Source organism: Martes martes, assembly GCF_963455335.1.
Source record: "Martes martes genome assembly, chromosome: 10".
Classification (NCBI taxonomy): domain Eukaryota; kingdom Metazoa; phylum Chordata; class Mammalia; order Carnivora; family Mustelidae; genus Martes; species Martes martes.
This window is the reverse complement of record NC_137898.1, coordinates 49,969,498-50,222,050: the sequence shown is the minus strand read 5'-3', so window position 1 is coordinate 50,222,050 and position 252,553 is coordinate 49,969,498. Positions and strand designations below refer to the sequence as shown.

Below are 252,553 nucleotides of genomic sequence, written 5' to 3'. Positions count from 1 at the left end.
CTTTTTGACAAGACAACTTTCTTTCATTCTGGTCCCTTCCTGGATTACCTCTATCTTCTAGACCTGGAATGAGCCATTCCTCCAAGGAGTTCTGGATCCTTTCTTTTTTTTTTTTTTTTTAAGATTTTATTTATTTATTTGACAGAGAGAGATCACAGTAGACAGAGAGGCAGGCAGAGAGAGAGAGAGAGAGAAGCAGGCTCCCCGCTGAGCAGAGAGCCCGATGCGGGACTCGATCCCAGGACCCTGAGATCATGACCCCAGCCGAAGGCAGTGGCCTAACCCACTGAGCCACCCAGGCGCCCCTGGATCCTTTCAATGAGGAATGATAATTAATTTTTTTTTTTTAAGATTTTATTTATTTGCCAGAGAGAGAGAGAGTACACACAAGCAGGCAGAGAGGCAGGCAGAGGCAGCGAGAGAAGCAGGCTCCCCGCGGAGCAAGGAGCCCGATGCGGGACTCGATCCCAGGACTCTGGGATCATGACCCGAGCCGAAGGCAGCGGCCCAACCAACTGAGCCACCCAGGCGTCCCAATGAGGAATGATATTTAGAGACTACACTCTGGTTTCTAGATATATTTCATAGTTATTAGATTGTCATTACTTCTAGTCCTTTTCAAAGGACAGAGCTAGGGAATATATATTTTTTATTTGTTTGTTTGTTTTTGGGGAATATATATGTTTGAAAAGAAAATAACAATTTAGAGTTCATACTGTTATTCCTAAATTAAATTTAATATTACAGGGTTTTAAATATAACACTGATTTTAATAGTTTTATCTCTTTAATCTCACATTGAAAATATTATTACCTAATAACATTAAGTAATTATTTATATTGTAAGGTGTAGAAAATAGATTCAAAATAAAAATAACAGTATTATTACTGACTATTTGGTTACTGAGTAAAGTTTACATGTACTTACTGCTCTATTTGTCCTTAAAATATGTATTGCTGAAATATAGAGTCAAAATAGCTGTGTTCTAGGCCCTTGGAATAATTCTTTTTTTAGTGGTTCCTCAGTTTGGTTTTTTATTTTTAGAAATTGCTTCTTAAGTTTAACTTCACTTTTGAAATGTTAAAGTTTTCACTGTTTCCAAAGTTAGAACTACATAATAAGGCGTATTTGGAGAAGTATCATGCCTATTTCCAGTCCTCTACCCTGTTACCTCATTTTCCTATATTTAAACATTTTGGTCTTTCTTTACAAGATTTTTGCAAATATAAACAAATGCATACACACACAAATAAAAATGGAAGTAAAAATATGTTTGTGTTTTCCATACCATTCCTACAGAAAGTATAGTGTTCGGTGACTTCTTTTTTTTTTTTTTTCCACTTAGTGATATATCCTGAAGATCACTTAGTAATTAGAGTAATTAAAGAATAGATATTTTAGAGATTTACCTCATTTTTTGACAACTACATAGAATTCCAACATATGGATTTATCATAGTTTCTTCAACGAAACCCCTTTTGATGGACATGATTGATTTTACCCATTGAGTTGAACAGTGAATGATCTTTTATGTAAGTAATTTCACTTTTTTTTGCCAGGTATTACCAAAGTTCTCTCTAGGGGAAGAATTCTCAGCAGCAATGTATGAGAGTGCTCTGTGCACCTGGGTCAGGAGAATATTCTGTCACATTTTTGAATTTGTGCCAATCTGTAAAAATGTTATAGCAGGAATTAGTTTTAATTTTAATTTTTCTTATTATGAGTGATAGTGAGCTGATTTCTTATATTTAAGAGCCATTTTCATTTTTGTTGTGAATTGTCTATTCTTTTGTCTATTTTCCACAGTGGGTTAATTTTTTGTGTGTGTTTAAGAGCTCTTCATGTATTAAATATATTAGCCCTTTTCTATGTTTTAAATTGCAGGTACCTTTTCCCACTTTATCACTTGTCTTTTGACTTTGGGATTTGGGGCCATGCAAACTTTTTTATTTTTATGTGGTCAGATTTTTCAAAATATATATATAGTCTAGGCTTCATAAAGATACCAATCATGTCCTTATTGTTTCTGGATTTTGCATGATAGTTAGGAAGATTTTCTTTTCTTCTAGATTATAAAGGAATGCACCCATATTTTCTTCTAGTAGTTATAAGGTTTCATTTATTACATTTTTAAAAAAGATTTTATTTATTTATTTATTTGTCAGAGAGAGACAGAGAGCACAAGCAGGCAGAGTGGCAGGGAGAGGCATAGAGAGAAGCAGACTCCCCACTGAACAAGGAGCCCAATGCGGGACTCAATCCCAGGACCCCAGGACCATGACCCAAGCTGAAGGCAGCGGCTTAACCGACTGAGCCACCCAGGCGTCCCTCATTTATTACATTTAAATCTTTGACCCATCTGGGATTTATCCCGGCATACTATGTGAAAGGTAGATCTGATTTTATCCTTTTTACTAAGCGATTCTCCATTTGTTCCAATACAATTTAGTCCATCTTTCCCTCTCCTATCTTATTTGTCCCCTTTTAAAAACCATATATTGGGTGGCCCAGTTGGTTAGGCTTCTTCCTTTGGATCGGGTCATGATCCCAGGGTCCTGGGATCAAGTCCCATGTCAGGATCCTTGCTCAGCGGGGAGCCTACTTTCCCCCCTGCCTACTGTTCCCCCTGCTTGTGCTCTCTCTCTCTTTCTCTGACAAATAAATAAAATCTTTAAAAAATAAAATTAAAACCATCTATTACATTCTTATACAAATTTAGGTCTATTTGTGAGATGTCTATTCTGTATACTGGTCTTTTCATGCACTAGTGCTAGTGCACTTGTTTTGATTATAGGTATTTTATAATACGTTTTAATATCTCATAGGGATAACTTCCCCCTCTATTGCTCTTTTTTTTTTTTCCCTCCTTGGAAGAGAGTTCATCTGAAGGGAAAAGGAAGTCAGGCCATTATGAGTGACCATGTAATACAGCCTTAGATGGGGAGTAAATCCTTAGATGAGTTAGATGGAACAAGGCAATTTTGACTAAATTTTGTCCATGAACCAATTCCCATGAAACTAAATCTAAGTCACAGATTTATAGAGGGATGCTCATAAAAATTGCAAAGCTGTCTGCACTAAAATGACAGTATATTAGCTTATGGTAAGCACTGCTATAGTCCAATGAGGGGCTGGATCCCAGGACCCTGATGTCATGACCTGAGCCAAAACCAAGAATTAGCCACTTAACCAACTGAGCCACCCAGGCACCCCTGCTGTGTCCATTTCTAATGGAGTTAAGTACAAATGGAACAAGAAGTACTAATTCTTATCTTGTCATACACTAGGATTGGTAGATAAAATATATGACATTCAGTTAAATTTGAATTTCAGATAATAAATAATTTTTTTAGTGTAAGTATGCCTCAAATATTACTTCACACATGTATATGGGACATACTTACAACAAAATATTATTTGTTATTGACTGAAATTCAGACTTAATTGGATTTTTCTGGTATTTATTTTGCTAAATCCCACAAACCTATCTAGACACATTTCTTAACTTTGGGAACTCAAGGATTCCAGTGCATCAGCACTAGTGTCAGGCAATGGTAACTGCAGTAATACCTGGCAGAGATGACAGTCCCTGAAGGTTTTTGTGGTAACTGAAGGGAAAGGCAGCAGTCTCCAGTAGACGAGTCATCATCTGGTGAAGCAGCATTGTTACTTGGTAGGTGCGACCTAGAATATAACCAGGAAAACAACAGAAGAATTTGGTGTAGTCAGTGGTTCCTTGTGAGTGTGGCAGTTCCCAGAGGGTATAGAAGCAGGGCTTAGCAGAGGCAGTGGTACCCGGTAGCTGTGGTGATACCTAGAGGAGATAGTCATGATGTTTGGTGGGAAAGAAAGTAACAAGCAGAAGTGGTGAATGCATCTAGTAGAAGATATGACAGTACTCACTGGAGTGTAATTAGGCCAAGAGCAGTGGGAAGAAACTTAATGCCATGCAAAAGGTAACCATAGTTGCTTGTGAGCACATCTGAGTGTCCTACTTCTGGAATAACCCAGAGAGTTACTCTTTTTCAAGAAGCAGGATTCTGCTTTAACAGACCTAGAGAAATGCAGGTTACATTGGTGCTTCCCAAGTCGTCATTCTAGTAAAAGAGAATAAAGGAAATATAGGCATTGTAATAAGGTTAATTATGTTTGACCCTACCCAGACTTGGTTAATATCAGCCAATAACCTCCAGTTCAGGGCTCTCTGCAGAACTTTTGAGCATAGGGCTTTAAACCTGGCGGCTTAAGTAGGATCCTGAAAGAGAAGGACACAACAAGAACCGCAAGTCCACTTCTCTAACCACAAAAATAAAGTGGAAGTGATAGACGAGGATGGATACCTGGCCTCTAGGGACCAGGCCCTGCCAGGGTCTGAGACAGAAAGCAGACCACTGAGTGCTAGGGATAGTACCTGGGCTTTAAAGCAAAATAACTCTACCTACCAGTGAAATGTGACCCAGAAGAGATCTTGGCTATTACCAATTGGGTTAGTACCTCCGTTTCCTATGGGAGAGTGGTATTAAGAAGGGGACATATAGAAGTGGGAGCAAGGATGGGAATATTCTCTTGCTTATATTAAAGATTGAGTTGTTCCCCAACTCTGGTTGCTACCACATGACTTTTTCCTCTCGAAGATACAGGGGACCCAACTTTAAGTGTTATTAAAGTGTAATTTGACTGAGTATTTTGATACTTTGATCTACCTGCACTGGGGTCAGAAACAGGGCAAGGCCCCCCACAGGCAAAGCCATGTTTCAGTCCAAATTGGGATCAGGTTTGCTTCTTCAGATACTAGTCAATACCCATGGTAAGTTCATATGGTCTCTGTTGTCTACTAACAGCATACACCTTGGGCCATCCTCTCTAGATTTACAACCCAAACATATTTTCTGACTTGATCCAATTAGATTGAGACATCTCCTGCCCATAGCTCTACTACATAGAAATTTCTGTTACATTTTTCCACTTGATAGCATATCTTTAATAGATTTTCTTTGTTTTTGTTTTTTAAATTAAATTTAGAATTTTAATTCTAGTATAGTTAACATACAGTGTTATATTAGTTTCAGGTGTAGAATATAGGATTCAGCAATTCTATACATTGTTCAGAGCTCATCATGATAAGTGTACTCTTTAATCTCCATCTCCTATTCCACCCATCCCCCTGCCCACCTCTCCTCTGGTCACCATCAGTTTGTTCTCTATAGTTAAGAGTCTGTTTCTTGGTCTCTCTCTTTCTCTCTCTCTCTCTTTTTCCTTTGGTCATTTGCTTTGTTTCTTAAATTCCACATATGAGTGAAATATTATGGTATTTATCTTTCTGACTGGCATTTTCACTTAGCGTTATACCATCCAGATCCAACCATGTTGTTGTAAATGGCAAGATTTCATTCTTTTTTATGGCTGAAAAATATTCTAATACACACACACACACACACACACACACACGCACGCAACCGTATCTTCTTTATCCATTCATCTATTGATGGACACTTGGGCTGCTTCCATAATTTGGCTATTGTAAATAATGCTATAAAAAATAGGGATGGTGCAAGGTGCTTGGGTGGCTCAGTCATTAAACGTCTCCTTTCAGCTCAGGTCATGATCCCAGGGTCCTGGGATTGATCCCCGCATTGGGCTTCCTGCTTGGCGAGAAACCTGTTTCTCCTTCTCCCACTCCCCCTGCTTGTGGTCCCTTTTTCACTGTATGTCTCTCTATCAAACAAATAAATAAAAATCTTAAAAAAAATAGGGATGGTGTAGGTATCCCCTGAGTTAGTGTTTTTTGTATTTTTGAGTAAATACCAGTCATGTGATTACTGGGTATTTTTAACTTTTTGAGGAATCTCCATACTGTTTTCCACAGTGACTGCACCAGTTTACATTCCCAGCAGTTCCCAAGGGCTCCTTTTTATCCACATCCTTGCAAATACTTGTATTTCTTGCATTTTTGATTTTAGCCATTCTGACAGGTGTGAGGCGATACCTCATTGTAGTTTTGATTTACATTTCCCTGACGATGAGTGCTGTTGAGCATCTTTTCATGTGTTTATTGGCCATCTGTATGTCTCTTTCAGAGAAATATTTGTGTGTGTCTTCTGCCCATTTTTATTTTATTTTATTTTTTTAAAGACTTTCTTTATTTGACAGACAGAGATCACAAGTAGACAGAGAGGCAGGCAGAGAGAGGAGAGGAAGTAGGCTCCCTGCTGTGATGAGAGCCCAATGCGGGGCTCGATCCCAGGACCCTGAGATCATGACCCGAGCCGAAGACAGAGCCTTTAACCCACTGAGCTACCCAGGCGCCCCCTGCCCATTTTTAAATTGGATTATTTGGGGGGGGGGTGGTGTTGAGTTGTATAAGTTCTTTATATATTTTGGATACTAACTGTTTACTGATACGTCATTTGTAAATATCTTCTCCCATTTAGTAGGTTGCATTTTAGTTTTATTGATTGTTTCCTTCTCTGTGCAGAGACTTTTTATTTTGATGTAGTCCCAATAATTTAATCTAGAAAATTGTTGCTTTGGCCAATGTTAGAGAAACTACTGCCTGTACTCTCTTATAGGATTTTATGGTTTCAGTTCTCACTTAGGTCTTTTTTTTTTTTTTTTTTAAGATTTTATTTGTTTGTCAGAGAGAAAAAAAGAGAGAGAGCGCACAAGCAGAAGGAGAAGCAGGCAGAGGGAGAAGCACGCTTCCGGTCAGGATTCCCATGTGGTGCTTGATCCCAGGACCCTGGGATCATGACCTGAGTCATGACTGAGCCACCTAGGCGTCCCTCACATTTAGGTCTTTAATCCATTTTGCACTTATTTTTGTGTATGGTGAGAAAGTTGTCCAGTTTCATTCTTTTGCATGTAGCTCTCCTGTTTTCCCAATACCATTTGTTGAAGAGACTGTCTTTTTCCCATGGTATATTTTTTCCTCCTTTGTCGAAGATTAATTGGCCATATAACTGTGGGTTTATTTCTGAATTTTCTGTTCTGCTCCATTGATCTATGTGTCTATTTTTATTCAAGTACTGTACTGTTTTGATTATTACAGCTTTGTAATATAATTTAAAGAAGAGTGGAATTATGATAACTTTGGTTTTGTTTTTCTAGGATTATTTTGGCTATTCAGGGTCTTTGTGGTTCCATACAAATTTTAGGATTGTTTGTTCTAATTCTGTGAAAAATGCTATTGGTATTTTGATAGGGATTATATTAAAGGTGTAGATTCCTTTGGGTAATATAGACATCTTAACAATATTTGTTCTTCTAACCCATGAGCATGGAATATCTTTCCCTTTCTTTGTGTCATCTTGAATTTCATCATTGTTTTATAGTTTTCAGAGTACAGGGCTTTTTCCTCCTTAGTTAAGTTTATCCCTAGATATTTTATTGGTTTCGGTGAAATTTTAACTGGGATTGTTATTTTAATTTCACTTTTTGCTGCTTCATTATTAGTGTATAGGAATGCAACAGATTTCTCTACAATGATTTTGTATCCTGTGACTTCACTGAATTCACTTATCAGTTTTAGTAGTCTTTTGGTGGAGTATATAGGGTTTTCTATATATAGTATATCATCTGTAAATAGTGAAAGTTTTACCTCTTTATTACCAATTTGGATGCCTTTTATTTAGGCAGAGGCTTTAACCCACTGAGCCACCCAGGTGCCCCCAGTCTTTGTTTTAAAGTCTGTTTTGGGGGGGAGCCTGGGTGGCTCAGTGGGTTAAGCCTCTGCCTTTGGCTCAGGTCATGATCTCAGGGTCCTGGGATCCAGCCCTGCATCTGGCTCTCTGCTCAGCAGGGATCCTGCTTCCTCCTCTCTCCCTGCCTGCCTCTCTGCCTACTTGTGATCTCTCTGTCTGTCAAATAAATAAATAAAATCTTAAAAAAAAAAAGTCTGTTTTGTCCAGTTTAAGTATTGTTACTCTGGCTTTCTTTTGACGTCCGTTTGCTTGATAAATGTTTCTCCATCCCCTCACTTTCAACCTGCAGGTGTCTTTAGGTCTAAAATGAATCTCTTGTAGGCAATATATAATGGGTCTTGTTTGTTTGTTTTTTTTTTTTTTGTCCACTCTGTCACCCTGTGTTGTTTTTTTTTTTTTTTTAAGATTTTATTTATTTATTTGACTGAGAGAGATCACAAGTAGGCAGTGAGGCAGGCTGAAAGAGGAAGGGAAGCAGGCTCCCCGCTCAGCAGAGAGCCCGATGCGGGGCTTGATCCCAGGACCCCGAGATCACGACCTAGGCTGAAGGCAGAGGCTTTAACCCACTGAGCCACCCAGGTGCCCCATGTCACCCTGTGTTTTTTGATTGGAGCATTTAGCCCATTTACATTCAAAGTAACCATTGATAGATATGTATTTATTGCCATTTTGTTACTTGTTTTGTGGTTGTTTTTCTAGTTTGTGTGTGTGTATGTGTGTGTGTGTGTGTGAGACTTTCTTGCTCTCCTTCATGGTTTGTTGGGTTTCTTTAGTGATATACTTGGTTTCTTTTCTTTTTATTTTTTTGCATGTCTATTACTGGTTTTTGATTTGTGGTTACCATTTGGTTTGTATAAAACTTCTGCATATAGCAGTATATATTAAGTTGATGGTTGCTTGTTTGAACCCTTTCTTTACTCCTCTCCTCCCATGTTTTAGGTATATGGTGTCATATTTTGCATCATTTTATTTTATGAATCCCTTGACTGATTTTTACATATATACTTGTTCTTACTGCTTTTGTGTTTTTTACATCTCATACTCTCACTTATGGTCTTTCTTTTCCACTCAAAGTCCCTGTTAATATTTCTTATAGGACTGGTTTAGTGGTTATAACCTCCTTTAGCTCTTCTTTGTCTGGGAAACTCTTTATTTTCCCTTGTATTCTGACTGATAACCTTGCTGGATAGAGTATTCTTGGCTGCAGCACTTTGACTATGTCTTGCTACTCCCTTCTGGCCTTCAAAGTTTCTGCTGAAAAATTTGCAGATAGCCTTATAGATATTTCCCCTTGTATGTAACTGTCTTCTTTTCTCTTGCTTCTTTTTAAAAGACTCTTTTAAAAAACCTACTAATGGAGATTAACAAATATGATTTTAAGATATTTTGTTATGATACAGGAGTTTTATGCAGTTTGTAATATCTAAGTCTTTGCTATTACTATTATGATTTATGATGTTGACTTTTGCTGAAATGATGATCTTTATAGATAAAAGAATATGTATATGGAGTGTTCTATTAGGTCTTTTCATATTCATAGAGATTTTTACTTTTAATTGATTTTTTCTTTTTTTATCATAAAAAAAGAAAAAAATTTGATCAGAATGTCTTCAACTTAGCTAAAGACCAAATCCCAAAAAATAAGAACACAATTGGAGTAGTAAAAAATAAAAGTGTGGAAATATTCCAAAGGGGATCTAACTTCTAGAAAATGATTGTATTAAGTATGTAGAATTCCAGATTGCCAGGAAAACATCCTAGATTTCAAAGACTAAAATAAAAATCTAGAGATCAGGAAACCAATTTTTTTGTCAATATTTATTGGCTTTGTGGTTGCTGAGGCACCTCAACTTTCTTTGACTTAACCACAGTTCAAAACACGTTGCAGTTTAATTGTTAAATACTAAATGAGATTGCTCATAACAGTGAATCAGTAGCCTATTCAGAGTAAAGTTCAAATACAATCGCCTTTATATATTCTTCCGGTTTGTTCACAACTGCATTCTATACTAAAGGTAAAACATCAAGATGAACAATATTTAGGTAGACAGAAATAGTTGGCCCTATAGTGAATGATCTTAACACTTAGTATAGATAGCTGGATAAAGGTAAGATTCAGAACTCATGAAATCCCAAAGAATATATGCATTCATTCATTTAACAACTTTCACTGAGAGCCAACTAAGTATGTGCTAGCTTAGCATGTACTACACAAGTGCTAGAGATAAGAGGAAAAAATAAAATATGTATACAACTTATAATAATACAATGTAGCATTATATAAACAAATTGCAAAGAAAAGGAATGAGAAAGATTCATTAATGTGGTGGGAGGCAGCCTTCTAAAGTGGCTCCCAGTGATCCCTGCCTTCTGGTATTTATGGTCTTGCATAATTTCCTCCCCTTAAGTGTGGTCTGGATGTAGTACGGCTTGTAATGAATAGAATAATCACTAAAGTAATGGGATGTCACATCCAAGATTGGGTCTAAAATATGATTTCCTTCTTGCTGTTACCCTCTATCTTTGGCTCTTTCTCTAGCTGGCTTTGATGAAGGAAATTGGCATTTCTGAGCTGCCCCAATGGAGAGTTCCACATGGGAAAGTACTGAGGGCAAACTCTGGCCAACAGTAAAAAAAAGAACTAAATCTTGCCAACAATAATATGAATGAACTTGGAATTGATTCCTTTCGAATAGATCCCTGAGATGAATACAGCCCTGGCCAATATTTTGATTGCAACTCTGTGAGGCTAGATTCTGGAACTTCGCTGCAGAAAAGCCCAGTATCTCCATGATCGTGCTTGCCTGTAGCAGTGGCTGAAGTAGCATAAAGTTGGTTCTTCTGTCTCCTTGCTCATGTGGTCGTGCATTATTTGGTAGAACATATTTGATTTCAGAAGTCCAACTATAGACAGTCTGGGAAGAGTAGTTTCAGTTTTTCATCCTCTCCAGTTTAGGAAGGCACACACTTAAAATGGATGCTGAATGTCAACTCACCGTATCTCCTTAGTATAGTAATGTATTTGGATTTGCTTCTGGAAAAAAATGGGGAGCCCTCAAAGGTCCAAGGAATGGCATAATAAGTTCTGCATCTGAGAAAATTCATTTATGGAGTGTAAGAGGGTGGACTGTAGGTGTGACAGAGAGCTTGCTGAGACTGGAAACAGAGCAAGAGTATAGAAGAAAAGTGATAAGAGCTTGAATTCAGGTTTGGGAAATAGCAAGGAGAGGTCAGAGAATGTGTAAGACAAAATAAATTGAATTCATTCTAATACAGTTAATATCTAATGCCACCATTTAAACTCTGTCCCTTAATTCATGTACCCTAAGTGATACTACTCTAGGGATTTTTTTTTTTAATGTAATGATAGTACTCCAGGAATAATACTTTCTTACTGTATTATCAAATCTAATAATTCTTTATCCTTTATTAAGTTTAGGTCTACATGATTCAGGCTTGGAGTGATGCTGAAGTGAAAAATGCAGCACAACAATCAAAATTAACTTCAAAATAATCCCATTTTTCCTGTTTCTCAAAAACTATGATCATACATATGCCACAGCAAAGTTTGTAATAATTTCCTTCCGACCCTATATACTTCCATCATGCCCCCAACGACTCTGAGGCATTACCTTCCATAAATCCCCCCCAATCTCTCTTGACATCTACCCCCCTGTGATTCTTCCTTTACCTCATTTCCCTTTTATCCCTGCCTCCTCCTCATTCCTAAGGTTAACTTAGATTCTCTCCAGCAAAGTAAGCCTTTCCTTTTTTGAGAGGGAGATGCAGGGAAAATTAGACTGGCAATTGGAGAAGTAAAGTTTGCATGTTAGTGTTTGTCTTGCCACAGTTTTCACTGTCAACTGTTAGATATTTTTTCTCACTTTTTTTTTTTACCTCCAAACTAATTTCTTTTTATTCCCTACCAAAACACTTGCATGTTAATGCCTTAAAAAACTTTATCTTTAGTCCTGCCTTTCCCCAAATCGAAAAATTTACCTGTCTTCTAGATACTTCCACCCAGATATTCTGTTTCTGTACCAGAAACAACACATTCTCAAGCCAAGATTATTATCTTCTAATCTCAAATATACTTTCTTTCTCCTTATACCCTAACTAAGCTAGTGAAATAACTATTCGTGTAGTTGCCCAAGTTGACAACTCCCCTGTCATTTTTTAGTTACTTTGGTATCTCATCAATGAGCCAGTATTTCTGGCTAGTCTCTGAAATATCTCTGGAATCCATTTTCTGTCCTATCTGTGTTGCCATAGTCCAAACCCTTATCATTTCACATTGGCATGCTTAGTCTTACTGTCTCTAATCCCTCTTTTCTGTAGTTCAGCAATTCCCATTCACTGATCCTGGGGCCAGCTAGATCAGAGTCTCTGGGATTTTTTCTGCTTTTGTTTATTTGTTTGCTTCAGTACAGCTCTCTAGATCCTCAACATGAGGAAAAAACAAAACAAAACATTGATTCTTTTGGGCTGGGCTGGGGGCCCAGGATTTTGAGCTTTTACAAATCTCCATTGTTTGATGATCAGCTAGGTCTAGGTGTGCCTTAACAATTTCTTTAGTCCATATTTTACACCACTACTACTAGAATCATTTCAGAATCCCCCAAATCTTGTTATGTCTCTGATGACTATAATGCCATGATATTTTCCTTTGCCCATCAGGAGCCTAGGAATGAAAACACTGCAGTACTGGTCACTTGCATACCTTCCCTGCTTCATTTTTGCCCCATCTCTTCCCTATTACCATGAAACCTTAGCCTGCAGCTATAATATACAACTAGTTATCTGGGCCTAAATTATGGTGTTTAGTATAGTTAGGTTCAAAGTACTGTGAGTTGCAAATTGTCTCTCTTTCCTTCCAGATTTGGAACTCTTTCTTTGCTTAGTAGTAATGGTATGTGTATGTAGTGGGCAAGGCTGGGGTAGGGGGATGGAATGTGGAAGGAGAGACAGTTGGGAGGGTAGAAGGATTTAGATCCCAATCATAGGACTTGTTTACTTGCTCTCAGCATGTCTACTTTAACCTAAAATGTTATCTTAAGTACAGCTCAGAGAATTATTTTCTCTAGTTGATTGGTAAAGGGCACTCCTTTGATTGGTATTTATCAATGAGTAAATCGTCACTGGCAAAATGAGGAAAATAAGGTCCATGTAGTCAGCTTTTTTAAAAACTAGACTTACTTAGTGACTTCTTTATTCTGATTTTTATATCCTTGCTCTTTGCTATCTTTTGTAAAATGATAGAAATGGAAGTATAATTTTTAATGTCTTTATCTGAAAACATTAAAAAGTTAAAAAGCCCATTTTGACCACTAACTTTAAAAAGGAATCATTGGTCTATGGAATTAGAAACTACTGGCACTGCTATTGCTGGGTGTCTGGGAGAGGGCCCAGTAACAATTTTTCTCTGTTCAATGGAGAATAAAGTGAATTTGATTAGGAAGAAGGAGACTTTTAGACCAGGCTGTACTTCTAGCTATCTATGACACTTGACTTCATTTTTTTAACTTTGTGAAGAATTTTGAGAAACTTATCTTTCACCCTTGTGAGACTTAGATTTTCTGACCATATGAGCTGGACCAGGTAAGTCTTTGCTGAAGTTGGTGACTACATCAATAAGGGAACAGTTCTTTTTTTTTTTTTTTTTTTTAAGATTTTTATTTATTTGACAGACAGAGATCACAAGTAGGCAGAACAGCAGGCAGAGAGAGAGGGGAAAGCAGGCTCCCCACAGAGCAGAGAGCCCGATGTGGGGCTTGATCCCAGGACCCTGGGATCATGACCTGAGCTGAAGGCAGAGGCTTTAACTCACTGAGCCACCCAGGTGCCCCGAGGGAACAGTTCTTAAAGGTTTTTAGTGGTTCTCCTTTTTTCCTTGTTATTGCAAATGGGTTTAAGAAAAATTCCCTGAAGTTGGGATGGGAGTCCTGAGTTATTTTTCTTATTTGTCTTTGGCATGTGACTGATTTTAAGCTTATGTACTGAAATAGCTGACATCTCTATATTTTCATTTACAGAAGAAGTGGTCATTCTGACTTGGGATTAAGTCCTACCTTTTGGCGCTTAAGTGGACCTGTGACCAAAGAAAAATGATTTAACTTCTCTAAATCCAATTTCTAACTAATAAAAAAAAATGACAGTAATAATTCTTCTCAGGGGAAACATAATGATTAAATAGGACAACATGTGAAAATGACTCCATGGGGTGCCTGGGTGGCTCAGATGGTTAAGCATCTGCCTTTGGCTCAGGTCATGATCCCAGGGCTCTGGGATCAAGCGCTGCGTCAGTCTCCCTGCTCAACCGGGGAGTCTGTTTCTCCCTTTCCCTCTACAGTTCCCCCTGCTTGTGCTCTCTTGCTCTGTCAAATAAGTAAATAAAATCTTAAAAAAAAAAAAAAAGAAGAAAATGACTACCACTTATAGGTACTCAGTAAACTTTTTTCCTTTCTTTCCTTCCTCCTTCTCTTCCTTACTCTCCTTTTTTTTTTTTTTGAAGATTTTATTTTTTTATTTGACAGACAGAGATCACAAGTAGGCAGAGAGAGAGGGGAAGCAGGCTCCCTGCTGAGCAGAGAGCCTGATGTGGGGCTAAGGCAGAGGCTTTAATCCACTGAGCCACCCAGGTGCCCCTCTTCCTCTCCTTCTTTTCTCCTTTCCTTTCTTCCATAATAATGACAATTACATTTCATCAGTATGTTTGCAATCGGCACCTGGGCTATCTAGTGGATAGGTGAGGTTTTTCTCCTTCCCTCTTCCTCCTCCTGAGTAGGGCATATACCTGTCTAAATTAATAGTAGATGATAATATCCTAACATATAGTAGATGTCCACAAGATGGGAGATCTAGTGTGGAAGATCTGATTATTTTTCAGCTAACATACGTAGAAGGAAGGCCATTACTTAGGTTCTTTCTGCTTTTTTTCCTTCACTCCCTAAGAACTAGATGAGACTGATAAAATTTAAGGAATGACAAACCAGAATTTCAGACTCACAGACCTCAGCGCCAGGAACACTGTGAATGAGTGAAATGGGCTAGATGTGAAGGAAAAGGGAATAGTATTCGAGATCCACAGGGCACCTTCAGTTTGGCATGAAGATGCAATAGAACATGGAAGACTGTGGTAAACTGAAGCAAGCGAAGCCCTCTTAAAGAGGACAGCCACTGCTTAGTCTGAGATAATTATCGCTGTGGGGGAATATGGGCTCTCTATCTCCAGATCTTCCCATTTTTTTCAAGGGAACCAGGAATATAAATATGTGAAAACTCTTGACTTTTTAAAAAGATTTTATTTTTAAGTAATCTCTACACCCAACGGGGGGCTTGAACTCACAAACCCAAGATCAAGAGTCACATGCTCTATTGATTGAGCCAGGCAGGCACCCCTTGATTTTTCATTCTTGGCAACTAAACCAAAATTTAAGTTAATACTCTGTGGGCCAACTGCAAAAGACTGTGCCAGCAGTTCATGGCCTGTGAGCTGAAAGGATCATGGGGCTAGCTAGCTGTGGTGTCACTGGTGAGGGGAAGATGATGTTAGTGGTCCAAAAGGGAAAACCAGAGAGAGGGAAAGAGAAAGCTAGAGAAATAGGACAAATAACAATCCTGCATTCTCAGCTCCCTGTGAACTCTGAAATGGATTGTGAAGTAGGACCCAAATCCCAAGTAAAGGACTGTTTGTGTGTGTCCTTGACTGACTTAAAATAAGACGACCTGAAGCAAGAATAGCCCCATACGGTGATATATGTACTATGTGGTTTGCAAATGTTTGTTTTTCAACAACCAAAATTGTCCCTCTTTTGTTTTGCAAAGAACAGATTACTTCAATTTTGTGTGAAACGTATAATGTATCTATGTAAATAAGAGAACAAAGAAATTTTCTGAATACTTTTATTTTTTTGACACAAATATCTCTGTATCTCTTGGGCTTTTTTTTGCTGAAAAAGGAGAACTGGTGATACATTTGTTAATGACATTTAAAAAATGTGCTTCAGTGTATAGAGGTAATAATGTACTTTTTAGGTATGTTAATAATAAATTAAGGTTATAATGGCTGCCATGTTAGAGAAAATAATGAATAGATTAGTCTTAGTAAAAAATTAGTTTTACAAGAAGATAAGCTAGGGGTATCAAACTGAAAAAATTAGCTTCATACATTTTACTGTATACAAGTTTTTGATAAATAACATTCAATTATAGAATGTAATACCTTACCCAGCACCTGACATATTCAATAAATGTTTGTCAAATTTTACTGCTTTTTAACACAGTAATTTTCCTCAGTACTTCTCAAATAAAACTCAGATAAAAGTAAAAAATTGTAATAGATCTGTTTTGGCTCCTTATAAAAGTGTATACTTCTAGAGGAAATAGCAGCAAGAAAAAGAAAAGAAAAGTGTGTGTGTATTCTAAAAAGTGATTCCAACTCAGATTATTTAGAGCTGACTACTTTGACCCTATCTGTAGTTATAGTCCCTGCTGACAATATGCTGGCAACATCCTTGGCCTCATTCTTTTTTCTCTACTTATTTTGGCTTTACAGAGATCAGGTCTCAAGTCATGGGAATCTCCCTGGCCTTCAGCTGCTGAACTTTTCTTTCCTTCTTTTGTTCTTGCCTGGCTCAGAAGGACATGCCAGATGATGTGTATTACGTTTCCAGAGTGAAGAAAGGATCTGGCCTGCGGAATCAATAGAGAAAGCCTTGGTCTCGGTGGTTTCTTGGTTTTCAACTCACCTATTCTTAGCCAACCAAGAAGCCTCTTTATAAATGTATTCTGATTAGCTCTTTTAGGTCCCTGTGCTTTGCGAAGCTCCTTTCTTCCACAGAGATATTATTAGGACATAGCCAGGCTAGAAAGGCTGTCGGAAGCTTTGGAGGTAGGAGGATAGGATCCAGAAAGGATTGCAGTAAGAAAAAGGGAATTTCGTTTGGTGAACTCCATAGTCCAAAGGTAGCCCTGAGCTGATTCCATTTAGGAATCAAGGGTGGACTTTCTTGTTTGGTTCTTCAGCCCTTTAAGTTTCCTCATCTGGGGCCAGGATATGTATCAGGAAAGAAATCAGCCTTGGTGTGTCCTCTCATTCCTTTCTCTTCTAAACTTCAGCTTCCAGGCATCGTACTGTAGTTTTGGGTGGACTCTTGGGCTCTTCTGGCTTTTTATCAGTTTTCTTTGATTCCTCATTAGAGTTGCTATCATCAGCCTTCTCCTCCTTTACTACTTTGGTTTCAATCATTTCCTTCTGCTGATTCTTGTTTGTAAAAGGAAAGTTCTTCACATACCTATAGGCATAATTATAACATTAAAGTGAGAGATTTATATGTAACACATATAGCAATAGATAACACTTTGTGATAGCCCGTATTAGCACAGTACACTGGATACCTTTATTTCAGGGAGATTCTAATACATGCACACTCAAATACAATGCATCCCCACTTTAGTGGATTCATTTAGATGAGACAGTAAGTTTGCAGGCCATACTTGAGGCTGACCTCATAACCCTCCCACCAAGAACAAATAATTGAGAATCAAAATAAAACCTATATTTTTCCTCTAGATGTCAGTCTGTTCTTTTTATCTCTTGATTTTCAAAGGGATTGCACTGAACTGTTTGTAAAGCCTGGATGACATGCATGAGCTGAAATAGTAGGAAAGATTGGGTGGTGGGAGGAAAGGTGAGATGAGGGAGAAAATTTACAGTATAAGAAGACTATCATTTCTGTTTTGACCAAGAAAATGCTAACAACAACCTTAGAAAAACACAAGATAGGGATGTGACATAGATTTTAAGACCAACAATGTGCCAATAAACGCACCTTTTGACGTAGCAAATTGCCAGACCAGCTGCAGCTGCAAAGAAGAGGAGTGCGAGCACTAGCAGAGCCGTGGGGACACCTGGAGGAAACAGACACATGGCCTATTGGTCCTTCGCTTATGCACTGTTTTGTGTTGCTCTTCTTCTTTTTTTAAAAAATTTTTAAATTTTTTATTTACATAAAATATATTATTTGTTTCAGGGGTACAGGTCTGTGATTCATCAGTCTTACACAATTCACATGCTCACCATAGCACATATCCTCCCAATGTCCATCACTCAGCCACCCCATCCCTCCCACTCCACTCCCCTCCAGCAACCCTCAGTTTGTTCCGTGAGATTAAGGATCTCTTATGGTTTGCCTCCCTCTCTGCTTTCATCTTGTTTCATTTTTTCCCTCTCTTTCCCTATGATCCTCTGCCTTGCTTCTCAAATTCCACATACAAATGAGATCACATAATTCTCTTTCTCTGATTGACCTATTTCACTTAGCATAATACCCTCTAGTTCCATCCATGTTGTTGCAAATGGCAAGATTTTAATTTTTGATGGCTGCATAGTATTTCATTATATATATATGCCACATCTTCTTTATCCATTCATCTGTTGATGGACATCTAGGCTTTTTCCAAAGCTTGGCTATTGTGGACATTGCTGCTATAAACATTCGGGTGCATGTGCCCCTTTGGATCACTACATTTGTATCACTACATTTGTATCCTGGGTAAATACCCAGTAGTGCAATTGCTGGGTCATAGAGTAGCTCTATTTTCAACTTTTTGAGGAACCTCCACACTGTTTTCCAGAGTGGCTGCACCAGCTTGCATTCCCACCAACAGTGTAGGAGGGTTCCCCTCTCTCTGCATCCTTGCCAACAACTGTCGTTTCCTGACCGGATAATTTTAACCATTTTGACTGGTGTTAGGTGATATCTCATTGTGGTTTTGATTGGCATTTCCCTGATATTGAGTGATATTGAGCACTTTTACATATGTCTGTTGGCCATTTCGATGTCTTCTTTGGAGAAATGTCTGTTCATGTCTTCTGACCATTTTTTTGATTGGATTATTTGTTCTTTGGATGTTGAGTTTGTTAAGTTCTTTGTAGATTTTGGATACTAGCCCTTTATCTGATATGTCATTTGCAAATATCTTCTCCCATTCTGTCGGTTGTCTTTTGGCTTTGTTCTGGCCTTTTTTGCTGTGCAAAAAACTTTTTATCTTGATGAAGTTCCAATAGTTCATTTTTGCCCTTGCTTCCCTTGCCTTTGGTGATGTTTCTAGGAATAAGTTGCTGCGGCTGAGGTTGAAGAGGTTGCTGCCTCTTCCTCAAGGATCTGAGGATTTTGATGGATTCCTATCACACATTTAGGTCTTTTATCCATTTTGAGTCTATTTTTGTTTGTGTTGTAAGGAAATGGTCCAGTTTCATTCTTCTGCATGTGGTTGTCCAATTTTCCCAACTCCATTTATTGAAGAGACTGTCTTTTTATCATTGGACATTCTTTCCTGCTTTGTCAAAGATTAGTTGACCATAGAGTTGAGGGTCCCTTTCTGGGCTTTCTGTTCTGTTTCATTGATCTATGTATCTGTTTTTGTGCCAGTACCATACTGTCTTGATGATTACCACTTTGTAATAGAGCTTGAAGTCTGGGGTTATGATGCCACCAGCTTTGGTTTTGTTTTTCAACATTCCTCTGGCTATTCAGGGTCTTTTCTGGTTCCATACAAATTTTAGGATTATTTGTTCCATTTCTGTGAATAAAGTTGATGGTATTTTGATAGGGATTGTTCTAAATGTGTAGATTGCTCTAGGTAGCATAGACATTTTCACAATATCTGTTCTTCCAGTCCAGGAGCATGGAAAGTTTTCCCATTTCTTTGTGGTGCTCTTCTAATGATTCTTTATACAGATCCAGACAACAGATAATGCAGGAGAAAATCCTTCTCTGTGACCACAAAGGGTTTAATCATTAATGTTTTTAAGGGCCCTCAAGTTCTATGACTTTATGAAAATTGAGTTTGCATTAAGGTTTTACTTGTATTTGGCAGGTCCTGAGTGCCTACGCTGGAGACAACATGGTTTTTATGTACTGTCTGTTATACATAAACACACAAACACACACATGCAATGCAAACATAGAAAGCTTTTACCTCCAAACCCAGTGGCCCCATTCTTGAATGCTGCTTTATTTTCGATATATGACTCAGTTTCTGTTGCTGTAGATATGGTGCTAGTTTCCACAAAACCTTCCGTTACACAAATCAATTTTCTTTTCCGTTTAGTAGAAGTGGAAGCCCGAGCAGAAGTAGAAGCAAGAGTAGGTGTAGCAGAGTAAGGTACATCAGTAGCTGAAGCTGAGTATGCACTGTCACTGACAGTTTCTGTTGTGTATGTTGCCTCTTCACTATTGAATATGGGATCGTTGGTGGTGATAATTTCTGGAAGGCATGAGTTAATCCAAATATCTGTTGGGGGAGGGAAAAATAACGTAACAAGTAAGTATTAAAACAGTCTCCTGATTTTTATTCCTGCCTCTAGTCTTATTCCTCTCTAATCCTCTTACAGTGCAGCCAGAATGATCTTACAGAAATACAGATCTAATCATATCACTTCCTTCCTTAAAATTCTTCAGTGACTGCCTCTATTGCATGGCCTATAACGCCCCCTGTGATCTGTCCCCTGCTGACATGGCTAGCCTTATCTGATCAGTGTGTCTTTCTTCCTACCTTCTCAGATTTCTTCTGTTCTTTGATACTCTTTCTATCCAAGGCTTTGACCATGATGCTTTCTTTACCTGTAAGTCTTTTTGCCCCTTCTTTACTTAGCTCTTACTTATCCTTCAAGTCTCAGATTGAATATCTCTTTATTAGGCAGATTTGATGACTGGATTGTGTCCCTAGGCATGTTGTTATACCTCCTTCTACTTCCCTTGTCAAGGTTCTCATTGCACTGCTCTGTACTGGACTGAGCTCCCTGGAAGCAGGAACTCTGCCTGTCTTAGTCATCATGGTATGCTTTCTGTGTCTAGCACAGAGTTCATGCTCAATAAATATTTAATGAATAAAGAAAGGGTGGAGAAACAACAGGATGGAAGGAATAAATGAGGACACCGAATATACACACATGACAATATACACTTCAGGATAAAGATTAAAAAAAAAAAAAGATTTCTCTGTGCTCTTCAAAATAAAAAAAAATTTTAAGGAGGGGAGCAGAGGAGGGATATAGATTTGCTTTCGAATCTGCTGAATGTGATAGAGAGGAAACAACATTTTTTGAGCGTTTTATCTGAGTCTATCATGACACTTCATTTAACAATTTTATTCAACTCTCATTTTATAGGAGGAGACTGAAGTTTAGTGAAACCAAATAACTTGCCTAAATTCACATAGCTGGTAAATGACAGAGCCATGTAATATATTATAGTATGAGTTTGCATCTATTTTAAATTCCTACTTATTTCTGGCAGTAGGTAGCATCAGCTGGACTGTTAGTTAAGAAGAAAAAGTTATTCCATTCATTTTTGAAAAATACAATAAATTACCAATCAAGGTCATGGATACTACTGATAAAACATTTTGACTGTACACATTCAGAATTTTATAATATTTATTTTACTTTGAAAACATCTCTATTCAAACACATATCATCCTTGACTTTTGCTTTGAACTTTTAGTTTCATTTCTTATTCTTGAGCACATGCTAAGTTTTTCCTTCAAAAAATGAAAATTTTTAATATCAGGGGAAAGAAATACTGAATACAGTAGACCACATTGGGAACTGAAAGTACAGAGACATATAGTAAAAGTTACTTTTGATAAAGTTACCTTTGATAAAGGTAAGAGGAAATCACTGGGGATTCACAGAGGAGATGGTATGGAGGGTTAATATGTTTGTTCAACAAGTATTTATTGAGCCCCAACTATGTGCCAAACACTTCTAAGTGCTAAGGTCATGGTACAAAGAAGACAGAGTCGTTACTTTTAAGGGGCCTATATGCTAATGGAAGGATATATTACCAAAAAAAAAAAAAAAAAAAAAAAAGGCCAGGATGCCTAGGTGACTCAGTTAGTTAAGCATCTAACTCTTGATTTCTGCTCAGGTCATGATCTCAGAGTTTTGAGATTGCTCCATGCCAGGCATGGAGCCTGCTTAGGATTCTCTCTATCCCTCTCCTTCTGCACCATCCCCTGACCCTCTTCATCTCTCCTAAAAAGAAAAAAAAAAAGTCAGAAATTTTAGAGGGTGATAAATATTAAGAAGAAATTAAAACAGGATAAAGATTAAACCGGTAGGGGTGGGGAATATGAGATGGATACTTCGACTAGGATGACGAGAGTAAGTGGAGAGGTGATACTTAAGCTGAGACCTAAATGATAAAAAGTAGCCAGTCATTGAAGATCAAGGGCAAAAGCATTCCAAATAAAGAGAACAGGAAGTTCAAGAGCCCAAAGTTGAATGAATTCAGTGTGTTTGATGAATAAAAGACCACTATGGCTGGAACACAGCAGTAGCTCATCTAGTATGGAAGAGGGAATAGAACATTCCAGTCAAAGGAATAGCATGATGCAAGAATCCAGAAGTTTGAAAATGTAGTCATACATTTGACATACATAATGACAAGGAGTACAGTGTGGTTGGAGAGTAGGGTGTGTGTATGATTGGGAGCGTGAAAGACTGCAAGCAGGAGATGACTGGTAAGATAGGCTGGAGCCAGAGTATTGAGATTCATAATTGCCATGTTAAAGCATTTGGAATGTATTTTGTAGGAGATGGAATTTTCAACTGGGTCCACAAATCTCCCAACTAATAGATAGGAGTTCTCATACATGCTCACTTTTATGTGTAAAAGGCTTCATAATTTACTTCATATTCTCAAATAAGAAGTCACCCAAGGGCTGTGGAGCAGAGGAGTAATGTAATTATCAGTGGAGGCATGTGGAGGATGAAATGCAGTGGGGAGAGAGTGCAGTTCAGGAACAAGAAAGGAGATTATTGCAACTGCAAAGAACTAGAGGAATCTTGAAGCACCTGGAATCCTAAAACTTAGATCTGAGAGATCTCCTAAGAAAGAGTGATTTTAAACTCTGGCTACATGTTGGAATCATCTGTGGAGCTTTTAAAAAACACTGATGCCCAGAACCCAACCTGGGCCTGGTATGTTATTGATGTATAGTCATCACCATGGAAGGTGCTATGTGGAAGTTTTATGACTCACGGTTTAAATCCTGGCTCTTTCCCTTATTGACTATGACCATAGCAAGATACGTACTAAGCACCAGTTATTTCTCCTGGAAAATATAAATGATACAGTTGTGTCATTTCACTGAGGATTAATGAGATAATAAATGTGTGGGGTCTAGCATAATGTATGGGCATGATAGATAGGCTCTATCTAAGAATTCGTTTCCTTTGCCTCTCTGTTCATTAAATGTAGCCCAGAGAGCCACAGTGTGAGGGAGCAACAGCAGTCTGATCCTGTGATTTTCACTGGGTTGAGGGCACACCTGGAAGTGTTAGGACTTAGCTCTCCTTCTCCTCCAAACTATGAATATAATTTCTTTAAAATGTGCCAAGTACTCTGACATTAAACACAGAGTGTGGTTGGACTCCAAGAGGAAAGATAGGAGTAAGGGGTATGGGAAGCCTTCTTGAAGAGGCTGGCATTTGAGAATTGAGTAAAGAGTAGCAGTTAGCTAAGTGGGGAGGAAGATGGGCATTGTGGCAGAGGAACAGCATGAACCAGATGGTGCATGCCGAGCTGTCAAGGCACTTTGGTCTGGTCTCCCAAAGCTTACAAAGATAGCAATTAAAAAAGACAATTAAGATAAGGTGTAGGGTCAGGGTTAGAGTTATTTTAATCCCCAGACCTCACAAGATAGCTATTAAAAAAAGGTTATAAAAACAAAGAAACATAGGGTAAGTTTAGGAGTAGAGTTAGGATAAGGGTTAGGTTAACTCTGATCCTCACAAAGATGGCAAACAGAAGCAGGTGAGCCCAGTTTATTTGAAAATGATAATATAACCACAGAGTTGTGAATTTTTCTAGTCACTTTTGCACATAGTTGTTTGTTTGTTTTTGTTTTTGCACATAGTTTTTTTGACAGTACACTGTTAGAGGGCTATCTTCTGGGGACTGAAAGAAATGCAAAGAAATATCAAATTTCACTCAATAGGTTCATTATTCCTAATAATGTTTCTTTTATAATTTTGAAACTATTATAGGATAAGAAAGGATATTACTGTTATTTATTGGGAACTAAGATCTTCTGTGTAAGAGAAAAAGGATGCAGGTATAAAACAAACTAAGAAAAATTTGAATTGTTAAATTTGAGTTGGAAATATCAATACAAATTCATAATTTTTAGATATATGTATGTATGTGTAAATATATGGATAGCTATTCACTAAAAATACTGAGAAGCAATGAAAACTCCTTTGGTAATGAGAATTACTTGAATTCAGATCTTGGTTTCTACTTAACATTTTCCATTACAAAGAACCTGGGCTTCTTGGAGAAATAAATGGCTGATTCCACACCAGGGGCAGAGAAAGTACAAAGTAAGTCTGGGACATGCTATTATTATGTTAGAAAGGAATTGCTCCAATAATAATGGAATAAAGCACACAAAGGTCAACTGGGGGGGGCTCCTACTCATCAAATTTGAGACAATTTGAGCATCAGAAAGAATAAAAGGATAATAATTGTAAAGTTGATAACATGTTGAACACACAGAATAAGTAAAATGTCATGTGTCCATAGTAGTATAAGGAGGAGGGAAGTGTGTGTGTGTGTGTGTGTGTGTGTGTGTGAGAGAGAGAGAGAGAGAGAGAGAGAAATTCTTCTTTATCAAAGAATGCCAGCTAACAAATGTGGAAGGAAGATTTAGAAAGTCACCATCTTGTGGCCCTACATATAATAACAGATTCCAGGAATAATTACCAATGGCTGCTTAAACTACTAGGTACAAGATAGTTGGGATCAGAATATTTGCATGGTGCCAAAATATCACAGTGTAGATTACCTACTCATTGCAAGGGAAAAAACATATCTTTATGAGTTCATTTAAAGAGGTCTAGCATCTTATTCAAATGATCAAAGTTACCATATTAGTAATGGGACATACTGATGTTAAGTGACTTTTGTTGAGAAGTGATCTAAAGTACACAGTATCAGTCTTTTTAAAAAATTATTATCCGTTAGCCACTATAAAGTACATCATTACTTTTTGATGTAGTCTTTTTGCCAAAAATATTGAACAAGAGTTGAATCAAGCCTCCAGATCTAACTTTAAATATACAGGAAATATAGGGAATGGAAGTACAAGTTAAATGAAACCATGAGGAAACACTCAAATCCAAGTCCTCTTCCTGTGACCCCATTTTGTGAAGTCCGGAGGACTGGTTATCATATCATCACACTGGCGGGTAGGAGGAAGGCAAGAAAGTTAAAACACCAGGTCATTTGTCAGGCATGAGCTGGCTATGAGTGATATAGGCATGTGAACTACCAATTCCCCAGCCAAAAGTGGTGGGCAGAAGAGGCAGAGGAGAGGAGGATAATGGTGAAGCAAATGTTGGAAGAAGCTTTATGTTCCAGTCTTGACCCTGCCACCAACTGAACAAGCCAGATCTCCAGTCTGACCTATCATTTCATACATGAAATGAGGAAAGAGGACAAAGTGTCTTTGGAGTCCCTTTCTAGATCAAAGCCTCCTGATTCAGAGAACTGCTTGGAACCATTGTTGCCTTTGTGCAACATAATGTTGCTAGTGCACATAAGATCTCTTGGATCTTAGAGTATGACTTTGGAATCTATCCTTGTATATGACCACTTAGCTGTCTGACCTTTAGAAGGTCAGATTTATGAGTAGGTGTGAAGGGTAATAAATCAGTAGAGGTTCTTATGATAAACTGAGAACAAGTATTTAGTGAAGGAAAAACTTTCTGAGATATTCCTTAGGTAGAGCACTTGAGTAAAATGGTTGTGGTCTCCAAGCAAGGTTAAAAGAACAACTGTGTGACCAAGAGCAAACCAATTCTATTTTCTAGCTTTAACTCCTTCCTTCATAAAATGATCTTAATCCTTGAAGATGTCAGGTGTACCATCTGAATTTCTTCTCTAAGAAAATGAAGGTTAAAAGAAAGAGCATGGTTTGAGAGTTAGACCTCTGTTAAAATCTTCGTAGTAGTGCGAACTTAGACAAATATACTCATGTCCTCTGAGCTTAATTTCCCTCTCTACAAAATGGGGGTGACAAAGTGTACTTTAGAGAAAGATTGTTAAGTTTTAGTGTGATAACTCAGTACATTGCTTTGTCTATAGTGGATATTTCCTTACCTTATAAGATGGAGGGGTGTGGGTAATGGAGCCTCCTGGGTTACCCTCTCCCTATATTGCCATTTAGTCATACTTTCCCTAGCTTTTTCCTCTGAGGGGCACATGGCCACCTCTAGCTTGGTCATCGAGGCATTCTTGGGAGTATTAAATGACCATCACCATGATTTCTTCAGTGCTGTTCAGGGTTACTCTTCTTAGACGGATCATAGAGCTAGAGAAAACATGCAGAGGCTGTAGATTTGACTTACCAGATGAGTTGTAACAGTAGGCCAAAAACTTTTTGTTGACTGAATTTCTCCAAATCAGGACACCTGTCCCATTCTTCCCACACTTGGGGTTCGGCAGAATCCGAGGGATGACCAAGAACTTATCTGCAACCCATCCATAGCTATAACAGAATACACATTATTTGAATAGATGCATTTATTTCTATTGCTCAACAAGAACAAAGTGCTGAAAGAGCTCCAGCAGTGTTTATGAATCTAGTTGTTTCTCACCTGCAAGTCTCAAAGCCAAACCTCCATGCTGCTTCAACCTGGTCTTTACTGGCCAAAGTTAGTCCCATCAGCCTACAGGCCTCCTGGGCTTCTGCAAAATTCAGCTGCTGGGCTGCCCTTTTGTTCACAAGGGTGACCCCCATAATTCTGCATGGCCCTGAAGTGGAAAGTTCTGCAAAAGAATCACAGAAACCCTTAATTTGCTGCTGTCCTTGTTCCCAGCCTTTAGGCTCTTCTTCCTAGTAGAGCATTATTGTCTTGATATAGCAATGAAGCCCTTGTGGCTGAGATTGAAGTTTAGAAATAATGGAACATAAGCTAGGCATTTCCCACAAGGTAAATACTGCTGGGTTAGCTGGGTCCTTGCTCTTGTCCAAGCTACACCTCTCATCAGATGGGAGTCTATCATGCCCCACTGCATAGTTGCCTTGTTCCTTATGTGGAGGCTTTTGGTTCCTGGGGTTTGGTCTAGGTGATGCAGTTGTGGCAAACCTTTTTGGAGTCTATAAAATGGAAGGTCTGAGACTTTGAGAAAGATAGAATTCGGGGCTCTGGTTAATAGAAAATTAACAGTACTCCAAATCAATGTGGCTTGGGAATACCCCTATTTCTGAGATGGGCTGAAAAATGTTGCACTTGGTATAACAGAATGTGAGCCTTCTCAGTCCCAGGTCTTCTCTGACCATTGGGGGGCAGGCTTACTCTGAAGTTCCTGGAGGAACTGGGCAGTAAACGTTGCATGGTGAGGAAACTAAATTAAGAAAGTTGAGTTTTAGAATTAGACCTGTATTTAAATCTGGCCTATGTCACTTGCTGGCTCTGTGATCTTAGGCTAGTTACTTCATCTCTTTGAGCCTCAGTTTTCTTATTTTTATTTTTTATTTTTTTAAGATTTTATTTTATTTGACAGAGAGAGAGAGATCACAAGTAGGCAGAGAGGCAGGCAGAGAGAGAGGAGGAAGCAGGCTTCCTGCCGAGCAGAGAACCCGATGCGGGGCTCAATCCCAGGACCCTTGGATCATGACCCGAGCCGAAGGCAGAGGCTTTAACCCACTGAGCCACCCAGGCGCCCCAGTTTTCTTATTTTTAAAATTGAGAAAGTAACTATCTATTTTATAGGGTAATGAGAGTTAAAAGAGTTAATTCAAATAAAACTGTTTAGCATAGTGCCTGCCGCATAGTAGATGCTCAGCAAATCATAAATAACATCATTATGCTATCTTCAAAGCTTTTTGGTTTTAGTCAGCTTATGATTGATCTCCCTGGAGAAGCTGAGGCAGTTGAACAGATACATTGTAAATATATTTTACTCAAAAGTTAATGAATCCAAGAATTCTTTTGATCCCCTTTCTTGATTCTGGGATTTATAGATCTGTATGAAATTGCAAAGTTGCATCACATTCAGGTACATTATTCCTATCGGGCTTTAACCACAAGAGTCCATAAGAGGACATTACAATCTTCTAAGAAGTTGCTTGTACACAGATCTGTGCATTGGATGCCCAGTTAAATGCTTTGACCACTTTCTAGGTTGGTATTTAAAGTTTCTTCTTGCAAACATTAAAGGAACATTTCTAAGTCTTCCACTGACCTTGCTATGCTCTGGAGCAGGGGGCTGGAAGAGGGGATATGTATAGGATGTACAATAATTACAGATGGCTTTATTTGCTTCCAGACCTTGCTCTTGCCAAAAGAGACACTAGAGTGTAATACCCCAATATTAGTGTTTGTGACAAAACAGCCTCTTATGACTATGCACTAACACTAATACCTATACCAATACTGGTATTAATACTAATGCTAGTATTAATTCTAACAACTATCATCTGTTTATGTTGCTCTGTGCCAAACCCTGTGTCCTTTAATAGAAAGTGGAGGCTCAGGAAGATTAAGTAACTTTCCCAAGCCCAAGGATATACACCAAAGACATAGGACAGATTGGGGGCACAAACCCAATTATGACTGACCCTAAAACTGCAGTTCTTAACTAGGACACTATGCTGTTTCCTGCTGTATTGTAGGGGAGATGAACACACACCCACACCCACACACACACACTATACAACTAGAACTAGACTCTCCAAACACACATTTTCCCTGGAACTTGGCTTATTTAGTCCATGAGCTTGCTATTGCTCAAATCCCATGGCTGCAAAGAAGGTTTATTAATTACACTATCAAGTGGTCTTGATATTTTTTCATCAAAATTTATTTTTACCTTAAAGTTATCATTTAGAGTAATGATAGACCTATTCTGGGCAGTAGACGTAGCCTTGATTATTTTGTCTGTTATTAATTGGCTCTGGGACCTTGGGCAAGATAGTGTTCTCATCTATAAAATGGAGATAGTTATATCTTCTTCAGAGAATTTTTGTCAGAATAGATAACTTATACCTAGCAGGGTCTCCATCATAGGTAGTCAACAAGTAGTGGTCATTTTTATGCTTTCCTATTTCATTTAAAGACAAAAAGAAGGAGCTGGAATCGAAGAGCCACTCCACTAATCTCTTCCTTAAGATTTAAAAAATATGTATTTTATTTATTTGACAGACAAAGAGAAAGCACAAGTAGGCAGAGTGGCAGGCAGAGGGAGAGGGAGAAGCAGGCTCTCTGCTGAGCAGGGAGCCTGATGTGGGGCTTGATCCCAGGACCGTGGAATCATGACCTGAGCCAAAGGCACTGCTTAACTGACTGAGCCACCCAGGCGCCCCTCCTTAAAATTTTATTTTTCCCTTAAAATTTTTTTAGGAAACAGCAGGCATAGTAGAAATACCCTATGCTTAGGATCAGACAGAGCTGAATTCAAACCCAAGCTTTATTATTTACCATCTATATGGCATTAGGCAAGTCACTTGGCCTTACTTGAGCCTATTTCTTCATCTATAAAAGTCTTCTTAGAAGATTAAATGAAATTTTATATATTACATATATAAAAATTATATATAATATATATAATATAAAATAGTTTAATTTCCTTAGGAAATTTTTGCCGTCATCAAAGATGGTCTAAAGAATGCGATGGATTGGGGAGGGTATTGCTATGGTGAGGGCTGTGAAATGTGTAAGCCTGATGATTCACAGACCTGTACCCCTGGGGCAAATAATACATTATATGTTAATAAAAATAATTTAAAAAAAGAAAAAAAAGAATGCAATGGAATCATTGTCGTAGAACAATTTTGAGTTCTACTTAAACTTAAAGTTTGATTAATGGCAGCATTGTGGGGAAAAGTAAGTAATATCTCCAGAGGAATTTCAAAGAGGTCAAAACTAACTTGAAAGTAACAGTTCTGGTATTTGAAAAAAAATCAATTATATAACTGTAACCTCTCATAAAATTAAATACAGCAATAAATGAAGCAACTCAGGATATCTGATTCCAAAATATTTTACATCACAGAGCATCTTCCAGCATAGGAACACACAATTTTCCTTTTAAAGGGCTCAAATTTTCATTTGCCTGGAACTGTAATTGAGTGATTTGTGGTCACAATTTTTTTGCCTACATTGCACAATGAGGTTACTGGTTGGGCATTTCAAAAGCCCAGAAATCACTTGAAGTCATTCCTTTGGTAGGGAGCTAATGACTAATTTTCAAACCTACATTTTCACAGGTTTTTTTTTTCCAGTTAATTGGCTATTTATTTCATATTAAAAACATATATGCAGTATGGTAAAATTGAAATTAAAATAATTATGCTGGGCAATTATTGCTGACACTTCCAAAAATAAAAAACAAGTCAATATTTAGCGAAAGTTGGCCATTTCCCCCAAGCTTAAAATTCATTACAATCATGGTTTGTTTCTGTAGTGAAACACTTAAAAAACAATGATCTTTCCTCAATGTTTTGATTCAAGATATTCCCATTAAAAAAAGAATCCATAACCAAAAATGAAAGTCAAGATAACATAAAGGTAAATGTGAATCATTTTGGTGAAGCCAACAATATGGTGAAAACATCTCTGGCAGAGCAATCCTACCAGTTAGATCTTCTGTTGACATTGAGGATAACCCCTACTCCCAGCACTCCACACTTAAGAATTTGGTAGGCTTAGGACAATTTGCAAGATCTTGCCTTGCCTCAGGTTGAAAATCTGGTAGAAAACGTACCTTCTACACGGAGAGATGTGACCAGGAGCCTTGTGGTCCAGATGGAGGCAAGAAGCAACACCAGGCTGAAGCATTTGGCCATTATGCCACCCCTTTCTGAGCCAGAGAAACACCCTGGATGGTCGGTGGCTATAATGGAGGCAGACAATCACCAGTCTGGATGGAAACTTCTGGAAATATATTGGAGCCCCACTGCTCCACTTCATAACTGAGACATCCGGATTTCCCTGCTTTCAAGCTACTGACTTGGTCACTGGGGGAAATGAGTGACGTCCCTTAAATGCTCAGGCTGTACTTTGTGGATTGCTTTCTGGAAAATTTAGCTAATGCTGACTCAGAAAACAGACAAATGAGGAAGGCAGATAGCACAGCATGAACTGCTGGAGGTTTCCCCAATTCCCATATTCCCTGCCACCTCCCACTTCCCTCACCAACTCATTCTCACACAATTCATTGTTATTACCTGTGAAGCCTATTCATTTATATACTCCTAGGAGTGTCCATCTCTAAAGGAGATTGAGCATGGGGTGTGCTTCCTTTCTTCCCACAGTCAGTGATTTTTTTTCCTCCAGCTGCTTATCTTTGTGATCTGGGGAGGAATGATGCCAAGGCTCATGAAAGCAAATGCCCATTTAAATACTGAGTGCAGGGTGTTTATGCCTCCCTTTTCTTTTATACACTTGAAATTTCTACACCACTCTAAGTGATTCTTTCTTCAAAAAACAAGACATACAGTTCATATTTAGAAAACACAGCTGGAGGACAATTCATGAAATTTTAGTCATTTTTCATTTTACAAAAGGATTTTTGACTTTATAATAGTAATCACCACAGGGGTTCTTTATATGATAACTTTCTCCTTAAAAGCTTCTCTTGTGTTCTGATAGACCAAAATTCAGTTTAGATTTCCCCTTTCTTCTTTGATGAATGTGAGGTTTATCTGTACTATAGATGAGCGGACTGCACTCTCTTTGCCAGCTGGATATCCAGTGGTTTGTCTGCTATGGTAATTTTGGAATTCTGGCTTGCAAATAATGCTTTGAGCAATGGCTTGTGAGTTTTCTCCAGAGTGAAAGTCATTTATAGGAATAGTGTATGGATAACAATTTCTTTTCTGTACAAGTGGTATCAGTCATAAAATTAGATATCTGTATAGAAAATACCCATAATGAAAGAAGAAATTTGCTCTGTACCTAGGTAACTTGCAAGAGACCAGGGGATAACTCTTAAATATCTCTACTATCTAAATATCTGTAGACCTCATTACTTGGGTGAGTACAAGCTGTAGGCTACAGGTACCTCAGAAACATATGTAATTTATCGCCATGGAACCAGGTATACAAGAAGGCAGGAATCATGTCTTTTTATCATTATCCTTAAAGCCTAATACCATGCCCGAAAGAAAGTTAGCCTTCAAGCATTTGCTACAGCATTTCAAAAAGAAAGAAGAAAGGAAGACAGGAAGGGAAAAATGAATCATGGAAGACAAGGACCTAAATTCTGGAAACAAATTTCTAGAAGGGGAATTATTAGATAAAGGGAGTCTGCATGATGGTACTGGTGCTTAATATTGAGTTTTTGGAAGAATAAAGAATCTTATTTCATCTGTTAAATTTTCTAATTCTTCTTGCTTGTTTTGGTAGGTTATTTTTTCGATATCCATATCAAAAGAAGTTAAGCCACCATTGGAATGTGATTGAGAATGCTTGACACGAATTGTTGCCTCTCTGTTAAATGTGAATATTCTCAATCTTCAGTTGTAGGACTCTCACTCCAGGCAAGTTTCTGAAGAGTTAGTCACTAGGAGCTAAAAGCTAAACTGGAGAGCTATACAGAAAATATTGCCAGCTAATTTCTCTTCACTGTTTTGAGAAACAGTGTTTAAGATATGGAAAACAAGACAAAACAAAACAAAACCCAGCAGCACTATCCACTTCTGAAATAACAGCTCATGCTTTATGTCCATTAAAAAGGGCACGTGGTGTAATGAGCACTGGGTATTATATAAGACTGATGAATCACTGACCTCTACCTCTGAAACTAATAGTATGCTATGTTAATTGATTGAATTTAAATTTAGAAAAAGAAAAAAGTAAAGTAGCAATCTGCCCTAAAAAAAATTAAAATAAAATGATAGATCATGGTATAATCAAGGAGAATCAACAATTAAAGAAAAAATTTGTAGGGGCGCCTGGGTGGCTCAGTGGGTTAAGCCTCTGCCTTCGGCTCAGGTCATGATCTCAGGGTCCTGGGATCGAGCCCCGCATTGGGCTCTCTGCTCGGCGGGGAGCCTGCTTTCTCCTCTCTCTCTGCCTGCCTCTCTGCCTGCTTGTGATCTCTGTCTGTCAAATAAATAAATAAAAAATCTTTAAAAAAAAAAGAAAGAAAAAATTTGTAGAATTAGAAGGGAAATTTGAAAAGTTACAGGAAATGAAGAGAACAGCAATCGAGTTGCAAAGGAGAGTAGGAAACAGAATATTCAGACCCATTTTCTTTTTTTAATCTGTTTTTAAAATTCCACTATAATATACAGTGTTATATTAGTTTTAGATACACAATATAGCGATTCAACACTTCTATGCATTACCTAATGCTCATAACGATAAATGTACCTCTTAATCTCCATTATATATTTCACCCATTCTCTACCCACCTCCCCTGTAGTAACCATCAGTTTGTTCTCTATATTTAAGAGTCTGTTTTTTTAAAATCTTTTTTTTTTGTTGTTGTTGTTCATTTGTTTTGCTTCTTAAATTAGACATGAGTGAAGTCATATGGTGTCTTTCTCTGGTTGACTTATTTCACTTAGCATTATACCCTTTAGATCCATCCATTTTGTTGCAAACAACAAGATTTTGTTCCTTTTTATGGCTGAATGATACACCATATCATCTTTATCCATTCATCTATTGATGGACACTTGGGCTGCTTCCATAACTTGGCTATTGTAAATAACGTGGCAAACATAGATGTGCTTTTATCCTTTTGAATTAGGGTTTTTGTATTCTTTGGGTAAATCCACTACTGTAATTACTGAATTATAGGGTAGTTCTGTTTTTAATTTTTTGAGGAATCTCCATACTGTTTTCCGGAGTGGCTGTACCAGTTTGCATTCCCACCAGCAGTGCAGGGGGGTTCCTTTCACCGCCCCCATCCTCACCAACACTTGTTGTTTCTTGTGTTTTTGATTTTAGGCATTCTGACTGATACGAGGTGATATCTTACTGGTCGTTTGATTTGCATTTCCCTGATGATGAGTGATGTTGAGCATCTTTTCATGTGTCTGTTGGCTATCTTTGTGATGTGGGAAACAGAGGCAGAAGAAAAATTATTAAATTTCCTTACCCACTGACAAGCCCTTAAAACAGGCAGAGTGACATTCCTCTAGAGACTCAACTGCCTCCACCTTACCACTTTGCTAAGGGCAAAGGGCAGTTGTAGCCTGACCGACCCCTACCCCCAACCAGGATCCTGTAAGTCTATTTTAACAATTCCTTTGGAAACACTCTCTAAACCCTCCAAGTTACGGTCAACAGTCATTCCCAAGCATATGGCCCACTGATATACATTTAAAGGGTCTCACCACAAAGGTTTTATTACCATTAATGAATAACCTTTTCCCCAACAATAGCTAGCCCCTCAAGGTCCTGGAAACCTTGCTTCCAAAATTCCTTAGAGACTTAGGTCATCCCTGACCCCCTCCCAACTTGCAAGCATATAATAGACCATTCTTCACAGTCCTAGGGCAGCAGCTCTTCCTGTGCACAGGTCCTGTCCCCGTGCTTTAATAAACCACCATTTTGCACAAAGATGTCTCAAGAATTCTTTCTTGGTCATCGGCTCAGGACCTCACCCCACCGAACCTCACTTTTAATATTCTAAGACTTCATCATTTGTATGTCTTCTTTGGAGAAATATCTGTTTATGTCTTCTGCCCATTATTTAATTGGATTATTTTGTTTTGTTTTCGAGTTGTATAACTTCTTTATATATTTTGGTTACTAACCATTTATTGGATATATCATTTGCAAGTATCTTCTCCCATTCCACAGAAGTAGATTGTCTTTTAGTTCTGTTGTTTATTTCCTTTGCTGTTCAGAAACTTTATATTTTGAAGAAGTTCCATAGTTTATTTTTGCTTTTATTTCCCTTGCCTCAGGAGGGATATCTAGAAAAATGTTGCTACCACCAATGTAAAAAAAAATTATTGCCTGTGTTCTCTTCAAGGATTTTTATGGTTTCAAATTTCACATTTAGGTCTTTAATCCATTTTGAGTTTATTTTTCTGTATGGTGTAAGAAAGTGGTTTAATTTCATTCTTTTGCATGTAGCAGTCCAGTTTCCTAACACCATTTACTGAAGACTGTCTTTTTCCTATTGCACATTCTTGTCTCCTTTGTTGTAGATTAATTCACCATATAATTGTGGGCTTATTTCTGGTCTCTCTATTCTGTTCTATTGTGTCTATTTTTGTGCCAGTACCATACTGCTTTGATTACTACAGCTTTGTAGTATACCTTGAAATCTGGGATTATGACACCTCCACTTTTTTTTTTTTTTTTCCCAAGATTACGCTGACTATTTGGGGTCTTTGGGGGGGGGGTCCATACAAATTTTAGGATTATTTGTTCTAGTTCTGTGAAAAATGCTGTTAGTGTTTTGATAGGGATTGCATTAAATCTGTAGATTGCTTTAGGTAGTATGGACATTTTGACAATATTTATTCTCCCAATCCATGAACATAGAATGTATTTGCATTTCTTGTATTATCTTCAATTACTTTCATCACTGTTTTATGGTTTTCAAACTACAGGTCTTTCACCTCCTTGATTATGCTTATTCCTAGTTGTTTTATTATTTTTGGTGCAATTGTAAATGGTATCGTTTTCTTAATTTCTCTTTCTGCTGCTACTTATTAGTATATAAAAATGCAACAGATTTCTGCATATTGATTTTGTACCCTTTTACTTTACTGAATTCACTTATCAGTTCTAGTAGTTTTTTGGTGGACTCTTAGGGTTTTCTATATATAGTATGTCACCTGAAAACAGTGAAAATTTTACTTTTTCTTTACTGATTTGAATGACTTTTATGTCTTTTTCTTGTCTGATTGCTATGACTAGGACTTCCAGTACTATGTTGAATAAAAGAGCTGAGAGAGGACATCCTCTTCTTTTTTTTTTTTTTTTAAGATTTTATTTATTTATTTGACAGACAGAGATCACAAGTATGCAGAGAGGCAGGCAGAGAGAGAGAGGAGGAAGCAGGCTCCCTGCCAAGCAGAGAGCCCGATGTGGGGCTCGATCCCAGGACCCTGAGATCATGACCCGAGCCGGAGGCAGAGGCTTAACCCACTGAGCCACTCAGGCGCCCCAGGACATCCTCTTCTTGTTCCTGATCCTAGAGGAAAAGCTTTCAGTTTTTCACAATTGAGTATGTTGTTAGCTGTGGGTTTTTCAAACATGGCCTTAATTATGTTGAAGTATATTATCTCTAAACCTACCTTGTTGAGGGTTTTTATCATGAAGGGATATTTACTTTGTCAAATGCTTTTTCTGCATCTATTGAAATGGTCACATGGTTTATATCTTTTCTTTTGTTAATGTGATATATCACATTGCTTCATTTGCAAATATTGAACCACCTGGGAATAAATCCTACTTGATTATGGTGAATGATTTTGTTAATATATTGTTGGATTTGGTTTACTAAAATTTTGTTATGGATTTTTGCATCTATATTTATCAGAGATTGGCCTGTAGTTAGTTCTCTTTTTTTGTGGTATCTTTATCTGGTTTTGGTATCAGGGTAATGTTGGCCTCATAGAATGAATTTGGAAGTTTTCCTTCCTCTTCTATTTTTTTGGAGTAATTTGAGAAGACAAGGCGTTAACTTATCTTTAATGTTTTGTAGAATTTTCCTCTGGAAATTTGGGAAATTTGGGAAAATCTGGTCCTGGACTTTTTTTGTTGGGAGTATTTTGATTACTGATTCAATTTCATTGCTGGTATTTGATCTGTTCAAATTTTCTATTTCTTCTTAATTTAGTTTTGTTAGGTTATAAGTTTTCTAGGAATTTATCCATCTTCTAGTTTGTCCAATTTATTGGCATATAATTTTTCATAATATTCTCTTATAATCCTTTGTATTTCTGAGGTGTTGGTTGTTATTTCTCTTATTTTAAAAAAATTTTTGATTTAAATTCTAGTTAGTTAGCATATAGGGTAATACTGGTTTCAGGAGTAGAATTTAGCAATTCATCACTTACATATAACACCCAGTGCTCATCATAACAAGTGCCCTTCCTTAATACCCATCACTCATTTAACCCATCCCTCAACCCCCTCCCTCCACCAACCCTTAGTTTGTTCTCTAACATTAAAAGTCTTTTATGTTTTTTTCCCTCTCTCTCTCTTTTTTTCCCCCTCCCCTGTGTTCATCTATTTTGTTTCTTAAATTCCACATGAGTGAAATCATATTATTTTTCCTCTTTCGTTTCTGATTTTGAGTCCTTTCTCTCTCTCTGAGTCTGGCTACCGATCTATTAATTTTGTTGATCTTCTCAATGAACAATACCTTTTTACTGTCTTGGAGTTCTTAGGTCAGAAGTCTGGTTGGGCTCAACTGGGTTCTCTGCTGTGGTTCTCACAAAATTAAAATCAATGTGTAGGCAGTGGTGTGCTCTAACCTGGAGGTCCTGGTAAGGCCCACACTCTTGCTCACTCAGGTTAGTGGCAGAATTCATTTTCTTGAGGCTCTAGGAAAGAGGTCCTTGTTTTCTTGCTGGCTGTCAACTGGGGTCTATTCTCTTCTCCAAAAGGCTGCCTGCTTTTCTTTTCACGTGGCTCACTCTATTTGCAAAGCAGCAGTGACACTTTGGGTCCTTGTCATACCTCTAATCTCTTTGACTTCTACTTCTATCATTAGCTAGAGAAATCTCTCTGCTTTTAAGGGCTGATGTGATTACATAGGGCCCACTGAGATGATTTCCCTATTTTAAGGTCAACTTTACTGTATAATATAACAGGAGTAATATTTCATATTCAAAGGCTTCAGGGATTGGGGTGGAATATCTTGGAGGCATGTATTTTAGAAATTCTTCCTACTACAATTACTTACCTTTGATTAGATCTTGAATCTGCTTCCTGGGAGAAACTCCCATGTCCCATGTGTCCACTGATCTCTGTAGGTCTTCATTGTATACAATCTTCTTGGCCACATTTGGAGTAAGAATTAAGGAATATGCCCTCCCGGGGAGTAGCACAGCTTTTGCAGTCTGCCTTCTGTTAGTATAAAGCTGAAGATCCCAAAAGCTGTTTTCTAATTTGAACAGTTGAACTTTTTCACCTTGGCTTATGTTTCTTTGTAAATATAATTCCCTCACAAACCTAGATTTCTGACCTATTTTCTTCTATTTGATTCCATGTGCCAATAATCATACCCCAAATCCTTTCCCAGTCACAATTATCATGATGTATTTCTTTATTTTCTCAGCTCCATTCTTCTCTCTCTTTCTCTAATTTAATAGTGCCTACACTGAGCTCATTTCAAACCACCTTAATCTGGTTTTCTCATAGGCTGAGTTGATCTGAGTTCAACTGAAAAATTTTATTGGTTCTTTCCCACTGAAAGATCTTTTTATTCTTTCTGTTTAGAGTTTAGAAATAGTCAGGCTTTCTAAGTCTTCAGTCTCAACCCTCTGTATTTTTTTTCTTTCTACTGCCAAAAAGCCAATTCTTTCCCAAGTGCTTCTTTTTCTTACAATATGTGCCAAAGGTAGCCAATAAAGGTTCACATGGATTTATTCCAACAACTTCTCCTAGGACTATAGGCTGCCCATGGGCTGCCTTTCAAGTTATCATGGGAAATACTTTGCCAAGTTTTTTTGTTTTATTCACCACATGAGTCACCATATTTCTAGCTCCTGAAATTAGTTTTCTTGTTTTCTGCGGCATGACTGCTAAGCCAGTGCCTCATATTTTGAAAACTTATTATTGAAACACCCCATTATGGTTCAAATCTATGCATTAATCAGAGTAGGCTAACTGCTATAACAAATATAACAATTTCAGTAGCTTAATACACTAAAATTTTATTTCTTGCTCATGGCACAGCTGTATTCTGTGAGTGCCCATTCAAAGATCCAGCTTCCTTCTAGTGGTTCTACCATCTTCTCAGGCCTCAGGTCCTCAACTAAATCCTCTGAATATGGTAAGAAGTGGGGAAATAAAGACAGTGTGAAATATTGGGCAGGAGAGTCTACTTTAGGGCATTACATCTGAAGGGTCTCCATTCTCCTACATCTAGCTGCAAGAAAGACTGAAAAATATAGTCTAGCTGTGGAAATCATGTTGGTGAAAATTCAGCAGTCTCTAGCACAGCAAAGTGTATTAATTTAAAAAATTCAAAGAGACAAAAAAAATACAGAAAACAAACTGGGGGTTACTAGAATGGTGGTTAGGGGGATGGGTGAAATAGATCAAGGGGATTAAGAGGGCACTATTTTGATGAGCACTGAGAAATCTATAGAATTATTGAATCAGGGGCATCTGGGAGGTGCAGTGGGTTGACTATCATACTCTTGGTTTTGGCTTAGCTTGTGATCTTAAGATTGTGAGCTCAAGCCCCGAATCAGGCTTTGTGCTCAGTGGGGAGTCTGCTTGAGGTTCTCTCTCCCTCTCCCTTTGCCCCTCCCACTCATGCTCGACCTCTCTCTAAAATTAAAAAAAATCTTAAAAAAAAGAAAATTGTTGAATCATTATATTGTATACCTGGAAAAAATTATAGGCTGAGGAGGTATAGGAAACTAAGATCAGGAATGAAGGAGAAAGAAAGGAAACAATCCAACCCCCAAGAGGTAGCCTATAGTACAGTGACCCAAGGGCTGAGGACTTTGGGCTTGGTTCTGGGAAGCACTAATATCTAAGGGAATCTAATTCAGGTTTAGGACAAGATTGTGGCTTAGCTCCATAAAATGAGGAGGCATTTGGCTACTGCCAGAGGTTTGGAAATGTGCTTTTATTTTCAAACTCAGGTATGTGACACTATATAGTTCAATGCTAACACACCTGTGTGAGATTTAACAACATTAAGAACTGACAGCCAGTGATACACAAATCCAGCATCTCCCTCTCCATTTACTCTGCCAGCCTATACACATGGGATGATATATATGGATTTTGTGGCAGCCAGAAGGTGAAGGCCCTTTTAGGAGGTGATATCAACAATGACACAAACTACACATCACTGAAACTCAAGATAGGCACCAGAGTCCTAGGGCTAAGCAGAAACGTCAGACCAGAGGCATTTTGAGGGGAACTTTTATTTTAGATCAACATCACTGTTGGAAAGACAGGGCCCATTTCTCTCCATTTCACTGCAGCCTTGGTAATGTTCCACCTGCTTCTGATCTAACTTTGCTTTTCAGAAAAGAAATGCCAAAGAGTACTTTTTTCATGAATGCCCTTGGAAATGTGATTTCTCTTACAGTTCTTTTTTTCTTCAACCTCTCTTACATAGTGTACTTCGGGTGAGGGCCTATGTCTGGAAGTACTCTTGCAGGCTTTTCTGTGGAGCAGCTGGAGGTTCAGAAGCTCACTGTAGCTGCTCTCCTGGCCTTTGTTTTAAATGGTAACAAAGGTGGGAACCCTGTGGCCAAGTGGACTGTGGGCCAGCTCAGCCTGATCCTTCTTTAAGGGAGGCTGAGACTGGACATTGCCAGCATAGAGTTCTGCCCCACAGCTATCGTCTCTGGGGCCCTATTTGCATCCTGCCTGTGACTCTGAAGGCCTAAAAGATTTTTTAGTGTGTCCAGTCCCCCTTGGTACAGCAGGGAAAACCATTCTTCCAGGACCCCAAAGTCCCTCTGCCTTGATCTGTACCTCTTTACCTTAATGGCACATTCTTGGTCAACCCTGACTTGGGCTTCTCTCACAGTGGTTTTCTAGCCACTGTAAAGGATGCCCCCCACCCTACTTTAAAACAACACGCTGTTTTACAGAAGGGCTGATCTAGGTGGGTCTTTTTGAAAGGACTGATTGCATCAAGCCCAGTCCTTGAGCTTGGAAATGGTGTTGCCAATTAGGTCTCATTTCTGCTCTTTCACAGTGTAGGCTGAAAAATAATAGAGTAAGTTGAGGCTAATAAAGATATTTTTCTTATTGAGATAGTAGCAGTGGTGGTGCTGGGACTGAGAAGTGTGCAAAATGTCAGCTGTCTCTAGGCTGCTCTCTACTACCTTGAATTCTCACTTGTTCTTTTGGCCAACATTCAGTGACACCTTCCCATGTATCAGCCGCCATGCTAGGTACTTACCCCAGAGAATGGGTAAGATATGGTTCTTGTCTTTGAGGAAAAATAGTAGGGGAGACAGACACACACACAGAGTTATTGTGATATACTGTCACAACTGTCAATAATGAAGATGTTTAAAAAGTGTCAGAAAGTAGGGTGTGGCCCATTATGTGGAGTACGGTGGGGAGTTGGAGAGAGGTAATCAAAGGGGATAATTTTTGTACTTGGTTCTGAAGTGTTACCAGTAAAAAAGAGGAGAATGGCAGTAGAAATACTGGTGAGTAGAGGAACAGAACTATGAGAAAATGATTTAGTCTGGGAACCAGAAATAATCTGGAGTGGCTGGAGGGCTACTTGGGGTAAGTGGGACTGAAATGTAAGGCATGCAGTTAGGAGACCACTGGAAAAGGCAATTTTGTGCAGGCACCATTCTGCTTGGATTTGAATTCCAGGTCCATAATTTACTAACTGAATGTACTTGGCAAGTTGTGTTTTTGTGCTTCAATTTGGGAGATTAGTACCCACCTTATATTTTTTCCTTTTTTTTTTTTGAGGATTAAATGAATTAATACCTATATAATACCTAGAACAGTGCTTGACTCACAGTAAGTTCTATGTGAGTGTTAGCAACAAAACAACATCAACAACAAAACAAAAACAAGAGCAGAACAAGCACAATAAAAACCCACAAGAAACCAACACCCCCCCACCCTACACACACAACAGATGAGGGATGAATGAAAACAATGGCTGTAAAGGTGGAGCAAGAAGTCAAATTGGAGATGGGATGTGCTCCTTCAGTTTTATGCTAAACAATTGGGAATGCTCTGAAATATACTTGGGTTGGAAATCCCGTTTGAACTAAAGCAGTTAGGTGTAACTGCACATTTGCATGTGGGAACACAGGAGCTGAAAGTATACCGTGTCTCCTCCTTCACTTGAGAGCGTGGGTTAACTGCTCTCAATAGGAGAGGACAAATAGGGAATAGACTGTGTAGTACAACAACTTAGAATTAGCATTTGAAATGGAGACCAGCAAGTTCGCTGTTGAAATCATGAGTTTTCAGTGTTTTTCAAACATCTTAAATGCATGTGGAGAGCTCATTGAACAGGTGCCTAGTGACTGCCCCACACCTAGTGGAAATTCTGTGGGTTGGCCTTATACAGAACACACACTGAGAGCACATGTTTGGAGGGCTGCTGGCTTCATGCACATGCATGCCGTGTGTATGTATGTATGTGTTGTGTGTGTATACAGATGCATATATATTAACTGATATCTTCCCATTTCATTTTAAGCACTGGTCTAAATTCAGCCTAAATATTTTTCTGAGAAACCTTTCCTACTTCTGTAAAGAGAAACTCTGGTTCCAAAGGGGAGAAGGGGAGGCTGGAGGAGAGTCAGTGAGGATGAGATAGGAAATGGGATGATATTCATGTTGTGACTCCAAATTCTAGGTCTGATCATCAGGGTGAGTGTTAGCCTGTGGACATAATTAATTCTTCTTGATTTCTGACTACAGAGAGGAAAAAAGGGGAGGGAGAGTGAGCTTCTTACTATCTCCTGCAGTGAAGGTGTTTTATTTTCCCCAGCCATCTGAGCTAGGGGCACATGACTTTCCCTTCTGTTCGAGTTCCTTGGTAAAGGTGACTTCATCCACAAGATGCTTTACGAGGGCAGTTTGGTTGATCTTCTGAGAACATCAGTTTTTGTGTATGCATAGCTCCTACACGGGTGCTGAGTGTGAAAGAACCCTACTCATTTCCTGATGGGTTAGTGGCAGCATACCCACACCCGGCCTGAAACACTATGCTTGGGGAAAGGGCAGTCAGCTGTGTGCTGGAGCAGGGCACCGACTGGGTGTCAGGTTTCCTACTGCTCTGCAGGTTGCTCATGCTGGAGTCCTGAGCTCCACCATGAGTCCCTCTGGGCTGCCGAGCAAGTGGATCTCCCAAGGGGCCCATCAGCCTGCTCCACGCAAGAGTTATAGGAACTGTAGAGTCCCAGTACAACAGTCAAGACCAGCATCACTGCGGCCATCATCCAGATGACTTGCCAGTGCTGACACAGTTTGGGATACATGACTTGTAAGAAATGAACCAATTCTTCAAGTTTGCTGTCAAATGAAAAAATAGGAGAAGGGTTTAGTATATTAAGCACATTAAAATTTTTCCCCAGGTGATTTTAATGCCACCAGTCCATAGCCTTGATATTGGGAGCTACTGGGCTAGAACACTCCTTTTTCTTGTTTGATCATTCATTCAGTCATTCATACATGCCCTCATGTATTCATGAGATGCTCACTGATATCTGAACTCTCTCTCAATCCCCACGACACAAGGTTGGCTGACCCACACTCCCATGCATGCAGATGGGACCAGCATCTTTTCTGTACTTAGTGGTATTTAGTGATCAGTTCCAACTTATAATCTGTCCCCTGCCTTCATGTTCTGACGCATATTTTATTGTCTTCATTTCCATATCTGACTGCGTTCAGAGTAGAAGAACTGCGCTAAACCCCCAGAAGACTCTCCATGTTCAATGGTAAAGGACAAGGAGCCAGATCAACCTCAGGAGCTCACCTCAAACCATCCCAGGGGCAACCAGAGGACTAGTAGCCTCCAGCAACCTCTCAGTGGCTTAGTCTGATGTTTTCTGAACCCCAGTAATCTTCACTCCCTATTTTCCCTTCTTCCTTTTTCTTCCCTCTTCACTCTCCCTTTTTTCTCTTTCTTCCTTTCCCCTCTTTCCCCCGTCACCATTTTTTGGCTGCTTCATTCCCTTTTCCCCTTTTCCTCTCTTCCCAACTGCCTTTCAACTTTCCCCTCTCTCTTTGTGGCCTAGTGAAAAGACATTGGGTCATATGGCCTTCTCTGCAGAGTCCATTCTTCTAGCTTTCTAGTGAAATCCTGGACACATTCACTAGGCTGGAATTTTTTCCTATTTCTAATCCCTGATCTTTTTTTAATAAAATAATATAAAAAGTAAGGATACTGAGGATCACCAGATGGAGGAGGTGAGAAAAATGACAGGAGGGCTTTATGAAGATCTGGAGGCACACATAAACACTGTCATATGCAGGCCATTTGCTGAGAAGTAGACAGCTCTAATTTAGTTAGTAGAAAAAAGATTCCTTATGACTGATAGAAAGACTCAACAATACCTTCCTTGGAAAGGGGCCAGAGGCTGAGAGTGCCTGCCTCAGATGCTAAGGTACCGATTGATTTCTCTTTCACATGGGAACCATTTGATGGTTGTTTCAGGAACAGTTAGGCAAAGTAAAAAAGTGAGCACATTTGCTGAGGTGCAAATCTAGTTATTTTCACAACTGTTGGGAAGGGACATCTTGTAAATGGAAGCGTATCTTCTTTCAGCCTTGTTTAGATTCTTTGGTTCTATTTAGATATAATTGGATGCTAAAATGCAGTCTTTCTTTGGGGCTGTATCTCCATGCTCCAAAATAAGCTTCTAGAGTGGGGAGAATCCCACTGTCATCCCACTCTGAAGTGGGACTTAAGAGAAGGAGATCAAGATCTGGCTCTGTGACTCTTAGTTTGCCCCCCATTTATAGCCTATGAAGGAGTTAGAAATAGAATTAGATTAGAAATAGAATCTCTGTAGAAATCGGCTTTTGATTTTTGACCTTCCATAGGGGAGAATGAGGTGGCCTCCCTCTCACCTGGGCCTAAGGAAGAGGGGCTTCAGAGATGCTGCTTGGAGAGCTTGATATGCTGAGGCTTGGGGGACATAGTAGACTGGTGTGTGCCTCACACATGAGCAGTTAGTAGAGCAAGAATCTTGCTGACATGCTTGATGGCATCAGAGTGGTGGGCCATGATATGGGAAGCTGTCCTTCTACCAGTAGTGACTCAAAGGTTCACATTTTACCTCAATTGGATGTAGTCAGGAGAAGGAGAGCTGACATAGGGTGTCACAGATCCTGCCCAGAAGTGCTACTTAGAAGCTGAACAGTGAAGGTATACCTCCAGCTGCCCAAGGACTGAGAGGGATTTTGAGCGACTAGTTAGAAGACATGCATTTGACCTCATAAAGGGACCAGCAGCTAAGAGGACCTGGGCAATGGTGTGTCTGGTGGGAGATGGGAGGAGTGGTTTTCTCTAGAGGTCCCATAAAGCAACACACTAACCAAAGTCAGCAAGTCAACTTCAAACCCCTGCCAAGCCCTGGAGATTGCTCATAATACTATTCAAGTAATACCTTCCTAACCCCTTCATCTCAATTCCCTTTCCTAGTGTTGATCCTAGAGAGGTCAGATGCTACACTGGCAAAACTGGAGGAGAAGGTAGAAGTGCAAGTGGGATAGAGGGAAAGAAGCCACGCTCCCCATGCCTACTATTGGCTTCTTTCCTGAAGCAGATGACCTGCAGGAAAAAAGAAGGATAAACTTTAAAAGTTCAGGTTTTTTACTATTTAGAGAACTGGCCATTTTAATTAATGAAATGAGATTATTCTTGGGACTTAAACAGGACCAGAGGACTTCTGCTTTCTGAGAGTTACTGGAAAAGTAAAGGAATCTGCCTAATATTATCTAAACCCCATAGAGCAGATTTGAACAGGCAGAAAGGGCTAAAGTTTTCTGTTGCACTTCGTGAGTCTCTCTGACTTAATGTATTACTTAAAACATGTTGGGTTGATTCAACCAAAGTTCATTTTAAAAAATAAGCTGATCCTCCAGAAAGTAATATTTACAAGAGATTACATTATTATACAATTGACCCTTGAACAGCATGAGTTTGAACTGTGCAGGTCCACTTAAATGCAATTTTTTCCATTAAATACAATATAGTAGTGTAAATATATTTTCTCTTCCTTATAATTTTCCTAATAACATTTTCTTTTCTCTAGCTTACTGTATTATAAAAATACAGTATGCAATATATATAACATACAAAATATGTGTAACTGTTTATGTTACTGGTAAGGTTTCAGGTTACCAGTATATTATTAGTAGGTAAGTTTTTGAGGAGTCAAACGTTATACTTAGATTTTTGACTGTGGGGGATGGGTGCCCCTAATTCCCACATTGTTCAAGGGTCAACTGTATATTATTATAACAGAGGAGAAATTCAGACAAAAAGACTCTGGTGTTTGTTGTGGAATCTCTTAAATAAGGAGTCAGCTGCATCAATGCCAAAATTTAATGGGGGAAAATAATGTTTGAGTGCAGGTGCCTGCAGGCAACTGTGTGTCTACAGAACTCAGGAATGAATGAGGGGATTGCCTGACATTAAAGACAACAGGCTCTTAGGAACAGCCTGGCTTTGGTGACAGAGGAGGGGACCCTATAACTGTGAGCGAGCAGTTCATATATTAGCAGTGTCATTTGTTATTGAGAAGATGATGCCTCACTACTGGGCCTGAAAAGGGAGAGCTACTCCCCTGTGATAAAGGACAAGCACCCTTCTAAGAGCTGTGCTGATGTCTGGTATTCACCACCTAAGGTACAGGTATGTTCTCAAAATCAAAAAGTAAATCTGAGAGGATGCAAAGTTTAGGAGAAAGAATGAGGCCTCTCAGGATCAGCAGGACCAGGAGGATACTTTTGGACAAAGGATGTGAAAGGCAGCCATTGCTATGTTCTGCCGACCAGGAGCTGCACAGGGAAGGACCCAGGCATAGCCTTACTTTCCCTGCAGTTTCACAAAATGGGAGGGAGCTGTGGTTAGCAGCTCAAATTTGAGATCGAATTAGCTAGATAAGGATTCCAGTCTTGTGCTTTGTAAACCAGACTGTTTATATTCCATGTACTCTGTTTAGTTCTCTTTTGTTCTTTCTCAGTACGTGGAAGTTTTAGAAGTTCTAGCCTGTCTTGGCTATCTGAAAAGAAGCCAGAGAGAAGGCTGTTGTCCAGGTCTGGGCTTGACTGCATTAAAGGGGAGGAAGACAGTATAGTGACCTCTCAAATATAAGAGCAGAGGACCCCCAAGAGGGAGGGAAGATGTAAGGAGAATAGGATTTAGCTACTTGGAGTAGGGACTGTACTTTCATTGTTAAAACTTGGGGATTCTTTCATTAGAGGAAGCGGTACATCCTAGCATAGGTTTGCTTTCAACAGTGAAGCATTTTCTCCAGCTCTCCTAGACCCCTCTTCCCTTGAACATTAGGATTGACCCATGTAGTTTGAGACCTCTCTGGCTGAATCTTCCTCCAGCTGGGCTCTACTGGCTGTTCCTATGTGCTTTGAAGCATATCCTTCTCACTTCTAATCTTCATTTTATTACCTTATTCATTGCATGCATGTGATTTTGAGTCTGCTAGCAATGAGGCACAGACACATACCCTGTTTCAAGTTTAACAGCTGATTAGAAAATTATTTTGGCTGGGGTCACACTGGACTCCAAGATAGCCTAGGGGTCTAAAAACAAAGACTTTGGTGGTGTTCCAAGTTTTTTATAACTACGTTTAAAAAAATCAAAATTAAAAATGAATAAGAGACAATAAGAGAGAATGTATGGAATTGAGAGTATGGTTAAAATCCAAGATACTCATGAGGGCACAGATATGACAAAACGCAGAATGTATACTACCTTTATCTTCATGTTATATATTTCCCCCTATTGAGGGAAAAATACACTTGAAATATAAAGTACATTAAAAAAGAAAAGCCCAAATGTTTCTAATCCAAGTGAAAATCCAAACTTATCTGGTCAGCATGGAACCTGTTGGAGACTCTCCTTTGCCAACAGGTTGAGTTCTCCCCTACTTTCATATGTTCTCTCTGCCCCTGTTCTTGTAATAAACCCCCTCTAGGGCTTTAGGCCAGCTCCCTTGACCTTGGCTCTTGGCTCATGGGGATAGCTGGGAAAGGAACTAACTGTGGCTGGGCTAGGGGGTACTCCAGTAAGGGTCCTTGTAGTTTCTCAGTTCCTACGAGCTCTTGATTGCTGTTGGCCTCACTCTTGACCACCTCTGACCTCCCACATCTTGCAAACATCCCCTTGTTAACTATTTTGGCTCCTCCCTCAACATGAGTGCCCTCCTTAGTTGCTGTTAGCTGTTCACTTGGGCCCCAGACCCACTGCTGTGCTGGAGTGGGCACCTCTAGGGATGTTGTGCAATTAAATGAATTGTGACCCATTTCAGCAATGGCAAGGGCTCCAACCTGCTTCTTTGGTCCTTTTCCTCTTCCTCAGTTTCTTCTGCCTCTTCAGCTTCTTCAGGGCTTTCACCCTTCTGTTCTTCTTCCTCCTCCTTCAGGTCTTGAAGCTCTTGGGTCTTCTTTAGACCTTCCTGGTACCTGCAGGGTAAAAAGGAACAATTGAGTCTAGTAAGGCCAGGGACAGAGCATCCTTTCCTGAGTTCTTAGAGCTGGGGACTTGAACACCTCCAATAATTATACACTTCCTGTGGTTCTACACAACAGGAAAAAGCTGGGAGGCTCTACTGAATCCCAAGGTGGCTCATGTCAGTACAATTTCCCCTCACTCCTCAGTCATCCTTCCTGTTTATATGTGAATGTGTGACAAAACTGACAGGGAAAAAATGTGGGTACAGAGTCCTGACTGGGTTCTTATCCTACAAAATGTTCAGCAGAGAGAAAAATCTGCTTTCTGTGTAACCTGGGTGCTTCAGCTTCTCACCTATAGAATGGAAAGGGTGGCATTTTGAAATACCCTATTTCACAGGGTATGTGAATGTTCTGAGGAAGTGCCAGGCATATAGCTTGACCTAGGAAGGGTGATACCCATCACATTGGCTTGTTGGGAAGTTTTATGGAAGTGGCAGTCACATACTAGGCTTAGAAAAGTACTCAGTAAATGTTTACAAAGCCAATGGAGGTGTTTACTTCTGTGCATGCTTAGTATCAAAGATAGTTGTGGATGAAAAGGTAGGTGTCCCAAGAGATACTCTTCTGATGTCCTTTGCTCAGGATCAATACTCTTTTTGCTTGTCCTATAGCTGAATGTTTAAGACAAGCACAGTTTGGCTAGGACAACCTCACCGTAGTATATATGGCTGCTACACAGAAGCCCCCAGGTCCTATAATGATGGGAAGCTGTGTCTCCCTTAGGAGCTATGGAGAAAGGAGAAGATCAGGATGCTATGCCTGGTCAGAAATACTTTTCTACCAGTCTAGGCTTGGGCCCTGCTCAGTACTCTGTCCCCTTAGTGACTGACAATGAGCCAAAGGTGTTATCGAATCTCAATCAGAAAAGGGGACAGTTGGAAGTTGAGGGGGCTCCAGTTTACAGAAGGAAGGGATGGCAGGGGCAGTTCTAAGAAGCAGGGTTATAGCTACTCCTGGGCATTGTTGATAGCAACATCACTCCTCTGAGCATGTGTCAGCAAGCCTCAGGCACGACCAAGAGGAACCCACCCAGGGGCTTTATTTCCAGACCATTCTGGGCAGTGGCATTCTGGTGGCTTTCTGCCTAAAAAGAGGGCAGTCTAATTATTGCCTAACCACACCCTCTCACCCTACTTCCTCTTGTCCTTCCTGTGGAACAGTACTGTTCTCTCTTATGTAGTTCTTTACTGAGGTGAAGCGGCCCTAGGGCCACTGGTTGCTTCCTTAACTCCTCTTAAGAAACAGGAAAGGCCTGTGGGAAGGTATCTTCTGAGACCTACCAGGTGACCTCAGGGTGGACGAAGTCTGACTCACCCCTTGTTGTATGCTTCCTCCTCCATCCTGGCCTTGGTCTCCTGGCTAATCTCCTCCAGGCAACTCAAAGTCGGCATGGGAGCAGAAGCTTCACAATCTGGGTCCCCATTTGTCTTTCCACTAGTGAGAAGAGGGAAGTACAGGGTGTCCTTTCAGCCAGATTGGGTGTCTGAAAACCGAACCATGTCTTTGGCCTGATTCCTTTTCGGAAGTGAGGAAACTCATTCTAGGCTGTGTTCATTTCAATCCTTCTACCCTGAGACAAGATTTTTCAAAGACCCTGGTCCAAGAATCCTCCTCAGATCTCTAAACATCAAATAATATGCTAGCTCTCTTTTTCTTCATGCACCTAAATCCATCTTTACTCTTATTCCAGGAGATTCTATGAGTGGACAGACAGCTGTTGGGAGCTCCATAGCACTAAGATGAGGAAGATGGAGGTGGGCCAAACGTTCAGTCGGACTCATTCCATTCCAGTAGCCCATCTTTTGCTTCATTCATTTAAGTATCCACTGAGTACTGACTAAGTCACAGGCACCTTGTAATGTATGGGAATACATTAGATGATGAAAGAAACAGTCTTTGCCAGCATGGAGCTTAGCAGGAGAGAATGCCCCAAAAGAGGAAAGAAAATAATATGTAGTTAATTACAAATTGTGATAACTTTATTGAAAGAGATAAACTCTGTGCAGTGCAGAAAGTAACAAGGGGAGAATCTACTTCAATTGAGTGGTTAGAAAAGACCTCTCTGAGGTGGTTTAACTGCAGCAAAGACCTGAAAGATGAAAAGTCAGCTGTATCTGTAGCAGAGGGAAGATCATCCTAGGGGGGGGATGCAGATGTGTGAAGACCCTGAGACACAAAAGATGCAGATATACTTGAGGAACTGAAAGAGGCAATGAAGAAGGAGTTAACTTTTGGACAAGATAAATTTTCAATGCCAGTGAAATATCCAGATGGAGATGTCAAGTAGGTAGTTGGATACACCAAAGTGAGTTGGAGAAGAGCTCTAGAGGCTAGAGATAACATTTGGCATCATCAGAATATATATGACATTTAAAGCCAGGGGATGGATAAGATTGTCTAGGGAGACAGTATGAGGAAATAGGAAAAGAAGACCCAGGACCAAGCCCTGGACATCTCTGCCCTTAGTTCAGGTGGAAAAGAAACCTACAGAGGAGTAGAAGCCAGAAAGTTAGGAGGAAAACCAGGAGAATATGGACTCCTGGAACCCAGGAGAGGAGAGCATGTCAAGGAGGAGTTAATTGTGTCACAGTTTCACTTCTGAGAGTCCAAGTCAGATGAGTACAGAGATCTATAGATTATTAGATTTGATAATACAGAGGTCAAGAGGAGCTTTGGTGAAATGGTGGGAGCCAAAGACAGATTAGAATGGACTTAGTAGAGAATGAGAGGCAAGAAAAAGAAGATCTAGACACAGTAAACTGACTGGAAAGGGAAGTAGAAAAGTGTGTTCTGGGATACATAGCTGAAGTGGAGGGATGAAAGCACATTTGAATGTGGATAGAAATGATCCAGTATAGGGGATGAGAGAAAGGGGTGACCGAAGAAATAAATCGTTTGAAAAGGGAAGTAGGGATAGACCTTAGAAAGGTGGAGAAACTTCTCAGAGAGAACAAAGGGGGGATGGAGATGAAGACGGTGGGTAGGGGATCTGGTGAAGGAAGAGGAGGGCTCCTATCTAATAGTGTAAATTTTCTCTTTAAAATGGAAGACAAGATCATACGCTGAGAGTGAGAGGTATATAAACCTAGGAAGGATTGAGAAGAGAGGAGAAGGTGTGCATGAGTCATGTGAGAAGGGGGGAAACAAAAATGCTAGAAAATCATAGTAGGATAGCTAGGCATTTCTGGGAGTCCATTTGAAGTATGCAAGCATGAGTTTAAAGGAAGGATCCTGATGGCCATGCCTTCCCTGTAAATCCTGTGGCCCACCTAAGGTGTCTGAAATCCCACTGGGAGTCATGCCATGGAGAAGCCCTTGAACAAGGCAGAACAGTGAGAGAAGCTTTTTACCCAGGACTCTGAAAGACTGCAGCTGCTACCCTCTACAACCTCTCAGATAGGCTCTTTCAGTGAGCCTTATACTTTCTCTTTCTTGGCATCAGCTTCTCATCCCTTAGTTTTCCTCAGACCTTGTAAAATTTACATTTCATCAGGCTGGAAACCAAAACCCATTGTGAACAAGAAAGATAACACTCTAAAAATATCAGCTATTCATAACATTTCTCCTTTTGCAAATTATATTATCCACTCCCTTCCATGTGACCTTTGCCTAATGTGCAGTTTCCTATTTGTCCAAATGATTGGAACAGAGCAGAAAAACATAGCTACAGCCAAGGATAGGGAAGCAATTCTTTTATGAAATATATTTATATGTTAGAAATGAAATATTGGTATCAGGCTTTTAGTTTCTTTTATCTATAGCTGATAACCTAAGAGGTTAGTGACAAATAGTATGGAGGACGACGGGGGAATATAGAGGAAAAGAACCTGCCTGAGGCAAACTAGGGTTCAAATTCCAGCTGCAGTACATGCAAATCCTTAACCCTTCCAGAACTTTAGATTCCTCAACTGTAAAATGAGGGTAATAGTATGTACCTGATGATGGTAGTGTAGGAATTAATGCAAAATATAAATAAATGTTTTGGAATATAGTACTCAACAAATGATGTTTATCACTATTAGTTATGTTGGGGAGCAATCTGAGGTTCTTCCAAACCTGATCCATAAAAAAGAAATCCAAGCTAATAAATTACCAGGTGATTATTTATATCTTTAAAGGAGAACTTGATTTATATTATTCTGACACTTCAGAATCAGAAGAACCCAAACTTTCACTATCTGCAGGTCACCGCTCTCTAGAGACTAAAACATTTCCCTTGTAGAGCTATTTCAGTGGCCCTTTAACATAAGGATCTTCTGTCCAGGGTCCAACTGTCCCAGGTTGTGTTGATCACCTTGTCCAACTCACTCACCTATGGGGCTTCAGTTCTTAAGGTGCTTTTACATACATTGCCTCACTTGATCCTCCCAATGATAAGAAGAGCTAATATTTATCTTATGTATCAGACTCTGTGGTAAGATTTCACTTAACACTCATGAATGACCCATGAGATAGGCAATACTATTGTGGTCAAGTTAACAGGTGAGGAAACCAAGACCCAGAGAGGTTAAATAACCAGCCCAAGATTACACAATCTATGTGTGATAGAGTTTGGATTTGACCCTGTGTGGTCTGACACTTGCCCATGCTCTTGACTTCACTAATTGCCACCCAGGCAGGGTGTTATCCCATCTGTGAGATGAGAAACCCAAGCTCAGATTGATTAGGTGACTTGCCTAAGTTCACATTATTGATACGTAGTGGGCCTGGCTGGGATTCTCACCTTGGTCTTCTAAATTCATGTCAAGAAGCATTTTTCACATTTCCTTGAGCCCTCCCTTTCAATAGAAGTCTTTTTCTGGGGCTCTGAGTGGTGTGGGGCTCCAGGGTATCTGCTGAGTGAAGCCATTCTTGCCGTTAGGCTGGGCCATGGCTTATGATGCTGCCTTCTTTTAAAGGGTACTTGTTTAGAATGTAAGGTGGGCTGGGACAGCCTTTGGTTTAATACTAGAAGTAGGGTGGGGAAGTAGGGGAAACACAATCTGTAAAATATTTGCTGTTATCTCCTGATCCCTAGACTGAGTTAATAGTTCCTTATATATCATCTCTAACTACCTGGAAACTTCCTGTGTATCTTTAAGACTCAGCTCAAATACCTTCTCCTCTGTGGAATATTTGCCGGTGTTCTCCCCATTCCCACATCTTCTGGTTAAAGTTGATCACTCCTTCCCATTATGTCCTCATTGCACTCCTCATTTCAGCATAACTCAGAGAGAGGGCATTTTTATATTTTATATACCTATCCGTCCTTCCATGACTGCAATCATAGAGAGAGGCTGCTTGAGTTATGATGATGCTTAGCATACAGTAAGTGCTTTAAGTGTTTGCTGAGTTACACTGACTTCACTATGGCTTATCCAGTCTGCCTATTAATTTTGTGAAGTGGGCAGGTCCTTTCTGTAAATGGCTATTTCCTGAGGACCCAGTGTTTGGGTTGAGCTGTAGGAATCTCTATTCATGTCTATAAACATGGAGCTGAGCACAGTCTGTGCCCACCCTAGAAACTTCTGGGCCAAACACAGATGGATCTTGGCATCTATTCCCAGCCTGAAATCTTGCATGCTTTCTTTCTGGGATGATTCATTAAAATGAAGTTCATTGTTTTCTCATGTCCACCAGGTCAAAATTGTTTGTCATTGTGCTTAGTTCTAACTAATGTGAGGGGTCCTTCAGTCAAAATGTATTGTTTAATTGGGAGTTATGTTAGAATCTATTTTTTTCCCATGTGGTAAACAATATTTGAAAGTGACTGCAATTCTTTCTAGTGGACAGATCTTACCTTTTTGGGTTCATTGATGTCTCTTAGCCACTCCCATTGCCTTGAACCCCTCAGAGAAGTCCAGTCCAAGGGAACTGGGCTAGAAGACCTTCCTTACTCATGTTACTCAGTCTCAGATGCCTGGGATACACTACTAGTTGATGGAGGGCTAATTCATTCTAGAATATCAGCAAAGGGGAGTTATTTGCTATAAATATTTGATGTCATACAAAGCCTTTAACATCAAAGCCTGGCTGCTTCAAAAATGTAGGAAAATGGTTATTTTAGAGATTATAGTGAAATTGCTCAGTAATATATCATTAAATTGCCCCCTATATGAAACCAATACTGTGCATCATTCACATCCATGGCTTTGCTAATTCCTCAGTGCACTGCTCTGTGTACACACTCTGCTCCCATCCCACACTCTGCTTCCATGGCCAGCCATGAAGGTCACCAGTCATTCAAAATAGTTCATAAGACTTCTTATAAAAATAGCGCTTAAATGCATCCTCTTGTCTCCAGTCATACTGCACTTCTTTCCTTTATTCTAGTTGGAGTGTCTATTAAGAGGTTAAGAGCATGAGTTCTCGGCATCAGGGAAATACAAATCAAAACCACAATGAGATACCACCTCACACCAGTCAGAATGGCTAAAATTAACAAGACAGGAAATGACAGATGCTGGCGAGGATGCGGAAAGAAGGGAACCCTCCTACACTGTTGGTGGGAATGCAAGCTGGTGTAACCATTCTGGAAAACAGCATGGAGGTTCCTCAAAAAGTTGAAAATAGAACTACCCTATGACCCAGCGATTGCACTACTGTGTATTTACCCTAAAGGTACAAATGTAGTGATCCGAAGGGGCACGTGCACCCAAATGTTTATAGCAGCAATGTCTACAATAGGCAAACTATGGAAAGAACCTAGATGTCCATCAACAGATGAATGGATAAAGAAGATGTGGTATATATACGCAATGGAATACTATGCAGCCATCAAAAGAAATGAGATCTTGCTATTTGCGAAGACGTGGATGGAACTAGAGGGTATCATGCTTAGTGAAATAAGTCAATCGGAGAAAGACAACTATCATATGATCTCCCTGATATGAGGAAGTGGAGGTGCAACGTGGGGGGTTTGGAGGGTAGGAAAAGAATAAATGAAACAAGATGGGATCGGGAGGGAGACAAACCATAAGTGACTCTTAATCTCACAAAACAAACTGAGGGTTGTGGGGGGGGGAGGGAGGGAAAGGGGGGTGGGATTATGGACATTGGGGAGGGTATGTGCTATGGTGAGTGCTGTGAAGTGTGTAAACCTGGCGATTCACAGACCTGTACCCCTGGGGATAAAAATACATTATATGTTTATAAAAAAATATAAAAATTAAAAAAAAAAACAAAAACAAGAGCATGAGTTCTGTTACCCACTACTGTGTAACCTCAGGCAAGTCATTTCTCTGAGTTGCAGTTTCCACATCTATAAAATAGGGATGTTAATAGTTAATATTAGTAGTTAATATTGATATTAATACCTACCTCATGGGTATGTTGTAAGGATTAAATGAGATCGTTAATGTAAAGCAATTAGAACAGGACTTGGTATGAAGCAAGCATGCTGTAAATAATAACAGTAAGTATCACTATCATCTTATTATTATTTCTTGACGACTCCATACTTTCTTGCTTCAGAGCCTGGAATGTTGTTAACCTCCAGTTCACCTGGTTAAACTATATAACTTTCAGGTTTCATTTTATTTTTATTTATTTATTTTTAAATATTTTATTTATTTATTTGTCAGAGAGAGAGAGAAAGAGAGCACAAGCAGGGGGAGCAACAGGCAGAGGGAGAAGCAGGCTCCTCGCTGAGCAAGGAGCCCAATGCAGGACTCCATCCCAGAACCCTGGGATCATGACCTAAGCCAAAATCAGATGCTTAACTGACTGAGCAACCCAGGTGTCGCTCAGGTTTCACTTTAAAAGCAAATTCCTAGAGGAAACATTTTCTGAGGCTCCCCTCCCCCACCTACACCCAGTCTGGGTTAAGGTACTCATTTTCTTCTCTCCTGTTGCTTTAGCAACCTTATACTTCCTTATGCTATCATCCATCACATTGTATCATAAGGGACTGTTTCCCATCTGCCTTTTCCATTACACTGTGAACTTCTGAGTGTATTCTAGATACCTAGACCTTGGTGATTAATTGTTGAAGGAATGAGAGAATAAGTCTACAAATAGCTTTTCCTACTTATGGAACTCATCATGAGCTTTATTCTGTTTTAATCTTAAAGATTAACTTCAAATATTACTCTGCATATTTTCCTATAATTCTAAATATCCCTAGACCTAGACCTAAATATTCCTTGAGTGAAGAACAATTTACGATGAAGTGACCTACAACAGCAACACTTAGAATTCTCTCAAATCACATTGGGCAATCGGTTCTCAGGTATTTTCTTGAGAACTAGCCACAGGTAATTTGATCTTCTGATCATCTTTCACATGCGTAGCCAGTTCCCTTCCTGCCTAGTCATCATATGCTTAGGGAAATGTGAAGTCACTTTAAATCAAGCTAAATATAACAATCTAGAAAGCAATGTATATTAACTTATAATGCATTTTTTTCTCCTTAACAGTATGGAGAAGGTAGCTAGAATTTATTGTGCTTGTATTAAAACAAGATATTAATTTAATTCACAGATTTAATTCACAGATTTAATTTAATTCACATTATTAGCCTCTTGGCAGTCTATGAATATTTCCAGTTTCATGAATTCAGATGAAAGTCACTTAGCGCCTTTCATAAATCCAGGAGGGGGAAGTTACTGTTAGTGTTAGAATCCTCCTCTTTTGAATATGTCCTCCCCGTTTTGCAGCCATTTTAATAGGCTGGGTGCATTCCCAATAGGCAAGTCAGCCACAGCATGGGTAATATATCATGGTGGTCCCTCTGGGTAGAAAAAGGTGAGCTACAGATACCTTCTTTGAGTTTATTCCTTGACTTGTCTCAATCCTCACTCTGTCCCTGTCTCTCCTGGTTCTAAACTCTTGGAATGGTGATGCCATTATTGATCCTCATTCGTTGTCACTTCTGATTTGGGGCCAATGATTGCTGAATTTTGTATCTCACTCTCTCCTACCAAGGATAACTCAGGTTCTTGATAATCTACACCACCTCAGAGGGAAGCTCTCAGCTGGCATGAGCAATAGTTTAGAGTCCAGGCCTGGCTCCATCATGATTAGTCTTTTTCAAAGAGTGAGGACATATATCTTTGTCTTTGATTGGTTCTGTAGGCCAAGAATAGAGGATGGGGCCTCATTGGGGGCCTTTTGAAGAAGGGGTTTGTGCATCCAAAGGCAGAATTAGAAGGGAGAATTTTAGCATGCTTTTCACTCAGGGCATCAAGTAACCATCACTGGAGAGATTCAGAGATCATGGAGTAGACATTATGGCTCTAAGGACTTGATATGTCTTTGCAATCTTGGTCACTTCCACATGGTTTTTAGTTTGTACCCTTTACAATTTCTTTGCAATGCTTGAAAAAAAATAAGGAAACAAAGATAGAAACAAAAATGCCCTATACAAGATGAAGGACCTTTAAGCTGACACAGAGTGAGATGTCAAAGTAAGGAGTTCTGGACAAACTTCAAGACTAAAGTGGGTGAGTCAGTGAGCGATAGGTGGGTGGTTGGATATACTGAGAGGTGAGTAAAACAGGCTGAGTCGGGGGGCGGGGTGGAGAGCTTGGGAGATTGTCTCTACTGAAAAGGGACCCACATAGAGTTTCCTGGTCAGGTCAAGTAAAACTATTCTAACAACAATGAAAAATGGAGGGCTAAAGCTGTCTTAAGGCAAAGAAGAAGGAAGAATAAAGGTGTATGTTCTACCAAGTGAGAAAAGACACAAGGTGAAAGTTCTGAGAGGTGACAGCTGTGATCCAGATGTTTTCCAGCAAGCAAATGAAAGAATTTGAAAAGCAAATTATAAACTCTTCTGAGTATAAAAACAGCCTGCCTTGCTCTGGCTGAGGATGAAAAGACCTACAAATTGCACAGATGCCTAGAAAAATTAGGCATGGCAGACGCTATTCATTGCCACTCAGTACTCAATCTCCTGCCCGTTTCCTTACAGGATTGTAATTTTGCTCAGGAATTTACTCTTCTTCAGTGTATCACTTTGCTTCATGGGAAGCTGACCGTCTGTCCCCAGCTCCAGCGCACAGTTTAAGCCCATGATGACAATCCCATTTCCAAAGTCTGTGTTTGATTTAGAAAAGAACTATGTTCCAAATTTACTAACAAGATAAGGAAGTCTAAAAAAAAAAAGTTTCTGGGTTTGTTTATAAAAAAGAAGCATGGGAAGAGATAGTCCTCTTCTAAATACTTCATGTCTGGATAGAATACTTGAAAATAGTAGTCATTTGCCACAAGCTGCTGATAAAGTCAACATACAAAGTGAGCAGAAGCAAGCAAGGAAATCGTAGAGCTGGGGCCTTGATATACTGTATCTGGGAAAGCCCTACCTCTGGACTTACTATTTAAGCCCCTTCGAGTTGGGGCTTTCTTGTATCTGTAGCCCAACGAATCCTAACCAACAGAGAAGGTGTCTGTCTCCTCTGGGCTCTTCTGAGATTGAGGTACACTTGGACTCAGCCACAGCATCTTCCTGGTCCAGACAGCAAACTGACTCTGAAATCTTTGTGGGTCTCAGAGTCCCACTTATTTCCTTCCCTTAGAACTTAATTTGCTTTCCATCACATTTTGGGAGTGAGGATGGGAGGAAAAGTGACTTAGGGAAAATTTTCTCAGAGATCCCCAAAGTTAAGAGGAAGATAAACCAACTTACTTTTCCAAAAGTGCAGGCAGTGCTGAGGTGACTGGTAGGTTGCCTTTCCCATTGGGGGATTCTGACTAGATGAAAAACAGGAGACAGACAATTGAAGATTAGCTAGGAAGGAAGAAGCCAGAGCTGCTACGTCTCTGATGATACGGGGACGGGGCTGCTGCTATCTCAGCTCTTCCCCCACAACCATGGTTTCTGATCTGCTTCTGAACCCAGGCGTGGGGCCTTCCCTGTCCTCCGTTCCTTAGTGCCCCCTGAGGCCCATACAACCTGCACCTTTTCCTTCCCCTCTTAAGTTTCCCTGAGTGAAGAATTTATATTTTGATGCCCTATTCTCGAGCAGAGCCTCAGTTTTTCCTCAGTCCCAGGTTTACTGACTTGAACTAAATACCAGCAGGCCTCCTAGCAAACAAAAGCCCATCACTGCCTTCGAGCTGTAGCTCCAAGCATAATCCTCAGGAAAAGCCTGTCATTACTAAAACCCCAAGCCATAAGAAATGTCTTTATAATAAATTATATAAATATAATATGTAATATTATATTTATAAACATATATATAAATATAAAAAATAAACAATGAGGTACATTTTTTTTTTTTTACAACAGATTTGATTTAAGAAATGGATCTCAATTCTGTTTGTACCTTAGAATCACTGTGAGGGGGACTTAAAGTACTGATCCAATTCAGAATCTTGGGGTGAAGACTGAGCAATGTTTTAGAAGTACCTTGTGTGATTTTAATGTATATCCCTGGTTGCCAACTTTTAGTCTAAATGAATATACAGTTGACCCTTGAGCAACACGGGTTTGAACTATGTAGGTCTACTTATATACGGATTTTAAATATAGTACAATATTATAAATGTATTTTCTCTTCCTTATGATTTTCTTAACATTTTCTTTTCTCTAGCTTGCTTTATCATAAGAATACAGTATATAATACATATAACATGCAAAATATGTATTAATTGACATGTTATTGGTACGTTTTCCGATCATCAGAAGTTTTGGGAGAGTCAAAAGTTATATGCAGATTTTCAACTGCCTGGGGGTTCAATTGCCCCCAACTCTTGCATTGTTCAAGGGCAACTGCATATTTGAAAATAATATTCTTATACGTAGCATAGTATTAGAAATAGGTCTATCAAACATACTAGCTAGCCCTTCCTAAGTTCCTTTAAAAAAATTTTTTTTTAAGTTGATTTGTTTTAGTGAGTGATTTGGGAATTTAGGATAGTTTCATAGATGATTGAAAAAGAGGTGAAAGAAGCTATTGCTACCTACTGGAACAATAGAGCTTGAATCTACTTTACCTATTGTTTACACAATCAGATTGGCTTATAGAGTAGTGCTGCTCATGGACACAGAATAGAGAAGTAACTGAAGAAAGAATTAGAAAAGTTTTAAATAATATTAACCAGATCTACAAAAGCCTGGGATGTAGAAAATATTCTGCTACATAGGAACTGTGTATGTTTAAAATAATTGAAATGACTTTTTTTCTGATTATTGGCAACAGATTCTTATTATAGTAATATAAAAAGGCATCAGGAAGAAAATAAAAATCACCTGTGGCTTTACCATTGCCCAGAGATAACTATTAATAGTTTTACATATATTCTTCCAGAATTTGCTATGTCTACACATAGAAAAAATACTCTTAAAAAAAAACCCTACAAAACAATTCTACTGCATACACTGTTTTAAATTCCTTTTCATTAATAATAAATTGTGGACATTTTTCATGTTATTTTTAACAACTGCACAGAAAGCCCTTTTTAGGGCTGTCTATAGTTAACCAAGATCTTATTAATGGGCAGTCTAGTAGTTTCATTTCTAAATGCTGCAATGAATTGATGCAGGTTAACAGTGGGTTTAAGAACTCAGGCCTTGGAATCAGAAACCCTAAGGTTAAAAGCTCAGTCCTACCACTTACTATACAATGCAACCTTCAGATATTTAAATCCATTGCAGAGTGGGAAAAAAACCCACTAAACCCATCTTGGAGGATTTTGGTTTAAGCATAGAAGGAGATAACATTTTCAAAGAACAGTCTTTGAGATGCCAGCACCTTTCTCAAGGATACTGAGTCTTCTCAGGGCAATGGAAGACATGGGGCCGGGTCTATATTGAGCTTTTTTGAGCCCATATTCCAAAATCTGTGCTGGGAATTTCATCTTCTTGTTGACCCTGCTCCCACCTGGGTCACCCCATAGTAGTGAGCCTGAGGGATAGGTTGAAAAGGGCTGGGAGGTAGGCATCATCATACTCACCATGGCTGGTAAGGAGGGGATGGGCGATGAGCTGGGAGTTTGGCTGGCAATGTTCAGGGCATTAAACTTGGGAACCACTGCAACACTGACCCTCCGGCGGGGCATGTTCTGTGGGAAGAGAAGTGACCAGGCCCACTGTCAGGGAGGGAGCATCAGCCACATTTCAGAAAGGCCTGGAAATGCCTACTAGTTTCTGATGCTATAATTACATTCACTGGATATTTTGGTTTTGGGTTAGTGATGGTGTTGAGGGTTCGTGTGGAAAAATTGGCCAGAGTTGACCCAAGGTTTCTGTTAGTGGTGAGTGATTTCTCAAAATGTTCTTATTTTAGCTTATATCTGAAAGAAATGGAACAGAAATGACCCCCAGTCTCTGGGTAACACCCTGGGAAGTATATGAAAAGGATAGGAATACACCAAGATTTATGCATCATTCCATGTTCATTTTGGGGATGGTATGATCAGGGAAACCATGAATAAGGGAAGGCTGAAGGACAAACTAGCAAGTGTAGTAAGCTAAATTTCAGAATCTGTCTAGAGGTTCTCTTGACACCTGTGGATTCAAGGATGAATGACTTTCTGGTGATTATGGAAACTTCTGTTGGAATCCCCGGGGAGCCCTGGTATTCCTTGAACATACATACCTTTCCCAGTGTGAGGGACATGGATCGCGCTGTTCGAGGGACCCCGTCTTCTGCAGCAAGAAGGAACAGAGAAGAGAACTCAGGTAAGTTTTCAGAGTAGTCTCCAACAGAAAACGGATATCCCAACACTAAGCTGAGATAGCGATTCGTCAGAACCGGCCCTCAAGTATTAGTCCAAGAGCCTAGGTGTTGGGAACACCAAGTTTCCCACTATCCCCTGAGACAATTATCTGCAAAGTGGGCTTTCTGTACAGAACTTTTATTTTAACTCCTCTGGGCACTATAAGAAGCCCATCTGGGACCTCATATCCACCTGACACCACTGCACAGTCTCTGGTAATACCCTGGAGAGTGTGCAAAAAACTACTTGTAGCAATACCAAGGCTTATTGGGTTATTTCTTGCTCATTTAAGAGATGTACAGTCAGGGAAATTATGAGCAGGGAAGGTGCAATATCAGTAGAGAATGGAAACTTGTTGACAGAGTGGTTTCAATAAGTCATCTATAAAACAATTTGGAACAAAGGAAACCAGCACCCTGGGATTTTAATCTCCTTTATGCATACATTAAGTGATATAATTTATATAAAATGTTTTGCAACAAAGAATACATTATATATTAATAAAGAAATTTTGCACCACACCTGGATAATATTGCCACCAGAAAACACCAGTATGTACAAAGAAAGGTTTTTAAAAGCTCAGTTTCAGTTTCAGTTTGACGAATATCATTTGGCTTATATATCTGTTTATCCTTCTTATCCATGTATGTTAGATGTGTCTCTTAAGAAACCCATAGCTAGGGGCACCTGGGTGGCTCAGTCGTTAAGCGTCTGCCTTCAGCTCAGGTCATGATACCAGATAGAGCCTCACATCGGGCTCTCTGCCCAACGGGAGGCCTGCTTCTCCCTCTCACACTCACCCTGCTTGTGTTCCCTCTCTTGCTGTGTCTTCTATCAAATAAATAAATAAAATCTTTAAAAAGAAAGAAAGAAACACATAGCTAATTTTTCCCTTTTTATTTATCTCACTTCATTGATTTTTTTCCTTTCCCACTCTGCACATTGCTTTAGAAGTTGCACATTTTAGTTCTAATCTTCAATTTTTTACACTAAACTACACATTTTTTATTTGCTTTGCTTAAAGCCGTAATCGCCAATCTTTTACTTTTAAAATTTTATTTAATTTTATTTATTTTTTTATTATGTTCAGCTAGCCACTGTATAGTGCATAATTAGTTTTTGATGCAGTGTTCAGTGATTCAAGTATAACACCCAGTGCTCATCACAGCATGTGCCCTCCTTAATACCCATCACCCTGTTACCCCTTTCCCCCATCCGCATCCCCTCTGAAACCCCCAGATTGTTTCTCAGTGTCCATAGTCTCTCATGGTTCATCTCCCTCTCTGATTTCTCCCCCTTTGGATTTCCCTCTCTTCCCCTATGGTTCTCCATGCTATTGCTTATGTTCCACATATGAGCGAAACCATATGATAATTGTCTTTCTCTGCTTAACTTATTTCACTTAACATAATCCCCTCCAGCTCCATCCATGTCAGTACAAATGGTGGGTATTTGTCCTTTCTGATAGCTGAGTAGTATTTCATTGTTATTATTTAGTTCTAATCTTTAATGTGCCCAACTTAAATTTGTACTATGTTACGTGACTTTAAATTTTAAATTAATCAAGATTTCTATTCTTTTCTTAATGAAACCTTAAAACAATAACTCCCTTGAATCTCAAATTATATTGCTTTTCAATATTTTTGTCTCACTTTGTTTTGGTAATCCCATGTTATTATGACTGTTGTTTTATATAGTAAATGCTTGTTTAGATTTACCCACACTTACAAATGTCTGATTATTCCTTCTTGCATCCTACTTTTTTTTTTAATCTTAATTTTTTTTCCCCTAAGTCCATCCTTACTTGTTCTTTTGGCAAGGATTTTTGAGAGGTAAATTTTCTCAGTTGTTCTCAAAATATTTTTACCTAGCCTTCAAGCTTGTGTCATAGTTTAGCTGGTTATATTTTCTCTAGGTTGACAGTTATTTTTTTCACAGCTGCTTGAAGACTTTAACTTCATTCTTTTTTTAATTCAGTTAATTAACATGTAGTGTATTGTTAGTTTCAGAAGTAGAGTTCAGTGGTTCATCAGTCTTATTATTATACCTGGTACTTATTACATCATGTGTCCACCTTAATGTCCATCATCCAGTTACCCCATTCCCCCACCCCACTTCATTGTCTTTTGGTACTACTATTGCTATTGAGAATTATCAGTCTTTTGTAAATCCTCCCTCCTCTCTCTCTGATTACTTTTAAAGTTTTCACTTTGCTTCGATGTGTTTTTATTTCTTCTTGGAATTCACTGTTCTTTCTGAATCCAAGGATTCATGTCTGTCTTTAGTTTTGGGAAATTCTCAGATTTTGGAAAATCTTTGAGTATTTTCTCTCTCCCTCCTCTTGTAGATCTGCTAATAGATGCATTTGGAACTTTCTCATTTTATACTCTGTATCCCATATCTTATAATACAATATTTTCTTTCATATTTTTAATCAGTTTATCCCTCTGAACTGCATTTTAGGCAACTTCTGAAAATCTATCTTCAGTTAACTAAATTTTCCCCTCAACTGTGCCCAATCTGATTTAAATGTTATACCAGTAAGCTAGGTTATGCTTATTAATAAACAACCCCATAAAAAACAACCCCAAAGTTTTAGTCACCTATAACAATATTTAGTTCTTCCTTATGTTACATGTCCATTCTGGAGCAGAGATGATTGTCATCTGAAGAGGAAGAAACATGGGGTAATTCGCACACTAGTTCATTCCTTCCTTCCTTCCGTCCTTCTTTCCTTTCTAAGATTTTATTCATTTGAGAGAGAGAGAAAGAGAGAGGGCACAGCAGGGGGGCAGCAGAGGGAGAGGGAGAAGCAGACTCACTGCTGAGCAGGGAGCCCAATGATGGGGTTGATCCCAGGACCCCGGGATCATGACCTGAGCTGAAGGCAGAGTCTTAACCAACTGAACCACCCAGGTGCCGCTGCACACTAGTTTTTTAAAGGCCTCAACTCAAAGGTGACCCATGTTGTCCTGCTCACATTTTATTTGCCAAATCACATGGCATCACCTAACTTCAAGGGAACAGAGAAGTGTGCCTGAAAGGAGAAATTTGGAAATCTCCACTAGAGTAATTACCACCATTATAGTACCTACCACACCTAAACTACTGAGTTTTTAATTTCCATGATTCTGTTCCTCATTTCTAGTTCTATTTTATTCTTTTTTGATAACTGTATTTTATTCTCATGTTTTCAGTCATTGTTTGATACCTTTAATAATTTTTAAACATACCTTTAAAAAATTACCAGATTGTTTTATTTTCTGCAGTCCTTAGGATATAACCCTATTGTTTAGTGTGTCTGATGATTCTTGTTCAAAGTGGATTGTTTTCTTGTGTATTTTATAATTCTATACTGTAAAATCACCTTTCGTGAGGCTTCAGTTAGGGAATCTTGTGTGCCCCGGGTGAAGGGTGTGCCTCTCCAGAGTGGCTTTATGTTTGTTTCTGACAGTGTTCCTACAGACATCATTGTGATGTTCTTTACAGAGTCTCTGCATATTGCACCACAACTTCTGTCATGGCATACATTTTTCCTACGAGAAAGCAGAAAGTATTTTTCCTACGACAGGATGAAACGGACTTCCTTGATTTGTGTTTCTGCTGTTTGGCAACTGTTTTTTTCTTGTTTAAGTTCTGTCTAAAGATGCAGTGCTTGGAAAATCTTAGCTTTCTGTGGGAGTCTCAAATCAACTCTCTGTCATAGGTGTCCGAGATATCTCAGATTGCATGCAAGTGCAGAAGCTTAGCACCCAGATAACTGAAGCTGACTCGTGTCCCCAAGGAAGCTGCAGGTTTCAGTTCTCTTTTCTTTTCTTGTATCTGAGTATTTCAATTTCTTTTCCTGTAGATTCAGCTATTCTTTTAGACTAAAGTTTGCTTTATTTTATCCAGCAGAAATGTCTAAGTACTTGTGGTCAAGGAGTTTCAAGTTTTCCAGTCAGCCAAAATAGCAGAACCAGAAAACATTTTCTATATATTGTAGCATTCATACAAATGAATAAAATGCCAATTTTACAAGTGGGCAAAAGATATAACTAGAGAATTTATAAAAGTGGAACTACAAATGTCCAGTAAACAATTGAAAAGGTAAAAAAAAATACAAACTAAAATGATGAGATAGAATCTTGGCGCATCAAAGTCAAAAATATTTTTAAAGGAAAGGACAAGAATCTCAATGGCACAATGAACTGAGCACTACTGTTACCCATTAAATGGAAATATCAATGAGTTATTCGAAAATAGTTTGCTTTAAGAGCCTTATAAAAATTTCTTTCCCCCAAACCAGTATCTACACATCTAGAAATCCATCTTAAGGAAATAATTCAAAGTGTAAACAATCAGTGTTTCATATTCAGGAAAAAAATGGATATTTTTAAATGTATATTTTTAAATGTAATGTATAACCTTTCTTTAAATCAGAGGTATTTTTATTTCACTGTAGTCTTCAGAGTCTCAGGCATAGACAAAGAAAGGTTGCTAGAAGTCATGTAAAGGCTTAAAAACTAAAATTATTTGGGAATGGTCACAGGATATCCAATGGACACACCTGTTAGGTGGATGCTGGCCCCTCTACACCAGACCAGGCTGAGAAAGAGTGGTATGGGAACAAATGTCTGAAAAACATTTAGTCACCATTTAAGACTCAGCTACCATCTCCCTACATATTATAAGCACTTTCTCATGTCCCCAGACTGAATGTGGGACTCTGTGGTATGCTCCCCATAAAAATCTGCTTACTTTTGTCACTGGGCTGGTTATACTTTTCTGCCCTCTGCAACAGCTGGGAGTTCCTTTGGATCTCAGTGACCATGTGCCCTTTACTTCTATATTTAGTATCATGTGGGGGACAGCAAAGGAGTTCAATAAATGTCTTTAGAATGAATGAATGAAACTCATTGGGTAACTGTTCCTTTCATAAATCTTGGATAGGGCAGTTTACAGCAGACCTTGCACCTTCCAGAACAATAATGCAAGAGCCCACATATTAGGGTTTCTTTAGTGGCAACTTCTCCAACTCCCAGCACTGACAGAAACTAGTTTGCTGCAGGCCCAGATGCATGTGGGTCAGGAGTCTTGCTGCCAAGATCAAAAGCAGACAGTTGGGAGCATATGTACACTGCCTTTGGACTCTGGAAATTGTCACTGATATTCCCCAGGAAACTCGTGAAACCTCCTGTTTATAAAGGTTCCTCCATCTGTTATACTTTCCCCCCTCCTGCTCTTGGTAACACGGATGTTTGCATTCCACAGGGATTCCTGTCACTAAAAGGTCTGTTTTCTCCTGCTAACACCATCCTCATCAGCCAGAGCCTAGACCCTGGCTCTCAAGGAGAGATCCTGGTCCAAGGCACCATCCTCCTCATGCTGGACTTCAGCAAGTGCCTCCTGACCTGCCTCTCCAGACCTCAGTGTCTACACTCTCCCAATGTATTGTCTACTCTGAAGTCAGACAAATCTTCTGAAAATAGAATCTGACCATGTTAGATGGTATAAACTCACCAGTGCTTCCACATAGCCTCGAGGACAAAGGCCCAAATTATTAGAATGACCTGGCATATGGCCCTGGCTTACCAAGGCTTACCTTCAAACTGTCATCATCACACTCCCAACACTGTAACCACATCAAATTCTTTGTTCCATACCCTTTCCATTCCAACCCTACATTCTTGTACACACTGTTTCCTCTACTTGGGATCTATTTCCCCCCTTGCCTGGAGAATGCCTATTTTTACTTTGAAAAACTGCCCAGATGCCATCCCTCTGTAAAACCTTCCTTGACTCCTTCAGGCATAATCATCTCTGTGCTCCTATAGCAATTGTATAGAACACTTTTTAAAGAGTATTTCTCTAAAACATTTGTCTTGCCCATGACAATTTATCTCAGGAATATCTCTTTTAGCCAGGATCTCATGCCATCCCCACTGTCGAGGCTCATCTCTCACCTGGACTATTGTAATAGCAGCTTTGTGGGTTTCCCTGTCTCTGGCTCTATCCCACTAATATAACTGCCACACTGTAATGAGGGAACATTCTAAACTCCATATGTGAACATAAATCTTTGGTTGGATCCCTAATATTTTCTAGGATAAAGCCTAAATTCCTTAGTATGTATTCCAAAGCACAAAGACTGTAAGGTCAGGGGTCTGTCCTTCTCATAAAGTAGAGAGAGCTCTTGTAGCCTATGGCTTTGTATCAGTGGTCAACTGCTGTTGTTCACTGTGTCAGGAGTTGCTTTGGGACTATTCATGTTTCCTGGTTCTAGGTCCCTAGTCTCACCTGAACAGCTGCTGTGAGGCCCCTATGGGCAGCACTGGGCAAGGACAATGAGCCTTGCTCAACTAGAACTCCTCAGGCTGCATTGATGGATGTGATCCTGGCCTAGAGCCATGAGGGACCCACACCGTGTGGCCAAGATGGGGGCAGGAGCCCAGTTCCTTACCAGAGGGGCCACAGCTGCGGCTTGAGTTCTGATTTGCAAGTTTTTTAAACTCCATGAGCTCTGCATGGTCTTTCTCATATGTTCTCTTCAGATTCTCCACATACTGCATCATTACCTCTGTTGCCTTTGACATGCGCTTTTCCTGCAGGAAAGGAGAGCGTGAGCGCACAGGGCAATTGGAGGAAAGGCTTATTGACACTTGTTTGCTCTGACCTAACCTGTGGGCTGGAAGAATTAAAAGGACACAATTAAAAGATGCAGCTCTGCCCTCCAAGGGTTTGCTGTCTGTGATGTGAGCTGAGGGGGGGATTCAGGCACTTGCACTCAGGGAGGACAAGAATAAGCACAGCCACAATGCCTCAGGAGATGAGAGGTAGAAAAGTCCTCCATGCTGAGAGAATGGGTCAGGGAAGCTTCCTGGAGGTAGCCACTTCCCTTGAGCTCTCCCTTTGTTGCTTCTCCCAGCCAGGGTGACTTCCTGGGTGTGCTGCTGAGTCAGGTGCCCTTTCCCCGGAAGAACACAGGGGTGGGTGGGACCGCCCAGTGGCTTGTCCTTCCTTCATTCGACAAGAACTGCTCTAGGCTCTGTCCCAGGAACACCCTGCTGATGTAACCAGTGCAGCATAACAGGTGAGCACCATCCTAGCAGCAGTGATAATAACATCTAGGCGCTTTGCAAATATTATTGTAAGCCTATATGACAGACGCTATCACCATCCGCATTGGCTGGAGAAGTTGGAACACAGAGAGCTCAATAAATGGCCTGAGGTCACACAGTGAATCCTGATGGAGCCAAGATTGGGCCTCAGGAGTCTGATCTCATGACACCATCCTGGATCAGGGTGGTGCCGTGTGTGTTTTAGGACTTCAAAGTGGCTAAGAGGGAGCCAAACCTGGGTCTGCATCCCAGCTGTGCGGCACACTAGTGCTATTACCTTTCTGAAGCTTCAGGTCTTTGTGGGGAAAAGATATTTACGGAGTTGCTGGGAGGAGTAAATGAAACAAAGCAGTTTTTCCTGAAAGCATATTTGCCAAATACGAGTTCCATGGGAGTTGAATAGGTATTTTGTGGTTCTTCAGTCAGATACATTTAGGAAACATACAGGTAGTTTTAAATAGGCTTCTTCACTATAGGTGTTCTCAAAGCCTTGATGGTGCCAACATGTGTCGGAAATCTCCAAGAAAAGAAGGTAGTACGCAGCAGTTCTCAAACTTACATGTTCACAGAAAGCTTTTTCCAAGGAACACCTCAAGGGTTTAGAGGTCCACCAGAAATACCTTAATAAAAACACAATAACGTACACAGGATGTCTGGCACCGAGGAAGCCATCAGTAAGTGGAATCTGTAGTTGTCATTGCTTACATTCATGCTCTAGTTACTGTGGGCAGAGCTGAGCTAGTCAGATGGCTGGGAGCTGAAGAGGCTCACCTGGCGGACGGCCCCCACCATCTCAGCTCGACTGGAGAGGCGTGCAGCCAAGCGGTGCAAGACAGCAATATCCTCCAGCAGCTTCTGGTAGGTCTCTCGGTGCTCACAGTGGTGCCATAGTGAAGCTGAGGACTGGGGAGTGAGAAGGAGCTTCAGCTGGGCTCCATACCAAGACTTGACTTGAGCTGTCACAAGACAAGCCCTGGTCCCCATCCTGGCTGAAAAGAGTGGCCTCTGCAAGGTCTGGGCTATACCTTCTGGGGATCGAAAAGCCCAGTGTGGATACTCTATACCTGACTGACATGAAAGAAGGGAATCACATCCAGGTCTCTAGTTCCTAAGGAGCTCCTTTTGCCATCCCAGGTCACCCAGCCTACTCTTGAGAAGTTTCCAGGGAATTGGAGGCCTTATTCACAGCCCCCAAGGTAACCAGGCCTTCAGGTCTCTGCCTTAGTTCCTCCAAGCTCTCGGAGGAAGACTCTCTCTGGCTTGGAGCCTTGGCCTGATTTCTCATGTCAGGATACTCTACTTGTTGACTGAGAAAATCAGGACACCTGGCATAGCCCTGGGAGACAGTCAAGGAGTCCCCCATCAGGATCCACAATTACCGTAATGGAAGCTTTGAAGTTTTCCAGTTCCTTCTCTGTGTTCTCCTCTGTTAGGTTGCGTTCCCTTTCAGCCTGGTTAATTCTAGATTCCAGAGTGTAGCTGTCATTTCTAAAGGCCAAGGACAGTTGTACAAACACATTCTGTTGGGAACAAGAGTGTAGGAGAGATGCTAGGAGGAGTTATTACAGGGAACAAGGTCACAGGTGTGTTTCTTGCATGAGTGTTTTACATCAGCTCCTGGAGCCAGTCACCAAAACAGCTGTGTACAAGTGAAATTCTCCTTTCATAGTGAACTGCACAAAAGATGGTGAAATAGTAACCTGAGGTCCATGCTAGGTCCTTTCCAGAACCAGAAGACCAAATGCATTTTACTGAAAAACAATAAAAGAATAACACTTTGCTTTTTCCTGAATTTCAAGAAAATAACATCCTGTATTTAGGTTTAGGTAAACTCAGCCCAACATAGCTGATTGTGAAGCAGTTTCGATTCATGCTAGGATTTATTACACATGCATTTTGGAGGTTTTGCATGGAACCACTCTATTTAAAGAAACTCCATTTAAAATATAAGCATTGTTGACTTAAAGCAAATTTCAACCAGCATCTTGCCTGAGTATTATAAATCCTGCACAGAACGTAGCTTTAAGAAGCTGCCAGGAGATTAAATACATCCAGGTATGATTCTGTTAGGAGAAGTTTTCTGGAACAAATATTCCATGCCAAAAATATGGGATGCATGAATGAAACTTTACAAGGTGGACTGAGCAAACATGAAACTCCTGGCATGACAGGAAACTACTGGGGAGGAGAAATAGACGGATGGACTCTGTACAGGAAGAAGCAATGGCTTTCATTTTTACACCATTCGTTTGCCCTGAGTCAAGTGGTGCAGATCTACACCCTTGGGGTGAGCTAACACTGTCTGACCTTCTGAGTTCATGTGATATGGCCCACAGTGGGTAGACCCACATGTGATATGGCCCACAGTGGGTAGACATCTTCAGACAGAACTAAAGGCCTTGAACTGACCCAATAACAACAATGATGGCAACCCTGGACGCTACTCCTCATTAAGCATGCACGATATGCTAGCACTGCTGTGAGTTCTGTGCACCTTGACTCATTTACCGCACAAAAAGCATCTGCAATAGGCACTGTTGTGGCCACATTGTGGGTAAAGAGACTGAGACCAGAGAGGTCATTAACTTGTTCAGAGCGACATGAAGTGGTAGAACCAGGATTCAACCTTACACTATTTGATTTCAAAGCCTGTGCTGTTGTCACCATGCTGAACACTAATTGTGTCAGTATACATCTGCAGATAGAAGCTGGCCATTAAACAAACTGCCCATAGCCCATCTTCACTGGTGTCAGTGAGTGGGGATTTTCTGTTCTACCAAGCCTCAGTCCAGTCAAGTTTATCAATAATGTTCAATGTTTATTTTTCTATACCTGAGTTGTCCCCTTCATGGCAGTGTGATATAGAGAGTCCTGTATTTAGTTAGAATATTTGGGTCTAAATGTTGGTTCTGCTAAGCACTGGGTCTGGGACCTTGGGTAAATTAGTTCATCACTTGGTTTCCTCCTTTGTTCTAATTCCTGCTCTACCAACTTCACTGAGCTGATTGGAGGATCTGTTGAAAGGATGGATGTGAGTGTGTGATGAACTAAGCGCAATATCTGTGTACAAGGTAATTGTTACTGTCTCCGGGAGACATTTCACATTGTGTGTCTTCCTCTGCTGTCCAGTCCACTGTCCAGTCCACTGGGTCTCAGGAAGGGAATATTCATCTTCTTATTGTCAGTGGCAAACCTTGCTACAAAGACTTTTAAAACCTTATAACCTCCCAACCTGGAGTAAAAGATTCTGGACTCATCCAGGTTCTTACCCTCTTCCTTCTATCAACTCCAACCTAGTTGTCTTAGAAACAAACTAGTGCTGGCACCAGAGGTCCTCACTACCTTACCACCTCACCTGGGACGCACTGTCTTTGTCCATCTACCCTACCCCTTTGCCAGAATGAAATGCAGACAAGTTCCTCTCAGCTCACTCACAACCTCACTGGGATAGCATCTCTACAGAGACAAGGAAGCCCCAAGGGGAGTAAAGGAGGAATCAGGGAAGGCTGATGAGCTGACAGCACAGCTTCCCACCTTGGGTGAGCTTCCTTCCTTAGGTCTGGAACCCTCAGAAGGGAAGTACCTTCTTCCTCTGGGCCAAAGTTTAAAACTTGAAATCTGACCATCTGTTATTAATTTTGAAATAAATTTGGTTCAATTCTGCAGCCTCCCAGTAACTTTGCATTTCTAAGTCACACTTTTAAAGAGCATAAACCATTCTTGAAGAACTGTGGAATTCCCAGCTACCTTCTCATCTCTGACCAAATTTGCCAAAATCTTCCATCACCTGGGGTGGGAGTCTCAGCATTTCAGTAGAGCTGATCGCAATATCCATATTATCCCACAATCACACGTTCTCATTTTTGTACAAAATTGTCAGGGGCAGAGGCTAGAAAATAGAATGTTTTCAATAAACCCAGTCGAGCCCAGGCACTAAATTTCATACAGCACTGGAATCACTTACCTCAACTTCCTTTTCAGTGAGTGGAGGGGCACTGTGAAAAAGAAAAGACATGCAAATGAACTATATCCAACCTATGAAGTAAACCAAAAAGTGACTTTGAACAACCAGCAGACCATGTCTTTCCAGGAATGCAGTAAGAAGAATTGGTGAGTTGGAAAAGATGCAGGGTACCCTTTGTGTGAGCTCTGTAATCATAAGACATTTGCCCAGATATTGACTCCTACAGAGGAAGGGTGGTAGAAAATATTAGATCTTGGCATCAGTCCTCCATCAGCACCCACTACTATCTGTGACTTCAGACAAGTTATTTAAATTTGCTCATCTGTAAAATGGGAATAATATCTACCTTGCAGGAGCATTATAAATATGTATACATATGTATATATAGATATATGTGTGAATATATTCACACATATATGACACACACATGTGTTTATGTATGCATACATGTGTAAATGTGTGTGCGTGTGTGTGTGTACACATGACATCCACACTGAGTAGGCATTCAGGAGATGCTAACTGCTGTTATGACTAATTCATGGGCTTATTGTGAGGACTTAGTAAGAGAATGCATGTGCTACATACTTTATAAACTGTACACATCTGAGTAGTCTTTATAATTTTTTCAGGGCTACCCTGGTCTGTAAAGCCTGACCCTTCTCCTGTCTCTGAGAGTTGTGACAAGAGTGCATGTGGGCCAGAGAATACAAGGTAGGAAAGGGTGCCCAGAGTTCTTCTCTACAGTGAGAACCTCCTCTGATGGTTGGAATTAGAGACCAGGCAAGAAAGTCCCAGCCCCCACACAGGTATCATTCTGAGAGGTTCCTCTTCATGTGTGATTCGCACATTTAGCAGTCCTTTTTTCTGCACTCTCACTCTGCCTCTGCTGCTCTTGCTGTTGACTAAAGCTAGTCCTGTTCTGAAACCCAGACAATGTAAATAATGCGCAGGCCCTTTCCTGTGCTGGGGTGGGAGGACTGGGAGGGGTCCTACCAGCGTCATAGGATTTGGCAACAGAGCACGCCATCGATAAGATTCTCAGGAAACACAGCTTCCTCCCTTTGACGGGTGTGAAGGGACCCCAAGAGCAAAGGTAGGGGTCAGTTATCTCTGCAAGGGGCTGTTTCTCACCCCTGACAAAGGACTGTGAGAGCCTTCCTGTGAGGATGAGGCAACAAGACCCCATGGTCATCAAGTCAGCAGAGTACAGAGCATGGAACAAACAACTGCAAAGATGTTTGATGCTGTATTACAATGCTTGTCACAACCCCACCCATCAGGCCCTTTCCTCTGTGGGCCAGCCAACATAATCTTGACTGTCATATAGAGCACATATTGCTTAAATGAATTTATCAGATGTTGCTCAGCTTGCCTTTGACTCCTGGCTTTATTTGGATAGTATGTGAAATACACATATTTTCATTATTAACCAGACTTACTATTTTGATAATTCAGTTTCTGCTTTTCTTCTATAGAACACATTTTTTTTTTTTTTCAAAATGTGCAAAGCCCTGAGGACTCAAGGAGGTGTGGTTTAAGTTAAAAAAAAAAAAAAAAAAGGCCACATAACATGGTCAGCTCCTGATGCAGAGAGCTCTATCTTACGAACTGGTATAGACAGCTAGGGGGCAGAGCCATGGGCCTTCAAAAAAGATGGAAGCCCAGCAGTTTATGTAAAATGAGATTATTGGGATGGCAATGCCTGCCTCAGAATTTAAACTCCCTTAAATAGACCTTAGAATAAAATCAGGATCTTCTGTGAACCAGCCTCTACCAGACTTTCCTTTTCCTAGTCTCCATTGACCATTCTGCTCCTCACACTCACTTCAATGTGGTCCCAGGGGCTTTGCATTTACTGTTCTTTCCTTTTTTTATCCCCACTTTCTTTCATAATAGCTTTATTTGAAATATAATCCACATGCCACAAAATTTCACCTTTTATAATTTATAATTCAATAATTTTTAATATGTTCACAGAGTTATACAACCATCAATCACTATGGTTAATTTTGGAACTTTTCATCATCCCCAAAAGAAACCCTGTACCCATTAGTGATCCCTCTTCCCCCGCCCCATTCCCAGCCCAAGGCAATCACTAATCTTTCTCACTCCATGGATGTCCCTATTCTGGAAATTTCATAAAAATGGAATCATATGACATGTGGCTTTTTGTGGCTGGCTTCTTTCACTTAGCATAATATTTTCAAGATTCATCCATGTAGTAGCATGTATCAATACTTCATTTTTATGGCTGAATAATTTTCCATTATATAGATATATCACATTTTATTTATCCAGTCATTGGACATTTGGGCTATTTCCACTTTCTGGTCAATATGAAAAACACTGTGACTGAACATTTGTGTATAAGTTTTTGTGTAGACGCATGTTTTCATTTCTCTTTGTTATACACCAAGGAGTAGAATTGCTGGGCCATATGGTAACTCCATATTCAACTTTTTGAAGAATTGCCAAACTGTTATTCCAAAGTGGCTGCACCATTTTACCAAGAACTCTGGTTTCTTCACATCCTCACTAATACTTATTAATTATCCACCTTTTTTATTATAGCCATTCTAGAAGATGTGAAATGGTATCTCATTAACATTTTGATTTGCATTTCCCTAAAGATTGACGTTGCACATCCTTTCAGTGCTTATTGACCCCTCATATATATCCTTTGAAGAAATGTCTACTTAAATCCTTTATCCTTAAAAAAAATTAGTTATCTTTTTATTGAATTAGAGAGTTCCAGATATATTCTGGAAATAAATCCCTTATTTTCTCACATTCTGTGGGTTGTCTTTTCACTTTCTTAGTGGTATTGTTTGCATCATAAAACTTTTGTTTTGATGAAATACTATTCATCTATTTTTTTTCTCTAATTGCTTGTGCTTTTAGTGTCATATCTAAGAAACTATGGACTAACCCAAAGTATTGAAGATTTGTTCTTATGTTGTCTTCTAACAGTTTGATAGCACTAGCTCTACATTTTGCTCTATGGTCCATTTTGAGTTAATTTTTATGTATAGTGTGAGGTTAAAGTTATTCCAACTTTACTCTTTTGCATCAAGTCATCCTAGCACCATTTGTTGAAATTACTATGCTTTTTGTCTGGAAATGTCTTCACCAAAATCTTTGCATGGATGACTTCATTTTGTCATTTGCATGTCTCATATTAATTACTACTTTATCATAGAGGCCTTCCTTGACCCTCTACCCAATGTTCCATTCCTGTGTTATTCCCTGTATGTGACTATCTCATGGTCTTCTTAGCAGTTTTGCTGTCTGGAATCGTACATTTAGTTACTTGAACATTATTTGTCTCTCTGCCTAGAATGTAAGTGCCCTAATAACAGGGACTGTGTCTGTTTGTTCTCCATTCTAATGTTTGGCACATAATAGGCACTCCAATGACTACTTATTGATTAAGTGCCTATTTATTGCTCCTATTGGTTTTTGATCCAGTGATATGTCCTTTTTGCACTCTTGTTAATCAACCACTGACCATATCCCTAATTTGGGCTCCAGACCTTGCCTTTCTCTCTCTCTTTCTTCTTTCCTCCCTTCCTTCCTTTCTTTCTAGATTTTGTTTATTGATTTGTCAGAGAGATAAAGAGCATGAGTGAGTGAGCACAAGCGGGGGAGGGGCAGAGGGAGAGGAAGAAGTAGGCTCCTCGCTGAGCAAGCAGCCCAATGTGGGACTTGATCCCAGGGCCCTGGGATCATGATCTGAGTTGAAGGCAGATGCCTAACTGATTGAGCCACCCAGGCATCAACAGACCTGACCTGATTTTTCTACTGAATTCATTCAATTTGCTGACACTCTGAGCTCCTTCTTGGTATGGTCCAGTCCCAATTCACATAGCCCACATAGATCATGAAACCAACTCCTTTGTATTAAAACTCAAGTATAATGTCCCCATATTTTTTCTAAGGGAAGGATTCTTGAAATTCTGGCTTCCTTCTGCTGGGCAACTCTTTGCCCATCTATCCCAAGCCCCAAAACAGGGGTAGAGAGTTCTGGGCCCAGCCACAAGCCTAAGCTGCAAATAGCCTTTACTGAGGCCAGAAGGAGGGAGCCTGGTTTAGTGGTTGGAGCAGGGAGTTTGGGGATGGGCAATGTAGCTATTGACACAATGCATGAGAGCCACTGACTACAATCTGAGAGCCTGGACCACAGGTTCAGAAGCTGATCTTAATTCATTGACCATGCAGGCCCATGCAGGCCCATGCAGGTCCAGTGTGGCCTCAAGGTTTGTAGCTAGTAGCTATTAACTTATAGAAGATAGAACTGCTCAGTTTCCCTCACCTGGGTAAGCTGGGGGAATTTAATTAACTGGAGGTGAGCTCTAATGATACTAATGATCTTCAGCTTTACTGAGGAAAAAGAAGTCAGTAACACTATTCACCAGCCTTGTTCCTTACAGACAAGAGTACCAGTGCTGGTTTGGATACTTGTAACAGGCCCCTAGTATAATGGAAAGGCAGTGAGTCTGCAACCAGCCCACCCTGAGTTCAATTCCTGACTCTGTCAATTGTTAGCATGTTGCTTTGCCTCTTTTCTCTGACTGAAGAGAAACAAAATCTTCCTTTTCTGCCTCACTGGGTTGTTACAAACACCAAAAGGCACAGCATGTAAACATGCTCTGTAACCTGCAGAGCGCTGCCATGCTTCTCCTTTGGTTTCCTGCTTCTGGGCAGCCTCTCTCTGCCTTCCCTGAGATGAACTGGCCCCACCCATGCCCTCCTTCAGCTGTGGATGCAACCTGTTTCTCTTTCTTAAATTTGCCTATAATGTATTATAGGGGTACAGGTCTGTGATTCATCGGTCTTACAGAATTCACAGCACTCAACATAGCACATACCCTCCCTAATGTCTATCACCCAGACACCCCATCCCTCCCATCCCCTCCCCTCCAGCAACCCTCAGTTTGTTTCCTGAGATTAAGAATCTCCTATGGTTTGTCTCCCACTCTGATTTTATCTTGTTTGATTTTTCCCTCCTTTCCCCTATGATCCTCTGTCTTGTTTCTCAAATTCCTCATATCCATGAGATCAAATTATAATTGTCTTTCTCTGATTGACTTATTTTGCTCAGCATAATACCCTCGAGTTCCATCCACATCATTGCAAAGGACAAGATTTCATTTTTTGATGGCTGCATAGTATTCCATTATGTATGTATGTGTGTGTGTGTGTATATATATATACATATATATATACATATATACATACCACATCTTCTTTATCCATTCATCTGTTGATGGACATCTAGGTTCTTTCCATAGTTTGGCTATTGTGGACATTGCTGCTATAAACATTGAGGTGCTCGTGCCCCTTTGGGTCACTACATTTGTATCTTTAGGGTGAATATCCAGTAGTGCAATTGCTGGGTCATAGGGTATCTCTATTTTCAACTTTTTGAGGAACCTCCATACTGTTTTCTAGAGTGGCTGCACCAGCTTGCATTCCCAGCAACAATGTAGGAGGGTTCCCCTTTCTCCAGAATGCAACCCGCTTCTGACCTGTTTCTGGCATTTTTCCTGATGCTGGCTTAGTTGCTAGGCCCCTCTGAGTATTGCTCTGATGACTGTGTTTTAGGTGATGATAGTGTGCAGTTTGAACATCACATCCCCTGGACAAAACTTGTTTTCCTTTCCCCCAAATCAGGGAGTTCTGTTACATCTGATTTCTCCTCTTAATGGCCTTTCTCAGGCCCCCAACAATTTAGTCTCCAGGTTAATTGAGCCTGGCAGGATGCCTCATTTGCAGGCACCCACTCAATTCCTATTACTTAGTGATATACTCTCTTATCTCCTTCATTCATTTTTCTGGGGTCAAAAATCAAGGCCCATGCTGCCCTGTGTCCCATCTAGAATCTAACACAGGGCCTACCCAATACAGTGTCTTATGCAACCCATGCCTTCGTTTTACCTTCCAGGGAGAGACTTGTGGACCCGCAGTTTGCGCAGCAGCATGTCAGAAATATTAGGCATGACATCCAAGCCAGTTTTTGGTTCTTCTTCCTCAATAGCTGAGGAGAGTTCAGAAGGGAGCCCTGAAAAAAACCAAAGTGCTTAACTTATAAAATGTCTGGAACCACAGTAGCACTGTTGGTATCTTGCTTCGGTTTATAAGAACTTAATTATATGCTAGGGGCTTTATAATCTTTATTTTATCTTCACAATGATCCAATGAGCTAGAACTTAATCATCCTATTTTACAGGTAGGTAAGTCAAGACTCTGCAAGGTTAATAACTTAAAGTCACAAAACTAGTAACTCATAGTCAAATTTCAAACCAATTTCATCTGCTTTAAATTCTAGTTCCCCCCATTGCTCCCCACAGTACCAAGCAGGCTCTTGTGTCTGGGGTTCAGGGTTGGTTTCTGGCAACTGAAAGCTGGTTGCTCTTTAGCTGTAATATTTGGAAAAGTCCCCTCTCTTTGGCAGGCTTCTCAGGAGCCCTGTTGCCCAATTATTCTTTCTCAAATTAATTCAGTGACTCAATCACTGATGTCCTACCTAGAAATCTGGTTCCATATCCCCATAGATAGAAATAGAAACAGTGTTTTTCCAGGGTAAAGTTAGGGTCACTAGATCTTTTACAGATCCTAGAAATAGATGCCTCCTAGCCAAAAGAACCAATGAACCGGCCTTTTGTTATCTCATAAAACTATCCTGGGTGTGTGCTCTGAGAGCAGAAAGAACCAACCAAGTATCCTCCTTCCCATAAATCTTTCTCCTGTTTGAAGACAGCTCTTGTAGCTCTCTAAAGCTTCCCTTCTCCAGGCTTTACCCTTGTTTTTCCATCTGTTCATTATCACCCACTATGGCCTATGCCCTCTAGATAATCATCCCCTTCCTGCACACGTTCTGATTGTTGCTGTCCCAGATATGCTCTAACAAGCGCTTAACTTAGGAAGACATGGGCAAATGTCCCTGGCATTGACATTTGTTATTCATGCAGCATAGACTCACTGTACCTTACTATGGGCTTACGGTACCTTTAGGATTAAAAGCCTCAAATCTCTTTTACTTGGGTCAAATCAGGTATCTTCATCCCAACAATGGTTACTTTACATTCACACGCAGGACTTCCAGCCATCCATGTTCTACCATCTCTCATGGGCAGGTTTCCAGCCAGCTCATTTTCCAGAATTATACGCCAGGCCAGAGATTGGGACTAGAGGTATACTTGTGGTAGCCATCTAAGTGCAGCTAAGATTGGGAGTCATGTGAATTAGAAGTTTCTCCAAAGGAGACCATGCAGAGAGGAGGACTTATATAGTTTGGTTCAAGATAAAGATTATTTAAATATTTTGAGCTTTCCAATAACAGAACAGTGTTCAGGAGTTTGCTGGTACTTAAGGTATCCCAGCAAAGTCTGGAGGGCCGTCTGTCAGAAATGGGGTAGCCAGTGATCCTGCTTTGAATATAAGATTGAACTAGATGTTCTGTTAGCTACCAGTCATCTCTTGGGTTCTGTCCTGGCACTTACTGCTCTCTGACTTTTCAATGTGATAGATGATAAACCTTGTGTTCCCTCTGGCCTTGCTATACCTTTATGTATCCACACTGCACCCAGCAGAGAGATAATTAAGCAGTGAACTCCTGAGAAATCTATATGATTAATTGAACCGTAGACGAACTAATAATCAAATGAAAGCCATACCAGAGGCTTTTGCCAAGAGAAGTTGCCTAGGTTGAACCTCCCTTGCCCCACCAAAAAAATAACTAGTGAGGCCTTCTAGCCCTGATAAGATGGCTGTCTGAAGGGTGATCCTAGAACTTATGGATCCTAGAACCAGTCATCCACCTCATGAAGTCAACAATTACAAAAATTTTTAAACCATAAATATACCAGCAACTCTCAAATATAAGAAAAAGCAATCATCTTTAAAAATAATGGCTAGACAAGGACGTGGATGGAACTAGAGGGTATTATGCTAAGCAAAATAAGTCAATCAGAGAAAGACAATTATCATATGATCTCTCTGATATGAGGAATTTGAGAGGCGGGGCAGGACGTCGTGGTGGGTAGGGAGGGAAAAAAATGAAACAAGATGGGACCAGGGAGGGAGACAAATCATAAGAGACTCTTAATCTCAAGAAACAAACTGAGGGTTGCTGGGGGGTAGGGGGGAGGGATAGGGTGGCTGGGTTATGGACATTGGGGAGGGTATGTGCTATGGTGAGAGCTGTGAATTGGGTAAGACTGATGATTCACAGATCTGTATCCCCAAAGCAAATAATACATTATATGATATGTTAATTTTTTTAGAAAGTTATATGCAGAAAAAAAATAATGGCTAGAGAAAGACAGAACTTGCTAGGAATAAATGTAGAGCTCCCACGCTTGATAGCCCTTTTTTCTTCCCTCAAAGAATCATTACTGAGAGGAAGATGTTAAGAGGAAGAATTCTGGCAAGAGTGTAATACACAGAATGAGAAGGGAAGTAGACTGAGGGGGTGAGCAGGCAGCCTCCACAGAAGATTCAGAAAGTTTCTTCAGAAAGGAAGGATCTCCATGCCACTACAATAATACTCCCAACAAGAGAAAAAACTTCCTGTGCTGCTATTTGCTTTTCTTACTGAGTAAGAGGGGAGAGGAAAAGCAGAATGATTGCACAGCATTCTACCAGAGCTGATTATCTCAAACAATATGGAGGGATTTACCAGAATGTAAGACAAAAGAAAAAAGAATAAAACAAGCCCATCCAATAAAGTGTGGGCAGGAGACACATGGAAAGCCCCAGTTGAAGCTGTTCCCTAACCCTGACCACCACTTTTGAAAAATAGCATAGTGGCCAAACTCCTTGGATTTTGTCTATTTTTCCTTTCCTCTATCTGACAGGGGAGTGAGAATGGCTGCTGGGAATAGTTGAGCCAAGTCTGGAAAATAAACACCTGGGCTGATTGTCTCTGCAATTCTACCCTAAATTGGGGAAATTATCTATAATCCACTACTACTCACCTAAAAGCATAAGATATGCCCATACTGCAGTGTAATAAATTCATATGTTGGACTATAAACAAAGTTACAGAAAAAGAGCAGAAACCAATCCTACAAACACCACTACACACAGCTCCATCTGAACTTCCCCTTTTCCCTACCACCAAAGCAGTAATAAAGCAAACATAAAATATCCAGTCTTCAGCTAAGCACTGCAGGGAGGACAGGGATCTCAGATAAGGTTGGAAGGAGTCAATGAAAATTGACCTTCACAATATATTTAGGTAAAGAGAAAATCCAGGTGAAAATGTCCATATCAAAAAGAAATAAGATGAGAACAATGGCATGGCAACTACATAGCAACTAAGAAAGAAAGACTGAAATATTTAGAGATTAAATAATGGACCTGTAGTTGAGATACTGTTGAGAAATTTACAGATTGTGGTGTCTTTGAACTAGTGAACAAAAGGAACAATTCATAGATACATTTATACATATATACACGTACACACACACACACACACACACGTATGTATAAAGAAGTGCTTCTCCAACTGCCCTTGTGGAAAGAGTAAGCCATCTACAGGGAGAGGTGGAGGTTGAGGGGAGCTGGAAATCAGCTGGTCTCAGACTTCTCTACAACATTAAATACACTGTAGCATCTACCAAGTTCTGAGGAAAAGAATGACCCAAAATTTAAAACTATGCAAGTTGTCCTTCAAGAATAAAGATAACATTTTTAAACGTACTAAAATTCAGGAAACAGCACCTTTGAGCCCTTCTAGAAAAACTATTGGATAATAAAATCTAGCTAAACAAAACATAAATCAAAATCACAAACTAAGTAATGGTGAGCCATCGTAAAGGGAATGATGGTCAGCGTTAAATCCTTTTACATATAAGTTTAGGGCTAACTAACTATGGAAATTATATTTACAGAACGGAATGTAGATGGTAAAGCCTTGACAGTATAAAAAGTATAAGTTATCATTTGTATTTGTGGAGATGGAAGGATAGGAAGAAATATGAAGGTGGGAAGAAATGCTGTCACTTTCATCTTTTTCAGTAGGAAGTCAATAATCCAAATTTAAAACATGGAATGTAAAAAAAGTACCTCAATGACTCCAAACTCTTAATGCATTTCATAATGTATATTTTAAACTTTAAAAAACTAATCTCTGTTTTCTGGAGGAAGAAATTGCCAAAATTCAGCAATTCCTACAGTTTCACTCTGCTTTAATTCAAGTTCAATTAAATTTTCATACTTTTTATCTAAAATAAGTACATCTAGCAATCTAGCATAATCTTATTCCTTCTTCCCTTCCTCCTCCTGTATTTGTGGGAAGAGGGCATTTGTTAGAAGCTATATTTACTTTCTTTGCATTTTTCACTATTACTTAAGTATTTTGATAATATGCAAGAGGCATTTTAACAGTAGAATTATTTTAAACATATCTGCCTGTATTAGCTCATTCCAATGAATGCATTTGTTTCTGGCAATCTCCAGGACTTAGAAAAATAACTTCTGGGGCTTCTGATTAAAGATGCTCTGAGACTCAGGATGACCCCCAAAAGGCCAAAGCTATTGGTTGGGGATAAACCTTCCTCAGATTGATCTTCTCAAGGAGGACTTTTCCCTGTCTGAAATCTGAGGGCTCTGAGCTCAGACTGGAGGTAGCTAGAGGGACTCCCCATATCTCTCTCAACCTCCATGTCCCGATATCCAACTACTTTCTAGACGTTGTCACTTGGATCAAGATGATGAAAACAATTTCAGCAGCCACTATTATCAAACATCAACTTGTGTTAGGTGTAGTTTCTCATTCATTCCTTACAATAGCCTTGCAAAATAAATATTGTTAAGCTAAGTTTCTGCATTCTAGGAAACTTAGGCTCAGCTAAGTTAAGTAGATTTCCCAGTGTTCCAGCTAATTAGTAATAGAACTAGGATGCAAAACTAGGTCTGTCAGACTGTGGCATCCAAGCTGTTCTCCATGGGCATTCAGCATATCCAAATCCAAACTTGATGTCTTTCTCCTCAGGTGAGCTCTTCCTCCTGTTCTCCCCATCCTCATTTATGATGCCATCACCCACCTTGGCCATCTGGACACACATTTGGTGGTCTTTCTGGTCTTCCCCTCTACCCTGTCTCCTCACCAAGTCCTAGCAAGCTGACCTCCAGAGAGCTCTCAAACCTGTCCTTCCCATGTCCCCTCCTGTCCATCTCAATCTACAGTCTTATCACCTCTCACCATACTGTTTCCATACCCTTTTTATCAGTCTCCCTGCCTCCAGCCTCTCCCATTTCAGGCCAGCTTTCATAATTTGTCAAGAAGAATTATTCTCAAATTCAGCTTTGATCCTGATGCTTCCTTATCTGAAGGTTTCTCTGGCTTTCCAAGGGGTCCTGAATGAAGTTCAAACTCATTTATTGTCCCTCAAAGCCTTTACTCTCCCTACTCCCTACTCGTACTCCACCCCTAGTATCCATCTCTCTAGAACACATGACCCACACTTGGTTCACATAGGTTTACTTCTGTTCCTGAAGCATGCCGAGAACTGGAAGATCCATGTGTGTCTTTGCTCCTGCTGCTTCCAGTGCCTTTCTTTTCCTCAGCTCAAAGCTGCTCCTCCTGGAATCCTGCCCTCACTCACCCCTACTGAGCTGGCTGCTTCTTTCCCTGTGGTCCTAGGTACTTTGTATTGTAAGGTCTTGACACAATATACTATAGTGACATTTTCTATCCTTGTGTTTCCTCTCCTAGAAGGTGAAGGTGAACTCATTCATTTATCCAGTATTTATTGAGTGCTTACTATGATTCAGACAATGGGCTTGGAACTAGGGATATAATGCTGAGCAAAATAGACAAGTCGCTGTCATCTGGGAGCTTGTTACCTCATGGGACAGAGATTAATTACATTACATTTAGATCAAACATTACATTTCATACTGTGATAGGTTTTATAAGACAGAAGGATCTGGAGGTACTGGAAAAGTGTTCCCTAGAAAAGTGACATTTGAGCAGAAAAGACTGAATGAAAATTCATTAGGCAAAGAGGATGAGAGGAAGAACATTCCAGGTTCTGTGCCTGTGCCAAGCCAAGAAGGAGGAGTGAGTTGCTGAAGGAAGGCCAAGATATTGAGAGTGAGGAGAGTGGCCCTTGAAAATGTGGGAAAGGGGAGCAGGGTTAATTACACATGGCCTTGTACATCCTACTAAGGATTCTAGTGCTCATCTTAAGAGCTGAATAAAGGGCCCTGAAGATGCTGAACCAGTTTTGCATTTCAGAGATTTCCTCTGGCTGAGTATAGGCAGTAAATTGAGCTGGGTGAGGAGGTTAGGAGAGCTGAGAGATGAGATGGACATTGTTGAGGTAACTGAAGGAACCAATAATGACAGCCAAGACAAGGCCCTCTTCTTGAAGGCAGAGCCTAGTCTTTTTCACCTATGCATCCCCAGCATGCAGCCTGGGAACTAGCCCACCATCAGCCTCACATCTTTGTCTCGAAATGACCTGCAAATGATTAGGAACCAAACATCCTACAAATGGTCTGTGAAGAGAACGTGTTGGATTGTTGGAAAGACCAGATGCAGCAGGAAAGAGCCTCCCAATCCTCAGAAACTGAAGGAGAGCCAAAGTTCTTAAGATTCCAGAATGTTCTGATAAGGATCTTTCCCATTTCCCAAAGGAACAGCCAACAATTATCATAAGAGACTCGAGTTTTTCCTATGAGCTCATATACATTGTTGTATTTAGAGCTCCCAAAAAGAGCTGGCCTCTTTAGCTTTCACTGAGACTCCCAGAGTCTTTCATGCTAGATATGAGAGGGGAAGAAGCTCTTTGATTCAGAATGTTCAGAATGTAGGAAAAGGAAGTCCCAAATCTGCAGATATCAACCAAACACATGTGGCTGCTCACCACATCTCCAGCACCATCCTACATATACTGTGGAGCACACAGGACAACATCCCACATGTGATAAAGTTCCACAACTTTGATTATAGGGATTAAAAATGTATGCCAGGTTTCTGCTGGAATAAAGACCAGTATCACATAAAAACATTATATCAGCCCAATGAAGTAGGTACTATAGTACTATTATTTTACCTATAATATAGATGAGCAAACTGAGCCATCTAGGACTAAGAAACTTGCCCAAGGCTATGCAGCTAATCAGTGTTGAAGCTTAAACTCTTAACCACCCAGATCCTAGAAATGACAGAAAAATGGGAGGGGGGCACGTAGTGGATATCTAAATTGGCATATTTTTTTAAAGATTGATTTTATTTAATTGACAGAGAGACAGATAGTGAGAGAGGAACACAAGTGAGGGGAGTGGGAGAGGGAGAAGCAGGCTTCCTGCTGAGCAGGGAGCCCGATGTGGGGCTCAATCCCTGGAATCATGACCTGAGCCGAAGGCAGATGCTTAATGACTGAGCCACCCAGGAGGCCCAAAATTGGTATACATTTTATAAGTTAATTTGGCAGTATGTATATGTATTTAAATATAAATGCCTTTTGATCAAGCAGTTCCACTTCCAAGATACTATCCCATGGCAAAACTTATGTATTTCTATAAAGATACATCTAGGGAAATGTATAGAAATGCAGAGAAGAAACTAAGGTCCCTAAATGATTATGTGAAGCAGAGCCACCTGCTAACCTGACAGCTTGCCTTAGAATCATTACTCGAGGCTGAGACATTCTTCTCTACCCTATAGGTTAGCATACTTCTGAGCCTCTATGTTAAAGCAACTTAGATTTTATCTTAACTAATGCCAGAATGTTACAGAATACTTAAAAAAAATACTTATGGAGAAAATTTGGTAGTACACATAAAAGAAAATACAACATGACCAAATGAATTTTATTTCAGGACCACAAGGGTTTATTTCTAAATTTGGAAAATTATTACTATATTAAATGACTGAATTTATGTAATTCTTCAATAGATACCCAAAGCAAATTGATAAAATTCAACATAAATCTTGAAGCTTTATAGACCAGAATATTTCCTTAAAATAATAAAAATAGAAAATAATATACTATATATACAAATATATATAAAAATATATATATTTGTATATATAATATATATAGTATATATAAAATAACATAAAATATATAAAATAGTATACTATATGATGAAATAATGTATTTTTATATTTTAAATATTTTATTACATATCTTTTTCTATTTAGGAATATAAAATATTTAATAAATAAAACAATCTAATAAAATAGTACATCTATTTAAGAATCAGACACAACATGATCCTTCAAAGAAAAACACAAAAACAATTCAATTAAAAACAGAAAAAAGGCAAGTATTCTCCTTACCATCATTATATTAGAGAATGTTGCCAAAGTAGAAAACATGGACAGATACACAAGTACACACACACATACACACAAATACACAACCAAGACAAACAGTGAATTCAATAAAATAAAAATAACAGATTGTGAATGTGAAAAAAGCATTGTGCAAAGTGGTCAAGAGCCTTTGGATTTGGTCACACCTGGATTCTGATCCTGGCTTCAGCAATTAATGACCATGTGAACTTAACCTCCCCAGGCTTCAATTTCTTCATCTGTAAAAGGGGTATAGGAAGGCCTGCCTCCTAGGTTTGCTATGAGCGTTAAGTGAAATATTATCAGATGCTTAATCCAGTACCTGGGATGCAGTAATCACTCTAATTATAGTAACTGTGCTAGTTAGTCACTGTAGTAATCCGTGTATCATTTCTTCATATAAAAGAAACACATATAATACCAAGCAGTATTCATCTATGCCACTGATTGTCAACTAGGAAAATCTAATGAAAAAAGAGTCTTCTTCATGTATATGTAAGAATGTACAGAATGTGCCCTAATAAGAGATAAGGAGACCTGTACAAAGAACTTCAAATCTTTTAGAGGAAAAAGAAAGGAAAACCCAGATTTATAGAGGGACAAACCATGTGAAATGAGAACTAAATTTTTTCAAAGTAAGTAATTTTAAAAAGTCTATAAACTATAAAACAAACAACACTAGGACAGTTCTTCTGAATCCAGTGTGTAGCTTTAGAGCAATCACAATTAAAATGTTGTATTGAATGGTATAAATTTCACTTAAAGAAATAGGTAGTTAAGAGGCAAAACCAAAAAAGACCTGTAACCCTTGAATCTTACTTTAGAGCTAAGAGCCTTCTGAGGTCAGCTAGTGTAAGAGGGAACAGAGGTTGAAGAACGTATTTAAAGACTCAGTCAGTTGGTTCCTGGGCTGAGACAGGAACTCAGATCTCCTGACTTTTTGTGCAGTTCTTTCCATTATTTTGCACTGAATCTTTATATCTAGAACATAATGAATATTCTGAAAAAGATGAATAGTGAGAGAGAAGTAGTCTTACATAATACAATATATTATAAGGCAGCAGTAATCAAAATGGGTTAGTATTGATCAGAATAAAAGAAAATCAGGCGCTCAGAACTAGTGTTTGGTATATATAAAAAAGAATGTAGTATATGATTGTCTAAGCCACAAAATAATAAGAATATACATAATTAAAAAATTATTGAGGTAACAGGATCTTAAATTTCCAAATACCTATATCTTAAAATAAATTCCACAGGTATTAGCAAAATAAATATAAATAGATCAAACTATAGATAAACTATTAGAAGATAGATTTGCTATCCCAATTAGGGAGAATTAATGTTTTTATAACAATTTAAATAATGGAAGACTTCTCAGAAGAAAAGATAGGCAAAGATTATTATAAAAACTACAATTTCTCAGGGTGCCTGGGTGGCTCAATGGGTAAAAGCCTCTGCCTTTGGCTCAGGTCATGATCCCAGGTCAAGCCCTGCATTGGGCTCTCTGCTCAGCAGGCAGCCTGCTTCCTTCTCTCTCTGCCTGCCTCTCTGCCTACTTGTGACCTTTGTCTGTCAAATAAATAAATAAAATCTTAAAAAAAAGAAACTTCACAATTTCTCTAAAGTAAAACCTGTTAAAAAGCAAAAAATGATGGGATGAAAAAGTACTAAGAAAAATACAAACCCAACAAGAGGATGTAACATTTGCAAATATTTACGCACCTGATATAGGAGTACCTAAATATAAAACAAATATTAACAGACCGAAAGGGAGAAATTTTCAGCAATGCAATAATTGTAAGGGACTTTAATAACCCCACTTTCATCAATGGAGAGATTATCCAGACAGAAAATCAATGAGGAAGCATTGGCCTTACATGACGTATCAGACCAGATGGACTTAATAAACATATACAGAACATTCCACCCTAAAGCGAAAGAATACTTTTTCAAGTGCACGTGGAACATTCTCTAGGATAGATAATATGTTAGGAACAAAACAAATCTCAATAAATTTAAGCAGACTGAAATTACATCAAGCATCTTTTCCAAGCATAATGGTATGAAACTAGAAATCAATTTCAAGAGAAGAATATAGTAAAAGGTTAATGTCTATAGAGTTTACATATATTACCAACAAAAAATAAACCAACAAAAACCCCTAAGACCCATATGGACACTTGGGTAGAGCAATGCAAAGCTAATCTGCCCACTAAGAAAAAAGAGAGTAAATAAACATTTAAAATATTTAAATTTGAACTTGCTTGCTAGCAAATTAGTTGAAGTAATAACAAAGTGGCATTTATTGATTATCTGATTCTTACTATATTCTGGCCCGTAAGGAGTGAAAGCAAAGCAAAGTCCAGTGTTGGTAGTTCTTAGGAGGAAGACTCCTCAGTCTTTGCCGGTAGCAGTCTACATTGGAGGCAATCTGGTAAATGCAAGTGTTTCTACACTTTGACCCAGTGAATCTCAAGCCTGAGAATTTGTTCAAGGGAATAACTTGAAGGAAGAAAGAAAAAAACTATGAGTACAGAGTTGTTTAGAGCAGGGTGGTTAATCATTGCGAAAAGAACTGTAAACATTTGGAATACCCAACAGTCAATGCATCAGTGCAAAGGTACACCCATTCAATGATAAACAACAGGACAGGTCAAAATATACGGAATCAGTTATGAAATAAGTTTAAAAAGTAGAAACAAGAAGTTATAGCTATACAAATCAATTGTGAAAAAAATTATAAATGCAGGTAAATACTGGAAAGAATAAAAATTGTGTTTTGGGTTTTTTTTTTTTTTTTCAGAATTTAGGGGATTGTGGGGCAAATTTTAAGATGAATCTTTTCCTAGTGTTTTGAAGCTGCTTTAATAAGCACATTAAAAATTAAAAGTGGAGGGGCACCTGGGTGGCTCAGTGGGTTTAAGCCTCTGCCTTTGGCTCAGGTCATGATCCGGGGTCCTGGGATCGAGCCCCGCATCGGGGTCTCTGCTCCGAGCCTGCTTCCTCCTGTTTCTCTGCCTGCCTCTCTGCCTACTTGTGATCTCTGTCTGTCCAATAAATAAGTAAAATTTAAAAAAAAATTAAAAGTGGAAAAGTATATCATATTTTTTCCCAAAGATTTCCTCTAAAGCTGGTTAATTTTCTTTAATTAGTACTTTAAAAAGTGGTTGGAAATTTTACTTCTGGGAATCTTGTTAATGTTGGATAGGTAGCTGTTAGTTAACTATATTTCAGATCAGGGCTTCCAACAAAGTTGGTGGCACCCCGGTCCTGCCCATACAACAATCTTTAAGCAGAAGGCTTCTGTGCTGCGACTGACCACAGGTAACATGACCCAGAGAAGAGGTGAGCCAGGAGATGGGGGGCAGGAGGGAGGCAGGAGATCCAAAGTCTTATTTTCCAGATGAAACTGGCAGGGTGGGTGGGTGGGGACTTGCAGGGCCAGGGAGGAAAGGGCTGGTGTCTGGACTTTGTGGTGACAGCAGATTAGAAAGCAGGAGATGACTCTGATGTCTTGAAAAGAGGAACTGTTCTATTTGAGTGACTTCCTGGGTGTGAGAGGAAAAGGAAGTGTCAAAAGTTGAGGCCTGGGTCACCCTTCCAGGCCTTCTAGGTGCTAACAAGGCTCAGGGAGGGCTGGCAGGGTCCGGAAGGGGGTGCTGGTTGGGAGGAGACAAGTTTAGAGGTTCTCTGGGCAGGAAACATGATCTGATTCATTCATTTATCTGCAAATATTTACTGAGGGCCTCCTCTGTGTTTGGCACACACTCGCCACTGAGACGAAAGCCCTGACAGAAGTCTCCAGTTTACACATTCACCTTCTTTTATCTGGTAAAAATGAATCCAGCTCTGGCCTGAGGAGAGCATCCGCCCGGACCCCACCTACCTTTTTCCTGCTCAGCTGCTTCACTAAGTTCTGGAAGCTTGAGCCCCACTAAGTTCTGATTTCTTATCAGGATGTGCTCCTTTTTAGGGGAAGAAGAAAACAACATTTGAGACAATACCATCAGGCAGAGCTCTTCTCTTGGTTCTGTTTATGCCTCTGTGACCACTCAGCCTTATGTGGGAGTTACGAGGGGCAGCCTCAAAGGTGGGTGGACAGTCATGACATGGTGACCTATGAAGGGCACCTGGAAGACTGCTCCTCTCCCAGCCCATAAAAGTGCCCCAAACCCCACCATTAGCACCACATTTCTTGGGTTAAGAATTGTCCTTGGCATGATCTGCCTTTTAAGTAAGCCTGGGGGCCTCAGGGCAAATGAGCTCCAGCCACACTGTGGCTGAGAGTTATATGACAAACAGAAGCAGAGCCCAGGGCTCTGGGGACAGGATGGTCACCTGGTTGTGTATGGAGCTTCTGCTGGAAATTTTGTTGACCCCATGACTGTGCTTCAAGCTGGCTAGAGCTTCCTGCCCTGTTGTTCAAGGCAGTGAATGCCCATTTCTAGGAGTTGTGACCTCTCCTACCCCAGTTTCCTCAGGGGCTGGTTATGGTACCCGTAGAGTTGTTAAGCTCTCCAGACAAATGAGGCCTGAGAATTGCTGCCCCACTATGCTGCTTGGGGCCTTGGCAGTGGAAGCCCAGGAGAGATGGGGATGCTGACCACAAGTTAGTCAGCACCAGACCAGCACTTCCAACATTTGAGAGATCTCCTCATGCCTTGTGACTTGTGCTTATGAGGGGATTTTCAGTATCCCATGTAGCAGGGGCCACTTGAGTGGTTTGTCCCCTGGGTAAAGAAGAAAAAGGGAGGGACCAGCAGAGGGTGCTCCTGGCCCAAATGGAAGCAATTGGCCATGGCCCTTTACCTGTTTCCTTAGCAGCTCCCTGGAGCCTCCAATTCAGAGCATCGTGGGAAGTTTCTGAATAGGAATGAAGGTTTCTGAATAGGACACATTGCAATGTGTCCCTGCTAGCACAGAAACCTCCTCACTTGTGCTTGACTGCTATCAGATGCCTCTTTTCCTTCCCCAGCTCACATGCCTTCTATAGGGGAGCCAGGGGAACCTTGTCCAGTTCTAGCCGTGAGGGTGCCAGGGCCCACCCCATGGAGTCCCAGTTGCCTTGGCCTGTGGCCTGGGTTGGTCCTCCGGGGAAACGGGACTGGATAACAATTCCTTGTCCTGTTCATCTCTTTTCACCCTCACACCCTATCTCGGTCCCCTACATTGCTGGATATTCCCAATCACCCCTTGCATAGGGTGGTCGCCCCATGAGAGACTACTGTGCCTCGTTTGATGGCCAGTGAAAGATGGGGCCATCATGGACAGTGGAAGAAATTCACCAAAGGGGGAGCAGCCCCTCATGACCATCATAATACTTGAAGATGGGCTTGAGGCCCTTGGTTAACAGGCATAAGGAAGGAAAGTTCAGGGGCCCGACAGAGGGAAAAGCTATTCCATTCTTGGCATGACAAGGCACTCTATCAAGGGCTTCCTGGTTATGAGCTGCCAGCTCTGGCTGGAGGGGAAAACAGTACTTGGGGCCCATGTGCCCATCCGTCCACCTGCCTTACCCTTAAAATGTGACTTTGTGTGGCAACTACATCCCACTGATCTCACCCTAGGAAGTGAGGTAAAAGCACCTGAAACATATATATGAAGAAGATGCTGCACAGTGGGCCTGATTTATCAGGGTGGGGAAGTTTGGGGACCCATAAGGCCCAAGTCCAGGCCACAGCTGCCCAGCCTAGCAGTTCAGCCCAGAGGTCTCCAGCCCAGGGGGTACCTGGAGTTCCCAACCTGCCCAGCTGGCCCCCAGGAACTTACCTCACGGAGCTTAGACAGTTTTTGCATCCGTACCGGCTGCACTTGTATCTGGAAGTCTTTGAGTCCGGGTGCCTTGGCCAACTTGCTGCCAGCTTTGCCTGAAAAACGCTTCTCTTCCTCTGCCAAAGGCAGCTTGGCAAGCACTTTCTGCAGCCGGGGGCCGGGTTCTTCAGGACCGCTGTCCCAGGAGACCCCCCGCTGTAGGGGTGGCCGGGAAGCAGGGGGCCGCAACTCAGCTTTTGAGCCAAATTTTGACCCTGTCGGCTCTCCGGCTGTACCTTTTCCCTGGGGGCTCAGGGGAGCCACCCCTCCAGAGCCCTGGGCTGGACCTCTAGGCAGAGGGTTGCCTTCCTTAGCTGTCTTCAGAAGTGCCTTTCCCAGCTCATTTTCAGCAGGGCCAGGCTGAGGGCTATTCAGGGCCATTTTCCCACCACTGCCTATGCCAGAAACTGGGCCTTTGGGTGTGGCCTCAGGGCATTGGAGGGGATCGCAGTTTTCCTTCTGGTCAATTGCAGTCTCTTTGGATTTCTCAACTGTGGGAGAACGAGGAGTCAGCCTGCCCTGAGACACTTTCCTCTGGTCATTCTGCTTCCGGTCAGCTAACCCTTTGGAGACATTCTGAAAGAGACAAGGTAGAGCTGGGACTCTGGAGGCAGGCTGGAGAGGAAAGAGGTGGGGCCACTTCCACTGTGGGGCCTCTGTCCCCACAGACCCCTGCTAAGGTGGCTGTGTGTATGTGTGTGCACTGAGTGGAAGGGGAGGGCTTCTCAGTCAAGAATAAACCAGTGAAGGGGGATGCACAGACAAGCCTGAGGTCTATAAAACAGATAGGACAAGGGGACCTGTCATTCACAATCTTCCAAGGACTTCCCAAGGGCTAGGGGCTGTGGAAGACAGTGGAATAGTAGACTGGTTGGGGGCAGTCACAAATTTCAGCCTTGACTCAGTTGCCCCAGTTTCTAGTCTTGGCTCTTCCTGGCAAGGCCCTTAACTCTTTAGGGACTCAGATTTCTCATCGGATTTGTGAACCCTCTAAAACTATTGCAAATGTATATGTGTGTTTATGTGTGTATGTTGTATGTATTTTTCTGGGAAGAGAATCCATGGCTTTCAGCAATATCACAGAATTCCACGATCCAAAAATGGTTATGGATTTCTGGATCAGGTGATTCTTGCAAAGGTGATTATCTTACAGCTCAGAAGTTCTAAGATTCTGCACTCTTATTTCATTTCCCAAGGGAAACTTGCTTTGTGAGGAGCATTTGTATGGCTATCTTGTGTGAGTGGCGAAACTCTGCCAGAGGACTCTATCCTAGCCCCAGTTCTAGATGAGATTGTATTTCATGCTGCCCTCGACATCACCTTGAGCACTTTGCTCTGAGCAGAGGTGGGGCTCTTCTAGTGTTCATCAGCAAAGATGAGGTTTTCCAGGCTGCCCCCAAGAGGAATCCCAATCAGGAACTGGAACTTTACTGTAATTTTTACTAGAGTGACAAAAGCAGCAATCTTGTCTGACTGTTCCTGGGCCAGGCAGTCCCCCTAGACTATGGACAGTGGCCTGAGTGAAGGTGCCAGGTTATAGGGTTATAGTGAAGGTGTGAATCCTGCCTCCTTACCCCCCACACTTTAGACTTCTAGTCACCATAGAACAGAGGAAACTTCTAGCCTCCCCAGCCATGACACTCCACTCACACTCACTTGCAGGCTGCCCAGGGCTAGCCTAGACTTTTGGAACAGTGTCTCCCACCCAAATCACCCAAATTGGACAGAGTTCACACTCACAGGCTCGCCAAAGTGAGGTGAAGAGACTTCGGCCTCATCCCCCTTCTGCTGGAGAAAGTGAACACAAGTCAGACAGCAATGTGAAAAGACCATATCTCCTCTTAAATACCCTCGAAGTGGTATAGATGCTTTCCCCTCCCAGCACCGTCATCTCAGTGGGCCATGGAGGGCCTCTTAGGGGTTAAGGGATAAGAGGAGAGACCAGTTGGCATAGAAACCCCAATCAGGACCCCTTTTACCTGTGGTGGTGTTCCAGGCAAAGGGGACTGTGGGTCGCTGCATGCATCCAAACCTGGAATAGTCCAGACACTGGTGAGTGATGTCCAGCCCCTCAGACCATCAGCTGTCCCTTTAGCAAAAACATATCTACCTCCCCAGAATGCCCTCCCTTGGTTCCCCAGGTCTGGTTGCCAGTAATGACTGACATGTTAAGTACATTTCACATGTCACATTCTATGGGGAGCCCTCATTTAATCAGCACAGAAACCACATGAGGAAACTGAGGCAGAGGGAAATCAAGGCCATACAGCCAGGGAGTCTCAGCACTGGGAATTGAACCCAGGATGCCTGGTCAGAGCCTGAGTTTGCCCAACATCTCTGACAAGGGCAGGGTCTTCTCCCTGGCGCCATGCCCCTTTCCGAGCTGGTTTGAGGGTGTGGCCCTGTACACAGTCTAATGAAAGGGAAGAAACCAAAAAGAAAATAGTGGTTCAAATAGAGACCTTTTAAAATAAGCTCTGGGGTAGCCCCTCTCTGAGTCCTCTCTTAGCAGAGAAAGCACCAGTTGTAGCCCCTTTTCCACAACCTTGCTTCTGTCTTCACCTACCTAGACTCATCCGGGGCAAGGCCTGTCTCCCCACACGAGCTCAAAACCCCAACAGAAAGTACATCTACCTCCTCAGAGGCAGCCCGACCAGGCCTAGCTGGGATTCCTCTGGGGAGGAGGCCAAACAGGGGTCCTGACTAGAAAGCCTGCAAGATGGGATGTATCCTGGTCGGACCAGGGGTTGGACTCAGCTGCCACCCAAAGGGAGAAGCCAGGACAGGAAACCTGGTACTGAACCTCACCAGGTGGCGTGGAGACAGTAAGCGAGTTGCTTTGAGAGGAGTTCGGAGAAGCTCCGGGGCTGAGGTTCGGGGAAACAGCTGTGGAGACAGACACAAACTGGCCAGCATTCATGAAGGTTTACGACTTCAGCCTAACAAAGATATCCTTTCAGGTATTTCTGACCACTGGGAACTGGGACTGATTTGTCAGGTTAGGGGCTGATTCTGGACTGCCGTGTGACTACCACAGGAGGACTCCATCCATGCAGGGAGGTCCAAGAGCCTGTGCACGTGGGCCTCACACAGAGATTTTCTCTCTATGTAGGATTAAGGGATGGGGAATCCATGTTAAATTCATGGATATCATAAGGGATGACATTTCTTGGTGAAACAGAAAGCCACAATAGGTCCCAAAAATTAAAAGCAGAGTTTTCTGGGCTAGAGTTGGATCAGTACTTTAGAGCTTCTGAAATAGGGTACGATGCCCTCTCTTAACAAGATCTTCACAAGGATCAGTCCTCCTGGCACCTAGCCTGGGGGCAGGCAAATCAAAGGCCACCCCCTGGAAGCAGGCCTCCCACTACAACTGGATCCTGGCCCTCCCTATCCCCTACCCCACCTCGGAGGGGCTCAGGGCAGCCAGCTGTATATCCTACCTGACAGGGAGTCTCCGGGGCCACTCCTGGACTTCCTCCCACGGCGGGTCAGGAATCGTTCACTCACCAACTTGGCTTCTTCCAGCAGCGCCAGGTTTTTCTTCTTGTCCTCTTCTGAGATGCTGATATCCGGCAGCTGGTCATTGACCAGGTCAATAACATGCCCTGCGGGGTCTGCAGCGGGAGGGTGGACTCAGGGCGAGAACCACAGAATCCTTGGCCCCTCACACCTTAGCCCAGGGAAGCTGCCCAGAGCGAACTCAGCCGGCTGAGGGCTGCCTCAGCAGGTCTGTAGCCTGTGGCTGTGGCAGGTCCTCTGTACAAATGGTCATGAAGCCACCTAGGTTCCCAGTACTGTCCTAAACTCTGCCATTAGGAAGGCCATCAGGAGCTCCTCCTCCATGCGATCTTTCCCTAGAGTGTTGTTCTTTCTGGTCTCTATTTCAACAAGCTAGTGAGCTTAAGGTGTGTGGATAAAGAGCACTCCAAAGATCACGACCACCTTCCCTCCCTTCTTTCCTCTACTCACACTATCTACCCCCACCTTTCTCCAGAACTGACTCTTCTCCAGCAGCGCTTCTCTGGGTGAATGACACCACTTTCCCCAGCTACTCAGAACCACAGGAATCACTCCGCACTCCTTCCTCGGTCTCTTCACATCCCATCAACTGATCAAGTCCTGATCATGATTTACCTCAGAAATATCTCTGGAACTTGTGCCTCCTCTCCATTCTTGTTCCTTAGATCTTACCTGCACAATTACAACAGCTGCTTCATAGGTCCTCTACCTTCACGCTATCCCCTTCCTCCCATCTCCCACTGCCACAGAGTGACCTTCCTAAGAGCCATATCTGACCTTGCACTTCTCTGCCTCACATCATCAGGATTCCTCATGGTCCCTAGTCATGTGCCAATGCCAGATGGGGCCCAGCATCTTTACCCACCCCACATACTTCTCCAAAGGCCCTTCCCCTCCCCCCGGTGGTGAACAATTTTCATTGTGCCTCTCTAGCCCCCCTTCCCCCTTCTTCTAGTCGTTTGCATTGGGTGAAACCTCAGTTTGTGTTGGGTGAAACCCGCTGAGTCTCAATTATGTTAGTTAAGAAGGAGCTAAACCCTATCCCCCTACCTCACCTGAGACTTGGCCAATTGATGAGGTCAATCCCCCTGTCCACAGTGATGGACTCAGGGATCACCATGGAAGGCCAAGGAGAGGCAAGTCTGGGAACTGTGTTGAGTACACAGAAGAAGAACTCTCTTTCCACTGATGGGATATCAGCCTGGAGTTGCTGGTAGCCATTTGCCAAAAAGAAAGCTAACGCATGGGTGGAAATTTGAGAGATGGGATGAGCCAATTGCTAATGACCCAACTAGAGCACCTGGATTCAGCACTCCTTGAAACCACAAACTCCGGCTTTTATTTGTATGTATGTATGTATGTATTTTTTCTTTCTTTTTTAAAATTAACATACAATTTATTCTTTGGTCTGTGATTCATCAGTCTTACACAATTAACAGCGCTTCCCATAGCACATACCCTCCCCAATGTCCATCACTCAGCCACCCCATCCCTCCCACCTCCCTCCACTCCAGCAACCCTCAGTTTGTTTCCCAAGATTAAAGGTCTCTTATGGTTTGTCTCCCTCTCTGCTTTCGTCCTGTTTCATTTTTCCTCTCTTCCCCCATGATCCTCTGCCTTGGTTCTCAAATTCTGTATGTATATACTTTTAGTGTAAGATAGTCTGAGTTAGGTTTCTATCATTTGAAAGACTCCTGACTAATTCACGCAGCGGAGCGTTCAGTTACTCTGTTATGGTTCCTGCTCCCCTACCATGTTGTTTCTTCCACCCAGAATGATTTTTCTTTCTTTTTCTATCTGTCCAACTCCCTAAGGCACAACTCAAATATGCTGTCTTCTGGACAGCCTTCCCCCTCCCCAGACAGAATTGAGCCCCTTCTTGCCTCAGTTTCCCTAACACTTCTTTAAAGGGCCTTGTAATATGGGGTCCTGATTATATCTGTTCACTTCTCAGTCTCTTCATAGACTATGAGCAACGTGAAGGCAGAGACCAAATCTATATTGTATCTGTGTTCCAATGGTCCGGAACAGACCCTGAGAAATCATTTGGGTAATGAGATGGTCACTGGGGCAGCGACCTGTGCATTCAAACACCTGACTACCTGGATTTGGTCCTTTCTAGCAGGAGGTAGAGGGCTCTGCACTCTATGGCCCAGAATTGAGCTTCACCCTGCTGTTCTGTCTCTTTGACTTCCTCATCCTTCTCTTTACCCTCTTGCCTTGTCTTTTTTACCAAAATAAATTAAAATTAGATATCATACTTCTTCTGGGCTCAAACACAGAGGGGAAGACTGACTTTGCTTTCTTGGGCTTGTAGGTATAGACCAACCTGAGAAGTGGGAGAGGGGAAGGGGCTGAGCTGCCAGATCTCAGTCTTCCTGCTCAAACATACATTCAGCTGGACCCCTATCTCCGGTTGCAGAAATAAGGTAATTAGACTAGCCCTTACCCACAGAAGTCAGTGAAGCAGTGGAAACCTTCAGGTGTCGGTGAGAAAGCCTCCTGTGGGGACTGTGAGCTCTGAAAGACAGAACAGAGTCATCTTGTTAAGAAAATTTGTCCATAGCTTGTAAATAGGTAAATAGATACCTGTATATTCTTTCAAAGTCATTCTAGAGCATCATCTTACAACCCTAAGCTTGAGAACTTGTTAGAAATGCAAATTCTCAGTTTCCACCCTAGACCAAATGGATCAGAAACTCTGGGACATGGGCCCAGCTATCTGTGATTGAACATGCCCCCCCTCCCCAGGTGATTCTGATGCTTGCTAAAGTTTTTGAAAAACTGCTCTAAGGAAATGTAACTTTGGCTATTTACTTTTCATTAGGGCCCCCACTTTGAATGAACATCTAACTGTAGAAAACTCATAAAATATGAATAATTGTCTGGTAGAGATGTAGATGATTTATTTCTGTTGGGGAAGAAAGATTAAAAAAAAACAAGGTTTCATTGTCTTGTGGAATATTAACCTATTTTATATCAAACTTAGTCATCTTATTCCAGCATTCTTTTCCTCCCCACTGATTATATATGTATTTCCATTTCTTGTATCCTCTTTTGAACTAACTTTGTCATCCTGATGGTTTCCTCATCAATGAGTTAAATAAATCTTTGACACATGCTCACTATATTTTTGTGTAAGAATGATCTTCGTAGCTTTTTGAAAATTCACTTAGTCTTACTCCAGCCAGACCAATGCATATGTTAGTGCTGGGTCAAACTGAGGCAGGGACATCCCTGTGTACATGAGCCAGTGTCCTTCCCAAGGGGTCACCTTCCTCCCAGGACCCACTTTGCCCAAGGGCAGGACTCTTTGGTCAAAGACTCTTATCTCTCAGGTCTGTTTGCAACTATCTGGGCAGTTATTATGGGAAACCACCCTGCTATGATTTGTGCTTAAAGGCTAGCAATGTACAAGAACCAAATCCAGGAAAAGAAAAATAATCTGGGGGTGGGAAGGGAAAGATAATGGACAAATCTCAAGCTCTTGCTCTCATTTGGAAAAACTGCTTGATTCTGTTTCATCAATAAAATGATCAAGAAAGAATATTTATAAAAAGTATATATAGCCATCTAATCCTCACATGCTAGGAAATATTATTCTTCACAGTGCAAAGATTAGGCACATGAGATTTACCTGTTGACCAAGTTTTTGTCAGTTTCTCCTTCCGGTGAACTGGCATCCCCAGTCAGGATGATGGTAGGTGGACTGCAGGATATTCCTGCAGTGTGAGGGCCCTGGTGGTTCAGAACAAAACACAGATGGAGTTAGGCTTAGCATGGTGGAAGCTTCCAGGAGCTGGAGTTGGAGCATTTACTCCAGTATTATGACACTCAAAACCATACTTCCAAGGGTTGAATACAGTTTATTTGGATTATTCAGGAAGAAAGAAAGAAAGAAAGAAAGAGAAAGAAAGAGGGCAGTTTTTCCTTCATTCCCCAGCAGACACTCACTGATCTTAATGTGGTCTATTTTTTATGAACTAAAATTCGGGAACCTCGAACCCATCCCTGGTTAGTCCTCACCAATTATCTAGAAAAAGAATGGTGCAGAGGCCACAGGCTGCAGCCAGCCAGGTTGGGGAAGGAGGAAGGCCAGGAGAACAGGTGGTAGCACCCACACATTGGTGGGTATACAGTGAGATCCCACACTTGGGTAATCGTGACATTTGGATAAAGGTGATGTGTTCAATGGGTTATGGAATATGCAGTTTGATTGTGTAACCTTGAAAAATATTTATCTGAAGAAATACACATTTCTGAAATTAGAACAAATGTTATTAGTCAGTCCTTAGATTTTTGAGGTATTTCAAAACCACTAAACAAAACAAAACTACTAATAGCAAACATGAGTCATTCCATTCTAGGTTAGTAAGGTTGTAGTGAAATCCGTGTACTATTACACTGTGATGGCTGTGTGAATGGTAAAACCATATCTGGACTGTAATAAATATTGATTGAATGAGTGAGTGAAAGAATAAAATGAAAGCAATATAGGATATACAGCAAGGTCCACAAAGATGTACATCAGACTGCATTTCCCCACAACTCTGTACGGAGGATAAAAATAGGACTAGGTAACAGTAATACACAGTCTCTCTGGTTCTTTTGCCACCTACTGTTATAGTACGTACATTTAAAAATCGTTCCCAGTGTTATGGACATTGGGGAGGGTATGTGATATGGTGAGTGTAGTGAAATGTGTAAGCCTGATGATTCAGAAACCCTTGGGGTAAATAATACATTATATGTTAATTTAAAAAATCATTCCCAGTTATACCTGGAGTCTCTCTAGGGGTTTACTTATATGTCCTCTCATCATTTTCCTTCTGTTCTTCCTTGCCCTCCTTACTGGTGTGTGTTATCAGGGCACTCTGTGAACACCCTAACATCCCTGCCAGGGCCTATCTCCCAGCACTCTCAAGCATGTCACACCAACTCCCACAGCTGGAGTGGCTTCCTGGAGCTTCAGGGAAGTAGGTCCCCATTGCCACTTTCTCTGGTGGTGGACTATGTCTTCCTGGAGCCTCTGAGCAAAGTGTTCTCAATTCTACTGGCCCTGCTAAAGCTGTCGCCTGGGTGCTGCCCTTGCCCAGGGTTGAGCTGTGTTCTTGAGCACTTACTGTGCAAGGTGGGGAAGAGGTCCTCTCTCCTTTTCACATTATTACTTGTTGTTAAGTGGGTTCCATACAGTGCTATCCAGGTTTCTTAAATCCCACAATTTTTAGTGAAACCAACTGTTCCTGTTTTCATTTGTATCTCCTCCCTTGCTTGGCCTCAAACATAAGGATGGGTAAGCTGGAGAAGTGTCTCTGAGTCCCACCAGGGAATGTCAGATCCCTGTGGTTTAGGACCTCTTCAGCTGGAAGGAGGTGCAGGGATTGGAGGAGGAGGAAGCATTCAGAATCCCTGGACACATGGGAAGAAAGTTGGAACAGTGACTTTGGCTGGATAGGAAGCAGCATTGCCTCTTGTAAGAATCATACAGAACTGTGCTCAGATTTCTGCTCATCAGCCACTAGCTGTGTGTTCTTGAGCAAGTTATTTACCCTCTCTGGGCCCCATGATCATAAAATTCAGTGCACAAGGTTGATGTGAGGATTAAAAATAGTATTGAGAAAGCACCTAGCCCATGACTTGCTGTTTTCAATAGTTATATTACTGTGAGATTACTTTTCTCTCTCATTCAACAGAGACACTTTAGTTATTCATCATGTGTCAGGCGCAGCTTGAAAAACGAAGACCCTCGAGACCTCACAGCCAAGCAAGGGATATAGAGAAGTAATGGAGTATAATATATTTAAGGTGATAAGATATGGACCACATTCTGTGAAAGCTCAAAGGAAAGGGAAAAAAATTCCTCAGGGGAGTTGGAAAAGACTCTCCAGGAAGACATTTCAGCTAGGTTTTGAGGGATGAATGGGAGCCTGTAAGACAAAGATATTAGGGGAGAGGTTTTGGGCAAAGGGAACAGCATTAGCAAAAGGCATAACAGGGCAGTGGGGATTTATCAGTGTGATTGGAGCATGGACTCTGGGGTATGTAAGATAGGAAAGTTCAAGGACAGGTGCTGCAGTATTGTGGTTTATAAGAAAATATATGTATTTGGTCATTCAGATGACCAAAATACGTTTTTCATAGACATTTGGTCTTCATCCACAGTTCCTGGCTCACGGCTTCCAAGATCCTTGGAATTTCCTGAATGATAAGAGCAATGGGAAGATTTTTTGTTATAATGCTTGGTCTCTTGTTCTTAGTTCTTAAACTCCCTTCAGAGCCATAAAGGTGAAATGGGTGACTTGTTATCTATAACAAACCCTTTCCACGACAACTGGGTTTACGCTAATGAAGGTGACTTTTGCAAAGCACCTAAGTGTGGAAGCTGGTTGCCAGGGGTAACAGCCATGAATAGAGGGTTGGAACTTTCAGTCCCACCCCCTGATTTCCCAGGAGGTGAGAGGGGCTAGAGGTTGAATCAATCACTGATGGCCAATGAGTTAATTAATCATACCTAAATAATGAAGCCTCTATAAAAACCCAAGAGGAGGAGGTTCAGAGTGCTTCCATGTTGGGGAACCAAGACACTTCCACATGCCACTGTGCCACATCCCAAGCTCCACAAGGACGGAAGCTCCTTTATTCAGGACCTCATCCTACATATCTCTTCATCTGACTGTTGATGCATATCCTTTAATATCCTTTGTAATAAATCATTAATCTAGTGAATAAATGGGTTTTCCTGAGTTCTATGAGTCACTCTAGCAAATTATCACACCTGACGAGGAGATTATGGGAACCTCTAATTTCTAGCCAATCCATCAGAAGCACAGGTGATAACCTGGGCTTGGGACTGGTGCCTGAAGTGGGGGCAGTAGGATGGAACCCTTTACCTATGGATCTATCTCCAGGTAGATAGTGTCAGAATTGAGTGAGTTCTTGGACACCCTGCTGGTATCAAATAATTGTTTGTTGATAGGGGGAATGTTGGACTTAGGTCCGGGAAGCTAATTTAGGGGCAAATAATGGAAGTACAATAAAAGGTTGAGCCAGCTTCTGTTAACATTGGGCATTACTCCAGTGAGTTTTATTTTTGTGGTTTTGGAGATGGAGAACACTGAAGGTCGGGTTTAGGATTAATTTGATCAACAAAAGAGAAAACATAGAAATGTTGACGGATGTTCCATTCATGGATCATCATGGCACACATTGGTTGAGATGAGGAAAATGTCCAGTTATTACAGCATCCATCATCCTTCTAGGAATTTTGAGGAACTTTCAATAAATTGGAGCTGTGTTACTCTCCATCTGGACACCCACAGTTGGCCAGGGTAGAGTGACAGAGAGTCAGCATGATGCTTATGGTTGGAACCAGAACTGGCCAGACTGTCCTTATAACTCCAGAGCTCCAGTCCCTCTGAGGACACAGATATCCATCCTTCTGTCAAGGACTCCTCTTGTAAAAGATCCTCGGGAAGTTTCCCAAAGAAGCAGCAGTTCCTTCGATGGATAGTATAAACTTGATGAACTAGTGATGATCATTCTTGACGGTCACTTGCTTTGTCCTTCTGTTACCTTATCTCTTAGTCCCCATAATTATAAAATGGTCAAAAGGCCTGCTCTGTCTCCGAAGAAGTTTGTGTGAATAAAATGAAATGATGAATGTGTATACGCTTTGATAAGTCTCATATAATATACAAATACCCATTAATCACAATTATCATTAAAATGAACAATGGCTCTACTCAGTTCTCCCCACCTTTTGTCCCCTGGTAGGAGGCCAGCAAGCAGCACAGAGGCTGGGGCCTTCCAAGGGGCCAGGAGGGAAGCAGGAGAATCTTGGGTCATGATGTGGGTCTTGATGACACGCAGTACAACAGTATCCAGAAGAGCTGCTGAGGTCAAAAAGGGGAATCAGGATGTCAAAGTGGCAGGTCATGGGCTGGATCTGGGGCAGGCAGGGCCAGGGGCAGGTGCCTCTTTACTGGGAAAACTGACAAAGAGGGAGGAATGGGGAGGTTTTCTACTGTGTGGATTCTCCAGTGAGCAGAAAGAAGGGCTGTAGTTTATCCAGAGGCTTCTCTTCATGTCACTACAAGGGCTTGTTATTGATGTGGTTTCTCGGATCTCAACTAGGGGAATAAGCGTTTTCTCTGAGCTACAAATTCTCTGTGGTACAAATCAGAGACCTGGAGGGCTGTTTGATGTTCGTAGTGTTTATAAGTTTTTATATTAGTTGCTAACATTCTATAATTGGAATTCCCTAAGTTCTGGATTTCCTGCTTTTCCTGAAAAAACCAAGAGACCCAGCAATCTTGGGTCTACATTTCTGCAGAGTAACTTTTGGTCTGCTTCTGCTGGCTTGCTTCAATCATTTGTGTTCCCTGCCTGGCCCTGAAGGCATCCAAGTTACTGTCCCTGTGTGCACAGTTCTTAACCTATCTTGGTTTTCTGGAGCACAGGAGATTTATGCTTAAAGCCTCCTCCACTCATGACACCTTTTCTTTTCTAAACCACTTTATTAAGGTATGATTGACATATTGAAAGCTATACATATTTCATGTATACAACTTGACGAGTTTAGTAGAGCTAAGTATACACTTGTGAAACCCTCATCATGATTTATGCCATAAACCTATCCATCACTTCCCAAAGTTCCTTCTTGCCTTCTTATTTATGTACTACTATTATTATTATTGCTGTTGTTGTGATAAGAACACTTAAAAGATCGACCCTCTTAGCAAACTTTTAGGTATACAATACAATATTGTTAACTCTAGGTACTAAGCTGTACAATAGATCTCTAGGACTTAATCATCTTGTATAATTACAACATCATCTTGATGAGGTTTCTTTCCATACAACCTCATGGGGGAATTCCACTTGAAACACTGACTGTGCTTACAGTATGTCTGAAGTTCCTTCCCTGGGTGGAGTTTATTTTGACCATGACTGTTTGATCTCTAGAAATTACCTTATTTGTGACTTTCATATTTAGAGAATTTCTATCTTGTATGAATCCACAAGTGAACAGGAAGAAATGCACTTTGGCTAACATATCATTTTCATTTTATTATATCATATGGTTTCTGCCATCCCTTGGGGTAGGCTTTTCTGAATTCCCAGCAGGCATTAATGCAGATGGGGTAGGTCTGCATAAAAGGGGCAGGAGAACCAAACATCAGTTTCTTCATGTTGCATTCTGAAAGGAAATTTGTGCTAGTGCTGATGGGATTATAATATATACCTCCAAAATTTTATATATTCAGGCTGCTAAGTAAGTAGAATATAATTCATTTATTGATTTAATTTTCTTGACACACTGCCTATTTCCCAAAGCAATTTGAAGTAACAAGCAATGAGATCTAAGATTTTAAAAAAGGAGGCTTTTGGGGGAGAAAATTTGATAATTATAAACATCCCTAGGAGATAAAGAGAAATACATGCTTCTAACTATCCATGGTTTGACTCTGAAGTTAAACTGTTTGACCTGAAACCTAATGAATCTGTGATCCATGTGGTCCAGGCTCTGAGAAAGATTGCTTTAAAGAATTATTCAGCAAATACAAAAATACAAAAAGGCAATACAAGAACTCCATTCTTCACTCTCACCCCTGCGCTTTGTCTTTTCACTTTCTTACCCTCCCTACCTGAAGCCTTTCTTCTTCTCCCTCCCTCCTCAACTCACCCTTCCAGCGCCATCCATTTACTTATTGTACAGATTGTCTAACCTTTCTCCTTATGATTGACTTAGTTTTCAAAAGTCTTAGGGTCTAAGAGAGGTCATTGTGTATACTTTCTCACATTATTATGCTTTATTCTCCCCATTCATCCAGCAAACTTCCGAATGCTTATTATGTGCTATGATCTATGCTGGGGCCTGGGAGGAGAAAAGTGAATTAGACAGGTCTCTGAAATGCTTCTCAGTTAGCACAGTGGGATGGAGAATGAGGAAAGTACCCCCCACATCCACCCCAGGTAGCACCCAGGGCCTGGTGCCATTAGTGTTGACTGTGACATAAATGGTCTGCAACACACTGGAGGAGCAGCTTTCTGGTGGAAGTTTTCTCTGCCTCCTGGCTAAAGGCCACTTTCCGCAAAGCTCTCCTGAGGTGGCTGTCATGTATGGGGCTGTAGGCACCCTCACTCAGAAAAGGGCAGAGGTGCTCACACAGAAAGGCAGAAACAAGCAACGGGTGGCAAGTGCCAAGCATGTAACCACAAACACACACAATTCAAAGCTGCTTAAAAACTAGGAGGCATAAAGCAATCAAGGAGAAATCCTCTAATCCCCTGATGGAATGTCCTGGAATGCTCCTTACTCTCTCCTTCCAATGTGTGCAGAATATACAATAATAAAATCAAAGTGTTCTTTCCCTAATCGGTACAAAGAATGGCTGAACAAGCTCTGGGCAAAACTGTTTTTGTGGGGAACATTCAGTCTTCTGTGAGCTGTTTCAGTTCAGCAAGCTCTAGGGAGACAGGAATCCAGGAGAGTGTGGGAGATTCCAGGGACCCTCTGGAGTGAATTCTGCCAGTTTAGTGTGTGTGATGTGTGTAAATACTCCTCCCTGCTCCCACCCTGAGCTGCCAAACAGAAGACAGGGCCTCAAGGAAGCTTGCAGTGCAGCATGTCCAAATACAGTCTGCCAGTGAAGTTACTCACTTTAGGACTTCAAGGGCCTTGGGCTTGAGAGCCACAGTAATTCATGCATGACACAGCTACTCACTTACTAGCTGTGTGACCTTGGGCAAGTTACCTCACCTCTCTGTGCCTTGGTTACCTCTTCTGTAAAAAATACTATCTCACAGGGTAGTTACAATAATTAAATGAATTAATACAGAAATAAGATTGCTAGTTAAAATATAAGACGTCCAGTTATATCTGGATTTCAAATAAACAATAAATAATTTTTTTTAGTGTTGTGTGTGTCTCAAATATTGCATGGATTTAACTGTATTTTCATTTCATTAAATCTATAGCTTGAAGTAGAAAGCTCATAGAAGCACTTGGCACTTAGTAAATTGATCATTAAGTGTCAGATGTTATATTCTGTTATTGTTACCTTTGTGGCTGAATTAGTTACTTTGGAGTTTGGTTCTGAGAAGATTGTTGTTTTTAGTTTTGAGTCTGATCAACCATTTGGCGTTAAGTTAGGAGGGCCTCACCCTCTGGTCATGAAGCCACAGAGCATCTCCCAGAGCATCTGACCATACAAGCTCTAGTGGTCTTGTAATCATTGACTCTCAGAGAAGCCCATCTCCAAGACCACTATATATTTGATCACTATAGGAACTAAAGACATGTAGTTTTAATATACATTCCTGACCTTCTGTAACACTTCCTCTCTTACCACCTGCCCCTCAGATCAAGTAGAGCTTCCCTGTGTGGGTTAAAGACACAAGAAGCAAAGGAACAAATGTGGGTAGAGGGCAGTGACACTTTCTTAGACCTACTGTGTGTGGGGCCCTGTTCCAGATGCTTCTGATATGTTTCCTTATTTCATCCTCTCCAGCAATTCTGCAAATGAATAAGATATCCATCCACAAATTGGGGGTGATAATGCCTCCTGATGTCATCAAATCATGAAGAGGAAAGCGAAGTCCCTAAGCATGGAATAGGCTATGGATACATTTCTTTTCTCTCCCCCTTTTCTCCCCTTCAATCCCCACTTTATCAATGAAAAAACAGAGTTGCCCAAGGCTGTACAACTGGTAAATAGTGGGAAAGAAGGACTACAGACCAGGCCTGCTGGCCTTCCCACTCCACCATGCTACTCTTACAGTTGTTTCCCCTGGTCTTTGGTCTTACCTCCCCTGCTTCCTGGTATGGGCAGCTGCTCCCTCCCCTACAAACCCCTTCCTCTAGGAAGCCCTTTAGCCAGCACAAGTTTGAACACACAGCTGGAAGAGAGATGGCAGGGTCATCCCCTTACCTTTCCATGGGCCCAGCCTCCCCAGGGATCCATTTCCCTTCCCTGGAGTCAGCCAAGCACTAGGCTCCTGGGCCATCTCCCACAAGTTCACCCTATAATAAGCCAGCAGGTCACATTTTGTTCTCCTTAAATAAGCCTTATAGAAACATTTAAATGTTTATTTCACTCATAAATTCCCAGGAATGTGCAACAGTTTCCTAACCGCCTGGGTGCAGGGATAAATATAGGCCAGTGTCATAGACGGGAATATTATCTTCCTTTCCCCAATGTCACATGACTAGGCCTGCATTAAGAAGCTCTAAGCAACAGCTCCAGCCCCAGCCCTGGCAGGACTGGGGAGTTTAGTTCCTATACTTGGGCCCTGGGAGACAGCCTGAGAAAGAAGGACCCTACTAGAAGCCAGTGTGGGTAATGAATTTGGAGAAACCTAGCCAGAATCCCACCTAGATGACCTTGGGCACTTCACTTAACTTTTCAGAGTTACATATTCTTAAACATTATTTGGAGCTAATAATTCCTATTTTCCAGACTTATTTTAAGGATTAGACAAGATAAAGCAATAATGGTGATGATGATGATGATGAAGAAGAAGAAGAAGAAGAAGAAGAAGAAGAAGAAGAAGAAGAAGAAGAAGAAGAAGAAGAAGAAGAAGAAGAAGAAGATAGTGAGGGTGGTGGTAGAGGTTGGGCCTTGTGGTGGTTTGTATCCCCAGGTCCCTCTCTCATAGCCTAGAGGGCAAACAGGGACTGCCTCTGTAGAAAGGGGCCCCCTGGCCACAGAGAGAAGTTGATGCTCTTGCGATAGGATAAAAGGACCCTGGGGACTCTCGAGAAAATGATTATTCCAGCAGCAAGTCCTAAGACCATGGGAGAGAGCAGAAATTCCTCTGCTGAAGTCTGCTGGACATGGGGCTCTTCCCTGCCAAGCACTGAGAACTAGTTCCTGGCTCCCCTAAGTTCCCCAGTGCCCACCTTGTGGATCCCCCTGTGCACCCAAGGCCTGCCTTGCCTCTGGTGAATGCTCTTTTCTGCCATTGTCCACTCTGTTCCTAGAAGCCTGGGATCAACAACCACTGGATTATCCTGCCTTCTTCATCACTGTTTTCACTCTCATGCTAACAGACACCAGGAGTGTGGAAATACATGAAATGTCTATTAGTCCTACTTAGTGGAGAATGTATCACCCAACAAGCCATTCATTCATCACCATCTTCTATCCTCTCCTCCTCCCTTCTTTTCCTTTTGTTCCTCCATTTTTTCCTCTTTCCAATCCAGGCATTTATTCATGCCAGTTACCCACTCAACCTACCCACCCAGCCTGTAACACATCCATCCACCCATCCACCCAATTATTATCCTCCCAACCTATCACACATCTATCCACCCATCCATCTGTCCATCCATCCATCCATCTACCTGCCCATCTGTCCATTCATCCATCCTTCCTTGAGCTCCCACCACATACTAGAGCCTATGCTGAAAACTGGAAATATACACATAAAAGACACAGCCTTACCTAAGTAGCTTATGTGTAACATAAAATAGGAGACAGGAGAATCAGAAAAACAAAAAATAGTAAGCTACTTCTTTGATCACTATAGGAACTAAAGACATGTAGTTTTAATATACATTCCTGACCTTCTGTAACAATCAAAATTCCCAAAACACTTTCTCTGCATTTTCTTTGGTGCTTCCACAGCTACAATCTCACAGTTGTTACCTGTGACCAGAACCACTAGAAGCCATCCTGGTGGAACTGTCCTCTTGGCCCTTTCCAAGCTTCTTTTCCATAAAGGATGGGACAAGCAACTGCCCCCCATGTGTGGGGCCTTTGGTATCCAGGACACTGGCTTTATTGTCGGGTGGGGACAAGAAAGGAGACAAAGCCAACAGAAACACTTTAGCAGGAGACTCAGGTTTTAATCTCTACACAACCACGACACAACTATGTGGCCTTACTTATCCTCATAGAGACACAGTTTCTTCTTCTATAAAATAAAAATAAAAATATCTACTTTAAGGAAATGAGACCACATGGCAGGTGCCCAATAGATGGTTTCAGTATCTCATACATTAACTCCTAATGTTTTACTGATAATTCATTTGAAGATATTTCACTGAAGATTGTAATTGAGGCTGTTCTTGCAAAAGGTAATGATAAATGAAGATAAGCTCAGAGAGGATGAATTAAAAACCCTCAATTGGACATTCAAGATACTGGCCAGTTTCTAGTGTTTGGAGTGAACTTACTTACCTGCCTCAGCTTTCTCATCTGTAAAATGGAATAATGATCATACCTACTTCCTAGAGTTGTTGTGAGGTTACTGCTCGTAAAGTGCTTAGAGCAGTGCCTATCACAAAGGAAGCCTGGCATGAGGGTTTTCGTCAAGTGAGGTGAGGACATGTCCCCACTCCACACAGCTGTCACCAGGTTCCCAGGGTTTTATGTGCACTGTCTGTTTTGTCTTAATCCCATTCTTTACAGACCATTGATTCTTTGGGTCCCAACCCTTTTTCTCACACATTTCCCAAGGGGCCTATGGGGAGGTGTAGACAGAACCCCAGTCTTCTGGCCAGTGAACATAGGGCCTGCACAGCCAAGGGGATAAAATGAAGGGAAAAGCTGGCAATCTACCTTATATGGTAAAGCATGTTGGTAAGCTCTAGATATTTCTGGGGATATCAAGACCAAGGATCCTCATATTCCTGATCAGAGAAGAGAACACAAAGCAAATTAGATCAGAAAGTAGTTGTCATTAGATTGTAAACGCACAGGGAGGTAAACTCTTTGAGAGTGGGGCCTTAGGTAGTGCTTAATAAACATTTGTTGAATGAATTCAATAAACGTTTACAATTAACTCTTAAATGTGGGTTAGAAATTATATGTGGGGTTTTTTAAGAATATGGTACTCTAAACATATTCTGTCTTAATAACATTTTCTTTTCTCTTAGCTAACTTATAAGAATGTAGTGTATAATATGTATAACATAACAAAATATGTGTTCATGATTGTTTATGTTATCAGAAAGTCTTCCAATCAACAGTTTTCTATTAGTAGTTAAGTTTTTCAAGAGTCAAAAGTTATACATGGTTTTTCAACTGTGCAGTAGAGTTAGCGTCCCTAACTCCCATGTTGTTCAAGGGTCAACTGTATTAAGTAAATTCAACTCAATTCCATATTTATTGGGTGCCTATCATGTATGAGTGAATAGTTGTCCCTTTCCTGTGTGCTCAAATTCTTTTATGGTATTGTGGGCTATTTTCTGGACTAGAAAGAAAAAAATAATAATCCTAGCCCTGTTTCCTCAGCTTACAGCCACGAGGCAATAGCATCCAGGTACTGTCACTTCCTTGTTATGTCCTTTGGACAACTGACTTAACCTCCCAAGCGTGTTTTCCTAATCCATTAACTAGGTATAGCCATAGCTAACTTACAGGACATCATGAAGGTTATCTGAGATAATGAATATAAAGAGTTTAGTTTAGAACATGGTAGGCACCCCGTGTTTAGCTTCTTTCCCTGCATCTGGATATGATACCTAACTACTCCGAACTTCCAGTTCCCTGGGGGTGATAATTGCTGTTCTCACAGTGGGGTTAGGGCATTGATTGCAGTAATATATATAAAATCTTTTTAAAAACTATTTTGTGCTGTATTAGGGACTGAGAGCCTATTATGAGATGAGGACCTTGCTTGGCACTTTATATATATTATTCTGTTAATTAAAGTCAAGCTGCCTGGGGTTTGACTCTAGGCTCAGTGACTTAGCTGTATTAGCTAGTACACATTACTTTGCTTTACTGTGCTTCAAATCTTCATCCCTAAATGGGGATAACAACAGTACATACCCCACAGAGATTTTCTGAAAATCAAAAGAGATAAAGTGTCCCACAAACCTAGCACAGTGTCTGGAACATAGGAAAGCTTCCTTAAAGGTTCACTGTTGTTAGCAGCTATTACTGTAAGTCTCAGGTTATGGATGAGGAAACAGGCAAAATGAGTAACTTACCCCAGGTCCCACTCAGGGTTGTGAAGCCCAGCTCTTTCCATACTGCCATAATACCTATACCTTGCATCCCTATGAAATGGAAGCATTTCCTGTCCCTTCTAGAGCTCCCTGTCTGCTTGGGGAAGCTGACTTGGTATTTTTCTCTTCTAAAAGGACAGCTGAGCACACTCAGCTCTGGGTCTGTCCCACTGACTAATGTTGGTAAGCTAGAATGGGTCTCTCACTACACTGACACAAACAGGGAGAGAATTCCAGATTCATCATGGCAGCAGCTACCATGATCCCCAATTCTGAGCCAAAAGAGGAGGCCCAGCAGCTTTGTGGTCAGAGGTTCTAGGAGCTCCACAACCAATCCCTTGCTGTTAGGGCCACACACTGAGGGCTGATTCTCCAGAGCGCATGCCAACCTAATTTTCAGTTAATTAAAAATCGGAGGTGGGGATAGGGGTGGGAGCAGGGATGCTACTGATTAGTTGAGTGCTGCAGTAATCTTAAGTCAAAAAGATGCTGCTGTATAACATGGGTAAGCATCAAGTTGTCTAGAGGATCAGAAAGTGCAGTACAGAGTAGGCACACAGGGAGATGTACAGAGGGAGTAATTCGTGTGTGGCCAGAACCAGGAACTGCATAGTGATCTGTGTTTCTAGGAGTCAGTGTGCATCGAGTTGGGCTGTTTTATTGTCTGATGGCTGAGAAAGAATGAAGAAGGCATAGGCAGCACAGTTTCTCAGCAGGATATGTGACACTGAGCTGTATTTTCTGGCCCCATGGGCTCAGGCATCGGAGAGGATGGCAAGCAGAAATAAGACCCTATAGTGCTTTGGAGTGTGCATGGCAGTGCACTTGCAGGGCCCAGGTTGGCTATCTCAGACAAGGACTTCAAAAGAACAGGACAGTGCCTGTCCTCAGGCACCAAGGGCTCCCATAGAGGGCCCCAGAGGCAAAGCCCCAGCTGCCAGGCTGTCTGGTTTCAAATCCTGGGCCTGCTGCTTATGAGCTATACAACCTTGAAGGAAGCTACTTAACTTCTCTGTGCTTCAGCTTCCTCAGCTATGAAATGCGGGGGATGATACTTACCTCATAAGGTTGATTGAAAGTTTAAAAAGTTAATACAGTAGAATAGTGCCTGGAATTATTACTAAGTGTTGTGGACAATGGAGATGGGGGTGGGAGTTAGTCAGGGGGTGGTGGAAGGGGAGCTACTGAAACAGACGATATGAAAGATGGAGGTCTGCTTATGAGTTCACATTGCCGTGCACCTGGGGACTTCCAGAAAGCCCTGAAAGAGGATGGGGATTGTCTGGGTGGAAACTAGAGCCAGCTGTTAGAGCTAACCTGAAAGTCTTTGCACATTCAGGTTTACAAGGCACTTCTGAGGAAGTCATGCTGTTCTAACAAGTCAGCTTTCTGACATGGCTGCTGGTCACAGGCCAGGAAATGATTGATGTCCTGGTCTTGCTGCCTCTGGGGCCCAGGGCCAGGTCTAGTGTCCCATGATTAGGGGAGGCAAGTAGGTATGTGCCCAAAGGAGAGATTTGGGAGCAATGCCTGGAGGAAGAGAGGAAAAGGGGCTCTGGAAGGATGCATAAACTGCCTTTGTCCATCTGTAGGTTTTCACCCCACTATAGGCAGCTGTGGAGGGCAGAACTGAGGGGCAGTCACAGGCAGGAAGTTCCAGCTTGACCAGCAAGCCAAACTGGCCAACCACAGCACAGATTTCCTTGTGAGGTGGGGAGTTCCTCCGTATGGAGCTACTTCTACAAACTCCCAAGACCCAGCCCAGAAGACAACTGATTTGATAGGCCTAGGTTGGCAGAGGAATCCGGGTTTAACAAGCTTCCCAGTAACTGCCTGGGGCCGGGGGCGGGGGTGGGGGTGTCACACTATGCAGAACTTTGCCTGCCTGGGAGGGAAGGATCCCAGATGAGATCTAATATTCCTTCTAGCTCTTAGCTCTGATGATCTGTCATTCTGTGGTCCCTTAAGGTCCCAGGCTTGTATCCTGACAGCTTTTATTGCTGCCCAAATCTCTTGGCTATAAGTTTATTCATTTGAGCCCCTCCCTGTTCTAGGGCCAACCCAGAAAACACACTCAGGACATAACCTCACTGAGTGCATTGTCCAGAAGCTTTATTTCTTTGTGGGTCTTGATTACAGCTTCTGATTAGGGACCTCAAGGGTGTGTGTGTGTGTGTGTGTGTGTGTGTGTGTGTGCATGTAGAGAGAAAAACAGGATCCAGGTCTGCAGCTTTTGTGTTTTTGTGTGAGAAGGTCTCAGCTAGTGTTCATGTCAGTGATGGGAAATGGGGGCTGGGGTTTGAGGAACTAGAAGTAGGACTGGACCCGGGGGAGCTGTAAACTCAGAAGGATGCTCTGGTTCTTTGCCTGCTTCACAGAGAAGGAGTTCACACGGTGCTAGGAATTTCAGCCAAATCCTCCTAGCCAACCCTGCTTTCCTGGCTGCCTGATTTCCACTGCTCCCAGGAACTTGCACTCCAGCCCCTGGAGGCTCCAGCCCTATTCACAAGGCCTGACCCTCCCCTGAGGCTGTGGCTGCCTGAGAAGCCCAATGTAGATTGTCTGATGGGTCAAAGACCGAGGTGTTCTTCACTGACAAGGCCCATGGACTTCCGGAGCACTCAGGGAGGCCTAGTGCCTATCAGTAGGGGCAGAGAATAAAAGGATACTGCATCTGACGTCATCTTCAGTCTAGGGTCGAATCTGCCCCAGCCCCATGGTCCTGCAAGTCAAAAAGGTACTAGAGGGCTGGGCTGATCAGAGTCTAGGAGGCAGCCACTAACACTTGCCCAGAGGAAGAGATGAGGAAGCAGAGGCACAGAAAAGTTAACAGGCTCACAGGGGGTCTTTTGACCAGGATGTGGAGGAGCCCAGCTTGGTCTGACTCCAGAGTCCACATTCTTAAATCCTGTGTTAATGGTCCTCCCTTAAGGACCTGGGCATCAGCTCACCTGAAGTCCTCATGGGTCCTTCTCTTGCTGGGCTCCAGCAATGTAGAGGCTACTGGTATCACAAACACCTCCTTTATTGTCTTGACTTCCCAAAGGCACAGAGATAGAATCATGGAATTTGAAAGCCCTTCAGAAATCATGGGGGTCCATGCCCTCATGTTACAGAAGTCTGGTTCTGGTTCAAGGTCACAAGGAGAATGAGCCTGTGGAAAGCTGGAATCTGGAGCTCCTGCTGTTCAGTTAGGGCTCTCTGACCCTCAAGTGTGAGATTAGCTCATGGATTCCCTTCTCTGGCTTGGCTGTGCCTGGAAATTCATGCTCACCTCTGACCCATTGGAGCTGCACCTAGGTATGGTTTGAAGTCGTAATGGTCAAGAGGGCTATCAGGCTTTTGTGCTATCTTGTCTTAGTTTCCTGAGAAGTCTTAAAGGTTACTTAGAGAGATGAGATGATGAACTAAAGGTAAACTAAACTCAGTGTAAAAAGATCTCTTCACTCACAGTGGAGTTGCAGCTTTGCCAATTAATTATGCTTTCTTTCAGAGCACTTGTATTCTTGGGGAGCATGGCATGACAGCTGTTTGGGGGAGCTGGCTAGGATTCAGGAGCCAGATTTTACATCAGAATCTGGCTTCAGCACACTGTTGTTATTAGTGAGGTGGAAGGGGTCAGGAAGGGCCATGATAAGAAGGAACCCAGGGCTAGGGAGTAAGGATGCTAAGGGGACGGAACCTGGGAAAGTCACGACTGAGAAGAGGGAGCAGTCACATTTGAATCCAGATACGATGTTTTGCTTTATGCTATCATACCCTTCTTTCGTCTTCAAACTTCCAGTGTATTAAATTTTTTGTTGGCTAAAACTTATAGCCCACTATTACCAGTGTTTTAAGGGAATTGTCCATGCTTGGTTAGGAGCAGGAAAAGCGACAGCAACAGAGTACCCAGTTTGGGGAAGACCAGACATCACCCGTAGAAGAGCAACCTGCCACCGAGACCAAATGACATGCAGCACCCACCAGCCCCATGACATTTCTGGAAGAGGTTCAGTAAAACACTGAGCTGACTGCTGGTGGCCAAATGCATGGGGGCTTGGCTTACCACCACTTAGAAATTCAAGGGCTCCCCAAGTGTACCAAGTTCTGCAACATCTCAATCCAAGTTTGGGAGAGGGAGATACGAGAAACCATTCTTTTCTTAAGTATTTACTATCTGAGTTCCCACAATTATGACATGCAAGAAAACAAATGTCATCCGAACATGAAAATGTTCACTGAGAGTCTGCCCGCTTACCAAATTAATGCTCACTCATACATCCTTCCCTCCCTTAACAAGTCCCTCCGGCTGAGGTCAGTTCAGACATCTGTCAGATATGATGGGGTAGTACAAGTGCAAACCAACTGCAAAGTTCATAAAATCAAAGAAAACAGTGTTGGAAAACTTCACATGCAAGGTCTTGGACCAGTAAAGAGCAAACGGAGCTGGAGTAGATAACAAAGAAAAAATTACAAGGATGATGAGACAAGATAGGTTCTTTAGAGAAAATGATTTGCATGTTGAAGGATCCATAGAGGTCCTTGGGAAAATGAATGAAGCCCTTAAATATTAAACACATAGTCTCTTAACTGAGGTGCTGTGAAGTAAAATGTGAGGGATGTGGTTCATGTGAACAAATTATCATGTTGGCATAAAGAATATACCAATGCCAAAATCAATACAATTCTTTTTCCTTCTAAAAAAAGTAGCACATAATCAATTTTTTGTTATATGTACAGCTTAAATAATTTGTTTTCATAATTTCATTTGTACAATGCAATCACGATGAGACCCTTTAAGTTTATTTCTTTTCATCATTTCTTTTTTTTGCAATACAATTTTACTAAAAATCTTTTCCACTATCTACTATAAAATTTTGATCTTCATTTTAAGTAGACTCAGTTTAAATGGCTTTTTGCTGGTGACCACAATCCTGACATGACAAGGCCCTCTGTGCTGACAGTTCTCCTTCAAGTCTTTCTCCATTCTAGGAAGGTGCCTGCCAGGTTAGGGTGGTTGGACCTCCCAGGAAACTTCAGTCAGACATGGAGGTTCCACTCTCAGGATATACAGGGGGGCGTGGCCAATTCAAATGGACTCTGGGCATTTATTCCTCAGTGTGGCAGCCACATACCTTCCCCAGGTGCCCACTGCAGCCTGCACAGGCTGTCAGCAAACTCTCTGGCCAGGCTGAGTGATGTGGCGCCAGTCCAGGGTACTTGGCTTGGCCCCGCCAGACTAACTGCAGGCAAGGAGGGGGCACTTACTTGGCCGGTGGGGCTCTGGGCTGCCTGTGGCTCTCCAGGGGGCTCCTCGTCCTCGGGAATGTGGGGCATGGCAGCCTCCTGGCGGGAGTGGCCGCGTGTGCCCGGAACCTCCACGGCGTCAGCCCCAAGATGCTCCAAGAGGCCTGGGCTCCGCAGGCTGAGGAGACGCCAAAAGGACAAGTCAAATCCACTCCCATCCCTGACCCAGGCTGGATTCCATTTCCAGGAGCCATGAGCTGCAGAAAAAGCCTGCTTGAGTTTGCATCAACACCAGAGGTTGGACTAGGCTAGGAGAGGGCATTTGGAATTGCATTTCCTCCTGTTCATTTGCTCTATTTACAAAGTCAGAGATGACCTTAGAGATTTTCCATCTAATTTGGTCCTTAGAGTAAACACAGCTATCCCAGAAGGGAGAAAATTGCTTCAAACTCCTCAAAGCCATAGCTAATGGAGGACATTCCATTGGGATCAGATTTGTACTTATGTATCATTTATTAAGCGCCTACTACATACCAGGCACTATCCTAGGAGCATTTCCAACATCACCTAATTTAATGCTCATAATAATCTCTGATGTAGGCATCAGTATTCACATTTTATCAAAGAGAGAATGGCTTCAGAGAGTGGTAGCCATTTGCCAAAATCATATAAAGAACCAAGCATTTGAATCCCGATCTTCCAATTTTGCGGCCAAGGCTCTTTTCACTCTACCACATAGCCTTCCTTCCCTGGGTTGAGTAAGAGGAGGTTGTTTCTTGACTTTGTACCCCATGGCTGGCCTCATGTCCATCAACATCTTTTCTGACCCTCGGTATGGGGCTCTCTCACTTGAGGACAACCCTCACTGGGCCTGTGATTCTGGAGGCTCCGCCAGGGTGGATCTTATGTACCTTCTGCAGTGCCCACTTGGAGCAACCTTTCTTTGCTTCCCCAGAAACCAGGCTTATCCTGTCTCATGGTGTAGCAAACTTGAGGCCCAGCTGGTATTGACCTAGTCAGCATAATCTCACTTATCTCACCATAGTGATTGGCTCAGGGATAGAAAATAGGTCCACTGTAAACCAGTGAGCACACTGCAGTGTTCTGGGACCCAGGTGCTTTATCTTGCTTTGGGTGGTAGAACACACAGATGTAAGACCTGATGTTACTGATGCCATTTTGTTCCCATTTGAAAGTCCAGACTAAGGATAAAACTGACACACATAGAGAAGGGAGTAGGGCCAAGACACTTGCAGAAAAAAAGAAGGTTCATCTCTGATCAAAGTTCACCTGAAGCCTGAATTCTTTCTGTACTCACCAGTTATACAAACAATTAAATTTCTTAGTGTTTAAGTAAATTTGGGTTGGTTTTACTTATAACTACTAATTTATAACTACTTGTCCTAACTTGTAACTACTTACTACTGTTACTTATAACTACTAAATATTTTTTCATGTTTCTCACCAATCAAGAAGTCTAGGACCATGATCTCTCCAACAGACCTGAACCAGTGGGCCTGGCTCTTCTGCTTCTTCTTAGAAAAGGCCAGTAATGTGAGGTTTCAGTCTGGAGAGGCAGGATAGCAAGGTAGAAAGAACACAGGCCTTGGAACATTATACCTGGATTTGAGTTCCCACTCTGCCACTCATTGACTGTGTGGCCTTGAACATTGGCTTTACTTCTGAGCCTCACTTTCCTTGTCAGAGGAACAGAGATAAGAATGCCTCCCATGCAGGAATGTTCTAAGGATGAAATGATATAGAGCACTGAGCACAGAGTAGGTGCTCACAGAGGCCACCTGATTGGAGATCTGCAGCCCAAGAAGCTCAGTCAGAGTCCATAGGCCTTCACCTAGCCTCTTCCCCCACTAAACTCCTCCAGGTCCTCTTTCCCTAATGGGGTGGGAGAAACCTTCAGGGACCAGCAGAATGAGCAACCAGCCTAGTTCTATAACTTCAGAGATATCCTGAAGTTGCTGATCTGCTAGTCAGCAGGTGAAAGCCATCAGATGCAGACTCTGCCCTCAGACACAATCAGGGGCTACTGGGACACACACAGGAAAAATAAAGAACACTGTCATTTACTGAGCACCTACTATGCCCTAGGTCCTATGTAAGGGTGCTGGCTGCAGGAAGCTATAGGTGGAAGTCAGAAAGCCCTACCACCTCCCATGATACTAGATATTCTTCTGGTCCCACAGGGAAGGCCCAGGGGCCTAGAGCCAGAGGGTTGTGGGCAGGCTCAGATCTCACATCAGCCACAACTCTGACAGATGCCCCTATCCAACATACACACCATTGACTGAGCTTCCTGAGGAAGGCAGGGACTTGATTCATCATTGATAACTAGAAGAGAAATTGCTTGTCGACTGGTATTTAAAGAACTAGAGAACTTTAGCCACGGAGTTGGTCAATGTGACCACCATCTTGACTTCTATCAGTCTCGGCAGTGGAATGGTAGCCCCATTCAGCTCTCAAACAATTGGGGTGACCTCTGCTGGTCAACTCAAGAAGTCTCATCTCAAGTAGGAAATCCATGAACTAAATCATTCGTTCATTCACCACACTGACTTTACACAGGCCCTACCAGGCCCTGTGCCAGGTGCTGGTGACTTAAAGATGATGAAGATGTGGTACTCCTTGAGGAGCAGAGTCCAGTGGTTGGAGGCAGTATGAAAACAATGTAACTGTTAAGACTTTGAAAGTAAGAGAAGTGGCAGGATCTCAGAAAAGGATCCCCAACTCTGAAAATTGGGACAGGTGAGATAAAGTTTCAGACTAGATCCATGTTAGAAATGGTATTTGAGCTGAACCTTGAAATGCTGAGTGAAATTTCTCTGAACAGAATAGCTAGAGGGGAAGGTGAGACAGGAAGGGAGAAGCCCTACTGAACAGATTTAACCTGTCTCTTAGGAATGAGAATATAAGGCCAGGGCACACTATGTGTCTCATCTCAACCAGCCACTGTATGGATGAAATAAGCAACAGATCTACCCAAAGGTTGACTCTGTGATTAATTTCTATTACCTTTACTTGAATTTCAGCAGCAGTGACATCAGTGGTGCTGGACAAAGTATAGGGTCACAGGGGTTGACATTAGCAAAAGACTATCCACAAACCCCAATTGTACTGGGAAAGTTGGTGCACTTCCCTAGAAACCTCTTAAGCGATGATGGATTTATGTGAAGGTTCAGCCTGTCTTGATAGTAATATGGTTCCCAAAACATGGGAGGTGACAGTTCTACTTTCTTTTCCACCTTAATCTATACGAAGTGTATTGCACTCTGACTGGTAAGAAGGATTCAGACAAATTGGAGTATGTTCCAAAAAGGGGAAGCAATATGCAGGAAGCAAGAATTTGTCTTTAAAGAACTAAAGATCTTTAGCCTGGAAAATAGATGGTGCAGGGAAAAATAAAAGTGCTTCTCAGATACTTGAAATTCATTCCTGTAATTCTGTTGTCCCCAAAGGATAAGTGCATGACCAATGAATGAAAGGTCAGATCAAGGCAAGGGAATCCTCTCTAGTGGTTGGAACTATTTGAGATGAAACAGGCTTCTTTTTAAGGTAATAAACTCCCCATTCCTGGGAGAGTTCCAGCAAAGTCCAGGGTAATGGTCATAGGATTCCTAACACACTCCAGGGGCCATTTTCAACCCTAGGTGTCACTAAATTCTTTGACTCTTCCTAGGGACAAGAAACCGCAAATGTAATGGCCCCATTTCATACGATTCTGGGATCATGGTATCCTAAAGTCACATAAAAAAATATCTCATTTTCTGTCCCTCCTCACCTCCTGCTCTTCAAGAAAGACCTTAATTTAAGTCAGTCCCTCCGTCAGAAAGCAAAGCAAAACAGAAACGAATTAAGTGAGACAAGCACTAAGAGATGTAAGTTGCTGCAGGACAAAGCAGAGTGGAGGCTGGCTGTGGCCCCACACTTGACAAGACAGAACCCCGAGCCCCTCAAGGGGAGCCCCAGCAGCCCTGCCTGCCAAGGCCATTCCCACGCTGCTCCTGCCCTGTTTGCTTGCTCTCCCGTCCATTATTATAAACTCTCTGCTTAAAATAGCAAGGTAGCAGCAGAGTCCTTCCCCCAGGGTGACATCTGGGTTCTGCTGGAGCTTGTGGGCACATGGACCTTGCATCCATCACAGCAAAGTTAGGAATATAATCTGCAGGAAGTGGTGATCTAGAGCACCGACCCATAAAAGGAAAAAATATTTAGTAACGTTTGGTCTCCGAGCTGCTCCTTCTTTAACCCATTTTCAGGGCCCTTCTAACTACCTCTTTAGCCTGGTGGGTAAAGGGTTAGACAGGTCGTTGTCAAGAGCAAGTCAGATTTTTGGATTCTACTCATTCTGCCCCCAGCCAGTGCTTAATAATATAGTTTGGCCCATTTTACAGGAAGGAAAACTGAGGTGCAAAGGAGGAAAACAACTTAACTGGGTCCAATAACCTTTGTACCTAGTGCAAATTACCTAAGCCTCTGCTAGGATAACTCTCCAATCATTTGTATAACTGACAAGGCCAAACATCTCTAATCTATATTTAAATATTTTATCTGCCCCCAACCATGCTCATGAAAGAAGACAAACTACTATACTTTTCTTCATTCTCTCATTCATTAGATATTTCTAGTTTGCCTACTGAGTGTCACATACCATGCTAGGTGCTTTTAAGTGCTATCTTGCCTAACCCCTGCGAGATGGGTTTTATTATTTCCATTTTACATATTGAAGAAGTAAGGATCAGAGAGGTTCAGTAACTTGCTTGAGCTCCCACAGCTAATAAGCGCCAGGCCAAGGACTATAATGCAGGCTAGTCTGACACCAAACCCATCATCTCCCCCCCTCCTCTCCTCTATCTCCTTCACCTAAAGTACAGTAGAACCCAACAGAGGAAACTGCCCCACAGAGAACTGGAATGTACATTCCCAGTGGAGCCATGGGTGGTGGTGGGGAGGCAGGGCAGAAGAAGCAGCAGCTGTCAGGCAGGGGTCTTATGAGGGCAAAAGTGTAGGCCTACAGTTTGAGGTTGCAGGACTCCCACTGTAGGGTAACAAATGCACCCATTTACCTATCCATCTATCGGTCAGGCTATCCATTCACCCACATGCCTTCTGACTTCTCCATTCATACAACTGTCCAATTTGTTTGCCTTTGAAACTTTCACCCCAGAAAGTCCCACACTTGTTAGATCAGCTGCACAGGCTCTGCCCCCTGGAAAAGCCGCTGTAGGGCCCTGTGGGCTGTGAGGAGAGTGCAGGAGGGCAGGAGAGGACTGCTCTGATGGAGTAGCCATTCAAACATTGTCATGCCCATCCACAGCTGGCAGAACACCTCCATCCTGCATCCCTCAGCCTGTGGAAGGGACACTGGCTTCCTATGGTGGTTGCCTGTGTCCCTGCAAGCGCCATCACAGCTCATGATTTAGCAAGGGCCTTTATGGAAACCTCATAAGTACTATTTTTTTTTTTAAAGATTGTATTTATTTCAGAGAGAGAAGGAGAGCACTAGCGGGGAAGAGGAGCAGAGAGAAAAGCAGTCGCCTGGCTGAGCAGAGAACCCAACACCGGGCTCTATCCCAGGACCCTGGGATCATAACCCAAGCCAAAGGCACATGCTTAACTTACTGAGCCACCCAGGTGCCCCAGTACTATTATTATGAACATTATTAATCCCATTTTACAAGTGAGGAAATAGAGCCCTAAAAACTTACTCAAAGTCACAAAACCCATGAGGTCTGTCTGACTCCCCAGTCCCCAACTGGTCAAGCCCACTGGCTCACGGGTAGTGGTCTTGGCAAGCAGTGACCTTTATAATGGCCCCAAGAATGCCTCTCCCAGAGCCTTACCATCAGCCCAGGGGAAACCAAACCGCTCTCTGAATCACAGTGACCCAGGAGCACAATCTACAAGCTGAGTGGCTCTCACATTTTCTTTGTTAATCTTTGGGTGTCCGGGGAAGAGCCAAAGGCCCTCCTGGGGAAAAAAACGGGTTAACCCAGACTCCACTGACCTTTCTGGAATGACTCAGAATTCTCAGAAGGGAGGTTTTTTGTTCTTCCAGCTTTGAATTTTTGCTTTCATTTTAGCAACACAAAGAATTTGAAAGAGATTAGGTTGCTATTAATACCACTGGTCTATCTCTAGATGAAGAATTTGATGAAGGGAATTGTTTGGGGTGAGTGCACACACATCTCTCTCAGTCCCTCTGCAAATTCAGAGGATGACGGAGAGGGCCACTGGAGATCAGCCAGTCCTGCCTCCTGCTCCCATCTTACAGGTCCAGACAGGGGCAAAGACTTAATCAAAGCCATACTTGTGAGTGAGGGTCCATCAGAGAAGGTCCCAGAACCCCTATTCCCCAGGACTTGCTACAGACATCAGCTTTCTGCCTCTAATTTTGAAGGGCTTGCTTTTGGTATATGATAAACAAATGTGTCCATGCTGTGAAAGCAGGCATCTTTTGGCAGTGCCTCCCAATCTTCCTCCTCCTGTGGTTACTCTCACGGGAGAGAGAGGGTGCTCCCTGGTTCCCGATCTCACCCCAGGGCAGTCCCCCCACACACTTAGAAAATCTGGGGCATCAGAGATCAGGTCAAAGTGCTGAGAGGCACTTCTGTGGGTCCCTGGGCCTGGCTAACTGCAGAACTGGGTCCTAGATCCCACAAGCAAGCCTGAGCAGGGTTCAGCTCAGGAAAACACCATCCTGCTTCCTAACCTTGGGATGCTGCAAGAGGGCTTTGGAACCTGGAAGATTGGATTCTAATTCTCTTCTGCCTCTTCCCTGCTGGATTACTCTCCCCTGGCCTCTGTTTCTTCTCTGTAAAATGGAGACTCTATTAGGGTTGTTATAAGAATTAACTTAGAGAATACAGGCAAGATGCTGGTGCATCGTATGTACTCAACGAGTTCCTTTCCCACTCTCTAAATAGGGCAGTTGAGTTCTCTGAGTCATGGCATCAAAATCCAAGCGGGTCCAGAGAGTCTGCCATTAATCCTGAATAGCAGAGTTCAAGCTTCGTCTCTTGCAGGTAAAGGAGATATATTCCTGACCTCGCCAGGACTTCTCTGTACAAATTTGTAGATAAAAGGCAGTTAGACGTGATTGGAATTAAACCCATCAGGGGCTTTACACCCTGGCATTTACTCTTGTTGACAAACATACTCTGCTGTTGGGCAACCAGTGGGGTTAGAGAGAGAGGGTAAGTACTGTGGTCATCCCAGGGCTATGCTGTGGTCAGTTGCAGGTCTGCATTGTGGTCAGCCATTGATCTGTGCTGCGGTCATCTCAAACCTGTTCTGTGGTCATCTCAGGCCTATGTTGTGGTCAGCCCTCGATCTGTACTGTGGTCAGTCCCAGGGAAGCAAGGGTAGAGTATAGAAGGGCAGAAGAAAGATGCAACAGAGAGGGAAACATGAGGGGCTGGAAGGGACTTCCCAATGACTTCTTGCCCTCAACACAATCTCTCTGGTCCACGGAGGCAGGGGGGACGACAGGGGCTGCAGTCTGGCAGTGCTTCAGGGAGGCTGGTCCTGAGCACTTCCCAACACCCCATGGTGTCTTCACCCTCTAGCCATGTTCTCCAGGCCTGAGGATCTCTTATAGGTTCTGTTGGCTGGGGGTACCTTCCTCCCTCAATTCAGACCCATTCCAGCCCTGGAGTGAACCAGCTTCTGCTCAGACCAGTGTCATGACCATGTCCAGGAGGAGATGCTGAGCCAGCCCCAATAGGAAGAGTGCAAAAGTCGGCAGCCACTGTGCTCAGCAGGGGGTTGGAGTAGGGGACACCTGAGATATCGAAAATAGTAACTGACCCATCCCTTCCCCTCACACCTCCTTTCCCCCCATTGCCTTTCCCCTCACACAAACATGGAGGCCATTCTGTGCTCATTGCCTCGGGGAGAGGTTTAGCAGCAAGGGGTATGGAAAAGGGAGTCTGTCTCTGCCTCATATGTAGTGAGGGGCTAGCCCTTAGGGAAATGAAGAGGGCTCAGGGTGCAGAAAAGAGATTTGGGAAAAGCACCCTAAGTAAGCATAATTCTCCCCTCACCCCCAGGACTAGTAAAAGATTATGGGGCAAGGGGCAGACAGGAGAGGCCATGTAAAAGCAATGAGAGTATGGACTCTGGTGAAGCACTGGAAAAGAGCCTATGCCCTGCTTCCCTGGAGAGTTGGGGGGAAAGTCCCGAACCCTAAGAGCGGAGAGTTCTTGGGTCCTGTTTCCCAGACAGAACCCTGAGGAAAAGACCCCAAAGAGAAGTAACGGTTGTTTGGAATGACTTGATAGACAAGGCCTTCGGACAGCCTCACAAGACTCCTCTCATCCCAGGGGATGGGTGGGTGAGGGCAGGGGGCACATGGCACAATCATTTCTATGTAGCCAGGAGCAAAGTTGCCAGACTTGAAGGTGCCTTGAGAAGGCTGATTCGGGGGTCATCTACTGACCAACGACTCTCAGAAAGCATGGTGGATATCTTGTCAAGTGGGCCAGGACAGATGATGTCAGGTACAAGCACACCCTTCTTACCCTAACTCCCTGGCATTCAGGAAGCTCCTTGGACCTTGGGTACCATTTTGGAGGAAGTGGGTTGGTGAAACCCTCAAATTCCTGGAATCGGGTTCTAGGTACCCTGAAAAATGGTCAAGCCAGGGCCAGCTCTCACTCCAGCCCAGCCCAACCCCCAGCCATGACAGGAAGTCAGCCAAAACATTTCCCCAGGTTTCCTCCCCAGCTTGTTCACTTCAGCAATTCTTTTTTAAAAATACGTCCACTTGAAAAAATTTTCTCTTCTTGGAAATATGTGCAATTGCTCAATCGGAGGCAGTTCAAAGGCACTGGAAACAGCAAAAAAGTATCTGAGCCTCCCATTTAGCTCCTAGCAGAAATAAATCTTGCCTGGTTCTCTTTGTTCCAGGCCGCCCAGCAGCCTCTTCCCTGAGTCACTCACTCCAGGGTGACATGAATCATCACCCTAGGGTCAAGGACCACACGGTTTTCCCTGGGTCTGTGTGACTGACCAGGGCACTGAGGGGCCATCAGGAAGCATGGAGGACCAAGAGCCTCCTCTTAGGTCCTGGGCCTGACTCTGCTCTCCCAGATGTGTGACCCGGGGGAGTCCCTCAGCCTGTGTGACAAGGAGGTAGATTTATAGCTCTTCCAACTTGTCCTTTCTTGGAGCTTCTCCAGTGGTGTACTAATTGTCAAGAATTTTGTGAGCTGGTTGTTAAACACAGACGTCATTAAAAATTGAATTATAGCTTTGTGCTGTGGAAGTATTGAAGCCAATGAGGTTTATCCAAGGCGTGATTATTGCTAATTAAGAATTAAGTTACAATTAAATGATGCTAAAAATGAAATAAACACCAACAATGACCCTAATTATTTTGCTACATCTTATTGTTAAATCATCTCTTGAGATGATTTAGTTTATTTTATCTGTGGGGGAAAACACTATATAATGATGTGCTACTGTGCATCGCTTTCCAACTTCACATTCAGTGAATGTGGAGTTAGTAGCTGAAATTGGTCATGGTGTCACAGAAATCAGCAAATCAGCAAATGCTCCATGTCAAGGCTTTTTGTCTTAAACATTTACCAGCTCACCAGTGAGCCTCTCTGTCCTGGGCTCAGCTCCTCGCCCCTGCCAGGGTGCAGAAGGAATGAAGATGACTTTAATATCACCCCATGATAGCAGAATTACAGAGATCTGATGGCCAGTTACCTTTGCACAATGCTGCTTAGGTGTACCACGTCCCGAACAAGATCCATCATTTCTTCCCCTCCCCAACCCTGCCTTCTCCCAAGCCCACTCTTCCTGTACCCTAGCGAATGGTACTCAGACTAAAAACCCAGAAGTCATCATAACTCCCCCCTCTCCATCACCCCTACAATCAGTTGGACTCCGAGTCCTGTCAGTCTTAGTTCAGACATGTCTTTGATTGCTTCCCTCCTTCCCCTGGCCATCATTCCTGCCATGGATCTGGGTGAACTGTGTCACCGCAAAAACCTTCTTTTTCTCTTTCCCTCTGGTCTGGCCCTTTCCAACACACTCTACATGATGCCGGAGAAGTCCCTCTAACATATAAGCTGGACTGTCCTGCCCCTTCTTAAGGAAGACAGAGTGTGGTAGGCCAGGGAATACTGGTGCCATCTAATGAGAGCAGTTACTATTCAGTTCTGAGGTCATGAAAAATTATGTGGGAGGCCAAGCCCTCTCTACACAGAAGCATCCCGCCAGTCCAGTGGCCATGCTTCTGACAGTGTCATCAATTCAAACCCAGCACAACATTTGGTAGCAAGCAAGAGCTATGGTACAGTGAAAATAGCAGGGGTTTGGAAGTGAAATAAACCAGGTTCCAGGATAGCTCTGGCCCTTACAGCTCCGTGATCCTTGACAAAGCAATGAATGTTCTCTGGGATCAGGCTATCATTTGGAAGATGGAGCTAAGATACTTCTCTCAAAGGATTGTTAGGAGACCTAAATAAAATAAAGCATGTGTCCAGCACATAGTAGATACTTAGGAAATGTTCTTTTACTCGCCTCTGAGAAAGAGAATATTGATTAACAAAAGTCACTTTGCTTCATGCCACACAGGCCTTACAATGTAGGTATACTCCTTCCCATGCACTTGAAAGGCTTGGTTTTCTGCTTTGCCAGCCCTTAAAAGCAGTGAGAAGGGACAGCTGACTGCAGGAAGGAAGCAGCTACATTCTGAAGAGAAGATATAAGCTCTCAGCTTGGCGCACACTCTCTGACACCTTCCTTGTCAGCTGAGTTCAGTCCCAGTTTATAGCCCAGCCGGAAGCTGGCAGGCATGAATGAAGCCAAGCTCTGATGTTGGCTCCCTGGAAAAGATAGGAGAGCAAGTTCCATTTCAGAACAGTTCTATCCAAGATGGTTAAAATGCGTAGTTTGACACTTTAGATCATAATCATTTTTGTTCACAATATATTGATTGAGGGGAAAAATATATGATTGTACTTTCATTTCAAAATTATAAATATTTTATGTGAAATAGATATAGATAGATTATGGCTACATATTAGGGAAAGAAGTCTGGGAAGTTAAAACCCAGTTGTTAAAAGTGGTCATCTTCAAATGGAATTATGACTAAAATCAATTTAACACCTTTTAAATATTTGTATCGGTTTTTTTTTTCATTTTTTTTCCCACAATGAGCATGACTGACTTGCATAATAAATGAAGGATTGTTGAAGGTGTTCTGAAAAATTACTTAGGACAGTTTATGCCTGATCATGGACTACTTAGGCATTAATAGTCCTTGTTTCAGTATGTGCTAGTTGAGGCTCTGAACCTTCTTGTGGGCTCTCCCATCTGGGAATTCCCTGGCCAACTCTTGTTCATCCTTTAATACTCTGTTCAAATGTCACTTCTGCCACAAAGCCTCCTAGACTCCGTCTTCTGATGCCACTCTTCTGGACTCCCAACAGGCACATGTTCTCCCTTGCCTCGTGGCTCTTTGTCTTGTCTTGTAATTATCTATTTACTGCACAGGCGGTTCTCAACCTTCCTGCTACCCAGTCCCCCTAAAGCATATGGCAAGTATCTATTAGCTATTTTTTTTAAAGATTTTATTTATTTATTTGACAGACAGAGATCACAAGTAGGCAGAGAGGCAGGCAGAGAGAGGAGGAAGCAGGCTCCCTGCTGAGCAGAGAGCCTGATGAGAGGCTCGATCCCAGGACGCTGGGAACATGACCTGAGCCGAAGGCAGAGGCTTTAACCCACTGAGCCACCCAGGCGCCCCAAGTATCTATTAACTATTAACTGAACTTCAGGGTACAGAAGCATGAATTGTCCTCCAGTGAACTCTGATGAGGCCCCCCCGCCGCCTGCATTGGGCACACTATCCCCTCCACCCCCTACCGATCTTCCCCCTTCTCAGCCACAGTTCATTAAGAATCATGTTCTAAACAATGGGCAGCATATAATTCATCTGCCAGGATTTCTTGAATAGATGAATAAATGAATGAGTAGGTAAGACAGTAGAAGGAAATATGTCACAGACTGATACAGAGTTGTTAAGAGTCCAAACCCTGGTTTTTGAGGAACCCTTGGGAAGTCAAATGACCCCTCCAGGGCTGATTTCACTTGTGGCCCCATCATGGCCTTGGAGTTCCTCATGTGAGATGTGGGGAAGACAAGGCCCCGTTTTCCTCTTATTTAAGTGATATGAGCATACATCACCTCGGCAGCTACATCTGCAGGTAGACGGCCTTACCTGCACCTTTCCTACTGAGCTTGCCCAGGTTAACAGCTCAGTTTTCTCTCTTGATGATGTAAGTGGGTTTCCTGTCTTCTTTGACACACAGGTGTGCAAATTTTCCCCTTAGGATTCTGCCAACTGAAACATCACAGAGAGTAGGGCCTCTTCCTCTGCCACCTACATGCCTCTGTTTGACCATCTGGGAGCACTTTGCAAAGCCACTTTCAGGATTTACTTATCAACGGGAATTGCAGCTTTCACTCAAATCCTGCAGGAAGCCACAGAGCAGCCCCACTGGCTCTTCCAGGTCCACTTCGAAAAATGGCTAATGCGGTCCCCAAATTGCTGCCAGTGGCATGTGCTCGAATATGCCATTACCCTAGTGTCTGCTCCCTGCTGTTCCTGAAACCACCTCCCCCTGCAAAAGAGTTGAGCCATGAGGGTTGGCAAAATGGTCATAGACTCGAGGCCAAACCTGGACACGTGGTCCAACTCCTGCTCTGATGAGGGGACAGATGCTGATGTTGGGGGTTCTGGGAATCCAGAACCCGGAATCTCCCACTTCTGTGCGGCAGGCCTCTGGGAACTGTGGTCTCATTTCAGGGAGAAGGCCAGAGGAATTGAGCCAGTTTGATGGGACCGTGGCAACAGCTAGTCCTGCCCACACTGCACATGTGGACTCTCAGAAGCCAAAAGTGGGGCCAGATCTCAGCTAACAACGTTTTCCTTGGAGCTTCTGGCTTCTGTGTCTGTGTCTGAAGACATTCATTCCTCAGGATGAGGACAAGGATGGAGAGAGACAAGTGGTGTTTTGTCTAAGACATGAGATGTGTCAAGGGCCACCCAGGAGCAGCCTGTCGGAAAAAACCAGGATCAGAACCCTATTACCTTGGAAACTGTTCCAGATAAAAACAAAACTTCTTTCTTAACTCAGCAAGACCCTTAACCCCAACATAAATGAATGAATGAATGATTGAATGAATGACTAAATAGATAAATAACCATCCCAGTATGCCAGTCCTCTCTTTGCCAGTCCCTCCTTCCCTCTCTCTGTCTTCTCCCCCTCCCTTCCCAGCTTTGTTCTGGGAAGTGACCATAGAAGTCTGAATGTGGGAACTGGTTTCAGAAAGTCCAAAGAAAAAGATGGCCTTCATAGTGCCTGCCTAACTCATTCATTCATTCCACAAATGCTTAGTGGGTTCCTCCTTAGTGTCAGGTATTAGGCTAGGTCCTGGGCTCTGAGGACCTGAGTCCTTCAGGCTGCCTTTCCAGGAAGCCTTCCCTGACCTCTCCAGGATACTGTGTGCTCTCTGGTCTATGATAGCATGATGCAGCTGCCCCCTATCTGCCACACAGTGGTCTCTGTTTCCTGTACATTAATTGCCTCTGCCAAGCCTGATGGCACAAAGCTTTCTTTTGTGCCCCAAGCTGTGGAAACATAGCATAGGTCCAGAGCAATTGCTCAGGGTCTGGTGAATCCTTCCTTTGAAAGCAAAGACTCTAGAAATCAAACCTCACTTTTCATATGGCCTACCACACTCCAAGCACAATATATAATTAGCTCTTAAACCCTCTCCATTCTGTGAGGAAGGTATATCTCCATTTTACAGATGAGGTGAACCAAACCTCAGAGAGGTAAAATGACTTGCTCTAGATCACACAGTCAGGAAACAGGGTCAGTACTAAAACCCGAGTTTCCTGTACCCAAAATGGTGTCCTTGACCCTGCTTGAGTGAGAAACCATTCTTGTTCTTCTCCAACCTCAGCAGAGACAGAATGAGAATATTGGGAGAGCACTCCTTATGGAAGATCTTGATTGTTCCAGATCACAGCCCTACCTCAGGGGCAGCAAGGACGGTGGCTGAGGCACAGACCTGAAAGTCTTTCTCACAGCATCCCCTGGAGTCCATAGGAAGCAGCTGCATCAGCTCAGACGAACAGAAGAGAGAGCTCTTCCCTGCGGGGATGGAGTGCCCCAGCTCAATTCCTCGCCCCCTATTTATCTCTACTCTCTGAATCCCAGCTCTCAGAAGCTGTGGAAAGAGGCCCAAACCCTGGTGCTGAGCATCAGGGCACAGCATGGCCTACTATGTGCTTCAGGAGGCCAGAGGAAGGATTACAGAGGCTCAGTGACAGGGCCTTCTGGGGGAGGGAAGAGCAAACTGTGAAGCCATCCACCTGTGTCGCAGTGGGTTCCTTTACCACTTAGGCCTCAGTCTTCCCATATCCACAGTAGTGGGTTGGGCTAATTTGCCAGCCTGAGCCCTACTTTCTACCCTCTGAGTTTGGGGTCCATGTTGCCTATGGAGAGCAATCATCAATCAGAGGTGAGGGGGTCTAACTGGCAACCCCAGGGCTGGAGGCTGCCTTTGAACATCTTTGCATCACATCCCCCCAGTTACAGTGACTGGTGAGCATGTGACCTACCCAGAGCCAATGAGAAACAATGTGATTTTTCTGGGAAAGAGAGTCTTAACTGAGATCTTAAACGTAAGATGGTGAAAACAGAATCCTTATTGTCTAAGAATGGAATCAATGTGAAAGAGAAGATAGCAAGGAGCTAGAAACTAGGCCCTGAGGCTGTCATCTGATGCCTTGATCAAGCTATGCCTGATATCCCTTGCCTTTTATGTTTCAAGAACCAACAAATATCCCTTTTTGCTTAAACTGGTTTGTGTTGGCTTTTTTGACACTTGCAATAAAGAATTCCTACTGGTACAAAGCTTAGCCTTTGTAAAGTAGGCTGTACAGGGTCTTTCTGGACACCAGAGCCTTCTCTCACCTTGCTGCTCTGCTGCCAACATGAGAGTCTGAGCTGGAATACTCAGATCTAGAGCAAGTGAGCTTGCCCTAAGTTATTCCCTAACGAAATGTATCACCATGTGCCTTTCTCAGAACATGCTTCTCCTTCTGCATTCCCAGCCCATATTGATGGAATCAGTGTCCTCCCTGAAACCCCATCCCAAACCTCTGAATCTCCCACCCCTCCAATGCCTGCCCCCTACCCTACCTTCCACTACACATGTATACATTTAAACATCTACTCAGGCTCCAAATGAGGAACTAGCTTTGACCAACCTCCTTGTTCCTGCCTAAAAGATACCTGGTGAATATAAACACATGTTAATTGAGTTCAATTCCAACCTTCCAATGATTTTCCAACATTGTTGCTTCCTTCCAGATGACTACCAGGAGCTCACTCCACCTATTCCTCAGCTCAGCATTGGATGGGATGGGATCTGACTGCTAACTGTTCCCAGGAAATCAGGCCCCAGACCAATGGGAGGCTTTGTGAACAGGTTTGGTGCCTGGAACCCCAGCGCCACACTTTGGAGTGAGGATTCCAGTTTGCAGGATCAGGAAGAAGATTACACCTTGCCCACTGAGACTAGTGGAGGGAATGGGAACAGTTGTGGATCTTGGCCAGGGTCATCAAGGGAATCTGAACTGAAATGCATTTGTAGTTTGGTTAACTCAGAACTTGGACAGAGGCTTTGACCTCAAGAAGCCGCATGCCAAAGTAAAGTGGACCAGTTCCCTTGGCAACCAAATCTATGCAGATAGCCACAGGATTTGGGTCTTCAGACACCACTTGAGAACAGGCTATGATAAACAGTGTTGCGAAATGGTGGTGTGGAAGATGAAGGCAGGAGCTTGGGAATGGCTCTTTCAACAGCAAACTCTGGTGGCCTGAGGCACATGAATTTCAGTGTGTTCCTCATAAACAGGCTTGTGTAACAGTGGCTACTTGATAATATGAGACAGGAAGTAACCATAGAGGATTTCTCTCCAGGGAGTTGTCATCTTTCCACTATGGAAAGATGGGAAATGCATTAAAAACAATTTTGAGGCATCAGCAGAAGAGAACCAATATTTATTGTGCCAGGTTCTCTATCTGACTCTTTATATCCTTCATCTTATTCAGTCCTGACAATACCCTGCATGGAATTATTATTCCCATTATACAGGTGAGAAAACTGAAGCTCAGAAAGGATAATTTGCTCCAGGCATCATAATTACTAAGCACTTTTAACAGGATTTGAGTTCAGGGTAGTCTGACTCTAAGTCCAGGTTCTGTTCATCACACCATGCTGAGACTTTGAGGGCAACACAAAACCCTGCAGCACTGTTGTCAACCAGCACCACCACAGAAGAAACATGGACACAGGACCAGAGGGCCAGAAGACATTTTTCTGGCTAAGAATTCACCAACTGATTCATCATGGAGAAGGTATTTTCCTTAACATCAGATTTACATATGTTCTACTAAATTGCAGTTTGTTGTTTATATACTATTTCTCCTTAAAGTAACTGTTTGGTCAACAGCATAGAGTTCAACCCAGGGTTTAAGCTGAGTCATTCTTTAAAAGCTTGTGGAAATGCAGAAACTTCTGGAAATTTCTCATCTGCACTTTCAGATGAGAGAAGCTGGAAACTAACCAGAAATGGACCTCCAAGAGTGATCATTCTCCTAACAAATAATCTTTCAAGTAGAAGTGGCCTTTTTAAAGCAACTTTGGTTATATTTCTCCCTTGATTAACACATTTTACTGGCTCTTCATGCACTGATTCCTAAATCCAAGAATGCTTACTAGAATCATCTGAGGTATTTGATAAAATGCATTCTCCTGGTTCCATCCCAGATCTACTGGATCAAAATATCTGGGGACAGGGCCCAGGATCTGCATGGCTAACAGTCCCTCATGGAAGTGTGATACAGCCTGTCCAGAAGACTAGAGCTGGAAAATCCCTGGTCCCTAGACAAAGTCCAGGTTCTCTGGCCCATATGCCAGATTTCCTGCTCTGAGCTACCAACTTCTCCTGTTTCTTCTCTAGCCACAATCACCAAGGTATCCCACACCCCAGCATCACCTAATGATCCTGTTTCCAAATGTTCCATGTACTTTCAAACCTCCATACCACTCTCTGCCTCAAAGACCTCTCTCTCCCATCTGCCTCCGAGGAAGACGGTCCTCAACCTGTAGGATGAGGGATCCTCCTGTAAGATTCTCAGGCTCCTCCCCAGATGAACTCCTTCTGCCCATTTCTTTTCAGAGTTGTAAGTGGTTTATTTGGGAACGGAGACTGTAGAGCCAAACAAGATTGGGTTTTACCTTGTGTTTGTCACTTCCTAACTCTGTGATTTGGCTGTTGAATCTTAGTGTCCTCACAAGTTGTTATGAAAAATAAGCAGGCAAATCTATGTGAATTGTAGAGACATTGCCTGGTGTAGGGTCTCTAGCAGAGGTAGCTATCAAAATGGTAGCTTTTATTATTATCACTATTGTTATTATTATTTGTTTGGATATTGTCATGACATTTCTCTAACACAGCGTTCAGCAAACTACGGTCTGTGAACCAAATCTGACCAAATGACTGTTTTTATATAAAGAAAGTTTTACTGGGACATAGTCACAATTGTCCATTTATGTATTGCTTATAGCCGTTTTTGCATTACAAGGGCCAAGTTGAGTAGCTGAGACAGACTCTATCTGACTCATAAAGCCTAAAATACTTACTATTTGGCTTTTTACAGGAAAAAGTTTGCCAACCCTGCTGTAACGTAATAGCAATTATTTGTTTGCAAGTTGGTCTTTCCCACTTGACTGATAGCAACTCAGTAGTTTTCATGGGTGACTCTTACCTATCCTTTGAAACCCAATCTTTCTCATCTTTGTATCCCTGGAACTTGAAACATAATTAGTGTTTGACAAATGGAACCAAATAGTTCCTTAACCCAGCTGAAAGGCACACATCTCCAGAAAAGCCCCTGAAGGGAAAGGGGGCAAGACTTCCTGCAGGACCAGGACTGAGTTAATAGAGATATACAACTTGGAGAAACAAGGTACACCTAGGAAGTAAAGTCAGGCTTTCATGGGATGTGAGATTTTCACTGCAGCCCTGGTTCTGAGTTCCTGGTTCAAGGAGGCCCTGCACTCAGCGTACCATAAACAGTTTCACTGGCTCCTATCACCTGACCCCAGCACCCTGAGCCTTGCTGTTGGAATATTTTCACTGATGGAGAGGAGAGGAAACCACCTTTTAGGAAATTCTCTTCTGAAGGTTTTAGTATAGTCCCATTTTCCAAGAGGGCATAATTGGGTTGGTCCAATTGGTCTGATGACCCTCATGGTCCTTATAGTGGGCAATTTGATGTACTCATTTTTAATAAATGAACTGATGGATATCTTTTCTATGTAGATTTACTTTTTTTTTTTTTTTTTGTTTTGACTCCCCATGAATTTTCATTTTCTGAGCACAGCTCCTCTTGGAAGAGAACTAGGATTTCAAAGCAGTGGGGCCATTTCTTTGTAAGCTGGTTATGAAACTACTCTGTGACCTTGGGCCAGTCATGCCGGTCTCTGGACCTAGCTTTCAGCTTCTGTACAATGACTCTCAGACTTTTGACTCCCTGGAGTTCTGGCAGGAGGGGTGGCCTCCCCAACTCGTAATGATGAAAAGCAGTGGGCTGACAACAGACAGCTTGATGGAGCTTCTTTCTTCTTCCATGCCTCTGTGTTACAGTAACACACTCTCCCAACTTCCCCCATCCCCTGAAAATACAACAATTCATTCCTACTGCCCTTTCTTGAGGTTCGAAGAAGATACTTTAGCTCTGAAGCAGATCCTCAGGAGATAAGAAAATGCCACTGATGTAGTTGGAAAAATCTGAGCTGGATGAAATGGAAACACAGAGCTCTCCCCTGAGGCGGATGAGAAGTGCGTGGATAGAAGCCAAGTCCATCCCTTCCTTGAGCCTCTGGGAGCTGGCAGCTCATTGCCTCTCTCAGAATATATGCCCCCTTATCCTTCACCCTACCCCCATGAGTATAACTGCTGAGCCTGCAGGATCCTGGTTATCTGGGGGCAAATCAGTATTACTGTGGATTGAACTGGTTTTTATTGATTTCTCTGTAGGTGATTTATAACTGCCTTCTTCCTAAAAGGGTTTGTGGCCAGATGTCAATAAAAACACTCAAAGGGCAAGAGTGTTAAAAATAAGACTGAAAAAGGGAGCATAAACTGTGCAAAGGAAAGAGGGAGTTAAGCGCACCAGCCAAGGTGGGATGATGCCTTAACTCAGATGATCTGGAGGGTAATCTTGATTTTCAGTTCCTACTGATATAATTGAGATCAGTAGCATCTTGCTTTTGGCTACTCTAAGAAGTACAGAGCAAAGAATACTTACATCTTGAGCTTCCAAAATGGACCCTTCACTCAAAAGAGAATAAAATTAGAGTGAACATTTTAAGAAGTTTAAAGTTCACTTCACAGGAGTCTTTCCATTTAAGAACTTCAAATTTTACTTCACAGAAGGACTCCTCACACAAGTCCATCACCATACTGTTCATTCACACAGCACAACTTTGAATTACTTTTGCTTTTTTTTTTTTTTTTTAAGATTTTAAGTATTTATTTGAGAGAGATAGAAAAGGAGAGCACAAATGGGGGAGGGGCAGAGGGAGAGGGACAAGCAGACTCCTAAGCCCGACTTGGGGCTCAATCCCAGGACTCTGGAATCATGACCTGAAGTGAAGGCAGATGCTTAACTGACTGAACCACCCAGGTGCCCCTGTTGTTGTTGTTTTTTTTTTTTAAGTAGTCAGTATAAATGGAGGTGCTGTGTGTTCTGTGTCTGATGGCTGGTTATTGACCTTCCTTGATGTGGCTGTAGAGAAGATTGACTAACTGAGCTCAAGGAACATGCAAAACTACACATGAGGATCTTTTATCTCAGGGACTATAGGCAATGCCTTTTAATTCTGGCTGCAAGCCAATGTCATTTAGTGGTCATGTGAATGGGTTATTTAAACAAATGCTGGCTTCCCTAGTTGCAACTAACCAGAGATCAGATCTCTCAGGGGAACATTCATAAGGCTATTTTTTGGGGGTGAACTGTGTCCCAAAGTTCATATATTGAAGCCCTACTCCCCAGTACCTCAGAATGTGACTATATCTAGAGATAGGTCCTAAAAGAGGTGACTAATTTAAAATGAAGCTGATCGCTTCTCAGCCTTTTGGCTAAGATCAAGTGAAGTTAAAATGACGCTCTTAGGGTGAGCCCTGATCCAATCTTACTGGCATTCTTATAAGAAGAGAAAATTTGGACACACAGAGAGACACCAGGAATGTGCCCACACAGAGGAAAGACCATGCACTGACACAGAAAGAAGGTGGCCATCTGCAACCCAAGGAGAGAGACCACAGGAGAAATCAAATCTGCCAACACCTTGATCCTGGACATCTCCAGAACTGTGAGAAAAATTATTTGTGTTGGTTAAGGCACCCAGTCTATGGTATTTGGTTATGGGATCCCTACCAAACTAATGCAGCTATTAATAGAATTTCTTAGCTGTAGGTTTGAATTCAAATCTCTTTCAAACACTTAATCTTAGGAATTGGGATCAATGAATTTGCAGGAATAACTGCTTTAGCATTTTTTAAGACAACCACAAAGCTCCTTGCAGGACTCTCTAAAGAAATAAAGATGCTCTGGACTAGGGCTCCAAAATTCTAGTTTTGAAGAAGTAAAACTACTATTACTTGCAGATGGCATAAACTTGTGTGTATAAAATCCTATGGAATCCACTAAAAATCTATTTGTGCTAATAAATGAGTTCAACAAGTTTGCAGAATACGGATTGATATACAAAAATCAACTATATTTCTATACACTAGCAATGAACACTTTAAAATGAAATTAAGAGAACATAATACTAGCATCAAAAGCTTAACATACTTAGGAATACATTCAACAAAAGAAATTAAAAATGAATACTATGAAAAAAAACCAAAACATTGTTGAAGGAAATTAAAGAAGACCTCAAAAGATGGAACACCATCCCATGTTCATGGATCAGAAGACTTCTTTTTTTAAAAAAAATTCATTTATCTATTTTAAAAGAGGGTAGGGGAAGTAGGAGGGGAAGAGAGAATCTCAAGCAAACTCCAAGCTGAGCGTGGACCCTCACATGGGGCTTGATCCCATAACCCTGAGATCATGACCTGGACTGAAACCATGAGTCAGATGCTTAACCAACTGCACCACCCAGACACCCCAGGATCAGAAGACTTAAGATTGTTAAGGCAGAAATATCCCCCAAATTGATTTACTGATTCAACATAATCCCCTATTAAAATCCTAGCTGCCTTTTTTTTTTCTTGCAAAAACTGGCAAATAGATCCCCAATTTCATATGGAAATGCAAGGGACCAAGAATAACCAAAACAATCTTGAAAAAGGAAGGGGAAAAATAGATAATTTACATCTCTCAATTTAAAAACTTAATATATAAAATTACAGTAAGACAGTACGACACTAGATATTATACAAGGATACACATACATATTAATGGAAGAGAATCAAGAGTCCATAAATAAATCCTTCCATATTTATAGTCATTGATTTCAGTAAGGGTGCCAAGATAATTCAATGGGGAAAGAATAGTCTTCAACAAATAGTTCTGGAACAACTGGATATCCACATCAAGAGAGTAAAATTGGATCCCTTCCTTATACCATATATAAAAATTAACTCAAAATGGATCAAATGCCTAAATGGAAAAGGCAAAACTGTAAAGCTTTTAGATGAAAACATAGGAGTAAATCTTTGTGTCCTTGTGTTAAGCAATACTTTCTTAGACATAATACCAAAAATACAGGCACCAAAAGAAAAAATAAATTGGATTTCACCAAAATTAAAAACTTTTGCACCGTAAATAATACCACTGAGAAGTGAAAATACAACCCATAGACTATAATAAAATATGTGCGAATGATATAGCTAATCAGAGACTTGTATTCAGAATATATAAAGAATACTTACAAATCAATAATAAAAAGACAAATACTTTTAAAATGGCCAAAAGAATCAAATAGGCATTTCTCCAAAGAAGATATACAAATGCCCAATAAACATACAAAAAGATCCTCAATATCATTAGCCTTCAGAGAAATACAAATCAAAACAACAAGATACCATTTCACATCCATTAAAATGCAAAAAACAGAGAAGAACAAATATTGGTAAGGATGTGGAAAATTTGAGGCCCTTATGCATTGCTGATGGAAACGTAAAATTATACAGCTACTTTGGGAAACACAGTGGCAATTCCTCAACATGTTAAACATAGATTTGCAATATGACCCACCAATTCCACTTCTATGTATTTACCCAAGAGAAATTAAAACGTTTGTTCACACAAAAACATGAACACAATGTTCAGCAGCATTATTCACAATAGCCAAAAAGTGAGAACAAATGAAATGTCCAGGTAATTAACAGATGAATAAAATGTGGTGGAATAATATGGTGGAATATTACTCAGCCACAAAAAGGAATGAAGTACTGATACATGCTAAAATACGGATAAACCTTGAAAACTTTACGCTAAGTGAAAAGTCAGTCACAAAAGATCATATGTTCTATGATTTCATGATTGCCTTTATATGAAATGTCAAGAATAGAGAAATCTGTAGAGACAGAAAGTAGATTAGTGGTTGCTTAGGGCTGGAAGAATGGGAGAAATGGAAAGTGACTATTCATAAGTGTAGGGTTTCTTTTTGGGTAATGAAAATTTTCTGGAATGAAATAGTGGTGATGGCTGCACAATTCTCTGAATGTGCTAAAAACCATTGAATCATACATTTTAAGTGGGTGAATTGCAGGGCATGTGAACCATAGCTTAATAATCTGTTAAAAATAAAACTTCTTCAACAACAACAACATAGAAACTACCTTTGGTTCTTACTACATGGTGATCTGTCTGGACTTAGTTTCGTCAAACAGAAAATGTGAAAATTCAGCTACCTGATTTCTAAGTTTCCTTCCATCTCTAAAATTCCTAAGTGTATATAATTTAAGAAAACACGTTGGGGAAAAAAGGTGGAGTCTGGGTATATGTTTCTAGGATGGGATTATGTGGAGAGAAATGAAGGAGGGCAAAGCAAAAAGACTAAAAGATAGAGATGAAGGTACAAGGGACGTGAACTCAGAGAGACAGACACATAGAGACACAGAGGCAAGACTATGCTCAAAGAGAAAGAAACTCACCCAAATGCATGGGCAGATCAGTCATCCATTCTTCCATTTAGCAAAAATTTCCTGAGGACCCGCAAAGCCAAGCTCTGTATTCAAGAGTAAACCAGGCAGACCAAGGCACTGAGCTCAGCAACTAGAAGCACAGCAGCCATCAGGCAATGGATAATGAGAGCTGAGGTGCTGTAGTTCAAGATGCTCTGGAAGTACACAGGTTGCGTGCAGGCACATGTGCACATACGAGTACATGCACTCACACCACACCACACTCAACACATGCAACACTCCCAAAAGTCAGATCAGTTTCGCAAGGTGTACCATTTCTCACCTGAGGCATTTCAAATTCTGCTAGTAAAGACATTTCATAAAAATATGTTGCATTTTACAATGATGGGCACAAATGGGAATGGCATATTTTATTCTCACTCTGAAGTCTCTATAAAATGAGGCTCAAGGAAAGGATTCATCCCTCCGTTTGGAGATTCCTCCTACTCTTTCCCCTTCATCAGAAGGACTGGCTTTGGAAATAGAGAAGAATGTGATCTATTACAAGCACACCAGCCCTACTCCTCTGGGCTTTCAGCTGGAAAGTTCCCAAAACACATTCTGTTCTACTCTGCTTCCATCCCATCCAGACCTGGCCCAATAAAGGCATCATGTGTTGCCCATTTTCCCTGTCTTGTTGCTCCTCTACTGCTCTAAGTATGACATGCTGACAGCATGGGAGGAAATCTCAGCTCAACAGGAAAAGTGACTCTGTTTTGTGCACAATGTCTGCAATAAGTGCTTCTGTATGACCACCAGGTTATACTCCACGTCTGGAGAGCCAGACACAAACACACACACCAGCCTCCCACCCTGATCAACCCTGATTCCCAGATCCTTGCCCATGGGACAAGAGAGATGCAGGGCATGAACATCTCCCTCACTTCATCGAGACTGACCTCCAATCTCCTAACAATTAAAAGGTCAGGATCTATCACCACTGCACTTTCAGACCGAAATGCAGTTTGAGTGTCTCTCAGCTTATAGATCACGTTCTCATTTTCTTAGCTGTGACCCTTGTGCTGACTTTTGGCCTCTCTAAGAGATTCCCATGCAGCACAGAGCAGAAAATTATTCATAGGGTGAGAAGGGAGAACAAGATAGTCTATGCCTCATTTTCCTCCCTGTAAAATGGAGATAACTGTTTCTACCTCAGGATGGTTGACGGGAGAAATGAGATGTGTAAATGAGTTGGCACAGAGTTAGTGCTTTGGGGGAGCATCTGCAGTTTTTGCCTACTTTGTACCCTGGTCCCCCTTCTTCTGGTAACAGCGGCATCTTCATCTTCTCTGTGCTTGGGGTGGGGATGGTTGACCCCACTGTGGGAGTGGGACTGTAACACAGAGCTGTCCCCTCAGAATCCCCCGTGGCCCTGGTGATCGAGGAATGGGCATACGACCCAGACTGAGCGATAAATTCATCTCAGTAACTTGTCGGAACGACTGGGGGAGTTCTTGCTGCCTGGGTTTCTGAGAGGATAGGATGTAAGTTGGGGACTGCAAGTTTCAGGTTGTCACCATGAGGCACAGGCCACCTGAGAAGAGATCCAATACCAAGGACAGTTGGGAGGTAGAGGGGATGAGCTACATGCATCCAGCTACATCTGAACCCGGGCTAGACTTGTCAGTTATGTAACCCAGAAAATTCTGGTTATTGTCTAATCTAATTTGAATAAATTTCTGTTCCATGCAGACAAGAATCTTGGCTAATGCAAAGCTCACTGGATTTGGTTCACCCTTTCCTCTTTGCACTGCCATTGGTCTGGAGGAGCCTTTCTTGGGCCTTACAGAGATTTTGCCACAGCTCATCCCCCCATCCTCAGTCTCTTTTCCTTCAGTCCATCTTTGCTACACTGATCATTCTCAGCACGGGCTTCGTCATATTACTGCTCCGCTTAGAGGACTCCTTGACTCACCACAACCTGGAGAGCAAGTCCTGGCTTCCTCGACTCTACCTTCAAAGCCCTCCACAGTCTGACCCCAAATCCTCTTCTGTTTTCTCTTTTTTAAGTGAGGTATAATTGACATACAACATTACATTAGATTCAGGTGTGCAACATAACGATTCAGTATTTGTACATATTGCAAAAAGATCTTCACTCTATTTAATATCCGTGAACATACATAGTTACAAAAAATTTTTCTTGCAATGAGAACTTTAAGATCTACTTTTTTAGCAACCTTAATTCCTCTTGAGCTTATCTCTCATGACCATCTCCCATGGCTCTGCACGTACTGTGCCTGATTGACATCAACCCAGTTCCCTGCGCCGCAGGGCTTCTGTACTCTCTCACTCTGTGCCTTTCCCCAGAAGACCTTCCACTTCTTACCTACCTACCAAAATCCCACCTACTCAACCATCTTCTCTTCCAAGAAGACTTCACAGATGGTCACGGCAGAATAAAGATCTCACTCAGCTGAATGTATTCCCTTGTTATATATAGTACCTGTCAGTCTGTCCTTACATAAGAATAATGTATATACACTTTGAGAGCAGGGAGCATGTTGTATTTGATTCTGGAGCCCTCACACATGGGACTGCCATAGGATTGACACAAGACCCTAGCTCCCTGCTCACAAATTCTGAATCCCCCACCCTCCCTTCAACTCCACTCTAGGAGAGACTATCCTAACATTTGAATCGAGTTTTCTCTTCAGCAGGAAACCTTTTTTAAAATTGTGGTAAAATATAAGTAACGTAAAATTTACAATTTTATCCATTTTAAAGTGTGCAATTCAGTGGCATTAAGTACATTCACAATGTTTTACACTTATTACCATTATCTAGATCCAGAACTTTTTCTTCACCCCAAAAGGAAACTTCATATCCATCAAGCAGTTGTTTCCCATTTCCCTTTCCTCCCAGCCCTGAAAATCATTAGTTTGCCTTTTGTCTCCATGGATTTGCTTGCTCTGGACATTTCATATAAATGGAAGCATGCAATATGTGGTCTTTTGTAACTGACTCCTTTCACATAGCATAATGTTTTCGAGATTCATTCATGTTATAGCATGTATCAGTGCTTCACTCCTTCTTATGACTGAATAATATTCCATTGCAAGGATAGATCTCATTTTATTCATGTATTCATCAGTTGATGGACATTTGGCTTGTTTCTACCTTTTGACCATTGTGAACGGTGCTACCATGAACATTCATGTACAAGTTTTTGTGTGAACATCTGTTTTCAGTTTTCTTGTATATACCTAGAAGTGGAGTGGCTGGGTCATATGGGAACTCTGTGCTTACCAGGAAGCCTCCTACACTTGCCATCTCCAGCTCTCATCAACATCCTGGATCTGCTTGGCTGACTTCATCTTGGAAGTGTCCATCGGCTTTTTAGAAGGGAGCTATTTCATCTTGATTGTTGTCTCCTGATGGCAATCCTTAAAGGGCATTCCTAGTCTTTTATATTAACCTCTCACTACTTGGAGTTTTCTATTGTCTAACTATTTCAGATTTGCTATTTAGTTTTTTCCTCACAACAATGCTACCTAGTAGATTCTACTGTGTCTGCTTTTCAGTGGAGGAGGCTGACAAGGCTGAGACTGACTCCCTGCCAGTGCCCTTTCCATACAACCCCAGATGCCTCTCTCAATTAGCCTCTCTGTCCAAGGTCTTTGTAAGAAATAACCACCTTCTGAAATTAATTCTCAGATCCACCATCATTCAGAAATGCTCCTTTGCTAGGTGGCCAGTCAAAGCTGGCACAGACTTCTGCCACTCTGCGCCAGTTGGCACTTAATGTATAAGGAAAACAGTTTTTTCATTATATTTAAATATTAGCCTGTACACAGAAGATCAACTTTTGCCTTTTCTAGGTCTTCAGGAACCTTTTGGAATCCTGAGTTAATGCTCCCTTTTGATGTTGATATGAAGCTAAATCTGAGCATGTCCCATAAGTTTAACCTCAGTTCTCAAAATTTCCTCCCCTATTTTTTTGTTCAACCCGAGAGCATTTCCTTTTCCTTCTCAGAAGAAGGCCATCTCTTGGACTGGAGAGTCCTTGACCTTTTGGGAACAGAAAAAAGAAGCACAATGACCCCACCTGCTCCTTGGAAGCCTCCCATCCTAGTGTCCTATGTCCAAGTGGAACTGGAAACCAGCAGAGTCCATGCTGTACCTACTCTGGCCACTGTCTGACCCCCACGCCCCCAGGGAGAAGCTTTTGGGGCTGACCTGGCTCACTTAGAACCTTCACTGACAGTTCTACAAGCAGTGAGGGCTTTATAGATGCCACATGACCAACCTCATGTGCACTCAAGCAAGGATGCCCCAAGCTAGCTTTTTCCAAAGTGTGTTCTCTGCAACCCTTGTTCTGGGTGATTTTGTTAGTAGCTGTGAGAATAAAGGTTTCTGAGTTTCAGTGCATTTGGGGACAGAGAGGTTTCTGTACCGCGGGCTTCTCAGCCTGTAGGAAGCAAATATGCAGGACAAACCTGCAAAAGGAGGAGATAGTATAGAATGTTTCCCAAACTTGGGAAATGAATATTTGACCATGAATGTTTTTTCAAGGAGTAGCTCGAAGTGTTTTCATCAAAGCGCTAGTCAAAGATGTCCCCAGACCCTCTAGGACCCGTGGGACACAGAGGTGAGAAACAGAGCACTTTTGCACATGGGCTCTGGAGCCGTGCTGCCTGGGATCATATCCCAGCCCTGCCACATAGTAACTGGGTGACCTTGGGCAAATTACTTCAGCTGTCCATGCCTCAGTTCCCCAACTGTAAAATACAGATGGTGATAATCATGTACATTATATAATACATGTAAACTTCTTAGAGCAGGGTTTGACACATAGTCAGTGCTCACTAAATGTTAGCTGGCACTTTGAATCCTTCACAAGCCTCGCAGAAAGGGATTCCTCACGTTCCCTCAGGAGCAGCAGTCTGCGCCTGACACTCCCCACATCCAGCCAACACCAGCCTCTCAGTTTATAAAACCTCTTAGCCAAGGTGGCATGAAGCCCCATAAAAGCCAACTGTAGGTCCCTAGGAGTAAACTTTCCTGAACTTGATGGCCGCAAAGACCTCCTCCTACTTCATTTTTAATCCCTTGCAGTCAGGCACGTAAGATTCAGAAGACCCAGATTCTATATACAACTTACTCATTTTCCAGTGGGATCTCAAGTGTTCTTCCCTATAACATATAACACAGTTTCCTTCCCTATAGTAAGGCTCTAGTCCAAGGACATGGCACAGAAAAGGGTGTGGCTAGAACACTAAGGCAGGCAGAGGGGCTGGAGAGCAAAGTAGCAGGGATAAGATAGTACCAGTGACAGGGGGTAAGAGTGTTCCCCTTTTGAGGAAATGGGAGAGAGTGCCTATGACAAGGGTGCTTGGGTAGTGAATTAGGATAATTAATAGTAGGGATGTCTGGGTGACTCAGTAAGTTAAGTGTCTGCCTCCAGCTCAGGTCGTGATCCCAGGGTTTTATTGATCCTGGCACTGGACTCCCTGCTTAGCAGGGAGTCTGCTTCTCCCTCTCCCACTATGTCCTCCCTCTCTCAAGTAAATAAATAAAAACTTTTTTAAAAAAGGTTAATTAACATTAGCTGCTGCAACAGACCCCAAATCTCAGTGTCTTTGAATGTCCATCCTCCTGAGTTAAGTCTAATGCAAGTTGAGATGCCCACCTCCATCTTGTAGCAAGAAATTCTATAACAGGGGCACCTGGGTGGCTCAGTGGGTTAAGCCTCTGCCTTCGACTCAGGTCATGATCTCAGGGTCCTGGGATTGAGTCCCGCATCAGGTTCTCTGCTCAGCAGGGAGCCTGCTTCCCCTGCCCCCTCTCTGCCTACGTGTGATCTCTGTCTGTCAAATAAATAAATAAAATCCTTTTAAAAAAACTTATAACAGGAAATGCCGTGAGGAATATATAGGTGGGTGTGTGGTTGCCAAGAACCTCTGGATTGCCCTGGCTGACAAAGCTGTACTCCTCTGTTGCCCAACCGTGCACCCTTCTCCTTTTGGAGAAGTAAGACCTGTTTGCCTCTGGGTTGATTCTCCCAGCTTTTCTAGGATTCTGCAAGCTCAGAGTCTGTGGTTGCCCACATTATAGTATTTTAATTTCTCACCTCGGGAGGCCTCAGGCTCTGCTGTTAGCTGCCTGACTAATCCTCATCCTCTGGCAGAGATGGTTAGCAGTCTCTGAGTGTTCCTGTGTTCCTCTGCATTGCCAGCCTCTCTCGCAGTTGACTGGGGGCCCTACCACTAGCTCTGGCCAAGAGACTATGTGTCACCTCTGGGTTGAGGCATGGAGAGTGGTTCCTCCTGCATTCTTCTCTTCCCCCTATTGAGATGTCTCTGGAAGTCACGTGTTTCATAGGAGAGCTAAAAGAACCAACTCAGAAACAAATGTTCCCCCTCCCTAAGTGTCATTTCTCCAATTTGGGGGGGAAGGAAAGTGGGAACCATCAGGTGGGTAAGAGGAAGGGGGCTTTGGCAGACAGAACTGTCCAGGAATTCTTGGCATTTATATAGCCATTTAATGATTAAATGTCAGGTATGTCTTCCAGATGGGATTTTCTGTCATGAAACTTCTTGCTGTAATCTGAAGTAACAATGTGACCTGTGATTCAGATACTCCCAGTAGTACCACGGACAGTGCAGCAGGTGGCATGTTTCAGACTGTGATCTGCACATGAATCACCTAGGGGTCTTGTTAAGCTGAAGATTCTGTCTCAGTAAGTCTGAGGCAACACTCAGGGGTCTGCATTGCTAACAAGCTCCCAGGTGATGCTGGCACTGTTGGTCCCTAGACTGTGCTCTGAAAAGTAAGGTGATAGGGGCAGGGCGATATACAATGCATAAAATTATGAAATCCCAATAATCCATGTGAGGCTACACAGGTAATGTGGCTGTGTGGTCCTCTGGGAGGATCTCCTGAGATACAGTCTGAGAACATGCTCTGCAGAGGGTAGCTAGCTGCTCAAATCATTTTAGGGGGTCTCCTCAAGTTCCCAAGATCTCCTCCACTTAGGGAGCTCTGAAGGGGTACCCAGTGCTTCCTGGAGGTCCTCAAATTCTGGTGACCCACATCTCTTCCAAGGGACTTCCAATCTTTTTGCCTCCAACTCCATTCCATAGTACACACCCAACTGTTCCCAGAGCCGAAGGGATTAGAGCTGCTGACCCTGCAGTGTAAGGGAAGAGGAACCAGGCTCCAGAGCCTGCTTTTGTTAGCAGCAAACACAACACATCTCTGATCTGAACAGCAAATGTCCAAAGCATGAGTCAAGTGCCTTGTTAATAAGAAAGAGAATGAATAAGCATTCCCTTCAGCAGTAAATGTTTTCTTATATATACAGCCTTCCATTTTACTCTGGACTGACGCCAGTTCTGACTACCCACAAAGGCACTGCATGGGCTTTTAGAAAACAGACAGTAATAGCTGACTCTTCTCACAAACCTGCAGTCCTCCTTGTCACAGATGTAGCAACTAACACAATCAATGCTCCAATACAGCCTCAGTCATACAACTATGGAGGTAAATCACTGGGGCGTGGAGAATGAATGGCTCACAGATGAGGAAACCAAGGCCTCAGAAGGCAGAGGTGATTTGCTCAAGGGCACAAAATGAGTTGGAAGCAGAGCCAAGCCTAGAACCTGGCACACCTTCATTATGTGTTGTCTTCATTTCAGCACCAGGGATGGATATTGGAAAACATTCTTTGTCTTCAAACCTAGGAGTGTTTGTTCATTCATTCACTCACTCAGTAACCATCAAGAAGCTGCTATAAACTTGCAAGGTTCTAGCTTCCCTTAATCCTGCTCTATAAATCCATGACGACCTAACCTTTTAATTTTTAAAATTTTTAAAAAAGATTTTATTTATGTATTTGACAGACAGAGATCATAAGTGGGCAGAGACACAGGCAGGGGGTGGGGGAAGCGGGCTCCCTGCAGAGCCAAGAGCCCAATGCAGGGCTCGATCCCAGGACCCTGAGATCATGACCTGAGCTGAAGGCAGAGGCTTAACCACTGAGCCACGCAGGCACCCCCTAACCTTTTTAAAGGTCTTACTGGTATAGCTTCTACCTCCTCCTGGCCTGAGAGCTCCGAGTGTGAGATTCCATCTGTCTTTGGGCTGCATGCACTTTGCACCAAGGCAACTGAACCTTGACCTTGCCACTTTCCACTGAAATCCTGAGTTAACTAATGAACCTCAGAAAGCTTTAGTTTTCTCATCAAAATGGAGATAATATTATTACCTTATCACAGGGTGCTACAAAAATATAAGAGAATGTATATAAAGCACTTAACACAGTACCTGGCTGGTGCTCAACATATGATAGCTGTTACAGTAACTGATAAGTACATTATTATCACTCTTGTTATTGTCAAGCAAAACGAGCCCCCTAGAAATTTCAGCAAGTGGGATCTTCCCCTTTAGGACTCTAAAAAGGCAAGCTTGCTTTCTTTGTGTGTTGGAAAGCAACTTCTGTGTCTTACGCACGGACTGTAGGAGTCATGAGACAGGGACACCTTGCCAAGTGTTTCTGGGTCTAATTTCCCATATCCTTGATGTCCATCCCCATACCCCAATTTCTCTGCTGGGTCCAGCTGACCAGAGAACTGTCTGCCTTTATCAGTGTACAGCCCTGTGAACCCCAGACCTGTCAGAATTGTCTGTACATGGGGAAATAAGGCTGCCTTCCAATACAACCATGTGAAAAAACCACATGCAAGGGATATGATTAGTTATAAATGGAAGTAACCCAAGAAATTGTCTGTAAATATGGCTGAAGGGTTTAAAGCCTTGACTGGGGGCCGCCTTGGTGGTTAAACGTCTGCCTTGGACTCAGGTCATGATCTTAGGGTCCTGTGATCAAGGCCCTGTTTCTTTTTTTTTTTTTAAGATTTTATTTATTTATTTGACAGACAGAGATCACAAGTAGGCAGAGAGGCAGGCAGAGAGAGAGAGAGAGAGAGAGGAGAAAGCAGGCTCCCCGCTGAGCAGAGAGCCTGATGCGATGTGGAGCTTGATCCCAGGACCCTGGGATCTTGACCAGAGCTGAAGGCAGCGGCCCCAACCCACTGAGCCACCCAGGTGCCCCCAAGGCCCTGTTTCTACTCCTCCCCCTCCCTCTGCCTCCTCCCCCCTGCTCATGCTCTGTCTCTCTCTCCAATAAATAAATAATTTTTAAAAGATTTTATTTATTTGTTTGTTTGTTTGTTTGTTTAAGAGAGAGGAGGCACACACAAGCAGTGGGAGGGGCAGAGGGAGAGGGAATCTCTTATGCAAACTGTGTGCTGAGAACAGAGCCCCACATGGGGCTCCATCCCAGAAGCTGAGATCATGACCTGAGCCAAAATCAAAACTCAGATGCTTAACCAACTAAACTGCCCAGGTTTAAATAAATTAAATAAATAAAATCTTTAAAAAAATTTTTCAAAAAGGAGGCTTGACTAGAATCTCCAAATGGCAGGACAGGATGACAATTATGAGTTGGCAGGTGATGACATCCTGTGGAAAGACTTTTGCTTTTGGCAATTTCCTCTTCTCTAGGAGGGACCCCTGTATACAGGGATGGTTTTCCATGGCCACATCTGTACTCTACTCTGAGTATGAGTGCCCAGGGAATGTGCAAGATAATTCTGTGGAATGGGAAGACAACTGGTACCTGTCACTAATTTCTAATTTCTTAGTATTAAATAAGCAGATTGACAATGGTGCCTTCATTCAGTCCCTATGTTGAAAGATCACTGTCACATCTAGTTTGTAAGATGTCCTGAAGGAACAGGAGAAACTCTACAATGCTAAGGGACTGACATAATAACACCCTCATGTATTCATTTGCTTTCAGTGAAGTATGATGCAATTGGTATGTGCCCAAGTAAATGGATTAGTGAAATATATTTATCTAGGTTTAACCAAACCAACCATCATAGAATGGGCAAGTGGTTTAAAAGGCTCCCGCAAAAAAATGTGGAATGAAGATATTACCAATACTACTAATACCAAAAGCAACTCTCGAAGTTTTTGGAAACTGGTGAATCAAACTAAAAGTTTTGCTTACAATTTTACTTTCAATTCCATAAGTAAAGATGCCCTTCTTCTCCATCAGCAATCTGAGCTGGTTATCCTCTTCCCAACCTCCCTCTGTTCCTGCCTTCCCCACCCCCAATCCATTCGGTACCACGTGCTCCCAGATGACACCTACAGGATGTACCACTTGGGCTTTCAGGCATGCTACCTGAGATTGGTCAACAGGCCAGCAGGAGGTAGGAGGAGAGAGCAGTTGGGGCATTTTCTTCTCTGTTCCTTCTTGCTTCAGCATTACATCTCTGGCATGGCTGTATCTGTCCTTAACTACAGCTCATTCTGGAGGGGACTTCTTCCCTAGTGCCCCATGTCACTGGATTCTGGTCTCACTATTTTTTTCTTGTGCCCCTCCCAGCTGGGGCAGGTGTTGGCCTCCTGCTGTTGCTTGTTTTGGGGTGCCTAGATGCCATCATTTGTAAATAGTCCTTCTGTTAAAGTCTCTTGAGCCGATTGAGTCGGATTTGGTTCCTTGCGGGAAGACTGATTTTTACAGTATCTCATTTATCATAATAGTCATTAAAGCCAGCGGTTATCCAAAGTGCTGAGATTTTAAAACATGAGCTCTCTCACTAAGGAATACTCTTTTAAGGAAAGCTGGTGGCACTGTTTAAAAAAACAAAGCATGTTTTTTTGTATATAATTTCATCTTTGTTCATCCTTAAAATTTTCTGTTTTATATGTTTTACAAAATAACTGGCATACTAATGTAGCTCATGAATATGATTTAAAGTAAAACAATGCACATAAATTGGAAGTACATGCTAAAATAATTTTTTAAATTGATGATATGAACCATCAAAAAAACCTTTGTCCTAGAGAAAACCTTTGCTCTAGAAAAACAGTTGGCAAGTTCCTGCTATTAGGTCCCTCAGCACTACCCTGGCGATTATCTTTCTGAGGCCTAGCTGTCTACTTTTTCCTTTGATTCTCTGAACTACCTTCCAGCAAACCCCATCTTTCTACAAAATAAAAGGGGACTCCAGAGAGAAATGCTTATCTAAGGCTTCCAGGACCCCGTGCTCTGGGGAAATCTCTTCTGTTGTAGGCAGAAATGGTTAGCAGACCAGACTATAGCCTGGGTCAAACACCCCTCAGAATTTTCTACCTTCTGAGCATAATCTTCATCTTCCAGGGTTGGTTGGTTGTTTTTTTGTTTGTTTGTTTGTTTGTTTTTTGTTTTTTTGGCCACTGGAAAGTGTTGTCTCTCACCATACATTAGTACACACACATTCAGAATTATATACTTCAGTCTCTTATGAGTTTGATTATCATATCCATGTGAACAATCAACTCCAGGCCACTGACCAGGCTTAGGACCTTGGAACATCTCCAAGATGATGCTCCTTAGGGGGTCCTCTTGGCATCCAGACACAGGTTCCTCCTGACCATACTTAGCCTCATCACCATCACCTCTCAACCTACATTAGGAACCACTTTGACTTCAGCTGGGGAACAAGAAAGATGTCTTAGGTAAGAATCCCAGGAAGACATTATATTCTTTCTACCAAGGACCCAAGCCCCAAACAGATTGAAAATATCATGACAGGACAGCCCTTTGGAAAACCCAATCATCTGGGGCCACAAAATAGAGGAGTTTCATGAGCTTGATGTTAACCTGGGCTTGAATAATAGTTATTATTCATTAAGTACTTATACACAGGCCTTATTTAAATACACCAATCCATTTCATCTTCATAACAAGTCTTTGAGCAAGATATATTGTGGTTATCGTCAGCCCTATTTTATACATCAGGAAAGAAAGGAGAAAAAGCTAGATCATTTGCCCAAGGTCAGGCAGTAAGTGGCAAGGCTGCGACTTGAATTCAGGTCATTTGGCTTGAGAAGCTGAGGTCCCAACCACTACCTCACACTGCCTCTGATGCAGATGGGTTGACCATGGCAGGATTTGTGATCTTTTAGGGCACAAGTCTTGGTGAGTTGGAGAGTGTAGTACATGGCATTTCTTGCAATAGAGATTCTAGACTTGTATTTTCCTACTAGAAGAAGGGGTCTGCCCATAGACAAGGTTATGAGACCTGATCAGGATTGTCACATACTGAAAGAAGACAAAAGAGAGACACAAAGCAGAGAAGCCCAAATAGAGTAGGTTGCCAGACTCTTGCCCCAAAGCTCAAAGCCTCTGCTCCAAGCAGCAGTGCCAGGACCACCTGGGCTCCAACTATAGAAGCACGGACAGGAGCTGAACATTCTCACTCTGCCCTGTGGCCTGGGTGCGTGAGCCAAACAGATGGAAGTTGCTGTGGATTAGGGGTTTGATGGTTTTTTTTTAAATTTTTATTTTTTAAAGATTTTTATTTATTTATTTGACAGACAGAGATCACAAGCAGGCAGAGAGGCAGGCAGAGAGAGAAGGAGGGGAAGCAGGCTCCCTGCTGAGCAGAGAGCCCAATGCGGGGCTCGATCCCAGGACCCTGGGATCATGACCTGAGCCGAAGGCAGAGGCTTTAACCCACTGAGCCACCCAGGCACCCCTAGGGGTTTGATGGTTTTTTAATTTGACTCCCCTTTGTTTACTTACTAGTTACTCTTAGTTGTCTTGAATAAGTGGCCTGAATTGGTTGCTCACAAACATCTTCCTTAGATGGCTATGGTCTGAGCTTAACAAGATAGTATATATAAAATGCCTGGCATGAATAACATGATCAAACAATGGTAGTTCTGAACCCCTCCTTTCATTGTCTATCTATATAAAGTATCCCAGAGGAAGGGGTGATTAGGAGGTCATTTGCTGTCTGACTGGAGCTGCCTAAATGGAACTTGCATGAAACCAAATTCACACCACACAATTCTGGTTGGATGCTTCTCTTGTCCCCAGAAAGACTGTTCTTCAAACAGGTGCCCACTGGGCAACTTGTGAAGAGAAAGGATGGGGTTCCATCCTTTCCATCCCTCGGGAAAAAGGAGGAGCTGGGGTGCCCACCCTCTTGGGACTACATGGCAGCCCCTGTAACCTGAAACCTCCCTACCTGTTACGAGGGTGTGACACATCTGCCAAATGTACATCACCTGAGAGACCAGCTTTGCAACAGAGCTTGGGCTAGGCCCTCACTGTGGTCCCATTAGGGGCATAATGCTTCTCCTACACGATTGTTTCATTCACGTGGAAAGAGCCGCAAGAGTGTAAGACTCCTGGCTTCCCCCCGACTTCCACCTGCCAGGAAAATGGATATCTGATAGTGAGTTCTGACAAGAGTCATCCTGACTAGCTCAGCCCTTTCCTCTTCCCTTTCTCTTGGGAATGTGCTGCTTGCAGGGAAAACACATCCTACTTGCTCCTCCTTGCTCTATGATTTAAGCGGGACCTGCCCCCACTAGAGGGCACTCCGTAGGGATGGGGTAAATTGGCTTAACCTCAACTTTGTCAATTAATCTTTGACAAAGAAAGTAAAAATATGCAATGGGAAAAAGATAATCTCTTCAACAAATGGTGTTGAGAAAACTGGACAGCCACATGCAAATGGAATATTATTCAGCCATCTAAAAGAATGAAATCTTGCAATTTGCAACAACATGGATGGAACTAGAGGGTATTATGCTAAGCGAAATAAGCCAGAGAAAGACAAATACCATATAATTTCACTCATATGTGGAAATTCAGAAACAAAACAGATGAACATAGGGGAAGGGAAGAAAAAAAATAAGATAAAAACAGAGAGGGAGACAAACCATAAGAGACTCTTAACTCTAGGAAACAAACAGGGTTGCTGGAGGGGAGATGGGTAGGGGAATGAGGTAACTGTGTGATGGGCATTAAGGAGGGCACTTGATGTAATGAGCACTGGGTATTATATGCAACTAATGAATCACTAAATTCTATCCCTGAAGTTAATAATACAGTATATGTTAACGAAATCAAATTTAAAAAAGAAAGAATGAAATTGAACCACTTTCTAACACCATACACGAAAATAAATTCAAAATGGATTAAAGAGCTAAGTGTGAAACCCAAAACCTTAAAAGTCCTAGAGGAGAAAACAGGCAGTCATTTTTCTGACATTGGCCATAGCTAGATTTTTTCTAGATATGTCTCCTGAGGCAAGGGAAACAAAAGCAAAAAGAAACTATTGGGACTTCATCAAAATAAAAATTCTCTGCACAATGAAGAGTACAATTGATAAAACTGGAAAGCAACCTACTGAATGGAAGAAAATATTTGCAAATGACATACTCAATGAAGGGTTAGTATCTAGAATATATAAAGAACTTATTCAACCCAACACCAGAAAACCCCAAATAATCCAATTTAAAAATGAGCAGAAGACATGAAAAAACATTTCTCCAAAGAAGACATAGAGATGGCCGACAGACATGTGAAAAGATGTTCAACCTCAAGGAAATGCAAATCAAACCCACAATGAAACATCACCTCACACCTGTCAGAATGCCTAAAATAAAAAACTCAAGAAGAAAGTGTTGGTGAGGATGTGGAACAAAAGGAACCCTCATGCACTGTTGGTGGGAGTGCATGAGGGAGAACATGTGGAGGTTCCTCAAGGAATTAAAAACAATTACCATATGATCCACAACTGGGTATTTACCCAAAGAATACAAAAACACTAATTCGAAGAGATATATGCACCCCTATGTTTATACTAACATTATTTATAATAGCCAAATTATAGAAGCAGTCCAAGTGTCCATCAACTGATAAATAAGATGTGATATACATACGTATAAAAAAATTACTCCGCAATAAAAGAGAATGAAATCTTACCATTTACAACAACATGGATGGATCTAGAGAGAATAATGCTAAGTGAAATAAGTCATTCAGAGAAAGACAAATATCATAGGATTTTACTCATATATGGAATTTAAGAAACAAAACAACCAAAAAGAGGAAAAAAGGGACAAACCAAGAAACAGATTCTTAACTATAGAGGACAAACTGGTGGTTACAAGAAGGGAGGAAGGTAGAAGGATGGGTGGGGTGTACACCTGAAATTAAAACAACACTATATGTTAAACTGGAATTAAGTTTTTTAAAAAATGATAATAATAAAAAAGAAAGCCTACTTGCCTGCCAGTATAAGTCCCATTCTCCAATACCAGCCTCATCCATCATAAGGGAGATGTTAGATTGACTTCTCCACAAAACTTACAGCTTAAGTGAAGGAATAAGGTGCTTTCACTGGGCCTCCTTAGAGAAGCCACCAGATGCCAATGACAGTCGTCTAGAGAATAAGTCCGCTACTGTCCTTGGGGCATTAATGGAGGTGAGGATAGGACCCAGAATTATGGGCAAAGCCCCACCCCATATAGAAATCTCCCTGATGGAATCTCTGAAAGAGGACAGACAGAGGCTAGCTACAATAATAGCTAATGTTTATTGGGTGCTAAGAACAGACTCTGGCTAAGGAATTTGACCCTGTAAATCACCATCATTATCTCCATCTCACAGGAGAAGAAACTGAAGCTCTGTGAGATTAGGTACAGCCAAGATGGAGAGATGGCCCATGGTGGAGCCACACGGTCACTCCAGGGGCCACACGTCCCACCAGAACACAGTGCTGCCTCTAGCTCAAGATGACATCTCCCACAATGATAATGAGGGTAGATGTGGTTGACACCTCCTGACTGGGGGCCAGCACTCTTGACCACACGTGTATAAGCAACAATAAGGGTGTCTTCAGGCTTTCTCTCTTTCTGATGCCTTGGGCTTCTGGAAATATCCTCCCAGTTAGCCTGTCAGTGGCAGCACCCCATGTGGTCCTGTGTGTCTCTTTCCAGGGCCGCCGCCATGCCCTCTGCCCTGCATGCCAGCCTCTCTGAGCAGTGTATGATCTCATCCCCCACATCTTACATTCACTGGTGCTGCTGCTCATAGAATCCCAATTTCCTCCACGCCAGTGTTTCCTAAACTTGGGTCACCTGCATAGCACTGTCACATTTTTTGCCATGTCCATGTGCCACCTAAACGTTGGTTGATTTAACATTTTTTAATTTGCCTTAGCAATGAGCTAGAAAACCAGGGTTAAGTCCCAACTCTGCTGTTTCCCAGCTTTGTGTTACTGGACAAGTGCCTTGCCCTCTCTGTGCCTCAGTTTCCTAATCTGAATAACAGGGATGATCAGAGCAACTACTTCAGCCGGTTGCCATGTGGACGAAATGAGGTACTGCCAGTAAGGCCTGATCACAGCACCTAGCACAAAGTAAGTGCTCAGAAAGTGTCAGCTACGCTTGTCTTTACATTTATCCAAAAAGGAAACTTTCTATCCCTACCATAAATGGACAACTCTGTCCCACTTATATCACAAAGAGAGGAGTTATAAAAGTAAAGTGAAAACACTTACTAAATACTGGTTATTGCCTGACAAAGTTTCCAGGCCCAAGGCTTGCTCTCACTTTGTCAGGAAGGGAGACAAGCCTGGGTCTGAAAGATGTTGAAGACACACTCGGTTCAAGCCAGGGTGAACATCTTGTCCTGAGTGGCCTCAGACTTCTGGTTTTAGTGCTGAGAGTCCTGTAAGCCCCCTCATTCCCAGGCTACCTCAGATCAAGGCTTTCTTCTTCATGCAAAGACTAAAAATAACTGACAAGGGAATAACATTCTTGTGATGTGAGTACGTGTGTTTAGGGCTGAGTCAGTACCCCACTTACTATCATCTTGCGGAATAAGCCCCACCGTGGGCCCCACCGCACAAGACCGCCTCTGAGGGCTGAGTTTCCAAACTACATACATGTACAGAAGAGTCATCATGTGTGTGCACCTGAGACTGTCCCCAAAGGAAAACCATATTCGTACATGCCCAACAAGAGGAACCATGATCCGTGGCACAGCTAAAATTACTCTGTATTATATAACCATCAAAATATCATGTTTTGAAGTATTTTTAATGAGAGGGAAAAGTGATCATGATAGAATTTCTGGTTTAAAAAAAAAAAGTCAGACCAAGATGTCCTCAGTAAGTGGGTGGATAAATAAACTGTAGTACATCAAGACAGCAGGGTATTATGCACTGCTGAAAAGAAATGAGTTATCAAGCCATGAAAAGACATGGAGGAGACTCAAATCATGTTGCTAAGTGAAAGACGCCCATCTGAAAAGGCCACATACTGTGTGATTCCAACTATCTGACATTCTGGAAAAGGCCACACTATGGAGAAAGTAAAAAGATCGGTGGTTGCTAGGAGTTAGGGTTGGAAGGAAGGGTGCGTAGCTGGAGCACAGGGGATCTTTAGGGCAGTGAAACTACGCTGCATGATACCATAATGGTGGATACATGTCCTAATACATTTGCCTAAACCTAGAGAATGAACAACAACAGTGAAACCAATGGTAAACTGTAGACTTGGGGTCATAATGATGTGTCAGTGTAGGTTTGCCCGTTGTAACAAATGAGCCACTCTAGTAGGGGGTGTTGCTAATGGGGAAGGCTGTGCATGTGTGAAGCAGGGGGTATGTGGGAAATCTCTGTACCTTCCTTCCTGCTGTGAACCTAAAACTGCCCTGGAAGAATTAAGTCTTAAAAAAAACTTTTTTTTTAAGATTTTTATTTATTTATTTGACAGACAGAGGTCACAAGTAGGCCAAGAGGCAGGCAGAGAGAGAGAGGTGGGGGGAAGCAGGCTCCCTGCTGAGCAGAGAGCATGACGCGGGGCTCAATCCCAGGACCCTGAGATCATGACCCAAGCCTAAGGCAGAAGTTTGACCCACTGAGCCACCCAGGCGCCCCGAGTCTTAAAAATTTTTAAAGCAGGGACACCTGGGTGGCTCAGTCAGTTAAGTATCTGCCTTTACCTCAGGTCATGATTCCAGGGCCCTGGGATTGAGCCCCACATTGTCAGGCTCCCTGCTCAGTGGGGAGTCTGCTTCTCCCTTTCCCTCTGCCCCTCCCCGAGCCCGACCCCTGCTTGTGTGCATGTGCTCTCTCTCTCAAATAAATAAATAAAATCTTTAAAAACAAATTTTTTTTTAAAGATTTTATTTATTTATTTATTTATTTGTCAGAGAGAGTAAGCACAGGCAGACAGAGAGGCAGGCAGAGGCATAGGGAGAAGCAGGCTCCCCGCCGAGCAAGGAGCCCGATGCGGGACTCAATCCCAGGACCCTGGGATCATGACCCGAGCCGAAGGCAGCCGCTCAACCAACTGAGCCACCCAGGCATCCCTTTTAAAAAAATTTTAAAGCAGACTACAAAACCACACGTACTAAGATCTTAGTTTTTTAAAATACAGAGAAAGATAAACAAAGAAATACACTATAATATTACCAATATTTGGGGTGCCTGGGTGGCTCAGTCGGTTGAGCATCTGCCTTCAGCTCGGGTCATGATCCTGAGGTCCAGAGATCAAGTCCTGCATCAGGCTCCCTGCTCAGTGGGGAGCCTGCTTCTCCTTCTCCCACTCCCCCTGCTTGTGCTCTCTCTCTTTCAAATAAATGGGTAAAATCTTTAAAAAACAAAAAAACAAAACCCAGTATTTTTCTCTGAGCGATAGGATTCTGGAGGGATTTTTTATTTCTTCATATTTACTTCTGTATTTCTTATTTATATCTATTTCTATATTTTCTAAGAAATTTTAGCACAGAACATATATTACTTTCATTACCAGGAAAAGAAGTTGAATAAAAATTATACGTCTAAAAAGTACTAGGAAGAAAGTAACCAGAACTGATTAACCCCAGCCTTTGAAAATTGTTTTTTACAACTGTGGTGCACTGGGAGGGAGGTTTTCTGGCTGACTGGCTGTCACCTCCTTTCCTTCTCCTCTGGAGAAGGCCCTTGCAGAGAAGGCGGGGCTTGTCCAAGGTCACAGGTTTCTGCTGCCTCTGCATCCCATCCGGTGAGGCTGCCCCTGAGCTGTCCCCTGAACCTCAGGCTCTGACCTCCAGGGTCTATAAGGCAAACACAATACTCCTTTCCCCCTTTCCTTGATTTTTCCATCATTTGGACTGTGGCGCCCAATAACTTCCCCAAGACACATGTTATGAACTAGAGGCAGGGTGGCATGTAACACAGGAAGTCCTGGCTTTGGACCCAAACAGCCTGAGCTGGAATCCCTGCTCACTACCTTCTAGCTAGACGGCCTTGGGTACACCGCTATACCTCTTTCCACAACAGCGGCCTCCTCACTATCACAAGGATTAAGTGAAATAACATTCTTTTTTTTTTTTTTAAGATTTTATTTATTTATTTGTCAGAGTGAGCACAGGCAGGCAGAGTGGCAGGCAGAGGCAGACAGAGAAGCAGGCTCCCTGCTGAGCAAGGAACCCGATGTGGGACTCGATCCCAGGATGCTGGGATCATGACCTGAGCTAAAGGCAGCCGCTTAACCAACTGAGCCACCCAGGCGTCCCAAGTGAAATAACATTCTAGCAGGACATCAAGTAGGACTCAATTTCTATCAATTTTTACATTTACTACACAAGAACTCTTTCTCTATCTCCCTTCCACTAATTCAAAGAACTCTCCAAGTGGCAGGGGCAAAATCTCTCCTCTACCACCCATCTAGGTCTCTGCTTCTCCTTGGTCAAGACCCCTCAGATGACAGCTGAGTCATAGAGAGAACGGCTGAGAGGCAGCCCAGTGGCCCCATGGGGGCTTCCCAGAAGAGGTGGCAAGGTTGGGGGGAGGCAGCTAACTTGAGACCCCAATTGGCCAGGCTTAAAGAATCTGATCATCAGGTATATACACAATAAACCAGGGCCCCATTTAACTGCAGCAAGCACACTGTATGAGCATCATGTCCATCCCTTCGTAAGGAAAACGAATTGATCCTGAACACTCAGCACCTCCCAGCATCATTCTGGATGTGGGACACACAGTGGAGAATGAGACAAGGTCTCTGCCTTCACAGGGCTCAGTCTCCACTCCTGCTGGAGGTGTGAGCGGCATCCATCCACCTTCATTACCAAGACTGGGGGAAAGAGGCAGGGCCATTTGAGAAGCTGAGAACCATACATGTAGTTCAGCCCATCAGGCCAGGCATCCAGCTTCCTCTCACAGAGACTCAGAACCCCTCAGCCTGAAGCTAGGAGCCCTCTGGTTCCCCCCCGGAAATCAGTGCCAATAAGAAGGCATTAATAATCCTCATCCAAGATACTAACTTCCCTGCTCTGTCATTTGGTGGCTGGGTGACCTTGGACAAGTCATGTAACATCCCCTAGTCCTAGTGTCTTCCCTGTAAAACTGGGTAAAGATACCACCCTCATGACATTACTGAGGAGTGCACAAGAAATCCCACATGGAAAGCCTTAGACAGAGCATCGGAAGACAGTCGTTGCTTCCCCCCTGCGCTCTCAGATGTGGCACCAACTGGAGAAAAACAGAGCATGGTGGTTAGGAACAGAGCCTCCAGAGACAGGTGCCTGGGGTCACCTCTCACCAGCTGTGTGACATCTCTATGCTAAAACGTCCCCATCTACAAGATGAGGACAGTAACAATAATCCCTACCCTAGAGGGTGTTGGATGCTGAATTACTATATGGGAAGTGCTTGGAACAGGGTTCGATGCACATCAAGAATGGTTTGTTTGTTTGTTTCCTTCTTCCAGAAAACATGTTTATGGGATCACTGATCATGCTGGAGCAATTAGCACCTCTTTATATCTCCCAGATGACCTTTGAGAGTATGCAGGAATGTCCCACTTACTAGAAACATAAAGAAAGGTGCATTAAATGTGAATATAGTCACCTCCAACACAGACACAGACAGAGACACACACACACACCGCTGTATCAAGGGTAACCAAACATGACAATGACAACTGTATTGTCCATTTGGTCAGATATCACAGGAAGTGGGAGTACCCTCTCACTCACAGCTATGTTAACTCGGCCGTTAGAGTCAGACCTGGGTTCGAGTCCTAGAACGGCTCTTCCTTAGTGGTCTGACCTTTGGCAAGTCATTTAACCTGTATTTCTTCCCCAGAAAAGCACCGGGTGAGGTTGCAGGGGAGTTAACTCCACCTGTGTCACCAGCATGTCATTGCCCCTGGTGGGGATGATGGAGCCCTTAGCAGACTCTGACTCCCTAGTGCTTCTAGCCAGAACAGTCCCGGGAAGCTTCCTCTTTTCCCCTGCTGGAGACCCAGCTCGGGCAAGCCTGTGGGCTGCTTTTTACTCCCCCCACCCAGCAGCCCCCAAAGAGAAGTCTGAGAGAGTTAAGAGTACACCAGCTGCCAAGCTCTGGGAGGCAGAAGCACTGGCCAGGGTTCCCAGACCCTACACTCTGTTGACTCGAACTGCAGAGCATCTCCAGGCTTTCACAAATATTTCCTGGGCAGGAGGGAGCAAGATAGCTAGGCCCTTCTCTGCCTTCTGTCTGCTGGCCTTTCCTTGGGAGAAAGCCAGCCTGAGTGCCATTTATTGTAGGACAGCTTTAACACTGAGCTCCTGGAGGTGAGCGGGGCTAGGGACACAGTTTGGGCACAGGTACCCCCTCCATGGAGGAGGGAAGGGGCACAGGGGGCAAAGCTGGACGCAGCAAGAGAGATGGAGACAGAGATGAAAACAGGGGCTACTACCAGAACACAGGACAGGAGGAGCAGGGACAGAAACAGGGGCAGGATCAAGGATAGAGCCAGGGCTGGGCCCGCACAGGGTCCTAAGTGGACAGAACTATGGCACAGGGTTGGGGGGGCGGACAGAGGGAGACACAAGTACGCACAGAGCCGAGCTGGGAAAGGGGTAGCAGGCAGTGGGAGGAAAGCCCTGCCCGGGGGGGCTTACATAAGCTGGGGAACCTCTATTCCCCAGAGGGGCCTACGGGAAATCTAGGGGTGGGCTCTCCAGTCAGAACCCCCATTTTCACCCTAGCCTGTGCATGCTTTCCAACAGCAGCAGACAGAGCACGGTTTAATTAAGTTAGGACTGGCAAGATTCACTTCTTATTTAAAAATCATGACAGCAACAATAAAAATACTCAGCTGAAATGGCACCCGACAAAGCCAACTCCCCTGAAAGTTAAAGTCAAGCGCCCCCATCCCAGCACCCTGTACCTTTAAGGAGGAGAAGGGTTCCCTTGCGTCCCAGCTGAAGAGCAGGTTATTCTTAGATATAGCAATGACTTACCTAAAACTGAGTTATTCCCCTTTCCTCCTCTGGCCAGCCTCTCTTCACTCTGGGGAGCTTTTACCATTTAAGGTCAATGTTACATCTGCCTCTGGAGCTCCGAGCTGAGAAGCCTCTGGCTGCTGAGCCACGGCCACCGCCTCCTCCTAGAGGGGCTGGGACTTGGAGCCTGGAGCTCCTCGGGGAGCCCCCTGTGGCCCCACTCAGGGGGCTGACGGCAGGGGAAGCTAACCAGGCCGGCCCCAGAGCTTAGGGCAGGCTGGGCCTGTGAGTCAGGAGCTTGCCCTGAGTGCCTCTCACGGGCACCCACACAGTGGATGGCAGTGCCCATGGGCAGCCCGTGCTGCTGGGCACTGTCCTGGCCAGACAGGGACCAAAGAAACTGCAGATCTGCCTCCCAGCCTGGAATCCCCAGCAAGCATGTGAGGCTGGACAAGACCCTGGCCCCAAGCCAGGAGAAACTGGGAACACTTCCTGTCCCAGGGATTCATGGGCGGGGGCTGCTCCCACCTTAAACCCTTGGGATTACCAGAGTGAAGGGCCTAGGAGGTTCAGCTAATCCCAGACCTGGCAGCAGCCCCAGCGGCTTCAATCCCTCTGCGCTCAGCAGTCCTGTGGTCTTTGCATTGTGGAGTTCCAGTCTCCTCATCTCCAAGACAGGGATAACAGCGATAACGCCTAACTCAAAGAGTTGCGGGAAGGCTAAAAGAGACCATAGTGAAGCCTTAGCATAGTGCCAGCATCTCATCGAGTTGATTGGCGCAAATTCATTTCCTGCCCCTGCCCAGACGCAGGCAAGGACAGGCTGTCTCCCTCCTGGAAGTCCACATGCCTACCCTGCTTGCTCCTCACCCACCTTGAGTGCAGTGCCCACCTTGGGCCAAAGTCACGGAGCTCCAGATTCTGTGCAAGTCACATGGAGGCTCCAGCCATCTTCTGAAGTTAGAGGCAGGTCAGAGAAGCTCTGGGTAGGTTGCCAGATAAAATACAAGACACCACTTAAATATGAATTTCAGATAAACAACACATAACTTTTGGGACACCTGGGTGGCTCAGATGGTTAAGCATCTGCCTTCGACTCAGGTCATGATCTCAGGGTCCTGGGATTGAGCCTCATAGTCAGGCTCCCAACTCAGCAGGGAGTCTGTTTCTCCTTCTCCCTCTGCCTCTCCCCCTCCTTACGTGCACATGCTCTCTCTCTGTCTCTCAAATGAATAAATAAGACCTTTAAAAAATACATAACTTTTGTAATGTAAGTATGTCCCAAATATTATACAGGACATATTTATTTCATATAGATAGATAGATAGATAGATAGATAGATAGATATATCTTACCTGAAATGTTAATTGAACTGCACATCATCTATTTTCATTTGCTAAATCTGGCAACTCCAGCCCTAGAGCATCACTTGTCACCCCAGAAATCATCCACCAGTTCTGAGAGTTATAGGGATTGGTGCTTCAAAGCCTGTGCCCTCAAGCCCTCCTGGTGACCTCTGCCTGGCTGTATACAGTCCTATTCCCAGCTCCTGGCCATGGGTCAGCCACCCCAGCCATGGCAGGCTTTCTCCAACAAACCTGACACCCTGGGCCTCCAACCTAACCCAAACCATAGGCATCTATTCCTGGTCTCCCTGGTTATTATGAGAAATATTCCTGACGAGAATAGAGTTTGTGCTGTTACACCCTTAAAAATAGTAATTTTGTAGATGGAACCAGAAGAGACTGAACCACATACTAGTTCTGCTTTCCCTCATGTGTCTACACCTATCCATTTGCTGTCCATATGCTGTCTATATGCTATCCATACGCTCCCTTTAACAAAGATACATCGTGGTAACTACTAAAATTTCAGGTATAGGAACTAGAAGGAATTTAGCAAACTGTATAGTACTATTTCTCTAACTTCACTGTGTGTGTGAGACTTCCCAAGCATGAAGTTCCTTGAACCCGTCTTCCAAAAGTTCTAATTCCATGGATCTACAGTGGAAATGCAAGAATCTGCATTTTAATTAAGGCCCTCAGGTGATTCTTATGCAGTTGGTCCAAAGACCCCACTTTGGGGAATGATGCTCCAAGGGTTGATCTTGTGAATCTAGCAGGAGTTAATCCAGAGACGAACTAGAAACTTAGGCTGAAAAGGAATGGAAGGCATTGGGTACACATGAGGGTGTGTGTGGGACCGAGGTGTGGGTGTGTATACAAACCATACATTGAGCCCCTGCTATATTCCACCCTCTACATTAGATACTCTACACAAAAGTATGTATGTACCCTCACAAGTGCACTATGAAATAGGATTATTGTACCTTTCCTTCCAAAAGGAAATTGAGACATGAAGAGGAGAAACCACTTGACTGACATTCCACAGCTGGGAAATGGTAGAGTTAAGGGGTGAACTTAGGTCGGTTGACCCTAAAACTCTTACCGCCTCAGCCAGGTTGTCTTAAACTAGGGTTCATGGATAGCCCTCCAGAGTTTCTGAGCCAACTGAAATTGTACGTGAAACACCGTATGATTTTGTTTCTCTTGGGTCCAGGTCTGTAGCTTTCACCAGTCTCACAAAGGAGACACCAAATAAATTTTAAAATCACTGCATTAATACAAGCATTTCATAAAACACATTACTGGTGGGTGTGTGATATGGAACAAGCTCTATAGAAGACAATTTAGCCTTCTCAAGATGATAAGACTCGGGATCTTTGACCCAATTCCAACTCTATGAATTTATTCTAGAAACACACTCTCACACTTGGGAAGTGACAAATGAACAAGATTATTCATTACTGCTTTGTCTTTAAAAGCAATAGGATTGGAAACAACATGAATGTCCATCAGTGGGGGGACTATAAAAGATGGTGGGGTACAGGGGCTCCTGGGTGGCTCAGTTGGTTAAGCGTCCGACTCTTTATTTCAGTTCAGGTCATGATCTCAGGGTGGCAAAATCAAGTCCCACGTCTGGCTCCATGCTGGGCATGAAGCTTGCTAAAGATTCTCTCTCTCCCTCTTCCTTTAACTCTCCCCTCCCTCTCTCTAAAAAAAAAGATGATGTGGTACAGCCATAACAGACGATAAGAAAGCTCTTTGTACAGTGATATAAAAAGCCTCCAAGATATGGTTAAGTGGGAAAGTAAAATAAGAGAACAGTTTATAAATATACGCGTGCACAAATAGACTTAAGTTCACACATACATGTTCACAAGTACATGTGTGTATGTATATGTGCACACAATCTCAGGAAAATTAGCACAAGAAACAAACAACAATAGTTGCCAATGGGGAGGGAAACGGAGTGCCTGGGGCAGAGAGTATCCACTGTAAGCCTCATTTATACATTCAAAATTTTGAATCATATGAATAAGTCATATGTTGACATTCAAAAATAATAATGAAATAAAATCATTGCTATGAGCAGGATTTAATCAATTCATCTTTCAGCACTGTTTCCGCTAAGTGTCAGAGAGTATTGACAAGAGCCCAACTAAAGGCTATTTTTGTTGCTTTTATTTTTTATTTTGGAATAATTACAGACACACAGGAAGTTGCAAAAATAGTACAAAAAGTCCCATATACCCTTTACCCAGCTTCCTCCAGTGGTGACATCTTGGACGGCTGTTGTACAATATGAAAACCTGGAAGGTGGCATTGGTGTGTTACTATTGACTCAAGTACAAATCTTATTCTAAAGGCTATTTTTAAAATATAGCCTTTTCACAGCTCATAAATTCATTTAAAAATGCTTGTTGAGCACCTTTAGTGTGCCAGACCCACACTAGGGACACTTCAGACCCATCCCTGGGTAGGGACACCTCAAACCCATCCCTCCCTCATGGGGTGTAGACTAGGGAAGGTGACCCCCTTGCTCAAGTGAGAATAACATCACAGAAACCCAGGAGCGAGCAGTACACAGGGAGTACTGACCAAACCTCTAAAAAAGGAACTGTGTCCCTTGCTGTCCTGGTCATGGAGCTTCACAGCTTGCCTGAAAGCTGACTTTTAATCCTTAAAAGAGCATGAGCAATTACTCTGGCTATTTTTATCCTTGTTCCTGGAGCCACACAGGGATTTGGCCTCACTCTACCAAAGTCTTCAGCTCATCACTCATTCCCATCAGAGACAATCATGTGTCCTCAGCATAAAAGCAGTGGCCCAGCAGAGGCACACTGGCACACAGCTGGGGGAAGCTCTCCCAACAGACCATTTGACTCCAGGCCAGGGATGAGGTTTAAAAGTCCCAGGCCTTTGTCCTGGGACTGAAGGAAGCCAAGCCTGGAAAAGCAGCGTGTTGCCAAAAACACTGCCAGCTCAGGGACTGGCAGCTGGGATGACCACACTGGGAACTGAGACCTCCCTGCCCCTTTTATGCTTGGGGACTCTGGTATGCCCAGCACTTAGTAGTTCCAGGCTGAGTAAGCAAACAAATAAGTGGCCAATCAGTGGTGTCAATCAGATGACAATGGCCGGTGTCATTTACTGCCCACAGTGCCAGGGACTGTGTCAGCCACTTTACACATAAGGTCTAGATCAGTCCTCACTAAATCCATATGATGTGTGGCTTCTCACCCTCACTTCCTGAAGGAGAAATCTGAGACACACAGAGAGGTCAAAGACCATGCCCATGTCTCAGTTTGTAAAGCTAGATCTTCCTGACTCTAGAGTCCCCAGGAGGTCGGGGACAGCAGAATGGGAGCATAAGGTGTCTCTTCTCCTTCCCAGAATCCCACTGAAATGATAGCAAAGCACTTCTTAAAAAGGAATAAATCTTAGTTACAAAGAGAATAGGAGGACATTTCTGGAACTGGCAAGAAGAGGGTGGAGGGGAGCCTAATGAAGGCGGGAGGGGGCAGCCTCAGTCCAGTGGAGAAGACCCATGGAGAAGGGGGTCTACTGCTCTGGTGCCCCTGAAGAGCCAGGTGTGACAAATACAGAAATGAGATATGGAGCCAAGCAAATGACTCAAGGTCTGTAGAGAGAAGGAGCTGGAAAGGAACTACTTCGGGTAACTTTTGTACACAGCGTTTGAACTAAATGCCTTCAGGCAAAGGGAAAACAAGAACTATAAACAAATATTGAGTAGATTTCTTTTTCTTATGGATTAGCAATTCTGAAAGTACTTCCTGTGCATTCCAGGACTGAGCATATTAGTAAATACGTTGTTAATAATGAGAATCAATCTTAATCTCAGGAAACAAACTGAAGGCTGCTGGAGCGGTGGGGGCGGGGGGAGAATAGGATGGCTGGGTGGTGGACATCGGGGAGGGTAGGTGCTATGATGAGCGCTGTGTAAGCCTGACGATTCACAGACCTGTGCCCATGAAACGAATAATACATTATATGTTAATAAAAAAAATAATGAGAATCAAGTTTCTCACTTGTGAGAGGAGAGAGCTATGAACACAGAAAGGAGGGAAAATCGAATAAACCACATGTGCTGGGCTGGAACCCTAGGTACTGGCATGGACTAGATTGGCAAGTTGGTAGATAGAGGGGGAGAGAGAGAGGGAAGGTCTAGATAGATAAGTGGGTGGGCATGTGTATGTAAATATATGTATTTATATACGTACAGACAGATGTGTGTGCATAACGTACATCTGTTTCCTAGCTCTGTCCACTGAGAGGGCCCGGAAATAACATGCTCCAGTTGCAATGAGCACACTTTGTACACAGATTGGTTTATAAATATCATTCTCCAATAAAGGATCTAGAACTCCTTAGAGAAATGAGTACTGGTAGGGCTGGGGTAGGGAAAGTATGAGATGAGCCTGGAATATCTGATTGTGCCAAATAGTAAGGACTGCTTCCAGAATGATGGTGACATGTCAAAGGACAGAGGGCCACCCAAAGGGGCTCTCGCTGGCCAAATCAAAGACAATATGAGCATCAGGTAACTAATGATGATAAATGATGATAACCCATGAATAAAATAAAAACCCTCAAGTGGTCCTGGGGTGAGCTGGGGAGAGAAAGGGTCCTGGCATCCTGACTTTGTTCTGGGCTGGTCCTAGAGGGAAAAACTGCTGGAAAATTGTCATCCACTTTTCCTCACTCTGCCTCGAGTGTGACTTACCCATTGGTTTCAAGGAAGTACACTGCACACATACCTTCTGCTCAGCTTCTGCTCAGCTCGGCTTCTGCTAAGCAGTGAGGTTACAGAAGTAAGCAAAACATGATTCCTGCCCTCTAGGAGCTTATGGTATTAGACTTAAGAGAGCCTCTCATATTTCTATCTGTGATAGAAAGTATGTGAAACTGGTTTGCAAACAAGCCTTTGGTGTACTTACATGAGATGTCATTAGTAAAACTGTTCTATAAGGAAGAACATGGGTGGACTAGGGTGAGGTCACTGAACTTAAACCAAGTGCTGCAGGAGTTCCAAGGAAGAAGAAGTGGGGGCTTTAGGAAGGTTTGCTTCCTAGACAAGTTGGCATTTGAAGCAAGGTCAAGGTTTCAAGAGGTCAAAGTTTCAAGAGGTGGAGAGTGGGTTAGAGAGCATGTTCCTAGAAGAAGTGGTTTGGGCCTAAGGATGGCAGTGGGAAAGTGCTCAGGCATGCAGGGGCAGGAATTCTGTCGTGAGGCTGGCTGAGTAGGTTGGACTGTGAAGGAGCCTTAAACCCAGACTTCAGAGTTTGGCTCTGGCTGCTGGAAGCCCCAGAGGGTTTCTAAGCAGGGATCGTGTACTAAAAAGTTTTCATCGCAGGTAGAGTGAATGTTGATGTCACAGAGAAACCAGGAGCCACTTTCAGAAGCCTTTCAGAGAAGCCAGTATTGTTCTTTGGAGAAGTCTAAATGAGTCTGTCTCCTCCTCTGGGCTCCCCTGCACCCCAAGCTCACGTACATCCATCAAAGAAGCAGTTCAGGGCGAGGAGAGTCCTCTGGGGCCTGAGGTTGCTCAGGAAGGGCTTTGTGGGAGAAACGGGAAATTCAGCTGGACATCAAGTGCTGAATAGAACAGGGAAAGAAGGAATTCCAGACTGGGCCAGTGTGTGTGCAGAATTAATGGCAGAACAGATGGGGTAAGTGTAGGTTCTTTAAGTTGCAAAGAACAGAAACCCATTCTGGCTGGCTCAAGTGTATAGGGGCCTTGTGCCAATGGTAACGGAGCCCCACAGAACCCAAGGACAAGAAAGGAAATACATCCAGAACTTGAGGGAGCAGAGAGCCATCAGAACTTGAGACCCCTATTCTGAGTGTCTGTATCCCACTCTCTCCCACAAACCAAGTGATTCTCTCTCTCCCTCTTTCTCTTCCTCTTTGCATGTCTGCTTCATCCTCCTTCTCCCCCCCTCTCTCTCTCTCTTTTTTTTTTTTTTTTTCCGCACTCTTCCTGCTGTGACTCACACAGCCTCTCAGCTCCAGCCCTCTCCTCTCCACAACCACCTGACAACTCTTTGTTTCAGAATCTCAAAAGCTTCTGACTGGCCTAGCTTGTCTGTTTAAGCCAAGTCTCATAAGTCATTAACCACCCCAGAGGCATGTATCCTGGTCTGATCTAGTAGTCATAGCTAAGACCGTGTGATAAATACAGTGTCCCTCTTCAGAGACCGTGGGCGGATAGGCAACAAAAGATGTCATGTATAAGAAGTGAGGAAAAGACCACACATGTACCAAGTTCCTGCTATGAGCCCAAACCCAGGCTGGGTGACCTGTGTTTTGTCATTCAATGGCCTGTGAGACAGCTTTCATCCTATTTTACAAGTGAAGAAACTGAGATTAAGAGAAGTTACGCCACTGGGCACCTGGGTGGCTCAGTGGGTTAAAGCCTCTGCCTTCAGCTCGGGTCATGATCCCGGGGTCCTGGGATCGAGCCCCACATCGGGCTTTCTGCTTGGTGGAGAGCCTGCTTCCTCCCTCTCTCTCTGCCTGCCTCTCTGCCTACTTGTGATCTCTGTCTGTCAAATATATAAATAAAATCTTAAAAAAAAAAAAAAAAAGAGAAGTTACGCCACTGGCCCAGGTAAATTCTAGAATTTAAACCAAGTTCTGTCCAACCCTGAAATCAATACTCTTCCACCAGACCACTCTGCCAAGGAATGGGGAGCTAGTTAGAACCAGTGAACTTAGTCTAAGAACTCCACAGATGTCAACCAGTCTTATAGCTCACCCTGCTTAAAGGTATATGCTGTGACAGACCTTCCTAACCTTTTTAGGATCCCATAGCTCTGAGGATCTGATAAAAGCCATGGAACATGTCCATTCCATTTGACATGTGCTTTCATGGGATTTGCAGACTCTTAGCCTCCACCTAAGAGTCTTTCTCTCTAGCACCCCTAGTCAGGTGTTGACTTCACTCCCTTCTTGAAAGCCTCGAAGAAGAGAGAGCTCAGTACTTTCTGTGGCAGCCCATTGATTTATTTATCCAACAATAAAAAGGTCTATGTAACTTTCCCTCCTTTACTTCTTCTTGTGCCCTATGGAGAGCTCCAGAGCCAATCTCTGTCATACCCTGGCAGCCCTTCAATATCTGAAGACAGTGATAGCTGAGGCCAGAAGCCTGTCATTTGTTCTGACTTTGGTCCCATGCTGGTCCCTCTTGCCACTAAACAGCACAAACTTTGCCAAAGTCTGGCTCACAGTACAAAACCCAGAACAGTATAGGGGGCTATCCAGCCAATAGTCTCTTTATCCAGGGGATTCTGATTTCATATCGCCAGACCACCAGTTTGTTTTGAATTCAACCTACAACTGTATTGGCTCCTGGAACAACCACGTCATTACGTGACTCATGAAAAACCCATGGTCCACTGAGACTCCCAGATCTATATCATGAAATTGATCTATTCCTACCTTGCCCTTTCCTAAACCATCCTGAGTAACACTGTCGTCTCAATCTGTTCTTCAAACACAGGATTTCTGTGCTGCTGCCATGACACAACAGATAGTTTATCTCACCAAAGGAAGAGTCAAACCTTTCTCAGATTCTCCCTTCTGGCCTTACATAGTTTTTCTTTTGGATGGAAAAGGGGAAGGGATGTGAAGCAGAAAAGGATTTTTGAGGTTTTCAAGTTGACATTCCACCATTAAATTAATGCTAACAAAAGCTTGATTTCACTAATCCTAAGAGGAACTTGATCTCCAGATGCACTGGGCTTGCTGGTTCGATGACTGAACCATGAACAAGGCCTTCCTCCACAGCCCAGAGTTGGGTGTTTTTCCTTTTTAAAAGACTTTGAAGTTGCAAAGAGCATATACCGCTTTTTGAGCAAACCCAAAATAAATTTGGTAAGCAGCTTTGCTCAAGTGAAGGCTAACTGAATTAAATAGAACAGTTCCCTTTCACAACCATAAAAGAAGAAGAAAGACGAGGAGGAGGAAAGCGGGGGGATGCATTTGTTCCCCCTCACCTCCCCGAAAAGTAATGCAGAGCTGCTCCAGGGCTTAGTTCGCAGGCCTGGATTCCCCTCTCCCTGCATTCACTCCCAAGGGGATCTTATCCAAGCTCGTGACTTTAAATACTATCTATATTCTGAAGACTTGCAAATGTTTATGTCTAGTCTGGACCTCTCCCCCAACCCCCAAAGTCAGCATCCAACTGCCAGCTCAGTAACTCTTCTTCAGTGCATCATAGACTTCTCCAGCTTACCCCATCCAGCCTGCACTACCTGCTCTCCCCTCAGCTTTTTCCATCTCAGTAAATGGCAAGTCCATCCTTCAAGTTGCTGAAGCTCAAAACAAGAAACATTCATAATTCCCCACTTGCTGCTCCCCAGACGCCCCACAGGGAAGCCATCAGAAAATTATCTTGGCTCTACCTTCAAAATGTGTCCAGAATCTGAGCAATTCTTCCTATTTTTACCACTACCACCCTGGTCCCCGGTCGCTGTGACTTCTTGCTGTGGCATGAATGCACTGACTCCTAACCACTCTCCTGCCACCCCACAAAGCAGGCAGAGTGATTCTTTTTTTAAAAAAATTTTTATTTTAATTCAATTCATTAACATATAATGTGGTATTGGTTTCAGAGGTACAGGTGAGTGATTCATCAGTCTTATACAATACCCAGTGCTCATTACATTACATGCCCTCCTTAATGTCTATCACCCAGTTACCCCATTCCCCTCCCCTCCTCCCCTCCAGCAATGCTCAGTTTGAGTCTTTTTTTTATTTATTTTTTATTTTTTATTTTAATAAACATATAATGTATTTTTATCCCCAGGGGTACAGGTCTGTGAATCGTCTGGTTTACACATTTCACAGCACTCATCATAGCCCATACCCTCCCCAATGTCCATTTCCCCACCACCCTCTCCCGTCCCCCTTCCCCCCCGCAACCCTCAGTCTGTTTCTTGAGATTCTTTTATGGTTTGTCTCCCTCCCAATCCCATCTTTTCATTTTTTCTTTTCCTACCTCCCCCCAAACCCCCCCACCTTGCATCTCCACTTCCTCATATCAAAGAGATCATATGATAGTTATATTTCTCCGATTGACTTATTTCGCTAAGCATGATACCCTCTAGTTCCATCCACGTCGTCGCAAATGGCAAGATTTCATGTCTTTTGATGGCTGCATAGTATTCCATTGTGTATATATACCACCTCTTCTTTATCCATTCATCTGTTGATGGACATCTAGGCGCTTTCCACAGTTTGGCTATTGTGGACATTGCTGCTATAAACATTCGGGTGCACGTGCCCCTTCGGAGCTCCACGTTTGTATCTTTAGGATATATACCCAGGAGTGCAATTGCTGGGTCGTAGGGTAGCTCTATTTTCAGTTTTTTGAGGAACCTCCACACTGTTTTCCAGAGTGGTTGCACCAGCTTGCATTCCCACCAACAGTGTAGGAGGGTTCCCCTCTCTCCGCATCCTCGCCAGCATCTGTCATTTCTTGACTTGTTAATTTTAGCCATTCTGACTGGTGTGAGGTGGTATCTCATTGTGGTTTTGTTTTGTATTTCCCTGATGCCAAGTGATGTTGAGCACTTTTCATGTGTCTATTGGTCATTTGGATGTCTTCTTTGGAGAATTGTCTGTAGGCAGAGTGATTCTTTTCAATTATGAGTTAGATTGTATCTTTTAAGACTTACTTTGTTTTTTTTGTTTGTTTGTTTTTTGTTTTTTTTTTAAGATTTTATTTATTTATTTGACAGACAGAGATCACAAGTAGGCAGAGAGGCGGGCAGAGAGAGAGGAAGGGAAGCAGGCTCACTGCTGAGCAGAGAGCCCGATGTGGGGCTCAATCCCAGGACCCTAAGATCACGACCTGAGCCGAAGGCAGAGGCTTAACCCACTGAGCCACCCAGGTGCCCCTAAGACTTACTTTGTAATAGGTTAAATACACAGCAATTTCTATACATCACTCATTCTCAAAATATACGCTCCAAAAATGTCAAGTCTGCATTTTCCAGTAAAAGAACAAAACCTAGGATATAGAGTACCTTGTCCCTAATCACGCAACTGCTCTGTGAAAGAGCTGGACCTGGGACACCTGGGTGTCTCAGTCAGTTAAGCATCTACCTTTGGCTCAGGTCATGATCCCCGGGGCCTGGGATCAAGTCCCACATCAGACTCCTTGCTCATCAGGGAGCCTGATTCTCCCTCTGCCTCCCATTCCTTCTGGTTGTGCTTTCTCTCTCTCTCTCTGACAAATAAATAGATAAAATATTTTTTTGAAAAAAAGAAAGAGCTGGACCTGGCATCCCAAGGCCATGCTTTTTCCTTCAATCCAGTTGCTGAAGAAGAATTCCATTCTCAGAGCTCCTGGGTGGCTCAGTCATTTAACCATCCAACTCTTGATTTTGGTTCAGGTCATGACCCTGCCTGCATCAGGCTCTGCACTCTGCTTGAGATCCTCTCCCTCTGCCTCTCCCCCCACTCACTCTCTCTAAAATAAATAAATAAAACAAAATCTTAAAAAAAAAATAAAAGGGGATGCCTGGTTGGCTCTGTCGGTTAAGCATCTGCCTTCGGCTCAGGTCATGATCCCAGGGTCCTGGGATTGAGCCCCATGTTGGGCTCCCTGCTCAACCGCGGAGTCTACTTCTCCCTCTTCCTCTCCCTCTGCCCCATTTGTGTCCTCTTTCTCTCTGTCTCTTGCTCACTCTCTCAAATAAATAAAAGTCTTAATAAAAAAAAAAAAAAGGGAGGCAGGATGCCTGGGTGGCTCGTTGGTTAAATGACTGTCTTCAACTCAGGTCATGATCCTGGAGTCCTGGGATCAGAGTCCCACATCAGACTCCCTGCTCAGCAGGGAGTCTGCTTCTCCCTTTGAATTCTACCCCTCTTGCGCTCTCTCTCATTCTCTCCCAAATAAATAAATAAAATCTTTAAGAAATAAAATAAAATAAATTATTTAAAAAAAGATTTCCATTCTCCCCCACCTCTAGGAAATCCCTTTCTCAAAGCTGCCTGATCAAGTCAATACCATCTAAAGTCAAGTTCATGAAAAGGGACTTTAACAAAAGCAAATAGATAAGGATGGGAGAAAAGCAGAAATAACACCTCTGTAGAAGATACCAGTCTTCTCGATAGTAGCATACTTGCTCAATTTATTCCATTCAGTCAGTGAATTCATCCAATTTATGAGTTGATATGTCAGAAAAAGTTTTTTCAACAAAGTGTTCTGGGACCATAGGAGGATAATACCAACCAGGACCATATTTTCTCTCCTTCCTTTCCTTGGGATTCTGTGCCCTGTACTATCATTTATTTATTTTTCACAGCATTCTGGGTGCAGTGTTCCACAGCCTCAATATCTCTTTTATTTCAACAATAGCAAAAATTGCACAAATATCTGAGCACATCCTCCAAACATGGAGAAATGTCTGTGCTTCAAAATTCACAAATGCTCCATCCAATCCATTTGTTTTTGTAAACTTGAACTTCTACATTTAAAATAAACCATGTACTGGACAAAAGAATTCACTTTGGATCTGAGCCCTTCTTTTGTGTTCTTCCTTCTTTTTTCTGGATTAAAAACCAAAGACAACTTCTTAAAGCATCTAAATCTGTTTTAGATTCTCCAAAAACTAGTTTTGAGCGATGTTAGGGATTTCCTTCATCTTTCTTGGGTAGGAATGTTGCCTGCTTTTTAAAAATAAATGTGAGGAAAGGAGGTGGGGGGTTAGGGGGATTAGGTGAGCCTGGTGGTGGGTATTAAGGAGGGCACATATTGCATGGAGCACTGGGTGTAGTGAATAAACGATGAATCTTGGAACACTGAAAAAATAAAATAAAATAAAAAGTAAATGTGAAAGCATTCTGGGAGTGGAAAACTGCAAGGCAGTACCCTGGTGGTGGATGTATAGACCCTGCAGGTGGGGAGGTGGGTGATGGCTTACCCAAGAGTATCAAGGGGCTCAGTGGAATGGGTAACCCTCTAGAATGCACACAGCTTTTGGCAGCTAAGTTGTCATCCCCCACCCCACAAGTAAGCTGCTTGTGCTTTGAATGTGGATATACAATGTTGGGGATTATGGTGAGATTAAAATGTGTTGTGAACCAGAATGGCCCTGAGAAAAGACAGTATCTAATATTAAATAAGACAGAGCTTGGACTACCAGAGGGGAAGAAGTGGAAGGCACCAAAGCACAGAATCAGACTCAGTGCCAGCTTGTGACCAACCTTTAAGATCCCAAAGATCTCAGGGAAAAATAGAATAGTATCTTGGGGATACAGCCAAAGAGTCCTACCAAGAAGGGAGAGAGTAGAAATCTATAGGGTCAGTGGAGGAGAGTAGGCCAGAAAACGTTTTATTCTTCCAGAAGTCTGAAGACCCACCACAGTCCTTAAGGAAGATGGCACATGCCACAGAGCAAGGACCCAAAACCACAGCTTGATATCCACAGCTTAATATTAATTTATTTATTCATTCACTCAATAAACATGTATCTTTTCTACTTCCCCTAACTAGTCCATTTGTCTCTACTCTTGCTTGTATCCCCAACCCTCCCATAGCAGCCAGAGAGATACTTACAAAGTGCTGTTCTTGTTTACACCCTCTGGCAGAGAGAGACCAGGTACCATTGACTGAAAGGATTCTACTCCTTGCACCAAGAAACCTCCCTGAACCCTGAAAGGCAGCCCTCCTCCTTCCTACTTACAAGATCCAGTGCTGACCTTGGACCCTCACATACCTTCTCTAGTTGTACTAATATCAAATCCCATCACAAAAGCCTGAGCAATGCTGCCTTTTATTTTCATTTTATTTTGTATTGGAATAATTTTTTTAATTCTTGGGGTTCAATCTTATTCTTTGAGTTTTTAGAAGAGGAAAAAGGAAAAGTAGAAAAATTTAAGCCTCCTATGTACCCCCATCTACCCCTTTCTTCTTCCTCCAGACCTTCTCATTGAGGCCTCCATATAACATCTACATGTAACAGAGGGGCTGCTAATGTAGACTTCAGAAAAAAAAAAAGTACAATCTCTGCTATGGCTAGAAGTGGGAGTAGCAAATCTCACTGGAGTAGATGGCACTTACTATGAGAAAAAAATCAACTAGTGACTTCACCTAACAAAGGTAAGGCAAATAGGCATTTATACACAGAAAAGAGATATAACAGAAACTCCTGAGCCTGACAAAGACTACCTCTCCCAAATGCCTGTAGTATGCCAAATTATCTACTCAGGTAAACCTGCATAGGAGATATGGGCATTGACCCCTGACCAATTCCTTTTGCGGGGACATTATTATTAGAACCTCACTGATGTATATGTTGAGCCCCTATTGGAATGTGCAATCAGGAAGGGACAAAATTGCCCCAGAGGGGAATATACCATGAGGGTCGGGGCTGGTAATCCAGCTTTTAATAAGAGCCTAAGTGTTCATGGAGGAATACACCTTCATGGTAGAGCATGTAGTGAGGCTGGAGGTCCCTCTCAACTAACCTTCCCTGGCATGGTAATATGCTTTGAGTGTAATGCCTGAGTTGAATGAATGAACTAAAACAGCTATAACTATAGAACCTAAATATGAGGCTCTCCTGTGATGCAGGTGTGTATATCATCCAGGTAAAGAATGTTATGCTATAGTAACAACTCCAAAATCTTGGTGGCTTACAATAGTAAATAGTCTTAGTCATATTACATGCTGGCTATGGTTTAGCCATAGCTCTACTCCATGAACTCTTCACTCCAAGCCTCAAACTGAGGAATTAATTCCTACATGGGACAGTGCCATTTTTGTGACAGAGGAAAAGACAGATTGCAATGGCTTTTAAAGCTTCTGACTAGAGGGCAGAGGCTACTGAGAAGATGGCAGAGTAGGAGGGCCCTGGGTTCACTTCTTGCCATGTGGCCACCTAGGTAACACCCACATCAGCATAAATAACTCAGAAAGAAACCTGAAGACTGGCAGAATAGGCTCTCCACAGCCAGATGTAGACAAAAGGCCAGAGCAAAGCAGATCCACCCACTCTGTTCACTCTTGGAAAGATCTTATCAAAGCAGTGCCACAAGCCAGGCAGTGTGAGTCCAGCCCAGACAAGAGTCAGCCCACTCCAAAGTGAGTCCTGTTCCAGGGGGAGGGGAAGAGAACTGTGACCCTAGCAGTGGGTTGGGAAGAGGCAGCTATTCTGACTGCAGTGCCCACCCACCAATAAAAACTTCTCAGGAGACAACACAGGCAAAGTGTACTGCAGTTTGGTGCTACTTCATCTCTGGCAAAAACCGGGTCTTACTCAACTCAAGCTCAAGGCAGCCCTGAACCAGCCAACTAATACCACAGGGACCAGTCTCTGCCCACAATAGGCAGCTATATCACAGATTGGACTGAAGGCAAACACAACGGTAGGACACCCCTGTAGCAACACACATAAGAGACACCCCTCAAGCACCATTTTCTGGTGAAAAGGAGACATTGCACTGTGGGACAATACAGGACTGCTTCTTTATAAAGCCACTACTTTCAAGTGCAGGAAACATAGGTGACTTTCCTAATACAAAGAAACAGACACAGCAATAGACAAAATGAGGAGACAGAAGAATATGTCCCAAATCAAAGAGCAGAACAAAATCATGGCAAGAGACCTAAACAAAATGGAGATAAGTAATATGTCTGATAGTGAATTTAAAGTAATGCTTATAAAGATATTTGCTAGAATTGAGAAAGGAGTGTAGGACCTCCATGACACCCTCCACCAAGAGATAGGAAACCTAAAAAAAGAACCAATTAGAGATATTGAACTCACTAAATGAAAATAAAAATAGACCACCTGGAATAAATAGCAAGCAAGAGGAAGTAGAAGAACAGATCAGCAACCTGGAGGACAGAGTAAAGAAAAGTAATCAAGTTGAGCAGATGAGAGGGGGAAAAATACACAAAATGAGACTAGACCCAGAGAACTCAATGAAACTGTCAAGCATAACAGTCACATGATAGGGATCCCAGAAGGAGAAGAGTGAGAAAAGGGGGCAGAAGATTTATTTGAAGAAATAATAGCTGAAAACTTCCTGAATCTGGGTAAGGAAAGAGAAATCCAGATCCAGGAGGCATGGAGAGCCCCCAGTGAAACCAACCCAAAGAGGTCTGCATCAAGACACAAAGAAAATAAGATGGTCAAAAATAGTGATAAAGAGAGCAATTTAAAAGCAGCAAGAGAAAGGAAAGCAGTTACATACAAGGGAAACTCCATAAGGCTACCAGTGATTTTTTCAGCAGAAACTTAGCAGGCCAAAAGGGAGTGGCATGATATATTCAAAAAGCTAAATGGAAAAAAATCTGCAGCCAGGAATACTTTATCCAGCAAGGCTTTCACTCAGAATAGAAGGAGAGATAGAGTTTCTCAGAAAAACAAAAGTTAAAAGCAAAACCAGCCACATTCCCATCACACACAATGCCATTGGCCTGTGGATCCCAAATTCACAGTCCAGCCACCCTCCTGCCCATGTCAGCATGCATGGCCTGCCACCTGCTCAATGCCAAGTCAACATGCCTCCACCTTGGTTTGACAAGGGCTCAAACTGACACTCTTTTTTCAAATTCCAGCCCCTGCGCTCAAGTTTGGCCACAAAAGTGGGCATAATTCTAACAGCAGAATGAAACAGCCCCAATAGTGACACTAATTCTGTGAAATATATAATGGATAAAGGAGTGTGCTAAGAACAGCTCCAAAAAGCACATCAAAGAATGATACATACAGCATGATTCAGGTTAGTAAAAGAAAGAAACCTGGGGAAAATAAAACAAGATGAAATCAGAGAGGGAGACAAACCATAAGAGACTTTTTTTTTTCTTAAAAACATCTTTTATTCCTGTTATTTCCATCTACCCCAAGCCCTAAGTATATTTGATATAATTTCAGACAAATCCATAGAACAACTTATTTTATATAGAAGTGTTTCCACATGGAAATAATACCATGGTGTCATACACATAACAAAACATCTCAAATTTGCTAATGTTACACAAAATGAACACTATTTTGTCTCCAAAGGATTTTCTGGGTTTTGACAGAGACTGAATTCATGGGCTTGAAGAAATGGGTTCTTACTAATACATAAAGAGAGGTTTTTTTTTTTAAAAAAGAGATTCTTAACTATACAAAACAAAGTGAGGATTGCTGGAGGAGGGGTGGGGGTGGATGGGGTAACTGGGTGATGGTCATTAAGGAGGGTACTGGATGGAATGAGCACTGAGTATTATATAAGGCTGATGAATCACTGAACTCCACTTCTGAAACTAGTAAGATACACTATATGTTAATTAATTGAATTTAATTAAAAAAAAAAAAAGAAACCCTTCCCAGAAAAGCTTCTGATTAGAAGTAGCACAAGTTACTTCTACCTCATTGGCCAAAGCAAGTCATTGGCCCAATCTGGACTGCAGTGGAGTGAGAAATACAATCCGTTCACAAGAAGGGCCCAGTAGCGACAATCTACTACAAAGAGTTCTAGACCAATGAGGGCAATATCGTGGCAATGATCCACAACTACATGGGCCTTGTTTTCAACTATGACACCATAAGATGGCAACAGAAACAGTGACAACATCATCATCATTGGGCCAGTGAGATCCTAGAGTTCTTTCTCTAGCTAGCATTTGTCTGTAGGACTGTCCCTTTGGACTCAATGAGCCACTGGAGTTATTAGAAAATTCAAGGGAATGGATATCTCAAGTGGAAAATATTGGACATCCTGCTAAAAGATACGTGTGTGGGTGTTTGGAAATTTTAAGGGTGGTGATTATAGTTGTACTCCCAAGTTGTGGAGACGGTTCATACCGATGAGAAACTAAATCAAGAAGGTAGTCTATGGTTATAACAGTATACAGTCAATCAATAGTGACTATGCCATATAGGCACTGGTAAACTCTTCATATGAGTTACTTTAATCCACATAAGAATTTTTTTTTAAAGATTTTATCTATTTATTTGACAGAGAGATCACAAGTAGGCAGAGAGGCAGGCAGAGTGAGAGGAGAAAGCAGGCTCCCCGCCGAGCAGAGAGCCCGACGTGGGGCTCGATCCCAGGACCCCGGGACCACGACCCGAGCCGAAGGCAGAGGCTTTAACCCACTGAGCCACCCAGGCGCCCCCACATAAGAATTTTTAAGTAGGTAATATTATTACCCCTTTTATTACAGAAACTAAGTCTTTGAAAGGTGAAATATCCTTTCTAAGGATACATGGCTAGCAGGTGCCCAAATTCTGACTCACACTCAAACCTATATAACTCCAGAATTTTCCCCAAATCACATTCACTTGCCTCCCTCTGGGGCTCTTGATCTGATACCTGCCTCCTTAATCTCTTTTCCTCTTCTAATTTGACTCTATTTCTTATTTCATATCTTTGTCCATTTTTCTCTTAGACATTTCCTCTGTTGCTACTGTGCTCGGAGTCTGCCCAGGGAAGGACCCCCATCTCCCATCTCCACATCCCAAAAGTCAAAATGTAAACCTGCCCAGGTCCAGCTCTAGAGATCGAAGTTGCTCTGGAATGTCCTGAATTTCATGCCCCTTCTTCATCTGCCGAGAATGGCCACCTCCGTGCCTCAAGTCCATTGCTCACTGGGAACTTCCAGCTCTGTTAGAGAAGGAGTGGGAGACCCTGCAACAAGTGCTCCAAACAAGGCCAACTTGTCCTAATTTAGAGGAAGAGGTCTCCATTTCTAGAAGAAGCAAACCTTGTCAGTGAAGAACACAACTCAGGAGTTTTTAAACACTGAAAACACTCCAGGAGCCAGGTCCAGACCGTCCAAGGCCTTAAGCATCTCCACACTTGGCATCTGGTGCCAGTCACCATTTCATCTGAACAAATGGCATTCTAACATTTTGCCTCAGAAGGGTAACCATAAGCTCTGAACCAAAAATTAGAAAGACACTTCGCCATGAGAGGGTTTCTTTTTTGATTTGTGAATCTACTTAAAGGAAAAATCTCCCGAAAACCTATAATTCATATTACATTTGGTTTTCATTCAACAAAATCCCTTTTATAAATAAAAATAGAATGACATGAAATTGGAATTGTGGCCCCCTCCAATTTACTTGTCAAAGCAGGCTTGTACCTGGATGTCTTCTTCTAAAATAGTGAATCTCAACATGTGATCACCTACTATGCTTTCTTTAAAAATAGGCTTCTAGATTCTACTCTTAGATTGGAGGTAGTAGGATGTAGACTTCCGTCATTTCTAATGAGCTTTCTAAGAAATTCCCACCGAAATCTGAGAACCACTGTTCTAACTAGTGAAAGGCAAAAAGAAATTAAACAAAGAAACCCCGTCCCCCTCCCCCCAAACCCAACCAATTCTAATAAGCTCATGTGAAATGGAAGGTTTGGAATCCCCCAAATGCCTATAACTTCTCTCAAAAGATAGTCTATTCAAGTACTTGCTAAAGATTGATAGTATGTTCTAAACAAGGAAACAAAGATGAGAATAATTCCTCAAAACATAAGAATATTCTGTTGCAAGAAGGAGATGGTTTGTCCTTAGTGCAGAAGTAGGAGAAGAGCTGTAAGGCAGAGATGTTCAGTTTTACCAGGTGCCCCCTCCAGCTGGCAGCTGTAGGAGTAGAATGAAGCTGGGGAAGGAGGCAGCAGCCAGCCAGGATTCTAGACCTGGAAGCAGAGCCACAGTAGTACTCTGTCTGTACAGGAGATACTCCACTTTTGTTTGTGCATCCATGCAGTTTCATGCCTCGGTAGATTCTCACCAAACCCCATCACCAGGGAATGATTCTGCTTCATTTAAGCAGTCACAGATCCCATTCCTCTTTCTAAGTGTGGGTTTAGGCATGTGACCACATCCAGCCAATTAGATAGGAAGGCCACTACTGCTGAGGGGCTTCTGGGAAAAGTGTCCTCCCTAAAAAGGAAGAAATGTGGGAAGAGAACCACCCCACTCTTCTTCTGCACATCGTGGGGTCTGGCTATGATGCCTGAAACTGCAGTAGCCATTTGCTACCAGTCTGAGGCCAAGTCTGGGACAAAACCAAGAGGCAGAACTGGGATCCTGGAGCTTGGAGCCAACCTGTCTCTGGCTTCTGATTTTGTGAGATAACAACTGTCTTTAACATTTAGGACACTTAGAATTAAGTTCCCATTAAATTGCACCAACAGTATCCTAATGGCTAAAGGGAACTTTTATTTTATTTTCTTTTTAAATGATTTTTTAAATTTTTTTAAAGATTTTATTTATTTATTTGACAGAGAGAGATCACAAGTAGGCAAGAGAGGCAGGCAGAGAGAGTGAGAGGGAAGCAGGCTTCCCGCTGAGCAGAGAGCCCGACTCGGGACTCGATCCCAGGACCCTGAGATCATGACCTGAGCCGAAGGCAGCGGCTTAAACCACTGAACCACCCAGGTGCCCTAAAGGGAACTTTTAAAAACCCCACTTGGAGTTTGATACATGTGAAATCAGACAGAAAAATTTTTATTATTGTAAGAATTGGCATTAGAATTCCTTCAAGGGTGAGAACTGCTTTGTTGGGAAAAACATGTGGAAAACTCAGGGTAGAATGTGGAGTGTCAAAAACATGAGTGTTAGCTGGAAAAGAAATGTCAGATGGGGGGTAGTTCTGCACAGTAAAGGAGAAAGTTAGGGCACCTGGATGACTCAGTCAGTTAAGCATCTGCCTCTGGCTCCGGTCATGATTTCAGGGTTCTGGGATTGAGCCAAGCCCTGTGTTGGGCTCCCTGCTCAGCAGGAAGTTTGCTTCTCCCTCTCCTTTTGCCCTTCCTTCCCACTCTCTCGTCCTCTCTCCTTCACCCTCACACTCTCTCAAATAAAATCTTTAAAAGAAAGAAAGGAGACTTCTGGATACTCTGGAGGGAGACATGATGGGAATAAGAGAAGAAAGGCAGCAAGAAAGTTTTGGGATGTGTGATATGTCCTTTCTCCCTCTGCTAGGTTCACAAATGTTCATTGAATGGATCTCTTGTGGACACCAGTGAAGGGCTGAATTGTGTTTGCAGCTTGAATCACGATGGCTTGCACAGTTGCAAGACCCTAGAGGCAGAAGCACCAGAATTCACAGCAGACTTACCTTGGACTTCCCTGGACTGTGGAATTGAGGATTGGGAACAAACTTTTCCAGAGTTCAAATACAAAGGAGGCCCCAGCTAACAACTGAGTTACAGAGACCCAGGAAAGCTTGTGTGAGGAGAAGGCCAAATGCTTAACCAAGACCTCTCTATATTGCAGCTTGTCGGTAGAGCTGCAAAAATTCCAGACAGTGTGAAGGAAAAGGAAAACAAAACAAAAGTAAAACCTGATCCAATGTCCAGCATTTGAGGAGTGGGGTATCCCTGCAAAGTGAAGTAGCTAAAGGTACTAAACAAGTATAGGGACATTCCTGCAGAACCAGCAATCCTTTAGCTAGTAAACATGGGAGAGTGTGAGCCCAGATACCATGGCCTCTGGGAGAAGGGGTGGTTGTTGTTCTCTTGCTCTGCCCTAGCCTGGGCCATGTGCCTGGAACTTGCATCTAGGATATAATAAGGGTATGCTGAGGTTGTCCAAACCTGCCCCCCACTCCCCATTCCTGCTATCTCATGGAAAGTGAGTTAGAAGAGACTGAAGAAGCACCTCTAGGGATATCAAGACCCTAAGGGCACAGTACTAGTACTTTCATATCTTCTTACGAGTGAAGTCTGGGTCTTGGAAAACATGAGAGGCTTTGAGGAAGAAGCTCTGGCTACAGGGATCAGGCCAGGGGGTGGAATTTGCAATTCTTGGACTCTAGTCCAAGGGCAAACATGGAAGGGCAAACACAGAAAAGTAAACATGGAATAAGGGCAAATAAGCGCAAACATGGAAGACAAGCTTGCCCAGATACTTGCTTATCTGACCGAGTCCCGAGTATGGACAAGAATGGAGAAAGTGCCCAGTCAAAACACACAATGAGGCAGGATCCATAACAGAACTCTTGGCTTTAGGGCATCTGCCAAGAATTCCAGCTATTTTAGACTTGGGCTTTCCTGTCCTTATGCTCACCACCAACTTAATTTAGACCCATGCTATCAAAGGACAAGAGACAATTGCTGCTTACTCCTTGCTTACCACCTATGCCAGTCAGAATCCTCTGTGTGCCACTTCCTCCAGCACCTGCCCAGCTTGGGATAGGAGGGGCTTTCCTGGTCCCCAGATTCTCCTGCTCAACCTGGTCTAAGTAAGCATTCATCCACTCTGACTTCTAACCTGTGAAACCCACCCAACCATCTCTCTCCTGGACCATTGCAGCAGCCTCCAGTTTGCATTTTCCTCCCCCCACCCCACCCCACCTGCAACCTCTACCACAAGAATTCATAGCTACAGAAAGCTACCTGATCAGTCTTATTAAGATACAATTTGGATCAGGCTGTTGATTTGGTCTGAACATCTTCAGTGTCATCCTCATCACTTATAGAACAAAAGCTAAGTCCCTTAGTAGGACATCTAGAATCCTACACAATCTAGATAAAACTTTCTAGTTTAATCTCCTATTCTATTCCCAAATAAACTCTCCACCCCATTCTCAGCCACACTTGTTCTCCCATAATGCTCTACATGTTCTGACCTTCCTACATTTTCTCAATCTGTTCTTTCTACTCTGAAGCCCTCCTCCCTCTCTGCATCCATTGAAATTCTAGCCATTCTTCAAAGCTCAAGACAAATACCACCTCCACCACGAAGCCTTTCTAGTTGGAAGTAAATCCTCATTTCTCTCTGCCTCTTAGCACTTTGCATCTAAATAGCCATCTCTTGTACATATGAGTCACATCTTCTTTATCCATTCATCTGCTGAAAGACATCTTGGCAATGTCCATATTGTGGCCATTGCTGCTATGAACATTGGATGCAGGTGCCCCTTCACTTTACTACATCTGTGTCTTTGGGGTAAATACCTAGTAGTGCGTTTGCTGGGTCATAGGGTAGCTCTATTTTTAGCATCTTGAGGAACTTCCATACTGTTCTGAAAGGACGAATACCTACCATTTGCACTGACATGGATGGAACTGGAGGGGATTATGCTAAGTGAAATAAGTCAAGTGGAGAAAGACAATTATATGGTTTCACTCATATGTGGAACATAAGGAATAGTGTGGAGGACCACAGGAGAAGGAAGGGAAAACTGAACAGGAAGAGATAAGAGAGGGAGGAAAACCATTAGAAACTCTGGACTCAAGGAAACAAACTGAGGGTTACAGAGGGAGGGAGGTGGGGGGATGGGGTAACCAGGTGATGGGTGGCATGTGTTGTGGTGAGCACTGGGTATTATATGCAACTAATGGATCACTGAACACTACATGAAAAACTAATGATGTACTATATGTTGGCTGACTGAACATAATTTTAAAAAATAAAATAAAAATAGAAAAAAAGTCATAACTATCTCTGTTTACGTTCCAGTGAATTTTTCCTCATTTTTTTTTACGATTTATTTATTTATTTGTTTGAGAGAGAGAGTGAGATTGGGGGTAGGAACAGAGGGAAGAATCTTCCAGCAAATTCCCCACTGAGCTCAGAGCCTGACATGAGGCTTGATCTGACAACCTATGAGATCATGACCTGAGCTGAAACCAAGAGCTGGATGCTTAACCAGCTGAGCAACCCAGGCACTCCTTTGCTTGTCTTTTTTTTTTTTTTTTAACCCTTATTTGAAGTAAACTCCTTGAGGGATATACCATGTATTAAATTGCTAGCATGGTATGTATATTCAAAATTTGTTGAAACTGAGCTGAGTTAGATGATCAGATTAGAAAGGGAATTCTGGCATAGTTAATAGAAGAGAGAAAAGATAGAGACCTGTCCCTGTGTCCCTCTCAAAGCCAGGCTCCCCTCAAGAATGATACTAAGGAGGAAGTTGCAGTATCCCTAGGCTTGGCCACACCCCAAGGGCTCACTACTTTCTCCAGCCACACAAATCCTACCACAGTGTTCAGAGGTATAGCCTTGACTTTGTAGGAAGCAGACATGACAACTGTCCAAACTACAGGTCCCTGGGGTGCTGAGAGACTGAGATGACAATACCAGAAGTGGGCATCCCAGACACTCAAACTCCTCACTCTCAGGCCTCACTCTCAGGCCAGAGACTTCCTGAATATGGCTCCCCTTGGGGGAGGGAGAGGGAGAATCAGCCATGATACTGGGCTCCAGTGAAGAGCACCAAGATGGATATTTGTGCAGAAGTTATAGAGGTCATGCAAGGTCTTCCATCCCACTCCGCACGTGCTTCAACATCCCTCTGCTTTCAGCTTTCCTACTTCCATTGGTGTGACATAAAGAAGGCCCAGCTGTGAGCTGCTGGGTACTGCTTATACTCCTGCCTCCATAGGAGTCCAGTTTTTCTACAGAGCAGGCAAGGTGGTGAGTCACCCTCCCCTCCACTTCTTGAGGAATGAATTCCCAGTGATTTTGGAATTTGCTGTGAGGCGGGGAGTTCTTTATATTGACCTGGGTTGGAGGTAGGAGAAGAGGAAGTAAACAAAGTCAGGATCTGGCCCTGGACCTCAGCCCTAGAGATCCAATACGGACACTAGGTTCAAGTATACTCTGTCTGACACTTGGGACTTTACTATCACTACCCCATGACCACTGCTACCTCTGGTTAGGGAAAAGGAAAAACAAAAATCTTTTCACAGTTAGCTCCTACACATGAACTTGGAGGCTTGTGAGGCCACCCATAGACGTACCACTTCCAGTGACTGATACAATGGTATTTTAAGTAAACTCTGGTTCACTGCATAAGCTTGAATGGTCACCATTTAATTCCACTAGAATCCCATCAATATCAGGGCTTCATAAGAGCTCCTGACAAATAATGATAGCTTGCTATTATGGGTTGAATTGTGTCACCCCAAAATTCACATGTTGAAGTCCTAACACCCAAGTACTGCAGAAAGTGACCATATTTGGAAATAGGGTTGTTGCAGATGTAATTAGTTAAGATTAGGTCACTAGGATGGGCCCTAATCCAATGACTGGTATCCTTATTTACAGGGAAAAAAAAAAAGAAATTTGGGCACAGAGACCCACATGCAGGGAGAGCACCATGTAAAGAGACATAAGGAAAACATGGTCATCTACAAGCCAATAAGAAAGGCCTAAACACCTCCTCCCCTACAAACTGCAGAAGTAACCAACTCCACAGACATCTTGGTTTTGAACTTCTAGCCTCCAGAATTGTGAGACACAGTATTTCTGTTGATTAAGCCATTCACTTTGTGATACTTTATTACAGCAGTACTAATAAACTAATACATTCACCATTTAAAAATTCTCACTATAAATCATGATCACTAATTTCAGTTAATTCTTAAAACAACCCAATGAGTTAGGTACTTTTATTTATCTTCATTTTCTAAATGAGGACTCTAAGGCTATGAAAGATTAAAAAATTTGCCCAGACTATTAAATTGCAGAGTGCAGAATTGACTTCTGCTGCCTGACTATGAAATCCCTGTTCTTTTCTACACCATCCATCCCTGCCTCACACAGAAGGGATATCCTTACGAATAACACTACCATTTGTCCCAGGCTTGTGTGAGCTATGCCTGGTTATTTTACTGTCTGTGTAAACATGCTCAATTCACTGTTGTCAACACAATGGACTTCCTGCCATGCCACTCAGCATAGACAACACTTGGCAGCTCCCAGATGGCCATTCAGGAGCCAGGATAGTCAATAGGCCAGTAAGCGCTGACAGTTGAGGCCCAGCTGGCAGGAGGCTGAGGGTGAGGCCAATATTCATGGATCTGGCAGGCTCCTTCACAGTTCTAAGTGAGTGGTCCTGGGCACTAAGAGAGGCCCACGAGAATCTAGGATAGGCAGGAAACAGATGAGCAGTTATGTGAAATTGAGCCTGGAGAGGAACAAGGACAAGACAGGGGCAGAAATGCAAGATCTGAAACCCATAGAGACCAAGAAGGCTTCAATTCAAAGTCAAAGGGACCCCAGGGCTAGTCAGAAGGTGGGCTGGAGGCTTGGCCCACTGAGCCACCCAGGCACCCCAAATAAATAAAAATCTTAAAAAAAAAAAAAAGGTGGGCTGGGGAGTGATCACAGGAGCCCCTAAGGGAACATGCTGCCCAAGGTCAGAAGTAACTGGTCTCTGAAGCTGATTCCCATAGGCCTAACTTTAGTGGGAACAATGGAGAAAAGAGAAGGGGCTTCTTGCCCAACCACCAGAAAAATAACTACCCTCATGCAAATGAAGCAAATGGTGGAACATCTCATGCAAGGCAGGTCACCCAGCCGTAGACATAGAGCCATTCTGGCTTTCATTTGGGTTCCCCTGCCCCTATTATCTCTAATTCAAGTCCAAGGATCACGAAAGGCCTTTAACAGCTCTGAGCACAACGTACCCTCCTCTTTTCTGATTCCAGGCCCTGACTTCCTACCAGATAGTGTACCAGCAGGCCTAGCAGATGTGCCCCAGCCACTTCCTGAGTGTTTCCTAGCAACTATCAGCCAGCCACCGCTGCTTCCCCAAGTGTCTGGGGCCTCACATATGAGCTTCTGAGCTCGGCAGATGGGACCAAGCCTGGCCTTCAGGAAGTTGGTGGCAGGGGACTTGCTTCCCTTCTGCTCAACCATCTTTACACCATTCCAGGATTTTCTCAAGTGTGCTCACTTACCTTTGGTGGGACATGGATAAGCATTTTAAGTGTTATTAGTTATATATTCTAATCTAATACACATTTTTTAAAAAATGAAATTTCAGAATCCCATTTTAGGTTGAGCTTATAGAAGAGAGAGAAAATATGTCCTATTCAATCCATTCTAATTGATTAGTAGCTGCCTGGAGGAGCACTGTGTTGAGAATAATTCTGAAGAAGCACCTGGAATCAGCAAGAAAGATCCATGATCAATCATTGGACAAAAGTATGGACATGGGGAGTGGAACATAGATGCCACACATTTGCTACTTCTGGCCTGTGGCGTCCCTAGTGTTCATGGCCACCCTCTGAACACAAGCCCTGACCCCCACACTTGTCAATACCATGGAGCTAGGAACCAAGCTGGATACCTGAGCCAGCTCAGCCTCCTTGCCATCACAGTGCAGCACAAGGGCTAGCACATAGCAGGAATCCATATTTATGTGTTGAACTGTCAGACTTTGTGAAGAGCATCATAACTGGCAGATTCTAGAAGTGTGCATCCTAAACTGGGCTTCCTTTCTACATCCCCCCTCCACACAAGGGGAGCAGTGTAACAGCATAGTTCTTACAGCCCTTTGGAATAACAATTTAACAATGTCAAAAGAGCCATAGAGAAATTCCTACCCTTTCACCCAGGAATAGCATCCTTGTGAAGCTGTGCTAAAGAAACATTCAAAAACACATCTGTTCATCAACTTAGTAAATGTGCTAAAGATGTGAGGGCCACACAGAGGGGTCACTTTGCAGGGCCTCATATTCCATCTGGTCAACACCTCTTACTTCTCCACTCTCACTCTCCCCTTCCCACCTCTCTACCTGAGGTGACCACAGGCTCCAAGGGCCTCCCCTGCTCCCATAAGGAGCAATTCAGCTCTCCACGACTCACTCCTGACTAAACCTCAACCCACTGGGTGCCCTGTCAACACCCTAGCGCCCTACTCTATGAAGGCTGTGCAAAGTGGTTATTCTTAGCATACTTCCATTTTTCTTCTCACTATGGAGTATTAGATAGCTGTTAGAAAACACAGCGACTTTGATCTGTACATACTAACATAATCAAAGATGTTGGTGATTTATCATCAAATGAAAAAACAAACAAATTGCAGGGCAATATATAACGTGTGACCCCCACATGAGGTCTGGCAGGCTACATGCCCAACTCTTAGCAGTAGTTAGTTACCTGTGGGGAGGAAATGAGATGAGGTAGGGAGTGGATGGTAAAAGAGAACATTCTCTTTTTTACTCCATATAACTGGAGTAGTTTGAACTTTATTTTGCAATGAAATGTGTTAATTATGTAAGTTAAAAAAAAAAAAAGATGTAGAATACCAGCACAAGGAAAGCACACCAAGCATTACCCAAGCCCTGCTTTGTTGGAGAAGCCAATTTTATCCTCAGCCGGTTTGCTTGAGACTAGCTGTTCATTTATCCCCAACTGCCTCAAGAAGCTGAGAAACAGGCCCCCTGCTGGAGGCATCACTTGGAGAACTGGCTTCCTGATCTTGTATTACTGCTGGGAATTACTGCTGGGTAAGAGCCCTTCTCTCTCTGTTATGCAGAACAGCCTTTCCAGACCACTTGCCTGCACACAGGGCACAGGGTAGTCTGGGGGGTGGGCAGTGCTGGAAGACCCCTTCTTGAGTGGCTCTCCTTCCTCTGGCAAGAGCTGTGCTGGAAACGGGGTTCACCAGAACGTCAATGAGGAGAGGTGAGGGGGCCTTGAGTTGCAGGTGGTGTTCCTCGCCTTTCTCGGCAGGATGGGTCAGACTCAGCCAAAGCCAACCAGAAACCCTGAGTGAAAACGGGGACCTCCCATTCTCACTTCTACCCTGTCCGCTCTCAATGCCTTCTGCCCACCATGCCCCAGCTCACAGGAAATAAGGATGATAAGTCAACAGGCTGTGGTTGTCAACCACTTTAATGGACTGGGGAGGCAAAGTCCTTGAATGGGAGCATCCCAGGTCAGATGGGAGTCTCCCTCCTAGAAGAAGGAAACACCTGGCAAGTTGCTGCTGGTTTTTGGCAAAGGGTTCGGATCCTTGCCATCTGGACCTCTCCTTTGGGCTGCTTGAGGGTCATCATGACCTTGGGAACCAGTGATCCACAGCAATCAAGCCGCATCTCTTATGACCTAGTCTCAGAAGTCACACATCACTTGCCACATTCTGTTCATTAGGAGCAAGTCAGTCTAGTCCAGTCTAGGAGGGGAATTAGGCTCCACTTTTTGAAGAGAGAGGTATCAAAAAATTTGTGGACACAGCTGTTACCTAATGGTCCTTGTATAAGTGCAAGAGATGTACAAAATCCTTGCCCTCAAGAAATTTTCAGCTTAACGAATGAGAGCGACATTTTACCTAAGCTGTGGGAGCACAGAGAAGGAAGTCTCTACTGGGAGAAGGGGGCCAGTGGGAGAGGAGACTCTGAATGGAAGAGCATTTGATGTGAGTTTTGGATTGTGAGTAGGAATGTGTTAGATAAAGTGAAACACATTCCAACCTCCTTCCTGTATTTCAGAACTGATAAGATAAAACCTCATTTCCCAGTAAGATGCACAAAAGCAAGATTTGAAGAGAAGTCAGGCATGGGCTAAGCTCCCATCCCTTCTGTCATTTCTGCTCACAAAGTCTGCCATGGAAGTGTTCATTTTTTCCTGAGACACCCATGGCAGTGGCCCCTGTGTTCAGACACTGACTCGTGGGTGTCCAGAGAAAAAGTGCTAATGAGATTGTGGCTGGTGTGGGCGGTTCTGGGGAGGCAGCTGTGCCAAATTATGGGTGACTTCCTGAGAGTAGAAAATGCTCAGACCTTGCAGAGCCTCTTTTAGAGCTGGGGTAGAAGGACTCAGAACACGTGGACATCTTCCTTAAACTCTCTCCGGTCTCTCTCCCTGCTGGCTGCCTCAACTGCAACACTTTTCTGTCCTTAGGCAAAAGAGGGGTCACCCTGTTGCAAGCGTTCAGAGGTGATCTTAATTAGGAAAGGGCCAGGATCTTGGAGCCTTCACTGCAATTGAGAGCCATTTCATTTTAACAACTAATTACCCCATAAAATCCATAAAATGACAAAATAAACATAGCATAAAATAAAATAAACAAAAAATTAATCTGGACCTCCCCATATTTTTACTGTTTCCCTCACTGAACACATCCACATACCCACAGGCAAAGCTGTCAGCCATATGGAGGTGTTGCTGGCTTCATTTAAGAGATAAAGATGGGAACTTGAGAAAGTTTATAAACTCCGCAGTGCTGGGAAGCCAACTTGGCTTCACTGATATTTGCCTGTGGTTTCTGGGCTGAGATATGCTTGGTTGTACAGACTCATCTGCCACCCACCCTAGGCTGCAAAGACACTGACTTGAGCAGGGCTCTAACTGCTTATCCTCAAGCTTTAAAGCATCAACATCACATGGCAGCCTCCTCCGTCTCTCACTCACCCAGCACCACCCCCTACATACACACCACCCAGACACTCTTTGGAGACTGACATCTCCACACTCAACTTGGTAAATATTTATAGCTTAAGAGACGGCAGGCTGGAAAGCACACAACAACCATGGATCCCACCCCCAGTGGGACTTGCCTGGTGTCTGTCTGGCTTGTAAATCTCTCTGAGTGCAGGGCAAGGCATCCTGGGGAAGAGGCAATAAACACACACTGCTTGGCTGAGCCCCTAAAGGACAGAATCTTGTCCTACACTACAGAAACCTATTCCACATTTCCTGCATAGATCTTCATGGGTGCACACCCTCAATGGAAGGCATTAGGATGAAATGAATTTGATATTTGAAAGATAACTCTTTCTTTTCTTTTGTTAATTTAAATTCGATGTAATTAACATATAGTATATTATTAGTTTCAGAGGTAATTTAGTGATTCATCAGTTGCATATAACACCCAGTGCTCACTATATCAAGTGCTCTCCTTAATGCCCATCACCCGCTTACCCCATTCCCTCACCCACTACTCCTCCAGCAACCCTCAGTTTGTTTCCTAGAGTTAAGAGTCTCTTATGGTTTGTCTTCTCTCTGTTTTCAGCTTATTTATCCTTCTCTTCCCCTATGTTCATCTGTTTTGTTGCTTAAATTCCACATGTGAGTGAAGTCATATGGTGTTTGTCCTTCTGTGACCGACTTATTTCGCTTGGCGTAATACCCCCTAGTTCCATCCATGTTGTTGCAAATGGCAAGATTTCATTCCTTTTGATGGCTGAGTAGTATTCCATTGTGTGTGTACCTATACATATATATATCATACCACAGATATATATGTGCATGCACACACACACGCGCGTGTGCATATATATGTATTTATATATATATTTCACCTGAAATATATATATATTTCTCATATATATATATATATATATCTCACATCTTCTTTATCCACAAGATGCCTCTTTCTTGAACAGCAACAACAAAAGGGGGAACGTCCAAAAAAAAGACCCCCTCACATAACTTCTAAACATTTTCTAGGTCCTGGACCTCTTTCAGAATATGGTTAAAGCAGGGGCGCCTGGGTGGCTCAGTGGGTTAAAGCCTCTACCTTCAGCTCAGGTCGTGATCCCGGGGTCCTGGGATCGAGTCCCACGTCGGGCTCTCTGCTCTGCAGAGAGCCTGCTTCCTCCTCTCTCTCCCTGCCTGCCTCCCTGACTACCTGTGATCTCTGTCATAAATAAATAAAATCTTAAAAAAAGAATATGGTTAAAGTTCTGCGTAGCCTTCCCCAGGAAAATGCATGCAGGAACACGCACACAACATTATGCATGTAATAACTTCAGAGATTGAATGATAAATTAGACCTTTGCCTTCCAGAAGCTAACAGTCTTAAAGAGAAGGTAAACAAACAAAGAAAAGAAGATATAGATATACATGAGAACACGACCAGTACTCTGAAGTACTCTAGTGTGTAAGGACTTTGAGAGTTCCTGGGGGAGAGACGAAGCTGTAAGGTAATGGGTCAAGCAGCACGGGAAGGAACCAGTCCCAGCTGCTACTCGTGTGTATACCAGATGTCTGCTGAGAGCCTCTGCTCCTTGATGTCCAAGTGAGGTGGGCTTGGACTTCTGAATCCCATGGACTAGGGACTTCCACACCCTCTCCAGTATTTCTACTGGCTCCCTGTGGGGACCCTGGTCTCCTGGCCCTTCTACCTCTCAAAACTCTGGCTTCCTCACACACCACTTCTGTCCCCAGACTACATCCTCCCCACCATGAAGTCCAGTCACTCCTTTGGTTTCCACACAAAAAAAATTAAATCACGCCACAAGTTTCATAAACTATGAGACAGGGAGTCCTATAAAAGAGTCATGTTATACAGCACCTGGCCTTCAGCCATCCACTGGGTTCCTCTGTCTTCTCTCAACACTTTTGTCCCTTTCCTTCTGTCTTTCAGGAACAACTCCTAAAGTTCCTGAGCCTTAGTGTCCCCTACATGTAGGCCCCGGGAGGGATGAGGTGATGGTTGGTGGGGAGGGGACCACACCCTCTCCAAGCGCTTATCAAAGTATCCTTCCAACACATACACACACACAGTGCTTTCTCCAAGAGGAATTCAGCAGGTGAAATCTCTCCGTCCCACTTGTACTGGTTAGTTGAAGAGAACAAAATCCACTGCAGCTAGATTAAGCGAGAAAGGATTTATGGCAGGATATTAAGTGTCTCATAGAACTACTAGGAGGCATTTAGAAAGGACTTTGGGTGGAGTTTTCAGAAAAGCTTCCCAAAGAAGATCCGGGCCATGGAGGAAGCAGCTGACTCCAGAACCAGCGCTGCCCCTGCCACAAGGCCACCAGCCTCCCGGAGCCCAATGACAGGACACTAGGATGTCTCTTCATGCTGCCAGAGAAAGGTCAGTCAGTCCCTCCATGGCAACGCCGACAGAAACAGCTGGAGCAGCAGAGGTGTGGTCTCTGCCTGGCTTCTACCCAGCTCTCCCAAGCGCACCTGATAGTTGGGCCTTAGTTACCTTACTTACCTCTGGACCCCTGACTGCACGTGTCTGGGAAATGTGGTTTTTAGCTTTCTAGCCTTTGCAATACTGGAAAGTCCAGTAGAAGGCAGAAGGAACGAAGGCTGCGTGCCCATCTACTATGTATAACCGTACCATGTTATTTTGAGTGGGGGAAGAGAGACTGAGGGGAGAAAAGAGCTAACTCTTATTGCGCATCTAGTATATACTAAGTAATTTCCTACAACACACTGTGAGTAGGTATTATCATCATATTAAATGTATGGGAACAAAGGCTTATCGTAGAGGAGTTGTTTTCCTGGGGCACATGAGGACAGATACCTCCGAGGACAGTAGGGGAAATCCCCACTCCCAACTCCCAGAGCTCATACAAGCTAAAAGCTAAACAGACAGGTTCATCCATTAGAAATTCCAAACATTCTGCATGGTCTCCACTTTGACATCATCTGTGCATAAGCTTATCCTATTGTGACTAACATTCACTTTCACTGATCCCCTCAGGAACCACATCATCTGCCAGCTTGTCCCTGAGGCTTCCATCCAGAGTGAGATTCTGTTGGGCTGATCCACCCACTACCACTCTTCTGGAAGCACACAGGCTACTTTTCAGATGCCTTCCTTTTGTGGGGCTCTTTCACTATTTCTTCCAATATCATGGACAACTCTGGAACATCCATCGTGCTGCTTCTGAAGTCCAGTCCCAACCTCAGCCTCTGGGGAGTTGCCCTGGCAACCTCGGCTTTGTGCCCCACCCATCTGTCAAGAGAGTGTTCCCCACCTTCCCCATTCAAACAAAGGCTTTGGATTCTGCGGTCTGCTTGTGTGTCCATTGCCAGCCATGCTACAAACTTGACTGATCTCTCAAGTTTCAACCTCGGGGGCCCACGCTTGTAGTGTCTCACAGCACACACATGTGCATTCCTCAGATTAAAATATATAAGGTTGTCCCAACTGGCCTTTCATTCTTCAAAGACCTTTGCTACTCTTCTGTGCTGAGAATAACATGCCAGTCTCTTCCTAAGCTTACTGTGAAGACTTAGTGAGATCATTATGAGTGGTCCTGATGGTGTTGGGACCAATAAGTCCCAGTTGCCTACCTCTACTCTCTTTCTGTAGTAGGCTGCTTCTGAAATTGTTCTTGATGGTCTGGCCTCTGCACCTGTGTGTGGGGTGAGGGACCAAGAGAGTTGTTTTTAACGAAGAGAATATGGCAAATGTTATGGAGTGTTACTTCCAAGATTAGACCACAAAGGACTATGACTTCCGTCTTGCATTCTTTCTCTCTTGCCCTCTCAGCTTGGTGGCTTGCATGCTGCCATGTTGGAGAAGCATGGCAAGGAACTGAGGGAGGCCTCAGTCAACAGTTAGGAAGAAACTGAATCTTGCCAATAGACATAAGAGCAAGCTTAAGATGAAGATCTCTCTTCAGTCAGGCCTTGAGATAACTATAACCCAGGTGAAACCTTGATTCTGGCCTGTGAGAGACCTTGAAACAGAGAACCCAAGTAAGCTGTGCATGGATTCCTCACCTAAGGAAACAGTGAAATAACAACAAATGTTGTTTTAAGCCACTAAGTTTTGGGAAAATTTGTTATGTTGCAATAGATAACTAATACAGTTTCCTTCACGTATCATGGGTTTCATTTCTGGGCCCAAGCTTGCTCTGTGAGTGAAGAGAAGAAAAGAAAGATGCTTTCTTTTGTATCATACCCTGAGGTCTGATATTCCATCCAAGGGAAGATATCTGAGGGCCTGTCACAGTCAGGATCCACAGGGCCTGCCCATCATGTGCACACTCTGGCCTGAGCACTCATCCTTGTGATGTGGGCCACACACACTTGTGTGCCCTTCACCACACAGCTGTCTCGCTCACTCAGACACAGAAACTGTGATGTCAGGCCCCCCTTCTCAGCGACATCAGGCAGAGCCAGGACTGGGGTGAGGCAAGGGAGGTGCTTGGGGGCAAAATTGTAGGAGATATTCCCTCTCTGAGTTATGCAAGTGTGGGACTGGCATCTGAAAGTGAGTGTCTCTTTAAATTTTGTGCCCTTGGTGTCTCACTTACTTCATCTTAGTTCCAGCCTACTCCCAAGGCAGACCTTCCCTGCAAGCCTACTCTGGCCTTGACAGTCTTCCCCACTCCCGCCCCCCCCCCACCCCCGCATTGACAGTCCCGGAAACAGGTCCTGGCCAGCACAATAGTCAGATTTCCTGCCACCTCCAGCTTGATTGCTTGGGCATATGTCAGAGGAGCTCTCTGAGAGCAGACCCTTCTATGCCAGCATTCCTTAATTCAGGAGTCTTCAGCGAACAGATGTATGTAAATCCTTCTGTCCTGATGTCTCCATGAGGGATACTGGTTTTTTGTTTTTTGCAGTAAGGAGCTTTCTTCTCCTTTTTCATACCAATGGCCAAAAACAGAGATAAAATATGTCAAGGTCACCTCACTTCCCACTAACTTGCTCTCAATGGAGAAAAAAGAAGATAAGCACTATGGTAAAAAAAAAATCGATAAATTCAATGACATCAAAATTTAAAACTTCTGTGCATCAAAGGACACAATCAACAAAGTAAAAAGACAACACACAGCATGGAAGAAAATGTTTGTAAATCATATATCTGATACAGAATTAATATCCAGAATATATAAGGAACTCATACAAATCAACAACAGCAAGCTGATAGTAAAAATGGGCAAAGAGTTTGAGTAGACGCTTCTCCAAAGAAAATATACAAATGCTAATAATTAGATGTAAAGATGATCAACATCACTAATCATTAGAGAAATGCAAATCAGAACCACAATGAGATACCACCTCACACCCACACACCCACTAGGATGCCTCCTATCAAAAGAAAGAGAGAGCGAGAGAGAGGAGGGAGGGGAGCAAGTGAGGGAGGAAGGAAAAAACAAGTGTTGATAAGGATGTGGAGAAATTGGAACATTTGTACAATGGTGCAGCTACTGTGGAAAACAGTGTGATGGTTCCTCCAAAACTTAAAAATAGAATTGTCATATGATCCAGTAATTGCACTTCTGGGTATATATACCCAAAAGAACTGAGAGCAAGGTCTCGAAGAGATATTTGTACACCCATGTTCATGGCAGCATTATTTACAACAGTCAAAAGGTAGAAGCAATCCAAGTGTCTATTGACTGACGGATGGATAAACAAAGCGTAGTATATACATACAATGGAATATTATTCAGCCTTTAAAAAGGAAATTCTGACACTATTTAAAGCCCATTGTATCCTCTTTGCCTTCTATAGAAAATGAGACTTATTCCTCTGTAGGTTAGAAGCATGTCATTTTCTATAGAAGGCAAAGAGGCTACGAAGGGCTTTAAATATTATTTTCTTCTTCTGTGCAAAATCCCTTTTCGCCTAAGCACAGATGATAGGTTACAAACTTAAAAAATCTTTGCTAATAAAAAAGGAGGCCAGAAAGGAAATCAATTTAGAAAGCATAAGAAACATACAGTTATTTCTGACAATGTACATTGCTGAGCCAATAGTTAGCTCCTTCTTTCCCAAAAGTGCTGTCTTTGAGGCTCCCGAGCTTCTGCCTGGCTCTAACCCGCACAGCATTATTCCCTGCTTTGCCTCTCCAGGAGGCCGGTCCCCTTGCAGCCTTCACTCAGGGCCCTTTCTCCTCTCCCATTACTGTTCCAGGACACCCTTTGCCCTTCCCAACAGCAAGGGGCCCACAGTATTACGAGCTTCCTTACACTTGAAGTGCTAAGAATCATTACCACATAAGCACAAATAGGAAGGTTGCTTCACTCCCTCCATCAGTGCACTTAGATTCCTACAAAGTACTTCTCCCCTCCCTTCTCCCCAAACACTAAATTTATTCCCGGTTCTAGCTGCCTGGCCTACTGCCTAGGCCCTCCCCCCACCCCCACCTCTCCCCCCACCCCCACCCCCACCCCAGCACCCCCACCCCAGCGCCCCCGCCGCGCAATGAAGCAGAATCACAGCCCTCTGCTGCCCTCTGCTGGGGCCTTGCTGTCACAGCGCTGGGGTTCTGCAACGCGAGCCGGGGCTCTTCTCCCCAAATATTTCCGATTTCCCCTTTGGGCCAGTCACTGGAACACAGATACCGCTTTTTTAACCCACCTATCGCTAGTCAGATGCTCAATTATAAGAACTAAGAAGAAAAAAAGAGGTGGAGGGGATTTAAAACTCTCCCCTCAAGGGCCACAGTAAAGATTAAAAGGCTTACTCATTCATCCATTCATGAGTCAAATGTTTATTACATGCCAACTGTTTGCTAAACACTGTGTTGACACTACGGATACAAAAAGGACTAAAAAAGAAACATCCCATAAAGGAAATAAATAAGATGCTGGGGGAGAATATAACAAGGGGAAGCTCCTCCTATGAGGAAGAAGCAACACACCAAGAACAGGATAAGGGGGGCAGGGGCTGAGTCTCCCCAGCAGAGAGCCAAGAAGACCACTGTGAGGCCCAAAGAAGGTGCCTGAGGTTAGGAGTAGCTAAAGGTGCAGTGAGGGTAGTAGACCCTGGCCAGAGTGGGCAGAGCCTCGCAGAGGATGGGGAGAAGTCTGGACATTATTCTCAGCGCAGTGAAAGCCATCAGAGATTTAGGAAGTGGGTTTCCGAGTCCTCATCCAGCCATACCCCTGGCTGCTTGGCAGTCTCTCGCTGGCTCCCTCTCCGCCATCCATCACTAAATGCTGTTGTTCCTCCAGGCTCTGTCCTAGCTCTCTTTTCTCTTCCTACAGTCTCTTCCCCGTCCATCACCTCACCCACAACCCACAATTCTTAACAACATTCACATGTGGGTTGTTGGCTCCCCTGGACCTCTCCTCTGGCTCCAGATCCACATATAAAACAGCCTACTTGCTGTCTGCTTTGGATTCGTCAGACGTCTCAAACCAAACATCTCAGCCCTGCACTGTTGATATAACCCCAACCCACTGACCGTGATTCCCAAACCCATTTCTCCTCTAAATCTTCCCCATCTCAGCAAATGGCACCATTTGCTGTGACTCCATAATGCCAGCTAGCCCAGATAGACTTCACAAGGCCCTCACTTTTCCCCTATCTTTGCTATGATGCCTACGTGCATAAGGCGAGTAAATTTAAAGGCTCTGATCTAGCAGCCTGGCCTGCTCCCCAGCCCCTCCCCTCACCATCACGGCAACTCCCAGGAAACAGAACGACAGCCCTCTGCTGCCCTCAACTGGGCTCTTGCTGTCACAGGCCTGGAGTTCAGCAACAGGGACCAGGGTTCCCTTTCTTTGTCAACTTTTTCAGAGCTCCCCTTTGGTCCAGAAAGGTACAAAATGAAAAGAAGTCCCCTGGGAATCAGCTATGATTCCTTCCAGTGACTTATCCGACAGCAAGGTACCTTGTTATGTCAACAACAAGATGCTATCAACAAATTTGTTGGTTCTACTTCCAGAATAGGTCTCAGAGTTGTGCATTTGTCTCCAGCTACATTGTCTCCCTGTAGCCTGACTACCACCATCTCTGGCCCAGATCACTGCAGTGACCCCCTAACTGACTTCCTCCTTGCAGCTTTTGTTCTCCTACCCAGCTCCACATACCAGCCAGAGTGACGACGTTATGCTCAGGAAATGGGAATATGGCATCTCCCTGCTCCAAATCCATTCTCCTCTTCCGTTTGTACTCAGGACAAAACCAAGCTTTCCTGACAAAATCTGGCCTATCCGTCCAACCCCATCTCACCGCTTTCTGTCCTGTTTTACTGTGTTTACTGTGCTCACCACATTGGTCTTCTTTTAGTGCCTTCAAACACACCAAGCTGTTTTGTGCCTGCCAACGAGTTGGATACGTAGCTTCCTTTACCTAGAAGGCTTCTGCCTCCATCTCCATGAATCTGATTATTTCTTATTCTTCAAATGTCAGCCTACATGTCACCTCTCAGAGAGATCCTCTCTGTCCACCTCATCCAAAGCACGTCTGCCTCTAGGGCTCTCTAATATCAAAACATATTTTGAAACTTCAATCGTTAAAGAAGTTCGATCTAAGAGAAGAAATTAATGGAACCTAAGAAAGATAAAAAGTAGACTGTAATGCACAAGGGAAGTTAGTATACTCTAAAGGTGTTGAGGTGAGATTTCAAATCACTGGGGAAGAGAGAGATGAATAAATAAATGGTGACCTTGTAATAGTATCTACTGAGGTAAGAGCAAAGCCAGGTTCCTGTCACACTCCTTATGCCCAAGTCAATTTCAGATAGATCAAATATTCAATGAAAAAATAAATCATAAAATATCTAAAAATGTGGATTAATTTAGCACTAATCTAAGAAAGAGGCTTTTGTGAGAAGGCTCTAAATCCAGAAGCTATAAAGGGAAAAGCTGATAAATTCACCTACCTAGCAATGTAACTCTAATATAGAAAAAAGAAATAGAAAAAAAAAAAACCCTAAAACTTAAATCAAAAGACTAATCTCCAAAAAAGGGAAAATACATTTAAAACATATTTCTCAAAGAGCTCCTTTACTTAACTTTAATAGAATTGATATAAGTGAATATTTTAAAAAAAGAACAGCTCAATAGACCACCCACACTGCCAGGTGCTGATGGCCTACATCCCTTCCAGCATTCCAGAAGGTGGCCTACTGCTTGACCAGTGACTCCTGACTAGCTCCAGCATGGCTGAATCAGCCAACTTCTCTGCTATCAGATAGCTGAACCACACGGCTATGGACTGAATTGTGTCCCCCAGAATTCGTGTAGTAAACCCTAACCTCCCACAAACTAGTATTTGGAGATGGGGCATTTGGGAGATGGTTAAATTTAGAAGAAGTCTTGAGGATGAGGCTGTCCTAATGGGATTAACGCCTTACGAGAAGAAACTCCAGAGAACACAGTCTCTCTCTCTCTCTCCCACCCTCCCTCTTTCTCTCACCTCTCTCTCTCTCTGTGTGTGTCTCTGTCTCTCATTGTTCACTGTGAGGGTGCAGACAAAACCCAGCAGGCTGCAAACCAGGAAGAAAACCCTCACTAGAGAACCTAATCAACCAGCACTTTGATCTCGGACTTTGAGCCTCCAGAACTGAGAAGGAAATGCCTATTGTTTAAGCCACCGAGACTGTGGTATTTTGCTGTGGCAGCCTGAGCTAATGCCCATACCTTCCCTAATGAAAGCTGAATCCCGTCCAAGTTTGCCCTTTGGGTCCACTCCCTCAGTTCTAGGGTCCCAGAACTAGAATATGTGCACATAGGCTAATTTGCAGTTATTTTTTTTCTTTTTTTTATTTACTTATTGCTTATGTCTCCTGATAAACTATACGCTCCATGATGACAAGGACCCTGCCTCTCTTCTGTATCTCTTCAGTCTGTGCATAATAGGTGCTCAGTAAAGCCCCATTGACTGAGCAGAAAGCAGAAAAGCATAGTGATTGAGTTTGGATTCTGGAGCCATGCTCTGTAGGCTAAAATCCTGAGTCTACCTCTTGATAACTGTGTGGCCTTGGGCAGGGTACTTGCCTGTGTCCCAGTTTCCCCATCCATAAAATGGGATAATAATCATACCTACCTCATAGGACTTTAGTGAAGATTTAATTAGTTAACATAACTAATATAATATATAGTTAAGTATATTATATACATATATATATATATATATATATATATATATATAATATAGTAACATAATGCTCTTGGAAGAGTTCCTGACACACCGTAAATGCTAAGTAAACAATGTCATATGGAGAAAGGCCGGGGGCACGAAGACGGTCTGAAGACTGGTGGAAAGATCGTCTTCAAATATCTAAAGGGCTGTCAGACAGGACCCTGTTAGACAAAAGTGCAGCAGAAGAGGAAACTATAGGAAAGAAGGTTGGGCTCATTATAATGCATTTGATATAGCTTGAGCCATCTGTGAAGAGACCCATGATTCCCAAGCAGCCCTGGACTGACTGCATTTTAAAACTGAAAGTCCCACCCTGGGTCCCAGGCAAACCAGATGATTGGTCACTCTAGCTGTCCCCCAGTCAGGCCTCCTTCCTGAAGTGCCCCTCTGTGATGGGTTTGAGCAGAAGCCGAAGAACCATGGTTCTGGGATATTAGAGAAATTATTCCTGTGTGAGGAAGGAGATGGACCTAGAGCTTGAATCCAGATGAAGAAGCAGACTTTAGCAGAAGTAGCATGCACCTGGAGACAGAAAGCCCAGGTTCAAACTCTGGCTCTGCCAGTTACTAGCTGTGTGATCTTGGATTACTTAATTAACGATCTGAGGCTCAACAGCTTGATCTGTAAAATAGGGACACTCACTGCCAGCTTTTAAGGCTATTGTCTGGGTCAGACAGAATGTCTGCAAAGTGACTTGCACAGGGCCTGGCACAGTGTAAGTATTCAAGAAAGTAAAACTTTTCTTGCGGACTCTAGGACTCCCCAATCCCATGCTCCTTAAACAGTGGGCCTCAAAGTGTGGTTCCTGAACCAAGGGCATCAGCATTACCTAAGAACTCATTAGAAATGCAAATTCTTCACCTCAGCCTAACACCTACTGAATCAGAAACTGAAACTCAGAGATTTGAGTTTCAACTAGCTCTCTGGGTGATGCTTGTTTCACTAAAAAGTTTAAAAAGCATGGTTCCCAGGGACAGTACCATCTCTGAAATACGAAAATGGAAAATCTCTCCAAAATTTGAAACGCTCTCCCTGTACTCCTCCATAAAATTAAGTTATTTTAAAATGAAAATAGTGCTGAAATATTGACCCTAATGCCTTTTTTTTTTTTTTTTTTTTTTACCATTGCCTTTATAAACAGGCCTCATGGGCAAGAGTCTGACCTGCCCTTATCACATCATCAGCCAAAAGTCCTGATAATTTGGCTAAGATTTGTGATACTGTGTAAGCCACTACTTGACCAATCAGAAACTACACAGTCAAACTGATTTTCCACACTGGTAGAGGTGAGTAAGTGGGTAGGATAGTTGGGAAAGAAGTTCCTAAGTTCTTACAACGTACTTGTTTCTGCATAAAGTCACCACAGGGTTAAGTAAAAAGAATTCTCACTGGAGCGCGCGTTTATTCGTCTTTGCCCTAACAAGTCCCAGAGCACATCGATGTGTTTATAACATATATAAAGACAGACAAAGAATCAGGTAAAAGTATTTTTAAACAGTGTTAAGCTCATTTTATAAACAAAAATCTTTTAATAGACAAAACCTCAGTTAATTCTGTCAAAATCATCTTTTCTTGAATTTGTAATGCTTCCCACAATTTTAAGGAATGAATGAGAAGAGCAATCTTCACTTTTCAAGGTTCTGAAAATGTCTTCAAAATATTTATTTAAACACTTAAGCAGAAAGCTTTGTCTACACAAAGCAATAGCATACAAATTCCATGAGTACATTTTCTTTGGGAAGCAATATCTTCTGCTGTATTTCTGACTGTGACTTTGACAAAGCAATTCCAAATATACAGATGCATTGAGCACTTTCTAGCTTCTTTACACTAGAAGAAGGGAGCATTCCAGAAGTATTCTGACCTTCAGGCAGGGCAAAGTCAGAGGCAAGAAAAGACTACATTCCAAAATTGTATTTTTTTTTCTTTTTAATTTTTTTTATTTTAATAAACATATAATGTATTTTTATCCCCAGGGGTACAGGTCTGTGAATCGTCAGGTTTACACATTTCACAGCACTCATCATAGCCCATACCCTCCCCAATGTCCATTTCCCCACCACCCTCTCCCGTCCCCCCTCCCCCCGCAACCCTCAGTCTGTTTTTTGAGATTGAGTCTTTTATGGTTTATCTCCCTCCCAATCCCATCTTTTCATTTTTTCTTTTCCTACCTCCCCCAACCCCCCCCCGCCTTGCATCTCCACTTCCTCATATCAAAGAGATCATATGATAGTTGTCTTTCTCCGATTGACTTATTTCGCTAAGCATGATACCCTCTAGTTCCATCCACGTCGTCGCAAATGGCAAGATTTCATGTCTTTTGATGGCTGCATAGTATTCCATTGTGTATATATACCACCTCTTTTTTTTTTTAATTTTTTATTTATTTTCAGCGTAACAGTATTCATTGTTTTTTCACCACACCCAGTGCTCCATGCAATCTGTGCCCTCCCTAATACCCACCACCTGGTTCTCCCACCCTCCCACCCCGCCCCTTCAAAACCCTCAGGTTGTTTTTCAGAGTCCATAGTCTCTCATGGTTCACCTCCCCTTCCAATTTCCCTCAACTCCCTTCTCCTCTCCATCTACCCTTGTCCTCTATATTATTTGTTATGCTCCACCAATAAGTGAAACCATATGATACTTGACTTTCTCTGTTTGACTTATTTCACTCAGCATAATCTCTTCCAGTCCTGTCCATGTTGCTACAAAAGTTGGGTATTCGTCCTTTCTGATGGAGGCATAATACTCCATAGTGTATATGGACCACATCTTCCTTATCCATTCATCCATTGAAGGGCATCTTGGTTCTTTCCACAGTTTGGCGACCGTGGCCATTGCTGCTATAAACATTGGGGTACAGATGGCCCTTCTTTTCACTACATCTGTATCTTTGGGGTAAATACCCAGCAGTGCAATTGCAGGGTCATAGGGAAGATCTATTTTTAATTTCCTGAGGAATCTCCACACTGTTCTCCAAAGTGGCTGCACCAGTTTGCATTCCCACCAACAGTGTAAGAGGGTTCCCCTTTCTCCACATCCTCTCCAACACACGTTGTTTCCTGTCTTGCTAATTTTGGCCATTCTAACTGGTGTAAGGTGGTATCTCAATGTGGTTTTGATTTGAATCTCCCTGATGGCTAGTGATGATGAACATTTTTTCATGTGTCTGGTAGCCATTTTATACCACCTCTTCTTTATCCATTCATCTGTTGATGGACATCTAGGCTCTTTCCACAGTTTGGCTATTGTGGACATTGCTGCTATAAACATTCGGGTGCACGTGCCCCTTCGGAGCACCACGTTTGTATCTTTAGGATATATACCCAGGAGTGCAATTGCTGGGTCGTAGGGTAGCTCTATTTTCAGTTTTTTGAGGAACCTCCACACTGTTTTCCAGAGTGGTTGCACCAGCTTGCATTCCCACCAGCAGTGTAGGAGGGTTCCCCTCTCTCCGCATCCTCGCCAGCATCTGTCATTTCTTGACTTGTTAATTTTAGCCATTCTGACTGGTGTGAGGTGGTATCTCATTGTGGTTTTGATTTGTATTTCCCTGATGCCGAGTGATGTGGAGCATTTTTTCATGTGTCTGTTGGCCATCTGGATGTCTTCTTTGCAGAAATGTCTGTTCATGTCCTCTGCCCATTTCTTGACTGGATTATTTGTTCTTTGGGTATTGAGTTTGATAAGCTCTTTATAGATTTTGGATACTAGCCCTTTATCTGATATATCGTTTGCAAATATCTTCTCCCATTCTGTCAGTTGTCTTTTGGTTTTGTTAACTGTTTCCTTTGCTGTGCAAAAGCTTTTGATCTTGATGAAATCCCAATAGTTCATTTTTGCCCTTGCTTCTGTTGCCTTTGGCGATGTTCCTAGGAAGAAGTTGCTGCGGTTGAGGTCAAAGAGGTTGCTGCCTGCATTGTCCTCAAGGATTTTGATAGATTCCTTTCTCACATTGAGGTCCTTCATCCATTTTGAGTCTATTTTCGTGTGTGGTGTAAGGAAATAGTCCAATTTCATTTTTCTGCATGTGGCTGTCCAATTTTCCCAGCACCATTTGTTGAAGAGGCTGTCTTTTTTCCATTGGATATTCTTTCCTGCTTTGTCGAAGATTAGTTGACCATAGAGTTGAGGGTCTATTTCTGGGCTCTCTATTCTGTTCCATTGGTCTATATGTCTGTTTTTGTGCCAGTACCATACTGTCTTGATGATGACAGCTTTGTAATAGAGCTTGAAGTCTGGAATTGTGATGCGACCAACTTTGGCTTTCTTTTTCAATATTCCTTTGGCTATTCGAGGTCTTTTCTGGTTCCATATAAATTTTAGGATTATTTGTTCTATTTCTTTAAAAAAAATGGATGGGATTTTGATAGGGATTGCATTAAATGTGTAGATTGCTTTAGGTAGAATAGACATTTTCACAATATTTGTTCTTCCAATCCATGAGCATGGAATATTTTTCCATTTCTTTGTGTCTTCCTCAATTTCTTTCATGAGTACTTTATAGTTTTCTGAGTATAGATTCTTTGCCTCTTTGGTTAGATTTATTCCTAGGTATCTTATGGTTTTGGGTACAATTGTAAGTGGGACTGACTCCTCAATTTCTCTTTCTTCTGTCTTGTTGTTAGTGTAAAGAAATGCGACTGATTTCTGTGCATTGACTTTATATCCTGACACTTTACTGAATTCCTGTATAAGTTCTAGCAGTTTTGGAGTGGAGCCTTTTGGGTTTTCCACATATAGTATCATATCATCTGCAAAGAGTGATAGTTTGACTTCTTCTTTGCTGATTTGGATGCCTTTAATTTCTTTTTGTTGTCTGATTGCTGAGGCTAGGACTTCTAGTACTATATTGAACAGCAGTGGTGATAACAGACATCCCTGCCGTGTTCCTGACCTTAGCGGAAAAGCTTTCAGTTTTTCTCCATTGAGAATGATATTTGCGGTGGGTTTTTCATAGATGGCTTTGATAATATTGAGGTAGGTGCCTTCTATCCCTACACTTTGAAGAGTTTTAATCAGGAAGGGATGCTGCACTTTGTCAAATGCTTTTTCAGCATCTATTGAGAGTATCATATGGTTCTTACTCTTTCTTTTATTAATGTATTGTATCACATTGATGGATTTGCGGATGTTGAACCAACCTTGCAGCCCTGGAATAAATCCCACTTGGTCGTGGTGAATAATCCTTTTAATGTACTGTTGGATCCTACTGGCCAGTATTTTGGTGAGAATTTTCGCATCTGTGTTCATCAAGGATATTGGTCTGTAATTCTCTTTTTTGGTGGGATCCTTGTCTGGTTTTGGGATCAAGGTGATGCTGGCCTCATAGAATGAGTTTGGAAGTTTTCCTTCCATTTCAATTTTTTGGAACAGTTTCAGGAGAATAGGAATTAATTCTTCTTTAAATGTTTGGTAGAATTCCCCTGGGAAGCCGTCTGGTCCTGGACTTTTGTTTGTTTGGAGATTTTTGATGACTGCTTCAATCTCTTTACTGGTTATGGGTCTGTTCAGGTTATCTATTTCTTCCTGGTTCAGTTGTGGTAGTTTATACATCTCTAGAAATGTATCCATTTCTTCCAGATTGTCAAATTTGTTGCCATAGAGTTGCTCGTAGTATGTTCTTATAATTGTTTGTATTTCTTTGGTGTTGGTTGTGATCTCTCCTCTTTCATTCATGATTTTATTTATTTGCGTCCTTTCTTTTTTCTTTTTGATAAGTCTGGCCAGGGGCTTATCAATCTTATTAATTCTTTCAAAGAACCAGCTCCTAGTTTTGTTGATTTGTTCTATTGTTTTTTTAGTTTCTATTTCATTGATTTCTGCTCTGATCTTTATGATTTCTCTTCTCCTGCTGGGTTTAGGCTTTCTTTGTTGTTCTCTCTCCAGCTCCTTGAGGTGTAGGGTTAGGTTGTGTATTTGAGACCTTTCTTGTTTCTTGAGAAAGGCTTGCACCGCTATATATTTTCCTCTCAGGACTGCCTTTGTTGTGTCCCACAGATTTTGAACTGTTGTGTTTTCATTATCATTTGTTTCCATGAATTTTTTCAATTCTTCTTTAATTTCCTGGTTGACCCATTCATTTTTTAGAAGGATGCTGTTTAGTCTCCATGTATTTGCGTTCTTTCCAAATTTCCTCTTGTGATTGAGTTCGAGCTTCAGAGCATTGTGGTCTGAAAATATGCAGGGAATGATCTCGATCTTTTGATACCGATTGAGACCTGATTTATGACCCAGGATGTGGTCTATTCTGGAGAATGTTCCATGTGCACTAGAGAAGAATGTATATTCTGTTGCTTTGGGATGGAATGTTCTGAATATATCTGTGATGTCCATCTGGTCCAGTGTGTCATTTAAGGCCTTTATTTCCTTATTGATCTTTTGCTTAGATGATCTGTCCATTTCAGTGAGGGGAGTGTTAAAGTCCCCTGCTATTATTGTATTACTGTCGATGTATTTCTTTGATTTTGTTATTAATTGGTTTATATAGTTGGCTGCTCCCATGTTAGGGGCATAGATATTTAAGATTGTTAGATCTTCTTGTCAAAATTGTATTTTAAATACACTGTGATATATACTGTTCTTCCAAACTGAATATAGCACCATACCAAGCTACTTTTGGAGGCAATAAGAAACATGGGAATGACAGAGTATCTTGAAGGATGCTGACAAGGAAGCTTCTGGGAGGAGATTGGACACTGATGGATATCAAGGAATTATCAAGGATTTTTTGCTTTCTTTTGTTTTTGCTTTTGGTTTTTAGGAATTATCAAATTTTAATGCTGTGACATGTTTACCTATTACTAGCCTTTAAAGAGTATTATTCCTGCTGTTGAGATTTTGCTCACTATCAATTCTGCTTAAAACACTTGTCCCACATTCACCCTATTCAAATTTCACCCATCTTTTAAGGCCACCTCAAATTCTTTCCTTCCTTTAACAAGAATCAATAATAAAATCCTTAAAATAAGAAGGGATCTTATGTTTCTTATCTTTGGGGACAATAAGAAAGAGAGGAAGAGAAGAGTTTGAGAGTCTGTTTCCTACTTGAAGTGAGAAAAGCGCAAGGGTTAAAGCATATGGTCACAGTTTCCAAAGTAGAGTCACATAAGCATTGACCTATCCTATTACTCCTCATTTTACTTCCACACCAATCCTAGAAGACAGATATGACCACTCCTCTTTGCCCCACAGCATTGACAGATTACGATACCCATGTCATAGGGATGTTCTGAAGATCAATGAGTTTCGGCATGTAGAGTGCTGACACAATAATCTTTCAATACTTGTTAGTTAATAGTATTTAATTCCTACTAGGAGAAATAAGTATCAATCAAGAAGATTAAGTTGCCTGGGCATCCCAGAGATACCACACACTTAGGGATATTTCCTATGCTAAATTCTTGCCTTGGGAATTCCCAGACCAACTAGGTAATGTCAGACATCAAACCTACCTGAGATACAGACCCATGGTTGCAAATTCTCAAGGGGAACTCGCCCAACCCTCTCCTGGACACCTCTAACATCACTACCACCACCCTCTGAACTTGTAAATCCAGAGGCCAGACCATCATCTGTCTTTGTAAAGCTTTTTTCTTTAGTTCTACCCTACCCACTGCCCCTTTTACTGAGGGTGTAGTTTTTAAGACTTGCAGCATGAGCCCAAAGCCTCTAATTCTGTCTCTGTGTAAACATTAAAACTCAAGAGCTTGAAATAATGGAAAACAACATCCTTCTTATACTCACCACTATCTGGGTAGTCTTTGTATAGGCTTAAATTTCTGATACTAAGATTATTAGATCTCTTAGCTATGCATTTATATGGATGTTTATTAGGTTATTCTTGTTGGTTATTAATCCAGCTCATCTAGGTGTTTTATAGCCGGAGGATTGTCTTATTATTCTAATTTGCCAGAACTAAGATTCCCATCATAGTTTTTCTACTGACAATCAAATTAGGCCTGTTTACCTTTTCATTCTCAGTCCTTACCTAAGGGAGCATTTTATGAGCTTGAGCTTATGAGCTTGAGTGTAGTTTCAAATTCCTAAAAATAAGCTCATGTTTTAGAGATGAATGTTTATTGAAAACCCGGAAGAAACTGTGGCATAAATTGTAAAACAACTGCCCAGACAAATGTAATGACAAATTTAACCCTAAAATGATTTACTATGGATCATATATCCTAATGTTTCAGAAAGAAGCCTTACTTTAATACTTCACAGGGAAAAGCACAATTGATTCTTTTCTTAAAAAAATATTTTATTTATTTATTTATTTGTCAGAGAGAGAACACAAGCAGGGGGAGCAACAGGCAGAGGGAGAAGCAGGCTCCCTAATGAGCAAGGAGCCTGATGTGGGACTCCATCCTGGGACCCTGGGATCATGACCTGAGCTGAAGGCAGACGCTTAATCAACTGAGCCACCCAAATGTCCCATTTTTTAAAAAGATTTTATTTATTTATTTGACAGAGAGAGAGGGATCACAAGTAGGCAGAGAGGCAGGCAGAGAGAGAGGGAGAAGCAGGCTCCCCGCCGAGCAGAGAGCCAGATGTGGGGCTTGATCCCAGGACCCCGAGATCACGACCTGAGCTGAAGGCAGAGACTTAACCCACTGAGCCACTCAGACGCCCCTCCAAATGTCCCATTTTTTATATTCTTTTTTTTTAAGATTTTATTTATTTATTTGTCAGAGAGAGGACAAAAAGCACAATTTAAAAATTCACCTGCAAAGACTTATTCTATTGATCAGCTCTGTTAAGGGCTGAATTGTGTCCTTCCAAAATTCCTATGCTGTACTTGTAACCTCCACTACCCAGATGTGACCATATTTGGAGATAGGCTTTTGAAAGAGATAGTTGAGTTAAAGATCTTATTTATTTATTTATTTGTTAGAGAGAGAGAGAGAGTGCAAGTGTACAAGCAGGCAGAGCCTGAGAGAGAAGCAGGCTCCCTGCCGAGCAAGAAGCCTAATACAGGACTGGATCCCAGGACCCTGGGATCATGACCTGAGCTGAAGGCAATGGCTTAACCAACTGAGCCACCCAGGCGTCCTGAGATTGTTGAGTTAAAATGAAGTAATTAGGGTGGGTCCTAATCCAATATGACTGGTTCCCTTATAAGAAGAAGAAATTAGGACACAGACACAAACAGAGGGAAGGCACAGGGAGATGAGGGCCACATACAAGCCAAGGAGAGAGGCCTCAGAAGAAAGCAACTCTGCCAACACCTTGATCTTGGACTTCCAGCCTCCAGAATTATAGGAAAATAAATTCCTGTTGCTTGAGTCACGTAGTCTGTGGTACTTTGTTATGGTAGTCCTAGCAAATTAACACAGCTTTCTATTCTTTCTTACAAATGTAGACAAAACTACTTAAAACACTTCCCTTTGTGTTCTGCTATTTAAAAGATATCTAATTTAAGGTTTTAAATGTTGTTTGTTAAGATCAAATATTCATTATCCCTTTTTAATAGTTAGCATATTGTATCAACATATAAAATAATTCGCTTTTGGGGGGTGCCTGGGTGGCTCAGTTGGTTGAGCGTCAGACTCCGTTTTGGCTCAGGTTAAGAACTCAAGGGTTGTGAGATCTTTCTGGGTGGGACTCCAGGCTCAACGGGGAGTCTGCTTCCCCTCTCCCTCTCCCTCTGCCTGTCCTGCTCAAGCACTCTCTTTCTCTCTCTCTCTCTCTCAAATTAATAAATCTTTAAAAAAAAAAGCTCACTCTTTAGATTGTCCAAATATGTGTATTTACCAACACTATAACCAACCACAGTATCAATAACAGAAAACTAAAGAATCTTAGCTGTCTTTCTTATGCACTCAACAAGGCCCATACTGCCCAAATACACTAATTGCTTTACCTGGAACTCACGCATTCAAGCCCAATGTGGAGAATGACATTTTGTGAACAGGTATTGCACAATCATGCCAGCTGAAATAAAATATTTGTAGCACTCCAAAACTGGATGTTATAGCTTGAAAATGCCTAATTTCATCCAGATCTGCTACAGTTGGGGAAAAATAAAAAGCTGTCTATAGGTAACAGAGTTGAGTTGCAGTTTCCATCCTGACTGTTGTCTGGTGATTTTTCCCTGTCCAATCCTCCAATTCTTTGTAGAGCCTCTTCCCCTACCTGTCCGCTATATGCTAGAATGCCTCAGAGCTTGGTCCATGGCCTTGTGCTATCGCTCTATATACTCTCTCTAGATTATCTCATACAATTCCATAGTTTAAAACTTCATTTATACGTCAGCAGCTTTCAGACTTTCTTGGCTCAGAAACTGTCTTTCGACTTCAGATCTGTATATCCAACTGCCTGTCTGAGATCTGTCTCAGACATAACTCTGACACTCAACCTGATCTAGCCTTGCCCTAATGTGCTCTTCTATAATCATTCCTATCTTGGAAAATGACACTTCATTCACCCAGTAATTCATGACAGATCTCTGAAAATCCTTCCTACCACTACTTTTTCAATGGCCCAGATAGCCAATGCATTATTGAGACCTAGTAATTAAGATTTATTTATTGCTTGATTGATTGTACCAGAGGTGGAGAGAAATGGAGATATATGTCTCTCTCACCTCCAATACCTTACTCCTAGATATTGACCATGTGTCACCTGGACAGCCACCAGGACTAGCTGTTTCCTAAGTGACCTGCGCACATTCTCTCAAACACTCTCTAATCCATTCTTTACAATGTAGCCAGAACAATCCTTTAAAGCCACAGAACCAATTCTCTCTCTCATACTGATTGAAACATATAAACATCGCTTCAAACTTCTTCATTACATTGCACCTAAAATAAAATCCAGACTCCTTAATGTATCCTATGTCAAAAGAATTCTCAGAGACTTTAGGGGAAAAAAGTTTTCTTAGAAAAACACTTGCAAAAGTTTACAAATGAGTTCAACTTTAGAAGGACTGGTTCAGAAAACACACACACACTCCAAGTTTATATGGTTCATGATGGAAAAAATAACTTTCTCATATGATTGTTATACTCTCCCAAATTATTGTGTGTCATCAGACTTATATGAGACAAAAGTCAGCATTACAAAAGCCAGTGATTAAATTGTTTTTGTTAAGGAACCAGAAACATGTGAGAATGGCTAAAGGTTTCATTCACTTTGGAGACTATGGATAGTATGACACCGTTCCTTTTTGGCTTGCCTCAGAGCACAAAGTGTTTTGTTTTTCCTAACTGTGGTATGTGACATTTACACTTATTCATATTGGAAGCAAGGCAAGGTGCCGATTTTGCTTTACAAGGATAAATCTGGGCATGATCTGGCTACTTCTTATGTCTTCATCCTCAACTTACGCTACTCTCCCCCTCATTTCTATGTTCCAGGCACTTGGCCTTCTTTCAGGTTCACAAGCTCTTCCCAAGCACAGTACTCCCTCTCTCTGGTACACACTCTCCTATAACCTTTACCTAGCCACATTTTACTCATTGTCCCAGTTGCAACTTAAATGTCACTTTCCCCAAATCCCAATCTGAATCAGTACTATTATTCAACCAATCATAGTGTCTTTATCATCAGTTAGGATGCCTTTGGTTGTCAGTAACTCAAAGACTAATTCAAATGTATTCTTCATGTCTTTAAGGCCAGGGAGGTTTTGAGCATGGAGAACACTCACCACTATGTGTATTTTTGTTTAAAGCTCACTGTATAAACCTTAATATGTAGTAAACAGTATTTCCTGGAAATACTTTGCTGTGCTGTCCAAAACAGTATCCACTAAACACATGTGGCTATTGAGCACTTAAATATGACTAATGCAACTGAGGAATTAAATTTTTAATTTTATTTATTTTTAATTAAAATTTAAAGCTGATAATTTCTTCAGTGACAGGAAATTTTTAAGTGCATTTGGAAAAACTCAAGTATGTGAATCTATCTTTTCAAATTTTATGAAATCTAATACAGTTCCAGAATTTTCAATTGAAATTAAGCAAATAGATGGTACTAGACAGTTTTATGCTAAGCAAAATAAGTCAATCAGAGAAAGACAATTACCATACAATCTCACTGATATGTGGAATTTAAGAAACAAAACAGAGGATCATAGGGAAAGAGAGGAAAAACTACAACAAGACAAAACCAGAGAGGGAGATAAACCATAAGAGACTCTTAATCATAGGAAACAAACTGAGGGTTGCTGGAGGGGAGGAAGATGGGGGGATGGAGTAACTGGTAATAGACATTAAGGAGGGCATGTGATGTAATGAGCACTGGGTATTATAGAAGACTGATGAATCACTGATTTGTACCTCTGAAATCAGTGATGAATCACTGATTTGTACCTCTGAAACCAATAATACATTATGTTAGTTAACTGAATTTAAATTAAAAAATAAAATTTAAAAATAAGAACAAAGAATATAAGTGTAAAGTACATACTGAATTTCCAAGACTTGTATAAAAATGTAAATTGTTATTATATTGATTACATGTCAAAATTATATTTTGGATAGATTGCATTAAAAAAAGTGTTACTAAAATTAACTTCATCTATTTGTTTTTGCTTTTTTATGTGGCTAATAGAAAACTTTAAATTTAAATTACATGGCTAATTGTAGGGTTAGCATTATGTTGGACAGTACAGCTCCAAATAATTACTCAACTAATCAAAAGCATGAATTTAACAAAGTTTCCACGTAAAGGCTTACAAAGTTTCCAGTTAAAGTTTTTGAGGGAGTTGGGAGGAAATACAAACATCAAATTGGCGTTTTTAAAAGTAAGTGTGTAACATGCTGAAGCTGCATTGGAACTTAGGGCGAGTGGCTGGGGTATGGGGTAAAATGGGAGGCTACTGCAGTAAACTGGGCAGAAAAGTGATGATATTGGTTTGGGCTAGAATGAAGGTAGTGAGGTGAAGAAAAGATACATTTAAGACACAACTTGGGACGTAAAACTGACAAAAGTTTAAAAATCGATTTAATCAGATTATCTGATTGAATCAAAACACTGATTAGTTTTATCATATTCTACAATGAAAACAGTAATTAAAACGTATTTAATCAAATTCTATAATTTAATCAAAACACTCATTACAGGTTTAATCAAATTGTTCAACCATTTTATTAAAATCACAAGTCTAGCAGATTCATATCCTTCTAAGAACCGAAAATACACACACACACACACACACACACACACAGAGGAACTCACAAGGTTACAGAATTCATCGTAACATTTATATTTAAACTGATCACAAAGGTAGCACAGGTATGACTTGCACTTCACATCTGCTAAACGAAGAGCCCTTGACTGGGCTGAGGGATGAATGATTAAATTATTCACAGCAATCTTGAGGAGAAAAAAAGATCCGCCAAGTCCGGGGCGCGGAGGCGGAGTCCGGCGCTGACACAACTGCCAGAATTGGCCGGAGGTCCCACGTCAGTCAGTGGCCAGGCCCCGAACCCGCGCCTCAGTCGTCGTCTCGCCCACCGCGGGGCCGGGAGGCTAGGCTTTCAGTGCTTTGATTCAGGCTGCGCCAGTGCAGGTCTGATTCAGAAGTCGCAGACCCACGCTAAAGAAAACATCGACATAGTCGTTCCACAGCCAAGGAAACGCCAGAGCCACAGAATGAGCCGGTAGTCTGACAGGCCCTCCCGCGGGGAATGCTTCCGGGGCAGGGGGCGGGGCTGCCGGAAGTGGCCGGACGCCGTCTGCTGTTCGTTGTTTAAGCGGCTGACGGGAAGGAGAAGCCCAAGCTCCGGCGGCGCCGCGGGGCGGCAGTCACGACCTGAGCCCGGGCCGGCGCTAGCCTCTGGAAGAGCCAGAAGCCAGAAGTACCTGCTGTGGAGCGGTGGGGCGAGACGCCCGCTCGCCTTCTGATCTCATCATGTCGCGGGGTTCCATCGAGATTCCCCTCCGGGACACTGACGAGGTAAGTGTCGAGTATGGGGGAGGGTGGGGGCCATGAACTTGGACGATCCCCTCCTTTCCCCTTCTTTCGACTTCGCCTCTGAAGCGAGAGCACCTTTTCCCCCCGGGAGCCCAGGTCGAAATCCCCGACCGAAGCCCCAGTCACCCCTGCCCCTGCACCTTTTCAGGCTGACCACATCAGGTTTCCGTAGCCTCAGGGCCACCTCGAGGAGTTCTTGAAAGTTCCTTTCCTACCTGTTCCTGTGTGGCAGTACTCTGCTCTCTTCCTAATTGTCGGCGCAGGGGTGCGAGAGTGCAGATAAATTGTAAGGAGCCTCACAGATAAAAGAGGTGGGCGCTGATGTCACCGTGGTCTCTGCTGCTCAAACTATCTTTCCCTGAGAATACATAGGATGTCACCCTTTATCCCTTAGAAACTCGAGTCTGTCGTGATGCTCTGTGTCCCCCACACACAGCTGCATCGGCAAAACAGGAGACCCTGAGATACAGCCGCCAGGGTGTGCTGATAGAACTCACCTTCTCCCTTCCCCACACCTCATCATGGGTAGCCTGTGGCTTGTCTCAGTTAAGCCCTCAGCATTGATGTCGTCTAGATCCAGTATAATCGCTGCTCTTATTTTTGTTCACTTGATATATAACATTGAGATATCATTGACCTAGCATAAAATCCAGTGATTTTTAGCAGTATTGTTGTAAAGTTGTGTAACCATCACCACTATCGAATTCCAGAACATTTGCCTACTGTTACTTTTTGTGCTCACATTCAGGAGTGCCTGTGACACACAAATGTTGTCTCCCTGGATGAATGTGTACAGTGGCATTGAACTTCACATTGCCTCTAGAATGGTGCTTCTCAAGTTGTCAGGCCTGTGGCATCAGTCTCTGGGGTGCTTATCTGCACTTCACCTGGATTATATGCTAGGCACGGTTTTGTTTTGTCTTTTTTGACAAAGCTTTTTTTTTTTTTTAAACAAAGCTTTTGTAACATTTTATCGTTCTGGTGATTTGAAGACAGCTAACAGTGTTTGTTTGCTTCTCTATGCTTTTACCTTAATATTCTGATATGACCTATTTGACATGTGTGCCTTAAGCATGTCTTAACGTATACTTGGTCAGCCCCATAGCAAGTGAAAACAAACCCTATGTATATCCATATTGATGTATATTACGAAAAGCAGCAAAGAAAAAATGTGAATTTAAGGAAGAAATAAGAAATAAGAAATAAAAACTTGCATTTTCTGTTTTAGGTCATTGAACTCGACTTCGATCAGTTACCGGAGGGAGATGAAGTTATCAGTATTCTGAAACAGGAACACACACAACTGCACATATGGATTGCTTTGGCGGTTAGTGTTAATGTGACAAATATTTTTTATACATTGACTGGGAAAAATATTTGGCTTTTGTCTTCAGATTAGTAGTAGCCAGCTTGGGAGCAGGATAAGTAAATTGTACCATATGTATGGAAGTTAATTGTTTTACCATTTATAGAACAAGAAGGCCAGTTTCCTAAATGATGTACTGTTCCACTGGTATTACTATATGTTAGTAAAGGCAAAATTCATTTAAGTTAAATAGTAGTCTATACTGTGTATTTGGTTATTTACTAATTACTCAGTGAAGACTGGCTTATGATTTGTGGATAATCTGAGAAAAAACAAGGAGCTATCATATAAACATTATTACTTAACGTTGTTTTCCATAACAATAAAACATTTCCAATAAAACAGTCTAGAAGGTGATTATATTCCAGGCTAACTCACAAAAGCCCTTTTGGATGAATTTTATCTCAGGCTTGTTTTTTGTCCTGTTGGTCCCTTCCATAACATAAACCTGACTGGAAAGTCTCAGGAGAATCACCTCAGACTAAAATTCTGACACCCTTTACTCTCCCCAGCACCACCTACCTAATGTTTTCTTTTTATGAGAACATGATATTAAATTATTCTGGTAATGCATTATAGCATATACTGAAATCGTTTTTTAAGCAGGTGTGCTCTAGGTCACTTTCGTTTAAAGATACATAGGAGGCTCCTCCTATTATCTTGAAAGGAGAAGTTGATCTGCAATTGAGCTTATATCCAGTGCTCAAGCCTAACTGTAAATAATTTCTTAGATAAGGTTTTACAGAAAAATACTTTTAGTGACAGTACCTTTCTGAAGTGTTACATTTTCTTGGTCTATGGAGAGTAAGCCGTTAACGTTGTCACACAGTTTTTAAAGCCAGAGGAGAATTTAGATTTTCTTTAGTATAAATGCCTCTTTTAATAGCACTTACAGGAAAAAATGGAGGATTGAAGGATTATTGTGGCACCTGTGGTAAAATTGATGAAACATTGTGGGCTCTAGAGTGTAACAGAAAAGAGTCTAGGCTTTGGACTGGAGAGGCCTTTCTTCATATTCCCACTTGGCTGCTAACTAGCTGTGGCCTTAGACAAATGATTACCTTCTGAGCCTGTTTTCTCATCTAAAATGTGGGGATGTTAGCATTCATTTTAAGGGTGATTGTACAGATTAGAAATAAGTATATAAAGCTCCTGCCATAATGTATGGCCCACCGTAGGTGGGTAAAAAAGATGGATCTTCCTTTTAGTATTAATAAATGACAGATGCCAGGGAAGTTATTCAGCAGGCCCAAAGTCATGGATAATTTTCATAGATCTAGAACCAGAACCTAAGTTTTCTGTTTAGAATTCTATATCCCTCTCATTATTGCTTTTTCTCTTGGGCTCTGATTTAGTTTGAAATCACCTATTGCTAGGTAAGTAGTAATTTGGAAACATTTATGGTGATTATCACTTTTTTAACAATTTTAATAATTCAACTCTTACAATAATTCACCTACTGTAAGCTGCACACATACAACATGTACCATTTGAGAAGTTTTAGCATATTTCACACCTGTGAAATCATTACTACAATCAAGATAATGAATAAATCTATCACCCCCAAAACCTTTCTCCAGACTCTTCCCCACACCCCATAGTGCTCAGCCAACCCTTGCTTTTTGTTTCTAAAGATTGCATGTTCTAGAGTTTTTATACAAATGTAATCATTATAGTATGTATTCTTTTTGGTCTGGCTTCTCTCACTCAGCATAATTATCTTGAGAGTTATCCACGTTATAGCATGTGTCAGTGGTTCTTTTTTCTCCTGAGCAACAGCCACTGTGCAGATATACCACAGCTTGTTTGTCCATTCACCTGTTGATCAACAATTGAGTTGTTTCTAGTTTTTGGCTATTACAAATGGAGCTGCCGTAGATGTTTGTGTGCAGCTTTGTGTATGGACATATGCTTTAATAATTCTAATTTGATTCTTTTTAGCTGGAATATTACAAGCAAGGAAAAACCGAAGAGTTTGTGAAGTTGTTGGAAGCAGCACGTATAGATGGCAATTTGGACTATAGAGACCATGAGAAAGACCAAATGACTTGCTTGGATACATTGGCGGCCTATTATGTTCAACAGGCTCGGAAGGAAAAGAATAAGGACAATAAGAAAGATCTTATTACACAGGCAACCCTGTTGTATACCATGGCTGATAAAATTATTATGTATGATCAGGTAAATAAGTCACATTTCTCTGAATTTATGAAAGAGGGAAAAATACCACATGAGAATAAAATGTATGTGTGATAGGCAAGAGTTTTTTGTTTTTTTTTTTTGGAAAGAACTTTTCTTAAAATAACATGGTTGATTATAAAAGTATCAGAAGAAGAAGAATTCCCTGTTAAAATTGGAATTTCTTTGGTTGTTGTACTGTTGATATAATGTAGGCAAATTTAGCATGTGTAAAACTTATCCATGGGGCACCTGGGTGACTCAGTCTGTTAGGCATCTGTCTGCCTTTGACTTGGATCTTGATCTCAGGGTCTTGGGATTGAGACCCATGTCGGACTCTCTGCTCGATGGGGAGTCTGCTTCTCCCTCCTACTCTCCCTCTGTGCTTTTACTGTCTCTCTCAAAAGAATAAATACTCTTAATCTTTAAATAAATAAGTAAATAAATAAATAAATAAAACTTATTCACAGGTTGAGTCTGTAATTCCATCATCTCCAGGTGGATTTCAAGCATATTTAAAATTTTTTTTCATTTAAATTCAATTTAATTAACATATACTCTATTATTAGTTTCAGAGGTAGAATTTAGTGTTTCATCAGTCGCATATAACACCCAGTGCTCATTACTTCAAGTGATGTAATGCCGTTAATGCCCATCACCCAATTACCCCATTTCCCCCACCCACCTTTAAGAGTCTCTATGATTTGCCTCCCTTTCTGTTTTTATCTTATTTTATTTTTCCTTCCCTTCCCCTATGTTCATCTGTTTTGTTTCTTAAATTCCACATATGAGTAAAATCGTATGGTGTTTGTCTTCCTCATTTCGCTTACCATGATACCCTCCAGTTCCATCCATGTTGTGGCCGATGGCAAAATTTCATTCTTTTTGGTGGCTGAGTAATATTCCTGTGTGTGTGTGTGTGTGTGTGTGTGTGTGTATACACACACCACATCTTTATCCATTCATCTGTCAATGGACATCTGGGCTCTTTCCATATTCTCACTATTGTGGAAGAATGAGCTTTTCTTTCTGTCATTGTTCCTGGCACAGAAGACTTGGATTTCTGGATAATTTCTTGATTTGTAATTAAGAATCGCCCATTGGTAGTTTACACATTATAGTTGTAACACATTATAGCTTATAGTTGTAACACATTATAGCTGATAGAGGTATTTGTGTGATACTCTACCTCCTTCCTATATGGTTTTCATTTTAGTGTTACACATTTATGTTAAATTGTGGTTGTTCCTTGGTAAAGTCGTCTAAGATGATATATCACTTTTTCAGAATCATTTGTTGGGAAGAGCCTGCTTCTGCCTACTTGAAGGGGACAAAATGGATCAGGCTGATGCACAGTTTCATTTTGTACTTAACCAGTCTCCAAATAATATTCCAGCCCTTCTTGGTAAGTCATTTTTGGCAACTATCTTAGGAAACTGTATCTTCCATCATATGCCTGTAGTATATTTCATTGACTGGGCTGGACAGCAATGTAGAAGCGCTTTACTTTATAAAAATGAAACTATCTGCAATAGATCATTGTTTCGTTTGAAGTTCCAATCATAGACCTGTACCCCTGAAACAAATAAGACATTATATGTTAATTAATTGAATTTAAATTAAAAAAAAGAATTCCCTTTACCATTAAAGTCACTTCAAAATATTAAAATACACACACACACACACACACCAGTTAATAATTTGTTATCCACTTCTGAAGAGTCAATAAGCAATGTCTATTTGGACAGCTATAAGCTATTTTAATTATTTTATACTATTTAACAGGACTATTTATTTATAGGTGAAATTAATATATCTTTATGGAAAACAAGTTTAAATATGAAATCATTTTCACTGTTTTCAAGTATTTCTTATTCAGAGATGTGTTTGATTTAAGTGAGTTCATATAGAACATATGAGACTTGTATTCTTTAGTCAGTGAATGTTTATTTTTAAAAATTACAATAGGTAAAGCTTGCATTTCATTCAACAAGAAGGATTACAGAGGAGCTCTTGCTTACTATAAGAAAGCATTGCGTACCAACCCAGGATGTCCAGGTAGGAGAAAAACTTTTTCTGAAGTCTAAGCTGCTTATGACCCAACTGAAATATTAAGGATTTGGCAGTTGACTATGAAGTTATTGTGAAAAGCTGCTATAGGTTGTTGAAATGACAGAATTGAAATTAAAAAATATATATTATGTTTGATCCAAAAGCTGAATAGCAGATCTTATTTTTTTTAAGATTTATTTAGAGAGGGAGATAGAGCGAGCAATCATGCATGAGTGGGGGTGGGAGACAGAGGGAGAGAATCTTTAAGCAGACTCCCTGCTGAGCATAGAGCCTGATGCAGGGCTCAGTCTCATGACCCATGAGATTGTGACCTGAGCTGAAACCAAGATTCAGAAGCTTAACCAACTGAGGCACCCGGGCATCCCTTTTAGACCATATTATAATCTTTTTGCTTTATACTATTTTTCTATTTCTTTATTTGCTATACTATTCTATTTCTTCTATTTGCTTTATTTCTATTTTTCTATTGAAAATCTCAGTCATTTAGCAAATCTTGTTGAGAATCAACTATGTGCCAGACATTGTTCGAGACTGAAGGAATGCAGCAGTAAACCCAAAAGACAAAAATCTCTGCCTTGGCGTGCCTGGGTGGTTCAGCGGATTGAGCGTCAGACTCTTGGTTTTGGCTTAGGTCATGATCTTGGGGTCATGGAATTGAGCCCCATGTCGGGCTCCATGCTCAGCAGGGAGTCTGATGGAGATTCTCTCTCTCTTCCTCTATCCCTTCCCCTGCTTGCTCTCTTTCTCTGGAATGAATAAACAAATCTTAAAAAAGAAAAAATCCCTTCCCTCATGGAATTCATTTCGCAGTGGGGAAGAGAAAATGAGTAAAATATATACTGTGTAAGATATCAGCAAAAAGAACGTAAAGCAGTAAAGGTGTATGAGAAGAATTGGGAGATTACTTAGAAAGGTTGACCAGGGAGCACCTGGGTGGCTTAGTTGGTTAAGCATTCGACTCTTGATTTTGGCTTGGGTCATGATCTCAGGGTTGTGAGGTCAAGTCCTGCGTTGGGCTCTGTGATGGGCAAAGAACCAGCTTAAGATTCTCTTAGGGAGTCTGGGTGGCTCAGTCGTTTAAGCATCTGACTCTTGATTTCAGCTCAGGGTCCTGACATCAAGCCCTGCATTGGGCTCTGTACTCAGTGGGGAGCCTGCTTCACCCTCTTCCCCCTGCTCCTCCCCCTGCTCATGCTCTGTCCCTCTTTCAATAAATAAATAAAGTATTTTAAAAAAGATTCTCTCTCTCCTCTTCTGCTCCTCCTCCCCTCCAAAAAAAGAAGAAAAAAGAAATGTTGACGCGGAAAATAGTAACAATTAAGTAAAGACCTTAAAATAATAGACGTAAATATATGGGAAAAGATTATTCCCAGAGAGAGGGAATAGGAGGTACAAAGGTCCTGAGGAAGGAGTGGGTCTAGCAAGTTTAAAGAATAATGAGGAAGCTAGTGTATCTGGAGTGGAGAGAGAAGGTGGGGAGGAAAAGTAGTAAGAACTGGGTCAAAGATAGAACCAGGGACCAATCATGCATCAGGGACCAATCAGGCATCATAGATTATTAAAAAGACTTGGGTGTTTACTCTAATAGACATAGGAAGCTATTTGAGGGCTTTGGGCAAAGGAGTTAGTAATGATCTGACTTATATTTAAAAGGATCATTTGGGCCTCTGGGTTGAGACTAGAGTGGGTGGGGTGCAAGTATAGAAATTGGGAGACCGTGTAGAAGCCTGTTGCAGTCATGTAGGTCAGAGAAGATTGTGGCTTGCATTAGGATGGTAATAGTAGAGGTACAAGTGATCGGAATCTATGTATATTTTGAAGGAAGAACTGATGGTGTAGATGTGATGTATGAGACAAAGGAGAAATCAAAAGTAACTTCTTGTAAGAGTAGAGCTACATTTTAGCACATTTGGAAAATATAGTTCCAAGATGAATTAGTTTTAGACATGAAAATTTTAAAATACTTTTTAGACCTACAAGTGGAGAGGTCAGGAGAGCTGTTGTTCAGGAAAGAGGTCTGAGCTGAAGTAATTAATTTGGAAGTCATCAACATATAGATGGTATATAAAGCCATGAGACTATGAGGTGACCAGGTGAGTGAGTAGAGATAGAAAAGAGGTTCAGGGATTGTCTTCTAGGGCACTGTGACATTGTAGAGGTTAGGGAAATGAAGAAGAACCAACAAAGGAACCTGAGAAGTAAGAGGAAAAGAGAGTAAAGGCAATGTCCTTGAAGTAAAATATAAAAATGTTTCTAGGACAAGGTCAGACACTGTCACATTCTATTGTTAGGTCGTAAAATAGGAACCCAGAACTGATCATTGAATTCAGCAGTATAGTAATCATTAGTGACCTTGACAAAAGCAGTTTTATTGGAATGATGGGGGTGAGATGCTTGGTGGATACACTTAAGAGAAAATGGAAGAGGAAAGTTAGGCAGCAACTATAGATAGATCTTTCGAGGAGTTTTGCTATCAAGGGAAGAATAGGAGTGGGTTGACAATTGGAGAGGAAAATGGAATGGAGAGGATTTTTTTTTAGATGGGAGAATGTATGTGGATGAGAATGATGTATACATAGAGAAAATTTGATAATGCAGGAAAAATAGGTGAGAGTTGCTGGAGCAGTGTCCTTAAATAGATGAGAAGGGGTAAAATCCAGTGTCCAGCGGGGAGGTTGGCCGTTCATGGGAACATGGTGGAGTTTTGGCATGGCCTTGAAGTTGGATAGCATGTATAATAAGCATAGCTATTATATGAAGGGAATGACAGGTTGTACGTGTAGTCAGTCACAGTATTGAAGGCCTTCGTGAAACTTTTTGCTGTCTTTAAAAATTGCTCTTTGAGGGGCACCTGGGTGGCTCAGTGGGTTAAAGCCTCTGCCTTCAGCGTAGGTCATGATTCCAGGGTCCTGGGATCAAGCCCCGCATCAGGCTCTCTGCTCAGTGGGGAGCCTGCTTCCTTCTCTTTCTCTCTGCCTGCCTCTCTGCCTACTTGTGATCTCTGTCTGTCAAATAAAAAAAGAAATAATTTTTTTTAAATTACTCTTTGAAAATTAGATACTGAAGGTACAGTATAGCCAGGAGTGCAAAAAAAATACCAGTATTGTAGGTATTCTGTTTATGGCGAGAAAGGGGATGGACAGTATGGTATACTATCCACTGAAACCAAATTTGTGATACACCAAAAGATTTTATAGTGTAGTAATACTGAGGTTAATTTTGAGATTTTGCAACTCATAGAGAATGTTAAAGCATTTTGTTTAATTAAACCCTAAAATTGCCCTAGTTTGACAGATAGACTATTTTTTTTAGCGGAAGTTCGTTTAGGAATGGGCCATTGCTTTGTGAAACTTAACAAACTGGAGAAAGCTCGTCTGGCATTCAGCAGAGCCCTTGAACTCAATTCCAAATGTGTGGGAGCATTGGTTGGACTGGCTGTACTAGAACTCAACAATAAAGAGGTATGTGAATGAAAAAAAGGCTTTCGTGACTGATCTGTCAGGCTCACTATTCCTTATCTAAACTCTTGAGACCAGAGTGTTTTAGAGGTCAAGACTGCAGAGAATAGAAATGTAATATGAGGGGTGCCTGGGTGGCTCTGGGTTAAAGCCTCTGCCTTCGGCTCAGGTCATGGTCTCAGGGTCCTGGGATCGAGCCCTGCCTCAGGCTCTCTGCTCAGCAAGGAGCCTGCTCTTCCCCCCCACCCCGCCCCCGCTTCCCTTTTTGCCTACTTGTGATCTCTGTCTATCAAATAAATAAATAAAGTCTTTTAAAAAATGCAATATGATGCCTGCACTGCATGATATATTAACACCCAGGTATTAGGACACCACCCCAAATGCAAACTTACATTTCTCTGTAATAATGAGTGACTGTTCACACTAGTAGGATAACCTCACAATTCAGGTAAAGTTTTGCCCCTATGTAAGCTTGTTCTAAGATTACCAAACAACATGTTTTTTAAGAAGTTTTTGGATTTCAGAATTTCAGGTAAGGAGCTGCAAGATGTACGTCAGTTCCATTGCAAGTAACAAAAAGCCTACTGCTGTGACTTAAACATGAGGGTTTTTATTATCTACTAAACCAGTCATCTAAGGTCTTGGATTTGGCACCTCAGTATCCTCAAACCCAGAATTTTACATCTTTCTGTCCTTCCTAATATGTAGATTTTCCTCCTTGTGTCTGTCACCTCATAGTTATGGGATAGCGGCTGTATCTCCAAGCTCTCATTATTTCATCAACCTTATGTAGAAGGAGGAAAGGGAAAGGATAAACAGATTTCTCTTAGAGCAGTTCTATCCCCATCATGCTTTCTCTTGTGTATAATTGTCTAGACAGGGATATCAGAGTTTCTCAGCCTTAGCTCTGTTGACTTACGGAGCTGGATAATTTTTTGCTGTGGGAAATTATCCTACCCATTGGTAGGATGTTTAGCAGCATCCCTGACCTCTGCCAGCTAATGTCCTCCCTGTTGTGGTGATGAAAAATGACATCACCCACAATTTAGAACCACTGCCTTAGACTGATCCCGAGAGAAAGGGATAGATTATCTTGACTGGTTTAGATCAATCATCATTCATCCCCTGGGGCTTGAAAAGAGGAAGAGGGAACTTTCCCTCCTGAAATTAAAAGATCATAGGCTGCGAAGTCCGGTCGGGACTCTATTAACAGAGTAAGGGGGTAAACTGGCTGTTGGGTAATCCACAGACATCTGCCGCATCAAGAAGACAGCCAGGATCTATAAAAGTAGCAAATGTGGCTATTTGTGAGGGAAGTTCTAACAGTTTAATTCACTATTTGAATTTTTTTTTTATCCCTGCTGAAGGTTAACTGAAACAAGAGCTATATGTTGGTGTCTGAACTTAGATTTATATAACCTTATTTCTTCACACTATGAAGAAAACTTTGGAAAAATGCTAACTAAGTAATGACCCTGTTGTTGTTGTTTTTCTTTTAGGCTGATTCCATCAAAAATGGTGTCCAGCTTCTTTCCAGAGCCTATACTATTGATCCTAGCAATCCCATGGTATTGAACCACTTGGCAAATCACTTTTTCTTCAAAAAGGTAAGAGAAGTCAATTTATTAAAGTTGTTTGCTTTTAAATCCTGATTTGTTTTTCTGTTCTGCCGTTGATACTTTATTTTTTTAACTTGGAAAAACATTGAATATGTAGAGTTTTTTTCAAATTAAAATTTGTATTAGTTAATTGGGGGTAGGTATGTTTATTCATTCACTCATTTAATATTTATTGACCCTTTATACTCTGTACCCAATACTTCAGTAGAGATGTGGAGATCAATAAAGTGTGGTTTCTGTACTCAGTTCAGTTTCGTAGAAAACACAGACATGTAAACAAATGTAAATATAGAAATAAAGGTCTCTATCTTGCTGTGGTAGCGAAATGAAAGAGGAAGTGATCAAGTGGTTAAGAAGGGTTTTCACCAAGAAGGAAAAGCTCTTGAACTAGGTTTTTAGGAGGAGGTCTTTGGGTAGTTGAAAGGGCAAAGACACAGATGTGGAAATAGTGTGTAGTAAAAGCACGGCTTATGCTGGACAATGCATTGGGTCCAGATAGTGAGGTACTTGTGTGATATAAGGAGTTTGGACCTACTTATGTAGGCAGCCGAGAAGTCATTGAAGTTTTTGTTTATTTTGTTTATTTTTGCATATTGATCAAGATGTAATTTTTAAAGTTGCCACTAATTCTGTAGAAGCAGTGGTATTTTAGATTTCTTGAATACTAAATCCAAGATTGCATTGGCAAAGTTTTTATATAGTAAGTATGAAAGTTTTACTTGCCATATGGAAACCAGGTACTAAATTGTACCAGGAACTTTAATTTAATAGCAATTTAGGTAAAAGTTACAGAACTATGTCAGTCCTTACTAATGTTAGCATTTCACTGTTATTATTGCTATTAATATGCAGTCAATACTTATGAAATACCAAGTATTATTAAAAATGAATCCCATGGGGGCACCTGGCTGGATCCTTCAGAAGAGCATGTGACTCTTGATCTCAGGGTCATGAGTTTGAGCCCCACGTGAGATGTAGAGATTACTTAAATAAAGAAAACTTGAAAAAAACGCATTCCATGAATTTGTAAAAGAGTCAGATAATAGTCAGAGGTAGTTAATATTATCCCCATGACCTGAGCTGAAGGCACTTAACAACTGAGCCACCCAAGTGCCCTTAGTTTTTAATTTTCAGTGCTAGCCTCCCTTCCACTGCTGAAGATAAAGTCTTGCCTTTTTTTTTTTTTTTTTAAGATTTTATTCATTTATTTGAGAGAGAGAACATGAGAGAGAAAGCACAAGAGGGGGAAGGGTCAGAGGAAGAAGCAGACTTTCCGATGAGCGGGAAGCCTGATGTGGGACTCCATCTTGGGACTCCAGGATCATGACCTGAGCCAAGGGCAAATGCTTAACCAACTGAGCCACCCAGGCACCCAAAGCCTTACTTTTTAACATGTTCAAAACCTTTTAGATTGTGTACATGAAGTATGTAAATCAAGTCAATCTGTTAGAGTGTTACTGAATACCTGTTATGTGATCAGCACCATGAAGTCACCTTGCACTGAATATATGTCCTAAAGGTTTAGAGCATGCTTACATATGTTTTCTTCATCTGTCATTAGGGCAGCCCTAAGGAGGTAGGCAGCTTATTTCTATTTCCCTTTCTATGGATAAGAAAATGGAGATTCAGCAAAGTTAAGTAACGTCACTTGCCAAAATTCATTCAGTTAGCAGGTAGTATAGTTGAGATGTAGTATTTTAATTAACTGCCCACCACACTACATTGTCTCCCCTATAGAAGAATCATTTAGCTGAGAAGAAAAGGTATTACTAACATCCCAGACACTTCAGTAAGTAGTGAAGTGGGATTAGAGATGGGAGCTGTGGTGACTTCTGGAGCAAGTAACGCAGAATTCCAGAAAGAACTGAGAATTGAGCTTGGTTTTTTGACCAGAAAGAGAAGAAGCTAGAATATAGAGGGAACTGGGGACAAAAATTGGGGCATGAGGGGGAACCAAAGTGATGTGAATAAGGATTTTAAAATGGAATGTAATCTCTAATACATTTTATGTTAAATTTCAAAATGGAATCATTTTATTCCCTAAAAGATGTATCATGAGTCAAAGAATAATAAAAATAGAAAAATTATATTCCAAACCCAACATTTGACCTTTACCCTCGTCCCAGGAAGCAATATATAAATTTAGCTAAAAGGCTTTGCAACATAATTCCAGGTGTAGAGTTTGAATCACTTGGTTCAAATTCAGGTACCACCATTTTATTGTTTTATGGCTTTGGGCAAATAATTCCCCTAAATTTTAATTTACTTACTTGTAAAACAGTAATAAAACCTATTTTACAGGATTTGAGGAGTGGCAGTTAGGATTAAATGTCTTGTGCATATTAAATACTTAAGTAATGGAAAACAGTTACTGTTAAAAATAACAACACATTATTATTCCTAATATTTAAAAAATTATTTTAAAAATATTTTTTAAAAAAAGTTGAAACTGACTATTGACCTAACAAAGGCTTTCCAGACCAGATTACTAGCTATTTTCTCATAGGGATAAAACATATCCTTATTAAAACAAGAAAGATGTTTCCTACCCCCTGATGTAATGAACTCTGACTTCGAGACTGTTAGGAGATTAGCTCTATAATTCAAATTAAGTCAGGTCTAATGGGAAAGTCATGACCCAGGCATTCGAAGACAGCTGAATTCAAATCCAGTCACTTAAGCTTGCTACCCTTGTGTGTTAGAACATTTCCTTGGAGTCTGAAAAATATCCAGATTCTAGCTTTTCCACCTTAGGCAACACACTTTATTTCTTTAAGCCTCCATTTCCCCATCAATAAAATGGTAATAATGATACTCTTTGCAGGGTTTTTGACTGAGGCTAGATGAATTTTAAGTATCATACCTACCTCAGTGCTTAGTGTATAATAGTTCTCAATGAATTGTAACTGCTTCCTTTACTAGTAATAAGAGACTTAACCTCTCTTAGGTTTTCTCATCACAGAAATAGGGCTGATACCTCAAAGGATTGTTGCGGGATTAAATAAAGTAATGGGGGTGCCTGGGTGGCTCAGTGGGTTGAAGCCTCTGCCTTCAGCTCCAATCATGATCCCAGGGTCCTGGGATCGAGCCCCGCATCGGGCTCTCTGCTTCCTCCTCTCTCTGCTGGCCTCTCTGCCTACTCTCTCTCTGTCAAATAAATAAAATCTTTAAAAAAAAAAATAAATAAATAAATAAATAAATAAAGTAATGGATGTGATGGATAGATGTTAAGTTCTAGGTAAGTGAATTTATCTGCAAGGAGAATGAGAAAAATGATTTGTAATTCTGGATACGGCACCGTTACTGGTAAATCAGTGAACACATTTTAAAAGTGAAATTTGAGGAAGCCTTATGTTTGAGATTGTTAGAGTTGTTTGAATTGACTCAGTTGATTTCTGGATCTCATTGTTCAGGATTATAGCAAAGTCCAACACTTGGCTCTCCATGCATTCCATAATACAGAAGTGGAGGCTATGCAAGCAGAAAGTTGTTATCAGCTGGCTAGATCATTCCACGTTCAGGTAAGATCATTTTAAACCTTCTTTAAATATCTAATTCTGTTATTTCATAGTGTTTCAAGTCTTTTAAAAACTTTTCTACATGGAAAAGAAGATAAACTTCTGTACATACTGTTGGTCTTGTTTAATTTTTATTTTTTAGGAAGATTATGACCAAGCTTTCCAGTACTACTATCAAGCCACACAGTTCGCTTCATCCTCTTTTGTGCTGCCATTTTTTGGGTTGGGACAAATGTACATTTATCGAGGTGACAAAGAAAATGCATCTCAGTGCTTTGAGAAAGTTTTGAAAGCTTATCCTAATAATTATGAAACTATGAAAATTCTTGGCTCGCTATATGCTGCCTCAGAAGATCAAGAAAAACGAGATATTGCCAAGGTACTTTTAAAAAATTGTAGCTATTTTCTCATAGTTATCACTAGACTGTCATGCCTCATTCTTGTTATTGCTAGTAGAGATATGATGGAAGCAGTTTTGTTAGCCAAGCTTGTTCCAGTTGAAATAATGAACAGTTGATGTATTAAACAAGGTAGAGTAGCTACCACTTTTTACTTTGACAGCCTATAGTTGCTGAATTAATCCTACTTCAGCTTAGTGATCTCTTTTATCCCAGGGCCATTTGAAGAAGGTCACAGAACAGTATCCTGATGATGTTGAAGCTTGGATTGAATTGGCACAAATCTTAGAACAGACTGATATACAGGTATTTTAGCAGTGTTTTTCGTCTCCTACAAATGTGTTTTTTGAAAGCATGGTGTAGTGTTTCTCCCTTTCATTTTCACTTACACCTTATTGTCTCCACCATGATAATACAGGGTGCCCTTTCAGCCTATGGAACAGCTACACGGATCCTTCAGGAGAAAGTGCAGGCTGATGTGCCGCCAGAGATTCTGAATAATGTGGGTGCCCTCCATTTTAGACTTGGAAATCTAGGGGAGGCAAAGGTAGGAAACTGGAAATAACTCCCTTCTTACATACTGTCAAGTTGAATGCACACTTTTCAGATGTATCAACTGTCTTTTAACATGTAATTTTCTTTTCTTATAGAAATATTTTTTGGCCTCATTGGATCGCGCAAAGGCAGAAGCTGAGCATGATGAACATTATTATAATGCCATTTCTGTTACAACATCATATAATTTAGCCAGGCTGTATGAGGCAATGTGTGAATTCCATGAAGCAGAAAAACTATATAAAAACATCTTACGGGAACATCCTAATTATGTGGACTGTAAGAATCATAAACTTCTGCTTCTTTTTTTTTAAAGATTAAATTTATTCATTTGACAGAGAGTACAAGCAGGGAGAGTGGCAGACAGGGGAAGAAGGAGAAACAGGCTCCCTCCTTAGGGCTTGCTTAATCATAGGACCCTGGGGTCATGACCTGAGCCGAAGGCAGATGCTTAACCAGTTGAGCCACCCATGCACCCAAAGAACTGTAAACTGTTTTTATAAATTAAAATTCCCACAACAGCAGCAAAAATTCAGCCTGAAAAAAAATCTTTCTCAGAACCAATAGTAAAAAAATGTGAAGGTTATAACATCCCCTTTTCCTTCAAGGCAAATTTATGGCCTTAAAAAAATAAAACAAAACAATGAAGCTTCACTTAAATTTATGCTAGAAACTAAAATAACTAAAAACCAGTGGAACCATATATTTCATAGGGTAGGCCATCCTTAGTGGGTCAACTACCTTTATTACACTTTGAACAACTCCTTGACTTATTTGGTGATGGATGTACCTTTATGATACTCCTGCTCTGATTTCGTATTAATATTTTTGCAATGTTTGTACTAGTAAGAATGAACACTATTTTACTTCAAAATAATTATTATTAAAATATCCTACCTTGAGTTTTTACACACTAGACATTGTAAAATTTGGAAAGTTTTAAATTAAAAATAATTTGTAATACTGTACTTCCCTTAAAAGAACCTAGCTATGATATTTTGACTCTGGTTAAATCAGGAGCTATTAACTTGGCCATGATCATGCTGTTATGGATGCAAAAGTGATTTAAAACAAATAAGATTTTAATTGAATGCCAGGCTGAACTTGAATTGGTTTGATAGGCAATAGTAAACCATTGCTAGTTGGCCTGAGGACACTGACATTTTCTGAAGAAAGTAACAACTTACATTTGTGTGACACTTTCTTACTGTTCTTTAAGTGGTAGCCCACAGTTAGAGCCCACGTTTTCTAACTAGTAATCCCTAGTAGTCCATGCTTTTGCTGTTTTGCCATATGACAAGCAGATTTTTAAGAAAAAGTGACAGTGCCATGCATCAGAGACTAACTGGAAAAAAAAGTGCTCCAAGCTTTTTAAATAACTTTGGTGTAGGTCAGGACTTGGAGTAGGGTGTTAGCATTAGAAATAGAGTGGCAGAGATAAATCTGAGATTTCAAACAGTGAGACTTGATGGTCACAGAGTTGCTCCTTAACTTGTTAGATTATTAATTAGTTTTATTGGTGCTCAATATTTTTTTATCTGTAGGATTTCTGTTCATTGTATGAATGTATTAACAAAATACAATCATTTCAAAAGTGTGACTTTAAAATAATGATCTTTTATAGCTAATATTTTTTTAAGATTTTATTTATTTGACAGAGAGAGATATCACAAGTAGGCAGAGAAGCAGGCAGAGAGAGAGGGGAAAGCAGGCTCCCTGCTGAGCAGAGAGCCCAATATGGGGCTCTATCCCAGGACCCTGAGATCATGACCTGAGCTGAAGGCAGAGGCTTTAAAATAGCTAATATTTTAAATGTAAAAACTTTAAATGTATATTTTCAGGCTATCTGCGCTTAGGAGCCATGGCTAGAGATAAAGGAAATTTTTATGAGGCTTCAGATTGGTTTAAGGAAGCTCTTCAAATTAATCAGGTTGGTAGTATTAACTCCTAGGTTTGAAAAACAATTTTCTCACCTTTTTTCCCCTAGTAAATCTGTTTTTCATTTTAATGTCTATCATATTTCTAATATCTTGACATCTCCCTGTTTTATTTTTACTTGCTAAAGATACTAGAGAGTAGAAGTCATCTAAACTTTTTGATTGTAGCCCACAGAAATAGCCTTTACATCATAGCCTAGTACACACGTGTGCATACAAACAACTAAAATGTAACTTTTGCAAATCTTTTTATGCTGTTGCCACATGCTGTACACTGATGACCTTCCTATATTCCATTCTGTTGCATTTCTCATGCTGATAATTACACACTAGATTGATTTTACAATTCATTAGTCCATCTCCACTCTCAATTTTGTAAATGTAGCTTGTGAACCTCTTCAGTAATCAGCTGTCATGGAAAGGTGATTGATGTCTCTGAATTCAAATTACAGATTTTGATTCTTTACACATGTGTGTTTTAGGACCATCCAGATGCTTGGTCTTTGATTGGTAATCTTCATTTAGCAAAACAAGAATGGGGTCCAGGACAGAAGAAATTTGAGAGGATATTAAAACAACCATCTACACAGAGTGATACTTATTCTATGCTGGCCCTTGGCAACGTCTGGCTCCAGACTTTGCATCAGCCCACCCGAGATCGAGAAAAGGTAATTTCTTTTTGTCTCTTCATTTTTTTTTTCCTGTTTCGTCCCTTTAAAACAAAACTGACACTTGATTCCTGTTTGAGTTTTGTTTTATAATGTCTATTTCTTTTTGTAGGAAAAGCGTCATCAAGATCGTGCTCTGGCCATCTATAAACAAGTACTCAGAAATGATGCAAAGAATCTGTATGCAGCTAATGGCATAGGTGATTATAAGACATGGGGATCTGTAGTGATCTGTGAAATAAGTGCTTTCAAAGGAATGTTTACAGATCATAATTTCTCCCTAAATGTAATAAATGTAGTTGTTTTAAAACAGGACCTTCAGTTGTTTTTCTGGCTCCAATTAGAAAATTCTTAAATGTGAGCCTTTTTATAATTTTAGGAGCTGTTTTGGCCCACAAAGGATATTTTCGTGAAGCTCGTGATGTATTTGCCCAAGTAAGAGAAGCAACAGCAGATATCAGTGATGTGTGGTTGAACCTAGCACACATCTACGTGGAACAGAAGCAGTATATCAGTGCTGTTCAGATGGTAATAGTTTATCATTCAAGATATTTCTATATTGTGTTCATTGTTGAACAAATGTTTTCTTAACCATTCTGACCCTGTTGTGGAGCTCTGTGCTATCTCGTGTGATACTATGTCTATTCGGAGACTTATAATCATATAATGTTAAGGCCAGTCTTTGGTGTCCAGACAGAGATATGAATCCTAGTTCCATCCCTAATCGCATGCCTTGGGCAAAGAACATCCTCTCTGAGCCATTTTCCCCATTTATAAAATGGGGCTCATGTACCTTAAATTCACAGAACTATATGAGGATCCAGTATGAAGAGTACTAGGTACCGTACTTGGCACTAATATGCCTAGTATATCAGTAAGTACCCAGAAGATAGGAGGGTTTAATATTTGCTTGTTTTACACTCTTCTTTCTCATGGGAGAAATTGAGTTTCAGAAAGGTTAAAAGACATTTTGGAAAGAAAGAAAAAAACTCCATGGGAATTAGTTTTCATCACTATGAAATTCTGTTAGGCTTTTCATATTTGTGGAGTGCTTGAGCTTGAAGTAAAAGAGTCATATTTAGCATCTAGGGGTGTGTGGTTGGCTCAGTAGGTAGAGCATCTGACTCTGGATCCCAGGGTCATGGGTTTAAAATCTTTAAAAATATATATATTTAGTATCTATAGCATATTAAAAAGTAAAAGAATTCTTAGGTTCTATGGGAAATGGTATGGTTAGAAAAAACAAGGTTCTTACCAGAGGTAGAAGGCAAGTGCGGTCAAGCTCCTGGAAGTGGTTAACCTTTTTTCTAAGAAGGTTGGTTATTATCAAATTCAGAAAATTTGAAGGCACTAGTCGCAAAAATTTATAGACGCCAGACTGCATATGGTAGTCTCAGAGGTGGTATTTTTGAAGGTGGGCCTTCCTGATCTGCAGAATGATAATGTTGCCTTTTAAAAATGCAAATTAATTACTAGGGATATTCAAGGGGAAGCTCTCTAACCACCTTCTATGAAAAAGATCTAACCTATGACAGGATAAGTTCCATGGTCAAAAAGTGAAGTGTTCATGGCAAAGTTGACACCAGCATTGCTATATATCGGTTTTATCAAGAAGTTAACAACCAGAACTGTGAGTCTTCACATGCTCATTGCCATTAGGTTCCATCAATCCTAAGGAAAGGTGGTAGTATAACCCAAAGGAGCCAGGTGTGTAACTTACTAAGTTGTCAGCTGATTCTAGATAGTATTGCTAGAGATATGAAAAAGGCCATCCGGTCTATTTGTCCTTTCAGTGTTGGTCCGAGTTTCAAATGGAGAAACTATTTTGAGTATCTAGTTGTGGGGGTTTTTTTTCATCAGGTTTTCATGTTGTGAAAATCTGTCCTGGTGGATGTCAAAAATTATTCTCAAATTTTCTTTAAAATTAACTACTCAAAAGGTAAAACACCTTTTCACATAGCTTTAAAATCACCTGAAATCTTGTTACATGATGACAAACATTATTTAACCCTTATTGTATTTTAACTAACTTTTTCTTTTATTACAGTATGAAAACTGCCTCAGAAAGTTCTATAAGCACCAGAACACTGAAGTTGTGCTGTATTTGGCCCGGGCCCTCTTCAAGTGTGGCAAGTTACAGGAGTGCAAACAGACTTTGCTAAAGGTAAAAAGGAAAACTCATTATTCTCATTTTGTTCTGTGCTGCATTGTGGTTTTTTTAATTCTATTTTATGCATGTTCATATATATATATATATATATATATATATATATATATATATATATGTAACACTCTATTTGGCTAAAATCCTTTTCACATCATTCAGTCATATGAAGTATTTGCTTTGTTTCTTATTTATAGGCTAGACACGTGGCCCCCAGTGATACAGTACTTATGTTTAATGTGGCCTTGGTCCTGCAAAGGTTAGCTACCTCTGTTCTGAAAGATGAAAAGAGTAATCTGAAGGAAGTACTTAATGCTGTGAAAGAACTGGAGCTTGCACATAGGTAAAGAACTTTGTAGAAACGACTTTTGAAATGCTTTGTTTCTTTAAATCCATTTGTTTTAGGACACCTGGGTGGCTTAGTTGGTTAAGCATCTGCCTTCGCCTCAGGACCAAGTCCCACATCCGGCTCCTTGTTCAGCAGGGAGCCTGCTTCTCCCTCTGCCTGCCGCTCTCCCTGCTTGTGCTCTCTCTCTGGCCAATATATAAATAAAGTCATAAACCAGTCAATCTGTCCATCCGTCTCAAAAGGTGCCGAGAAACACTTTGTCAAGAGAATCATTTTCTATTTAGAAGCATTCTGGTGGTTTTTAAGCCAAAGCAGACAGTTGCCACCAGGTGGCGCCAAACTGTGGCCAGGTTCCTGCCAGATTTGGATCATATAGCCTCCCCTAAAACTGGCTTTGCAAGCTTGCCCTAGATTTTTATTAATCTGACAATAAAATGACCCTGCAGCTTACACACAGGAAATTTTTAGGCTTCACTTATGTGGTTTTTCTACTTATACTGGTGTGTCTTTCATGGGATATGAATTTTCATTGTGTTAAGATTATTAAGGCCTATCCTCTTAAATATTGATTAGGTTTATTGAACTTAGCTCAAAATTTATGTACCTTCATAGGATTTATTTGGTAATTCAGTTAGTGGTAAAATCAAAGCCTGACATCTTTTCAGGTTTTGTCCAACCTTATTTAAATTCATATATAGGCATTTCTTGCCTTGCCTGATACATTGGTTGTGTTTTCATGGCCTACATCTCCTAATCTCCATGCTGACATATTTAGTAAATGTGGTGTTTAGTAAATATTTGTTACTTGAGCTGATTTTTGGTTATTTATGGGTTTACCAATAATATTAAATATGACTACTTAACTTCATGAACTTGTATTTTATTAAACATATTGAGTGTTATATCGATGAGAGTCTTTTTTAAGTGAGTTTCATATATAATTTCATTGGGATGATAGCCTTTCATGTATCAAACAGGTTGGTATAAGTCAGTAAACTTGTTTGTAAACATGTAAACCTATTCTCAGACTATATTTGTAAAGAGCCTTTCCTTAGAAATTTTTTTAAGTGAATTATTGTATTTTCTCATTCCATTTAGATACTTCAGTTACTTGAGTAAAGTGGGAGACAAAATGAGGTTTGATTTGGCCCTTGCTGCTACAGAAGCCAGGTAATGTTACTATTTCTGGAAGGTGACTTTGGGTGGTGGGAGGTAGTGATATCAGTGTGCTCTGGGTGGCCTTCCAGGGGTCAGTCTTTCCCGCTCCTCTGTGGGGCCCCCCAGCCTGGGTCAAGACTTTTTCCTAAGGGTCCTTTCAGGGAATATGACAAAGTCAATTTAGTACAAGTATTTAAGTTGTGTGGAGAAAATACTTTTCTATCTTGATTCTTTGAGTCATGTGTGAAGATAATGTTGAAAATCTTTACATTTGGGGGAGGAGTCAAGATGGCGGAGAAATAGCAGGCTGAGATGACATCGGGTAGCAGGAGATCAGCTAGATAGCTTATCTAACCATTGTGAACACCTACAAATCCAACGGGAAATCAAAGAGAAGAAGAGCAGCAATTCTAGAAACAGAAAATCGATCACTTTCTGAAAGGTAGGACCTGCGGAGAAGTGAATCCAAAGCGACGGGAAGACAGACCTCTGGGGGAGGGGCTGGCTCCCGGCAAGCGGCGGAGCAACAGAGCACAAAATCGGGACTTTTAAAAGTCTGCTCCACGGAGGGACATCACTCCAGAGGCTAAACTGGGGGGAAGCCCACGCAGGGTCAGCGTAACCCCAGGTCCCGCGGGGTCACAGAAGGACCGGGGGTGTCTGAGTGCCATAGAGCTCGCAGGTATTAGAGCGGGGAAGCTGGCTACAGCAACAAAGCCGAGGAGTGAGCTCTCAGCCCGGGGTTACCTTGAGCTGGTCACAGGCTGGGTGGGCTCGGAGCGTGGCCAGAGGCCACAGAGATGGAAGCGACCGGGCGCTTTTCTCCAGGTGCCAGCAATTGACTGCTTTCCTCCAGGTGCGACCAGGGGCCAGGGAGGCAGGGGCGGTTGGGCACTTTTCTCTGAGGGCACACTGAGGAGCGGGACCCCAAGCTCTTGGCTCCTCCAGTCCGGAGACTGGGAGGCTGCCATCTTCATTCCCGTCCTCCGGAACTCTACGGAAAGCGCTCAGGGAACAAAAGCTCCTGAAAGCGAACCCGAGCGGATTACTTGCCCGGCCCCTGGTAAGGGCGGTGCAATTCCGCTTACGGCAAAGACACTTGAGAATCACTACAACAGGCCCCTCCCCCAGAAGATCAACAAGAAACCCAGCCAAGACCAGCTTCACTCACCAAGAACAGCGGAATTCCAGAGGAGGAGAAAGCAAATCTTATCTGGACAAAATGACAAGGCGGAAGAACTCACCACAAAAAAAAGAACAAAAGGCAGTACCGAAGGCTGGGGACCTAATCAATATGGACATTGGTAATATGACAGATCAAGAGTTCAGAATGACGATTCTCAAGGTTCTAGCCAGGCTCGAAAAAGGCATAGAAGATATTAGAGAAACCCTCTCCGGAGAGATAAAAGCCCTTTCTGGAGAAATAAAAGAACTAAAATCTAACCAAGTTGAAATTAAAAAAGCTATTAATGAGATGCAATCAAAAATGGAAGCTCTTACTGCTAGGATAAATGAGGCAGAAGAAAGAATTAGTGACATAGAAGACCAAATGACAGAGAATAAAGAAGCTGAGCAAAAGAGAGACAAACAAATACTGGACCACGAGGAGAGAATTCGAGAGAGAAGCGACACCATAAGATGACACAACATTAGAATAATTGGGATTCCAGAAGAAGAAGAAAGAGAGGGGAGCAGAAGGTATATTGGAGAGAATTATTGGAGAGAATTTCCCTAATATGGCAAAGGGAACAAACATCAAAATCCAGGAGATGCTAAGAACGCCCCTCAAAATCAATAAAAATAGGTCCACACCTCGTCACCTGATAGTAAAATTCACAAGTCTTAGCAACAAAGAGAAAATCCTGAAAGCAGCCCGGGGAAAGAAGTCTGTAACATACAAGGGTAAAAACATTAGATTGGCAGCAGACCTGTCCACAGAGACCTGGCAGGCCAGAAAGAACTGGCATGATATATTCAGAGCACTAAACAAGAAAAACATGCAGCCAAGAATACTATATCCAGCTAGGCTATCATTGAAGATAGAAGGAGAGATAAAGAGTTTCCAGGACAAACAAAAGCTGAAAGAATTTGCAAACACCAAACCAGCTCTACAGGAAATATTGAAAGGGGTCCTCTAAGCAAAGAGAGACCCTAAAAGTAGTAGATCAGAAAGAAACAGAGACAATATACAGTAACAGTCACCTTACAGGCAATACAATGGCAATACATTCGTATCTCTCAATAGTTACCCTGAATGTTAATGGGCTAAATGCCCCAATCAAAAGACACAGGGTATCAGAATGGATAAAAAAAAAAACATCAATATGCTGCCTACAAGAAACTCATTTTAGACCCGAAGACACCTCCAGATTTAAAGTGAGGGGATGGAAAACAATGTACCATGCTAATGGACATCAGAAGAAAGCTGGGGTGGCAATCCTTATATCAGATCAATTAGATTTTAAGCCAAAGACTATAATAAGAGATGAGGAAGGACACTATATCATACTCAAAGGGTCTGTCCAACAAGAAGACCTAACAATCTTAAATATCTATGCCCCTAACCTGGGAGCAGCCGACTATATAAACCAATTAATAACAAAAGCAAAAAAATACATTGACAATAATACAATAATAGCGGGGGACTTTAACACTCCCTTCACTGAAATGGAAGATCATCTAAGCAAAAGGTCAACAAGGAAATAAAGGCCTTAAATGACACACTGGACCAGATGGACATCACAGATAATATTCAGAACATTCCATCCCAAAGCAACAGAATACACATTCTTCTCTAGTGCACATGGAACATTCTCCAGAATAGACCACATCCTGGGTCATAAATCAGGTCTCTACCAGTATCAAAAGATTGGGATCATTCCCTGCATATTTACAGACCACAATGCTCTGAAGCTAGAGCTCAATCACAAGAGGAAATTTGGAAAGAACGCAAATACATAGAGACTAAACAGCATCCTTCTAAAAAATGAATGGGTCAACCAGGAAATTAAAGAAGAATTGAAAAAATTCATGGAAACAAATGATAATGAAAACACAATGGTTCAAAATCTGTGGGACACAACAAAGGCAGTCCTGAGAGGAAAATATATAGCGGTACAAGCCTTTCGCAAGAAACAAGAAAGGTCTCAAATACACAACCTAACCCTACACCTAAAGGAGCTGGAGAAAGAACAACAAAGAAAGCCTAAACCCAGCAGGAGAAGAGAAATCATAAAGATCAGAGCAGAAATCAATGAAATAGAAACCAAAAAAACAATAGAACAAATCAACAAAACTAGGAGCTGGTTCTTTGAAAGAATTAATAAGATTGACAAACCCCTGGCCAGACTTATCAAAAAGAAAAGAGAAAGGACCCAAATAAATAAAATCATGAATGAAAGCAGAGAGATCACAACCAACACCAAAGAAATACAAACAATTATAAGAACTTACTACGAGCAACTCTATGGCAACAAATTTGACAATCTGGAAGAAATGGATACATTTCTAGAGACATATAAACTACCACAACTGAACCAGGAAGAAATAGAAAACCTGAACAAACCCATAAGCAGTAAGGAGATTGAAACAGTCATCAAAAATCTCCAAACAAACAAAAGTCCAGGACCAGACGGCTTCCCAGGGGAATTCTACCAAACATTTAAAGAAGAATTAATTCCTATTCTCCTGAAACTGTTCCAAAAAATCGAAATGGAAGGAAAACTTCCAAACTCATTCTATGAGGCCAGCATCACCTTGATCCCAAAACCAGACAAGGATCCCACCAAAAAAGAGAATTACAGACCAATATCCTTGATGAACACAGATGCGAAAATTCTCACCAAAATACTGGCCAGTAGGATCCAACAGTACTTTAAAAGGATTATTCACCACGACCAAGTGGGATTTACTCCAGGGCTGCAAGGTTGGTTCAACATCCGCAAATCCATCAGTTTGATACATTAATAAGAGAAAGAATAAGAACCATATGATACTCTCAATAGATGCTGAAAAAGCATTTGACAAAGTGCAGCATCCCTTCCTGATTAAAACTCTTCAAAGTGTAGGGATAGAGGGCACATACCTCAATATTATCAAAGCCATCTATGAAAAACCCACCGCAAATATCATTCTCAATGGAGAAAAACTGAAAGCTTTTCTGCTAAGGTCAGGAACACAGCAAGGATGTCCATTATCACCACTGCTGTTCAACATAGTACTAGAAGTCCTAGCCTCAGCAATCAGACAACAAAAAGAAATTAAAGGCATCCAAATAGGCAAAGAAGAAGTCAAACTATCACTCTTTGCAGATGATATGATACTATATGTGGAAAACCCAAAAGTCTCCCTCCAAAACTGCTAGAACTTGTACAGGAATTCAGTAAAGTGTCAGGATATAAAGTCAATGCACAGAAATCAGTTGCATTTCTTTACACTAACAACAAGACAGAAGAAAGAGAAATTGAGGAGTCAGTCCCATTTACAATTGCACCCAAAACCATAAGATACCTAGGAATAAATCTAACCAAAGAGGCAAAGAATCTATACTCAGAAAACTGTAAAGTACTCATGAAAGAAATTGAGGAAGACACAAAGAAATGGAAAAATGTTCCATGCTCATGGATTGGAAGAACAAATATTGTGAAAATGTCTATTCTACCTAAAGCAATCTACACATTTAATGCAATCCCTATCAAAATTCCATCCATTTTTTTCAAAGAAATAGAACAAATAATCCTAAAATTTATATGGAACCAGAAAAGACCTCGAATAGCCAAAGGAATATTGAAAAAGAAAGCCAAAGTCGGTGGCATCACAATTCCAGACTTCAAGCTCTATTACAAAGCTGTCATCATCAAGACAGTATGGTACTGGCACAAAAGCAGACATATAGATCAGTGGAACAGAATAGAGAGCCCAGAAATAGACCCTCAACTCCATGGTCAACTAATATTTGACAAAGCAGGAAGGAATGTCCAGTGGAAAAAAGACAGCCTCTTCAACAAATGGTGCTGGGAAAATTGGACAGCCACATGCAGAAAAATGAAATTGGACCATTTCCTTACACCACAGACGAAAATAGACTCAAAATGGATGAAGGACCTCAATGTGCAAAAGGAATCCATCAAAATCCTTGAGAAGAACACAGGCAGCAACCTCTTCGACCTCAGCGCAACTTCTTCCTAGGAACATCGCCGAAGGCAAGGGAAGCAAGGGCAAAAATGAACTATTGGGACTTCATCAAGATCAAAAGCTTTTGCACAGCAAAGGAAACAGTTAACAAAACCAAAAGACAACTGACAGAATGGGAGAAGATATTTGCAAACGACATATCAGATAAAGGGCTAGTATCCAAAATCTGTAAAGAGCTTAGCAAACTCCACACCCAAAGAACAAATAATCCAATCAAGAAATGGGCAGAGGACATGAACAGACATTTCTGCAAAGAAGACATCCAGATGGCCAACAGACACATGAAAAAATGCTCCACATCACTCGGCATCAGGGAAATACAAATCAAAACCACAATGAGATACCACCTCACACCAGTCAGAATGGCTAAAATTAACAAGTCAAGAAATGACAGATGCTGGCGAGGATGCGGAGAGAGGAGAACCCTCCTACACTGCTGGTGGGAATGCAAGCTGGTGCAACCACTCTGGAAAATAGTGTGGAGGTTCCTCAAAAAACTGAAAATAGAGCTACCCTATGACCCAGCAAATGCACTACTGGGTATATATCCTAAAGATACAAACGTGGTGCTCCAAAGGGGCATGTGCTCCCGAATGTTTATAGCAACAATAACCTAACTATGGAAAGAACCTAGATGTCCATCAACAGATGAATGGATAAAGAAGAGGTGGTATATATACACAATGGAATACTATGCAGCCATCAAAAGAAATGAAATCTTGCCATTTGCAACGACGTGGCTGGAACTAGAGGGTATTATGCTTAGTTAATTAAGTCAATTGGAGAAAGACAACTATCATATGATCTCCCTGATATGAGGAAGTGGAGATGTAATGAGGTGGGGTTGGGGGGGCAGGAAAAGAAAAAATGAAAGAAGATGGGATTGGGAGGGAGACAAACCATAAAAGACTCAATCTCAAAAAACAGACTGAGGGTTGCTGGGGGGAGGGGGAACGGGAGAGGGTGGTGGGGATATGGACATTGGGGAGGGTATGTGCTATGATGAGTACTGTGAAATGTGTAAACCTGGTGATTCACAGACCTGTACCCCTGGGGATAAAAATACATTATATGTTTATTAAAATAAATTAATTAATTAAAAAAAAGAAAATCTTTACATTTGTGCTTGGAGAGGACGCTTATACTTTGGAAAGTTACTGTAGTTGACAGTCTTGACTTTGAGAAACTAAGTTAATTTTGCTGATTAAAATATCTCTTAGGTATCAGCTAAGAATCCTGCTTCAGACTTTTTAGTTTGTGTAAGGAAAAGAGATGCTCCGAGTTTCTGAGCAAAAAAGTGTGTTAACTGCATTCATGTCTCTCTGAATCTGAAATTTTGTAGGCAGTGCTCTGACTTACTGAGCCAGGCCCAGTACCATGTGGCCCGGGCACGTAAACAAGATGAAGAGGAAAGGGAGTTACGGGCCAAACAAGAGCAAGAAAAGGAACTGTTAAGGCAGAAACTTCTTAAAGAACAGGTATTTATTGTGTTTGCAGTTATACTAGAACTTAAGAATTATGTGCATACATACATCTTGTATGTTAAAAAAGAAGTCCTTCTGATGGTCATCGGGATGTTTTTTTCAACATAACATTTTGATGCAGTGTTTTCCTACTCTTTTTCCCTCATAGGAAGAGAAACGTCTCAGAGAAAAGGAAGAGCAAAAGAAACTTTTGGAACAGCGGGCCCAGTATGTAGAGAAGACCAAAAATATTCTTATGTTTACTGGAGAGACCGAAGCAACAAAAGAAAAGAAAAGAGGTGGTGGTGGTGGAAGGGTAAGATGGCACTCCTGCTAAGACGGATGGCCGCAGGTCTGGCACTTGACTCCCAGAAGTGAATATCATTGGCTGTATTTACTCAGTGTTCAGTTCTTAAGTTTGACTTCCTTCTTTGCCAAGAGACAGTCTTCCAACACAGTGCTTTCAGTGGTAGCCAGTACTTAGAAATGCATTCCAGTGTTAGTCCAGCACACTGTACCTTGTAGTGGCCTAAGTAGTTGATGATTTTTGACATCAAGCACCCCTTCCTTGCAACTTGATAAAAAAAAAAGGTCCTTTGCTTGTCAAATGACTGATAGGATCTGGCCTCATTCCACCAGCCAGGAGAGAACTGATTATAGTCTTGTTTGGATTTCAGCGTTCTAAAAAGGGAGGAGAGTTTGATGAATTTGTCAATGATGATACCGAGGATGACCTGCCTATATCCAAAAAGAAGAAGAGAAGAAAGGGCAGTGGTAGTGAACAAGAAGGTGAAGAAGAGGAGGGTGGTGAGAGAAAGAAGAAAAAGAGGAGAAGGTATTAATCAGGGTGTTGTGAATAACCTCATAAAGGTGACAGATGACCTCTCACCTGAATCTTTCTTGTGTTAGAATTTGTGAAACCTGGTGATCACTTGATCCACCCAGACCTTAAAGCCTTTTGTTCCCCACTTCCTATTTTAATCATAATAATCCTAAGATAGACCCCATCACCAAAGCCCCTGAGTACTTGGAGTTGCCACACATCTCCACAGCTTTCCTGTGAGAGCTGCAAGTTAGTCATCACTGCCTCTCTTATGTCTTCAAAATTGTAATATTTATGGGAAAATGTATGCAATGTAGAATGAGAACTGGGTGTATCCACCCTACCTGTCCACGTGCAATCTTAGGAAAGTCACTGAGCCTCAGTTTCCTTTGTGTAAAATGGTAACGATGTCCACCTCAAGTTTTGCTAGATACATGAAGTGTGAATTAATGTAAAAGAAGGGCCTTTGAATCTTCCCAGTGCCATTTGCTGTTAAGATGAGTGGTACCCTTCCCATTCCTCACCTGGAGGTGCCCCTGAGCTGTCCTGTTCCTCTCTCATGGTGCTCCCCTGTCCAGGAACCTCCAGTTGGCTATACATGCTGTGTATTCTAAAAATACCTTCTTTCCCTGAAGTTAGCGAGACCTGTTCCTCTCAGCCCTTCACTACCTGTACTTGGGGAAAACCTAATGAATTCATCCAGACACAGACCTGTGGAATGGAAGCTATGATAGGGCCTCAGTAGGCCCAGAATGAGTAACTGGGAAGGAAGGAAGAGGAGAGGAAAGATGTAAGATCTGGAGCCTGGGTCTTTCATCACATCTTCTATCGCTCCACCAAGTACAAGAGTCAAGGTTATCTTAGATTAATAGGAGGACTCGACAGAGATGTGATTATTTGGTAGACATCACATAAATCCATGGTTTTTGCAGACTCCGGAGCTGTGTACAGCAATTGTAAATGATGGCCTCTGCCCTCGAGGAAGGACAGTATGGTTGAGGGAGCACGTTGTAGAGAGTAGTATTCAGAATGAGTATGTGGCGATAACAAAGTAGTCTTAGACTTTCTAGGTATGAGTGAATCTTGACAGACTTTCTTTCGATGTCCGCTATATAAGACCTCCAAAGGGAGAAGAAGGATCCGACGATGATGAAACCGAAAATGGCCCCAAACCGAAAAAGCGCCGTCCCCCAAGAGCAGAGAAGAAGAAGGCTGTAAGTTTCTAACACTGTGGTTTTCATCCCCATTGTCGGCAGGAAGGGTTGCACTGCACCAGAATACATTCTTTCCTTGTAGTTTCTTCAAGCAGAAATGCTTCTTTTTGAAGTGTAATGGCTGCTGTTTGTTTGTTTTTTAATTTTTTTTATAAACATATAATGTATTATTAGCCCCAGGGGTACAGGTCTGTGAATCGCCAGGTTGACACACTTCACAGCACTCACCATAGCACATACCCTCCCCAATGTCCATAACCCCCCACCCTCTCCCTACCCCCCTCCCCCGGCCCTCCTCAGTTTGGTTTGTGAGATTAAGAGTCTCTTACGGTTTGTCTCCCTCCCGATCCCATCTTGTTTCATTTATTCTTTTCCTACCCGCCAAACCTCCCATGTTGCTTCTCGACTCCTCATATCAGGGAGATCATATGATAGTTGTCTTTCTCTGATTGACTTATTTCGCTAAGCATAATACCCTCTAGTTCCATCCACATCGTCGCAAATGGCAAGATTTCATTGCTGTTTGGTTTTATCATTACACTGCAAACTTAGTTTAACAAGCCATCCTAATGTAATGTAACCTAAGAGTCTTAAATAATCTGTTATGTTTGGTCTTCTTTCCTTAGCCCAAGCCAGAACGTCTGCCTCCTTCAATGAAGGGCAAAATAAAATCAAAAGCCATAATATCGTCAAGTGATGATTCTTCAGACGAAGATAAACTTAAAATTGCTGATGAAGGGTAGGAATTGTTCCCTTAGTGTATTCTCCTAATGAAAGATAAGAGTGGTCGCTGTGCCAAAATGTTTTCTCTCCAGCTTCTTAGAATTTTCTGTCAAAGCTGGCAGAAACCTCAACACACATCTTAATCTAACCCTGTCATTTTTGTCCTGTCACATGTTTGTCCCTCAGAGAAGAAAACCTATTTTGAGATCTTATTTCTCCGTGGATATTAGCTGAAATTTCCTGGATGACCTCCTATTTTTTTTAATAGTGAAATTTTATTTTATTTTACAGTATTTTACTGTTACTATTTTTTGCTGTTTAATTTTATTTTTTTATTTGAATTTTAAGCAGTTAACATCCAGTGGAATATTGGTTTCTGGTGTAGAATTCAGTGGTTCATCACTTAGGTACAACACCCAGTGCTCATCGGAAATGCCCTCCTTAATGCCCATCACCCATCTAGCTCATCTCCTACCCACATCCCTCCATCAACCTCAGTTTGTTCTCTGTTATTAAGAGTCTCTTACGGCTTGTTTCCCTCTCCTTTTTTCTTTTCCCCCTTCCCATGTATTCATCTCTTTTCTTTCTCAAATTACACATATGAGTGAGATCATATGGTATTTGTCTTTCTCTGACCGACTTACTTCACTTAGCATGTTCTAGCTCTGGATCGTGTCCTTCTAAATGAAATGTATCGCTTTGCTACACTACCAGGCCAGCTAAAACTGTTAGAGTAGCCTGCTCCTGGCCACGTGGAGATGGGACTTTCTTGACCATTTCCTTCGTTGTCGGGCAGTGGTGACTCAGCCCTGCCAGCTCCAGGAGGGGCTTTTCCTAGACCGCTTGTCCACTACTCTCCTTTAGCTCATGGTGCACCTGGAGAAGCAGTCTTTGAGTTTACTTGTCCTAAACTTGTCCCTCAGTTCCCCAACTTGAATTTGCAGACAGGGACTCTGAATGCTGTACGACATTATATTTCTTCTGATGGCCATCATTTCATTCATTCATTCCACAGGCACTTGAACATTCACTAAAAATTCCATGAGATAGTGTGCTGAGTGCCAGGGATACAGAGGAAAGAGTCATAGACTCTGCCCTCGAGTTTATGCTTTAGAAGCAGTGGAGAATAACAGATAAGCCAAAAACCACATTATCGTGGGATAAGTGTTATCACTTACGGTTTCATTTATTGCTCCCCGGGGACAATACCTACTCTGGAGTTTGAGGGGAGGGTTGTAGGAGACAGGCTTTGTGAGAGGAAGGCTATTTGAGTTGAGTCTTGGTTAGCATGTTGAGGGAGCTGAGGATACTGGCGGGGTGCTGCCCTCCTGGGTAGCGAGCTCTAGGGAACCATCTGTAAAGACTTACAGTTCCTGTTTTCTCTGAAAACGCTGGCTGACCTACACTGTGGTTGCCTTGCGCTTTGCCCACAGTGTTACCCCAGCCAGTGGTGAGAGGCATGCACGAGCAGAGCAATGAGGTGTGTGTTTTTAGAATGAGCATTGTTAAAATATGTAGGCAGAAGGGTCTGTGTGAGAGGCTGAGCTACTGCTAAACTATATCAGAGGTCAAGACCAAGTTGATTTGAGCCCCTTGTATCAGTTAAACTTGGTCTTGACCATCACAGAGTGTTTGCTTATTTGGCCAGGTAGAATGATAGGAGTTGGATTGTGAGAGGCCCACTGGCCTTTAGCATATATTCAGAATGAATATACAGCGTCCTCCTCTCAGTCACTCTTCATGTCCACTCAGGGTGACCGGAGTTACGTATTGTACGTCTCGGTTTCTTCTTTCAGATTTAAGCACAGAGAACCTTTCTTCAATCATGTGGAGATGGTTTCATTTCCAAACAGAGGAATATATTTCATCGTATTCTCCCTTCTTAGACTGAACCCTGTGGGATTTAATATTCTTTTCCTGGAATATTTGTCATGGAAACCAAAACTAAGAAGTATGCCACAAGAGAAGTATGTCCTCCTGTGCAAAGCTCTAGGCTGTGAGCACCTGTCACAGCAGTTAAGGGAATGCTCTGTGCTCCAGAGCCTCCAGGAAGCCAAGATTTCCTGGGTGCCACCACCATTCCAAGCATAGGTACAAGTCCCTTTCCTTTTAACCCATCAGCTGATAAGTAGGGGGGAACTCCGAGCGGAAGTAAGCAAGCTACAGAAGCCTTTTTAGCCCCAGCTTCTTCTCTGGGTAAGTCTTGTGCCGGTGGAGGGCCCTAGTGCAGCCGCGGATCATGAATAGGAATGGTGCCTTCGCTCTTCAGGTGTCTGACAGGATGGTGGCAAGTCCCACTCATCCAGCCTTGGGAGAGGATTAATTGCTCGGAGTCGACAGCCAAGCAAGATCCTGGGTTTCACTTCAGCTGCTCTGAATTTGTTTATAAAAATTAATTATCCCTTTTCATAATTTTATATGTGAAATTGAGAAGTGCTTCATTCTGATGAAGGGTGCCTGGTATAAGCCAATGAGAGTCCTCGTTTACTGTTTAAATGCTGTGTTATAATCAAAGTACCATATTCTTTTTTCCTTTTAATCTTTTTTTTTAAACTGTGAAATAGATCAAATTTACAAAACAGGACACAAAAAATGAACATCTGTGTAGACACCATGCAGGTCATAAATAGAACATTTACTGCCCTGGTATTTTCAAAGCATTCTCTGCTCTTTGAGTCTCCCATGGGCCAATCTAACCAGTGCTTGTCTTTACCAGACATCACCGCGCCAGCAACAGCAACAGCGACTCGGACGAGGGAGAGCCGCGGAAGAAGCGCGCCTCTTCAGAGAGTGATTCCGATGGGAACCGGAGCAAGTCTGGCAGCGAGGCCGGCAGTCCCCGGAGGCCCCGCAGACGGCAATCGGATGAGGATTCAGACAGTGACCAGCCTGCCAGAAAGAGAAGGCCCTCGGGTTCAGAGCAGTCTGACAACGAGTCTGTGCAGTCCGGGAGAAGCCGCTCCGGAGGCTCAGACGTGGACTCTCGCCCCGCTTCTCCGAGCGCCGAGTCCGAGCGTGATTCCGAGAGAGGCTCTGATAATGAGGGCTCTGGCCAGGGCTCTGGAAATGAATCCGAACCGGAGGGATCCAACAATGAGGCCTCAGATCGGGGCTCAGAACATGGGTCAGATGATAGCGACTAGGTTTTATTTCACAAATAAGCTTCATCTCGGGAGGAAACTTTTTTAATATATGAAAGCTGTGATAAAAACGTTTCAGATGTTTAGTCAAACAATTGTGAAATTTTTCCTAAGGCAGTTTTTTTTTTCTACCCATTTGTATATTACTAAGCCCCAAGAGATACTTCCTGTGCTGGAGTCCAGTATTTGAGTCTCTTGAGCAAATGAAGAATGTGACTATTCTTCATTATGGTACACTTCCACCTGTCATATGTGAAAACTGCAGTAAAAATAAACCCAGATGCTAAACCATTCCTACAGAGGTTTGACTGAAACTGCCAGACGTCTCATCATCTTGTATGTTAAGCAGCATACTGTTTTGGTTTTTATTGCAATCTTTTACGGAGTGGTGCAAGAAACTTGGTGTTAATGTCTTTGTTCCATTTTAAGTTGAGATTGAGAATATTTTTATTTTCTGGGCAAAGAGATATCTACTGTATAATTGCACCAAAGTACAAGTGAAAGGAAGGTTTTCTTTAGTAGTGTAATGCTGCAGCCATGTAGATAAAATCACAAATATATGATTTGTTAGGTCGAATAAGATGTGGAAAAATGCTTTTCTGTTAGTAGAATGCAAAGACCTACGTAAGCCACATAATAAAATTCTTTTGCCAACTTTTATGGGTAACATTGTGTCATTTGTATGTGCTCAGTACATTTGTATATGAAAATTTGGCATAAACTATGCAAATATTTGGAAGAACCTGAGCTAAGCTGAAGGTTTACTGGAAAGTTCTATCATTTTTTATAATATTTTTTTTTAAGATTTTTACTTATTTGAGAGAGCACAAGAGGGGTGAGGGGCAGAGGGAGAAGCAGACTCCCCGCTGAGCAGGGATCTGGATGCAGGGCTAGATCCCAGGACTCTGGGATCATGGCCTGAGCTGAAGGCAGACGCTTAACTGACTGAGCCACTCAGTTGCCCCTAAAGATTTTTCTTTTTTTTCCTTTTTTT

At 41.9% G+C, this 252,553-nt stretch overlaps 3 protein-coding genes across 3 annotated transcripts; 1 reads left to right on the top strand and 2 right to left on the bottom strand.

Annotated features, from left to right (window-relative positions):
• Positions 1 to 15,592: 15,592 nt before the first annotated feature.
• LYVE1 (lymphatic vessel endothelial hyaluronan receptor 1) lies at positions 15,593 to 30,733 on the bottom strand. Its single transcript, XM_080817069.1, has 6 exons — positions 30,482 to 30,733; positions 26,371 to 26,542; positions 26,122 to 26,261; positions 19,683 to 19,997; positions 17,531 to 17,609; positions 15,593 to 16,993 (listed from the first exon to the last, which is right to left on the bottom strand). Exons 1-6 carry the CDS (start codon positions 30,561 to 30,563, stop codon positions 16,807 to 16,809), a joined length of 975 nt encoding a protein of 324 aa, XP_080673195.1. The 5' UTR covers positions 30,564 to 30,733; the 3' UTR covers positions 15,593 to 16,806.
• Positions 30,734 to 39,485: 8,752 nt separating this feature from the next.
• IRAG1 (inositol 1,4,5-triphosphate receptor associated 1) lies at positions 39,486 to 163,091 on the bottom strand (the record flags this gene model as incomplete). Its single annotated transcript, XM_080816891.1, is given in 22 exon segments — positions 39,486 to 42,891; positions 47,899 to 48,033; positions 49,399 to 49,518; positions 58,691 to 58,755; positions 60,961 to 61,068; positions 61,605 to 61,654; positions 68,168 to 68,309; positions 69,597 to 69,728; positions 70,205 to 70,345; positions 72,790 to 72,820; positions 78,727 to 78,850; positions 90,993 to 91,071; positions 92,876 to 93,493; positions 94,658 to 94,705; positions 94,897 to 94,949; positions 95,726 to 95,803; positions 96,361 to 96,534; positions 98,889 to 98,959; positions 100,077 to 100,177; positions 117,651 to 117,778; positions 117,781 to 117,807; positions 163,025 to 163,091. Coding segments are annotated over 22 exon segments (2,736 nt in total). The 3' UTR covers positions 39,486 to 42,647.
• A 54,210-nt stretch (positions 163,092 to 217,301) lies between these two features.
• CTR9 (CTR9 homolog, Paf1/RNA polymerase II complex component) lies at positions 217,302 to 252,224 on the top strand. Its single transcript, XM_080817804.1, has 25 exons — positions 217,302 to 217,544; positions 218,791 to 218,889; positions 220,870 to 221,109; positions 222,394 to 222,511; positions 223,075 to 223,164; positions 226,492 to 226,640; positions 228,137 to 228,244; positions 231,670 to 231,777; positions 231,917 to 232,153; positions 232,389 to 232,478; positions 232,591 to 232,719; positions 232,823 to 233,006; positions 234,569 to 234,657; positions 235,147 to 235,332; positions 235,445 to 235,532; positions 235,712 to 235,860; positions 237,380 to 237,496; positions 237,694 to 237,839; positions 238,944 to 239,015; positions 245,539 to 245,674; positions 245,829 to 245,975; positions 246,337 to 246,494; positions 247,600 to 247,696; positions 248,323 to 248,435; positions 251,136 to 252,224. Exons 1-25 carry the CDS (start codon positions 217,500 to 217,502, stop codon positions 251,560 to 251,562), a joined length of 3,522 nt encoding a protein of 1,173 aa, XP_080673930.1. The 5' UTR covers positions 217,302 to 217,499; the 3' UTR covers positions 251,563 to 252,224.
• Positions 252,225 to 252,553: the final 329 nt, after the last annotated feature.

What these genes read in the sequence shown, in the direction of transcription:
- LYVE1 (XM_080817069.1), bottom strand. Translation starts at nt 30,563, where the DNA reads ATGGCCAAATGCTTCAGCCTGGTGTTGCTTCTTGCCTCCATCTGGACC. An exon ending in CACATCTCTCCGTGTAGAAG is followed by an intron (nt 26,543 to 30,481) that starts GTACGTTTTCTA and finishes ATTCTTTTGCAG; the next exon opens with AACTTTCCACTTCAGGGCCA. An exon ending in TTTGGCTTTGAGACTTGCAG is followed by an intron (nt 26,262 to 26,370) that starts GTGAGAAACAAC and finishes ATTCTGTTATAG; the next exon opens with CTATGGATGGGTTGCAGATA.
- CTR9 (XM_080817804.1), top strand. Translation starts at nt 217,500, where the DNA reads ATGTCGCGGGGTTCCATCGAGATTCCCCTCCGGGACACTGACGAG. An exon ending in CCACCCGAGATCGAGAAAAG is followed by an intron (nt 235,333 to 235,444) that starts GTAATTTCTTTT and finishes TTCTTTTTGTAG; the next exon opens with GAAAAGCGTCATCAAGATCG. An exon ending in CTTGCTGCTACAGAAGCCAG is followed by an intron (nt 239,016 to 245,538) that starts GTAATGTTACTA and finishes GAAATTTTGTAG; the next exon opens with GCAGTGCTCTGACTTACTGA.